The 222,960-nt window shown below is 40.1% G+C and overlaps 2 protein-coding genes and 1 long non-coding RNA gene across 6 annotated transcripts; 1 reads left to right on the top strand and 2 right to left on the bottom strand.

Annotated features, from left to right (window-relative positions):
• Positions 1–22,575: 22,575 nt before the first annotated feature.
• On the bottom strand, positions 22,576–130,597 carry edc4 (enhancer of mRNA decapping 4). Its single transcript, XM_072279489.1, has 29 exons — positions 130,440–130,597; positions 116,076–116,232; positions 115,642–115,750; positions 114,554–114,653; positions 114,126–114,312; positions 107,473–107,617; positions 107,047–107,151; positions 102,443–102,552; positions 101,261–101,344; positions 99,034–99,129; positions 98,420–98,519; positions 96,005–96,185; positions 85,519–85,582; positions 81,221–81,297; positions 78,321–78,508; positions 76,782–76,870; positions 74,397–74,550; positions 73,326–73,783; positions 62,642–62,743; positions 60,468–60,620; positions 58,240–58,273; positions 56,662–56,848; positions 51,525–51,680; positions 45,587–45,702; positions 44,184–44,349; positions 42,889–43,075; positions 36,047–36,266; positions 24,444–24,607; positions 22,576–23,382 (listed from the first exon to the last, which is right to left on the bottom strand). Exons 1-29 carry the CDS (start codon positions 130,552–130,554, stop codon positions 23,193–23,195), a joined length of 4,194 nt encoding a protein of 1,397 aa, XP_072135590.1. The 5' UTR covers positions 130,555–130,597; the 3' UTR covers positions 22,576–23,192.
• Positions 130,598–150,482: 19,885 nt separating this feature from the next.
• Positions 150,483–206,537, bottom strand: nutf2 (nuclear transport factor 2). 3 transcript variants are annotated; one of them, XM_072279492.1, is made up of 6 exons: positions 206,429–206,519; positions 200,916–201,401; positions 181,909–182,029; positions 175,863–175,934; positions 172,000–172,098; positions 150,483–154,485 (listed from the first exon to the last, which is right to left on the bottom strand). In XM_072279492.1, exons 3-6 carry the CDS (start codon positions 182,005–182,007, stop codon positions 154,372–154,374), a joined length of 384 nt encoding a protein of 127 aa, XP_072135593.1. In that variant the 5' UTR covers positions 182,008–182,029; positions 200,916–201,401; positions 206,429–206,519; the 3' UTR covers positions 150,483–154,371. The 3 variants fall into 3 exon arrangements, with proteins under 3 accessions (XP_072135593.1, XP_072135592.1, XP_072135594.1); XM_072279491.1 differs by lacking the exon at positions 200,916–201,401 and having other exon boundaries at positions 206,429–206,537; XM_072279493.1 differs by lacking the exons at positions 200,916–201,401; positions 206,429–206,519 and adding an exon at positions 206,260–206,355.
• On the top strand, positions 205,708–219,018 carry LOC140210499 (uncharacterized). Of its 2 annotated transcripts, none has more exons than XR_011889246.1 (3): positions 205,708–205,927; positions 210,194–210,306; positions 218,838–219,018. It is a non-coding gene; the product is annotated as an uncharacterized lncRNA (long non-coding RNA). The 2 variants fall into 2 exon arrangements; XR_011889247.1 differs by lacking the exon at positions 205,708–205,927 and adding an exon at positions 206,139–206,373.
• Positions 219,019–222,960: the final 3,942 nt, after the last annotated feature.

Raw genomic sequence — 222,960 nt, forward strand, 5'->3', positions numbered from 1 at the left:
CTGAAATGCCCGCTTCGCTGCTGCTGCTACTGTGCGATCGAGAATCTCCGGAGGGGGAGGCCCCAAATCCTCGGCTTTGCCTATTGCTTGGCGGCTGGGGTCGGGGTCGAAGTACTCAGCAGAGATGGTGCTCGGTGTCGGAGGGCTGGTTGGAGGCTCGAAGTTTTCCGACGGACTCAGAGTCGGACTGTGGTCAGGGTGCTTCCAGGGTGCTGCATCGGCAAGTTTGCGACGCTGGAAGCTCATGGCAGGGAGAGTTTCTCCCTTCAACCGTCTGTGTGAGTTGATGGGACTTTCGAGAGACTTTGAGACTTTTTTTTACCATGCCCATGGTCTGTTCTTCATCAAATTACTGTGTTGCTTTGCTCTGTTGTAACTATATGTTATAATTATGTGGTTTTTGTCAGTTTTTTTAGTCTTGGTTTGTCTTGTGTTTCTGTGATATCATTCTGGAGGAACAAATTGTATCATTTCTTAATACATGCATTACTAAATGACAATAAAAGAGGACTGCATGTCCTCATAATCTAATCTAATCTAAAGTACACACTAACTCCGTGGTGTCAAATCCACTCACATACATCTTCCAGCGTAAATTCTTATCCCAACGAAACTGTATCCCCCAACTGAGGTTAGTAAAGCACCACAGCTGTCCACATCTGCTGAAAGGACAGCGATCAAGCCTCAAACCGTTGAATGTGCTGAACCATGTGCCTGGGCACAATTCCTAACAGGACGATTACTCTCTGGCCAGCTGGAAAGTCTTTCCTTTCCCTTTTAGCCATTGTAAATCCATCACCAAAGCTGGCTAATTAAACATCCCAGCTCTCTATCGCCCCAGGTTGCGTGTAAGCAGTCCAGGATCAAAATCACCATTGCTTCCCTTTCCTTTCCCATGGGGGACATCTTTTAATGGCACTCCTTAATGAAAATGTCACTGCTACAACACTGACATGGTGTGTACATTTGGAAAACACAGCTCTTACCTATCCAGCTCCACTCTGTAACCGGCATCTGCCGAACCTGCTTCTGCACAAAATTTCCATGCATGATGATGTCAAGTATTCTAACCTGCACAAATGGACTAAATACTACAGGTAGTGTGTTGGTGAGTCTAGACCCTCCCAGTTGCATGCTGTGTTATTGAAGAGTTGAACATTGCGTGCAAACTCTGCTGTTTACTTCAATTCCCTAATTACACAAATGAGTCCCCAGTGAGCAAAGTCAATTAGGAAAGTGCTTTTCACCACAATCTCAATCGTACATTTGACAATCCTTCTCGGATGTGCGGAAAGGATTTATTGGAATTAACATATTTTATCCTTGTTCCCAATGACTGTGACAAGCAAACAATCAGAATGTTAAGAACATAATCTTGAGTTGATAATAGAGACATTTCATTCAAACTGAATGGAGGAAGTGAAGGTTCCTGTGAAAGTGGACAAATGACAGATTTATTTTTAACACTCACACACTTGACTTAAAGCTGCTTACTTTTAAGTTTCAGGTAATATGAACTGGAGACTTGTACAAAAATATGTGTGCAAAGCGGTCGCATTCACTTCTTCTGGTGAGTCTGTGGCACGGGTAACTTCGCCAGACGATGGTTCTTTGCAGTGAGTACTCTCAGTCTGCTCAATCCCATTTCATGAAGGTTGGCTTGATGGAAATTCCTGTGCGTGACAATGACTCGATAATGGGGCTTAGCATGGACAGGGACCAGCCCTGGTCCCAGGTGCACGGTCTCAATTAGTTACCTAGCTCAGATTAAATTAATTCATTTCATTCCTGATCTGGTGCCGAGTCATCAGGTCCTCCCACAGCAGCCACGCTAAGGAACAAATTTCATCAGCAAAGTGCTCATTAGAATTCAGGGTTGGAGCAGACTACGGAAGCAGGCATGCATGATGAAGGGTTCTTGTTTTGCCATTCTGAAAGCAAATAGTTTATTGACGCTTCAGCGTCAGTGTTCCCCTCCCATTCAGCATCTTTTTGTAACTTCTCCAACCGATAACGTTTAATTCCGCCATTTTGAAACTGGGCCAGAATCTCCCAGGAGCGGCACGAAGATCTGCCAAAATTCAGGTCCTTATTAGTATGCAGAGGCCCCTCCTGGAAGCCCTGTGGTTGCTGGGTGAGGATAGAAGCAGATTCAGCTGTCGTACCTGCCACTCACAGGCGGTCAGGCAACAATTGAGGCAGGCCTCACAGCTGGAGGTGTAATGGAGTTCCTGAGGGTTTGTGAAGATCAGACCAAGGCCGATCAGAACAGTTGGAGATATAATGAAGTTCCTGAGGGTTTGTGAAGATCACACCCACACTGATCAGAACAGGAGAAAAATGAATAATAAGATTTAAGTTTCAAGTTAATTTATCACGAATGCATCGAAACATACTACATTGTTTGTGTTCGAAGCCAACACAGCCGAGCATGTGCTGGGGGCAGCTGCCAAGTGTCACCACACATTCTGGCACCAATATAACGTGCCTACAATGCTCAGCCGAACAACACAAAACACGACAAAATGGAATAGAACAAGCAATAAAATAACAGCAAAACAAGCCCCCTTCCTCACTACCCACACACCCTGTCCTCTAACCCCATTACAAGCCTCCAGCCTCTAGCAGACTCGGACTTGGGCTCACAAACATTGGGCTGTAACTTCCCCAGTGGACTTGCAACGCAGCCAACAGGCCTCGACTTCCGGGACTCCCGATTCAACCCCTGGGCTTCGATCCTCAGCATCAACCACAAGGACCCGCTGAACACTGAACACCAGGCCGCGGATTCTGGACTCACTGATGACGGGACCCCGAACACTAGGCTTCAAGCTCCGGTCTCACAGATTAGTGAAGCCGGGGGGGGGGGGGTCACCGGATCTCATTCCTCCTGCTGCACTGAACTCCGACTGCAGAAACCAACGACACCTCATTGACCCTGGGGTAGCCATAAGCCCTGATCCACACTGGTCTGCCAGTGTGACATCCAGCCAGACATCCCAGCCCAGTCCACAGATGGCCCACGTCCACGTCACTGGCTTTCGAATGTGGAGCAAAGACCTAAATTCAGGCCTGACCTCTAGTTCCACCATATCCCTGTCCCTAAACCCTAACCTGACCTTTAACTCCCTCTCTGTCCCCAAGACTACAACAACTAAAGCCTGCTTTATACTTCTGCGTCAACTTGACGCCGTAACCTACGCAAGTGACCGACACACTTTGTGAGCATTTATACTTCTGCGTTGGTGTGTCTGCGTCACTCTGCAATTTGGGAACATCGCGCATGCGCACGCACCTGCCCACGCAAGGCTTCATGGTCACGGTAGTCTTTCTCGGGGTAAACAAGTTTAAAGCGAGCGTCTTTTTTCGTAAAAGCGAAATGTGTCCTCCATAATTTCGGAGGTCTGTAAATCTTTATGGAAGCATTGCAGCCAGAGTCCCCTCCCTGCCCTTCAGTCGCCCAATGGGAAGCTATTGCAGCGCAGGCTGACAGGCGATGCTACCAAGCGGACCAATCACAGTTGTTGCGGTCTGCGTTGCTGCGACGCGCGGTTACATTTGGGAGAGGTGCGCGTCAGGCTCTGGCGTAAGGATCCGCGTCGGCTCTGCGTAGGGTTTGCGGCGACACAGTACTTACGGCGTCGAGTTGACGCAGAAGTATAAATCAGGCTTAATAAACAACTAAATCTGAGCTGTGAAATGGAGGTCGCAGCTTTGTGTCACCTTGGTGGAGTATGGTTCTTAGATTTATTTATATTTGCTGTACCTAATGCAGCCAGTGTCATTGACTCCTGAATTCTTCCTGTCAAAGTGCCCAGAGCTACTGGAGTTTAATACCAGCATATCCTCAGTACTAATGAGCAAGCTCCAAAACCTGGTCTAGGTACCTCCCTCTGCAACTGGATCTGTGGCTTCCTTATTACGACACCACAGTCCGTGCAGATCAGAAATAACATCTCCTCCTCACTGACAATCGACACTGGCTCTCCTCAAGGATGCGTGCTTAGCCCATGACTCTACTCTCTCTACACCCACAACCGTGTGACTGGGCACAGCTCAAAAGCCATTTATAATTTTGCCGACGACACAACTATTGTTGGCAGAATTTCAGGTGGTGACGAGGAGGCGTACAGGAGTGAGACAGATCAGCTGGTTGAGTGGTGTCGCAGCAACAACCTTGTACTCAACATCAGTAAGACCAAGGATTAATTATAGACTTCAAGAGGAGGTCGGGGTGAACAGTTTCAAGGGGTGGAAAGAGTAAACAGTTTCAAGCTCCTGGGTGTCAACATCTCTGAAGATCTACCCTGAGTCTAACATATTGGTGCAATTACAAAGAAGGCACAATAACGACTATGTTTCATTAGGAATTTGAGGAGATTTGGTATGACACCAAGGACTCCGGCAAATTTCTACAGGTGTACTATGGAGAGTACGCTAACTGGTTGCATCACCGTCTGCTGTGGAGGGACCACTGCACAGGATCAGAAAAAACTGCAGTAAGTTGTAAACTCAGCCAGTTCCAGTGTGGACACTGGCCTCCACAGCATCGAGGACCCCTTCAAAAGGCGATGCCTCAAAAAGGTGATATCCATCATTAAGAACCCCCATCACCTTGGGGCATACCCTCTTCTCTTTGCTACCATTAAAGAGGAGGTACAAGACTAAAGACACACACTCAACATTTTAGGAACAGCTTCTTCCCCTCCACCAGCAGAGTTCTAAACAGACAATGAACCATGAACACAACTTCAATATTTTTCTTCTCTTGCTCTTTTTGCACTGCTTATTTAATTAAATGTTTAAATACATTTCTGATTGTAACTTATAGTTTATTATTATTAAGTATTGCAATGTACTGATGCCACAAAACTACAAATTTCTCGACATGCCCGGTGATATTAAATCTGATTCTGATTCATTGTCCCTTGAACGTGAAGCTAAGTGATGTTGGTGAACACCAGGATAGATTGAGGCCACAAATATTTAAGCTTTCAGGCCTCGTGCCATTGGTTGTGCATGCTATGTATCCTAACGGCCAATGTTTGAAGTTATTGCAGTGTTGTTATTTATTTTTAGATGCCTATAACTGGAGATACCAAGGAATGAGTAATTCTAACCTACAAACTCTTCACTCAAGAGACACAGCACTAAAACCAAACCACTTCAGACATAAGTGTCGATGGGGTAAACCAGAGGTCCCTTGGGGAGCGGAGTGTGAGCGTCATAAACAGGACTACGATATAATAGACCTGATCCAACATCATTATTCCTTCAAGGTCTTTTTAGGAGATGGTTTGCTCGGACTTCAAGAGGACGGTTATCAATATTCTTTGTGGGTGAAACTTCTTTCTTAGGCTTGATGACCGTTAAAAGGGCTTCATTTTTTGAACACAATAGGATGACTTACACAGTTGTTATGACAACCACTTTGATGCTGTTGACATTTAATTCCGGTGACGCATTCCAGGCCCCCTCATTGTCTACTGTTTAATCCAGAAGCCCATGGGAAGGGATACTCGCCGTGTGTCACCAGCACACTCTGTGGCAATGGTTCACCATCCCTCCAGTCTGTGTCCCCTTTACTCAAATCCATCCCAAACCTTGTACAGGCTTGTTCTACTGCCAGTTAGATGCCAATGAATTAAAAATCATGAACAGATATTTGGATACACCAATAGTTTAAGTCACTGGAAGTTTACAGTAACCTTTCCTACCCCTGATTCCCAATGCTGAAGACAAACAGAATTTGACATTTAGGGCAAACAGACCCTGCATATCCCAAGAAATTTATTTTCAATCCTCTCTTCACACTTGGAAGTACCCAAATGTACACCTCACTATTCTCACAGTTTCTACTTGGTTTTCAACCTTGTCCATTTTCTACACAAATTGTAACAATTAACAGGTTTGTACCTCCCTCATTCAGGCTATGCTATGTTTCAATATCAGGAAAATATTCCTTAAATCTGAGAACAGTTTTTTATTTTTATGGAGCCTTTAGATCTTGTGTAGAGCTTGCCAATTTCCTGTTTCATTCCCTCCAGAAATTCAGATGGCCCTCATGTGAAACAAGTCCTTCGTGAAGACGAACTCACCAGTGCGAGCTGGTACACTGCACGCACTGGGACGTTCTCCAGAGTTACAGAGCTCAGTGAGTTAAGGTTCTCAAACCATATTCTTAATAGATCCTGTTTCAAATATTACTTCAGGTCATCCAAAGTGTTATGAACATCTCCAGTACCACGAGACACAGGAGCAGAATTATGCCATTCGGTCCATCAAGTCTGCTCTATCTTTCCACTATGACTGATTTATTATTCCTCTCAACCCCATTCTCCTGCTATCGCCTCATAATCTTTCACACCCTGACAGATCAACCCTTGCTTTAAGTACACCCAAAGACTTGGGCTCCACAGCCACCTGAGGCAAAGAACTCCACAACTTCACCACCCTCTGACTAAAGAAGTTCCTCCTCATCTCTGTTCAGTACAATAAACACAGTTGCACAAAAGTCTTCCAAAAATTATTAACAAGTGCTTATTGCAGGGAAATCTTCTCACTGCATGTTAGACCACTGGCCTTTAGGTCAGCAATGAAGGTCCTCCAGCTCTGGGGTGCTCACAGCTTCCTTCATCGTGTCAGAAGCTTTCTCTCAGTTTTCACCACTGTCAGTCACGCAAGTCCAAGGTGGAGACTCAGGAATGCCTTCACCCTCAGATGTAGAAGGATTCTTCAATGCTGTTTCCGTGACAATTGTAGGGACGTGGAGGTGAACAGTCTTCAATCATTCTTTTTAGCAAAAGAAAAACAAACTGCAAGGGGAACACAAGGAGAAACGTTTTCACTCTGAGGGTCATGGAAGTGTGGCACAAGCTGCCAGTGCAAATGGTGCGTGTGAGCTCGATTTCAACGTTTAAGAGAAGTTGGGACAGGTATATGGATGGTAGGGACATGGAGGACTATGGAGGGCAGGTTGGTGGGAGTAGGCAGTTTGAATGGTTCGTCACAGACTAGATGGGCCAAAGGGCCTGTTTCTGTGCTGTACTTCTCTACGACTCAATGCTGGAGGAACTCAGCAGGTGAGGAAGCATCTGTGGAGTGAAATGATCCATTCCCACAGCAGAGGCTGCCTGGTCCACAGGGTTCCTCCAGCCATTTATTTTTGGTTTCAGATTCCAGCATCTGTAGTCTTGTGTATTGTCATTTTTGTTTCTGGTATTGGTTGAGGGATGAGTATTGTTTAGCACATCTGGAAAGTGCCCTATGTTTTTCACATGACGCAGTAAAATATTGCACGTGCTCCTAAGATATCAGGCTGGGTGTCAGTTTCCACTGAACGTTAGTGGTGTGGCACTCCCTCAGTGCCAATACTCGAGTACTAGTCTGGACTGGGAGTTCCGTACTTTGCTGTGTGGTTTGAACTGATAATCTTAACCTGAAGCCAAAGCACCGAAACTGACTCCTTAGAATGAACAGGGTCCATTGTCCTTCCACTTATAACCTTAAACAATGTCATTTTTCTTCCTTTGTTTATGAGGGGTGATTGATAGGCTTGTGGCCTAAAGTAGAAGGAGTCAATTTTAGAAAACCTAACACATTTATTTTTCGACATAGTCCCCTCCTACATTTACACACTTAGTCCAGCGGTCGTGGAGCATACGGATCTTGGACCTCCAGAAAGTGTCCACAGCAGGGGTGATTGATAAGTTCGTAGCCTAAGGTAGAAGGAGATGAATTATCTTCAAACTTTCTGTGTAATCACTCAGAGCTGACCTGCATGTGCATGTAACGAGAGCTGTATAACTCATCTCCTTCTACCTTAGGCCACGAACTTGTCAATCACCCCTGCTGTGGACACTTTCTGGAGGGCCAAGATCCGTATGCTCCACGACCGCTGGACTAAGTGTGTAAATGTAGGAGGGGACTATGTCGAAAAATAAATGAGCTAGGTTTTCTAAAATTGACTCCTTCTACCTTGGGCCACGAACTTATCAATCACCCCTCATACTACTCCAATTTTCCACTTTATCTTGTTGGGACCTTTTGTGGAACTTGTGGAGTTTGTGGAACTTGTAGATCTCGTGGATCTTGTGGAACTTGTGGAGTTTGTAGTTTGTCTTCATCTTCTTACTTTATATTGTTATCAATATTTTTAATCTTCAGCCTTTAACACACGAGTTTATACTATAAAGACTGCAAGAAGACATCTGCTCATCTTCAGTGTGTTGACCAGCTCTGATTAATATTGCATTGACAAACATAAGGTTGAATGTAGCTTCTGTTCTGCTCCTGGTACTGGACTAAGAAGCAGGCACCGATTACTTCTCTCAAAATGCCTGAGTTTTAATTCCTGCCTTTGACTGATTGTTCAGGGAGAGTCAGTTACCTCTGGAGTTCTGATCTTAGCTAAAGATTGATGAGTGAGATGGCAGAGATGTACCTGGCAGTCATTCCAAAGCGATAGCTGACGGCCAGATGCCTCAGGCATAAGCTAGTAGCTTGCTCAGCTTATCAGCATTCTCATAATACTTTGGATTAGAAAATCTTGTTACTTATTCAGTGCTGTTTCAGTCATGCTTCACGTCCCATTCTCTTTTGCTTTTAGTGAGCCTGGCAGAAGTCGTAATCTTTCTTTTTTTATCATTTTAAATTAGAAAGAATGGTAGTTACTGTGTGATGTAGGGTAGTTAACATGCACCGTGTGAGGCCCCTCAACCAGCAGTCAAAGAAATTGACCATATCATGGGTTAGAAATTAACAGCAAGTAACAGGTGCACTGTTCATCCCTCGTAGAGTCATGATGTTGTACAACTTGGCAACACAAGCTTCAGCCCATCACACCTGTGCCAACCATCATGCCTACCAGTGCCAATCCGATTTTCCTATACCAATTCCATATCCTTCTGTGTCTTGCTCTTTCAAATAGTTTTCAAGTTATCACTTCACTGTTGGTTCCTGTCTCCACTTCTCCTCTGACAGCCCATTCCAGATGCTCTTTGTGTGAAAAATATATTCCTCAGCTCTCCTTTAAACTTGCTCTATTCTATGCCCTATAATTTCAGATACCTCTACCATGAGAAGCAGATTCTGGCTGTCTGTCCTATCTGTGCCTCTCACACTTTTATACAGGACGTCTCTGTCACATCACCTCTCAGCTTCCTTTGCTCAGAAAGAACTGAACCAGCTAATCCAATCTCTCTTGTTAACTCAAGCCCTCCAGTCCAAGAAACATCTGTGTGAGCCCCTTCCTGATCGAATCAGGCACTGCTTTCAGCGTAGTGATGTGAGCCACACACAGCACTCCAAGTATGGCCTAAACACTGTTTTGTACGACTATTACATGACATCCCTCCACTGATGTCATCTACTTGTGTTCCCTTTTACAGGAACTATGTACCTGCACCTCAAGGTCCCTCTGTTCAAGAACACTCCTCAGGACAGGACCTGGCTACTCATTGTGTTTGTCCTGCCCTGCTATAACTTCCTGTGATACACTAATTTGTATTTTTGTGAGTTAAATTCCCACCTTATTGTTCGGTCTAAGTCCTGTGTTACCTTAGACAACCTCCTTCATTGCCCATTGCATTGGCAAACTTACCAACCACGCCATCTACATTCTCATCCAAATTATTAATGTGCATGACAAGCAGCAGAGGACTCAGAACTGACCTCTGGTCACAAACCTGCAATCTGAACAACAACTCTCTAGTTCCACCCTCTGCCTCCTACCACCAAGACAATCTTGTAACCAGTTGCTTAACTCACCCTGGATCCAATCTGTTCCCGTCTTCAGCATCAACCTACCGTGTGGGATCTTGTCAGTGGCCTTGCCGGCGCTTAGTGCCCTGCCCTCATCGATCCTCAAAAAGCCCCACCGCCAGGGTCTTGTGTGGCTGCTACTTGCCTACACAAAACCATGAGCAAACTGTGGTGGATTTAAACGGTGCACTCCCCAAAGCTCCAGCGTACATTGTTAAGGCACACGACTTCAGGCTAGGGTGCATGATCTTCTGACAAGGCAGGCACCCATAAGTCAGCGGGGCCCAACTCTCTGGTTATGGGCGTCAGCAGAAACCCTGAGTCAGGAGCATCAGAAGGTGTCAGAGGCAACTCCAACAGGCAATCTGGCAGGGGTTCTGGCCAGTTAAGGAACAAGGTGGCCTCCTCCTGATCATACTGATGTGTTGTCATTTGTTCTAGTGACACCCATTAGTTACCATCTCCTCAACAAGAGCTTAGAGAAGTGTTGATTCTTTCACTACACGTGAGTAGGACTGCCCTGAATGAGTAGAACATAAGAAACAGGAGCAGAAGTAGACTATCTGGTCTGTCGAGCCTGCTCCGTCATTCAATAATATCATAGCTGATCTGTCCGTGCACTCATCTCCACCTACCTGCCTTTTCCCCATAACCCTTAATTCCCTTAATTTTGCATAAAAACTATGCAAAAATCTATCCAACCTTGTCTTAAATATATTTACCGAGGTAGCCTCCACTGCTTCATTGGGCAGAGAATTCCGCAGATTCACCACTCTCTGGGAAAAGCAGTTCCTCCTCATCTCCATCCTAAATCAAAAGCTTTAAGTTCCTTGGGGTCAATATCACAAATGACCCGACATGGTCCAAACAAGCAGAGTTCACTGCCAAGAAGGCCCACCAGCGCCTTTACTTCCTAAGGAAGCTAAGGAAATTCGTCCTGTCCCCTAAAACCCTCACTCATTTTTATAGGTGCACCGTAGAAAGCATTCTTCTAGGGTGCATCACAACCTGGTATGGAAGTTGTCCTGTCCAAGACCAGAAGAAGCTGCAGAAGATCGTGAACATAGTCCAGCACATCACACAAACCAATCTTCCATCCTTGGACTCACTTTACACCGCACGCTGTCGGAGCAGTGCTGCCAGGATAATCAAGGACACGACCCACCCAGCCAACACACTTTTCATCCCTCTTCCCTCTGGGAGAAGGCTCAGGAGCTTGAAGAACAGCTTCTTTCCAACTGTGATAAGACTGCTGAACGGATCCAGACCCGGATCTGGGCCGTACCCTCCATATATCTGGACCTGCCTCTCGGTTTTTTTGCACTACCTTACTTTCCCTTTTCTATTTTCTATTTATGATTTATAATTTAAATTTTTAATATTTACTATCGATTTGTACTTCGGGGAGCACGAAGAGCAGAATCAAATATCACTGTGATGATTGTACACTCTAGTATCAATTGATTGGCGACAACAAAGTATAAAGTATAAAATCTACTCCCCCGAATCTTGAGCCTACTTCCCCTAGTCTTAGTCGCACCTACCATTGGAAGCAACTTTCCTACCTCTATCCTATCTATCCCTTTCATAATTTTATATGTTTCTATCAGATCTCCTCATCCTTCTGTTGTCCAGCGAGTACAGTCTCAGGTGACTCAATCTCTCCTTAAAGCATCTCGTCACATCCATATCATCTCTCTTTGGCTTAACCAAGGCCAGTTCTTTAGTCAACACCCCTGTAGTTTCTCCAGCAGGCATCACCATTCCGGATTCTGGCATCTAATCTGCTTCACGAGTTGATCGACATCAGTATTCCTTGGCAAGCAGTTCCAGCTGTAAGTGACTGTTGCATGCAGAGACACTGGAACGCAATTTCACTACACAGATCACAGAAGTGCCACTCACATTTCAGAATAATTTTCTCTGCTTTGATTCAATCATGTAATGTTTATGGAAAACAGGCATCACAAAACTTAATTTCTAGCTTCACTTGTTTTGATGGATGGATATTGGCAAGGACATTATTCATGGGGTTTTTAACATGAAAAGGCATTAAGGAATTTACATTTAACTCTCATCTGAACAACTGCCCATCGGAGATTCACCTTCCCACCATCGAGGACGTGTTCAAGAAGTACTGTCTCAAAAAGGTGACAGCTATTATTAAGGACCTCCATGCTCAGGGCATGCCCTCATCTCATGTACAGGAGCCTGAAGGCACACGCTCAATGTTTCAATTTATTGTTGTAATTTATAGTTTTTTATGTATTGCCCTCCACTGCTACTGCAAAACAACTAATTACACAACATAAACAAGAGAAAATCTGCAGATGCCAGAAGTCCAAGCAACACACACAGAATGCTGGAGGAACTCAGCAGGCCAGGCAGCATCTGGGGAAAAGACTAAAAAGAGCTTTGGGTCCCGGTAAAGGGTCTTTGCCCAAAACATCGACTGTTTACTCTTTTCCATAGATGTTGCCTGGCCTGCTGAGTTCCTCCAGCATTTTGTGTGAATTTCACAACATATGCCAGAATAATAAAGCAATAAACGTGATTCTGATTCAGAACCGTACTTACGCTGGTTTGGTATCATCTCATCATGGTTCCATTAGCTCGAATATGGACCCAGTGCCAACACCTATTACTTCTGAAGATAAATTTCATTTCAGTTTAGAACCTAACTAAATGTTCAATTCATCCCTTAGAGGTGGCTTGGTATGTTACAATCGGAAAATATTGGCTTACCTTAGGAACCACGAAAACCACCAAGTGGTCAGAAAGCAGCTCTGGACTTTTGATTTTGATGTCTCTCAGAGTATTGGAACATTTTTTGAAAGGTTGGAGGCAAGGATGTTTTCCATATTTTGTGCGACATTTTGTGTTTCAGTGAGATATAACAGCAACAAATATCAAAGCAGTTGTTAGTGCACTTAATGCATAAAACATGTCCCAAGATAATTTATGAGAATATACTGTAGGTATAAATAGATGCTGACCCAAATTAAAAGATCTTAGATGAAAGAACTAAGATCCCTGTGGAAGAATTAGATTTCAAAGAGAGCTTGAGAGAAAGAGAAAGATGTACTGAGAGTTTGGAGAGTGTAGTCCAAACCATGAAGTTTAGTAAATGGAACCCTGGTCCCCAATAGTAGGGCAAAGAGGTCAATAGGTCAACAAAAGAATCTGAAGTTTGGCAGGATATCCTGGGACTGGAGAAGTGACAAAGATGGGGAAACTGTAAAGCAGTTTAAGTGTGTCTGAGAATTTTTTAACCTACGTTGTTGGAGGTAGGACTGAAAAGCAATGAACAGACAGGAGTGAGGGGTGAGATGGAATTGCATCAAGTTAAAACTGAGGAGATTGCTAAGATTCACTGTGAGAGCACTGTGACCTCCCAGTGATTACCTCAACCAATTATGACCCATCCAACAAGCAGCACAGAGGACCCAGAGGAAGTACAGAAGTGACAGTGATGTAGGGTTGACATTTGGACCAAAATTGAGAGAATGAAGAAAGACCCAATGATGCTGAGTTTAATTGCTCTGAAGTAGATGGCATATTTAGAAAGTCAAATGAAGTAGAGGAATACAAATGAAAGAAGATGGAGGCAGTGTCCCAACATTATCCAATGGAATCTCATGGATTAACTTTACTAAGCAGACCATCTCAGTGTTTGTCCCCAATAAGGAAGATGTAGATTCTTTCCTTATTGGAGAGGGTGAGGGGGCAAGAGTAGCAGCCAGTAATGTAGAAGTGTAAAATGGAGATGAATTCAAGATCAGTGAAGAGTTTGAGCAGAATGTGAAATCCTAACCTGAAAATGCATTGACCATCATACAGCCATCAAGAGTCAGTCACTGAAATGGCACTGTAGCACTCACATCTTTCTTGCTGAAGACTCTGGCATTTATTCGATTCTCTGATATGGTGCACAGTAGAAGTCTTTTGTTATCATTGTACTTGACATTAAGGATGAGACACACTTTTTCAATGAATGCAGTTAAGACAAGAACCTTTTATGTTGACTATACTGATGAAATCAAATTTATATTAAATAAGAACAGCTTGCTGGCACCTGTTATTCCAGTCCACTCTGCGTCTCTAAATCTGTAATCTTATAAAACAATACTTAATTTTAGCATTCTCGATACAGAGCCCACTACTGAGGAAAATCCCAGAGCAAGTTGTATTTAGACCACGTTGCAGGTTAAACCTCTCATGACACTTTCTTCTTTCTTGAATAGATAACTCTTTTGCCCTTAGAGATTTCCCAGCACAATTCACAGTGAAGAGATCTGTCTGCAACTTTGAACTTCTCCCCTTTCAAAATATTGTTAGCATTCAGAATGAGAATCAGAATCAGGTTTAATATCACTGGCATATGTCATGAAATTTGTTGTTTTGTGGTTGCAGTACAGTGCAATATATAATAATAAATAACTATAAAGTATAAATTACAATATAGTATATATATATATATACATATGCACATACACAGACATCTCACATATATATAATTTAATAAATAAGTAATACAGAAAGAGATAGAAAAAACATACTGAAGTAATGTTCATGTGTTTATTCTCCATTCAGAAATCTGATGGTGGAGGGGAAGAATCTGTTCCTGCAACGTTGAGTTTGTGCCTTTAGGCTCCTGCACCTCCGCTTTGATGGTAGCAGTGAGAAGAGGGCATGTCCTGGGTGATGGGGGTCCTTAATGATGGATGCCATCCTTTTGAGGCATTGCCTTTTGAAGATGTCTCCGATGGAGGCTGGTGCAACTTTCTGCAGTTTTATTTTGATCCTGTGGGGTGGGCCCTCCATTCCAGAGGGAATGCTTTCCACAGTACATCTGTAGAAATTTGCGAATGTCCTTGGTGACATATTAATCCTCCTCAAACTCCTACTGATAAACACTTTCCCATCAACATAATGATGATGCCTACTGGAGGTTGGGGTGCCTGGGAACGGATACAATATATTCTGGATCTGTCCCTAAGCCGGGTGAATATAACCAGCAGGTATGGTTGACAGTGGTCTACAAGAAAGTGGTCAGCACGGTTTGGTTTGGGGGAAGGGACATCACACTACATTCCATGATGCCGGCTAGCGGCCAGCGTCGGCAGCACAACATAGTTTGTTGACAAGTAAATGGGAAACGGTGAAATCCCGATTTACAGCGCGAATATTTGAAAAATATTGGTTCCACCTCGAAGCATGAGTATAATTTACTTTTTAAGATAGAATTGCACATGCTTCTGATAAATAAGTCATTACTTGTTGAACGTTTAGGGCAGCAATGAAGGTCCTCCATCTCTGCCTGTCCATACTGTCGTGCTCAGATATAGAAGGATTCTTCATTGCTGTTTCCATAACAATTTTGTTTTACCCGTCAGAGTTGTTAGCCCTGAGCTGATCCCTCGAAACTGGAGGACCGGTGAACCACCCTTAGTCTGGTTTGACTTGTTTGGCGTTGGTGATCCTACAAGAGTGAAAGCACAAGGCCCTGACTCCAGCCAACATCTCCGGGTCATTGAGGCACGCAAGCCTCCCAACGCTACAAGGTTGTGATCTTCTTGGAGGAAATAAGGTACAAAATAACAATAAAACGTAAATTAATGGACAGCCTGCTGCCCAGTGATGACCTTGGGACATTGCTAAAAATTAGTTTAACTTGATTTTCTTTTTGCCTGTAGCGCCCTGGGCGAAAATTAAAGGAAGAACCCTCACGCAGCCCACCAGTTCCTACAGACTGGATGTAACTTTACGGTGGACAAATGCCCTTTGGAGTGAAAAGGTCTGGGAGCACTCCCACTAAATTGCAAATTCCAAAGCGCTGAACAAGCTTTGGTCGATAAACCACTAGGGCAACGAAACAGGAATAAAGTAACGAGACAGATAGATGGATGGATAGATAGATACTTTATTGATCCCAAAGGAAATTACAGTGTCACAGTAATACAAGTGCACAGGTATACAAATATTAGAAGAGAAGTAAGAAGGAAAGAAGGTGTGTAGAGAAAGGTGCCGTCCTGATGAAGTGCCTCATCCCGAAACGTCGACTTTTTATTTCCCTCTATGGATGCTACCCGATTTGCTGAGTTCCTCCAACATTTTGTGCGTTACACGAATCTGCCCGATGTAGATACAACCGCCCAGTCCACACGACATTTAACCTGGTTGAATTCAGCACCATGGAGAAATCCGCTAGTGTAGCCATCAATAAGAATGAACAGGCACCGACAATGCGCCAATCCGTGCTGAGATCGGGTCCGATTTGTTGCATTATATTTGAAGCAAATGATTAATTCCGTAGTATGGCACCTTTGCTCCTCGCAAAGTTACTCCTCTATAGGCCTTTTTGTTTCCACTGTAATTAGTTAGAGCTGTAAAGGTAACGCCGAGCCGTGATAAAGTTTCAAATGTCACGATTACCTCTGGGTAATGGTGAAACAAGTAAAAGCTTTATGTTCCCGCAAAATAAATGACATTGTTAACTCTTGTGTAATGAATGCAGCTAAAGTCTTAGCTGTGTATAAGGAAGTTTTGATACTACGAGGGTTTAATCTACAGTCACTTCACTTGTCAGTGAACCATTGGTAAATGTCGTTTTGAACACTTTAAAGGCGCAGAACAAACCGAAACATCCCAAATACTGGTGCCGGCACAGGGACCCAGAGGTAACTGAGAGTAGTGGCCATCGACTACAGTTTCTCTCGCACTCAAAATCTGAAAACCTAGAAGTATATCTGGCTCCAATTTTGGTATCCGTGAACTTAACTATTACTTGTAACAGGTTTCTGCTCTTAAACCGTGTAGATCCGCAATCTTGACTTCCTCTCGATCAGCAAGACATTTAACACCAATAAAAAGGTACAATGATATTTCTAACACCGCCACCACAAAGAGTTCCTGTCAGAAATTATTCCAATTAGCATCTTTAAAGTGAGCCGTGACTTACCCAGTTGAATAAGCATTGACAGACGAATGTATAGGGATCCCAAGCGGTGACCCATCGCGAGGAGAGGGAGCCGACCTATCTATTTTGCAGCTAACTTGCTGGAAGTCAAACGCCACGTTTAAAACAAAAAAAAATCAGAAAGCTACGAAGAAGTGGGATTAGATGGAGATCATGTCTAAACCACGCCCCCAACAGCAGGCTATGATTTAACTCTTCAGGGAAAGGAGCTTTCACATAATATCAGTTTGCTGGCGGATTAAAATTTCATTTCCGTATGACTTTGGCTAAAACATTGTGAAATCTGCCCTGTTAAAGGATTTGAGGGGTTAGGTCTGAAATGGCAGTGTTCTGGAAATGATTTGACGAAGGGAGCGCTGTAGGACTGCGGCGCTGGGTCGGTGGCGTAAGGAACAGCTCTAGGGAGAGTTAGACTCACCGTGTCCAGTAGAGCGGGTGTGAGGGTTGGGCTGTGATTACGGGCAACAATCCTATTATAATTCCGTGAAGCCCATCGTTTTCTCATCTTTATTTTGTTTTTCTTACTACCATCAGGAAATTGCGGGCAGGATTGAACTGAGTTCGGACAGCGAGAAGCAAAAAGCTGAAGGGTGATTCCCCGGCGAGGGTGCGGGATTAGTGAAGGCAGCCCACGTGAAGATGTGAGGTTGCTTTGAAAATGGCTTAGCTGGGTTGGAAACTGGTTGATTATTCATTCAATCTTGCATGTTTGATCAATGTTTCCAGGAAAAAAATATTTGTGCAGGCATAATCCCAAACAGCGCTGGGTTCTGGACAGTTGCAACGACTTGCCTGCAAGTCACTCGTGTGTTTGGGGTGAGGTTCAGCACTCGCCTCTTGTTGTGACATGCAACTCCGGATGCCCTGTTTACGTGTGGCTTACTCAATAGATATGCCGCCCTCGGCAATTAAGCAGAGTTATTCATTTTTAAAACGTTCAACCTAAGAAATCTGGTTCGTCTTGCTTACGGCTGCGACTAAGGTTTTACTACCGGTAAATAGAGGAACGGGGAACTCACTTCACTTATATATATCGTAATATCTGAATTACAATAGTTCAGACCAACAGATATTAATTCAGAACTGAGTTTCAACTGGTGATTTTATTCTAAACTTAATTACTTGACTATGTATACATCTGCCATAGAAAAGACCTGTTTCACTGAGGTCCTCCGGCAAAGACCTATCATCTTTCTACACTCTCATCCCCACCTTCAAGGGCCAACGCACAAGAATTCCCACATTCATCTGCTCCTGCACATTCTTTACAGCTGTGCCGGTAGCAGACCAAGTATGGTTACGTAAGGCCCATCGTTTTCTGTACCTCTTTGCCTCTGATTTCCACGGGACAGAGATCGGTGGTGAGTTCCCCAGGCGACGGGGCCCGGTGAAGGTTCGGCGTGGGTAGAATGCCCAGGATGCCCTTCACACCATTTCTGCCAAAATGCACCACCTCACTTCTTATTTTCCTACCTATCTCCATGGCCTGACACAATCCTGTAACATCTTCATTTTAAGGCAAACCAAACTTAAATGTCATCTACAAATAGGGGAACATAATCCCCTTCCAATTACTGTTCTCTGAACACAAGTATTTATTATTAATTGAAGTCAACACTCGCCCTGCTATTCCATTAACAAGCCTTTCATCTTATGTTATATATTTTCTTAATGTACTTCCAGCAGAACTCATCAGACACCCCCTCCCCCATTTATGTAGCTTTCTTAAACATTAGACAAGAGGAATTCATCTTTTCAGTTATTAAATATTTTTAAGGGAGGAAGAACTCAATACAATGTTTGGACACTTCAGAAAAACAAATTTGGGGGAATAAGCAGTAAACTTGATGTACAAAAAAGTGCAAGTTGAATACTTTGGACTGAGAATACAAAGGACTGTCTGGAAAACCTTAACTTTTTCTTATTGATGAAACCAACTTGCAGACTTTTTTTAAATTAGTATTTTTCCTTGATTCCACAGAGAGGGGAATCTGGTAAAACTGACTGTAGTTTAACATAATTGTGTTAAATATGTTTTCTTTTGATTACAATACCAGTCGTTGAAGAAATTAGAGCAGTGGATATTATGTGGCTGGTCTTCCAAAGAGTAACAAAAACTGTAAGCATAATTAAATCTTTGCAGGATTAAAGGGACAATAATAGCAGGGTGAATATGAAAGGACAGAAATGAGGAATGGATGTTTTCAGAGGCTGGGGTGGGATAGAATAACACAGAATTATCTTCCCTAGAAGATAGTATAATGGCTACAATCCTATTGACTAAGTGTAAATTTTACTATACGTGGCTATTTCAGGGAAAACACAAAACAATAAGGCAATTTAATAACAGACTGAATCAAAACCAACTGGGGAAGTGAAGAAATTGAAAATTAAATTCACCGCAGAAAAAATATTAAGCATTTAATAGGATGAATAAAAGACAATATACACTAAGTTGTATAATATTAAACTGGGTGTCCCTGTACCCAAATCTTTCAGGACAAGGCAACTTTCAAGCAAATCACAGTATCCTTGGCTTGATGAATAGTGGAGTGGAGTAAAACAAACATCTGAAGTCTTTGGAGAAGAATTAAACCTCAGCTGTAATAGCTTTCAATATCACACACTGCATTTTAGGGAGAGCAACTAAACCTCAGAATCACACAAGATTCTGGAAATCCAGAGTAACACAAAAATTGCTGCAGGAACTTAGACCTCAGGCAGTATCTATGGAGATGAATAGAGGCAAAGTTTCGGGCTGAGACTCTACATGAGGAAGACCTCAGAATGCACAGAAGACATCAATATAAATGGTGCCAGAGATGAGGGATACTTTCAGCTGGAGATAGTGAATTGTTTCCCTTGGAGAAGATCAGTTTAAATGAAAACAAAGTGGGCTCAAAATCTTCAACAGTGCAGTATTGGCAACAACGTAAATGAGAAGAAATTATTTCCAGAGGCAAAGATTTAAGATAAGCAAAAGACTATGAAGGGAAAAGGGAAAGATAAATTATGCAACAGGCTTTCTAAATCTAGAATGCATTGTCTAAAATGGTGATTAAATCAGATTTGATCATAATTTTCATTAGGGTATTGGATAAGTAGATGGAGGCAACAAAAATCCAGGGTATGGGCAATAGGGCTCTTTTAAAGAACCATCCACATTCCACACTTACACTGTTTCATTCTATGGTTCCAATTGCTACTCTGCAATAAATAACTCAGCAAGTCTCATGTGAACTGCATTAAAGTATTCTGGTAACACTTAATAGGTTGCACTTTCATGCCTCAATCCATTTCTATCAAGAGCAGCATATTACCTGCAACTTTAATACAATCGCAAAAATTAACTGCTAAAAACCATCATAAATCTACTAATTATGAACAGGACTGAATAGTAAACCAACTAAAACCTTTGGATGAACATAAACCAGTCAAGCTTTGCTCCATTAGTTTATCATGCCAAACAAACCATTCAAGTGAATTTTACTGCTTGGTAATCAAAATCTACCTACAACCAGCCAAGTAGCACACAAATTTTGACAGAAGACATTTAGCTTATCTTTACAGAAAAGCAGCCTAACCCAATTTCAATCCTTTGTATTCTGTAACTACCTTTATTACCAATGCTTCTCACAAAAGTGCAGAAAATTCTCTATTATTGTTGACATGTTTTGGGACTTCAATTGAATTCCCATCTTACTGGCTGTGCTCCACCATTGGACTTCACAAGGAGTGCAACTGATGAGCAGAGGGTTTGCTGAATCCACTGCCGTAGTATAGTGTGGAAGGGCCTTGGTGATAGGTAAAAGGCTTTCAAAAGAGTTTTGTGATCAGGGTTTGGTATGACTCAACTGCACCAGACCATTCCAGGCCCATCATTAGTTCCTAGACTAGTCATATAAGCAAGAACTCTGGTATAGAAAAGGCAAGTTCAGAGGATCGTGGGAAGAGGTTCTTCATTCTCTGCAAACCATGTTCATTTCATATATTAAATCATCTCATGTATTTAATCCTAGAACAGCCTCCTGCCCCATTCAATCTGGCCTAGAAATATAAACATATTATTCTATATCTACACTAATTGAATTTCACCTTGTTCAAAATAGGCAGAAATATTTTGCTACCAAGGCAATAGTACTTTGAAAAACATGGAATAATTCAAACAGAGGTGCCTTTGAGAAAATATGCTCATAAAAATTAAACTAAGGAGCGAGCTGATCTCATTGTTACTCAGCAGCATTAAATTGCTAGTCCATTTTCTATTTTAACTGTAATATGTTTGCCCAAGTCCTTTAAGTGAAAACAAAATCTACAAGCCCTCTTAGTACATTCCATTGTATATATACACACACACACACACACACACACGCACGTGAAAATTCAGACATTCCCAATAGTTGTTGTTAGTTCTCAGCTTGACTTTAAAAAAGCTAATGAAGGGTGAGCATGCATGCAGCTATACTCCAGCATTCACTGAATTGGCCAATCTGCAGCAGAACACCATCTGGCATTTGGTCCCAAATGACAACCATGCTATCGTTTCTTTTGATCACACTAGCAACATATGTAAATGAGAGAAATGAAATACTATAGTGAATCTCTGGAGGACAGCTGTTGCCTCTTTTTCATCATTTTTACATTATCTTCCCAGAAAGGAGTAAATCACGTTGTATTGTTGCTTTGTGACAATTCAGCATATCACTTCCTTCCTCTGTATAAACCTAGGCTTTAAAACGCTTATTTTATTCCATCCTACCTACTATTTTCCTACTTTGGAAATGGCTTACACAAATTGTCTCATCTGGATTTTAAGAAACCTTTCAACTATTGGCTTGCTCGCACAGAGAATGAATGGGCTCGAGTACAGATGGAGCCAGTCTATTTTGTTTAATTCTCCAATACTGGACAATGTTCCAGATTGTTATCAGATATTCCAGATTGATTCCAGATATGTTACTAAATGATTAGAGATCAATATTAAAATGACATGTAACAATTTGGTAAAATGTTTTTTAAAAATTCTCCAAATCATGTAGATTCTGGCAAGATATGGAAAAGGCATTTAAACAAGGGTATATTAGATGTACACTTTCTGAATTTGCAGTGCAATGGGCTTTTCAACTTCAAAAATTTACAGAAAATGGGGAAGGCAAGAATTTATCAGTAAACAGCAGAATATTGGTAATTATCAAATAAGCTTCAGAGATATGTAAACAGTGTCAATACTAGTTACTTACCAAAACACTTTCACAGAGCCCAACTAAAACCAGTTGTGATTTTATGGGGTTTTGCAATTTTGTTTTCAATTTAAAATCAAGTTATAACTGTGACTGCAATAATTTAGACATGTTAAAAGTGAAAACAAACAACTATTCAGGGCACTATTTAAAAGGGCTTTCAAATAACATAACACTGCAAAAGGCAAAGGCAATCAGAATACTATCTTAAGTAACATTTTTAGTAACCATATCCTGAAATATTATGGATTTTTTGCAATTGTTTTGTTTGAAATTTGTATTTATTTTTAAGATTACACTTCTAAAATAGTAACTACAGAAGTTTTCCCCAAAGTTATAACATTTTGAACGATCATACGAACAATCAAAAAGTTACTATGTGTTACACAAAAGGCAGCAGTTTACTCTGACAACTGCCTTGATAAAACAAATAATGGAACATTTTGCAATATTAAAACATACAAATCAGTGCTAATAATTTAAAGATAAACCAATCCAGATAATTTCCAAAAAATCTTTTTATTGTGAACATTTTTGAAACATTATCCAAACAGGAAATTTCCATATTCAAGATAAAAAAAACAAACTTAAAATTACAACAAAATTGTAAATGCTGAAAAACATCAATTAACACAAACCTGTTTTTCTTCTTTTTGAACTAACATGATGGAAATAAACTATTTGCTGAGTGAAATTTCAAGCAGTAACAGTCAAACACTAATTAGAAATATTCTGAAAATATATTTTGGATGCTCATTCAACTCGTGACAGTTGTATTCAACTCTAAGTCGAGGTCAGAATTTTATAGTGAAATGCTTTTTAATGCTTAAAGAATGTGAGAACAGAAGGTTGATGTTCAATTATGTGTTTGATACACTTATGCTAACATGCAGATACAGTTTTACCGTATCATAAATGTAACTATGGAGTAGGAAAAAGGATGCTTATATTTACATAGTTTTGTTTTAAACTGACCAACATATAAAATGCATTATCCAAATTAGAGAAAAGATTATTATTATTTTTTTAAACTAACTAATGCATTAGGTGGACTGAACTGTGGCTCCAAACCAATTTTCTTACCACAGATAAGGGAGGTTCCATTTTTTTTAATAAAACAGTTATGTTAATTCGTAACGTACAGATGTGAATCGTATAGTTATTACACAATCATTACAGGTGGCAGAAGCACATCAGCCATAGAGTTCAATTTAACTCAGTGGAGTCATCAGTCCCTGAAGCATCATCGTAAGTCTTCGAGCTCTTTTACTCACATTATTGGGAGGTTCTGCTTGGTTGAACTGATACAGTTTCTGTCTCACTTGATTTAAAACAGAACCCATATGATCCCTGGCAACTGGGTCTGTGTGATCTAGATTCATGATTGCATCTTCCAGGTAACTGAAATGAAAGCAAAGATTAATTATTGCATTAAAAAAAAAACAAAAAATAGTTGGCCTTTTGACCATTTGAGCTTGTTACACCATTCAATACAATCATGACTGATTGTCCATCTGAATATTAGATTCCTGTTTTCTTTTCAGACCCCTTCATGCCTCATGTCTAGGAATCTATAGACCTCCTAAAAACTATGCAGTGACATGGCTTTCACTTTCTGTGGTTGAGATTTCCACAGGTTTTCCATCATCCAAGTGAAGAGATCTCTCTTCATCTGTCTAACAGGACTTACCCTCATCATAACTCATATCGTCACTTCTCTTTCGATACCTCCCAAACCCCTCATGGGAAACATAACCCGCACATCCACCCTGTCAGAACAGGTAGTAGTCACCATAAATAATTTAATATTTTTCACATAAAAATATGGAAAACTGTATCACAAACAACCATTGAGAGAAAAGATAAAAACAATGACCTTGGATTTATTCATAAACTGCCCTTCACACTGTCAGAATGCCTAAAAAGTGATTATTGACATTGAATTTTTAAATATTCCACACTCAGAATGATCATGTTTTGGGCATAAATTAAAACATAATTTGCAAGATTCCACAATGAATCATTAAATCATTGATACTTTGTTTAAACCACAGGTAACATTAGAGCAGAATTAGGCCTCTCCACCCAACGAGTCTGCTCTGCCATTCAATCATGGCATTTTTAAACCACATTGTCTCCTTTTCTTCCCATAACCCTTAAACCCCTGAAGATGATGGGGATTGGTTGAATGTAAATTTCCTTTAAGTTCTACTTGTAACTTAGTTTAATACATTATATGAAAGACAGCACCATTTACAATGTAGCATTGCACTGGAGTGTCAATGGTTATTTGGATCCTGATTATGGAAGATGGCTCCTTGGAAGTAACTCTAATAAAAGATACCAGTTAAAACATTAACCCTTTTCTCTCCAGTGTTAACTGATTGCTTACTAATTATTAATTTCAATATTGTAGCTGAACAGCACTCATAATTTTTCCTTATTTTTTCTTAGCACCTTACCCGAGTTTTAACTCTGTGCGAGAGTTGAGATCTGTGGAGAGCTGTTGAATAAGTGAAAGCAAAACTGGCTGGGTTAGGGGACATGGATGCTGACCAAAGACTAGGTGAGAATCCACAGTTTCACAGACATAAAGTACCAGGTTGAGATCTGCCGCAGTCAAGGCCTGATTGACAGAACAGAAAGAATTAATGAAGCAAGTTGACAGTTAAATTTAATCCAAAGTCATAAGCAAATGTTTCCTGCTCAAATCATTACATTTTTACTCATAGCTTACTGCAGTTGTTCAATAATTAGTGTAATAATTTGAGCAGCAAAAGTAAATGAACCAGTTCTGTAAAAGTTTTAAATTTTAAATAAAAGGAATTTAAGAATAGTGTTCAGTCACATACCTTAATACTGTTAAAAAAAACACCTGTCATCTCACAATTAGTGGCACTGGGAGACAAGATCTCCTTTTTATTCTTCAACAATCCCCAATTCATATTACACTATAACACTAATATCATTTGCAAATCACCAAGTCAAAAATTAGGAGCTCTTGTGGGAAACTATCTTGTCAAAATCTGGTGGCTCAGTTTCTCTCATTGCTATATTGCAAAATCCAATATGTCAAATTAATATTTTTTTGCAAGAATACATTAACAACCCATTTACAAATCAAGGAAAATTTGGTTTCTAAGTTATTATTAAATGCTGTGTACATGGTGGCTGCTACTTTTATTTTCATCTACTCAGAGACCCTATAAAGCCTTTCCATGAATTGAAACGTCATTCATTTCATATGTATTTGCTTCTCCTTTTAATTATATGTCCAACCTTATTGGTACAGAGCTTATTTTCAGTATAGCATACAGTACAGGAACTGATCTTTTGGCCTACCATGTCTATGCAAACCACTAGGTACCTCTTTACACTAATCACATTTACCAATACATGGAGTGTAACCTACAATGCCTGGCAATTCATCCGGATGTTTCTTAAATGTTTTCTTAGACACGCTTGTCATGGGGTAAAGTTTCTTCCCATCTGTGCCCCTCAATTTTGTACTTCTATTGGTTCTTTCCTCAGCCTCCTATGGTCCAAGGAAAGCAAACCTATCCTATCCAACCTCTCCTCATAACTTAACATTGCATCTGAGACAATATCCTGGTAAATCACACCTGTCTGTTCTACAGTGCAATCATGTCCTTCTTACGCATGACAAGAACTGCTTGCAATATTCTATGGCCTAACCAATGTTTCAGAAAGTTGTTCTAAGACCTCTCTGAACTGAAGCTTTTCTTCACCACCCCAGTTACCTGTGCTGCCATTTTCAAGAATCTATTGGACTTGTACACAAAAGTCCCTTTGCTCCTTAATATTTCCTAGGACCCTATCATTCACTGTGCACATCTTTAATCCTCTAGAATGCATCACATCACACTCGGCACGATGAATTTTCATCTGCCATTGCCCTATTCAACTTACTAGCTAATCAATAATCTAACACCACCTACTCACTATCAACACTAATTTTCATGCCATCTACTTTTAATCAAACTTTTATATTCACATCCAAGTCCTTAATGTACATAACAAATAACAAAAGTCCCAGCGTAAATCCCACTAGTCACAAACAAAATAAAAATGCATATAATACTAGAAGAATAGCATTGGACCAAATTGGAACAGACTTTGCTCACAAGGTAAACAATAGACGGTAGTGCTATGTCAGGAAAGTTCCAAATCAACAAAAATGCATTCATGCTTTAGGTCCTCAAACCAGAGCATGTTCTCATCTTTAGGATTTTATTTGTATGGCAGGATGCAATGCTACACTAATAACTTCATAAAAGCAGCATCCAGTAAAAGAAACACTGTCAACCTACACAATCTTAATTACTTGCAACTTTAACCTTATTTGAGGTAACATTAAACTAGTTGAAAAAGGCTTGATGCTTTATTTTAGTTCCCTTGAGAAAGCTCAATTTATAGAAAGTAATAACCTGTTTGCTAATTTAACAGTCGGTTATTGCCAGGCAATCATTTCTATAAGCTGTACATAAAGCAGAATCTCAGTAGATTAGCTTCAATGAACCTGCCTTCAGTAGACATTAGTCCAAGTAAATTATCAAGGTACGTATGTCACCATACCTTGAGATTCAATTTCTTGCAACCAGTAATTTTTACAGTAGTTACATCTCTAAGCAATTTTATACTGAGATTTTCAGATTACCTTTGGGCAATTTGTAATCATGTAAAAATGAATTACATAGCTCCCAAATGGAAGAAAAACTCAAAACACTACAACTCTGAAATATTTCTCAGGAAACAAGTCGGTTCACTTGCATGCAAGACCAGATAGATGATGGCCACAACAAGTCAACCACGAATTGTCATCAAGAATTTACTTTATGCGTTCAAAAGTCAGAAGGTTATGTGGCAACTTTATGAAACTCTGGTTAGGCCATGTCTGGAATATTGTCACCCCACTATAGGAAGGATGTTGAGGCTTTGGAGAGGGTGCAGAAGAGGTTTACCAGGTTGCTACCTGGTTTAGAGTGTACGTGCTCTCACAAGAAGCTGGATAATCTTGGCTTCTTTTCTCAAGAGTGCCGGAGTCTGAGGGGAGATCTGATAAGAGATTTACAAGATTATGAGAGATACAGATATAGTGGACAGAGAGCATCTGTTTCCCAGGGTAAAATGACTAACACCAAAAGGCCTGCATTGAAGGTGAGACGTGGTAGGATCAACGGGGATGTGAGGGGCAAGTTTTTTTGACTCAGATGTGGATGCCCGGAATGCACTGCCCGGTATGGTGGTAGAAGCAAATATATTAAAGATTTTTAAGAGATGTTTGGATAGGTACATGGATGTAAGGAAGGTAGAGGGATATAGGCATGGTGTAGATAGGAGGGATGAGTGTTTGGTGTTTTTTGATTTCCTTTTTAGCTGGTTTAGCACAACCTTGTGAGCTGAATGGTCTGTTCCTGTGCTGTACTGTGCAATATAATCATTTGACAAGGTTCCAGATGGACATGTATATCCACACATTCTTAAAAACATCAGGGCACATTTGGTCAACAGATTACAAAGAGGTGACTGTAGTAAAGTTTCAGAGATTTACAAAGACTTTGCTAGGCTGGAAAGATTTAGATAAGAAAGATAGTATGAGCTGGGATTGCCCTCTTTGCAATTAAGGCAACTGTGGAGAAGCCTTAACTGAGGTTAAAAAAAAAATATTAAGGGTCCAACACATAGTCAAAAGGAAGGGATTAGTTCTCTTAACCATGGGATGAAAGGGGATGTCCAGAGGAGAGACTAGAGGAAAAAAAATTGGGGGATAGAAACAAGTAGGCTAGATTTAAAAAAATAATTACTTGTAAAATTAGAAGAGAGATGAGAGAGAAAGATCAAAGAGTGAGAGGGGACTGGAACTAACTGCTTGAAAAGGGGCAAGTACTTAAAGAGCCATGACCTGCAAGGCTATGTGCTAATTACTGGAAAGCAAAGTTATGCTGGGAGCTTACTTTGAAATGACAGAGGCACCATGGGCCAAATAACCACCTGGTGTTGGAAATTTTCTACAAAAATCTAAAACTTGATACATCACTGTCACATGTAACAAGATATAGTGCAAAGCATATATTGCATCAAATCATTACACAGTGCACTGGGCTAGAATAAGGTCAAAGCAATAAAGCAGAATAAAGACCATAAGACCAGAGCAGAATTGGCCATTCAGCCATCAAGTCTGCTCCACCATTTCCTAATGGCTGATTTATTTTCTCTATCAATCCCATTCTCCTGCTTCCCCCCCCCCCGCCCCCACAACCTTTGACGCCCTGACTAATCAAGAATCTATCAACCTAGGAGCCTCTGCTTTAAATATACTAAATAAATTTCTTCCCGTTCAGAAAATAGTTTACACCTTTACTCCATCTACCAAAGTGCACGACCAGATACTTCCCTACACTATATTCCATCTGCCATTTCTTTGCCCATTTTCCCTATCTATTCAAGACCTTCCAGCAGACTTCCTGCTTCCTCAACACCATCTGTCCTCCACCTAACTTCGTATCTTCTGCAAACTTGGCCACAAGTCATCAGTTCTGTCATTCAAATTACTGAAATATAGCATGACGAGAAGCAGTCCCAACACTGACCCCTGCGGAACACCACTAGTCACTGGCAGCCAACCAGAAAAGGCCCCTTTATTGTGACTCTTTGCCTCCTGGTAGTCAGTCAGCCTTCCTATCCATGCTGATACCTCTCCTGTAATACTATGGGCTCTTATCTCGCTAAGCAGCCTCATGAGTGGCACCTTGTCAGAGGCCTTCTGAAAATCCAAGCATACAACATCCAATAATGCTCCTTTGTCTATCCTGTTTACTGTTTCCTCAAAGAATACCAACAAATTTATCAGGTCAGATTTCCCCTTAACCATGCTGAGTTTGGCCTATTTTATCAAGTGCCTCATAGTAACCAAAACCTCATCCTTACCAATTGACCCCATCATCTTCCCAACTACTGAGGTCAGACTAACTGGCCTACAATTTCTTTTCTTCTGTGTCCCTACCTTCTTAAAGAATTGAGTGACAGTTTCAATTTTCCAGGCCTCCAGAACCATGCTAGAATCCAGAGATTCTTGAAAGATCATCAACACCTCCACAATCTCTTCAGCCACCTCTTTTAGAACCCTGGGGTGCAGTCCATCTTGTCCAGGTAATTTTTCTACCTTCAGACCTTTCAGCTTCACAAGCATCTTGTTAGTAATAACAACTATACTCACTTCTGGCCGACACTCTTGAACTTCTGGCATAATGCTAGTGTCTTCCACAGCGTCATTTTCTAGTGACCAATATCCACTCTTGCCTCTTGTTTACTCCTTATGTCTGAAAAACTTTTGGAATCCTCTTTCATTATGGACTAGCTTATCTTCATATTTCATCTTTTCTCTCCTTATGGCTTTTTTGGTTGCCTGTTTTTTTTTTTAAAAATAAAAGTTTCCCAATCCTCTAACTTACCACTAATTTTTGCTCCATTATATGCCTTCTTTTGCTTTATGCTGTCTTTGACTTCCCTTGCCAGCCACTGTTACATCATCCTCCCTTTATAATACTTCATCTTTGGGATGTATCTATCCTGCAACTTCTGAATTGCTCCCTGAAACTCCAGCATTGCTGCTAGTATCCCCTTCAAAGCAACTTTAGCCAGCTTCTTGTTCATGCCTCTGTAATTCACTTGATTTTCTCCAATCTACCTGCATATTGAAAACCCCCATGACTACTGTAACATTGTGTTTTGTTTTTTTTATATGCCTTTTCTGTCTCCTGTTGTAATTTGTACCCCACATCTTGGCTACTGTTCTGAGGCTTGTATATGACTCCCATCAGGGCTTTTTTTTTTTACCCTTGCAGTTTCTTAACTCTACCCGCAAGGGTTCTACATCTTCCGATCCTGTGTCACCGCCTTCTACCGATTTGATTTGAATTTTTAACAAAACAGCCACCCTTCCTCCTCTGCCTACCCACCTGTCCTTTTAATATGTGTAACTTTGGATGTTAAGCTCACAATCACCATGTCTGTAAAAATATTCACCGGCCCCCCCCCCCACAGAAGTTTTCAGGTTTTATTGTTTTACAACAATGAATTAGTGGATTTATCTTTTTTGACAAGATCAACAGAAAAAGACAGTTTTGTGTCAAAATGAAAACAGAGCTCTACAAAGTGATCTAAATTAATTACAAATAAAAACACCAAATAATTGATTGCATAAGCATTCACTCCCTTCAAGTCAGTATTTAGTGGATGCATCTTTGGCAGCGATTACAGCCTTGATTCTGTGTGGATAGCTCTATCAGCTTTGCAAATCTGGACAGTGCAATTTCCCCCAATTCTTCTTTATAAAACTGTTCAAGTTCTGTCAGATTGCATGAAGATCGTGAGCAAACAGCCCTTTTCAAGTCCAGCCACAAATTCTCAATTGGAGACTCTGACTCGGCCACTTCAGGACATTAACTTTGTTGTTTTTAAGCCACTGCTGTGAAGCTTGGCTTTATGCTTGGAGTCATTGTCTTGTCGGAAAACAAATCTCCCAAGTTGCAGTTCTCTTGCAGACTGCATCAGGTTTTCTTCAGGATTCCCTGTACTCTGCTGCATTCATTTTACCCTCTACCTTCACAAGCCTTCCTGGGTCTGCTGCAGTGAAGCATCACCATAGCCTGATACAGCCACCACCACGCTTCACCGTAGGGATGGTGTGTTTTTGATGGTGTTTAGTCTAATGGCCAAAAAGCTCAATTTTGGTTTCAGCAGACCACAGAACCTTCTTCCAGCTGACTTCAGTCTCCCACATGCCTTCTAGCAAACTCTAGCTGATATTTCATGAGTTTTTTCTCTTCTCATTCTCTCATAAAGCTGCAACTGGTGAAGCACCCAGGCAACAGTTGTATGCGCAGTCTCGTTCATCCTAGCAACTAAGCTTTTAACTCCTCCAGAGTTGCCATAAGTCTCTTGGCGGCCTCCCTCTCTAGTCTCCTTGCACAATCACTCAGTTTTTGAGGATTGCCTGCTCCAGGTAGATTTACAGCTGTGCCATACTCTTTCCATTTCTTGACAACTGACTTAACTGTACTCCAAAGGATATTCAGTGTCTTGGAAATTTTCTTCTATCCATGTCCTGACTTGTGCTTTTCAATAACCTTTTCATGGAGTTGCTGGAGTGTTCTTTTGTTTACATGGTGTAGTTTTTGCCAGGATACTGACTCACCAGCAGCTGGACCTTCCAGTTACAGGACAATTTTTACTACAATCAGTTGAAACATCTTGACTGTACACAGGTCTCCAAAAACAGATCTCCATCTACAAGATCATCTCCTTTATTCCAAATACTACACACATTCAAATATTACACCTCTAGTCCTGTATTCATCATCCTTTTCAATTTTGCTCCACTTCAACTCATACCACTGTCTGCCCTATCATCTGCCTGTCCTTCCTCATAGTCTCACTACACATTGTATCTACTTGTATACCAACTATACCAAATGGTTCCCATTCCCTTCCCAAAATAATTTTAGTCCTCCCCGAAGTTCTAGTAAACCTGCCCACAAGAATATTGGTCCCCCATAGGTTCAAGTATAACCAGCCCTTTTCATATAGAAGATATCTCAATGATCCAGAAAGCTGAAAGCCTGTCCCAATTCCTTGGCCACACATTTATCTGCCAGATCAGCCTATTCATACCCCCAATGACATATGGCACAGGTAGCAATCCAGAGATTCCTACCCTGGAAATCCGGCTTTTCAGCTTCCAACTTAACTCTTTATATTCTCACTTCAGGGCCTCCTCTCTTTACCCACTTATGTAGTTGATACCAACATATACCATAACTTCCAGCTGCTCACTCTTCCCCTTTTAGGATGTTGTGGACCCAAGCTGAGACATCCCTGACCCTGGCACCTGTGAAGCAATATACCAACCTGGGTGTCTCTTTCAGGTCCACAGAATGCCCTGTCCGATCCTCTAACCATGGAATCCCCCATCACAACTGCACTCTTCTTCTCCTTCCTCCCTTATTGAGCCACAGAGCCAGACTCAGTGCCAGAGACCTGACCACTGTAGCTTTCCCTTGCTAGGTCATCTTCCCCAACAGAATTCAAAGTGGTATACCTGTTGTTGAAGAGAATGGCCACAGGGGTACTCTGCATTGGTTGCCTATCCTCTCCCCAGTTACCCGTGTCCTGCACCTGGGGTATAACTACCTCCCTGTATGTCCTGTTGATCAACCCCCAAGCCTCCCAAATGATCCGGAGTTCATCCAGTTCCAGCTCCAATTCCTTAACACGTACTGAAAGAAGCCACAGCTGGATACACTTCTTGCAGATAAAGTCACCAGGGACAATGGAGATCTTCCAGCCTTCCCACATCCTGCAAGAGCAGTTGCTCTAACTATGCAATACGAAAATCAAGAATCTATTTCATTATACAAGAGGGCCGTTCAAGAGTCTGAATACGGTGGGATAGAAGCTGCCCTTGAGCAAGGTGGGTATACTTTCAGGTTTTGTATCTTCTTTCCAATGGGGAATGGATGAAGAGAGAATGTTGAGGTTGGGTGAGGCCTACGATTATGCTGGCTACTTCAGTGTGGCAAGTATAGAAAGAGTCCACAAGGGGAAGGCTGGTTCCAGTGATGTGCTGAGCTGTGACCACAACTTTCTGCAATTTACTAGGGTCAAATGCAGAGCAGTTGCCATACCAAGCCATTACTCCTCCAGACAGAATGCTTTCTATGTGCATCATTAAAAATTGTTAAGAGTCATCAGGAACATGCTGAACTTCTTTAGCTGCCTGACAAAGCAGAGGCATTGGTGAGCTTTCTTGGCTGTGATATCAACATGGGTGACCAGGACAGGCCACTGGTGACGTTCACACCTCGGAACTTGAACCATTCAACTTGAACACTGTTGATGGAGATGGCCAAATACACAACCTCCCAATCTGAAGACAATTACCGGCTTTTGTTGTCATTGAGGGAAAGCTCACAGTTCAAATTTATTATCAAAGTATGTATATCATATAAAACCTGAGATTCATCTTCTTGCAGATACTCACAAAACAAAGACATAATAGAATTCACTAAAAAACAGACAAGATAGCCACATATCCAATTTGCAAGTGGACAACTTGCACAAATAATTTAAAAAATTGTAAACAAAAGCACATGAACATGTATTGCAGAGTCCCTGTGTGACCACAGCTGCAGAGCCCATCCAGAAGCCCAGTGGCTGCAGGGCCACAACTGATCCTGAACCTGCCGGCGTGGGGCCCAAGACACTAGCACTTCCCGCCCAACAGTAGTAACGAGAAGTGGGGGAGACCGGTCAAACACCAGGCAACGGTGCTGAACATCTATTCATTTTCCACTCTCACTCTCAATGATTTTAATCTTGCTCAGTGCTTTAATTGACAGAGTAATGGAGCCGACCACAGGTTTGTCTTCCGCTTTCAGATCTCGACATGGTGACCACCCCATATACAGTGGTATCTTCTGCAAACTTGTAGATGGAGTTACAACATGATCTAGCGTCGCAGTCATGAGTGTATAGGGAGAAGAGTGGGGGCCTGAGGACGCAACCTTGTAGAGCACCAGTGTTTAGAATAATTGTGGTAAGGATGTTGCTGCCAACCTTTACTGCTTCGAGTCTGTTGGTCAGAAAGTCAAGGATCCAGTTTCAGGGGGAGGCATTAATTCCCAGGGTTCGGTGATGAGTTTGCTTTGAATAACAGTATTGAAGGACAAAGTGTAGTCAATAAACAATAGTCTATCATAGGTGTCTCTACTGTCCAGATGCTCCAGAGATGTGTAGGGCCAGTGAGGTAAATCACAGGGGGTTGAGGTTGTCTGGAAAGCTAGAGTTGTTACGTGCCATGACCAACTCTCAACCCGCATCATGGCAAGATGTTAAAGGGCAGTAGTCATTAAGGTTGATTATCCTGTTTTTCCTGTGTACTGGGATGACAGCAAACTTCTTAAAGCAGCAAGGAATCACAGCCTGAAGCAGGGAGGGGTTAAAATTACCTGCAAATACCCCTGCCAGCTGAGCCACACAGGGACTGAGAAGTACAGACTGAATTGGTCATATATTTCATTTTAATGTTGAAAGATTAAAAGTAGTCACATTACTGGCTCACTGTGGAACATAGTCAGTAAATCAAAAGTACTGATGAACTGGGAAAAATAGAGCCGCTACACGATTTTTAAAAATGGATGTTTGTCAAGGAACTAAAATTAATTGCAATTATACTTTTAAAGACAATCGAAATGCTAACATGCTTGAATATCTCAAGGTCAGTATTCAACACCATCATCCCCTCAAAACTAATCAGTAAACTCCAAAACCTGGGCTTCAGTACCCCTTTGTGCAACTAGAACCTAGAATTCCTCACTTCTAGACCCCAGTCAGTTCGGATTGGCAAAATCATCTCCTCCACAATCTCCAGGAGCACCACTGCTCTAACCGTTTTACACCTATGACTCAAGTACAGCTCCAACACCATGTACAGGTTTGCTGATGACACCACTGTTGTGGGCTGCATCAAAGGTGGTGATGAATCAGTATACAGGAGGGAGATTGAAAACTTGGCTGAGTGGTGTAATAACAACAACCTCTCACTCAATGTCAACAAGGCCAAGGAACAGATTGTAGACTTCAGGAGAGGGAAACCAGAGGCCCATAAGCCAGAAAACTGGGCAAAGAACAACCAAGCTAAAAGGAGAGGGTATGGCAGATGTAACAGTTCAACCTTCAAATCATCAATTCTTACACCATGGCAAAAATGAGCAGAGCAACAAGACAATAGGTGGTCAACCTGCATCAGCAAGGTCTCTCCCAAACAAAAATTTCGCAGCAGCTGGTAGTTTTAAAGATATGCTGTCCAAGCTCTTGTGAAGAAGCACAAAGAAATAGGCATGGTCAAGGACCAGAAACACAACAGTCAGCTATGGAAAATGAGTGCAACAGACAAGAAATACATCAAACTGATATCCTTTCTAAATCTGAAATGAAGTGAACTTACAGAAACCACTGAAACCCACAACACCCCTCAACACTCTGGAGATGTCTTGTCAGAAGTGGTCTTCATGGAAGAGTTGCTGCCAAAAAGCCATTCCTCCAAAGTGGAAACAAAACCAAAAGGCTCAGCTACACACAAAAACACAAGGACTGGGATGCTGAACAATGGCAGCAAGTGCTCTGGACCAATGAGTCAAATTTGAAACTTTTGGTTCAAACAGGAGGCACTTTGCTGGTAGAAGAGTCAGAGCACACTACATGGGTAAGTGTCTGCAGCCAATAGTGAAGCAAGGCAGAGGTTCCCTGCTGGTTTGGAGTGCAGTTCTGCAAATGGAGTTGGTGATCTAGTCAAAAATAATGGATCCTCAAAGTCGAGAAGTATAAGCAGATTCACATCCATCAGGCAATACCAACAGAGAGGCATCTGATCAGTCCCAACTTCATTCTGCAGCAGGAGAATGACCCCAAAAACACAACCCATGTCATAAACTATCTTCAGCAAAAAGAACAAGGAGTTCTGGAACAGATGGTATGGCCTCCTCAGAGCCCTGATCTCAAAATCAAGGCCATCTGAGATTATCTGGAGAGACAGAAGCAAGTGAGACAGCCAAAGTCTGCAGAAGAACTACGGCAAGCTCTCCAAGATGCTTGGAACAATCTACCAGCCAATTTTCTTATAAAACTGCATGACAGTATATCTAAGAGAATTGGTCCAGCTTTAAAGGCAAAGGGTGGTTACAACAAATATTGATTTTTAGTGTTTTTCTACTGTTTACTGCTTTATTAATTTTTTGATATTTAGAAACTTTTCATTTTGTTATTTTTGAAAGTATCCTTGCTTTAGAGAATTTCTTTTTACATGAGCCCGTCTTTTGTATATGACGTTAAATACAAATGCTAAATTGTGCAGCAATGATTAGACTCAAAGATGCTAAAAGTCTTTATACCAACTGATCTGAGTATCAGCAAATATCTAAAATTTCATCTCCACTAGAAATTCGTTTGTCACTTTGTGGTAATAGGCTCAATCTCCTACACAAACCTGTTGAAAAGCTTGGTTCAGTTGTCCCTGTTGCAACAGCTGTAAAATATGGGCCTGTTGGGATTGGAAATCCATGTGAGTTGATGGAATTGGAGTGCCAGCAGCTGATCGCATGGCCTGCATTATGCTAGAAGCAACAGCAGCCTGTTGTTCCTTCATTGCAAGGCCAACTTCTCCTTTAACGATTCTCTGCACTTGAGTTAAAATCGATTCCTGCAAACTGTTGAAAATCAATATGAATGTCATGAAGCATTTTTCCATTAAGTCCTACATATTGTAGCTGTGGATACATTTAATAAACAAACTGTCTCTTATCCAAAAATTAGCATGCTGAACTGTGCATTTCATTTATGACAAAGGAAAAATATCAACTTTTAATCTGTTTATATGATGCCTTTCAACTGAAATTATATATGGAATAATACCAAAACAATCTGTACGCAGCTAGAAATATTGTTTTTAAAAATTTCTCACTACACATGTATTCAGCTGCAGTAGCACCACCTGAGATTTCCCCCATGAGGACTTAATCCAGAGATCTCAAAATACTGAAACAGGTGACTCACAAAAGAATTACACTACCTAACAGACAAAGGAAAAAGCAGGCCAATACCTGTGTGCATCTAAATTAAAGACTAGAAATTAATTGTGATCCTGCTAAACATGACAATGGCACATGCTACTGAGGTTTAGATTACGTAGTGTGGATATGCAATTTGTTCAATTATCATTGATAAGGTGATGTCCTAGAGGACTGGCAAGTGGAGGAAAGGGAAGGGACTGGAGGAAAGGGAGGTTGGTTCACGAATAGAGAAAGCTTGGAGACAGTGTGAAAGGGGGAATAGGCAAGTGATCGAGAAGGGACGCGCTTCGACTGATGGCTTGAGGTGTGTCTATTTTAATGCGAGGAGTATTATGAACAAAGCATATGAGCTTAGACTGTGAATCAGTACTTGGAGCTATGATGTTGTGGCCATTACAGAGACTTGGATGGCTCAGGGGCAGGAATGGTTACTTCAAGTGCCAGGCTTTAGATGTTTCAGAAAGGAAAGGGAGGGAGGCAAAACAGGTGGGAGTGTGGCACTGTTGATCAAGGATAGTGTCACGGCTGCAGAAAAGGAGGAAGTCATAGAGAAGTTGTCTACAGAGTCTCTGTGGGTGGAAGTTAGGAATAGGAAGGGGTCAATAACTCTGCTGGTTGTTTTTTTTTAATATATAGACCACCCAATAGTAACAGGGACATTGAGGAGCAGATAGGGAGACAGATTCTGTAAAGGTCTAATAATAACAGGGTTGTTGTGGTGAGAGATTTTAATTTCCCAAATATTGATTGGCATCTCCCTACAGCGAGAGGTTTAGATGGGGTGGAGTTTGTTAGGTGTATTCAGGAAGGTTTCTTAACACAATATGTAGAGGCTGTACTTCACCTGGAATTGGGAAATGAACCTGGTCAGGGGTCAGGTCTCTCAGTGGGAGAGCATTTTGGAGATAGTGATCACAATTCTATCTCCTTTACCAGAATATCAGAGAGAGATAGGAACTGACAAGTTAGGGAAACGTTTAATTGGAGTAAGAGAAATATGAGGCTATCAGGCAGGAACTTAGAAGCATAAATTGGAAACAAATGTTCTCAGGGAAACGTATGGAAGAAATGTGGCAAATGTTCAGGGGATATTTGCGTGGGGTTCTGCATATGTCATTTCAATGAGATGGAAAGGATGGTAGGGTACAGGAACCATGGTGTACAAAGGCTGTTGCAAATCTAGTCAAGAGGTAAAGAGCTTACAAAAGGTTTAAAAAAAAAACTAGGTAATGATAGAGATCTAGAAGATTACAAGGCTAAAAGGAAGGAGTTTAAGAATGAAATTAGGAGTGCCAGTAGGGGCAGACACGATTAAGGAAAACTCCAAGGCATTCTACAAGTATGTGAAGAACAAGAGTTAAGACATGACAGAATAGGATCAATCAAGTGTGACAGTGGAAAAATGTGTATGGAACCGAAGGAGATAGCAGAGGTACTTAATGAATACTTTGCTTCAGTATTCACTACGGAAAAGGATCTTGGTGATTGTAGGGATGACTTGCAGCGGACTGAAAAGCTTGAGCATGTAGATATTAAGGAAGAGGATGTGCTGGAGCTTTTGGAAAGCATCAAGTTGGACAAGTCACCAGGACCAGACAGGATGTACCCCAGCCTACTGTGGGAAGCGAGGGAGGAGACTGCTGAGCCTTGGGTGATCTTTGCACCATCAATGAAGACGGGAAAGATTCCAGAGGATTGGAGGGTTGTGGATGTTGTTCCCTTATTCAAGAAAGGGAGTAGAGATAGCCCAGGAAATTATAGACCAGTGAGTCTTACTTCAGTGGTTGATAAATTGATGAAGAAGATCCTGAGAGGTAAGATTTATGAACATTTGGTGAGGCATAATGATTAGGAATAGTCAGCATGGCTTTGTCAAAGGCCTTATGAGCCTGATTGAATTTTTTGAGGATGTGACTAATCACATTGATGAAGGTAGAGCCACTGGTGTGCCTCAGGGATCTGCTCTGGAACCCCTACTCTTTGTGATTTTTATAAATGACCTGGATAAGGAAGTGGAGAGATGGGTTAGTAAATTTGCTGATGACTCAAAGGGTGTGGCTGTTGTGGATAGTTTGGAGGGCTGTCAGAGGTTACAGCGGGACATTGATAGGATGCAAAACTGGGCTGAGAAGTGGCAGATGGAGTTCAACCCAGACAAGTGTGAAGTGGTAAATTTTGGTAGGTCAGATATGATAGCAGAATATAGTATTAATTGTAAGACTCTTGGCAGTGTGGAGGATCAGGGGGATCTTGGGGTCCGAGTCCATAGGACGCTCAAAGTAGCTGTGCAGCTTGACTCTGTGGTTAAGAAGGCATACAGTGCATTGGTCTTCATCAACTGTGGGTCTGAGTTTAAGAGCTGAGAGGTGATGTTGCAGCTATATTGGACCCTGGTCAGACCCCACTTGGAATACTGTGCTCATTTCGCCTCACTACAGGAAGGACGTGGAAACCATAGAAAGGGCGCAGAGGAGATTTACAAGGATGTTGCCTGGATTGGGGAGCATGCCTTCTGAAAACAGGTTGAGTGAACTTGGCCTTTACTTATTTTTTTCCCCTGAGTGGTGGATGCCTGGAATCTGCTGCCAAATACATAGGAGGCTTTTAAGAGACGTTTGGGTAGGCACGTGGATGCAAGGAAGATGGAGGGATACGGACATTGCGTCAGTAGGAGGGATTAGTGTTTGAGTGTTTTTGATTTGCTTTTTACCTGGTTCAGCACAACACTATGGGCTGCATAGCCTGTTCCTGTGCTGTACTGTGCCACATTCTATGCTGATTTTTTTTCATCTTGCTCACATCCATATACCTATCCAAATGCCTTGAATGTTGCGATTGTACCTGCCTTGACCACTTCCTCTGGTTCATTCCAGGTGCTCATTACCCTCATGTCTCCTTTTATCTTCTGAGGTCAACCCTCATTCTCCTATGCTCCAAAGAATAAAGATTCAGTGTGGTCAACCTCTTCCTGTAATTCAGGCCCTCTACTCCAGGCAGCATCCTTCAATCTCTTTAAGTGCAACAATGTATTTCCCTATAACATGATGACCAAAACGGTACACAATATTCCAAGTGTGGTCTCACCAATGACTTAGAGAACTGAAACACTGTCCCTACTCCAAAGCTGACTGATGAAGGCCTGCGTCTAAGCACCTTCACCAGCCTGTCTATTTGCAAAGCTGCTTTCAGCAAACTGTGCACTTGTACTCCCAGATCCCCCTGTTTCACTGCACTCATCAGTGCCCAGTCATTCACTGCACAAGTCCTACCCTGGTTTGACTGTCCAAATGCATCACCTCACTCTTATCTAAATTGAAATCTATTTGCCATTCCTCAACTCATCTCCCTAATTGATCAAGATCTCTTTGTAATTCACTGTAAACTGCTCCAAGACCCCCTAATTTAATATAATCAGCAAACTTGGTAATCATGTCATATACCTTCACATCCAAATCACTTACATAAATAATGAATAACAAAGGTTTCAACACTGACCCTTGGGGCAAACCCACTACACAGAGAACTAACTTTCTGCTTCTTATCAATGAACCAATTATGAATATACTTCATAGGCTCCCCACCCCCCCAAAACTATGTGACCTAATCTTCTAGAATAACATGACTTGTAGGATTTCAAAGCCCATATAGACAATATCCAGTGCACTACCTGCATCTGTTCCCTTAGTTACCTCTGAAAAACTTCAAAAGATTCATCAGACATGACATGCCACACACAAACTAGCTGACTATTCAGAATCAAGCCTCAACTATCCAAGCAATGGGAGGATCTTGTTCTTCAGAGACCTGTCCAATAACTTCCCTACATCTGAAGTCAGGCTCTCCAACCTGTAATTTCCTGGTCTGTCATTGCTACCTTTCTTGAATATTGGAACACCTGAACTTAAGATCTAACTTAATACAGTTTTTTGAGAAGGAGAAGCTAAAATCAGTATTTTAGTGCAGTAAAGGGAGTTACAGATGATAGATACATCCAAAGATGAAGTCGTATTCTAAAGGGAGGATGAGACAACCCTGGCTGACAAGGGAAGGCAAAGACAGCATAAAAGCTAAAGAGAGGGCATATAATATCGCAAAATTAGTAGAAAGTTAGAGGATTGGAAAGTTTTTCAAAACCAACAGAAGGCAGTTTAAAAAGTCATAAGGAAAGCTAGTCAATAATATAAGTGAGGATACAAACTTTTTTTTCCCAAATACACAAAGAGCAAAAGGATACACAAAGAGCAAAAGACAGAAGAGGGTGGATATCGGACCACTGGAAAATGACACTGGAGAGGTAGTAATGAAGGACAAAGGTAAAGCAGATGAACTGAAGAATTACACACCAGTCTTCACTGTGGAAAACACTCGCAACATGCTAAAAATTCCAAAGCGTTAGAGGTCAGAAGTGGGTGTAGCTACTATTACTAAGAAAGTGCTTGGGAAGTTGAAAGGTCGGAAGGTAGACAAGTTATATAGACCAGGTGGATCATACCTCAGGGTTCTGAAAGAGGTGGCTGAAGAGATTGTTGAGGCATTATTAATGATCGTTCAGGAATCATTAGATTCTGGAATGGTTCCAAAGGGCTAGAAATTGCAAATGTCACCTTCACTCTTTAAATGAGAGAGGGAGGCAGAAGGGAAATTACCAGGCAGTTAGCCTGATTTCAGTGGTTGGAAAGATATTCCAAATCTGTTATTAAAGATGTGGTTTTGGAGTATTAGGAGGCACATGATAAAATAGGCCAAAATCTGATAGAATTCTGAGGAAAAAACAGCAAGATAGACAAAGGTGAGCCAGTAAATATTGTTTATTTGGATTTTCAAAAGACCTTTGCTAAGGTGTGCACATGAGGCTATTTAACAAGGTAAGAGCCCATGGTATTCCAGAAAAGGTACCAGCATGGATCAAAAATTGGCTGACTGGCAAAGAGTGGAAATAAAGGGGGCCTTTTCTGTTTGGTTGCTAGTGACTAGTGGTGTTCCACAGGGTTTAGCTTCTTTTCATGTTATATGTTAGTGATTTGGATAACAGAATTGATGGCTTTTTGGTCAAGTCTGTGGATGATGCAAAGACAGGTGGAAGGGCAGACTGTGTCGAGGAAGCAAGGCATTTGCTGAAGAACTTAGATTGGGGGAATGGACAAAGAAGTGGCAGATGGAATATAGTGTACATTCGATGGTCATGCACTTTGGTAAAAGGAATATTTGTGTAGACTATTTACTAAACAGGGAGAAAATTCAAAAAAATCAGAGCTGCAAAGGGACTTGGCCCTCATGCAGGATTCTCTTAAGATAAGCTTACAGGTTGAGTCTGTGGTAAGGAAAGCAAATGTAATGTTGTTATTCATTTATATAATTAAGGTAGAAGTTGATAGATTTTTGATGAATCAGGGTGTCAAAAGTTACAGGAAGACAGCAGGAGAATGGGTTAAGAGGGTTAATAAATCAGCCATGATGTAATGGTGGAGCAGATTCGATGGGTCAAATGGCCTCATTCTGTTCCTATACCTTATGGTCTAAAAATGATTATGAAACTGTGTTGAAAAACTGTCATGATTTACAAAATTTCTCATCAAGGAGCACATCTTCATTTTTCCTTACACTCAAAGTTTAGCTGGGACGATAGTCCATTACGTGGGTTGAGTCTGGCCTATGAGCTGTGTGACAGGAGTTGGGGCCCAATATGCTTGTACTGTATATTCCCCCAATCCATTTAAACTCAATGGGAAATTCATTATACTATCAGAACAATGACATAGGTGTAGGTGTGTTTGCAGTAACCTATAATAATCCAGAAAACTTACTAGTCCAGCACCAAAGTCGTGAGAATGCGAGGTTGTTGGGGTTATGCTCTATTTTTTTTAATATTTGCAAAACACAAAACATTTTGATTTTGTACCTGTTGACTTGAGGAAAACTATATATTAGTAATAAATATGTCCCAAAATCTAGACGGAAATGTATGTTATACAGATTATTGAAACAAACAAGCTACCATCTTGGCAAACTAATATCAGATTTATACTGAAGTGCCATGTAACCAAGCTCAAAATGTTCTCTGCAACAGTACAAAGTTATTTTCAACATTGTATGCTCAACAATTTGATTGGTACAGCTCAAAAAACTTTACAATGGAGGATTTACTGACATACTGGTTTAATTTAAGCCTTGGTCCTCGTGACATCATGACAATACATACATAGTATCCACATTTTAACACAACACTAAGTAGCAACACAACAGGCCTTTTGCTACTCACTTGCCAACAATGATGTGAAGCTGATGTTGCATCTCTGAACGCATACCATTTGTGATGGTAGCAGCAAGATGATCTGTGGCGTTCTGGAAGTGATCAGTCATTTGCTGCAGCTGATTGATCATTGGATCTCTGCTTTCTTGCTCTTGGGCCTTCTTTGACTGAAGGTGAGTCTCAAGTTGCTGGATATCTGGATGGGTGAAGTGCGTTTTTAAAAATATTAATGTTCCAGATTAGTGAATGAAATGATGTTTTTGATGTAATCTATAAATCAGTGCACAATTTACTTTCAATTCATTGCACCTAATGAGTCTTTTGATATGATTTTACAATGGTTCAGACAGTAACTATCAGCAGGGCACAGAAGCTTATATCACCCTGCATCAGTGAATTACCATTCATAACACCACACCACCCTATCTATTACGAATTTTGCTCACTAAGCCATTTTATTGCTTCCTTATGCACTGTATTTCAAATAATTTCCAAGTTGTCCATTAAACACATTTTTCCTTCCTATCTTCCTCTACCCTCTCTCGTCCACTAGTATATTGATTCCACGCTTCCAGACACCCCTCCCTCATCTGTGTCTGACCCAATTCAACTCTTCTCACGTCCACACAACCTCCCAATCCTTTCTCTCCTCTATTTTACTCTTCCCTCCCATCTCGTGTCCATCCAACCATGTACTTCCCTCCCCTCCTGTCTCTATGGCCTCTCCTTCCCCTGGGTAACCCCCTCCCTTATTCCTATTTCCTCCTCTCCATCTGTCCAACCCCTTCCTCCCCCCCCTTTTTCTGTTAATCTGACCCCCTCAGCCATTTACCTCAACGTACCAAAGGTCAATTTTTCCTTGCCTGAAAACAATACAAAGAATTATTGACAAGTTGCCCAAATCAAGATTTCTTCCCTTCCTGATCTTCCAACCCTCCACAGACACTAGCATAACATAAATCAGCTAATTCAGCCTGGAATACTAACTGAATCTGATTTGCCTGCTCAGTACTGCTCCAATTCCATAGATCTTTCTTTTTACCATGAAATGGGGTAAGAAGAAACCTTCATTACCACTGTTAAAAGTATCAAAGCCTTGTCTTAATTACAAATACTAGAAAATCTGCAGATGCTGGAAACCACACACACAAAATGCTGGAGGAACTCAGCAGGCAGCATCTAGGAGAAGAGTACAGTCGACATTTTGGGCTGAAACCCTTCAGCAGGACTAATTACACACAACCTCCCAATCTCGGTTTTGACTCTGTGAATATAAAGAATACCGAGGTTAAAGCGACACCTACATTCTTGTGTTCCCTGTTTGAAGCTGTCATTTATTTGCTGGAACATTGACTGGCATGCTTTTTCAAACACGGGTACAACTATGCTCTGGAATGCCTCTCTGTACGTAGATTGTATTGGTCCTTGCAAAGCATCAGCCGCAGCTCTTCCAATACTTTCTGCAGTGTTCTGTAACCACAAGCCAGAAAAGAAAACAATAAACCAAACAGAGCTGATACATTCAAACTGGGGGGGAAGAAAACAAACACCCAAGAAAAACTTTAAAGAACTATTAGATGCCGGCAGCTTTTTGAGGTTATGGTTGGGCTCCCGCATATGGGTTCTTACACCCCCCCCCCGTAAAAATGTGTAGTATCAGCCCTTCCTTCTCCCAAGAAATTCATGTCAAAGGTATTACTAACTTGATCAAGTCACTTTGGGATCAGAAAAACCATACAGTCCCCACCATCTCTTTCCTCCTCCTTCCCCCAATGAGGAACACAAACACCAATAGCTGAGATCCAAATCTCATTCACAAATATATTGTTCCCAAGGGACTAAAGTAAGGTCGATGCAAAGTGAACTTCATAAAGATGATTGAACAACTTGAAATGTTACCACAGGCACAGCTTCTTACATCAGTTTTGCTTCGCTCGCAAAGCAAAATTTACCCTGATAAAAGGGCCGTGCCCATAAAGTTTTTTACCAAGTCCTTTAGGAACATGTCAATACAATGAAAATGTCAGAGTCTATGGACTAGACTGGTTTGTGTTTTATAATTCCATTCATTTACAAAAGCCATTGTACCATCATCTAATATACTGCTGCAACTAGAATATCTGGAGCTGTAAAACCACAGAAGTTCATCCCAATAAAGATGGATTCTAAAATTATATATATTACAAACATGACGTGAACTAGGGAAAGTCAAGCAGTTCGTGAAGCTGAACACAAGAATGAAGGATCTGTAGGATTGCCATTCAAATTCTATCCGTGACTGAGGTTTGAACTTACCTGTTTTTGATGAAAAGCTTTGACCACTCAGAGGCAGGCCAGTTGCTCCCATTGGATGGGTTACTGCAGTGAAGATGAATCATGGCATAGGAAGTAGTTTCCAGAGGAGAAATAATACAACTGATGTCTGCATTGTAAGATTCTCAATATTGGGTAATATTGACAATGGCCACGGAGAAGTCAATGATCTAGACAGCCTACATGGAGGTGGTAATTGACAGGAGGAAAGGAAATCTCAGAGAAAGTGGAAGTGTAATGGGCCCAGCACAGAAAATGTGATTGAGGTGTGAAACACAAACTTGTAGAAACAAATAAATTGTATAATAAAAAAATCCATCTTAAAATTGTTCATGTCATAATATAAAAGGTGAAACTGAGAATATTTTGATGTTTAAATATTCAAAATTCCTACCTTAGATTTTACCATTTTTGTTACATTTTCTTTTAATACTCCTTCAATCGCTGCAAGCTTGGCTGCAATCTGATTATTCAACTGACCAGACACTGGCTCCAAACTTTTGGAAATAGCTATGAAAAAGATTGAATAATTTTGTGTTCACAACTCTTCAAAATGCATTTAGAAACAAGAAATTTCACTAAGCTCATTGCAATAATGACGTAAGTATTATTCTTGAATTCAGTGTTCCCTTTGTAGTGAATGCATAATTAAACTACAATTGGCATTTACGTCATTTTTGTTTAGAGCTAAATGCTGTCAACAAGCAGAAAATTGATAAGAGTACAAAATCAAGCAGTTCAAAATAAATTAAATTTGGGATTTAAAAAAAAAGTTAGCCTCAGCCAGAGAAATCATGAAATTACTGGATTATCAGAATAGTTCACTAATGTTCTTCAGGGAAATAAATTACTGCCCTTACCCCAGAACATGTTTAACTCAAACAGCTTCTCAGTTCAAGGACAAGTAGGAATTGATAATAAATGCACAAAAAAACTCTTATCAATAGATGAATTTAAACATAACCTCTATTGACAAAGCATTACAAGTGATACAAGTAGCTGTGGGAATCAACATTTCTTTTAGTCAACCATAAACTTTGTAAGATATATACAGTGGCATGCAAAAGTTTGGGCACCCCAGTCAAAATTTCTGTTACTGTGAATAGCTAAGCGAATAAGATGACCTGATTTCCAAAAGGCATAAAGTTAAAGATGGCACATTTCTTTAATAATTTAAGAATACTTTTTTTATTTCCATCTTTTACAGTTTCAAAATAACAAAAAAGGAAAAGGGCCCGAAGCAAAATTTTGGGCACCCTGCATGGTCAGTACTTAGTAACACCCCCCTTTGGCAAGTATCACAGCTTGTAAACGCTTTCTGTAGCCAGCTAAGAGTCTTTCAATTCCTATTTGGGGGATTTACGCCCATTCTTCCTTGCAAAAGGCTTCTAGTTCTGTGAGATTCTTGAGCCGTCTTGCATGCACTGCTCTTTTGAGGTCTATCCACAGATTTTCGATGGTGTTTAGGTCGGGGGACTGTGAGGGCCATGGCAAAACCTTCAGCTTGCGCCTCTTGAGGTAGTCCATTGTGGATTTTGAGGTGTGTTTAGGATCATTATCCTGTTGTAGAAGTCATCCCCTTTTCATCTTCAGCTTTTTTTTTACAGATGGTGTGATGTTTGTTTCCAGAATTTGCTGGTATTTAATTGAATTCATTCTTCCCTCTACCAGTAAATGTTCCCGTACCACTGGCTGCAACACAAGCCCAAAGCATGATCGATCCACTCGCGTGTTTAACAGTTGGAGAGGGGTTCTTTTCATGAAATTCTGCACTCTCCTTTTTTTCCAAACATACTTTTGCTCATTGCAGCCAAAAAGTTCTATTTTAACTTCATCAGTCCACGGGACTTGTTTCCAAAATGCATTAAGTCCTGAAGAAGGGTCTTGGCCCAAAACGTCGACTGTACCTCCTCCTATAGATGCTGCCTGGCCAGCTGCGTTCACCAGCGTTTTTTGTGTGTGTTGCATCAGGCTTGTTTAGATATTCCGTTGCAAACTTCTGACACTGAATTTTGTGGTGAGGACGCAAGAAAGCTTTTCTTCTGATGACTCTTCCATGAAGGTCATATTCGTGCAGGTGTCGCTACACAGTAGAACAGTGCACCACCACTCCAGACTCTGCTAAATCTTCCTGAAGGTCTTTAGCAGTCAAACGGGGGTTTTGATTTGCCTTTCTAGCAATCCTACGAGCAGTTCTCTCAGGAAGTTTTCTTGGTCTTCCAGACCTCAACTTGACCTCCACCGTTCCTGTTAACTGCCGTTTACGAACTGAGGAAATGGCTACCTGAAGATGCTTTGCTATCTTCTTATAGCCTTCTCCTGCTTTGTGGGCATCATTTATTTTAATTTTCAGAGTGCTAGGCAGCTGCTTAGAGGAGCCCATGGCTGCTGATTGCTGAGACAAGATTTGAGGAATCAGGGCTCCTTAATATAAAGCTTTGAAATTTGCATCACCTGGCCTTTCCTAATGATGACTGTGCACAAGCCATAGCCCAAGCAAGCTAATTAAGGTCTGAGACCTTGGTAAAAGTTATCTGAGAGCTCAAATCCCTTGGGGTGCCCAAACTTTTGCATTGTGCTCCTTTCCTTTTTTTCACTCTAGAATTATACGAAACAAAAATAATACACTAATCTTGCTTTAAAATGTTGAAAAGAATATTTCATCTTTAACTTTATGACTTTTGGAGATCAGTTCATTTTCTACTCACTTAACTATTCACAGTAACAAATTTTGACCAGGGTGCCCAAACTTTTGCATGCCACTGTACAATATTGATAAGCCACATCTTCCCTCTATCGTCAATGGGTTGCAGCCAGAGTTGAAACAAAGATTATCAGCAGCAATATAAGGAAATACTGTAAAATTCCAGTAAGCTAGCATCCAGCCATTCAGAAATCTTAATTATTTAGGTGATGTTTGCCACACTCCCTTCTCATTCTCTGAAGCCCCAGTTCCCATGCTCTCTTTAGACTTCACGCGCTCATTAGATCTAAAAGAACTATTATCGAATAACCAGAAAATCTAGTATCATGGCACCATAGCGTGAAGTATGCTGGATTATTGTTTTACTACATAAATGGATATACTTATGCAAAATAAAAATTATTATTCTGTAATTATATTATTCAGTTTCTAGGACAATAAGAAATTCAGTATTACTGAATGACTAATTTAGTTAAAATTACCCTTTGACAGAAGTTTTCATATTCAGTCGCAAGGTAAATAAGTTAGGACCTCATATGGTCTTGATAGTACATTTTCAAATTCAAATTCACAAGTATGCAGTAGTGAATGTGTAGAAAAACAAACCCACAACCAACAGAAAGCCCTATAACAAGTTAAATGCAAGAAAGTCATTTTCCCCTTGTGCCTACACACAGCTGATCTTTTAGCTCAGTGACATTTTCTTGCATTGATCCAAATTTCATTAATAACTAAAACATCCCTTGTCTTTGAATGATCAGCACTGAGTCTCAACACTCTTGAATGAAGAATCCCAAAAAAAAAAATCACTCTCATCAGAAAACAGGTTTCTTCCTACTTTTCCTAAATTGATGACCTCTAATTACAAGTGTGATCTCAGATTTTAACCGCTGTTAGGCAATGAGCCATAAACTTTCATTTGAGTCATAAGCTTTATTTTAAACTTGCACTGATGGCAAAAATCTAGGCATTGACCAAAATCAAATTAGATTGAAGGTTCCCTATAACAGATTTAAACAATTACCCTTTCCCCATATTTTCAATGATTTTGAATCAATATGCTAATAGCAATATTTTGACAGAAACAAATGACCATGAAATTAATTTTTTAAAATTATTTAAACTAGATGGGAGTCTGGAAATAAATTGCTGAAATTACTTTCTCCCATCTCATCATGCAGAGAAAAGAACTGCAAAAATGAGTTCTGTAAATTACTCCAATGATGGTTTAAAAGCTTTCATCACTACTTGCTGTCAATTTCATAAGACTGCTGCCAGTAAACACTTGGAATTTTAACTTGTAATCATAAATGCTCTTGCTGAGTGTATTTAATTTCTATTAAATATTTGCCTTGATGAATATTTGTTACAAACTTATGCAAACCCAAGTGACTTTTCTACCTAATTGTGCTCAAAAACCCAACACATCCAACCCCCTTCTCAATATCAACCTTCATTTTGTATCGCCAGGTGATTTTAATAGCAAATATTCATACTTGGATCCTACATATTTTTCCAAGTCTCACCTTTGTTACTCCATATAAGTTAGAATAAAAACTCTCACCCACACAACTTCTAGCTGGTCACCTAAATATGATCCAAGGTTAGATCCACTAATTTACAAATTCGTCTCTGAAGGCAGAACAATGCACCTAAAAAAAAAAGGTGATTCACAGTCCTGAATTTGACTTAGTTACCTTTTAACTTAATTGGAAATGAGCAGTCAGGATCGGCTGGTGGCGCAATGACATCAGCGCCGGACCCGGGAGCAGAGGCTCCCGGGTTCAAAACCAGTCGGGTCCACTCCCGAGTACGCTTTCCATCCATGCCGGGTTGAGTGTCGAGATTGCAACTCGACCTCGTAAAATAAAGGGAAAAATACTGCGAAAATGTCTGTGTGAGGAGTGGCGCACTACACAGTCTCTCTCTCTCTCTGCGCCTTGTAAAAGCCATGAAAAAGACATCATTACGGATGCATGCAGACACACAAGACTCACACGCACACAGGCACACGGCAAAAAAAAAAGGAAATGAGCAATCAAAATGACTACTTTGCTGATGCAATCAAACGGCCAAACAAAATCCATTGCCAAAACCAGCCAACTAACCTGCTAACCTGGAGCTTCAACAAATCAAAATTATGTGACAAGACTGCAAAAAATATGCACGTATATAGCTTTTCTCTCGTAACAATTAAAAAAATATTGTAAAAGCTACACCACATACAGATAATATCAAACTAATAGCATCATTAAATTTACTGTTTATCATATGGATGTGTGTGCAATAATTTAGTAGCTGCAGAAAAGAGGCAGTATCACACAATATTTCAGCAAGATTAGTACCAACTATCTGTGATCAATAAAGGACCTATCACACATGATAATTATTTGAACTGAATAAACGGAGCCTTTGGTAATAAAGCCATGCTACATATAGCCAGCAAAGAAATGAAAACATCCACTGTCCATTTCCTTCTATAGAAATTGCAGTTTGGTCTCCACTGCAGCAACAAGATTGATAACTGACCTATACTGAGAACAACAAAGAACACCAGTGAACTGAAGAATCTGACAGAAAATACCAACAATGAGAGAAAATCTGCAGATGCTAGACATCTGAGCAACACACAAAATGCTGGAGGAACTCAGCAGGCCAAGCAGCATCCATGGAAAAAAGTACAGTTGATGTTTTGGGCCAAGAACCTTCGGAAGGACTCTGGCAGGACAATACCAAGAATACTCATCAGGACAATACCAAGAACACTGCAACATTTACGAAGTGAGAAACAATATTTCTAATGAAAGCTCATGGACATGAAACAGAGAGGTAGAAGCTACAACCTGCAATGAGCCACTGCTGACCTACAAAGTTATTAAATACAAGCTTTTTTTCTGCATCCAAAGTCAATGCCTTGTGTAATAGCAGAGATATGAACATAATGTCATCGCACGAGTAGGTCAATAACATCTTAAATTGCTGAAAAAAAAACTGGGAGCCAACTACATCACATCCAATTTTTCTGACTGTCAAACCTATTAAAAAATTTTGATTGTTTGAATGGCTCAACAATGAAAAACTTTCAGAAATCAAAAAATATAAATAACTCGTTTATAAAATAAAGTATATCACCAAAATATTTGCAAAACAATTAAAATCATTAATTGAACAGAAAGGAATATACGCAAATTATAGATAGAGGAGTAGATTTCTTGGCCCTTCAAGTCTACCCTTCCATTCAATATAATGAATGATGAGTCTGATTACAAAGTAAAAATTCTAGCTAAAGGAAAACTGAAATAAATTCATGCTCGAGCACTGGAAATGTTATAGTAAAGGTAGACAGGTATCTCCAGCATAACATATCCAGAAAATTTGAGAATTGTTTTTTGCACAGGAGATACAAACTTAATGATACATATAGGGGTAAATGGCGGCAGTTTTTGCCAGCAAATATTAATCTATTAACTCTTTTTTCTCACTCTGTACTTGCTGCCTGGCCAGTGAACAATATTCTGTTTTCAGCATCCATATTTTGTTCTTGCAGAATTACGGAATATTCATTGAAAACATGACTAAATTCTCATCTACTTCAAGATTCAGCAGTTTTTAGTCTGCATTCACTCACATTGTGGTAAAGATTTCTTCATCTCATCACGGACAGTCTTTTCTATTCGATTACTGATTGAATTTGCTAAAGTCTGAGACAGCTGATGAGAGAACTGCTCCTGAAACTGTCCATTTCTTTCACGTCCTTCTGCCAAGATCCTATCTGTTCGTCTTTCTGAAGGTTTAAATGTTAAGGGAAATCATTTAAAATCACACGGATTGTGAATGAAGATAAACAGCAATTTTGCTCCTTTATATCACATCTGTTCTACAGCTTGTCAGGTAAATGATATTTAGCCAACAAAGCTTTTAATAAAATATAAAGGGGAAAAGGGATACAAGTTTGCTGTTCAAAATGTTAAGGTCATAACACAGAAAACTACCAGGGTTCAAAATACTAAAAATTCAAAATTCCATCAAACATTGAGGAGACAGAGAAAGATGATGGAGGTGACACTTATGACAAAAGGAAGATCACTATACATCTCAGATAATTAAATCAAAAGATCAAAGACATCAAACTGCATTCATAGGATTCCTTAATCTATAGCTAGAGATGAAATCAAAAGTGGTATCCTGCTGTGCTGCTCAGAAATCATTAAAACAATCCATAATGTGAACAAGATAGGTCCCCTGCAATGAAATGGGCTACCTTTTTTGTTCTAGTCCCTGAACAGCAATATTTATTTCAGAGGATTATTCTGAAACTATCAGACTTTATGACTTGCATATCAATAATGAAATCTACAAATAATATCTATTTTCCTTAAGTAGTCTCTTGGAGTATGAATAACTGCCTTCCAAGATCCAGATGTCTTTTCAAATGCATGGCGTCCAAATTGAACAAAATGCACATCTAAGGCTAATCTGCCTTTTACTAACTATTGATTCTTTTCTTGTGGAGTCTATACCTCTTAAAAAACCTAAGATGAGAACCCATCTTGTTTAACAAAATTATTCTCAACTTGTCAGACCATTTCCAAGGATTTATGTATCTAAGACCTCAGACTTCACCTTCCTGTTTTCTTTACCAACTTTTGTTTTCAAGCAACTGGCAAAGACACTCATATGGTTCATGAAATGTATGCCTCTTGTAATTAAGTACACTTATGCTTGATTGATTTCTTATCCTTTTCCATAACTATAAGCTAGGTATCATGATTATGATTCCCATGTACATTCCCACAGAAACACATCCCACTTAACGTTAAATTTACAGCACAGAGGTCCAGTTATTTCATATTTTACGATGCCTCAATGCTTTTCCATTCAAATTCATAGAAAATCGATTACATGTGCATACATTCAGAAAATATTTTTATAGTCCATGTGGTCTCAGATTGGGTTTTAAATAATTGGTTAATGGTTTGTGACAGGTGTTTTAGTCAGTTACTCGGAAAATATTCCTGCATTTTAAATTTCTCATGGAATATAATCTGACGTGTACAAATGAACCATAATGAGATATTGACAAAACAGCATGGTAGCATAGCAATTAGTGTAATGTTTGACCACACCAGCAATCAGGGATCAATTCCATGGGTTTCTTCCAGCTGCTCGACTATCCTCGCACATTCCAAAACTATATAAGTTAGGGTTCATAAGCTATGGGCATGCGAGGTTGGTGTCGGAAGCATTGGAACACTTATGGACTACCCCAACACATTCTCAGACTGTGTTCATAGTTGATGCAGATGCAAACAACACACTTCATTGTGTTGTTCTGATGCCCACGTGACAAATAAAATTTCACCCTAAAGCTAAACGCTTGTTGCAATTGTCACTAGCGGAATCACACAGATGTTGGATTCAACGAATGAAATTTAGTAACTGTTTCATGAAATATTAGTCATTCAGATGAAAATCATAAGCGGAAAATACAGGACAAAGGTAAAAGAAATCCACCATTCTATGCTGAAGTCCTTCTAAATTTGAGACACAAGTTCATTTAGAGCATAAAACATAGCTTCCTCATCCTTCTTATGAGACAACCAGAAATGAACACAAGCGTGGTCTAACCAGAGTTTTATACAGCTGCAACATTACCCCATGGCTCCTGACTCAATTCCCCTTCTCCCAGCCCCACAACTAATGGAGGCCAACATACTGTAAGCCTTCTTGACAAACTTGTCAAATTGTTCAGTAACTTAGACACCAATATGGACCCCAAAAACCTTGGCCTCAATACTTCTTGTGCAATTGAATCCTCAATTTCCTCACATGCAGACCTCGCAGCTTGGACTAGTAACAACATCTCCGCCACAAACTCCTTCAACACAGATGTACAAGGCTGAGTGCTTAGCCTCCTGCTCTAATCACTTTACACATATGACTGTGCGGCTAAGCACAGCTCCAATATCATATTCAAGTTTACTGACAACATCACTATCATAGGCTGAATCAGCATATAGAACCAGCAAGTGCTCTCTAAAGAACCTCCACATTTCTGTTGCGCATTTTTCTGACTACTTCCATTCCCAATTTATGCTCCCCAGTTCCTGCTTAAGAGCATCATCATTTTCTCTCCCTGAATTAAATATTTTCCCATAGCATCTGCCCGTATCCCTCTCAAAGGCTATAGTGAAGGTCAGGGAGTTGTGGCCACTTTCTTCAAAACGTTCTCCCACAGAGATCTGACACTTGATCTGGTTCACTGCATAGGATCATATCAAAAATGGCCTCAATGGCCTGTCTATATATCGTATCAGGAATCCTTCCTGGACACACCTCACTTAGTAATACAATTATTCCTCGGAATAATAGACTTACTAAGTTAACAAGCTCCATTTTCTGCTTAGTGTTAATTGTGGATGAATCAGTAGATTCTCAATTTACTGAAGGCTAGATCTGTGGCATAAGGTCGGCAATACTTAGTAGTAGTCCAGTTATAATCTACAGAAGGCAATCAGGAGAATGAAAAGGCAATTCCGTGCGAGGTTGGAGACAGAACCAGATGTACATCTGCTGAGAGAGGGTTTGCATGTTATTACTTCCTACAAGGCAAACCCAACAGCATAAATGGCTGTGGTGCTTCATTCCCTGATGAGCTCAATGCCTTTTATTCACGCTTTTTAGGGAAAATAAAACTACACCATCTGAGCAGATATCCAGACTATCTGTTGACCCCGTGATCTCTGTCTTGGAGGGTCATGTCAGACGATTCTTCAAGACAGGCTCTGATGTACCTAGCAGGATACTGATAACCCATGCCAAACAGCTGCTGAGTTATTCATGAACATATTCAACCTCTCACTGCTGCAGTCAGAGGTAACCGCCTCCTTCAAAAGGGTATCAGTCCTAACACTTCCTACCAACAGGCTGAGCTGCTTCAGTGACCATCACCTGATAGCACTTATATCTACTGTACTGAAGTGCTTTAAGAGGTTGGTCATTACTAGAATTAACTGCTGCCTGAGCAAGGAATTAGACCTGCTGCAACTTGCCTACTACCAAAACAAACTGTCGTGCAAGATGTAAGATCTAAGGTTGTGTGCCCAGAGACCCAAGATCTTTGGGCACAGAGCTCAAGAAAAAAGCGATGCAACAGACTTTTAACATCACAAACCAGCGAGTTGTTTGTTATATCTCCCCTCTCGCTGTGAAATTAGGGACAGAAAGCACGTGTGGTATGTCAAATACTGGGTGAACAAATAATCTTTGGAGTACTGCAAGTCTGTGTCTTTGCTGTTGCTATGCTCATGCTTGAGTGCTTGGTGGCGGGTGCCAATGTTTCTTTTTGCTGGTGGGGGAGGGCGGGATCGTTGCTTGCTGCCACTTACACACGGGTGGGGGGAGCTGGGGGGACTTTGGGGCTCTCACATTTAACTGTCATTCATTATTTGGGGGCAATCCTGTTTTTCGTGGATGGTTGCAAAGAAGCAGCATTTCAGGATGTTTATTGTATACGTTTCTCTGACATTAAATGTACCTTTGAAACCTTCGAATTTGTTTTGCCTGCTACAAAACAATAAATTTCATGACTTCGGTCAGTGACAATAAACCTGATTGTGAAACACTGGTGTAATACTCTAATATTCTATTTAATTATAGAAAACATTACTTTAAAAAAAATCTATAATTCTGCTTGCTACTGAAAAAGCATTTATTTCTCATTTCAAAAAGCTGTGAGTCCTTTCTTTAAACACTTCCATGTTTAAAGATGCCCATTTGGTGTAACGCCTTTAAGAGAGGGAGCCTTAACCACACAAGTACAAAGAAATTGTACCATTTAATGTGTGCAATTTGGAGGGAAATTTGCAAGTAATATTGTTCTTGAGTGCCTGTTGACTTTGTTCTTCCAGGTATCTATATTACAGTTTCAGGATCTGTCTACTTTGTGAAGGGAGTAATAAGTGTTTACAGTAGTAAACCAGCAACAACTTTGTAATGGATGGTACCAGGCTTTTTTTTTTAGTGATGCTGGAACTTCATTATCCTCTTAAAGCAAGGTATTATTTGAGTGAATCTTGCACAAAGGATAGCAATTCTAATTTGTTCTTGACTTGCCCTTTATAAGCAATGGATAGGCTATGTGAAGTCAGGTGAATCACATGACATAGTTGCCAGATTCCTTGGTTATCATTAAGTTTCTGGTTGGAAGTAGCTCATTGTCATAATGGTGGTATGTAGTAACAGAAATATAACTGAGTATCAAGAAATAAAACTGAAGGCTGCAGTCCAAGCAAAAGGTCAGAGGAAACCCTGCATTGATATCCTGGAGACAAAATGACTGAACTCCAACAACTATATCTGCCTTTGTAGTCAGTTAGATATTAGCTATTGAAGAGTTTTGCCCAAGCCCTAGCAACTCTCCTAGGCTTTTTACAATCAAGAGGGTCTAGCAAAGACAATGCTTCATAACTTTTCACATAATTAATAGATCCTCATCGTCTGATTTGTTAACAACTAATCCAGTTGAACTTCATGTACGATCAGTTATGTTGAGGCTCGTCTTCGACTGCTACCATTACTTACATTGGATAGCAAAATCAGTATATCTTGCAGCAACTTAATAGGCTTCCACCGCACTGTATACATCAATAGCCAGAATACCTTCAGTTGCATTTCCTTTCTACAGTCTTGTGTTTCTAATTAGATAACATCTAACTCTATTCAGCTAAATATTTGTGTACTGTTGTTACACAATAAAAGGATACGTTCTTGTTCTTGCTGTGTCACCATAATTCGCTCCACGTGCCCCATAATGGAGCCCTGGACTGCATCCATGTGATCAGTGAGCCTTTGTACAAGTTCCAACTGATTCTGTCTCAATTCACAGAGCTCCCTCTGTTGACTGCGTATCATAGACATCAACTCCTCCTGTTGGTTTGTGTTGAACTGGTGCTGAGGTAAAAGTAAAATTTGTTTAAATAAAGATGAAAAGACAGCTATTAGAATATATACAATTGCACTGAGATTCCTCCAATATGGATATAATTATATTGTAAAGTAATGAGGGTAAAAACTTCTTTTTTCAGCACAAGGTGGGGAATGCTGGGGAAAATGTATCAAGAACAATGATTAACCTCTTTCAATGTCTAGTAAGAAGCTAATCCATAAAGATAAGGAGAAATCAGTTTGCCTCAAATTGTAAAGGTGGGGGGGGGGGGGGGGGGAGGGAGGAGAGGAAGCCATACAGCTGATTAAAAAAAACCTTGTATATAGAAAGAGAATATAGAAGAATCTGACATTTAAAAACCAAATTGTCCAAGAGTCATTTGAAGACTACATCCAACATGTATTAAATTGGTCATGTTTAATGTATTTAAACTAAATGCAAATCAAGCCAAAGACACTGGCTTAGTCATACAACTTGTCACAGAAAAGTTAAAGGGCATTTTCCATATCCATCAATTTACTTATTTAAAAATACACAAATTTTGGCAAATTAATCACAAGATCAACAGAATAGTGAGATGTTCATTAATAGACATTAGTTCTTTGCAATTTCATCTTATAGACCAATGTCCAGTTCTGTTAGAGGAAGAACTGTACTTTATAAAGCAGATCAAAATTTAATTTCATATTTCTACTTACTGAGATTTGTTTTAAGTAATTAGTAGTACGATTATTAATTTAATTCTGGTCTAGTTATAACCTTGAGAGTTCAGTAGGACTACAGATAGGAGAATACAAGAACATTTTACAAATGGGTTGAGACCATGCATCAAATAAAACAGCAATATTAACGAAAGCATTAACTTGAGACACTACCTTTTCAAAAGAACTCTAAAATTTAATTTTCCCCATGGATTCAACTTGACTGAAATTTCCTCAGAAAACTTACCGTTGAATATTCTGAAACACTTCATTGTGAATGGAAAAGTAACAAGTAAGAGCACTTAAACATTTCAGAATTTTGCTTTATAGATGTGACAATAATAAGTCAATTACCAAATTAACTAAGATGTAGCATTTGAATGCTGAATCCTCCATAAAAGGCCAAATAGCACAAAACTAATAAATGTCTACAATCTAACCTATCTTCATGAAATCATGCTTGGAGAAACAGATGTTAAAAAAAAAACTGCCATGATTTTGCCAAATACAGACCATGCTTATTTCAGTATTCTATGTTTAACCAAATACACATTTTTAAAGCAATTTCCCCATTACGTATTATTTCAAATTATTGGTTAATCCATTTTATATGCATTCAATCAACTATAAATGCATTTTAAAAAATGAATTAATCAATCATTTGAAATGGGTGAAAATAATCTACAAATACCAACCTGCTGTTCTGTCCTCGGGGACTGTGTGGTCTCCCTGAACAACAAAATGGAGAAAGAAATAACCAAATAATTACTATCACATTTGTAACTAGAAGTTGTAATGACACTTCAAAAATAGTAATGTACTTGCACTGAGCAGCAGACACAACTCAATCACATTTTAATGACAGTTGCACACAAGTGATGTTCAGTATATAATGATCAGAAAAAGGAACAATAATCAACTTATTTATCCCAATTCTGTATCTTTACTTCAAACTAAATTAGTTCTTTGAACAGAAATAATTGATTTACATGGTTTAACTCCATTATGAACTGTGTCATGAAAGTAATCAAATGTAATTTGTATTTCATTTCCAAATTTTGCCATTTTAAAAAGTACTTCAACTACTTTAGCACAATGAATCTATACATAGAATTTAAATTGGTATTTTAAGAAATTGTATTTTTAACTGAGCCAGATTACACTGTCTCATAATTTCAAAGAAATATTACAAGTGGAACAACTAGCATTTAGTTTATACCTTTAACATATCAAGGTGTATTCAAAGAAATTCAGACAAAGTCTGACACTAAACCAAAGGTATTAATGCCAAACATTCCAAATTGCAATTCAATACACATTAGGAAACAATTGACAGATGACAAGAACTCTACGGAAGTTATCTAACTTTCGCATGAAGATTTTTCAAGATTTATATGGATGGTGACTAACCAGGAGTTGATTGAAATAGTCAAATCTGGAAGTGATAATGGATTAGATCCAGATGCCTGAGAAAGCCTTAAGTGGGGATGACAATAAAAAAAAAATTCATATGCTGAATCAGGGTCAGAAGATCATGATATATACTGTTACAAATTGATTCCGTTTCTGACAAAGGGACAGCTTGGGAGCAATGGTTTAATATTTCTCAAAACTTAATGAATCATTTTCTTGTATTTTACAGAGATACATTCTCTGCTTCTTGCATCAATAATGCACCCATCAAACCTGCAAGTGCTTCACTGATAAAATCTTAAAAGCAGCTATGACACCAAAATTCAACTTTATAAATGTATGGAAAAAAATTGAGAGCCGAAATCTACTATTATACCAATCCAAATGTTCTGTACAGATACACAACTATTGTACAGCCATCTCATTTTGCAACAACAGTGCCTTTAATAGGGGTAGTGCCCCATAAGTGTTCCAATTATAAAGGTAACTCCATCACATAATCTATGTCAGCATGAATCTTGCATACTTTATTTAAACCTGTACTGCACTCTCTCTGTACCTGTAACAATAAATTCCAGCATTATTGTTGATTTTCCTTTTCTACTACCTCGAAACATTTATGTATGGAATGATCTGTCTGGATGGCATACAAATCATGTGACAGTAATAAACCTATTACCAATGCAATTTGTAACAGCCATTATCAAATAAAATTTAACAACAAACAACAGCTTGATAAAGTTAACGTATAGGTTTTACAGAATCAGGAGAAAAATACATTTGCCAATGGTACAGTAATTACCAATGATGGTTATGCGGCAGAGTTGGTGCAACACATCTCATAAGGCTGCAGATTACAAAAGTGGACTATGAAGAGATTTTAAAACTACAAAAGTTGAGTTTAATGAAAAGAAAATCCAGCAAGCACAGGGGTGAAATATGAACTAGTCTTCATGGGAGTTGCAAGTTGGACAGCAGAGTTCTGATTGCTTTTAGTCAATGAAACGGGCAATGATAGCATACTTCAAAAATAATCAGAGGGTCACAAGCTAAGTCATTTCACCAGAAAATTTGAACACCACGAGGACAAAAGGTGGGTATCGAAGGCAGGGGAGTTGGGGTCATAGGGCACCTGGACAAAATGGGATCTTCCCAAACACACCATCATTTGGGCAAAGCTTTGGAGACTGGTGCCCTTCTGCATTTCTTTCCTCCTGACACTCTCCTTGCACCATCACAGCTGCACACATGGGGGCTAAGAGAAGCTTTGTCACCAGCAGGGTTCACTAGCACACATGCTGTCAGGATGCAAAACAACTTAACACAAGGACGGTATAGGTGGTGCCACAACAAGGTCCTGCTGTCCCTTGCAGACACATCGGAGTGGGAGAGGTATAAATTATTAATAGATCAAAAGATAAACAACTTCAAACCAAAACATTATATTAATTGCACCAACAAGTTGTATCCTGTGTTGGCAATTTAAACAGGTAAATAAAAAGATTCATACCCATCTTCCTTTTTGCTTTTTCTCTTCAACTTCGGAGAGGATCGTGGAGATATTTTTGATTTCCAGTCTTTAACTGGAAGTCGATGAGAGGCAGATTTTGAACCAAAGCTGCATGACGTGGAAGCAAGACTAGCAACTTCTTCATCATGATCACTGAATTAACAAAAATAATGGAATATATATTTCAAGTACATATACAATGTTTTATTAATATTTTAAGTGTAGCCATTCACTTTACTCTATTTCTGCCAATTTCATTCCGTAATTACAAATGACATGCAGGTTTCCATGAAATATAGCATTTCAGAACACGGTTGACACAACTTATATGAAGTTCTATCTGCAATTACGTCATCATAGTAAATTTTAGCAAGCAAATTATTACCAGTCCTTTATACATACAATGGCATGCAAAAGTTTGGGCACCCCTGGTCAAAATTTCTGTTGCTGTGAATAGTTAACTGAGTAGAAGATGAACTGATCTCCAAAAGTCATAAAGTTAAAGATGAAACATTCTTTTCAACATTTTAAGCAAGAATAGTGTATTGTTACTATTTTGAACAATTTTAAAGTGAAAAAAAGGAAAGGAGCACCATGTAAATGTTTGGGCACCCCAAGAGATTTGAGCTCGCAGATAACTTTTACCAAGGTCTCAGACCTTAATTAGCTTGTTAGGGCTATGGCTTGTTCACAGTCATCGTTAGGAAAGACCAGATGATGCAAATTTCAAAGCTTTATAAATACCCTGACTCCTCAAACCTTGTCCCAACAATCAGCAGCCATGGGCTCCTCTAAGCAGCTGCCGAGCACTCTGAAAATTAAAATAAATGATGCTCACAAACCAGGAGAAGGCTATAAGAAGATAGCAAAGCGTTTTCAGGTAGCCGTTTCCTAATTAAGAAATGGCAGTTAACAGGAACGGTGGAGGTTAAGTTGAGGTCTGGAAGACCGAGAAAATTTTCCAACAGAGCTGCTCGTAGGATTGCTAGAAAGGCAAATCAAAACCCATGTTTGACTGCAAAAGACCTTCAGGAAGATTTAGCAGACTGGAGTGGTGGTGCACTGTTCTACTGTGCAGCGACACCTGCACAAATATGACCTTCAAGGAAGAAAAGCTTTCCTGCGTCCTCACCACAAAATTCAGCGTCAGAGGTTTGCAAAGGAACATCTAAACAAGCCCGATGCTTTTTGGAAACAAGTCCTGTGGACCGATGAAGTTAAAATAGAACTTTTTGGCCGCAATGAGCAAAGATATGCTTGGAGAAAAAAAGGGTGCAGAATTTTATGAAAAGAACCCCTCTCCAACTGTTAAGCACAGGGGTGGATCGATCATGCTTTGGGCTTGTGTTGCAGCCAGTGGCACGGGGAACATTTCACTGGTAGAGGGAAGAATGAATTCAATTAAATACCAGCAAATTCTGGAAACAAACTTCACACCATCTGTAAAAAAGCTGAAGATGAAAAGAGGATGGCTTCTACAACAGGATAATGATCCTAAACACACCTCAAAATCCACAATGGACTACCTCGAGGCGCAAGCTGAAGGTTTTGCCATGGCCCTCACAGTCCCCCAACTAAACATTTTCGAAAATCTGTGGATAGACATCAAAAGAGCAGTGCATGCAAGACGGCCCAAGAATCTCACAGAACTAGAAGCCTTTTGCAAGGAAGAATGGGTGAAAATCCCCCAAACAAGAATTGAAAGACTGTCAGCCGGCTGCAGAAAGCATTTAAAAGCTGTGATACTTGCCAAAGGGAGTGTTACTAAGTACTGACCACGCAGGGTGCCCAAACTTTTGCTTCGGGCCCTTTTCCTTTTTTGATATTTTGAAACTATACAAGATGGAAATAAAAAAGTAATCTTGCTTAAAACATTAAAGAAATGTGTCATCTTTAACTTTATGCCTTTTGGAAATCAGGTCATCTTTTACTCGCTTAGCTATTCACAGTAACAGAAATTTTGACTGGGGTGCCCAAACTTTTGCCTGCCACTGTATGTTTGTTTTCTTGGGCATGTAATAGCAAATATTTCTGTGCCCCAATCTCCTGGTATCACATATTAAAACTGTTAAATGACCAACGAACAAGATTGGAATTTAAACCAATTCTTATTATGAAGTACAGATTTTTACTAACCTAATGGGTCATAATATTTACATGCAACTCTGCATTACCTCTGTTCAGCACTGGCATCCTGACTGTCATGTTGGTGTAGCTGGTACGGATGTCGATGGAAGGTGGAGTTCTTGTGCTTCTCTTGCATAACCTCTCTAGAGCTTAAAAATAAAGGAACAGTTAAATGAAACATTTGAAAAGAATACCTACGCAGTATCATCCACAGGCATTGGTCCAAATCCACTCAAATAACTCCTGAATACAAATCATATAGTTCTTTTTGACGTGTTGCAATATTTTCAGGATAGTGCACTAGTTGAAATTTAGATTGCACTTTTGAAATGATTTGAATCAGCTGATGAAAACTTCCACTGTGAAATAATGTTGATACAGAAAATACTGCAGAAAGACAACAATTCTCAGTGACAGACGGCAAGCATTCACAGAATGCTTCTACGTTCAAACAATTGTTAAAATATAACTAAACATATGTCGTGCTCGTACATGTAGGTGGCATCAATGGAGTAAACATCACAAAACACTGTAGGAAAAAGAACAAATTACAAGGCAAAAGATTGACAACAGAAGAGGCAGTGGAGTCAAACTTAATCACTACATCAAAGAATTTGATTGGGACTTAAATGAACAAGACAGTAATTTGGACCTTGTGTAAGCAAATAGGATTAGTGAAGAAAAAGTTAACACTGAAAGTGGGCTGCTTTTCTGCACTAACTCTAATCTGTTATTATGCTAGGCAACTTGCAAAGTTCATCTTACATTAACAAATTTTCATTTTATTAGCTAATCAAATTAAACTTCTTTATTTTACATTACAATATTTTCATCCTTGATTGAAGTAAGGAACGCAAATCACAGAAAGTTCCAGAACATTGATTGAATGAACTTGATCTTTTCTCTTTGGAGCGATGGAGGATGAGAGGTGACCTGATAGAGGTGTATAAGATGAGGTGCATTGATTGCCTGGATAGTCAAAGGCTTTTTCCCAGGACTGAAATGGCTAGCACGAGAGGGCACTGTTTTAAGGTGCTTGGAAGTAGATACAGAAGAGACGTCAGGGGTAAGTTGTTTTTTTTAAAAACGCAGAGAGTGGTGAGTGTGTGGAATGGGCTGCCAGTGACAGTGGTGGAGGCGGATACAATAGGGTCTTTTAAGAGACTCCTGGATAGGTACATGGAGCTTAGAAAAATAGAGGGCTATGAGTAACCCTAGGTAATTTCTAAACCAAGGGCATATTCAGCAAAGCATTGTGGGCCGAAGGGCCTGTATTGTTTTGTAGGTTTTCTATGTTTCTATGGGCTAAGGGAACAATAAGTTGTGAAGGCTAAATTAGAAGAAAGATAATGGCATTTAAGGAAAAAGTAGTCATTTGTCTGCTATTGGGGTAGGCACTTTAGCAAAGAAACATGTGCCAATCAGATACTTGAATTGTTACTTTTGTTCACATTTCTACCGGAGTGAAGATCATTGGGTAGACAACTGAAGAACTGCCAGCTAGTTGCCAAATCAAAGTTATTTGGTGGATATGGCCAAGCTACTTCACCAATCTACAAAGAGGCAACTCACAAGATTGATATAATTGTTACCTAAACCACAAATCTATCCTGTTATTGACCGACCTATTGTGCATCTCTAGCATGAGTAATTACTATTTCTAACTTGCAATATGCAGTTTTTCAACTCCACAGTTCAGACATGAAGATCTTCTTTTAAGCACAGAGGACAGACTACTATTATTTAAATGGCAATAATGACAAGACCAAGTTCTTTTTGCGATTGGCCGATTTCATTAAATATATCCAATTTGCTGCTGCCTGATAGTCAGTCTGCCTGCTTTCATTACAGGATAAAATAAGCATGTGCAAAACTGCTTCGCCTGAAATAGATACCATTGTAAATATAAAATTAACTGAGAAAGATAATGTACTAGGATGTTATTGCATTGATGACTTTTAAAAGCGAACAACAGGAATTCTGCAGATGCTGGAAATTCAAGCAACACACATCAAAGTTGCTGGTGAACGCAGCAGGCCAGGTAGCATCTGTAGGAAGAGGTGCAGTCGACGTTTCAGGCCGAGACCCTTTGTCAGGACTAACTGAAGGAAGAGTGAGTAAGGGATTTGAAAGTTGGAGGGGGAGGGGGAGATCCAAAATGATAGGAAAAGACAGCAGGGGGAGGGATGGAGCCAAGAGCTGGACAGCTGATTGGCAAAAGGGGATACGAGATCATGGGACAGGAGGTCCGGGAAGAAAGACAGGGGGGGGGGGGGCCCAGAGGATGGGCAAGAGGTATATTCAGAGGGACAGAGGGAGAAAAAGGAGAGTGAGAGAAAGAATGTGTGCATAAAAATAAGTAACAGATGGGGTACGAGGGGGAGGTGGGGTCTAGCGGAAGTTAGAGAAGTCGATGTTCATGCCATCAGGTTGGAGGCTACCCAGACGGAATATAAGGTGTTGTTCCTCCAACCTGAGTGTGGCTTCATCTTTACAGTAGAGGAGGCCGTGGATAGACATGTCAGAATGGGAATGGGATGTGGAATTAAAATGTGTGGCCACTGGGAGATCCTGCTTTCTCTGGCGGACAGAGCGTAGATGTTCAGCAAAGCGGTCTCCCAGTCTGCGTCGGGTCTCGCCAATATATAAAAGGCCACATCGGGAGCACCGGACGCAGTATATCACCCCAGTCGACTCACAGGTGAAGTGTTGCCTCACCTGGAAGGACTGTTTGGGGCCCTGAATGGTGGTAAGGGAGGAAGTGTAAGGGCATGTGTAGCACTTGTTCCACTTACACGGATAAGTGCCAGGAGGGAGATCAGTGGGGAGGGATGGCGGGGACGAATGGACAAGGGAGTTGCGTAGGGAGCGATCCCTGCGGAATGCGGGGGGGGGGGAAGGGAAAGATGTGCTTAGTGGTGGGATCCTGTTGGAGGTGGCGGAAGTTACGGAGAATATTATGTTGGATCTGGAGGCTGGTGGGGTGGTAGGTGAGGACCAGGGGAACCCTATTCCTAGTGGTGTGGCGGGAGGATGGAGTGAGAGCAGATGTACGTGAAATGGGGGAGATGCATTTAAGAGCAGAGTTGATAGTGGAGGAAGGGAAGCCCCTTTCTTTAAAAAATGAAGACATCTCCCTCGTCCGAGAGTGAAAAGCCTCATCCTGAGAGCAGATGCGGCGGAGACGGAGGAATTGCGAGAAGGGGATGGCGTTTTTGCAAGAGACAGGGTGAGAAGAGGAATAGTCCAGATAGCTGTGAGAGTCAGTAGGCTTATAGTAGACATCAGTGGATAAGTTGTCTCTAGAGACAGAGACAGAAAGATCTAGAAAGGGGAGGGAGGTGTTGGAAATGGACCAGGTAAACTTGAGGGCAGGTGAAAGTTGGAGGCAAAGTTAATAAAGTCAACGAGTTCTGCATGCGTGCAGGAAGCAGTGCCAATGCAGTCGTCGATGTAGCGAAGGAAAAGTGGGGGACAGATACCAGAATAGGCACGGAACATAGATTGTTCCACAAACCCAACAAAAAGGCAGGCATAGCTAGGACCCATACGGGTGCCCATAGCTACACCTTCAGTTTGGAGGAAGTGGGAGGAGCCAAAGGAGAAATTATTAAGAGTAAGGACTAATTCCGCTACACGGAGCAGAGTGGTGGTAGAGGGGAACTAATTAGGTCTGGAATCCAAAAAGAAGCGTAGAGCTTTGAGACCTTCCTGATGGGGGATGGAAGTATATAAGGACTGGACATCCATGGTGAAAATAAAGCGGTGGAAGACTTCCGGGTCATCAAGGGAATGGTGGCGTAAGGAAAAGGTCTCTCGACAAAAAAGAAGGTAAACTGCCCCATAATCAAATTTAGACAAATACTTAATATTGCATAACTATATTAATAAAAGGGGCAAGGATGATGTCTAAGAACAAGATTAAAAAGTCCGCTCCGAAGGCTGATAAACATAAAGAGACGCAGCAAGGCGACGGGCCTAGCTCCCCCACGGCAAGCCAGGACAGAGATAATGAGGGGGAATCGGTGACTCTGTCCTTGATTCTCGGAGAGATTCGCGAGTTCCGACAAGATAACAGCAAACAGCTGGAAGATATTAAAGGAGAAATAGTAAAAACTAACTCGCGGATAGATGAAGCTGAAGCAAGGATTGTTGGAATTGAAGAGAAGCTACAAAACGCAGAGGAGGTGATAGTAGAAATGCTGAAGCTGCAAGACCAGCTCCAGTGGAAACTAATAGATCAAGAAGGCCACTCAAGAAGGGAAAATGTGAGGATTTACAGAGTTCCCGAAGGAACTGAAGGTAAACCCGGATTGATGATTCCCTTCGTGGAGAAGCTACTTAGAGAGAACCTTGATATACCGGCCGCAAAAGACCTACAGATAGAAAGAGCTCACCGCGCGTTGGCACCACAGCCTCCAGCAGGCGCCCAGCCCAGATCGATTCTGGTCAGATTTCTCAGTTACAGAACGAAGGAAGAGGTGCTTAAGAGGGCATGGCAAAAGAAAGGTTTCATGTGGAACAACTGTAAAATCAGTTTAGACCACGACTACGCACCGGGGATTCTTGCCAGACGGAAGGAATATACGGAAACACGGAGAGTCCTGAAGGAAAACAGCATCAGATTCCAGACCCTGTATCCAGCTCGGCTGAGAGTCTTTTACGACGAAGGGACAAAAACTTACGCTACGGTGGAGGAGGCAACATTGGACCTGGCGGACCGGGGACTACCTATTAAAGTTATCACCCAACCGGAGTCGCTACTGGAGAGGATTCGGCAGAAGTCGTGGCAGTTAGTGCGGCGAGGACGCTCCACACGAACCAGAGTGTCAAACTACAAGGAAAAGCTGCAAATATTCAGACGCGAATGTACAGAGAACACAGATTAATTAAGAGAAATGACTGAAAAGAGTAAATCAGACTTAAAGGTAAAATGAAAACTGGTAACTGAAAATAAACTGGACGGAATAACTTGAATGATAGCAATATGGTCGAGACATAAATAGGAGAAAATTCTCTATGATTATTCAAACTGCTGAGGGCCCTCTAACACAGGGTGAAGATAGAGGTTATCCCTCTGAACTGAGGCAGGTCGGTGCTCAGGCCTCACTGTGGGAAGTCGGGAAAAATTTTCAAATGTTGCACGTACAAAAATGTCTAGTGTGTGGTTATATGTCTTGGTTTACTGTTGAGAAGGGATTGCTTTGGTTAGAAAAGGAGAGTGTTTTTTTTTCTACTAGAGAAAAATGCAAACTGAATTGGTAAAAATAATTTCCTATAATGTTAATGGGGTTTTGAATCCAATTAAAAGAAATAAGATTATGTCTAAATTGAAAAAAGAGAGGGCACAAATAGCTTTCCTCCAGGAAACACATATGAGCCAATCTGAACATGGAAAATTAAAAAGAATGGGCTTTAAGCATGTATTTTATTCATCATATAAACTGAGTCACAAAAGAGGGGTAGCTACTTTAATATCAAGTACTCTTAATTATGAACATATTTCAGAGACTAGAGACAAAGAAGGACGGTTCGTAAAAATCACAGGAAGAATAGAAGGTACAGAAATAACATTGCTGAATGTTTATGCTCCTTCAGGTTGTGAATGGTCATTTTATAGACACATTTTTGACCTAATGGTCAGTTCTCAAGGGGTAGTAATTTGTGGAGGGGATTTTAATATTAGATTAAATCCTATATTAGATTCTTCAAAAATAGTTACTCAGAATAAACCTCTGACTCGGAAAGTGAATTCATTGATGGAGGAGTTGGGAATTATAGATGTCTGGAGGGAATTACACCCTACTAGTAAAGATTATACACATTACTCTTTCCCTCATTCAGCCTATTCAAGGATAGACTATTTCTTTATCTTTAATACAGATAGACTAGGGATAAAAAACTGTAATATTGCAACAATTGATCTGTCGGATCATAGCCCAGTCTCTATGTCTCTAATCCTGGAAAGGAAAACACTATGGAGGCTAAACTCACATATACTCAATAACCCGTAAGTAATGGAGAGATTAAGGGGAGAAATCAAAGAATATTTAGACCTTAATGACACGGGAGAAACATCACCAGTGATCTTATGGGATACATTGAAAGCTGTACTGAGGGAGAAAATTATTTCCATTACCACTCACATGAAAAAAATCAATGCACAAAAATTAGCAGACCTTCAAGGAAAATTAAAACAACTTCAAGTTGTAGATAGCAACAAAAGTAATTCAAATCGAAAACAGGAAATTAGGAAATTGCAAAGTGAAATTGACGATATTTATACGTTGGAAACTCAAAGAAATTTTCTTTACCTGAGACAAAAGAATTATGAAGTAGGAGGTAAATCAGCTAGATTATTAGCATATAAATTACAAAAACAACAAGCAGACAATTCATAAAATAAAGAATTCAAAGACAAAGCTTGTGGAGAGTACAATAGGGAAAATTCAAGAGAGTTTTGAAACATATTATCGAGAGCTGTACTCCCAACCCCGGGCCCCCAATGAGCCCTATATAGACAGTGTATTGAATTTTTTAGATCTACCTAAACTTACAGATTTACAAAATGGAAGTTTATTAGAACCAGTAACTGTCAAAGAACTGAACGTGGCCATCTCTAGGTTAAAGGCTGGAAAGTCCCCGGGTTCTGATGGGTTTACCTCAGAGTGGTACAAGTCCCTGAAGACACAGTTAGCCCCATTACTAATTAACACCATTAATTGGATCTTGCAGAGAGGAGAAACTCCACCTTCCTGGAGAGAAGCGATTATTTCAGTTATTCCTAAAGAGGGTAAAGATAAACTAGAATGTGGCAATTATCAGCCAATTAGTGTTCTTAACTTAGATTACAAACTATTTACATATATATTAGCGCGCAGATTGGAAAAGCTTTTACCTGGCCTAATCCACTTAGACCAGACTGGATTTATTCAACAAAGACAAACACAGGACAATATAAGGAGAACTCTGCACATATTAGAACAGGTTAGTAAGAACGAGACAGAGACAATGGTAGTAGGATTGGACACTGAGAAAGCTTTTGATTCGGTTAGTTGGGCATTCCTATACAGAGTGTTAGGAAGATTCGGCTTTCAAGAAAAGTTTATTAAAGTAATTCAGACTCTATATGACAGCCCTACAGTCCGAATTAAGATAAATGGGGACCTCTCTGACTCCTTCATCTTAGAGAGAGGCACTAGACAGGGATGCCCAATTTCTCCTCTCCTTTTGCGCTATATATTGAACCACTTGCCCAACTAATAAGACAGAGCGAAATCGTAAAAGGTATCAAGGTGGCAGGGATTGAACAGAAAGTGGCATTATTCGCAGATGATGTTTTGGTCTATCTGAGTGAACCAGAAAAATCATTTATAGGATTGTTTACACTGTTGGATGACTTTGGGAAAATATCAGGTTATAAAATAAATGTAAAGAAAACGCAGGTTATGTCCCTAAATTATACACCATCCAAAAAATTGCAGGATACATATGATCTTAAGTGGGAAGCTAAATCATTAAAATATTTAGGAATAACCCTGCCGAAGGATCTTTCAACACTGTCACAGGTAAATTATGGGCCATTAATCTCAGAGATAAAAGCAGGTATGCATAGATGGAATTTTATCCCCTTTTTAAGTTTAAATTCAAGGATAAATACTATAAAAATGAATATTCTTCCTCGGTTATTGTATCTTTTCCGTACTTTACCGGTGGAGGTGGATGATAATCAATTCAGGGAATGGGACAAATGGATTTCCCGCTTCATTTGGCAAGGAAAGAAACCTAGAATTCGATATAACACCTTACAGTTAGGGAAGGAAGGAGGAGGTATGGTTCTTCCTTGCCTGAGAAATTATTTTTATGCCTCACAGATAACCCCTCTGTTATATTGGTGTAATAGGGAATATAAGGCTAGATGGAAGGAAATAGAATTTGGGTTAGTTGACAGTTTTCCTCTTCAGGCCTCAATAGCTGACAAAGGATTGATGGCCCAGTTGGAAAAATTTAAAAACGCTTGGATAAATCTTACATTAAAAGTATGGCAGAAGGTGGTTAATTCATGTGGAATTAATAACATGTTAAAACTCTTTAGGTGGTGTGCATATGATACTGAATTCCTTCCCAACAGAGGAGATAAAAGATTTGAGCTATGGATAAAAGAAGGTCTTACAACCTACCTCTCATTTATAGATAAAAGAGTATTACAAAGTTTCCAAATCCTGCAGGACAAACATGGCCTAGAACATAATGACTTTTTTAGGTACCTTCAAGTACGAAACTATGTTAACCAGAGTTGTAGATATACAGACCTATCAACAGTAGAATTAGAATTTTTCAAGATTCTGAATTCGGCTTGCAGTTCAATACCTAGTAAATCAGTTTCTCGATTATATAATGCACTCTCCCATGCTAAAAATGTAAATACACTGTATATTAAAGAGAAGTGGGAGAAAGAAGCGGGGTTGGTACTTTCAGAGGAGGCTTGGGAGAAAATCTGCAGCTTTCAATGGTCCTCGACTAATTCTTTGACTTGGAGAGAACATTGTTGGAAAAACATTATAAAATACTTCAAGACCCCATATCAGGAAAAATATAAAGATACAAATGTGATGTGTTGGAGAAGGTGCGGCTCCAAGGAGGCAAATCATTTTCATATTTTTTGGGATTGCCCTAAATTAAGTCTATTTTGGGAAGGTATTCATAGAACATTAGTTAAGGTACTTAGGTCCCAGATACCTCTGAACTTTGAGACGCTCTATTTGGGGCATGTATTGTTTCTTGAACAGAAGGAAGATATAAAGTTGATGCAGGCCCTCTTAGCGGCAAGTAAGAAATCAATCACTAGAAAATGGCTAAATCCAATACCACCTACATTAGAAGATTGGTACGAAATTATCTTGGAAATATTTAAAATGGAAAAGTTGACTTACTCCCTGAGAACTCAAAAAGAAAAATTTTATCGAATCTGGAATAAATGGATTGAATATATAACCCCAATGCGAGTAGACTTTAGATGACTCTCCTAATGATTTATACTGCTCTTCTCATCAACACAGTAATATTGCTAACGTAAGCACCCCTAGTCTAAATGTTGGTTTTTTTTGTTGTTTTCTTTTGGAAAATAGAGAATTAACACAAGTAAAGGGAAAGATTTGGGAAAGGGATAAAAAAAAAATGAAAAAATTAAGTGAATAAGTACATAGGGATTGGATAATTATGTCTGCGGGCAGGAGCAAGCATGAACAAATTAGGATATAAACACCTACAATGGTTGATACATAGGCTTATATACAACATTATGGACCAGTGGAAATGGTCCAGAAGGGTTATATGGAAACTATTATTACCATTTTTCTTAACAACTAATTCCATTACTTAGCCTAATAGGTTAGATTCACCACAGTACATAATTATCTATTTAAATGTTTATTTTCCTTTTATATCATCTCAATGTGTACTTAAGAATGTATAAATAAATGTAGTTTTACACATATAAAAAAATGGAAAAGGTTATATGTGTGAAAAAAGTACATGATATTTGTGAATTCCTTATCCAAATAAAAATAAAATTAAAAAAAAAGAAAGAAAATAAAGCGGTGAGGGCCAGGGAACTTAAAATCATCAAAAAGTTTAAGAGCGTGAGAAGTGTCACGAACATAGGTCGGAAGGGATTGAACAAGGGGTGATAAAACAGTGTCGAGGTATGCAGAAATGAGTTCGGTGGGGCAGGAGCAAGCCGAGACAATAGGTCGGCCAGGACAGGCAGGTTTGTGGATATTGGGTAGGAGGTAGAAACCGGAAGTGCGGGGTGTGGGAACTATAAGGTTGGTAGCAGTGGATGGGTAGCCTCCAACCTGATGGCATGAACGTCGACTTCTCTAACTTCCGCTAGGCCTCACCTCCCCCTCGTACCCCATCTGTTACTTATTTTTATACACACATTCTTTCTCTCACTCTCCTTTTTCTCCCTCTGAATATACCTCTTGCCCATCCTCTGGGTCCCCCGCCCCCCCTTGTCTTTCTTCCCGGACCTCCTGTCCCATGATCCTCTCGTATCCCCTTTTGCCAATCACCTGTCCAGCTCTTGGCTCCATCCCTCCCCCTCCTGTCTTCTCCTATCATTTTGGATCTCCCCCTCCCCCTCCAACTTTCAAATCCCTTACTCACTCTTCCTTCAGTTAGTCCTGACAAAGGGTCTCGGCCTGAAACGTCAACTGCACCTCTTCCTACAGATGCTGCCTGGCCTGCTGCGTTCACCAGCAACTTTGATGTGTGTTGATGTCTTTTAAAAACCTGCATCTTAAGCTTATAGAATTTCTAGTGGCAAATATTCCCAAGAATTTCTCCAATGCACAGCTGAGAGCATGATATGCTGAAGGCAAAGTTGGTGGAGTGAAAAAACAAGATATGAATGATCGCATAACTCATGCTAAACCAATCAGAGCAATATTGTAAGTAATAAGGAGAAAGCGGGAGCCATTCTTCACCACAACCAGCATTCCTTACTATCCAAAAATGTTGTACTTGTTGTAGATGGTTCTAGCATTTGTAAATATGGCAGGACGGAAAAGGTTTGTGTGTCTGTTTTTCAAAGACTTTTTCCCCCAAGGATTGTTGCATACCATAGTCAAACAAACCAACAAGAAGCAGGTGAAAAGAGGAGAAAATTCAAATGCCTAAACACAGTAGATTAGACTTTTTTTTTAAAAAACAGTCAACATATTGTACCTCTCATTGATGCTGTTACGAGTTTCTCGAGTTACATCAGGTGCCGCTGGCCAAGGCTGACTGGCAACATTCTCCCCTGCTGTATTATCCTGAGACAAAACAGTTTCTAAAAGTGATGGAGTGCTCAGCCGTTCCACTTCCATCTGCGGCATATCTAGTGAGTGATGGCTATGTTCCGAGTTAGGCCGACTTCTTGGAGATAACAGGTGCAGGGCTGAAGCTGCAGAGGCCATGCTGTCCATGTGGTGGTTAGAGTCCAGAACCTCACTGGCCAGCACAGAGCCTGCAAATGCACGCTGAAGAGTCTCTGAGGCTATTTCTGGGATGTCCTGAGACATTGCTGTGGAAGCAGAAGAGATCACATCAGGGGAACGTTCCCGTGTTGGTGAACTTTGAGGCACACAAAGGGGGTCCACAGACTGAAGCTCCAAAGGAAGTGATGAGTTAGCACCAGTAACCTAAAAGAAAAAGACAACCTAGTTAGAAACATAAAATAATTATGATAGGGGATAGTTTATCCCCCTTAGTTTATCCTGTCCATACTGGTTATAATGTTCAACTATATTCCACTTAAATGTCATCTAAAATTTTAATCTTAATTTGTTATACTGTATGCTGCTACAGACAAATTCTACCATGGTTTGGAAAACCAAAAAGTTGGTATCCCATGAAGTAGATGCTCAGTAGAATTTACATCTGTTTGTAAAATTAAGAACTTACACTTAGTCTTTAACACAGAAAACAAAGTATTTCACAGAAGAAAAGCTGATATCAAACCAAGGCTGAAAAATAAAGAGAGGTCAAGACAAAAAAATAGGTTTACAGAAATGCTTTAACATACAGGAATATTGTAGAAGACACGAGAATTAGAGGGGAAACTAAAGTTGATTTAGATTGCTTATTTATATTGAAAGGACAACTCCCCGCCTCCCCACGTTCTTTTTGTTTTTGCACCAATATCAAGTTCTTTCATTGTCATTCCAAGTTGCATTTTACAAACATTCTGCCTATTATCCAAATGATACCCATCATACAGCTTTTTAAAAACATCTCCTTCTCTAATGGGCATACTTGAAGAGGTTTTGTAGGAAGCTGGTCAGAAAGTCCTGGAATAAGCTGCACAGAATTGTTTCTGGGACTGGCTTGGACACTGTTGCTTGTGCTTCCACTGAGAGTCACACTCTCCAATGTCACCTTTGGACTTAGGCACAAGTCTTCAGTAGGTCTAAAAAACAGAAATTATACAAGGGGGCAAATCAGTAGATTTTGAGAAGCAATTCTAGCATTCCAAAGTTCCAATTTGAAAACATACATAATTACATTTATCTCTTATATAGTTTGATAAATAAAGATGTTTTTTCTCAATTTTCACATTTATAAACAATAAAAATAAATTCAAAAAGTCACATACAATAGAAAGTAGATAAATTACTGAGTGTCACTAGTTTATGAAAATACTAAAAACAAACATTTGCAAATCCTACCCATAAGCAATGAGAAACAAAAAAATTACCAAACTATTCAATTATTTTAAAATCCTTTAACCACCATATGGACTGAAAAGCAAGCCTATTAATCTATTTAACTTCCTGAATTTGAGTGATCTAACAGCCAACTAATCAGAACAGGTCAAAGATGCAAGCTTTATTCTCTGCCTTTTATGCAGCTTTAAGTGACAAAGCTTTTTACATCAGTCACTTGCGCTGATTACTTGAGTTGACGGCTCATATAGGTTCATGAAGCTGAACAGATAATAATCTGCTTGGACCACTGCCTTCAACCTGAGAACTTCAATTTACAAAATAATCAAAACAGCATTTCCCAAACGCATGACCTCTGACAAAGTGAAGTGAAGTGAGCAGTGCAGGAGCCTTACCACTTGCAGGTACTATGTTACATATTGTTTGGACTGAAATCCCTTGATCATTAATAAAATCAAGGTAAATAATGAAATAATAATATCTTCATTTCTCCTTCTCCTCTAAAATTTTTAGAAATATTTTTAAATATTACACAACTATTTTGCACAACTCCAATATCAAGCTATTTTGTTGCATTTTTAAAAACACCTCAATTCTGAAACATATGCTAAGGACTAGTCTTGTCAACTATAACAACAGAGAACTTACCAAAGTGGACTACAAAATAAGGGATTAGTAATAAATTTAGTAATGAGGAATTAATAATTACACAATTTGTACATTCATATTATGTATCAACTGCAGAAGTTAAGGGGAATAATTGTGTGATTCGTCGTGCAACTTAAAACAGAAGCTAATTCAAGTTATTGACACAATTAAGCTTTAATCAAAACCTTTATTCTAAATTGCTATCACATCCAAAGCAAGGTATTTTTTAGTTTTTCCTCCCCATCTTAATTTATTAAAGCTTAGGAATAAAGTCCTGAGCTGTGACCACAATAGTGAAGTTCAAAGCCAACTCTATGGCATAATCCAAGCCAATCATTGTCCTCAATCTGCTTGGCAGAAGACTGGGAGACTTCACATCATTTCCTTCATTCCATGCAAGTGACATCGAAACCCCAGTGACATTTGTGTGCCATGTTATTTTGAACTATTGGAGTGGCCTCACAACCACACCCATGACAATACTGCTGAAAATGTCACCAGGTCTTTAATATCAATAACCTGAGTGGAACAGCAAGTTTGAAAATGTTTTAAGTAGTCAATATTTTAAAAGAAAAAAATAATAGGGTCAACATCTGCTTTTGTTTAATTGTTTGCCCAATTTCTCTCTGCCTTATAAGCTGGAATTTTGGGGAAAACAATCACAAGAGCAATGAGCACTAAGTTTACTCTTCGGACTGACAGTAGGCCCAATTACCGGAGACCCGGACTAAACCAGAAGGTCAAGAAGGCAGCCAACATAGTAATCTATAAACCACTCCACCAATCCAGCCACTATCTAACTAGAAATGGAGATAACTCCCAGCAGTTTCCCCAATAGCCACTAGTCAGGGGGTTAATTTAACTACTTTTGGCATGGTGATTTTCAATGCGACTCCAAAGGGAAAACAAGAAACCAAATAAAGACAAAATGGGGTATTTGGGTGAAGAATGGCCTGCAGCTTGCATTGGCTAGTGGTACGGCACTGAACTAAACTAAACTGAATACCGCTGATTTGGTCCACACATTCTTTGCCATTTGCGCAATTTGTTCTTTTATTTCCCCCCACGTTTGGTGTTTGATATTTTCTTGAACAGAGTCCATGTTGTTTGTTTCGTGGCTGCCTACAGGACGACTAATCTCATTCTGTACACATACTTTGATAATAAATGCATTTTGAATCTTTCAATGGTGACTTGAAGACACACGAGCTGGGGAGCCAGGAAAGACCAATTCAATCTTTAACAATGTAAATATTATTAAAATCGTTGAAATTAAGCAGATTTTCTCGTTCAATTCATTTCTGTGCAGCTAATGTAGGTTCCCTACCTTGATGCTCCAGTCTCATTGGCAGAGCTAGTACTCAAACCAGTCACTGCAGTTAAAGTGCTTACACTGCTCCCTGGTGACACAGAAATCTGTCAGCAATAAAACAGTTATATCAACAGGAGGTGCAACAGACAGGTGTGGCCATTAAATTAAAACTTTTTTGTAATTGGCTGTGATACCTCTGCTACTGTGGTAATTATATTTACATTTAAACATAAGTTAGGACACTTGAGAAAAAAATCTAACGGACTACAACTAAAAGTATGCTGACTACTAGTTGCTGATAACTGAAGATTTACTTCAATTGCAAAATATTTCAGCACAAAGATGTCTAACGGAACAACTTTATCAGCAGTAACTTATTCATCGAAAGGAGAACCGGACTAGCCTACAATTCTTCCAGCTCTGGAACTTGGCCATTCCAGACAGAATGAAAAAACTTGGTAAAGATAGAATCAGAAATTACAAACAAGAGATTTTGCAGGCACTGGAAATCTGGAGCAATTCACACTAAATGTTGGAGGAATTCAGCAGTTCAGGCAGCATCTAAGAGAGGAGTAAGCAGTTGAGGTTTCAAGCAAAGACCCTTAATCAGGACTGGAAAGGAAAAGGGAAGACTCCAGACTAAAGGTGTTGAGGGCAGTTGGGGTGGGGAGGGTGGTGGTGGTGGAAGAAATACAAGCTGCCAGGTGTTAAGTGAAACTAGGTGAGGGAGAAGGTAAGTGGGTGGGAGAGATGGGGATGAAATGAGAAACTAGGTGATAGGTGGAAGAGGTGAAGGGCTGAAGGAGGAATCTGATAGGAGAGTAAAGTGGACATGGGAAAAAGGGAAGGGGAAGGGGCAACAGAGGAAGGCACCAGCTTAGAGAAGAGAAAGTACAAGAGGAGCCAGAATGGGGAATTGAAAAAGTGAGAAGCAGGAGGTCAGTTGGGGGGGGGGGGGGGCGGGGGGGAGAGAGAGGAGAAATTATCGGAAATTAGAATTTAATGTTCATGCCATCAGATTGGAGGGTTGCCAGATGGAATAGGAAATGCTACTCCTCCAACATGAGAATGGCTTCATCATGACAGTAGAAGGCCACGGATCAACATGTTGGAACTGGAATGGGAAGAATTAAAACAGTTGGCCACCAGGAAATCCTGCCTGTTATGATGGACTGAGTAATGTGCTCCATAAAGTGGTCATTTTTGCAATTTGCTTGCCTTAACTCCACACTTAATTTTCCAGTTCGAATGTTATTCAGAATCCATTTGGAATGACTGGTGCAAGAGGAGATGAATTCATGAGAGCGATCAAGTATAAATTGACCCTCTAGTATTGAGGGTCAAGTTGCAATAGATTATTCTAAAAGCAGGGGACTCGAATTATGGTTTAGCAGCATTATGCTGCAGCAACCCAAGCTTGTCAGTGTCAAAGTGGAAGACAGGAGTTAAGTATGTCACAAACCTTAACAGATAAATTTCATTAAAAATAAAAACATAATTACCATACAATAAAACAAATTTAAATCTATCTCGAGGAACAAATATTAATCACACCTGTTGCAACAAAGCACTAGGAGTCATGAAAGCATCTGGAGTCATTAACTTTGGTTTCACATCATTAGCAACAGAAAGAAAATCTGCAGGTGTTGGAAGATCAACTATACGCCGCAGGTCATGCTGAGATCCTCTACCAGAGCCTTTATCAGACGATGCACCCTCAATGCTCACATCTGCTAGATGGTCTGCAAATAATTAACAAATAAAAATTACTTCAGCTCTAGTAACCATAATGCTATTGGTTTTAAGATAGTGATGGAAAAGGATAGATCAGGGTGCACAGGTTAGGTTCCTAACATGGAGAAAGGATCATTTTGGGAGTATTAGGAAGGATTTAGCAAAATTAGATAGGGTGAGCCTGTTTGAAAGGAAAGGAACAAATGGCAAGTAGGAGGTTTTTAAAAAAAGAGCATGTCTGGGAGTAGCACATTTCTGTTCAGTAAACCTGGTAAATTTAGAGAAAATTGGCTAACGAGAGATATTGAGGCTCAGTAAAGAAAAAGGAGGTATACATTGGGCTTAGGAGACCAGGATCAAGTGAGCGTCTCGATAACCATAAAAGTTTTAGGACAAAAATCAAGAGGGCAAAGAGAAGGTATGAAATGGATCAAGCAAATATGGCTGAGGAAGATCGCAAGACATTTTATAGCCATTTTATAAGGGTGGCAAGGGAGAGAGTAGGTGGCCCACCTGTGTCTCAAGCTGCTGATGAGAAAATTATGGTTGCTCAAGAGATAAGAGGAACAAGTGGAGATGTTTTGGAGAACATTCATATTACCAAAGAGGAGGTTTTTACTTTGCAGCCTTGCAGTACATTAAGATTAATGAATCCCCAAGGCCTGATCAAGTGTATCCTTGGACTTTCTGGGAGCCTAGGGAAGAAATTGCAGAGGCTCTTGTAGAGGCACTTTATTGCTGGCCATGGGTGATGTTCCCAAAGATTGTACAGTGGCTGATGTTCTGTTGTTTAAAAAGGGTAAGCAAGTCATGGATCTAGAGGCCTCTCAGTAGGCTTGACATCAGTAGTGGGGAGGTTACTGAAGGAAATTCTGAGACACAGGATCCAGCAGTATTTGGATAGACAGAATCTGATTGGAAAGATTCAGCAGGGCTTAGGGTGTGGAAAGCCATATTTGACAAATATTTAAGATATTTTTGAATAAGTGTCAAAAAGATAGATAAGGGTAGGGCAATGGATATTGTCTACTTGGACTTTAGCAAGGCCTTCAACAAGGTCCCGCATTGTAGGCTGGTCTGGGAAGGTTAGGTCCCATGGAATCTAGTTAGTCGGGTGTATTCAAAACCGGCTGAAGTTTGTTTCTTGGAATAGAGGCTGGTGACTTGCTGTACTGCAGGTTATACATTATTTATATCAATGATTGGGATGTGAATGCACAAGGCTCGATCAGTAAGTTTGCAAATGACCAAAATTAGGAGATGCTGTTGATGATGAAGTTTAATATAGATTACAAAGGGATCTTGATTAATTAGTGAAGTTGGCCGAGTGGAAAATGAATTTCAATGCATACAAGTGAATCCATTTTGACCCTCAATAGCTAATGAATTAAACCACAAGATAATATTTCATCAATAATAATGTGAAGATGTTTCTCCAGGTAATACATAATATGCTTAATCTTGGCATTTAATTATGTTTATCTTTACCATGCACAAGATATCAAACTCTATAGAGAAAAATAATCATTTTCAAGCACAAGGCTAAAATGAAAGTGATGTATTTAATCAGATACCAAGAAGCTTCAACCCAATAATCTACAATGAAATGTAAATACCACTGCAGTATGTCCCATATGCACAGCAGTTTCCACATTCAATGTAATTTAACTTATATCTCAATAGATATTCAACCTTCACATCCTACATAAACACTTGAATATTTACATTTTCCTTATCAAATAAAGATTACAAGTATCTTTGTAATGTTGCCAATACTAACAAAACCACAAAAAAATTAAAGAATGGCTAGAAGAAACACACTAGTGCTTTTTTAAACTATTGTGAACAGAATACATATGTACACTTTAACTCCAGCATTTTAATCAAAACAATGTTAGTTATCTCATTCAGGTACTGGACAGATCTACAATCTTCATATGTTCAAATTTCAAGCATCAAAATGGACAGATGGTGAAAGGGAAAAAAAACTGGTACAGGTTGACCACCGATTTTCTGGAAACTGATGGTTCCGTACCTCTTTTAACTCAGATGAAATTACGAGACAGTTTACTGCGTGGCCGCCAGATGGCACTGTGTGTAGTGCACACAGAGCTATATGTACGGAAATTCATTTTGACAAAAGCATGCTATTTTTATGATTTACATTGCACTTGTTGGTGGTAGTCCCAATATTTTGTGCTTATTTTACGTAAAGTTAATCCTAGCTATGGCTTCTAAGATAAGTACAAGTACCAGTGCTGGTGCCAAACGTAAACACCAGTCCAATCGATCCAAGAGAAGGTTGAAATGTTCAAAAACTGGACCAAGGTGTTTCTGTGCATAAGCTGTGTGACTTGTATGGCATTGGTTTGTCAACTGTGTATGGTATAAAGAACCAGAGAAAAAAAAATTGCAATTCTGTGCACTGATTCACTAAAGCAAATGAGCATTAGAAAAACTGAAGGTTGGTAAGAGCAATGAGCATGACTGAGTGAAGATTGAATGGTTTCGCCAGCGGAGTAATTGAGTTGATTTGTCTGGCAACTATAGTGAAGGATGGCTTCAAAGACTTGAGAAGCACTATGAAACTTCCATGCCCAAGGTGTGTGGAGAAAAAATGTCTGCAAACCATGAAGGAGCTATTGAGTATGCGTATTTTTTTTTTCTTTTTGTAAAGGGGTTTGATGGAATATTAACTGACAGATCATGATACAACTTACTGAAATCTTCATGGGAAGCAGAGGGTTCTCTTGCATTCTGATGTGGCTGGAAATAAATTTGCACATCCTGAAGTGTTCTGAAACAAGAAAAAGATAATGCTCAGAACATGAAGGCAAATAGTTGGCAAATCCACCATCTGCATCCTACGTTTCCTACTGACTTTATCAGCAAAGAAAACCCAATATTTTGTCCATGTTTTACAATAATAGAAATGGCAAATGTGAGACAAAGAAAATTTTCAAAGCTCAATACATAACAGAAATAAGGAAAAACTTAAATATTACTGGCATTTCTTAAAAGTCTGTTTAACCAAAAGAGTACAGGTCACTTATCAAATGTAAAACCTCTTACAAAAAGATGCAACACTATAGCTCCACAAGACAGAATACATAGTTATTTTCTACTCTAATCTTTATGAGTCTGAATTTTCAGATATTACTTTTATGAATAGTTCTTTGCAAAAAGTGAATATACCTAAAATTTCTATTCAAGGTATGAATACATTAGATGCACCTATTAAACAAGAGGAAATAGTAAGGGCTATATCCTCTCTTCAATCAGCTAAAGCTCCGGGACCAGATGGATATACAGTGGAATTTTATAAGACTTTTACTGATACACTTATACCTTATTTATGTCAAATTTTCATTGACTCTACATCCTCTGGGACTTTCCCGAAAACTTTCTATGAAGCTTCAGTATCTTTAATTCCGAAAAAAGATAAAGATTTATCTGAATGCATCTCTTATAGACCAATTTCTCTATTGAATGTGGATTTTAAAATTCTCTCTGAGATTTTGGCTAATAGACTTGAGAATATTTTACTTACTGTTGTTTCCAGTGACCAAACTGGATTTATTAAAAATAGATATTCACATTTTAACATTCGGAGATATTAAATATTATTCACTCTTCACCATCTAAAGAATCTGAAAGTGTTATTTCTCTTAATGCAGAGAAAGCTTTTGATAGGGTGGAGTGGTCTTACTTATTTGACGTTTTGGAAAGATTTAATCTTGGCCCGGGATTCATTTCCTCGAACAAATTGATCTATCATGCCCCTATGGCTGCAGTTATAACTAATAATCAAAAATCTCCCTATTTTAGATTATATAGGGGTACTCGACAGGGGTGCCCTCTTAGCCCTTTATTATTTAATTTGGCTTTAGAACCCCTTGCTATTGCTCTTAGAGATTCTAACACTGTTCAGGGTATTAAGAGAGGGGACAAAATACACAAGGTTTCGTTATATGCAGATGACCTGTTAGTTTACATTTCAGATCCTAGGAGATCTATTCCTTTTATGTTATCTATACTTTCTGAATTTAGTAGTTTTTCTGGCTACAAATTAAATTTACATAAAAGTGAGTTATTTCCTATTAATAATTACTCGGATCCAAACCATCAAATGCCTTTTACTATTGCTAAAAATTACTTTACCTATCTTAGTATTAAAATTACTAAAAGTTTTAAGGATCTATATACATATAATTTTTTTCCATTAATTTGCTACACCAAACAAATGCTCTCCAAATGGTCTCCTATGACATTATCATTGATAGGTCGAATTAATGCTATTAAAATGATAGTTTTACCAAAGTTTTATATATATTTCAGGCAGTTCCCCCTTTCATTCCTAAAAAGTTCTTTGATAGAATAGATTCTATAATTTCATCTTATATTTGGAACAATAAAAATCTTAGATTGAGTAAACCCTTACTGCAGAAATTAAAAAAAGGATGGTGGTATGGCTTTGCCTAATTTTAGAATGTACTATTGGGCAATCAATATTCGATATATTACTTTTTGGATTCACTATTCAGATATACATGAATGTCCATCATGGTTGGATCTAGAGGTAAACTCGGTGAAAGGTTTCTCTTTGGCCCCTTTACTGGGAGTTCCTCTTCCTTTTTTGTTTTCTAAGATTAATAGACGAGAATTTAAACCCGTTATTAAACATACATTAAGAATTTGGTTCCAGTTTCATAGATTTTTTGAGTTAATAATTTTATTCTATCTAGTAATAGCTATCTTAATTTTTTTTTAAACCATCAATTTTGGATAAGGCCTTTTTAATTTGGAAAACCAAGGGAATAATAACTTTTTCAGATTTGTTTTTAGGGAACTGTTCAATGTCTTTTTCTCAGTTAGCGGATCAATATGATTTATCGAATGTACACTTTTTTTAGATTATTTACAAATTAGGAATTTTTTTTTTAATGTGGTTTGTTACCATATTACCCTTCTGCTTATCCACCTAATATGATAGATGTTCTCTTTCAGTTTAAACTATTTCAAAAAGGGTTGATAGCTATCATCTATAAACGGTTATTGAGTTTACAAATGATATCTAACGATAAAACTAAACGCGCTTGGAAATTGGAACTTCAAGAGTCATTTTCAGATAATGAATGGAGTAACATTTTTCACCTCATCTATTTGTGCCCATCATTCCTTGATACAGTTTAAAGTAGTGCACCAGGCCCATATGTCAAAGGATAAACTAGCGCATATTTTCTCCAATATTAATTCTATTTGTGACAGATGTAATACGAAGTTGGCCATGTTAACTCATATGTATTGGTCTTGTATAAAGCTAGATAACTTTTGGCGAGATGTTTTTAAAACACTGTTAAGAGTTTTGGATCTGGATCTACAAACTCACTTGCTTACGGCAATTTTTGGGATTATCCCATTGGAAGCAGGAAATATTCTTGTTTCCGCTCAACGTATGATAGCCTTTTCGGCCTTACTGGCTAGGAGAGCCATTTTATTGAAGTGCAAGGATTCTAATCCACCTACGATCTTTTATTGGCTCTCCTCCATCATGTCCTGTTTAAGTTTAGAGAAAATAAGAAGTCGGACATTTGATACATCCTTTAAGTTTGAATGAATATGGCGACCTTTTATCCAATATTTTCATTTAAGTTGATTTATTACTCTTTCAAGTTTTTTTTTTGAGGTTTTAGATTTGATCAGAAAGTTTTTCTCTCCTCTTTTTTTGGTTGTATCCTCAAAATGGACTGCCCAGTCCCTTTTTTTTTGTTTTGTTTGTTCTGTTTTTTTTTAAAAAGTGTAGAGGGTTCTTTTTTCTTTCTATTTAAAACCCAATGTTTTTTTCTCTTTCTCCTTTTAACTGGTAAGAGAATTGTTATTTTCTTTTTTTTAATTATATATTTTATACTAGTTTAACAATGTCTATGACTTTGACAGTGTCTATTTTAATCTTGGTTACTGAGATATATATATATTTGAACTAATTCTCCTCTTGATTGTATCTATGATTTTTTAAAATCCATTAAAAAAATAAAGAAAAAATACATAGTTATATGAGCAGAACCCACTAAAACAGCTGCAAATACCAAAATCATTTTTTTTAATTTTTTATTTTTATTTGGATAAGGAATTCACAAGTATCATGTACTTTTTTCACATGTATAACCTTTTCCATTTTTTTTATATGTATAAAACTATAATTATTTATACATTTCTAAGTACACATTATGATATAAAAAGAAATTAGACACTTAAATAGATAATTATGTACAGTTGAAATTCTAATCTATTAGGCTAAGTAATGATATTAGTTGTTAAGAAAAACAGTAATAATAGTGGATTAATAATAATTTCCATATATCTCTTCTGGACCATTTCTTCTGGTCCAAAATGTTGTATGTAAGCCTATGTAACAACCATTGTAGGTGTTTATACCCTAACTTGTTCATGCTTGCTCCTGCCCCCAAACATAATTATCCAATCCCTATGTACTTATTTACTTAATTTTATCATTTTTTTATCCCTTTCCCAAATCTTTTCCTTTACTTGTGTTAATTCACCAATTTCCAAAAAAAAAACAAAAACAGTAAACATTTAGACCGGGGTGCTTACGTTAGCAATATTACTGTGTTGATGAGAAGAATAGTATAAATCATTAGGAGAGTCATCTAAAGTCTGCTCGACTTGGGGTTATATATTCAATCCATTTATTCCAGATTTGATAAAATTTTTCTTTTTGAATTCTCAGGGAGTAAGTCAACAAATACTAAAATCTTACAGAATTTTTAAAAGTTTTAGCTTTCTCTTGCATGATTAATTGCATCTTCCAAGATTTATTCTTAGACATAAATAACTTACTGAAAGTTAAATATTTATTTAGACATATATCAACTATGCCCATTTGCTCTCAGAATGTCATCATCACTTCTCGGCCTTTTGGCCAAGATTTTTAAAAATAAATAAATAAATAAAAGAATGCCATCAATAAATTCAAAGACTCCTTAACTCTGTCACTTACTTGGTGTGTACACAGTACAATTTTATCTGTACTACTGAAGATTCAATGGGGCCTGGATTTCCTTCTGCAAAGAAAGAAAGTACCACATGAACTGCTTCATCTAATCTCATTCTCCAAATTTCCTGTGCCCATTGAAATCAAAATTTGTAATCAGCTCCTTTGGGCTAATTTTTGCAATTCAATACCAATTTAACATTCCCACACAACCTTTATGTCATTTGTTATTAACATGAATTGTTTATTTTTCATACTAAACATTTTAGTCACTTCACAACTTCAGTTAAAACCACTAATTCATTAATCACAAATGAATAAGGCTTTTGTCATAACAGCATGGAAAGAAGCTCTTTGCCTTAACTGGTCCTTGCCAACCAAGATATCCATCTAAGCTGTCCCATTTACCTGCATTTAGCCCATATTCCTTTTACCATTTCCGACACATGTACAAGCATGCAAAAGCTTTCAACCCTCCAATAAATGAGTAGCACAACCAGGAATTTTGATCAATTCAACTGAGAATTTTTACTTGTGAATCACATGCTTCTTTTTTCACAGTAGAGCCCAAAAAACAGGAAAAATTGCAAAACATGAAAACTAAGCATTCAAAACCTGAAATGTCAGCAGTTCGAATGTATTCATCCTCCCACCCCTTTGCTCAGAACTTAATTGAACCACCTCTCGCAGCTATTACAGCCAGTCCTTTGGATAACTCTCTATTAGCTTCGCACAATGTCATGGAGCAAGATTTACCCATTCTTCCTTGCAAAATTGCTTAAGCTGTACCAAGTTAGTTAGGGAATGGCAGAGGACAGCAAACTTCAGGTCCTGCTAGAGATAACACACACAAATTGCTGGAAGAACACAGCAGGCCAGGCAGCATCTATGGAAAAGAGTAAACAGTTGACGCTTCAGGCCAAGACCCTTCACCAGGACTGGAAAGGAAGGGGAATAAGTCAAAATAAGAAGCTGGGGAGAAGGGAGGAAGTGCAAAGTGGCAGGTAATAGGTGAAACCGGAAGAGAGGGTGGGGTGAAATAAAGAGCTGGGAAGTTGATTGGTGAAAGAGATAAAGGGCTGGATAAGGAGGAATCTGATAGTAGAGGACAGAAGACCATGGAAGAAAGGGAAAGGGGGGGGGGGGAGCACCAGAGGGAGTTGTTGGGCAGGTAAGGTGAGAAGGAAACACGAATGGGGAATTGAGTGGGGGGGGGGGGCGTAATTACCAAAAGTTCCAGAAATCGATGTTCATGCCATCAGGTTGGAGGCAATCCAGGAGGAATATAAGCAGTTGCTTCTCCAACCCAAGTGTGGCCTCAACATAGAAGTAGAACCGACCATGGACTGACATATCAGAATGGGAACGGGAAACAGAACTGAAATGAGTGGCCACCAAGAAATCCCGCTTTTTTTGGCAGACGGAACGAAGGTGCTTGACAAAGCCTACTTCTTCGGCAAGGACTCTTCCACCCCCACCGATGACCCCTTCTCCCGTCTTCAACCCTCCTCCTCTTCATGGACACCCCGCTTTGGTCTTCTGCCTGCTCTAGATCTCTTTATTGCAAACTGCCAATGGGACATCAACCGTCTCCACTTAACCGCACCTTGTTCCCATTCCAACCTCACTCCTTCCGAATGCTCTGCTCTCAACTCCCTCTGCACTAATCCTAACCTTACCATTAAACCCGCCGATAAGGGTGGTGCTGTTGTAATCTGGTGTATTAACCACTACCTTGCCGAGGCACAGCGACAACTCGCGGATACCTCCTCTTATTTACCCTTCGATCGTGACTCCACTAAGAAGCACCAGGCCATTGTCTCCCACACCATCGCTGACTATCTGCTCAGGGGATCTCCCATCCACTGCTACCAACCTTATAGTTCCCACACCTCACACTTCCCGTTTCTACCTCCTACCCAAGATCCAAAAACCTGCCTGTCCTGGCAGACCTATTGTCTCAGCTTGCTCCTGCCCCACCGAACTCGTTTCTGCAAACCTCGACACTGTTTTATCCCCCCTTGTTCAATCCCTTCCTACCTATGTTCGTGACACTTCTCACGCTCTTAAACTTTTCGATGATTTTAAGTTCCCTGGCCCCCACCGCTTTATTTTCACCATGGATGTCGTCCCTATATACTTCCATCCCCCATCAGGAAGGTCTCAAAGCTCTCCGCCTCTTTTTGGATTCCAAACCTAATCAGTTCCCCTCTACCACCACTCTGCTCCGTCTAGTGGAATTAGTCCTTACTCTTAATAATTTCTCCTTTGGCTCCTCCCACTTCCTCCAAACTAAAGGTGTAGCTATGGGCACCCGTATGGGTCCTAGCTATGCCTGCCTTTTTGTTGGCTTTGTGGAGTAATCTATGTTCCATACCTATTCTGGTATCTGTCCCCCACTTTTCCTTCGCTACATCAACGACTGCATTGGCACTGCTTCCTGCACGCATGCAGAGCTCGTTGAATTCATTAACTTTGCCTCCAACTTTCATCCTGCCCTCAAGTTTACCTGGTCCATTTCTGACACCTTCCTCCCTTTTCTAGATCTTTCTGTCTCTATCTCTGGAGACAGCTTATCCACTGATGTCTACTATAAGCCTACTGACTCTCACAGCTATCTGGACTATTCCTCTTCTCACCCTGTCTCTTGCAAAAATGCCATCCCCTTCTCGCAATTCCTCCGTCTCCGCCGCATCTGCTCTCAGGATGAGGCTTTTCATTCCAGAACGAGGGAGATATCCTCCTTTTTTAAATAAAGGGGTTTCCCTTCCCCCACTAACAACTCTGCTCTCAAACGCATCTCCCCTATTTCCCGCACATCTGCTCTCACTCCATCCTCCCGACACCCCACTAGGAATAGGGTTCCCCTGGTCCTCACCTACCACCCCACCAGCCTCCGGGTCCAACATATTATTCTCCGTAACTTCCGCCAACTCCAAATGGATCCCACCACTAAGCACATCTTTCCCACCCTCCTTCTCTGCTTTCAGCAAGGATCGCTCCCTACACGACTCCCTTGTCCATTCGTCCCCCCCATCACTCCCCACTGATCTCCCTCCTGGCACTTATCCTTGTAAGCAGAACAAGTGCTACACATGCCCTTACATTTCCTCCCTTACCACCATTCAGGGCCCCAGACAGTCCTTCCAGGTGAGGCGACACTTCATCTGTGAGTCGGCTGGGGTGATATACTGCGTCCAGTGCTCCCGATGTGGCCTTCTATATATTGGCCAGACTCGTCGCAGACTGGGAGATTGTTTTGCTGAACACCTATGCTCTGTCCGCCAGAGAAAGCAGGATCTCCGAGTGGCCACACATTTTAATTCCACATCCCATTCCCATTCTGATATGTCTATCCACGGCCTCCCCTACTGTAAAGATGAAGCCACACTCAGGTTGGAGGAACAACACCTTATATTCCGTCTGGGGAGCCTCCAACCTGATGGCATGAACATTAGACTTCTCTAACTTCCGCTAATGCCCCACCTCCCCCTCGTACCCCATCCGTTATTTATTTTTATACACACATTCTTTCTCTCTCTCCTTTTTCTCCCTCTGTCCCTCTGACTATACCCCTTGCCCATCCTCTGGGTTTTTCCCACCCTCCCCCTTTTCCTTCTCCCTGGGTCTCCTGTCCCATGATCCTTTAGTATCCCTTTTGCCAATCACCTGTCCAGCTCTTGGCTCCATCCCTCCCCCTCCTGTCTTCTCCTATCATTTAGGATCTCCCCCTCCCACTTCCAAATCTATTACTAGCTCTTCCTTCAGTTAGTCCTGACGAAGGGTCTCGGCCCGAAATGTCGACTGTACCTCTTCCTAGAGGTGCTGCCTGGCCTGCTGCGTTCACCAGCAACTTTGATGTGCCAAATCTATGTTGGCTTTCACAGATATACAGAAGACCACACTGGGAGCACTGGATACAGTAGATGACCCCCAACAGACTCACAAGTGAAGTGTTGCCTCACCTAGAAGGACCGTTTGGGTCCCTGAATAGTAGTGAGGGAGGCGGTATAGGGGCAGGTGTGGTGCTTGTTCCACTTGTAAGGATAAGTGCCAGAATGAGGGGCGAAAGCGAAGGTGAACAGACAGGTAGTGCAGAGCACCCCTGTAGCCATTCCCCTGAATAATAAGTTCACCGTCCTGGATACTGTTGGTGGGGACGACCGATCAGGTGTGAGCCACGGTGGCAGGGCCTCTGGCACTGAGTCTGACCCGGTGGTGCAGAAGGGTGGGACAGAGAAGAGGAGAGCTGTCGTCATTGGAGACTCTATAGTCAGGGGAGCAGACAGGAGATTTTGTGGACATGAGAAGGACACCCGCATGGTTTGTTGCCTCCCGGGTGCCAGGGTCCGGGATGTCTCTGACCGAGTGCACGACATCCTGGTACGAGAGGGAAAGCAACCAGAAGTCGAGATACACGTTGGGACCAACGACACAGGCAGGAAGAGGGATGAGGTCCTTAAGTGTGAGTTTCCGGAACAAGGCAGAAGGCTGAAGAACGGGACCTCAAGGGTGGTGTTCTCAGGATTGCTGCCAGTGCTACGTGACAGTGATGGTAAGAATTGGAGGAGATGGCAGTTGAATGCGTGGCTGAGGAGTTGGTGCAGGGAGCAGGGTTTTTAGATTTTTGGATCATTGGGGAAGGTGGGACCTATACAGATTGGACAGATTGCACCTGAATTCGAAGGGGAGCAATATCCTTGCAGGTAGGTTTGCTAGTATTGTTCGGGAGGGTTTAAACTAATTTGCAAGGGGAATGGGACCCACAGCGACAGAGCAATGAAAGTGCATGGAGTAAAGCCAGATCTAACATATAGAGAGGCTTTGAGGAAAGAGAAGCAGAATAAACGGTGTAACGACAGTAAGGTAGAAGGGCTAAAATGTGTGTACCTCAATGCAAGAAGCATCAGGAACAAAGGTGATGAACTGAGAGCTTGGATACATACATGGAATTATGATATAGTGGCCATTACAGAGACTTGGCTGGCACCAGAGCAGGAATGGATTCTCAATATTCCTGTATTTCAGTGCTTTAAAGGGGATAGAGAGTGCGGAAAAAGGGGAGAAGGGGTGGCATTACTGGTCAGGGATACTATTAATGCTACAGAAAGGGTGGGTAATGTAGCAGGATCCTCTTCTGAGTCAGTATGGGTGGAAGTCAAGAACAGGAAGGGAGCAGTTACTCTATTGGGGGTATTCTATAGGCCCCCTGGTAGCAGCAGAGATACAGAGGAGCAAATTGGGAGGCAGATTTTGGAAAGGTGCAAAAATAACAGGGTTGTTATCATGGGTGACTTTAACTTCCCTAATATTGATTGGCACCTGATTAGTTCCAAGGGTTTAGATGGGGCAGAGTTTGTTAGGTGTGTCCAGGACGGATTCCTGTCACAGTATGTGGACAGGCCGACTAGGGGGAATGCCATACTAGATCTAGTACTAGGTAATGAACCGGGTCAGGTCACAGATCTCTCAGTGGGTGAGCATCTGGGGGACAGTGACCACCGCTCACTGGCCTTTAGCATTGTCATGGAAAAGGATAGAATCAGAGAGGACAAGAAAATTTTTAATTGGGGAAGGGCAAATTATGAGGCTATAAGGCTAGAACTTGCGGGTGTGAATTTGGATGATGTTTTTGCAGGGAAATGTACTATGGACATGTGGTCGATGTTTAGAGATCTCTTGCAGGATGTCAGGGATAAATTTGTCCCGGTGAGAAAGATAAAGAATGGTAGGGTGAAGGAACCACGGGTGACAAGTGAGGTGGAAAATCTAGTCAGGAGGAAGAAGGCAGTATACATGAGGTTTAGGAAGCAAGGATCAGATGGGTCTATTGAGGAATATAGGGAAGCAAGAAAGGAGCTTAAGAAGGGGCTGAGAAGAGCAAGGAGGGGCATGAGAAGGCCTTGGCGAGTAGGGTAAAGGAAAACCCCAAGGCATTCTTCAATTATGTGAAGAAAAAAAGGATGACAGGAGTGAAGGTAGGACCGATTAGAGATAAAGGTGGGAAGATGTGCCTGGAGGCTGTGGAAGTGAGCGAGGTCCTTAATGAATACTTCTCTTCGGTATTCACCAATGAGAGGGAACTTGATGATGGTGAGGACAATATGAGTGAGGTTGATGTTCTGGAGCATGCTGATATTAAGGGAGAGGTGGTGTTGGAGTTGTTAAAATACATTAGGACAGATAAGTCCCCGGGGCCTGACGGAATATTCCCCCGGGTGCTCCACGAGGCGAAAGAAGAGATTGCTGAGCCTCTGGCTAGGATCTTTATGTCCTCGTTGTCCACGGGAATGGTACCGGAGGATTGGAGGGAGGCGAATGTTGTTCCCTTGTTCAAAAAAGGTAGTAGGTATAGTCCGGGTAATTATAGACCAGTGATCCTTACGTCTGTGGTGGGCAAGCTGTTGGAAAAGATTCTTAGAGATAGGATCTATAGGCATTTAGAGAATCATGGTCTGATCAGGGACAGTCAGCATGGCTTTGTGAAGGGCAGATCGTGTCTAAGCCTAATAGAGTTCTTTGAGGAGGTGACCAGGCATATAGATGAGGGTAGTGCAGCGGATGTGATCGACATGGATTTTAGTAAGGCATTTGACAAGGTTCCACACGGTAGGCTTATTCAGAAAGTTAGAAGGCATGGGATCCAGGGAAGTTTGGCCAGGTGGATTCAGAATTGGCTTGGCTGCAGAAGGCAGAGGGTGGTGGTGGAGGCAGTACATTCAGATTGGAGGATTGTGACTAGTGGTGTCCCACAAGGATCTGTTCTGGGACCTCTACTTTTCGTGATTTTTATTAACGACCTGGATGTGGGGGTAGTAGGGTGAGTTGGCAAGTTTGCAGACGACACAAAGGTTGGTGGTGTTGTAGATAGTGCAGAGGATTGTCAAAGATTGCAGAGAGGCATTGATAGGATGCAGAAGTGGTCTGAGAAGTGGCAGATGGAGTTCAACCCGGAGAAGTGTGAGGTCGTACGCTTTGGAAGGACAAACTCCAAGGCAGAGTACAAAGTAAATGGCAGGATACTTGGTAGTGTGGAGGAGCAGAGGGATCTCGGGGTACATGTCCACAGATCCCTGAAAATTGCCTCACAGGTGAATAGGGTAGTTAAGAAAGCTTATGGGGTGTTAGCTTTCATAAGTTGAGGGATAGAGTTTAAGAGTCGCGATGTAATGACGCAGCTCTATAAAACTCTGGTTAGGCCACACTTGGAGTATTGTGTCCAGTTCTGGTCACCTTACTATAGGAAGGATGTGGAAGCATTGGAAAGGGTACAGAGGAGATTTACCAGAATGCTGCCTGGTTTAGAAAGTGTGCATTATGATCAGAGATTAAGGGAGCTAGGGCTTTACTCTTTGGAGAGAAGGAGGCTGAAAGGAGACATGATAGAGGTGTACAAGATAATAAGAGGAACAGATAGAGTGGATAGCCAGCGCCTCTTCCCCAGGGCACCACTGCTCAATACAAGAGGACATGGCTTTAAGGTAAGGGGTGGGAAGTTCAAGGGGGATATTAGAGGAAGGTTTTTTACTCAGAGAGTGATTGGTGCGTGGAATGCACTGCCTGAGTCAGTGGTGGAGGCAGATACACTAGTGAAGTTTAAGAGACTACTAGACAGGTATATGGAGGAATCTAAGGTGGGGGCTTATATGGGAGGCAGGGTTTGAGGGTCGGCACAACATTGTGGGCCGAAGGGCCTGTACTGTGCTGTAATATTCTATGTTCTATACCATAGGATTCTCCTTCACCTTGCCTGCTAAAGCAACTTCCTGCCTTCTTTTAGCTTTCCTGATTTCTTCCCTGGAAGACAGCCCAATGATCTAAAATTCTGAAGCCCTCCCACCTACACGAACTCCTTAGCGTCACATTAAATTATATAATCTTCCTTGTTCTGGCCTCACTAGCATGTAGCACCGTAAGCAATCCTGAGATTACAACCCAGGAGGTCCTGCCTTTTAACTTAGCACCTCACTCCCTGAACTCTCTATGCAGAACCTCATCTCTCATCCTACCCATGTCATTGTTACCTACATGGGCCACGACCTCTGGCTGTTCACCCTTCCACTAAGAATGCTGAGAATTCGATCCGAGGTGTCCCAGGCCCTGGCACCCGGGAGGCAACGTATCATCTGGGAATCTCGTTCATGCCCACAGAACCGTCTGTGCCCCTAGCGAATCCCGTATCACCACACAGTGTCTCTTCTCCCCCCTTCTCTTCTGAGTCACAGAGCCAGACTCTGTGCCGGAGACCCAACCACTGTGACTTTCCTGTTAGGTCAACCCCTCCTCCCCCATCCAAAGTGATATACCTGTTGTTGAGGGGCATGGCCACAGGGGTACTCTGCACTGGCTCCTTAACCCCTTTCCACTTCTTGACTATGACCCAGTCTCCAGTATCCTGCGCCTTAGGTGTAACTACCTCTCTATATGTCCTATTTACCACCCCTTCAGCCTCCTGAATGATCCAGAGTTCATGCAGTTCCACTTCCAACTCCTTAAAGAGAATTGTTAGAAGCTGCAGCCGGATGCGCTTCTCACAGTTGTAGTTGTCAGGGACATTGGCCATTTCCCTGCCTTCCCACATCCCACAAGAGGAGCTTTCAACTATCCTGTTTGGTATCTAAATGAGCAGACATAAAGAAGGGAAGGAGAAAAAAAAATCAACCTAAAGCTTTTCTTTTCTTTCTCTGACTAAAGCCTCGAAGAGCTAAAGCCTCAAGATCACAACTCTGACTTTGCCCACTCAGATGACAGCTGCTGCAATGATGGCAACTGTAAATGCCCCTTGCTTCCTTTAATTTTCTCTTGGTAATCAATCTCAAATATGGCTTGGTCGCTGCTCAAAGCTCTAATCTGCTGCCGCCGCACCCTTTTCTACTCTACCACTGGACCCGAGTGAAATCCCCTCCCTTCCTCTCAAGGTCAACAGACCAACCCAAGAGCTTTGGTCACTGGCATTTAGAGTATTTTTATGAATTCATTGAAAACTGGTGATCCTCCAATATTCTACATCAATAAAATGGGTGAGCTGGTAAGATAATATATTGTACCCGAGGAAAGTGTGTAGTAATTACAGAGAGGTTGAATACTTTTTCAGCCTTTTTAATTTTTAAACTGTTGACAGGTTTTGTAATTTTCCTTTGCATTTGATATGATGCATTATGTTTTGTAGATTAGCTCAGAAATCGTACTCCAATATATTTTAAATTTAGAACACTAGACAGCAAAATGTGAAAGTAGTTGTGGGGGCTGAGTATTTGTCCAAGTGCCTTTTAGATGTTGTTCATGTACCTGCTTCAACCATTTCATTTGGCAGCGCATTCTGTATCTGGGTACAAATGGTTGCCCCACAGGATCCTAATTAAGTCATTCCCCTCTCACACAAAACTATGCCCTCTAGTTCTTGATTCCCCAACCCTGGGGAAAAATTGTGTGCATTCACCCTATTGAAGCCTCTCCTGATTTTATACACCTCTATAAGTTCACCACTCATTCTCAAATCTATAACTCAGCCCTTAGAGATCTGGCAACATCCTTGTAAATCATTCCTGCACTCTTTTCAGCTTAATGGCATCTTTCCAAAAGTAGGGTGACCAAAACTAATTACAATATTCCAAATGCAACCTCACCAACATCTTGCACAATTACCACGAGCTCCCAACTTCCATACTCATGCCAGACTGATGTAAAACAACAAAGCCTTCTTTATCACCCTGTCTACATGCTTCAGTATCTTCAGTGAACAATGTACTTGTAACTCCTGTATCGCACTATTTTACAAAAGATCACAGCCTTACTGTAGACTGTGGAAATCAAAACTACTGGGTTTTTTTCTATATTCATAATATTTGTCCCACAATCACATTTAGATAAGGAACTTTCCCACCCCCATACCATCAATACAAACACTAGTAAATGTAAAAGACAATTTTTGCATAAAATGTTCAAGAGCAACCAAAGCATCCAAAGGCTGGGATACCCGACAGCCTTTGCAGTAAAAAAGAAACAGGATACAGAATGAAGAGTAAAATCTAGACAGGTCACAAACAGTATATTGAAGTATGCCCAAATCAGACCAGCAGTTATCTGTTCATCCATTTTCAGACATTTATTTAGCAGTACAGTACTGAATAGGCCCTTCAAGCCACAGCATCTCAGAAACCCCCAATAAACCCAATTAACCCTACTCTAATCACAGGACAATTTACAATGACCAATGAAGCTAAGTCTTTGGATTGTGGGAGGAAACCAGAGGACCTGGAGAAAACCCACGGGGAGGTCATACAGAGACTCCTTACAGAATGGCACCAGAATTGAACTCCTGAAAGCCCTGAACTGTAATAGCACAACACTAAGCACTACAGTGCAATGGCATGATGGGCCAAATGCCTAATTCTGCTCCCATGTCTTGGGTCTTGCAGACAATACCAAGATATTAAATCCCTGAAAACAAAATACACAGTGTTCTATAGTATACCATCAATTTCTTGCTGACCTGCACTTAAAGTCTCACTGTCTTCCTCAGCGGGCAGAACCTCTGTGTGCCTTGGCCGACATCTGCTGACATCCTGAATGCCAAAACTGAGCACTGGGAGGGTAAGCAAGAATTCAGATATGGAAACAAAATGGGCTTTGCCATCATCCTGATTCTGATGTAGCTCCATCACATACAATACCTGCAATAGTTAAGTAGCAATTTAATTTGATTTGAACAATACAATGTAGGAAGACTATTAAAAATTGTATGAGTTTGTGATTTACACTATTAATCCAAAGCAGTTCTATGTCCAAAAATCAAAGGATCCAGTTAATTACTAATGACAAACAACAAGATTTTTTTAAAAAATGCAAATAAGACTTTTAGTCTAATGTTTGACCAAAGTGTGATAGAATACAATGGAGGACTATACTAGAACAGAGGGCTCATTACAGCAAGCTGAAGTTATAGATATAGCTAAGATCAAAACCACAAAAAAATTTGTAAATATTTATAGTTAAAAACCTTCATTTTTCCCCTAACAGTGTTTAACAGAAACTAGCAATGAACATTAATAACAGAAGAGCTAGATTTAGCAAACAAAAGTTCTGGACAAATTGGAAACCAAAGATGCTTTAAACCAATGAGGAAGGCATCAGAGAGAATTGATCTTGTATTTCAACAATGGCTGAATGACACAAACCATACTTAGGACTTTTGGTGATAGAAAAGTATGGTTGGTAACTCAGCTTAGGATCGAAACAGGATATTAAAATATTAACTTATAGATTCAATGAGGGTGAGCAGATAAGCAGCTAGAGGCTGGACTCAGCATTCCTGGCAGATGCCACATTGAACACTTTCAATCTTGCTTTAGCGGGCCGGCCCTGAACCCAGCACGTATGTGCAATTATGAAGGAAGCATGGCAGTGCCTCTACTTCCTTAGGAGTTTATGGAGATTCAGCATGACATCAAAACTTTGAAAAACTTTGATAGATGTGTAGTGGAGAGTATATTGATTGGCTGCAGCATAACCTGGTATGAGAACACCAACATCCTTGAAAGGAAAATCTTACAAAAAGTAGTGGATATGGCTAATCCATCACGGGTAAAGCTTTCCCAACCATTGAGCACATGTACATAAAACACTGTCGCAGGAGAGCAGCTTCCATCAGAGGTCCCCACCACCCCTTTCATGCTCTCCCCTCGCCGTTACCATCAGGAAGGTGGTACAGGAGCCCCAGAACTCTCATCACCAGGTTCAGGAACAACTAGTGCCCTTCAACCATCAGTTTCTTGAACCAAAGGGGATAACTTCACTTAACCCACTGAAATGTTCCTACGAGCAAACAACTCACTTACAAGGACTCATTTCATGTTCTTGATATTTATTGCTTATTTATTTATTATTTCTTTTATGTATTGCAGAGTTTGTCATCTTCTGCACTGTGCTTGAATGCCCTAGTTGGATGGTCTTTCAATGATTCTGTTATGGTTATTATTCTATAGATTTATTGGGTATGCCCATAGGAAAATGAATCTCAGAGTTGCTTATAGTGACATACATGTACTTTGATAAGAAAATTTACTTTGAAATTTGCCAACATTGATTTGGCAGACATCTTGCTTAACAGGTTACTCTAGTCACAAATTTATTTTGATATTTTGAATTCCAGGCTTGTTTTCAAAACCAGCTGGCTTTAGATACAAGAAATGAAACCAAGTTTGAAAAGGAATAAAGTCTTCACTAAGTTAAACACCAAGGAAAGCATGGAAAAAAAAATCAAGGCAATTCTACTGCTTCCAAGATCACTGCTACTGTCCTTGGGTCATCTCTTTCCTTCCAGTGCAGTCCCCAGTTTGTTTATCAACTAGGAGGGTCCTAGCCATCCAAATAACATGGGAGCTGTCATCTCAGAGTGAGCATTCAATTTAATGGACAGATTTGCATGGTTCCAGGATCACTGTTATTGAATGCCTGAGAATTTCTTTGACATCCCTGAACACTTAAACTCACATGCTAAAAACAAAAACAATAAAACAAAATTTGAAGATAATAAAATGCAATTTAAAAAAATTAAAGCAACTCAAATATCTTTTTTTTAAAAAAACCTAGAATGCTGGGGTAGGTGTTTCTTTTTAATTCATCTGTGAAAGGCACCAAGGCTGAATTAATATACCATAACAGATTTATTTACATCTTTTATCCAATATGCCTGTACACTTGATTCTATGCGGACTACCATCTTCTATTTTTGAAGGATAAGGAAAGCAAGGCGAAAAGTGATTTGACAACGAGAAAAGTTCACACACAAGAAAAGTGTAATAGCTTGACTATTCTATTTTTAAATTGTGTATGAACTATTAGAATTAAAATACACAACAGTGGAATTTAGAGGTTCACTGCAATAGACGAGGGTAAAAAAACTCACCTTTCTCTGTACATCACTGAGGATTAGATATTCTGCAGATAGATCCAAGCTAGCTTTCAGACTTGGCTGCACATTGGTATTAAGAGAATCAGGCATAAACCTAAAGCACAAAAAAGACAAAAACAAGATAAATGTGATAGTGTCCCATCATGTACTGCATCACTTATAGTCACTTGCGTTCTCAAATTGCCACAAAAATTATCAACTCAGAGGCAGGGAGAAACGTTTAAGGAAAACTCTTTAAAATCAATTTTTAACAAAAAAAAAGGAATAACATTTTTTAAACCAACATAGAAACAGGAACAAAAAGCGCATGAGAAAACAATCCTGAATATGAAGCAAGTCTGATCAATGCAGCATTCCAGTGTTTTGAGAAAACACAATACAATAACCTTGAAATAGCCACCATTCAGGCTGCAGCATGTTGAGATCCTGTTAAACAGAATCTGAGAAGTTTTCTTTTAAATGAAATCTAAACTTTACAGCATTCAAGTCACAATCTATTTACAGATTTCTTACTTCAGCAAATGAGCAAAGTTAGCATTAAAGATTTAAACTTGACACCAAAGATTAACAGATACACAATGTCAACTATTCCATTTTAAATGTTATACCTGATCGTTTGTAAACAAGTCCATGATACAGTACACCACATCTTCAGCTCTCGATTCTGATCAGCTCCAGTAATTAAGAAACGCCAGAATGGGACTCTATAGAACAAAGAAGGGGGACAAAAAAATATCAGCAGTAGACTAAACTACAGCCCAAAAAGCTTTACAGTAATGAAGCAACTTGGAGCAAAGCAGTTTACAATATGACCTTTTTTTTTGAGTCATAATCAAGAGGTTGATCTACTCTTGGTCTTCTCATTCATCTTTGCTTAAAAACCAACTCTCCCACAACTTATTCTTAGTAGGGAAGAAACTTCACAAGCAGGTTAACTCTGCACTCCACAACTCAAAATGCAAATAACTTTAAAAATACTTAAGTTTTTAATCCTACATCAGATTTCCTTTGGAGTTAACAAAATATAATTAAAAATTAGGGGTGGAAATATGATGACTGTGTCAAATGCACCTACTCAACAACTGCTTTTCTCATCACTATAGGAACACGTTTTATAGATGTTCCATAAGAATTTCACCTTTGGACATGAACATCTATTATGTTGGCCATGGTCTCTGATCAGTCAGTTAATCTCATATTTTGTATTGCCATGAACTATTTTTGATAATGTTGGGGAAAAAAAGGAATATGGCTTTTCAGAAGTAAATTAAATTCTTGATATTTTAATTTAGACCCTTCTAATCACACTGAGAATAAATTTCATGAAAAAGAAACATCCAGGGCTTTTCAGTTTAAGACACCACCAAATATCACATGGTAAAAATAACAATGGAACCTGGGTTAATTAACAGTACAACCTCAATTAACTATTCAATTTTCCACTATAAATTTGGACTTGCTTTTAAAAAAACATTATTCCTTTATCCCACAGAAAACACTCAAACTTTGCAGATCAGCCTTCATTATAAGACCACGGGAGCAGAATTAGGCTACTTGAACCACTGAGCTCACCCCGCTATTCCATCATGGCTGATTTATTATCCCTCTCAACACCATGTCTTCTCCCCACAACTTGTAAGCCCCTGCTAAGCAAGAACATATCAAACTCTGCTTTTAATATACTCAATGACTTGGCCTCCACAACCGTCAGTGGTAATGAATCCTACAGTTTACAAACTTCTGGTGGAAAAAAAAAATTCCTCCTCATCTCTGTACTAAAGTGACATTCTGAGGCTGTGCCCTCCAGTCCTAAACTTTCCCACTATAGGAAACATCTTCTCCACATCCAGTCTCTCTAGGCCTTTCAATATCCAATGTTTCAATGAGATGACCTCCCCGCCCATTCTTCTAAACTCCAGTGACTACAGGCCCCAGAGCCATCAAATGCTCCCATGCATTGACACTTTCAATCTCATGAACCTCCTCTGAACCCATCCAATGCCAGAATATCTTATCTTAGATAAGGAGTCCAAAAATGTTTAACTCACGCAAATATTAAATTATAAATTAAAGTATAATGTTAATTGTCCTCTTCTGTAACTCTTGCTTAAATCACTTTTTTGATGTGAAGAAATCAAAGCTGGTTTGATGTTTATTTCAATGAGCTTACAAGTAAGGCAGCTTAGTGGAGCTCCAACAATGAATGAAAGAACCCAAGTCCATACTCTTGATTGCCCACACTGCAACTCCCAATCTCATCCTCAATGTCAAAGAAAGGAGCTGAGCAAATCCCACACTCTTCTCCACTGAAGGGTTGCAAGGAAGCAGGGTAATGCAGGAAAGCACTCCAACCAGCTTTCGAATACTTCCTAATTTTAAAATAGTACATGGTCCAGAGACCTAGAAAAGGGAAATGAGAAGAGAAAAAAAAAATCCCAGAATAACTTTACAGTATTGCACCTAAGATCTTCCTCAGTCTCTAATCCTGTCTGTTGAGTCACAAAATTACAGCTGTATTTCTACCCTGAAAAGAGTTGGGGGTTTTCTAAGGAAAAGGTCAGGAATGCTTGAGCCTCTTTCTATTTCAAAGCAGGTTGTGTACAAGCAGAACAAAAGGAATTGCTTTGAAATTTGTCATTTGTTACCTCAAAGTAACTTTAACAGATAAATCTTTTCATTCAGTTACCTATCTTGAGGACTATAATTTTCAATAGGAAATTATAAATTCATGCAGCACATTTCCAGAAGCAGACCTGCACATGGCACAGAAATGTCCTTGTGTCCATTAAATGGAATTCATGCATTTATAGATACACAGCTCCTGTACGAACTTACTCTGGATCCTGTTTTATGTGATTGTCACAAAAGAGAAGACAAGATAATGGTCTCCCATCATGGGGCTTCCATTCATGAAGACATCTGAAAAGGTCCAAAGTGAAGTAATTAGGAAATGCATTAAAGATCAAAAGAATTTCAGATATCAAAGCCATATTACTTGACCAATAGGACATTTAGTGAGTGATTAAAGGACAATTTTTACTGCTCCAACATTTCAAATACATACTGGAAATGAATTTTCATCTCGACTACAATTAGAAACTTGAGAACCACATTAACAATAAATATGTCTAATCCGATTTTACCTGCCTCGTGACTTCACTCTACCAGAGGTTCCTGTTGTTCCACCCATCACCCTCCTTCGCTTTTATTCTATCTGGACTAACCTCTTTCTTGGTTCCCAAAATAACTTTCCAAATATTGCATCCAAGATCTTCCTCAATCTCTAATCCTGTCTGCTGAGTCACAAAATTACAGCTGTATTTCTGCCCTGAAAAGGGTTCTCAAATCTCTTTCTCAGATGTGAAAAAGGGACCCTTTTCCAAAACATCAACTGCTTCTCTTTCTATAAATGCTGCTTGATCTGCTGAGTTTTGGCATTTCATTGGCTCACTTTTCTTTATCATATCCATTCAAGCCTACACAGCCAAATCCAGCTCAAAGCGCATCAGGTTCGTGTTAGCCTCATCGGCATCAACGATGAGTCGGCATAGAGAGGCTTGTCAATTGGTGAGAACAAGCTAAGTCTCAACGTGGACAAGACAAGGGGGGGGGGGGTGGAGACGAGGTGGCAAGTGAGGACTGTTACCTTACTTTTCTTTTAATTGGTGAACTCTGTCCATGAAATATCTCAGCAGTTGAGAGATACTTAATACAATAACTGATAGCTGCGCTCAAACTTTTCACTTTTGTAATAATGCTAGCAAATTTCTGCTAAAGCCTGATTGATATTTAATTCTTAATTATGTAAAAAACACTATTTAAAACAAACCAAAATCATTTGCCACGATTTAATCTCCAAGAATTTAAGTAAATCATCTGCCACTTGCATTTCTTCAGAATGAGGTTTGTCTAAAATTACACAACTTTTTTTTTAATAATTTTTATAAACCTAAGTACACAATTTGAATAAAGAAGCAGTCTGATCATCCAGCTTCAGCCAAAGCTAATTGTCTGTACCTTGGTTGATCTTGCCCCTCTATGTAGATCTGCCAAAACTTCACATATCCATCATGGCTCGCAGTTGCAAGGACTGTTCCATCCGGCGATAAAGCTCCTTCACTGATCCGCTAAAAAAAAAGACAAATTAGAAATGTTGGAAATATTGACTGCATTCACTAAAACATCTTTGTATATTTCTGAAGCTTCAATAGCTTTTAAACAATGACAAATGACACTCAGTTACAAAAAGAGAAAACCTGCAGATGCCGGAAATCCAAGCAAAAAAAAATAAACACGCACACACACACAATGCTGGAGGAACTCAGCAGGCCAGGCAGCAGCTATGGAAAAGAGTACAGTCAATGTTTCAGGCCAAGACCCTTCATCAGGACTGGAAGAAAAGATGAGGAGTCAGAGTAAGAAAGTAGGGAGAGGGGAGGAAGAACCAAAAGGTGACAGGTAAAACTGGAAAAGGAGGAAGGATGAAGTAAAGAGCTGGGAAGTTGATTGGTGAAAGAGATACAAGGCTGGAGAAGGGGAAATCTGATAGGAGAGGACAGAAGGCTGTGGAAGAAAGAGAATGGGGAGGAGCACCAAAGGGAGGTGAATGGCAGGTAAGGAGAAAATGTAAGAGGGGAAAATAGAGAATGGTGTTGGGGGGGGGGGGGGTGGCGGCATTACCAGAAGTTCGAGAAATCGATGTTCATGCCATCAGGTCTTCCCACCCTGTTACTTGCAAGTTACGTCATCCCCTTCTCTCAATGCCACCGCATCTGCTCTCACAATGAGCGCTTAATTTGAGAACTAAGGAGATGGCCTCCTTCTTCAAAGAAAGGGGCTTCCCTTCCTCCACCATCAACGCTGCCCTCAACCGCATCTTTTCCATTTTGTACACGTCTGCCCTCACCCCATCCACCCACCACCCCACCAGAGATAGGGTTCCTCTTGTCCTCACCTACCACCCCACCAGCCTCTGCGTCCAGCACATAATCCTCCGTAACTTCCACCACCTAGAGCAGGATGTCACCACCAAGCATATCTTTCCCTGCCCCCCCAACTTTCTGCTTTCCGCATGGATCGCTCCCTACGGCACCCCTTGTCTATTTGTCCCTCCCCACTGATCTCCCTCTGGTACTTATCCTTGCAAGTGGAACAACACTTCCTCCATCATTACCACTCAGGGCCCTAAGCAGTCCTTCCAGGAGAGGCACACTTCACCTATGAATCTGCTGGGGTCTTCTACCGTATCCAGTGCTCCCAGTGTGGCCTCCTATGTATCAATGAGACCTGACTCAGGTTGGGAGACCAGATCCCTGAGTGCCCACACTCCATCTGCCAGAAAAAGTAGAATCTCCCAGTGGTCACCCATTTTAATTCTACTTCCGATTCCTATGCCAACATGCCAGTCCATGGCCTCCTCTATTGTTGCGATGAGGCCACACTCATGTTGGAAGAGCAACAGCTTATATTCCATCTGGTTAGCCTCCAACCTGATCAAACATTGATTTCTCGAACTTCCGGTAATGTCCCCTCCCCCCACCTTCACCATTCCCCATTTTCCTCTCTCACCTTTTCTCCTTACCTGCCCATCACCTCCCTCTGGTGCTCCTCCCCCTTCTTTTTCTTCCATGGCCTTCTGTCCACTTCTATCAGATTCCCCCTTCTCCAGCCCTGTACCTCTTACCAATCAACTTCCCAGCTCTTTACTTCAATCCTCCCCTCCCAATTTCATCCTTCACTTTGTGTTTCTTCCTCCACTCCACCCACTTTCTTACTCCGACATCTTTTTTTTCTAGTCCTGATGTAGGGTCTCAGCCTAAAACATCAACTGTACTCTATTCCATAGATGCTGCCTGACCAAGTGATAATTTAAAAAAGCACAACAGTGCCACGTTCACCTCAGATGGTTGAAGAAGTTTGGTATGGGTACCCATATCCCAAGGACTTTCTACAGGGGCATAATTGAGAGCATCTTGAATGACTGTATCACTGCCTGGTAGGGAACTGTAGTTCCCTCAATCGCAGGACTCTGCAGAGAGTGGTGCAGACAGCCCAGCGCATCAGTAGGTGTGAACTTCACACTATTCAAGACCTTTACAAAGCCAGGTGTGTAAAAAAGGGCTCGAAAGTCACCCCAGCCACAAACTGTTCCAGTTGCTACCATCCAGGAACTGTACCACAGCATTAAAGCCAGAACCAACAGGCTCCAGAACAGCTTCTTCCACCAAGCCATCTGACTGATTAATTCGCGCTGATACAATTGTACTTCTATGCTATAATTGGCTGTCCTGTTGTACATACTATTTATTACAAATTACTATAAATTGCACATTTAGACAAAGACATAACAAAGACTTTTTTACTCATGTATGTGAAGGATGTTATTAATAAAGTCAATTTAATTCAAGTAAACATATTTTTGTGCGACTCTGCAAACAATCCTGCTTGAGATGTGTAATTTTGTTTTAAATTTGGCAGTAAACTCAATTTGCCAGCACAGGTATGGTTAAGAGAGGGGGTGGAATCAAATGTTGCAAATAAAAAAAAATCACACAGTTCCAGAAAATAAACCTGGCAGCTGATTTTTCTCACATTTTAAAATTGCAATATATTAAGAAAAGCATATTTGTTCAGATAAACAACAGGAATTCTGCAGATGCTGGAAATTCAAGCAACACACATCAAAGTTGCTGGTGAACGCAGCAGGCCAAGCAGCATCTGTAGGAAGAGGTGCAGTCGACGTTTCAGGCCGAGACCCTTCGTCAGGACTAGATAAATGTTGGCTGGGTGATAAATATTGAACAGCACATCAGTATTCTTTAGTGCCATGGCATCTCAAGTGGCAAATAAAGCCAGTATAATGTCTTAAATGATGATAACCTCCAATACTACAGAACACACCTATTCTAGTGCACATCTGAAGTAGTAATATAATGTTAGGAATTCTGATTTTTGGATGAGATGCCAATCTGTCATGTGTACAAAAATGATTTCTTTGGATGGTCCTCAAATAATGTTATTACCCATGTCCTGCCCACTATTTTTCCCACAACAAACATCCTTAGATCAACTTCACTTTTAATTGTTAGGTCCCTCCTCCAAGGTCCCAAATCTCCCTGTAACAAATAGAAAGAAAACCCTGAATAGACACAGCCTGTCCTCCAGCAGAGTGCAAGTCATGAGGTGGTGCAGATCTTAGCCAATTGGTTTCAGAACAATACCAGAGTTCAGGGTCACTTTGATGAATGATATGGCAACCAAATGAGATGCTTCCATTCTAGCAGGGGGAATCTGAGCTCATCAGGTTGGAAACTACACCAGAACACTCAAGCAAGGCTGTAGAGCACCTGAAGACTGCTATTACCTACATCAGGCAGTGCCAGGCAGGAGGGGGTGGAGAAATTCTGAGATTATTTCCTGGGGGAAAAAACCACAAGTTCTGGGTGAGACTGCAGATTTCAGGAGGTACAATTGCAGGAACCAGAGTTCAGAAAAGATCCAATCAGCAATTGAAGGTGAGAGCAAATGGCAGGTATTAATAGACAGCCTCATTATGGAACGCACCTAGCAGCTCAACAGCAACTAGCACATAGGTGGTCAGCAGGAAAATCAAAATGGTAGGGGAAAAGTGAAGAGGGAGGAAAAATAACTGGGTACATGTGAAGACTAAAAATGCACACACGTGGAAAAGATGATTGAGTGTATACAGAATAAGACCATAAGACATAGGATAAGAATTAAGTCATTAGACCTCTAGAAAGGAAAGTGAGTGGGTGAATGAAAATTGGTGAAGAGGTCCTACTTGTCAATAGACCAAGAACTCCCTCCAACAAACTGGTATGGTAGCTTCTGTGCAACAGTCATTCAAGATTAAAGGAATACATGCATCATCTTCCACTCAAAGCTGGAATAGAAGCAAGTCATCCTCGTCTTGAAGCACTGCCTAAGAGAAAGCCAACTCCCTGAAGAATAAATGTCAGAAAAGTCTGCCTTTTGGAGTGGATTTCAATTAATGATGTCATCAGTCAATGTACGACATGCCTCCATGTAAACCACAGAAGGAATGAGGGAAATTCTTAGGAACTAGGATTTAATATTAAACATCCATTAAGAAAATATTGCAGACAGGCATGATTATTAGTAAGTCCTCTTACTAAACTTCATCCTATACTTGCTCCTTTTCCCAAAGATATGCATTAAAAGCTACCTTTGACTAAAATTTTACTTCTGATGTGCTTTAAAGTTGTTAACTGTATCCACATACCTTGCTAGCCACTCAAAATATCAGAAAAACTGACGTGGTCTGAGCTTCGTTTGATCATATCTACTTTATTCAAGACAAATCTACAAACTACATACAAAGAATTTTGCTTTATCTTTCAAATAGAAATAATTAAGGTTCAGTTTATTTTTGGGGTTAAAAGCACTAAAATAAATGCAATAAAAAACTAAAATTGAAGATTCTAAATTAGAATTATCAATTCCCTACCTTACAAATGCACAAATAGACCCGGTTCCCATTTTCCAAGTTTTTGTGCAATAAAAACACTTTCTTTTTGATGGAAAAATATAGCTAAAATAAATTTACTGTTTAAGAAGATTTTATTTAATTTTATACTTACAGCTGTGTGCCCCTTCACAATGATAACGCCTTCCTTTATATCTGTTGCATCAACGGGACAAGTGCTTTTGCTGCTTCTTAGTATATCCAGATCCCAGACCTCAGCCTGATCAAGTTACAAGCATAAAATATTTAAGACTTCAAAGGAACAAGAATTAATTTACCCATTAAGCAGAAGCAATAATCTGATTTTACCAATGACTCAGAATAAGACGTTGAGAAGTAGGGCAGATCCTACTTCACTGGTAAATAGATAACCAAACTAAAACTAAACTGGCAATCCAGGATGCATAATTATTTTTCCACATATCTTTAATATCATTTATGTCTGCAATCCATACTGCGCTTTATTCGTGAGGAAAGACAGGTTAGAACAGATTAATTTATTTAAAGATTACGGATTTTGAAATGTTCCCATCCACCTTACCCTGTCTTCATGTAAAACAGCAAGCGTTTGACTGCCTTCATCGTTTTCCTCATTTTCTTCTGGAATAAAGGGGCACCAGATGATTCTCCTGTTTGCATTTAAAGGTGTTCCATCTGGTCTCTTAATGTGCATTACAATTTTTTCCCTGAATATTTAGCATAGGAAAAGTAATCACAGAAGCATTTAACAATCTCACATTCTCTACATTAAAAACTAACTTCGTTAAATTCATGTCATTGACCTTGCAAATGTGGGTCAGAATTTCACAAAATTGCTTCAGTGTCCTTCACGTTGCATTGCCTGATGATTCAATCAACTCACTGAGCAGTGCCATCCTTTGGTACAACTATCCAATTAATTTAGTATCATACATTCAAGTTTATAAAAAGTGTTTAAAAATCCTTAAACATCTCTGATTTGCAGTTTATTTCATCCCTATCAATCCTCAGTTTCTAGAAACAGAATTTCAGTTTAGGCCAAAATATTAATTCTAAAAGGTGCAAGAATAACTTTTTTACTTCACTAATATGTCCCTTTGAAGACCATTTGAGTCCTCCTCCTTGCTAAGCCCCTTATACTCCTATCAGAAAATTTGGCCACAGAGTGCCCAGCATCTTTATCTATTCTACTTAGTAGATAGCACCAAAAGCAACTGCATCACCTGGGCAACAATGATTTACACCATAAGACCATGAGACATAGGAGCAGAATTAGGTTATTTGTCTGGAGTCTGCTCCACCATTCCATCATGGCTGATTTATTATTCCTCTCAAACCTATTCTCCTGCCTTCTCCCTGAAAGAGCTGTCACCCTTATTAATCAGGAACCTATCAACCAGCACTTTAAATATACCCAATCACTTAGTCTCCACAGCTGTCAGTGCTATGAATTCCAGATTCACCACCCTCTAGCTAAAGAAATTCCTTCTTATCTCTCTTCTAAATGGATGTCCTTCTATTCTGAGACTGTGCCCCCTGGTCCTAGACTCTCCCACTACAGAAAACATCCACTCTAGACCCATTCTATCCAGTCCTTCCAATATTTGGTAAGTTTCAATAAGACATCCCCTCATTCTTCTAAACTCCAGTGAGTATAGGCCCAGAGCCATCAAATGCTAACTCTTTCATTCTCATGAACCACCTCTGGACCCTCTACAATCCTAGCAAATCTTTTCAAAGGGGCCCAAACTACTCACAATACTTCAGTACAGTCTGAACAATACCTTACAAAGCCTTAGCATTACTTTCTTGCACTTACATTCTAATCTTCGAAAAGAATGCTAACATTACATTTGCCTTCCTTACCACCAACTCAACCTACAAGTTAATTTTTAGGGAATCTTGTACAAGGACTCTCAAGTACCATTGCACCTCTAATTTCTGAAGTTGCTCCGTTTAGAAAATAGTCTAATGCCTTTATTCCATTGACCATACATTTCCCTGCACTATATTCCATCTGTAACTTCTTTGCCTATCCAGTGAGAGGAGAAGATGGCAGCGTGCCGCGCGTGCGCAGCTCTCCGGTGAAAAATGATGTTGTATCTGTTAAATAGGGGCCATGGGCAATTCTGATTTGATGGAGAATGGACGTGAAAGCACAGAGGAACATCTGGAGAAATCTCTGAAACACTCGTTCGCTGCTGTCGTTACTGCGCAGTTGGGAATCTTTCAGAGGGTAGGCCTCAAAATCCCCGGCCTTGCCTGCTTTTGGCGACCCAGAAAGAAGTCGAATCGCTCGGACAGAGATGGCACTCAGTACTCTGTGTCGGAGAGCTGATTAGAGCTCGAAGTTTTCGGATGACTCAAGAGTCCGATTGTGGGTCGGCATAGCACGGAGAGTTCTTCCTTCTCCCGTCTGCGTGAGATGTGGGACATTTGAGAAACTTTGAACTTTACTGTGCTCACGGACTTCTTCATCAAGTTATGGTATTGTGCACTGTTGTAACTATATGTTATGATTATGTGGTTTTGTCAGTTTTTTTAGTCTTGGTTTGTCCTGTGTTTTGTGATATCACACTGGAGGAAATAATGTATCATTTCTTAATGCATGCATTACTAAATGACAATAAAAGACTACATGTCTTCATAATCTATTCTCCCATTCTATCCATGTCCTTTTACAGACTCCTTGCTTCTTCAATACTACCTGGCCCTCCACCCATCTTCATATTGTCTGCAAACTTGGTCACAAAGCCATCAACTCCATCATCAAAATCACTGACACATGTAAATAAGCAGTCCCAACACCAACCCATGTGGAACAGCACTAGTTGCCTGCAGCCAACCAGAAAAGACCCCTTTATTCTCACTCTTTGCCTCCTGAAAGTCAACCAATCTTCTATTTAAACTAGTACCTTTCCTGTAATATCATGGGTTCTTATCTTGTTAAACAGCCTCATGTGTGGCACCTAGTCAAAGGCCTTCTGAAAGTCCAAGTAAACAACATCCACCAACTCTTCTGTCTATCTTGCCCACTATTTCCTCAGAATTGCAACAAATTCATCAGGCAAGATTTTCCCTCAAGGAAACCATGCTGATTTTGGCTATTTTATCATGTGCTCCAAGTACCCCAAAATCATGTCATTAATAATGGCTTCTAACATCTTCCCAAGCACTGAAGTCATGCGAATTGGCTTATAATATCCTATCTTCTGCCTGCCTCCATTCTTAAAGAGTGGTGTGACATTTGTAATTCTCTAGACCTCTGGAATCATTTCTCCTTCGTAATAGGAACTGCACTCACTTCTGCCCCCTGACTCTCTCACATTTCTGACATACTGGTGGTGTCTTCCAGAGAAGACTGATGCAAAATACTTAAGTTTATTTTCTATTTCTTTTTCCATTTCCAACATTTGTCCAATTGTTGGCACGTGGCCAAGTGGTTAAGGCGTCGGTCTGGTGATCTGAAGGTCACTAGCTCAAGCCTCAGCTGAGGCAGCGTGTTGTGTCCTTCAGCAAGGCACTTAACCACACATTGCTCTGCGACAACGGTGCCAAGTTGTATCGGCACTAGTGCCCTTCTCTTGGACAACATCGGTGGCGTGGAGAGGGGAAACTTGCAGCATGGGCAACTGCCCATCTGCCTGCAAGTTTGGAAACCTTCCAAGGCGCAAATCCATGGTCTCACGAGACTAATAGATGCCTATTCTTTCTCCAAAAATACTACCTCTCCAGCATTATCTTCTAGTCATCTGATATCTATTCTCACCTCTCATTTAATATCTGGAAAAAATGTACCCTTTTGTATATTATTGGCTAGCTTACCTGCATATTTAATCTTTTCTTTCCTTATGGCTTTTTTAGTTGCCTTCTGTTTTTTTTTTTCCAACTTCCCAAATCTTAAATTTCCCACTAATTTTTGCTAGATTATATGCCCTTTCTTTTGCTTTTATGCTGTCTTTGACTCCTCTTGTCAGCCTCGATTGCTCTGTGGAATACTACTTCATCTTTGGGTTGCATCTATCCTGCACCTATCCAATTGCTGTTTTGCCTTCATTCTTGCTAGTGTCTCCTTTCAATCAACTTTGGCAAGCTCTTCTCTTGTGCCTATGTAATTCCCTTTAATACTGTAGTATTGATAGATCTGACCTTATCTTTTCCTTCTCAAACTGCAGAGTGAATTATATCAATTATGATTATTACCTCCAAAGGGTTCCTTTACTTTTAGCTTCCTACCCACTCCAGAATTGCCCTTCTCCTAGTGGGCTCAACCACAAGCTGCTCTTAAAAAGCCATTCTACAAATTTTCTCTATTGGAATCCAGCACCAACCTGATTTTCCCAATCTAACTGCATATTGAAATCCCCCCATGACTATTGTAACACTGCCCTTTTTACATGCCTTTTCTAGCTCCCTTTATAATTTATATCTACATCCTGGCTACTGTTCGGACACCTGCATACATCTCCCATCATGGTCCTTTTTTCTCTTGCAGTTTCTGAACACTACCCACAAGGATTCTACACCTTCTGATATCTATGTCCCCTCTTGCTAAAGATCTTATTTCATTCTTAAACAACAGAGCTACCTCACCAACACCCTCCCCCACTACCCCAACCTACTTGCCTGTCACTTCAATACAACATGCATCCTTGGATGTTAACTCCCAACTACAATCTTCTTTCAGCTACGACTCAGTGATGCCCATGTCATATTGACCAATCTCTGATAAGATCTACCTCATTCAATATACTGCCTGCATTCAAATACAACACCTTCAGTCCTTTATTCATCAACCTTTTTAATTTTGGTCCCCTGTTACACTTTAACTCGTCTTGCAATTTTGCCCCATCATCTACCTGTCCTTCCCCAGTCACACTACACAGTGCATCTACTTGTATACCAACTGCCCCATCCTCAGCCCTATCACACTGCTTCCCATCCCTCTGCTAAATTAGTTTAAACCCTCCCCAACAGCTCTAGCAAACCTGCCTACAAGGATATTGGATTTCCATCTTCCCATTTCCCACTTATATTCTTCAACCTCTGCCATTTATACAGCTTCCAGTTCCCTAGTCCCAACAGGCTTCTTTACTAGAGACATACAAACTCTTTACATCAGTATGATCCATGGGCCTTCTTCTTGTTCTCTCCAACAACTTGCTTTGTTATTTTCCCAGTTCTAATGAAAACAACAATGTGACATTAACTGCTTCACTCTCCAAAGATACTGCCAAATCTGATCAGCATTTTATTCTTACTTCTAATTTGTCATACCATCTATTGAGATTGTGGTGAATTGCCTACAACTGTGGTAATTATCATTCCTTATTTTCCTTGTCTAAGCCGCAGAGCTGTTAACCACCCCAACACCCTCCAAAACCTCTTTTGTTCAGCACTCTCCTGATAGAATTTTCTCTATTGTACCAGAAGTCAGCTGCAATGGTTCTTTATTGCAGGAAGCAGGGTGGAAAAAGGAATAATCATTCATTTGGGCGATAGTTGATCTCAGCCTCATTCCCTGCTCACTACTGATTTTGTTGTCCCGCATGGCTCAGAAATGTATCCATCTCAGCCTTCAGAACATTCTCAATGACAGTCTTCAGTTTTCTGATATATTTCCAAAGGTTTAAGTTCCTCAGAAAAAAATCCTTGTTACGTAGAATCTTATTCTGTATCTGCCACCCCCAATTCCAGATTCCACAGTGGACAGAAACATCTTTTTAGAATTTAACCTGTCATTAACCTTCAGAATCTTAAGTTTCAGTGAGATTACTTCCCATTTTTCTATACAATGAGAAAAAGTCTAACCTAATTAGCCGACACTCATAGATCCCACCTTTAAGGAAACCAAACCCAATGCACAATCCAGAAGTGTTCTTAGCACTCATGCTGTTGAGCTATACCAATACTCCTCTATTATATTCTATCGCTAGTGCAAAAAAGACCAGCATCCCATTTGCCTTCCTAATTATTTGCAGCACCTTCATGTAAACTTTAAGCTTCTACCTCTGCTTCCCTCAGTAACTCATAACTTGTTGACTTTTTTTTTAAAAAAGGAGCAATATATAGCCATTATCAATGTGTTATTGCCTTCTTTCGACAAATGGTGAGAACAAAACGAGTATGACAGCTATACCTCAAAATGCCATAGGATATCATCTTGCCCTCTGAACAGACATTTTTAAGATATTTTAAAGTCTACTGTACATTAAGATTCCATTTCATTTTCGCTGACATTTAATTTCATGCACTCCTTCTGTCTCTTATTCCAAAACGTAGACCTTTTCTGTATTTTCCATGTTCACCTTTTCCAGCTATGTTATGAATTTTGCAACTGAAACTAGCCTCCATTTGCCTGTTTCTTTAAGCATCAATTTTTAACCATCCTAGATTTAAGCTTTAGGTTTGCTTCTTTTCTCATTCATGAGAATGTGTGATGTGCATATTAAGTTCTTCCACATCTGAATTATTACTTTGCTTATTATTTTTTAAATCCTAATCAAAATTGCCTTTTCAACATTAAAGTTGGCCTTCCTCTAATTTTATACTGAACTGTTCCTTGCCTTTTCTACAGCTATCCTCAATCAAAATTTGATTATTGTTCCTCTAATACTCACACAAAAACATCTCACTGCTCCCTATCAATCTCAAAACCTGATCAACCACTGTTTCCTATCTGACTCACCCAAAACATATTGATCAAGCTTTATGTATACGTTTCACAAATTCCTCATTTTCATTGCTCTTCCCATTATTACCATACCAGTCCATATTAAAATATCATCCATCAAGTTCACAAACATATAATTCTTGTCTCTTTCCACAAATTGCCTATAGATTCTCTCATTATTCAGAAGCCATTGGTATAAAAATGAGTACCAAATACATAATTGTTGCTCAACTTTAACAAAATAGTTTCTGGGTACCCCATTCCCCACCACTGCACTCTCTACAGTTAAAGACTCTGCAGTCCTATGTGCAAGTGCCATTTTCTCCTTCATTAGCCTTCCTGAATTTAAAATTGCGTTTTATCACAATTAAATCTCCATAACTACTGAAGTACTCATTTTATTATCTATCTCCTTTACCACTTCATTGGTATTCTCTTCTAGACCAAAGCTAGTTAGTATATCTACATTCAGCATTTTATGTTAATATTGTAAGTAATGATACCAATCACTTTTTTTAAAACTTATTCAATGTATAGGATACTGTATTTTTCCATTTTCTTCACTCAGTTGCCAGACAAAAAGGTTGCCTGCCTCATCAACACAGGCTAGTTGGTTAGAGTTGAGGTGTGCAAAACCCAGATCAGCAACACCACCAGTAAATCCTTTCAGTAAAGTCCGCTCAGCCGTACCAATGCTCAAAACCCGTACCATGCCAATGCTATTAGCTCCTAAGAAGAAAAAATTAAAAAGTTATTAGATTCCCTTATTCGTCTACTTACATAAATTCTAACCACAGCAACAGTTTGCAAGTTGTGATACAATAATACAACTCGAAGTTTGTTCTCAGAGGAACAGATTTTAAATGGTTTCCACTACAATACACCAACACAACCCGTAGTTCTTTAAATCCTGCAAGATTCTCATATTTAAAAAAAAGCTTGCTTATGTGCTATTAGGAAGGATGCTCACCACGAATGGTATATGCCAAGTACTGATTGGACACAGCTATGAGGTTGCCATAGTAATATTTCTGCTCCCATTCATATTTTGCAACAGGTTGTATTTTTACCTAAAAGAGTAATACATCAGTTACTTTCCTGGAACAAAAACAAACCTTGTTACTCAATCTAATTTTTCTTTATTGTCACCCAGACTTAGAGGTTTATAGCCAAGATAATCTAACAAATTGCCCTATCCTGCACAAAAAATGAAAAATGTACACACATACATCTTAAAATCTTCATCATCTTGTCATCACAAGATATGTATAAAATAATTCAAAGTAAGAACAAAGTTTTACACTTTAAATAGATACAATGAAAATTTAGTTCACGGTTTATTTGGACAGCTTTCCTAACAAAATAAAACAAATCACAGTTTTAAAGATTTGGCCAAATAGTTAAAGGAAAATGCAGTAGACATTACTGTTGAAATTACGGCAAAAACGCAAGAAATACTCGGGTCAGGCAGCATTTGTGGGAAAAAAAGGAAGAGAAATAACATATCAGGTTTCAATGTTATTTCCCATCCTTCAGGCTTCACCAGCTCTAGGAAAGGTAAGAAAATTTATCACATTAATAGTGATTAACTGAGAGTTAAAATAATTAATTCTCTTTTGCTGGATTCTTCAATGAGATGTAGTGGAAGTCAAGCAAGCCAATTACAATATTTAGTCACAGTGGAAATGGAATTACATCCAGTGGTTAGTACAAGCACTAAACATCCACTCATTCTCTGCTAGCTGCTTCACTTTACATCCAACTTAAAGATAAACTTTTTACTTTTAGATTCCAGTGTATTGTGAAAAGTATAGCTACATTGTATGATTGACAAGCCAATAATAATTTTACATTGAAGATTACATTTCATTGTTGTATGGAAGCCAACTGTGATTGTTCTCTAGAATGGACTAATTAACAGGTAACATTTCGACATTCATTCAAGAAACATATTTCAAATAAGAATGATCTCCATATGAAGTGGATTTAAAATCCTAATTTAATGGCATGCATTAAAAAAATTTAACATCTGGTCCCTTTAAGAACAGCCTGTATTACCTTGTTGCTACCTCTAGCCTTATTACTGACACTGGAGTCATTGCTTGCTATAATTTCCACTTCTTTGGCAGATATAACGCAGTTTGAACTGTCATCACCAGAGAGATATCTAGAAAAAGACAATGGTGTCAGTGGAGCTTTATATTCTTAAAACTATAGCATACAACTCAGTAGCGCTGCGAATTGTTTCCCAGGATAGCAATTTTTTTGTTTTTGTCCACAAACTCATGTCTGACATGGACAGAACAAGTTCATCATCAACAGGTAATAGCAAAACACACAAGGCGACCTCGGTAATCACAAAGTTATGAGCAATTAACCAATAATACACCTTGAACATTTATTCTATTTTTGACAGGAGGACAAGGGAAGCAAGAGACATGTTCCAACAGCAAACTACATGAATTCAATGTATAAATAGTACAGCATCTTACATCTCTTGATTTTCTTGTTGGTTCAGTCTGTGTGCATTGGCATGGTTTGACTCTCTGAGAACAGGTCCATCGCCAGCTGCAATAGGATCGGGAACCAACAATCCGTTCAGTTCTCCATTGTAGGGCATAGTTTTCTTTTGGCCATTAACTGTTGATTCTAGGAAGCAGAAGTAGTCACAGAAAACAATTAAAAATAATCATACCTCAAGATTGTGATAAGTAAACCTCAAAACATGAAAAGGAGCAAATTAAAATAAACGTCTTGAATCAGAAAGTCCCACTAACTGCAGGTAAGTGTAACAAAAATGCCGTAGTGCAACTAAGACATAATCTGCATGTTGTCTTTTTCAATATTTTTATTGATTTCTTACATAAAAGAATACAGAGTACAGGAGGATATATATTATATATCAATTACAATATATTTAATCACACTTAGTCTCATTACTCTATATTCATGTAAATTAAATTGAATCGCAATATTGAAAAATAATAATTTTATTATACTAAAAAAAATCTAAACCCACTACCAAGAAAAGCTGTTTGGTAAAAAAAAAAGGAAAAAATCCTTATCCTATAGTAAAACATTATTAGCCAACATCTGGACGTAATAACAAATCAAAGATTTTGAAAATAATTCGAAAATGGTCCCCACAATGTTAGAAAGTCATCTCTAGATTCAGAAATTGAACAACAAATCTTCTCTAAATTTAACCATTTAGCGTGAGTAGGCAGAGCAACATCCTTCTACTTAAGCAACAATGCCCTCCTAATTATAAGCGAAATAAAAGCCAAAATGTGCAAATCAGATGTCTCCAAAATATCTTTTCCTCCAACAATACCGAATAAGGCAGTCAAAGGGTTAAGTTTAAAACGTACTTTGAAAAGTACAGAAAAAGTTTGGAATACTTCCTTCCAATCTTTTTCAAGACTCGGACAAGTCCAAAACATATGAATTACTGAAGCTTCTCCACTGTTACATCTGTCACAATAGGGAGATATATCCAAATAAAAACAAGACAGCTTATCTTTAGTCATGTGGGTCCAATGGACCACTTTAAATTGTAGGAGGGAATGACAGGTACATAACAATGAGGTATTAACCAATTTAAAAATTCCATTCCAAGCTTCCTCAGAAATTGAAGTCAGTAAGTCTTGTTCCCAGAGATCTTTAATTTTGTCTAAAGGAGCGTTTCTCATTCCCAACAACATACCATAAATATTAGATATTGATCCATTATGAAAAGGTTTCAAATTAAAAATTACATCTAATAAATTCTTATCAGGACTTTTAGGAAATGTATGTAATTGAGATCGCAGAAAGACTAATTTGTAAATATCAAAAAAAGTGGGTTTTTGGTAAGCTATATTTAGCTGACAACTGCTCAAACTAAAAGAGACTTCTTCCAACAAACAAATCCTGGAAGCATTTAATACCCAAGTCTATCCCAATCTTTGAACACTACATCAGTCATAGAAGGTTTAAAAAAAGTTAGAAAGAAAATGGGACAGGAAGAGAAAATCTCAATAAACCAAAATATTTTCTAAATTGTCCCCAAATCCTCAAAGTATGTTTAACTACAAAACTATCAGTTAGTTTACTTAAAAATAAAGGAATTGAGGATCCGAGAAGAGAGATGATAGAAAATTTATTAACAGAGTTAGCTTCTGAAGAAACCCAAACCGGACAGTCCTCTCGGTTAACATAATATGACCACAACATGAGGTTCAGTATATTGACTGCCCAGTAATAAAACCTAAAATTTGGTAAAGTTAAGCCTCCGTTCTTTTTAGCTTTTTGAAGATGAACTTTATTTTGTCGAGAAAGTTTATTTTTCCATATATATGAAGATATGATAGAATCAAGAGAATCAAAAAAGGATTTAGGAATAAAAACGGGTAAGGCCTGAAAAAGGTATAAAAACTTAGGCAAAATATTCATTTTAATAGAATTAATTCGGCCAATCAACGATAATGAAAGGGGGGGCGACCATTTTGATAGTGCCCTTTTTACATATTCAGTAGGGTAAAAAAATCTGCTTTAAATATTTATAATTCTTAGTAATTGTTACACCCAAGTAAATTGATTTCTTACAATTTTAAAGGGAAGGTTAGTACTAATTGATACCAAATTATTCAAAGGAAAAAGTTCACTCTTATGAAAACTTAGTTTATATCCTGAAAACTGACCAAAACAGGAGAGTAAGGAAAGTATAGAAGGAAATGAAGTCTCAACATTAGAAATATAAAACAATAGGTCATCAGCATAAAGCAAAACTTTGTGAATAATACCTCTCCTTAAAATACCAGTGATATCATTAGATTCTTGAAAAGCAATAGCTAAGGGTTCTAAGGCCAGATCAAAAAGCAACGGGCTGAAAGGACAACCTTGTCTAGTTCCACGTTGAAGTTTAAATGGTTTGGAATTCTGAGAGTTAGAAAGAACCCGAGCAGAGGGAGATAAATAAAGTAATTTAATCCATTGAATAAAATCAGGCCCAAAATTAAATTTTTCTAATGTTTTAAATAAATTCCATTCAACCCAATCGAAAGCCTTCTCAGCATCTAAGGATATCACACATTTCGATATCTCTTTAGAAGGAGAATAAATAACATTTAATAAAATACGAATATTAAAGTGGGAATATCAATTTTTAATAAATCCGGTCTGAATATAGAACATAGAACAATACAGGCCCTTCAGCCCACAATGTCGTGCCGACACTTAAACCCTTCCTCCCATATAAACCCTCACCTTAAATTCCTCCATATACCTGTCTAGTAGTCTCTTAAATTTCACTAGTGTGTCTGCCTCCACCATTGACTCAGGCAGTGCATACCACGCACCAACCACTCTCTGAGTAAAAACCCTTCCTCTAATATCCCCCTTGAACTTCCCACCCCTTACCTTAAAGCCATGTCCTCTTGTATTAAGCGGTGGTGTCCTGGGGAAGAGGCGTTGGCTATCCACTCTATCTATTCCTCTTAATATCTTATCATGTCTCCTCTCATCCTCCTTCTCTCCAAAGAGTAAAGCCCTAGCTCTGATCATAACTCCCTAAACCAAGCAGCATCCTGGTAAACCTCCTCTGTACCCTTTCCAATGCTTCCATATCCTTCCTATAGTAAGGTGACCAGAACTGGACACAGTACTCCAAGTGTGGCCTAACCAGAGTTTTATAGAGCTGCATCATTACCTCGCGACTCTTAAAACTCTATCCCTCGACTTACGAAAGCTAACACCCCATAAGCTTTCTCAACTAACCTACCTGAGAGGCAATTTTCAAGGATAGTTGAAATGATCGTCAGAAATGATAGATGGTAAAATATTTTCAATCCTAAGAGCCAAAACTTTGGATAGGATTTTAGTGTCAACATTAAGTAAGGAGACTGGTCTATATGAAGAGCATTCAGTTGGGTTCTTATTCTTTTTAAGAAAAAGTGGAACAGAAGCTTCAGAAAAAGACCGTGGCAACCTACCCAACTTAAAGGAGTCCGAGAGGTATAAGCAATGAGGAAAAAGCCTTATAAAATTCTCCAGAAAATCCAGCAGGACCCCGAGCCTTCCCCGGTTATCATCAGAAAGAGTAGGGATGTTTAATTGGTCTAAGAAATTATTCATTACAGTATTATCTTTAGGAGGATCAGAACTATAAAGTCTAGAATAAAATTCTCTAAAGGTATCATTTATTTCTAAATGGTCAGTTGTCCTATCACAATTAGCTTTACAAATTTCTTTAATTTGCCATTTAGCAATAAAGGTTTTTAATTAGTTAGCCAATAAATTACCTGTTCTGTCTCCGTGGATATAAAATTGACTTTTATCTTTTAGGAGCATAGTTTCAATTGGATATGTTAAAAGAAGATCATATTTAGTTTAAATTTCAACAAGCCTTTTATATAAAGCAGGTTCTGGAGCCAAGGCATATTTTTGATCTAATTGTTTCAACTGATTAGCTAGTTCAATTCTCTCTTTATTAGCTTTTTTCTTAACATTTGCAGTATAAGAAATAATTTGTCCTCTAATATAAGCCTTAAAGGCATCCCATATAATAAGACTAGAAGTCTCTTCCCACAAACAACAGGAATTCTGCAGATGCTAGAAATTCAAGCAACACACATCAAAGTTGCTGGTGAACGCAGCAGGCCAGGCAGCATCTCTAGGAAGAGGTACAGTCGACGTTTCAGGCCGAGACTCTTCGTCAGGACTAACTGAAGGAAGAGTTAGTAAGAGATTTGAAAGCGGGAGAGGGAGGGGGAGATCCAAAATTTCTCTTCAAAAAAAAGTAATTTGTCTCTCCAAATATTTTTTAAAATCCTTGTCTGATAGCAAAGTTGGATTAAAACACCAAAATCAGTTTATTTGAGGGAGACCAGGGAGATTTAAAGATAAAAACCCAGGAGCATGATCTGAGACAGCAATCTCTATATTCACAGGATCGAACTAATGGAATCAATTGGGTATCAATAAAAAAAAAATCAATCCTGGAATACGTATGATGGACATGGGGGAAAAAAACGAGTACTCCTTTATCTAATGGATGTAAGAAACGCCAGATATCAACAATATATTTCATTAGAAAAGATTGAATAAACAAGGCTGATTTATTAAGTGTTGCTGGTTTAGAAGATGATCGATCTAAAACTGGGTCTAACCAGCAGTTAAAATCTCCGCCCAAGACCAGTAAGTAAAGACTTAAATCTGGCAAAAGAAAAAAAAAATGCTCAAAAAAACCCTGGATCATCTATATTCAGGGCATATAAATTAGCAAATACCATTAACTTATTATTTAATTTTCCTGATACTATAACAAAACACCCATTGGTATCAGACACTACTTTATGTTGAACAAAGGAAACTATTATCTATAAAAATCAAAACTCCCCTAGACTTAGCCTGAAAGGAGGAATAAAATTTGAGTCCTTTCCAACGACTAAAGAGGAGTAAATTGTCACATTTATGAATGTGAGCTTCTAGTTAAAAAAAAATATTGGGACCTTAAATGTTTTAATGTAAGTAAATATCTTATTACGTTTCACGGGGTGGTTTAATCCTTTTACGTTAAAACTACGTAAATTAGAGCCAGCTGGTGGCGCAGCAACATCAGCGCCGGACCCGGGAGCAGAGGTTCCCGGGTTCGAAGCTAGTCGGGTCCACCCCCAGCACGCTTTCTATCCATGCTGGGTTGAGTGTCGAGACCCCAACTCAACCTCATAAAACAAAGGGAAAATGCTACAAAAATGTCTTTGTGGGGAGTGGCACGCCACACAGTCTCTCTCTCTCTCTCTCTCTCTCTCTGCACCTTGGAAAAAGCCTTGAAAAATCCATCATCATGGACGCACGCACGGACACGCAGACGCACATGCACAGATACGCACACACAGAGACTCGCATGCACGCAGGCACACGTCAAAAAAAGAAGTTAAATTAATAATATGATCCACTCTTAATACTACTTAAAAGGTTAGAATAGTAACCACTGGAATGTATATTAAATCCAAACAGTGTGCCTGTTGTCAAATAAACTTCAGTATTTAATTAGACACATTGACATTGACAGCAACAGTATTCTATTTGCAATGGAGAGTCTTAGTCTTTCAGGTACTCAAAAGAAAACATGGTTCATTCAATATTGATTAGGTATTGAACAAGGATGACAGCAAGGACAATTGTAAAGAATTCAAATATAAATTAATTGGAGGTACCTTATGGTGACTTTGAAATCAAGGTTGAGGATAATAGAAGCAATGGAAAGGGAACCAAGGAGAAAATACTTTGTAAGGGGATAAATTGGTAATCTGAGCAATGAACAAAAGCAGGGCCAATATAAAAAAAAGAGGGCACACTCATGAGTTTTTCTTTATCTTTTTTAACTTTTTCCAATTACAAGTTATTGTTATTAATATCCTCCAGAACCTGCCACTGATTTCTTCTGGTAAAGATTAGGGAGAGCTCCCAACAAAGGGTCTCAAGAACCATAGATTTACCTATGTTGGCAGATAATGAATTTGAAAATGCAAATGTGAGGAGCAAGCCTGAAGAGGAGCAACAGCAGCAGATATACCAAAGATAGGTGCAATAAATGGCCAGAGAGCCAAGATTCCATAACAAGTTGGCAGCTCTAATTGTGGTTTCCATCAGGTCAGAGGATATGCAGAGAAGCTAATCTCATTTGTAGAGCTCTGCTGAGTAATGCTGAAAACAGTGGGATCCCTTGTTTAATCAAGGATTACGAACATTGGATGATTTGCCTTTTGTTCAGAGAATGTGCCAGAGTGACCAATGAGCTAATTTAAGTGCAGACATGCCATATTAGAAGACACACAAATAACTATAGCACAATTGACTTTTGACCAGCAAAAACTTAATTAAGATGCAGTTAAAGAACAGAGTTTTCAAACTGAAGTGGTTGATCAGGAAGTTATTAAAATATTTTAGATATTAAATACATGCAAAAATATTAAACTCCAATACTCTAAGAATCTCCTAATCAACCAGGTTGGAACACATGGAATCAGGGGTAATATATATGACATGAGTAATGAATTCACAGGATGAACATAGAGGGATCCTTCTCAGATAGGAAGGCTGTGACTGGTGATGTATCCTAAGATACTTGGGCCCCACACAGAAAACAAATTCCTATTTCCCAGTTTGTTGGTGATAAACTAGGTGGGATTAGAAGTACAGAAAATAATGTATAGTGGCTTCAATGGGTATGGAAAACCTGAGTGGATAAGTAAGAACATGCTAAATGGAATATAAAGAATGAAATTATCCATTTTGGAGCACCAAAAAGAAACTCTGATTACTTTTTAATTAGTGAATGCAAATTGGTACTGTTAAGTCTGAAGTGACTAGGGTGTGCTTGCACACAAGTTACTAATGAAAGTAAATGACACATCTGATTTATAATGAGATGAAACATAAGAGACCGCAGAAGCTGGAATCTGCAGAAACACAAATCTTCCGAAAGTGATTCGACCAGCCAAGTTCTTCCAGAAGATTGTGTGTTACTTAATAATGAAAGGTTTTTATTACAGTTAAGAAAATCTTATTCCAATTATATAGGGCTTAAGTGAGACCATATCAGAAATATGGTGGACAGCTTTGGTATCCTTACCCAAAATAAGATAAAGGGAATGCAGCAAAGATGCACTGGTTGATTGCAGGGATAGCAGGTTTGTAATACAGAGAGGCGAGTATTCTCTGGAGCTTATAAGAATGAGATCTCATCAAAACACGAAACATTGTTAAAAGACTTGACAAGCCAATTGCAGAAAAGATGTTTCCTTTGACTGAGGACAGTAGGACCAGAAAACTTGTTTTTAGAATTATTTTACTTTTATTAATCATTAGTAATCTAAAACAAGCACCAAATTTCAGCTTGTTTCAACTGCATATTTTATCATTGTCAACAGAGTCGCGTCTGCTTTTAGAAATATTATATATCTGCAATTGAAATTAGAGGCATATATTGATATTCATTAGGTTGACAGATGTCTTGAACAGACTTCATCCACTTGACATAATAGGCTCAATTTAACAAAATCATTTCTTAAAATTAACTATATAATTTACAGAAATTACTTTTGAAGCAAACTAAAGCAATGAAAATGGAACTCTTTAGATATAATAAAGTTTACAGGGGGAAATCATATGCATGTCATATCTGTTCAGTATTGTGTAGGAGATAGACCTTACTGATAGTAGCAGAATATTACTCTGGAAGTACAGGAAGTGCTTTGTAAGGCAGACATAATATAATGGAAAGAATCAAAAATGTAGATTCCATTAAGACAGCAGTGCAATCGATTGCAGAGGTTTCTAAGGGGTCATCCAAAGGTGTTACTGTCCTTTATAAAAGTAATTTTTTTACAATCATAAGATCCTGCCAGACATTAAAAACTTAAGTACTGCAGTGTGTATCCCATCAGTGAGTTGCTCATCGGCAGACAAACTGAATGAGCTGGATTTTATGTGAATCGTGCTGCTGCCTGTGTTTGAGCGGAGTCAGTGCGTGAAGGCAGTGGGCAGCCCAACAGTGAGAGATCGTCCTAGATGCTTTCTTGTGATCGCAATACCCTGTTGGACACTGTTAATGTGGAATGCTGCAAGTCCAATTCTTTGGTTTATTGGCAGATGGTGGGGGAGCTTCCTCAGCTGTAGCAAAGCTTAGGCCTCAAGCCATGGTTTCGCCTGTTTACTGCTACCCAGGAGAGAGGCAGAGTTGGTGCACTCCACCAGAGGCTGTGTGGCGTAGTGTCCAAGCTGAAGTCGTTGCTGCCCCACCCCCCAGCATCTGCTTGGCAGAAGAAAGCCATTTTGTAGTCAACTGCAGATTTCTGCAACATTCATGAACTCAGGTTCTTCGGCTTTTTTTGGTGTTACTAATTTACTGATATCTTATGCTGTTTGTTGTGTGTTATCTTATGCCTTATGATGTGTGTGACTGTTGATGCTGTGTATTACACCTTAACCCAGGAATAACGCTGTTTCGTTTGGCTGTATCCATGGGTATTCATGTATGGCTGAAAGATAATTAAACCTGAACTGAACTTAATATATGAAGCAAATGCATGGAGTTAAATGTATGACGTTAATGATAAGCTACAAGAATATAATAATAACCATATATAACCATACAATTACAGCATGGAAACAGGCTATCTCTGCCCTTCTAGTTCGTGCCGAACTCTTACCCTATACTCGTCCCACCGACCTGCACTCAGCCCAAACCCTCCATTCCTTTCCTGTCCATATAGCTATCCAATTTAACTTTAAATGACAACATCAAACCTGCCTCAACCACTTCTGCTGGAAGCTCATTCCACACAGCTACCACTAAGTACAGAAGTTCCCCCTCATGTTACTCCTAAACTTTTGTCCTCTAATTCTCAACCCATGTCCTCTTGTTTGAATCTTCCCCACTCTCAATGGAAAAAGTCTAACCACGTCAACTCTATCAATCCCCCTCATAATTTTAAACACCTCCATCAAGTCCCCTCTCAACCTTCTACGCTCCAAAGAATAAAGACCTAACTTGTCCAACCTTTCTCTGTAACTTAGGAGATGAAACCCAGGCAACATTTTAGTAAACCTCCTCTGTATTCTCTCAATTTTATTGACATCTTTCCTATAATTCGGTGACCAGAACTGTACACAATACTCCAGATTTGGCCTTACCAATGCCTTATACAAATTCAACATTACATCCCAACTCCTATACTCACCAGCAAACCAAAAGCTTTCTTCACCACCCTATCCACATGAGATTCCATCTTCAGGGAACTATGCACCATTATTCCTAGATCCCTCTGTTCTACAGCATTCTTTAATGCCCTACCATTTACCATGTATGTCCTATTTTGATTAGTTCTACCAAAATGTAGCACCTCACATTTTTCAGCATTAAACTCCATCTGCCATCTTTCAGCCCACTCTTCTAACTGCCCTAAATCTCTCTGCAAGTTTTGAAAACCTACCTCATCATCCACAACACCACCTATCTTAGTATCATCTGCATACTTACTAATCCAATTTACCACCCCATCATCCAGATCATTAATATATATGACAAACAACATTGGACCCAGTACAGATCCCTGAGGCACACCACTAGACACCAGCCTCCACTCTGACACACAGTTATCCACCACTACTCTCTGGCATCTCCCATCCAGCCACTGCTGAATCCATTTTACTACTTCGATATTAATGCCTAACGATTGAACCTTCCTAACTAACCTTCCGTGTGGAACCTTGTCAAAGGCCTTACTGAAGTCCATATAGACAACACAGAGGCAAACTACCATCCAGGTCACCTGACTTTGTCCTCAGAATCATCTATCTGACCCCCCAACTATTGAGTCCCCTATTACTATTGCCCTCCTCTTCCGTTCCCTATCCTTCTGAGCTACAGGGCTGGACTCTGTGCCGGAGGCACGGCCAGTGTTGCTTCCCCCACGTATGCTGTCCCCCCCCCCCCAACAGTGCTCAGACAGGAGTACTTATTGTCAAGCGGCACAGCCACAGCTACAGGGGTACTCTCTATTACCTGATTCTTCCTATTCCCCCTCCTAACCTTGACCCACTTGTCTGCCTCCCGTGGCTCCGATGTGACCACCTGCCTCTAACTTCTCTCTATCAACTCCTCATTCTCCCTGACCAGACGAAGGTCATCGAGCTGCAGCTCCAGTTTCCTAACGCGGTCTCTTAGGAGCTGCATCTCGACGCACCTGGCACAGATGTGGATGTCCGGGAGGCTTGGAGACTCCACTACCTCTCAAATCCGGCACTGAGAACAACAAGCTGCCCTCACACTCGTACTTCCTCCTCTCTTCAATAACATTAAAAAAAAATGAATAACCAAACCCTTTTCGCCTCGCCCATTTCCGCCTAAGCCTGTTTAGCCAAAGCCCTTAAGCCTTCACTCTGTTCCCGGCTCACTCCGCAGCCCGCAAACTACGCTGCCCGCTATATAAGGCTGTGTTCCTTTTAAATCTTCCTCGTTTCCCTCCACGACGTCACACGTCTGCGCAGTCCTGACTCTCTTGATGCCGATGAAAAAAACCAAAAAATTTTAAAAAGGCTTCCTTCACACTCCCGCTCCGAATCTCAGTCTTCTTTCTCCCAACTAAACTCGAATCAGGATTTGAGTCCTTTTAAATCTTCCTCGTTTCCCTTCACAATGTCACACGCCTGTGCAGTCCTGACTCTCTCGACGCCGATGAAAAAAACCGAAAAATTTTTTTAAAGGTGGTTGTTTCTAAATCCTTTCGCATCTCCTCAAAGTGAGCCTTTCTCCATTCAAAAATCTCAGTCCTAGTTCCAGTCCTATCCTTCTCCATAATTACACTGAAACTAATTGTATTGTGATCACTGGACCCGAAGTGCTCCCCAACAAATACCTCCGTCACCTGCCCTGTCTCATTCCCTAACAGGAGATCCAACACTGCCCCTTCTCTGGATGGTACCTCTATGTATTGCTTCAAAATACAAGAAAATAGGGCCAGGAGGACCACCAGTGCCATGGCTGATCAGCCCCAGGCCTCGATTCCAGTTCCAAAGAACTTTTAATTCTCAAACATTCAAAAGGGTACATCTCTCTCCTTTAATTACCTGCACTGATCTAGCCTCCACAATCCTATGAGAAATTCACCTTCATAAGAAACACCTTGGTTTTAAACCTCACTAATCATTAACTGAGTCACCTCATTTGAAAATCTCAAACTAGTGGAAACATCTCAGCATCTATTACGTCAATGCCCATAGGATCTTATATCATAATGAGATACACGATCTTATACCCGACCACAATCATACCAGTGCCCAAGAGCAGGGTGAGCTGCGTCAACAACTAGTGCCCAGTTATGCTCACATTTACTGTGATGAACTTCTTTGAGAAGGGGGTCATAGCCAGAATCAATGCTGCCCAAGGCCCACTGCAATTACCCATTGCCACAATAGGTCTGCAGTGGATGCCATCCCACTGGCTCTCCACTCAGCCTGGGATCACTTGCACAATAGCAATAGTTCTGTCAAGCTGCTGTTTATTGATCACAGCTCTGCATTCAACATCATCATACCTCAGTACTAATCAACAAGCTCCAAAACCTGGGCCCCTATAGCTCCTTCTGCACTGGATTCTTAACTTACTCATCAGGAGGTCAGTGCAGATCAGAAATAACATCTTCACTTTGCTGACAATCAACATTAGCATACCTCAAGGGTACATGCTTAACCCACTGCTCTACTCTCTCTCTCACACATGATAGCATGGCTGGACACAGCTCAAACACTATCTATAAATTTGCTAATGACACAACTATTGTTGGCAGAATTTCAAATGGTGACAAGGAGACATACAGGAGTGAGATAGATCAGATGATTGAGTGGCATTAAAAGAACTATCTTGCACTCAACGTCATTAAGACCAAGGAAGTGGCTGTGGACTTCAGGAAGAGGAAGTCAAGGGAACACATACCAGTCCTCATCAAGGGATCAGCAGTGGAAAGAGTGAACAGTTTTAAGTTCCTGCGTGTCAACATCTCTGAAGATCTATCCTGTACCGAACATATTGATGCAGTTACAAAGAAGGCCCGACACTGGCCATACTTCATTAGGAGTTTGAAATGACTTGGTACGTCACCAAAGACTCCCAGAAATTTCCACAGATATACCGTGGAGAGCATTCTAACTGTTGCATCACAGTCTGGTACAGAAGGGCCACTTCACAAGAATGGGAAAAGCTACAGAAAATTGTACACTCAGCCAGTAGCCTCTCCAGCATCAAGCTCATCTTCAAAAGTTAATGCCTCTAAAAGGTGGCATCCAGCACTTAGGACCCAGAACATACCCCTTCTCATTGCCCCTTCCACCATCAAGGTGGTGGTACAGGAACCTGAAGACACACTCAACATTTTAGGAATAGCTTCTTCCCCACCATCAGATTTCTGACTGGATACTACTTATTGTAATTAACAGTGTTTTTTTTAATGTACTGCAATGTATTGCTGCCGCAAAACATACTTCACAGCATATGCCAGTGATATTAAACCAGATCTTTATATCTTTCAAAATCATGCCTGGATTATTCTTTTTTAAGAGTGTTGCCAGCTAAGGCAACACTTCTCCTATGATGATAGAAATCCCTCCTGAACTGCTCCCAATCTTAGTATAATGAGGGGACTGAAATTGCACAAAGTGTTTCAGATGTGTCCTCACCAATAACTTGTACAATTATAACAACTTCTAATTTAAACATTAATCCTCCTAGTAATAAATGTCAATGTCTCTTGCTTTCTTAATTAATTGTTCCACCTGTTTGCTAACATTGTGTTTTAAACATAACACCTAGATCTTTCTATACATCAGGGAGAAGGCATGAAGATGGAGTTGAGAGGGAAAATAAATCATCCATGATTGAATGGTGGAGCAGATTTGATGGGCCGAATAGCCTAATTCTGCTCCTATGTCTTAAGGAAATGAGGCAGAGCTTCTTTGCTCTAAAGAAAGCAGAAGTTTGGATACACTACCCCAAGGGTTTTGTCAATGCGCAAGCATTATTTTTATTCAAAACAGAACTTGACAGACTTCAGAATATTAGGGAAATCAAAAGATATGGTGATCCAAAATGGGTCTAAGGCAGGGGTTCCCAATCTTTTTTAAACCATGAACCAACACCATTAAGCAAGGTGTCTGTGGACCCCACGTCAGGTATCATGGTTCCATTTATGTAGAGTACATAAGAAATGCATTTCCCTCTAACACTAATCCTCATAGAAGCTAATTTCCATAAACAGCATTTGTACTATGAAATCATGTACAACATGGAACATTATAACAAATAGTAAATTTTAAAGTAACACCATAGTTACAATTAACTTTTTAAAAAAAGCTTTACAGCAAATGGGAACAGACATGAGGATAAACAGCAACAAAAATTAACTTTGTTGTGACAAGGAACTTCATTACCACATTCCAACCAACAAAAACACAAGAGATTCTGGAGATGTTTAAAATCTACAGCAACACACACAAAATGTTGGAGGAACTCAGCAGGTCAGGCAGCATCTAGGGGGAGGAATAAACTGTCCTCCTGATGAAGGGTCTCAGCCCAAAACATTGACTGTTTATTTCTATCCGTAGATGCTGTCTGACCTGGTCTGTTTTTTGAGCATTTTGTGTGTAGCTTCGAACCAACAGACCCGTTAAAAAAAATCAACTTTCAGAAGTAGGAACAGGTGGACTTGATTCAAATGTGGGATTAAAGAAAAATGCCATATTGATTAGTGTAGAGTCCTAGCAATGTACCCAAACCAACATGTCAGCAAAAAGAATGTTCAGTCATACAGCATTAGAGATCTACAGCGTATTGATTATCAGTACAGCCATGATCAAAGCTGTTGACAAGAAGAATAAGTTGCTCTGTGTGTCAATTGTTACAGCAGTGCAGAAAAGTTTGATTATTTAAGCATACACGGTATCCAGAATCAGCAAAATAAAACTCCAGCGATTATTGACCTGAACAAATGTTATTCTACTGGATAATAAGGCAAGGACGATCGCTCTGCGTCCAGGACAGCCAAGCCTCGCCGGCATCAGCTCTCACCGCGTTCCCACCACACAAACGGCCTGCGACAGCGGAGGGAACCATCCTCTGGCATGGCAAGTAAGTGCTGGGGCAGCCGTAGGCGGGCCACCATAGCTCTGGTACCGGAGGCCCGGGTTCCCAGGTGCAGCCAGAGGTACACCTCTCCACCGCGCCACCACCCCCCACCCCGGAGACACGGCGGCGCAAACACCGCTTCTCCTCCCGCTCAGGCCTCACTGCGTGCGGCTCCCACACGTTTCATTCTTACCGGACACGCGGTCCAGCTTCAACATGTCCCGCAGGTGCTGCGTGGCGTTCTGAATGTCCATCTTAGCGGCAGAGGTCGGCGGCGGCAGAGGAGGAGGAGGAGGAGACGAAGCCATGGCGGCGGCCCGGGAACCAGAACATGCGCGCGCACGCGCAGCCGCCCCTCAGAACTGTCAGGTGTGCCACGGGGAAAAGCGTCCCTTCCGGTGCAACCGGCTCTGAACTCCGCCCTGCGGGAACCCGGGGCGACGAGCCTGAAAGCAGGTCGTTGCTTCGGCATACGGTGTATGTAGTGAATTACGGTTCACTGGGACACATTAGGACCAGTATGTTTTAGTCCAATTGAAAAGCTGCCTCAATGAGCCGAAGCTTCACAGAAATAATTAAAAAGATATTTAAAAAAAGAAAACTTCCGTTTAACAGAGTAAAAAATTGTGTATTTAAATGAAATACCCAACAAATCAGAACACTACCAATACTACTACACTACAAAACTGTATTGATTGTTAATGATCTACCGTGCTGGATTTCTAAATAGAATAAAAAATAAAATAAAGTGGGAAAAACGAAGATGGGCTTGACAGAATGTAAAAAGTCTAACCTAAGAAACAATTTTAAAATTACTTTATTAAAATTTTGTTATAAATTTTAAATACAGAACATATTAAAGAATAATCCGTCTCCTGTAATAATTACGCTCAAGCTCGATAAGGAATTGAGAATGGAAACTGATATATCACGTGACTTTACCAGATTTCCGAGCATTCAAATGATTAAATTATTGGGTTTGTGATAATAGTTTCTAGAGTTACAGCGATGGGTAAATCTACATGGAATTTCACTTCTCTCTCTGCAGGAAGCAGAACCAATTCAGTCATCAAGATCGTATAGCAGTTGGAGAACATTGAAAAATATTCGAAAAACATTGGTCTCTGCCTAGCACCGTGGAATATCTGGCTAGTCAGCAAGTTTTAGGGAGTTGTTTCTTTTTCTTTTTCAATCTTTTTATTAATTTCATAGAATGAAAACATAACAAAGCAAAAATACAAGTAGTAGGAGATACATTGTTACATTTAAAATGAGTAATTATAAAACCAAATAGTAAAAATTGACGAAGCCCCTAATCGTATAGAATAATAATAAATAATACAAAGCAAAAAACACTTAAGATAAATCATGAAAAAGAAAAAAAAAGAAAAAAAACAAACCCCATCCCAAAAAAAACTAAACTAAACAGAATTAGTCAACTAAACTAAAAGACTTGGGCAATACTAACAACTGAAAATGGGAAAGAAGAAAACCTTACTGTCGACGACTCCATTCCTCTCAATCAACAGTACAGAGAAATAAAACAAGTTTGGAAATGGTCAAATTACATCAAATGAAAATGCTGAATGAATGGCCTCCAAGTTTTTTCAAATCTAATGGAAGGGTCATAAACCGCACTTCTAATTTTTTCCAGATTCAAACATACCATAGTTTGTGAAAACCAATGAAATACAGTAGGAGGGTTAATCTCTTTCCAATTCAGCAAAATGGATCTTCTAGCCATTAGAGTAAGAAATGCAATCATCCTACGTGCTGAAGAGGTTAGATAACTTGAATCTATCATTGGTAATCCAAAGATAGCAGTAATTGGATGGGTTGTGAGTCTATATTCAAAACCGTTGAAATAATGTCAAAAATGTCTTTCCAATATTTTTCCAACAAAGGACATGACCAAAACATGTGAGTTAAAGAAGCTATCTCGGAATGACATCTTTCACATATTGGATTAATATAAGAATAAGAATGAGATAGTTTATCTTTGGACATATGAGCCCTGTGCACTACTTTAAACTGTATCAACACATGTTTAGCCCATTTAGAGGATAAATTAACCAACTGAAGAATTTTTTCCCATTTTCAATCGGTATAATAATGTTAAGTACACTTTCCCAGTCAGCTTTAATTTTATTGGAAACATCAGGACATAAATTCATAATTATATTATAATTATATATAATTGCTACAACACTTTTCTGAGATTTGAATCTAAAATTTTTTCCAAAGTGTCCATTGGATATGGTTGTGGAAAATTAGGAGAAACAGTAATTAAGAAGTTTCTAATCTGTAGATCTCTAAAGAAGTGAGATCTGGGTAAGTTATATTTATTAGAAAGTTGATCAAAAGACATGAAACAATTATCCAGAAATAAATCACGAAAACGTATTATACCTTTGGTTTTCCAATCAAAGTAAGCTTGATCCATAGTGGAAGGTTGAAAAAGGAAATTAGATATAATAGGACTTGCTAAAATAAATTGATTGAACCAAAAAAATCTTCGAAATTGAAACCATATACGTAAAGTATGCTTAACTATTGGATTATTCATTTGTTTACACAATTTGGAAGAAGTAAAAGGAAGCGAAGTTCCTAAAACCAAACCCAAGAAAAACCCTTGTAATGAATTACATTCAAGGTTTACCCACTGTGGATTTAAAGATACATCCAAATCTCGTAACCAAAATTTTAAATATCGAATATTAATTGCCCAATAGTAAAATCTGGAATTCGGGAGGGCGGGAGTTGTTTCAACAGTGAGCTGGGGCCATGTCGAGAGTTTAACTTAGTGAATCACAAATGTGAAAGCAAAAGATAGATCACATTATAACCCCTTGCTATTGCTCTTAGAGATTCCAATACTGTTCAGGGTATTAAGAGAGGGGACAAAGTACACAAGGTTTTGTGTGCTGTTGGTGGACCTCGAAGGGCAGCTTAAGTTCCCCATCCATATCGCAGCCACCACCCTGCAACCAGACATTGTCCTAGTGTCTGAGTCTACTAAGCAAGTGGTGCTGCTGGAGCTGACAGTCCCATGGGAAGATAGCTTGGAGGAGGCCTTTGAAAGGAAGCTCTCCAAGTACGCAGGACTGGTCAGCAACTGTCAGCAGGCTGGATGGAGAGCGCGGTGTCTCCCAGTGGAGGTTGGTTGTAGGGGATTCATAGCCCATTCTTTAGTTAGAGCCTTCAGCATTTTGGGCATCGAGGGAGAGAGGAAGAGGAGAGCCATCCGCAGTACCACTGATGCGGCAGAGAGGGCCTCAAGATGGCTGTGGCTCAAAAGAGGGGAGCCATGGAGTCATAAGTAGCTAGCCATCTGGACACAAGCTGGGGTCTGATCAGCCCCGGCTGGGTCACCTGGAGGAGGTTGTATGATGTTGAAAGACCTAAAACATCCGATGGTTCCAGGAACATCACTGAAGATGTGTCCAGAAGCATCAATAGATGTATGTACACAGTTGTATGCAGATGACCTGTTAATTTATATTTCAGATCCTAGGAAATCTATTCCTTCTGTGTTATCTATATTTTGTGAATTCAGTAGTTTTTCTGGATATACATTAAATTTACATAATGGTGAGTTATTTTCCATTAATAATTACTTGAATCAATATCAAGTACCTTTTAGTATTGCTAAAAATTACTTTACTTATCTTGGTATTAAAATTACTAAAAATTTTAAGGACCTGTATAAATATAATTTTCCCCCATTATTTGATTACACCCAACAAATGCTTTCTAAATGGTCACCTATGACATTATCATTAATAGGTCAAATTAATGCTATTAAAATGATAGATCTACCGAAATTCTTATATATATTTCAGGCAGTTCCTTCCTTTGTTCCTAAAACGTTCTTTGACAGAATGGACTCTATAATCTTGTCTTATATTTGGAATAATAAAAATCCTAGATTGAGTAAACCCTTATTGCAGAAATTAAAAAAGGATGATGGTATGGCTTTGCCAAATTTTAGAATGTATTATTAGGCAATTAATATTCGATATATTACTTTTTGGATTCATTACTCAGACATATATGAATGTCCTTCATGGTTGGATTTGGAGGAAAACTCGGTGAAAGGGTGTTCTTTGGCCTCTTTACTGGGAGCTCCTCTTCCCTTTTTGTTTTCTAAGATTAGTAGACAAGTCTTTAATCCCGTTATTAAACATACATTAAGAATTTGGTTTCAGTTTCGTAGATTTTTTGAGTTAAATAATCTTGTTCTTTCTAGTAATATCCATTTCAATTTTTTTTTAACCATCAATTTTGGATAAGGCCTTTTTAATTTGGAAAACCAAGGAAATAACAACTTTTTCAGATTTTTCTTTAGGGGATTGTTTAATGTCTTTTTCTCAGTTAGTGGATAAATATGATTTATCTAATGTACACTTTTTTAGATTTTACAAATTAGGAATTTTTTACGTGGTTTGCTGCCAAATTACCCTTTTGCTTATCCACCTAATATGACAGATGCTCTCTTTCAGCTTAAACCACTTCAAAAGGGGTTGATAGTTATAACTTTTGATCCTCGATTTGACTTTGAGAAAAGGTGGGGCTCTTTTGCATGCTACTGTCATTTGATTTGAGTTAATTAAGATGGTCCTCTTCTGATTCTTTGGTAAATGGAATTGGTTGGCAGATTGATGTCTTTCTTTTATGGAAGCTTGTGTGGCGTATAGCTCCGGGCTTGTGCTTCAAATGGGTTTTTTTTCGGGTTTTTTTTGTTAGTAGGGGTTTTTTTTTGTTTTAGTTAGTAGGGGTTCTTTTTTCCAAAAAAATAGCTTTAACATTTTGTTTTTTTCTTATTATTATTGATATATTGTTTAGCTTGGTTGATAGTTTAACTCTTATTGTACATATTGATATGTTGACTTGATTACTTTAATGTATTTTTTTGTTGTTGATTTTCAATAATAATTAATAAAAAGCTTTAAAAATGAAATGAAAATAATTTATAAATGGTTATTGAATTTACGAATGATATCTAATGATAAAATTAAACGTGCTTGGGAATTGGAATTTCAAGAGTCATTTTCAGATAATCAAAGGAGTAAAATTTTTCATTTGGTTAATAATTCATCTATGTGTGCCCATCAGTCCTTGATACCGTTCAAGGTAGTGCATCGGGCCCATATGTCAAAGGATAAACTAGCACGTATTTTTTCCAACGTCACATCTATTTGTGACAGATGTAGTATTGAGGAGGCCACTTTAACTCATATGTTTTGGTCTTGCAAAAAGCAAGATAATTTTTGGAGAGATGTTTTTAAAACGCTATCAAAAGTCTTGGATCTGGACCTACAACCTAATTTACTTACAGTCATCTTTGGGATTATCCCATCAGAAGCAGGAAATATTCCTGTTTCTGCTCAATGTATGATAGCCTTTTCAACTTTATTGGCTAGGAGAGCCATTTTACTGAAGTGGAAGGATTCTAATCCACCCACTGTCTTTTATTGGCTTGCCTTCATTATGTCCTGCTTAAGTTTAGAGAAAATAAGAAGTCAGACATTTGATACATCCTTTAAATTTGAGCAAATTTGGTGACCTTTTATTCAATATTTTCATTTGATTTGATTTATTACTCTTACGATTTTTTTTTTCAAAGTCTTAGATTTGATCAGAAAGTCTTTCTTTTTTTGGTAGTATCCTCAGAATGGACTGCCCAGTTCTTTTTTTTTTCTTTTCTCATATAGTTTAGTGGGGTTTTTTCCCTTCTTCATTTAAAAATTTTAAGTTTTTTCCCCTCTCTGCATGAATTGATAAGAAGAGAATTAGCTGTCTTCTTTATTATATACTACATATTAGCTTAATACTATGTATGATTTTGATAATGTCTATTTCACTCTGTATTGTTATTGATATATATATTTGAGATAATTCTCCTCGTTTGTATATATGCTCTTTTTAAATCATTAAAAAGATTAATAAAGAAAGAAAGAAAGATAGATCACATTACAAGGCATATTTCAAAGATGACTATTTGTAAGTTTGTAGTGTTGCGATACAGCTAGAATTTCACTTCTCCCCGAATTAATCCAGATCAAAAAGGCGTGATATAACTGAATGAGGTTTGCCTCTGCAAAAGTTAGGTTCTGTAGAGACAAAGGTGATAATGGCCAAATACAGAACCATTGAGGCAGGAGAAGTGAGGTTCATTATTTCCTGCCCTTGCATTATTTTTGGCTTTCAGCATCAATCAGAACATTCTGATGTCACTAGGCCAGAGCACACTTGCTAGGCCTGTTGTATTTTTCCCATCAGCAGGTAGCTTGTCCAAACAAACTGCAGTGCCACAGAAGTTGTCCGAGCCATGAAAATTAAATTCCTTACTTGCATGACGCACCTGTTTTATTATAACTCCTTGGCTGAGACCCAGAACCACAAATTCATCAGTGGTCTCATTCTTTAAAATACTTTGAGCACAGTCTAACAACTCAAGTAATAGATGATGACACTCAATAAAAACTGCAGTTGCTAGATATTGGAATAAACACTGAAATGGTGCAAATGTTCGCAGGTCAGGCAGCATCTGTGGAGGTAGAAATAGTTAATAAGTCTGGGCCCTTTATTGGAGCAATGACTCAGATCTATTAGCATACCCCAGGACAGATGGGCTGTCACCAAGTTCTATTTACAATGGTGTCAAAGTATGCTACGCATACTTTCATCCCCAGCTGCCCGTATACATTGCGTTTATACCTTGGATTGCATTGTCTCTTACTGGGCCAATTAATTGTCTGGGAACCGTCAACATTATCTTCTGTAAGTATGGCATTCAAGCTGCTGCCTGAACTCTTTATTGTCTCTTATTTGGAAACTTCTCATCACCTCCCAAGCTCACCTGACCTGGGTCTCCTTGCTGTCCAGTAGAATATCCTTGTTAGAGCCCTTTAATCAGTCTACATCCATGATCACTGGTGCATAGCAATAATCTGTAAATATAAACCCATCAGTGTCAGTTTTCAATATAAGAAAAATGCTTTGGACGGGTCTAAGCAAGTCCAACACTTAGTGTAGGAGCCACGTATCTGTTCTCGATCTGCAATATATTCAGTGTGGCACATTTATTATGGTAACCAGTTTCATGAGTGGGGTGCATGGTAAAAGCAAAGGGAGTATGTTATATAATCATGCTTCGTTCATGTAGTTTGCAGCTGGGAACTGATGGATGCCGTTTCTTTCATTGAATGCCTAATTATGCTTAAGTTTCATCACTTCAACATTGTATGTTTGCTAATTGCTAACAAAGGGTCAAATACATACCTTCACTTTGGAACAATCATTATTTCAGCTGAGGGCACATCATGCAAGTACAACAAATCCATGGGGATGCCAGCAATTGTTTTGGCTAGAATTGGCTGCTACGTTCTGTCAGCAAGAGTTTTCGACACTTATACCAAACGAACATCAGCATTCGGATGTGTCTGTGAAATTAGGAGCACCGCAGCCTGGCGCAGCTGTGGCAAGTAACAACCCTTTGTTGGTTCATGCTGGGTGTTTGGGTTTGAAATACAGTTTTGAATGGTCAGCACTGCCTGTCCAGTTGGGGGATGAAAGCTGTAAAGTGGTGTTTGCCCGAGTTTGATGCTTCGTTCTGTTCAAATGTTGAAATACTTCAGCTGTCAACAGTTAAATTGACTTGCCGTTGTTTTGTCTAGTTTGCAAACTTGGAAAACAACATGATTCAAATTGAAAGCAGTGACAATGAAGTCAAGACTAAGAGAGAAATTAAACAAACATGCATTGTTGAAGGTCAGATTCCTGAAGAGAATGAAAATATTTATAAAGCCACAGAAATGCTGTAACTGTGTATAAAGCTGATGATTTTCATGATGATGTACACCTTGAAGGCAGTGCATCAAATGTGCATGCAGCAGTTTCTATTTTGAGCAGGTCATCCTGTGCATCTGATACTTCCTTGGCACACGTTAAAACAGAGGCTGGTTTGGCTGAGCTATGCACAAAACAACAAATATTGAGGGATAAACATGAGTTGCTCCTCATGATGGAGGTGCGTAAGGTGCAAGAAGAAATTGCAGCCATGATGGCCAAAGTTAAAGTGCTAAGAGCTTCAAGCACTCTGTGTGCTCAACATGCCCCAGCAGGACAGTTGTATGGTGAGAGTTGCTATATTGACATGGAACAGAGAAAATCCAACATACTTAATGTCAATGTGTATACATTTGTTCCTAAAATGTCTATAAGCCACGAGTTTGAACCCCAAGGGGTAATTCAGGATGTTCACTCTCAGCTTGTATCAAGGAGGCACTCTAAGCCTGTGCCATATCCAATAGCTTCTGAGGACATTAATTTACAGTGTGGTGACACTTGTGTTTCAGACGATAGAAGTGTAAACGCTGCACTGGAGGCCATAAGGAAGTGAAAGGAAATAACAAGTTTAGGGACGCAACAACGCATTGCATCTCTACCTAAAAGAGAAATTCAAATCTTCGACGGTGATCCATTGCAGTATCAATTATTTATGAGGGCTAGTAAGAATAGCACTGAGGCAAGACTAATGATTATGTGACTGCCGTTGCATGAAAGAAGTCACCAGAGAAAGGTACTGGTAGTTATGAAGCAGTTTCTTTATTCGACAAAACAAGATATAGCAGGCATCAAGACAATTTCGATGGAAGGGTGTGGCTGGCCCAACATGGGGCTCAATATTTTATGTGCTAAATATCAAAGGACAATTCCATATTTATAGTACATCCACAAAGCTTTCTTTGAAACTACATACAAACTTCACACCTCCCGATTCACGCCCACAGCACGGACATCTAAATGAATTTTAGTCAGCATTGTCTGGTCTGTGATTCAAAGCTTTTGGGAACCTATTATTCAGAGCTGCATTTAAATGTACAATTTATATTTAGCTTTGAAGATTGGTGGCCGAAGTCATTTGATAAATGTAAATGTGCTGAACTCAAAAATTGCTCTAATAGTGACCATTTCTATTTTCTTGAACAGTTCACTAGAGGTTACCCTAGAGACCTTGTCAAAAGTTGCCAGTAAGCCAACCTGGAGCAAAGATATCCAAAGGCCCAAGCTTTACCACTGGAACACTTTGGTGATGCGCACAGAATTGCTGCAGCCTACATGGAACATGTTCCTTCTTGGCCGCATGTCAAATCAGAAGTGGTTACAGGTAAGCTTCAAGGTCACAGCTTTTTTTTTCTTCGAGACTGTTGCAGTGCCATGGAGGACATGCAGGATGTGTGACTTGGACATCCCTGCTAATGAGGATTGTCGTAAATAAATTGTCCAATAAACTTACAGGAAAATGGAGATTTTCCATGGGAGTCTATGAAGTACAAGGAAGGCACAATTGTAAGTTTATATTCACTGATGTGATTGATTTTATTGAAAGGTGCATATAGATTGTAACACACCCAGTGTTTCAGAATGTGTACGATGTTTCACCATCAGCAGAAAGCAAAGTGTGAACAAAGCTGGATCACAAATTCATTCTAAAGCTGAAGAAAGCTCCTATTATGGTTACAGTGAGGCTAAAACTGAGACCAGAACGAAGAAAAGGGTTTGTCTGTTCTGCCAGGGTGAACATACTTTGGATTCATACTCTCAGCTAGATAAAGAGGTTCATAATGAGAAGATTGCCTTCCTAAAAGAAAATGGTGTCTGCTTTGGTGACTGTGTACAGGACACTTCAGCAAGGAATGCAGGAAGAATCTTTCATGCAGGCATCCCAGCAAACTTCATATTCACTCTGAAGAAAAGGGTGCAGATACGAAACAGGCCAAGAATGAATCAAACACATCAGTGAGTAACACCCTGGTATCTAATGGCCTTGCAGGAGTTTGTGGTCATAATTGTAAACTTCCAGTAATTCCAGTTCAAGTGAAGTCTAAGAGTCACAAAACTGTGGTTGCTTATGTTTTCCTAGATCAAGTAAGTACAGCAGTGCTCTGTACAGTGAGCCTCATGAACTTGACAGGAAAAAGCACAAGATTTCTCTTGCACACCATGCATCAAAAGAAGGTTGTGTTTAATTACATCATTTCATGATTGGAAGTGGCTGGCTTAGGCAATGAAGCGAAACATACTGTGAACTGCCTAACTTCTATATGCAGTCAGAACAGTGCTGGGTTGGACTGTTAACGGACCATGGAGGCAGCAGAGACTACACTTGGCCAGCACTGACAGTTATGGGATTTCAGTTTTGTGCTTGGATGAGCTTTGGCGGCAGCAATTCAAGACACATTTTCCTGAATGCAGTCAAGAGGAACAACCTAGTTTGTCACGTCATAATCCAGGAAAGAGGACATTTTGTGTAAATGGTGAGATTTCATGTCTCCTGTGTCTTGGTAGCATGTAGTATAATAGTATACTATTATAGTATAATTCTCAGGCGGCTGGAATGTAGGAGCCATGTATCTGTTCTCCATTTGCTTTGTACTGTGTTGGGCATTTATTATGGTAACTAGTTACAAGTGGGAACATAGTAAAAGTGAAGGGAATTGAGTTACGTATTCGTGCTCTGTTGGTGCAGTTTGCAGCTGGGAACCGACGGATATTTTATCTTTTGTTGAATGCCCTATTACGCCTAACTTACACTTGGGAATGCTTAAGTTTCATCACTTCTAGAGTGCATGTTTGCTAATTGCTAATAAAAGATCAAATACATTTCTCAGACTTTTGAACGATCATTATTGGAACTGAGGGTGCATCATGCAAGAATAACGAGCCCGTGGGGTCAGCAGCAATTATTTTGTTTAGAATTGGCTGCTACACTTTAGGTGGTGATTTAATTTTAAACAATTGGTGTAGCTGAATTACTTCCAAAGAGCAGGCCAATAAAACAACCGGTCTGACAGGGCGGCAAAGCAGGCATTCAAATCTTAACAGTGCAAAGTCTAAAATTCTTTGGATCTCAGATGTGTACTCTATGTATTAGTTTTTCACAATTTGGAGAATTGTACAATTACATGTCTAATGTAATTGGTATGCAACAAGTTTGAAGAAAACCATTTTGCTATTACAGTCATGGACGTCTAATGAGACTACAGATGAGATGGTATTACATGGTTGTGCACTATAATTATACTAATAAGGAAGCCTGATTAATGCTTGGGATGGTTATATAGTATCAAAAAGTTTCAATTACCTAATGCAAATTGGCCACAGGTAATTCCTGCATTGAGGTGTGGATTTGCATTCATAGAAAATAAGTTGTATCATGATTTTCTGTATTGCTAAACCACATCATCTGCATACACATTAAGAAAACTGTTGAAAAAGAATGAAGTTTGTGCTGATTATTTTTTTGCCCCTACAACATTCTGTGAAAGCATTTTATTCTGTATCTCAATTTTTTGAGCAGTGTTTTGTAATTTCTGTAAGAGCAAATTTCCATGGCCTTATCAGCTATCAGGTGTGTGTGTGTGTGTGTGTGTGTGTGTGTGTGTGTGTGTGTGTGTGTGTGTGTGTGTGTGTGTGTGTGTGTGTGTGTTCTCCTGTTGTAGAAATCTGGTCATTATACATCGTCTGATCCATACAGACCCTCCAACTCAGAAGGTATCTATAAAATATTTCATAAAATAATTATCCTGAGTTAGAGGCAGTTCATGAATACAAATGAAGAAAGCAACTAACATTTTTCATTTACAAACATAAGCAAAAAAACCCTGGTGCTCTTTAAAAACAAGTTTACAAAGTCACTTTTCATCAAAAATCACAACAGTATACAATAGTATAAATGCTAAATGTTTTATTGAATATTCCAATGTTGCCAGTGTGTTTATGTCAGTAATTTGAGTAATAAACAAATAAACCAACTAAGACTAAAATTTAAACATCTACATAATTACTTCAAAATTTTTTAACTTAAAATTAAAGTCTGGATCCTTAATTGGGAATCTTAGATTATTTTTGCAGCACAATACCACTCCAAACCGAAAACCTGCCTTTGACTAATTCTAGGTCAATGCTGTTTGCTTCTGATTTGTCTGTGGATTGTAACCTGGCAATGTAGTGTTTTGGTACAGTCTTTTCCCACTATATGAAGCACTTTTTTAAAAAATTGCTTGTTCTTTATCAATATAATTTTAATGAGACACGATCTTGGAAGGAAAAAAGAATCTTATTCTTAGTCTGCCATCTAGTGGAAAAAAAAGATACAAGCCATTGAATAATAAAGTCCAGACATTCTATATTAAAATTTCAATGGAATATTAACACAATTTCTCATTCCACCTATGAAAAGTTAATATAATTTGGATCAATTTGCAAGGAAATTGGGCACTAATAATTTTAATCACAACAGCAACAAAACCAGAAGAAATTGCTGATTAACCTCTTCCCACTTTTTCTTTTTTGTGCATTAATTGAGCCAAGATCACCACCATTGTATTCTTAAGATGCTGCCTCTTCTGGTCAACACGGTTCCATTAGCAACCTTTTTCTGGAGGTTTGGGGGGTGATTCCCAACTAATAGTCCATACTATCTGGATGAAGAGCTGGATGGCAAATTGTTTTTACTTGAACGAGAAAGCAGCCCTGAATTGCCGGGGGTGGTACAGAGTTTAAAATCAGGAAGTGCAAATTGGCCATTAGATGTACTCTGTATCACACCACAGAACTGTCTCACAAATAGCTGGTAATTTCTCTTCCCCCCTTCTCTTTTTCAACCCCCCCCCCCATTCTGTTTCCCTGCACATTCCTTCTCTTCTCCTCTCTGCCCATTATCTGCTCATGATGCCCCTCCTCCATTCCCATTCTTCCATGGTCCATTGTCCTCTTCAATCCCCCTCACCTGGTTTCACCCATCACCTGCCAACTTGTACTGCATACTCCTCCCTCCAATTTCTGATTCAGGCTTCTTTCCTCCACTTCTCCATTACTGATATACGGTCCAAAGAACATGGACCATTTTTTCCTCTCCACAGATGCTGCCCAACTTGCACTTTCTCCAGAACTTCGTGTTTCTCAAGATTTCCAGAATCTCTGTTTTGGGCACAATTTCTCTTTTCAGGGTAGGTAGAAAATGCAAATCAGATATTATCCATCTAAATCCAATAACTTATAAAAACTCTACTGGCAAACTTATCCCATACTAGATTCCACATCCCATCATTTCTTTTTTCGTTAAACTCATAGTCCCAACTTTTATTTTTCTGTTAACCATACCTTCGCTGACTCATAATTGTATTCTTCTACAGTGTTTGCTCCCAACAGTTATTAAAGCTTGCCTGCAAAGTTATAGTACAGTGTAATTAATTTAGTTCTTTAACAGCCTATTGAAGCAAAGTGTCACACACCCCATAACCACGAATTCTCATGCCTAGAAGAAAAGGTTTTATGCTCTCTAAATAATGAAATAAGCTTTTATTTTAAAAACTGCTTTAATATTATTAATACTGGTAAAAATCTCAAATTTTACAACCGGAACCATATAAGCAAGCAGTGATGCAATTTGACAGAATGTGGCAAAAGGTGACTCATTTGGATGAGTCCATTTTTAAAAAGTTTGAGTCAGGATTTACCATACTCAGTCTACATCGACAGCCACTTCACTCAGGGGTGTTAAGCTAGAGAGCCAGAATGTAAATTTCCTTAAAAAAATTAAACCAATTATTTAAATTACTATCATTGTTACCAGCTTTTCATGCCACATTTATTTGATTTAAACTTCTGGACTTGTATTCTTGTTTCCTGATGATCAGGCCAATTAGCTCACTAATTCAATGACATCACCACAATGACACAAATACACTTGATTTAAACTAAATTTCCTATATAAAGCACTAAACTTTGGTAAATAATATTATTAAGAGATGCAGTGGAACCAACCATCAACAGATTTAAGAGCATCTTATGTTTGCCTATTCGTAACACCTCATGGGCCATTCAAAGGGTACCCTTTGAGAATATTCATTACTCTCAAAAAGTCTTTTTTTTTGTTCTTGTTACTGTTACGTACCCCGTAAATGGGTTGCCAAACCAGCAGAAATGGACCACTTAGTTGGAGTCTGGATTACTGGAACTAAGAAAGTTTTATTAAAGAAATAAGTAACACAGTACTCTAATCGTAAGGATACAAGTGCAACAGGTTAGCAATGATAAAACACACACGTACACAGAACTAGGATAATAGGAATCAATCAAGCTCTATCGCAGTCTAGGGGTAAAATGATCAGTCTCAAGTGACGCAGAGTTCAGTTCAGCTTAGTACAGTTTGCAGTAATCACTGTTGTGCCGTTGGAGAGAGAGAGAGTGAATGCAAATTTTGATTCAAACAGACCTTTGATGTTCCTCGCAGTTAGCTTTCGGGCGAGCCCTTTTAATGTCTTCTGAGGTCACCGACTGTGACTCCTCCATTCCAGATACGATCGTTCTTCCGCGGTGAACCCGGCATCCAGGCAAGGGCGGACACACACACCAGGTTCCTGCCGATCATACCTTTTCACCCTGTGCGTCTATGGTCGGTCCCACGACCAGACCTCCAAACTCTCACCAACTTGTGGGGGCACACCGCTTTTCCAGGGTCTCGTTATCTCGTGGTGTCTGTCTTGCCTTAGCGAACCTGTTCCTTTTATCTCCCTGCTGGGGTATCGCCTGTCCATCAAACTTCAAACAGTTCAGGTTCAAAGGAACCGGCCTGTCAATACTCGGAACTGTGTCTCTTTTCGTTAATCTCTCTCGTCTCTCATTAACATTTTGAACGTTTCTCCCTTTGTCTCTCTTATCTCTCTCATCAGCATCAATCTTCTGATAACTTGGTTTTTCCAGCACATTACATGCACCTGTTAAATATGATGACCATACTAAGGTCTACACTACAGACATTAACCAGCCTACAACACCTCTTCTACATGACCATTCCTCATGAACAGGCTTTATGTTGGCAAGCTCATTACTTGTACAGGGTCTTGCATTGAAACCTACTTGTTCTAAAGCTGAGAGTGCCACTCTTTTATTAATATAGATGGCACCAAAGAGGAACGTTATCTGAATTTTCTAATTCCAAGCCTGTGCACAATTGCTGCCATTTGTAGATTCCGTGTGCACCCTTGCAAACGATCATGTTTGGCTGGGAAATCAACTCCTGCACCTCCCTGTTCCAAATGGTTTATTGCACATCGAGTTATCAACTGTATATATATTTCACACATATAATAGCTGCAAGTATGCAGATGCCTGCAGAAGCCTTTATTCTACACTGTATGCTTATGGTAAATATATTAGAAAATGCAGATACACAGAAAATACACAACTACAGTGCTGAAATTTGCACATTTCCATTTGATACTGTCATACAATTAGTTACAAAATGGCAATCAAATCAAATTGCATTTGAAGCAGCAAATGTTATCATGTCTAACACTGATTTGATCTCAATGGTAACACTAGAGGTCAGAATTCCAATCAATCCTCTATTTCTTGTTGCTTGGTAGAGATATGTGTCCTCTACGACACTAAGTTAATTGATTACCTGCACACTAGCTATTGGGTAAATACCCTTCGGCCACATCAGTGGGAAAGGAGACAGAGTTAATGCATCAGGTGGAAGACTGTTCATTGTAACTGGGACAGACTGTCAAACTCGTAAAACCGCAAGGAGAGTGGGAGAGGGTAATGCTTCCGATAGGATACAACCTGTGCGACTCTGGGGTCACCTGTATTCTTTCCCTAACTGTTAATATATTTTACATCACATCACCATTCAAATTTACAGTAAAGGTTGCATTTCAAGAACACATGAGGTTCGGCAAATCAAAACTTTGAGCAACACACCCAGAGTGTCAGAAGAACTCAGCAGGTGAGATAGCATCGATGGAGGGGAATAAGCAGCCAATGTATTGGGCCAAAAATTTTCACCAGGACTGGAGAGAAAGGGGGCAGAAGCCAGCATATAGTTTGGGGAGGGGAAGGAGTACAAGCTGGCAGGTGATAGGTGAAACCAGGTGAGGAGAAAGGTGGGTGGATGGGGGAAGGGGAATGAAATGAGGAGCTGGGAGGTGATAGGTGGAAGAGGTAAAGGACTGCAGAGGGAATATAATAACAGAGCAGACAATAGAAGAAAGGAGGGAGGGCACCAGAGGGAGGTGATGGATGAGTGAGAAGGAGTGAGACGGAAACTAGAATTGAGAATGGAAAAAGAAGGGAGAAGGGGAAGAAATTAACAGATAATATAAAAATCAGTTCTAATAACTAAATAATTAAGTAGTCCTATGTCAGGTCTCAGCGATGTCATGGAGGTCACACTGGATACAGTAGAAAACATAAAAAACCTACAGCACAATACAGGCCCTTCGGCCCACAAAGTTGTGCCGAACATGTCCTTACCTGAGAAAGTACTAGGCTTACCTATAGCCCTCTATTTTGCTAAGCTCCATGTACCTATCCAAAAATCTCTTAAAAGACCCTATCATATCCGCCTCCACCACCATTGCGGGCAGCCCATACCACTCTGAGTTAAAAAACTTACCCCTGACATCTCCTCCGTACCTACTCCCCAGCACCTTAAACCTCTGTCCTCTTGTGGCAACCATTTCAACCCTGGGAAAAAGCCTTTGACTATCCACATGATCAATGCCTCTCATTATCTCATACACCTCTCATCCTCCGTCGCTCCAAGGAGAAAAGGCTGAGTTCACTCAACCTATTCTCATAAGACATGCTCCCCAATCCAGGCAACATCCTTGTAAATCTCCTCTGCACCTTTTCTATGGCTTCCACATCCTTCCTGTAGTGAGGCAACCAGAACTGAGCACAGTACTCCAAGTGGGGTCTGACCAAGGTCCTATATAGCTGCAACATTACCTCTTGGCTCCTAATTTCAATTCCACGATTGCTGAAGGCCAATACACCATACGCCTTCTTACCCAGAGTCAACCAGTGCAGCTGCTTTGAGTGTCCTACAGACTCGGACCCCAAGATCCCTCTGATCCTTCACACTGCCAAGAACCTTACCATTAATACTATATTCTGCCATTATATTTGACCTACCAAAATGAACCACTTCACACTGATCTGGGTTGAACTCCATCTGCCACTTCTCAGCTCAGTTTTGCATCCTATCAATATCCTGCTGTAACCTCTGACAGCCCTCCACATTATCCACAACACCTACAACATTTGTGTCATCAGCAAATTTACTAACCCATCCCTCCACTTCCTCATCCAGGTCACTTATAAAAATCACGAAGAGTAAGGGTCCCAGAACAGATCCCTAAGAGTCTTCACTGGTGACCGACCTCCATGCAGGTGAACCCATTTGGAGACCAGTAAGGGAGGAGATGTAGCACCTGTCCCACGTGAAGGGAAAAGCATCAGGAGGAAGATCAGTGGAGGATGCTGGCCGGTGGGGGGAGGGAGGTGGAGAGAGGTGGAGAAATATATTTAGTGGTATCTGCGTTGTGAATGGTGGAAGTTATGGAGAGTGATGTGTGGATACAGAGGCTTGGGAAGCGTTAGGTATGGGCAAGGAGAATCCTATCTCTTATGGAAGCAGGGCGATGGGGCAAGGGCAGACATGCGGGAAATGGATGAAATGCTGGGCAAGGGCTGCATTAATAGTGGTGGATGAGAAACACCATTCTTTGAAGAACGAGGACATCTCAGAAGGCAAAGTGAATAAGAATAAAGAACCTTGGTTCTCAAGGGATATTGGAACTCTGATAAAGGAGAGAGATGTATGACATGTATAGGAAACAGGGAGCAAATAAGGTGCTTGAGTATAAAAAGTGCAAAAAAAACTTAAGAAAGAAATCAGGAGGGCTAAAAGACATGAGGTTGCTTTGGCAGTCACGGTGAAGGATAATCCAAAGAGTTTCTACAGGTACATTAAGAGCAAAAGGATAGTAATGGATAAAATTGGTCCTCTTAAAGATCAGAGTGGTCGGCTATGCATGAAACCAAAAGAAATGGGGGAGATCTTAAATGGGTTTTTTTGCATCTGTATTTACTAAGGAAAGTGGCATGGAGTCAATGGAAATAAGGCAAACAAGTAGTGAGGTCATGGAACCTATACAGATTGAAGAGGAGGAGGTGCTTGCTATCTTGAGGCAAATCAGAGTAGATAAATCCCCAGGACCTGACAGGGTATTCCCTCGGACCTTGAAGGAGACTAGTGTTGAAATTGCAGGGGCCCTGGCAGATATATTTAGAATGTCAGTATCTAGTGAGGTGCCGGAGGATTGGAGGATAGCTCATGTTGTTCCATTATTTTAAAAAGGCTTTAAAAGTAATCCGGGAAACTATAGGCCGGTAAATTTGATGTCGGTAGTAGGTAAATTATTGGAAGGTGTACTGACAGATAGGGTCTACAAGTATTTGGATAGACAGGGACTTATTAGTGAGAGTCAACATGGCTTTGTGCATGGTAGGTCACGTTTAACCAATCTATTAGTTTTTCGAGGAGGTTACCAGGTTATCAGAAAGTGGATGAAGGGAAGGCAGTGGATGTTGTCTACATGGACTTCAGTAAGGCCTTTGACAAGGTCCCACATGGGAGGTTAGTTAGGAAGATTCAGTCACTAGGTACACATGGAGAGGTGGTAAATTGGATTAGACATTGGCTCAATGGAAGACGCCAGTGAGTGGTAGTGGAGGATTGCTTCTGAGTGGAGGCCTGTGACTAGTGGTGTGCCACAGGGATCAGTGCTGGGTCCGTTGTTATTTGTCATCTATATCAATGATCTGAATGATAATGTGGTAAATTGGATCAGCAAATTTGCTGATGATACAAAGATTGGAGGTGTAGTGGACAGTGAGGAAGGTTTTCAAAGCTTGCAAAGGGATTTAGACCAGCTGGAAAAATGGGCTGAAAAATGGCAGATGGAGTTTAATACAGACAAGTGTGAGGTATTGCACTTTGGAAGGACAAACCAAGGTAGAACATACAAGGTAAACAGTAGGGCACTGAGGAGTGCAGTAGAACAGAGGGATCTGGGAATACAGATACAAGATTCCCTAAAAGTGGCGTCACAGGTAGATAGGGTCGTAAAGAGAGCTTTTGGTACATTGGCCTTTATAAATCAGAAGTATTTAGTATAAGAGTTGAAATGTTATGGTGAGGTTGTATAAGGCATTGGTGAGGCTGAATTTGGAGTATTGTGTACAGTTTTGGTCACCAAATTACAGGAAAGATAGAAATAAGGTTGAAAGAGTGCAGAGAAGGTTTACAAGGATGTTGCCGGGACTTGAGAAACTCAGTTACAGAGAAAGGTTGAATAGGTTAGGATTTTATTCCCTGGAGCGTAGAAGAATGAGGGGAGATTTGATAGAGGTATATAAAATTATGATGGGTATATATAGTGAATGCAAGCAGGCTTTTTCCACTGAGGCTACAGGACAATAAAACCAGAGGACATGGGTTAAGGGCGAAGGGGGAAAAGTTTAAAGGGAACATTTGGGGGGGGGCTTCTTCACACAGAGAGTGGTGGGAGTGTGGAATGAGCTGCCAGATGAAGTGGTAAATGCGGGCTCACTTTTAACATTTAAGAAAAACGTGGACAGGTGCATGGATGAGAGGTGTACGGAGGGAGATGGTCCAGGTGCAGGTCAGTGGGACTAGGCAGAAAAATGGCCAAAAGGCCTGTTTCTGTGCTATAATGTCCTATGGAAAGCCCCATCCTGAGAACAGATGCAGTGGAGACAGGGAATTGAAAAAACAGGAAAAGCAGTTTTATAAATAATACGTGGGGAGAGGTTGCAGTCATCAATGTCACATAGAAAGAGTTGAGAGCATTGAAAAACATTATAAAAGCACTTGTCTTTTCCTGGCACTGTGGCATATATGGCTTGCCAGCAAGTTTTATGAAGTGTATAAATTTTTTCAAACAGTGAATGGGGGGGGGGCCATGTCAGGAGATTAATCATAATCAATCACAAATTTATTTTTTTAAAGCAAAAGATAGATTTGGAGGGTTTTTTTTTTTAAAAAGTTGCCTGATCAATATTTGTAACATTACCCCACAAACCCCCGCCCTCTCAAAGTTAAAATCATTGACAGCAATTCTATGATTAAAATTCTGGTTATTAAATATTTTCATAATTTTCACATTTCAATTTATTCTGATAGAGCAAATGACCTTTTCTAAAACCATGAATTATTTAAATCTTTCCTTTAAAGCAGTTACTAAATGAGAAATCGTCAAATTGGGTGAACATGCCAAAACTTGTTGTAAATGACCTGCTACAATGCAATTGTTCCTCCTGCTGATGTAATAATATTAAGTACAAGTAGAAAGCCATTTGATAAAAGTTTATTGTAGAAACAAAATAATGGTATTACACTGCAAATAAATGAACGTGCATCAGTTATTACCAAAAGCAGTTTTCTTTCCTAAAATAGATCAAAAATCAGTTTCTGCAAACACAAGTCCAATCAAGCATCATAGCTTCAACAGCTTGAGGTGGCCCAGGATTTTGTTATATCTGAGGCTGAAAGACCTTTAAAGTCTTGCATCTTTGTTGACATAGAGGACCCAAAAAATTCACACAACTAAAGAATAATGTCTTAAAGGGGATCTAGATTTTTAAAAAAACAATAATAGTGCTTTCAAACAGCAAAATCTCTAATGCAAACATAACATACCCTGTATGGCACAAAATATTAAGTTTAAATAAATTTTGAACATATGTTTTTTAATACAAATTCACAGTACAGTAGTGTAAGCCGCACAATGGTGCTTTACACAGTTGCCAAGAATTCTGAAGGCAGCGTTGAGTTACATCCATGTGAAAGGCAATCTCAACTAATTATCCAAGTATCCATTCTTTCATGTCTGCTTTTAATGTACCGATTAAGATATTTCATATTTTACTTTTATTCAGCAACCATAAAGCAATCAAAGATGCACTTTTAATGTATATAAATGTTATGATTATGGTTTGCATTTTATCTTTGATTCTGTAGGTTATAATTACATAAATATATTGTCAATTCATCATTCTGATTGGCAACTGGTTAGATCACATTTCAGTCGTTTCATGTTTGCACATAGACTTTCAACTGTTTTGTGCATCACTACAATAACATTTCCAAACACTTTAGTGATCAGAAGTTATTTGTTCCATCACGATGGAGCACTTGTGTAGACATATTCCTATATTCTATGTATTCTATATTTATCTTAATGTAAATACTTCAAATTCTTGGGCCATGTTCTAAATGCTGATATAAAAGCACTGAGGGTTAAAGCCACCTACAATCTTGTAATAAAGGCTTCAGTTGCACTCAAAAGTTTTTAAGTGAGACACTCAAATATCAGCTAAAGTTCTCAGCCAAATTGTCGTACACAGTCACATTGCAACAAGGAATTGGTCCTGCTATTTCAACAACAATGTGAATGAACTTTCCATCAGCCTACTACGTAGTGATCTGAGTTCTGACCATCATGAAATAAAATGACCTTCATACCCTCTGGATTGAAGTAGGCTGTGTGAATGTGGAAAACAGAATGCGCAGAAAACTAATAAAGCAGAACCATCCTATCCATTACAGACAGTAAGCTTCCACAAACTAACAACAGAACTGAAAGTACTCATCAATTGCAAGAAATACTAGAGAAGGCTATAAATTGCTTTCAGTGGTGATAGAGTGGCATTGCTTCATTATAGAACTTAAATCCACAAAATTAATTCTTGTCAGTGATTATTTCATAAAGAATAATGCCAAAGGAAAAGTCTTGCATCAAAAATGTAAAAAGACACCAATGCATCTAATATGTAAAACAAGTTCCCACTTTGGTAAATTAATAACAATTACGTATATAACTGCAACTGCCCAACAACTATAGGCAGATTTTCAAACACTGCTTGATAGTGTTCTAAGATTGCTGTTCTCCAAACTCCCCTCAGCATGGAAACTTTATTATGCATAGTCAAGATAGACCTGAACTGATTCAATTTATGGCAAAACAGAGATAGGTTTAAATTACATCAGCCATAATCCTTGATTGGAATAAAACATGTAGAAGATATCAAATTGGAACTAACTTTATTTTGTTATATTTTAGAAGCTTTACATGCAGTTAGAAAAAGGGACACTAAAGACAATATTTGTCCAGAAAATTTGGTATCTTCAGAACTCTAGATTTCGAATTACATTTGGGACAGTCTCTATATAATAATTTCATTATGCAACACATCAAACCAAAATTAGGAAATCCTAACTCGTAACACATTGCTCTACATACATATTTGGATACTCTAACATCATTTTCCAATCTATATTGTATATAGTTTCAGACAGATGCCTGCAAGTTCAGAAATCACCCCAACTTTCACTGCTACAAACAAGAGGCTTTGTACTTTGCAATGCAACCTTCAATATGACCATCAAATTTCACAAGGATAAAGGCTGTGTGAAAATTATGAATGTTAGCTATTTCTTCATTACTGGTAAGACTCAAATTTAACTCCCTTATCAATTCTCAGCATTTAAATGTTAAAATTGTGCAACTTATCAAGTTTTCAAATAACTTAAGAGAGAAAAGGAATGGTGTTTACCTACATCAGGGAATTAATTGTCATGTTGAAAGTAAAAGGAAATTGAGTCCAACACAAACCAGCATTCCCAAGAGGGATAAATTTTCAGAAATCCCATTTTAATGCCAAGAAGAATTTTTTTCCCAAGTTGTTGAGATTATATATTTATGCAAGTAGCCTAACACTGATGAAGTAGAAATATTTGTAATTCACATGGAGACTGTATTTGGCTGGATTGCAATAACCTTCAATGCCTCTGTATACACAATGCATGACCATTTTGTTGAGACGCCCATAAAACTGTATACCCAACATGCATCACTATTTCAAAAAGTGAATCCAAAACCTAGTTTACGCAGATTAAACACTTTAGGAGAAGTATTAGCATTCTTAAAGACAGCCATACCAACAATTATTCTCAAAGATAAATGTTATTTTAAAATTTTGTTCACAAATGCTTAATGCATTTCTATAGCTCCAATACCAAGATATAGGCTATTGTGAATGGATTGCTTCCATCTTCTTTTACATTGTGACAGATTACTAAATTCGCTCCATCATCTTCCAAAAAAAGGAAATGGATGATGCAGTAATCGAATAGATACAGCACTATTTTCCCAGCTCTGTAGTTAGGAGGTTAAATGATGAGTAGTGATGGAACTTAAATTCACAAATACAATGCATTCAGATAAAAGCTGACATTCTTTATCCACTTCTAGCACAAATGCCAATGATCACAATGCAACCAACAGGTTACATGACACAGCTCATCAAACTGAAAGAAGTTACACCATTAGGATAATTAAAATAACCCCTATGAGTGTCCACTACAAGGCAGCTAATACTCCAAGCATTGGCTTGCTTGACTGAAACCAAAATTTGATAAGTAAATTAGAAATCTGCATTACTTTTAACAAAGTCATTAGATATAATTATGGATTGAGATTGAATCAAATTTTACACATCCTGCTGAATCTCGTGTTGCAGTTTAAAAATGTAATCTAAAACTTTTCTTGTGGCCTCAATTTGTCAAGACAGCACCTGAAACAAAGTTCAATCATGATAAATATTGAATAACAATGTTTTGAGTTACCTTGCATTGTAACTTCCTCTTGATAGACATTTGACCTAATCCTTTAAACCAGCACAAGTACTATCTAATAACTTATTTTCTGATTGTATTAATGGTCAAGTACATTTTAAAAAATATGACAAACATTGCCAGGAAACCAAACAAAACCATTTCCAACTTAAGAAAAGAACATGGTTTATTGTATCCTAAATCAATAAAAAGTATGAACATATCAAAAGATTGGGTAAGAAGCTGCTCTTTCTTATTTTGTTTCTTTGGATTGCTATAGCAACTTACCAATACATAGGAAAGAAAAAAATAGTGTGGTATGATTTATCTTCTAAGGCATGCTGGTACAACACAATGGGGTACTGTCTTGTCATTGTCAGCTAAACTAACAACTTTCCAAACATCATGCACAAATAATTTAATTCAAGCAAACTGTGATTAGAGACTGCTCAGGTTGCAAATTTTTACTGTTGGGTACACATTTGTGCATGATATTTAGAATCCAGTTATTGCAATTAATAGCAGACTAGAAGAGTGGATATAAGGACGTGCAGAAAGAGAACTCTCAGGAAAAGTTATGCAGTGATAGCCTGAAGACATCGTTGGTGCAGATCCAAGCTTCATTGATGCTTTTCAGTAAAAATACCTGGTGGAATCCCATGACTGGGTCTTCATCAACCTAAAGTGAGAACAAAACAAATTTAGATTCTGAGAATGAAAGGATTTTCTTTTGATTTGTTTTTTTTTGCATACACAAAACATGAATAGCTGAAATGGTTAATGGCAAAATTATAGAACATAGAATAGTACAGCACATTACAGGCCCTTCAGCCCATAATGTTGTGCCGACCCTTAATCCCTGCCTCCCATATAACCCCGCACCTCAAATTCCTCCATATACCTGTCTACCAGTCTCTTGAATTTCACTAGTGTATTTGCCTCCACCACTGACTCAGGCAGTGCATTCCACGCACCAACCACTCTCTGAGTAAAAAACCTTCCTCTAATATCCCCCTTGAACTTCCCACCCCTTACCTTAAAGTCATGTCCTCTTGTATTCAGCAGTGGTGCCCTGGGGAACAGGTGCTGACTGTTCACTCTATCTATTCCTCTTAATATCTAGTATACCTCTATCTTGTCTCCTTTCATCCTCCTCCTCTCCAAAGAGTAAACCCTAGCTCTGATCATAATGCACACTCTCTAAACCAGGCAGCATCCTGGTAAATACCCTCTGTACCCTTTCCAATGCTTCCACATCCTTCCTATAGTGAGGTGACCAGAACTGGACACAGCACTCCAAGTGTGGCCGAACCAGAGTTTTATAGAGCCTCATCATTACATCGCGACTCTTAAACTCTATCCCTCGACTTATAAAAGCTAACACCCCATAAGCTTTCTTAACTACCCTACCTACCTGTGAGGCAACTTGCAGGGTTCTGTGGACATGTACCTCCAAATCCCTCTGCTCCTCCACACTACCAAGTATCCTGCCATTTACTTTGTACTCTGCCTTGGAGTTTGTCCTTCCAAAGTGTACCACCTCACATTTCTCCAGGTTGAACTCCATCTGCCACTTCTCAGCCCACTTCTGCATCCTATCAATGTCTCTCTGCAATCTTCGACAATCCTCTACACTATCCACAACATCACCAACCTTTGTGTTGTCTGAAAACTCGCCAACCCACCCTTCTACCCCCACATCCAGGTCATTAATAAAAATCGCAAAAAGTAGAGGTCCCAGAACCGATCCTTGTGTGACACCACTAGTCACAACCCTCCAATCCGAATGTACTCCCTCCACCATGACCCTCTGCCTTCTGCAGGCATGCCAATTCTGAATCCACCTGGCCAAACTTCCCTGGATCCCATGCCTTCTGACTTTCTGAATAAGCCTACCGTATATACTCAGTATCAAAAGAATTACTGTAAAAAAAAATTATTTGGAGAATTGAGAGAAAATAAATAATTCCTATTTGTATAAATAGAACTTCCCTGTAAAAAGGAAGCCTGCATGATCAATTCTTGGTAAGTAATTAGACTGCTCCTTGCAGAACATCTCTAAAGTTTATCTTATACACAGTGAAAATTAAAAGGCAAACCTCCTCCTAAATTTTTTTATTTTTTTAAACAAAGAATACAACTAGTTAGTCATACACTATGATTAAAACTGAAATAATACCAGAACATGCAAATCATTCTGCAGCACAAGAATTTTATTTCACATCAAAAACCCATGGGTACTTTAAAGTTCCTGGAAACTAGTTATTCCAAATTCCAGGCTTCTCAAGTTGGTGCAAGGAAACAGAATATCTACTACTGTCTACAGTCTGAGACATCTCTTAGCTACTATTCTCAAAGGTGGCATGGTAGAGTTCATTGAGAAAGAGATATTGACAAGACCAAATGGAATAACCTTTTCCAAGCTAAACCACCACTTCAGCTGCACAGGACGGAAAAGTATGGTTACCATGATCTCAAAACCACAGCTCACAAAAATATTATAATGCTGTGGAAACCTGAAGCTCCATTTAAACTTAGAACATTCCTATCATCCACGAGAATTAAAACAAAGATTTTGTAGCCACAAAGCATTTCAATGTTTAGTTTTAAGTTAATTCTATATTATTTAATTCTATATTATGGAATCTACATCCAACAAGTAACATCAAAACCGATACTAAGTCAAAAGATTTTACAGAATAGATTTTGACTAAAATGTAAATTTGGTCAACAGCCATTACCAGGACTGCAATCAAAGCTGGAGTTTATTAATATTTAGACTCACAAAACAATTTGATCACTCTTTTGGATTTTCATGGTGAGCAGGATTTAACATATTGTTCATGCAATACACATAAAAGTTGCTGGTGAACGCAGCAGGCCAAGCAGCATCTCTAGGAAGAGGTATAGTGGACGCTTCGGGCCGAGACCCTTCGTCAGGACTAACTGACGAGCTATTAAGGGTAAGTAAAAAACGAGGAAATCTGCAGATGCTGGAAAGTCTACACTCTGTCCACCAGAGAAAGCAGGATCTCCCAGTGGCCACACATTTTAATTCCACGTCTCATTCCCATTCTGACATGTCTACCCACGGCCTCCTCTACTGTCAAGATGAAGCCACACTCAGGTTGGAGGAACAACACCTTATATTCCGTCTGGGCAGCCTCCAACCTGATGGCATGAACGTTGACTTCTCCAACTTCCGCTAATGCCCCATCTCCCCCTCGTACCCCATCCATTATTTATTTATATACACACATTCTTTTTCTCTCTCCTTTTTCTCCCTCTGTCCCTCTCACTATACCCCTTGCCCATCCTCTGGGTTTTCCCCCCTCCCCCTTTTCTTTCTCCCTAGGCCTCCTGTCCCATGATCCTCTCATATCCCATGATCCTCTCATATCCCTTTTGCCAATCAACTGTCCAGCTCTTGGTTCCATTCCTCCCCCTCCTGTCTTCTTCTATCATTTCAGATCTCCCCCTCCCCCTCTCAAATCTCTTACTAGCTCTTCTTTCAGTTAGTCCTGACGAAGGGTCTCGGCCCAAAACGTCAACTGTACCTCTTCCTAGGGATGCTGCCTGGCCTGCTGCGTTCACCAGCAACATTTATGTGTGTTGCTTGAAATTCCAGCATCTGCAGATTTCCCCGTGTCTGCGTTTAACATATTGTTTCCCAGTTGTCAAAATGTCAGACCAATGTTCAGTCAGCTTCTGATATATCGAAACATCAACTCAGCAAAAGATATCATTGTGAAAGGGCTTAAATTAATTCTTTCTTGCAGTTGGCTTCCACTACAAGGCATTTCATCATGAATCATGAAAATACCATACATGGTTCTGTTCTTTTCAGTACTGCTTGCACTCCAATGGAGATTCCTAAGTTTACTGGCTGATATAATAGTGAACTGAAATGCAACTCATATCTTATCAAAAACAATTGATAATATTAGGAACTACTCAAAGGATGAATTAGATAATGCCAAAAGGGTATAATTTTTTTGCCAGTGGCGGGGGGGGGGGTGTGGAATTGTTGCTCCCTGCCGCTTACGTGTGGGAGGGAGGAGAGCTGGTGTGGGGGGGGGGGTACTTTGGGGTTCTTTATCTGCCATTCATTCTTTGGGCACTTCTCTGTTTTCGTGGATGTTTGGGAAGTAAAAGTATTTCAGGCTGTATATTGTTTACATTTCTCTGACATTAAATTGGACCTTTGAACCTTTGATTTAAGAACAGACATCAATTTTGAAAACACACCCATTGACAGAAAATACAAAAGTCATGAGCTTATACCACTAGGCTCATGGTCAGCTTCTATCCCACCGTTAGAAGATTGTTGAACTGTTCTCCAGTAAAATAAGATGGATTTTAAACCCCGCAATCTACCTGGATAGGACTTTGCACCTTATTGTTTATCAGCACTACACTCTAATTGTCTTACCTTGTACTACCTTAACGCACTACTATAATGAATTGATGCGCATGAACAGTGTGCAAGTTTTTCACTGTACCAGCATAGACCTGACAATAATAAGCTAACAAACTAACAGAAGTTATAGAAACTTATATTGCTGAAATCCAAGATTAACAACTATTTACAGGTACTGTTTTCCCAAGTGAAGCTGAAATTTGCAGTCCTGCTCTGTTAATGCTCAAATTCTTCTTCCAACTCAATAGTAGAATAAAATTGTATTTTATTTATGCTGAGTCTCCAAAAGTGCACGACAGCAAATGAATTGATTTGTGCATTCATGGATGCAAACAAAGCAGTCATTTTGCACACAGAATAATGCAAAAAGGCAAATGACTAGTTGCATTATCAGTTAAGATTCAACGTGGAGGCCAGAACAATGGGAAAACTGCTCTGGCCAACAACTTCACACAGCCATCTTTTGCATTTAATAATATATTAACAGGTAACCTTAATCTCATCAAATGCTATTGAAGCAATTGTATCACAAAAGCAAAGAAGCTAAAAGACATAGCCACATGGTATAAACACAGAAAACTTAAGAAAGTTATGGTGCCTACTCAACATTTGATGTACAGTTTTAAGTCATAACCAGGGTACAACTAACAACATATATGAGAAACTTCAGCAGGTCGTACAGCACCTGCAGAAGAAAACAAACTGCCAATGTTTCAGATCAGAACCCTGCAACAGGATGTTTATTGTTCTAGATGCAGGAACAGCTGAGTTCTTCCACATGTTGCTTGTTGCTCTCCAGCAACTTCAGTCTCCTACGGCTTCTTATTTCAGAGATTCCAGAGGTTGTACAAACATAAAGCTTTAATAACCAGCTTTAAGACCATAAGACATAGGAGCAAAATAAGATTATTCAACTCAATCGGGTCTGCTCCACCATTCACACATGGGTGATTTATTTTCAAAGTTCAAAGTACACTTATTACCATCGTATGTATATATACAACCTTGACTCCTTACAGGCAGCCACAAAACAAAGAAACCCAATAGAACCTATTAACAAAAAGACAAACACCAAGTGCAGAAAAAACATCATGCACACAATAGAAGTAAGCTAACAATATTCAGAACTGCAGTTCACGAAAGCGAATCCACAGCCACAAAACCAGTTCACCGTTGCAGCCAAATTAAAGATCCCAATAATTGCAGGCCACAACCTCAATTCGGCATAGAAACAACTAAAACCGGCGAGCAGCAAGCTGAACATCGCCCCAGCCCCAACACTCAGACCTTTTCAATGTGGCACAGTGCTTAAATTAGCCAAACTGCAGCTCATTCCTTGTTCTCCAGCTCTGGCTCCACTGCCTCAACTCAGTTGTGTTGCTTTGAATTAGCTCCAAGCCTGCAGCATCAATGGCCGTACATTGGCTTGCTCCTCACGCTCAGGCCTGGGCCCCACTGTCTCAATTCGGCCCGTACACACACCACATCCACCCTGCACCTTCAAGACTTCAGTTCATGCTACAAAAAAATGCCAGGCAATTCAAAAGCTCAACTTCCGCAAGGGAAGTTACAGGTTATTGATTGCAATGATTGTTTGAGTAAGTGGGATTAATAAAGTAACTAGCTTTGTTTGCTGTCAGCGAGTTATCGCTGTGCTTCACCAGTACCATCTTAAACCAGAGGCCCTCTCAACCCCATTCTCCTACCTTTATCCCATAACCTCTAAGCCCTTAATAATCAAGAACCTATCAACCTCTGCTTTAAATATACCCAGTGACTCAGCCTCCACAGCAATCTGTGGCAATGTATTCCACAGATATATATTCCTCTGGTTAAAGAAATTCCTCACTTCTATTCTAAAGGGATGGTCTTCTAATTCTGAGGCTGTGCCTTCTGGCCCCAGACTCTCCCAATATTGAAAGCATCCTCTCTTTATCCACCCCTCAATATTCAGTAGGTTTCAATGAAATTCCTCCTTCATTCTTCTGGGCTCCATTAAGTACAGAACCAGAGTTAAACATTCCTCATATGTTAAACTTTTCATTCCCGGGATCATTCTCATAAACTTCCTCCAGACCCTCTGAAATGCGAGCACACCCTTCGTTAGATAAGGGGCCCAAAACTGCTCATTATGCTCCAAATGTGGTCTGACAAATGCCTCATAAAGCCTCAGTATTACATCTTTGCTTTTATATTCTAGTCCTTTGGAAATCAATACTAACATTGCATTGCTTTCCTTACAACCAACAAAACCTGTGAATTAACCTTTAGGGAATCCTGCACCCGGACTCCAAAGTCTCTCTTCTCCCTGATTTCTGAATTCACAGAGAAAATGGTCTCCACCTTTATTCCTTCTACTTAGTCGATACACTTCACTACACTGTATTCCATGTGCCAATTCTTTGCTTATTTTCCTCATCTGTCCAAGTTCTTCTGCAGATTCCCTGCTCCAACGCTACCTGCCCCTTCACCTATCTTTAATCATCTTATTTCCAGCAATTGCTGTTCTGCCATCATCCGTGCTAGTGACCCCTTCCAATCAATTTTTGGTCAGCTCCTCTCTCATGCCTCAATAATTCCCTTTACTCCACTGTAACACTGACTTTATCTTTTCGCTCTCAAACTATAGGGTGAATTCTGACATATTAAGATCATAGCCTTCTAAGGTTTCCTTTACCTTAAGGTCCCTAATCAAAATCAGTTCATTGCACAACAAAATCCAGAATTGTCTTTTTCTAGTGGGCTTGATCACAAGCTGCTCTAGAAAGCCATCACCTAAGCAAAATCCTTCGCTTGGGATCCAGTACAAACTGATCTATCTGCATACTGAAATCCCCCATGACCATAACCCCGCCATGGATGGTCCCAAGCGTGGCTGTGAAAGGAGGTGAGGTGGGCATGGGGCTAGCAACCCCATCCTGTAAAAACACACACCACAAAAATGCCCAGAGAAGCCTTAAAGACCTCAGCCTCGTGAGAGAAAGGATACAGCTGGGGACAACTTGAAAGACTGGCCCATGATAGAGAACTCTGGCGAGCTACTCTCAGAGGCCTATGCCCAGCAGGGATGATGGCCTTAAGTGAGAAAGCAAGTATGACCATTATAATTCTGCCCTTTTTACATGCCTTTTTCTTCGCCCATTGAAGATTGTTCTCCACATCCTGACTACTATAGACCTATATACAACTCCCATCAGGGTCTTTTCACACTTGCAGTTCCTTAACTCTAGCTACCACGATTCTATATCATCTCATCCTATGTCCCTCCTTTCTAAGGATATTATTTCATTTTTAAAAACAGAGCCACACCACCCCCTCTGCCCACCTACCTGTCGTTTTGAAACAATGAGTATCCTTGGATGTTTAGCTCACAACTGTGATCCATTTTCAACCTTGACTTTGATGCCCACAATATCCTATCCACTTATTTATAGCTGTGCTATAAGCTAGTTTATCTTATTTGGTATACTCTGTACCTTTAACTATAAAGCCACCAGTCCTGCATTCACCACCATTCTTCGCAATTTTGTCTCCACATTACCCGAAGTTAAATTCTTCTCCCTTTCTAAACTTAGTCTTACTCTTCATTCAGGAAACATCACTTCTGCACTCTCCTTCCCTTTTAGTTTAACCATACTTTGCCAAGCTGTTGACGCCCCTCCCCCCCCCAAATTTAGTTTAAAGCCCTACTCACAGTCCTAGTTATAAGAATTACTAGGAAACTGGTCCCAGCATGGTACAACAGGTGGAGCCCATTCCCTCCTTCCTCAATACTGGTGCCAAATGTCCCACAAATTCAAACCCACTTCTACTAATCTTTGAGCTGTACATTTAGCTCATTGATTTTATTAACCCTGTGCCAATTTGCTCATGGCCCAGGAAACCCAGAGATCATTATCTGTTGGGTTCTGTTTTAATTTAGTCCCTAGCTGCTCAAATTCCCTTAACAGAATCTTTTTCTTTGTACATTCTCAGTACCCATAAGGTACATGGCAACAGCATCTTTCCCTTCCAACTCGAAATTCTTCTGCAGATCAGATTAGATATCTGAATTTGGGCACTAGATAAATAACCCGCCTGCGGGATTCTTGGTCCTTGCAACAGAGAATTATATCTATTCACCAATATACTATCCCCAATTATAACTACATTAATTTTTCTTTCCCCTCTTCAATGGCTTCCTGGCCCATGGTTCATTATCCTTCCTACAGCCTCCACTTCCATTCAAACAGGGAGCAAGAATCTCAGATCTGTTAAACAAGCTCAGGGCTGAGACTCCTCCAGCTGTCTCACTCACAGTCACACCCTGCTGTCCCTGACCACAGAATGAATTTGAAGTAATTAATCTAAAAGCTGTGATCGAAGCGCAGGTGTCCAGGTAACCCTGTCCCTCCCTGATACATCACATTATTTGAAGCTCAGGATCCAGAGCCTAAGTTCCTCAAGTACCCAACACTTGCTGGAGATGTAGTCACCAGGAACCACAATGGGACCAGCAGCTCCCACATGTGCTAAAACACATCACCTGATCCTGCATTCATACTTCAATTAGTTGTAATTTGGTGACTTTTTATTTAATTACTATATAAAAACATTAACAGTCCTGCCTGCTACTCATGTGTGCCTCCTTGCCAAAGCCTCTGATTTCCACTCATACACTGGCCCACTCACACTATGGCCACTCCACTTTTTCCCACCTTCCTTTCATTGACTGAGTTGGCACATACTTAGCCAATCACATAATTGAAGAACAGCAGCCTGCTCCTCCCTTCTGAAGAGAGGTCAGGGTGACAGAAAGGATACCAGTCAAATAGAGCTGCTTTGCCCAAATGGTGTTGCACTCCTCATCCTTTTAAGTGGAGATAACTCTATCATATTCCTAACTTGAAGTCAGGAAGTGAGACTGCTAAACTAGAGGATGAAGATCTTCATCCATTAGCTCAGAATCCCACTGTTTGCAGCTGGGAAAAGGAAGATAAACCAAGGGGTTACAGCCACAATCATAGTGATTCTATTCAAGAAAGGAGACAAGTACAGCTGAAATTAGAGGGGTCTCCCTGCTGTCTGTGACAGGGGAAGTCACTACCACAGTCCTTCACAAGCATCTCCTCTCAGTGGCCTAACAGGTGCTTCCTAAATTGTAATGTGATGTTTCCATCCATCTAGGAGGCCTTCTATATATTGGAGAGACCCGACGCAGACTGGCAGATCGTTTTGCTGAACACCTACGCTCTGTCCGCCAGAGAAAGCAGGATCTGCCAGTGGCCACACATTTTAATTCCACATCCCATTCCCATTCTGACATGTCTATCCACGGCCTCCTCTACTGTAAAGATGAAGCCACACTCAGGTTGGAGGAACAACACCTTATATTCCATCTGGATAACCTCCAACCTGATGGCATGAACATTGATTTCTCAAACTTCCGCTAATGCCCCACCTCCCCCTCGTACCCCAGCCGTTATTTATTTATATACACACATTCTTTCTCTCACTCTCTTTTTTCTCCCTCTGTCCTTCTGACTATGCCCATACTTTGGGTTCCCCCCCTCCCTCTTTTCCTTCTCCCTGGGCCTCCTGTCCCATTATCCTCTCATATCCCTTTTGCCAATCACCTGTCCAGCTCTTGGCTCCATCCCTCCCCCTCCTGTCTTCTCCTATCATTTTGGATCTCCCCCTCCCCCTCCAACTTTGAAATCCCTTACTCACTCTTCTTTCAGTTAGTCCTGACGAAGGGTCTCGGTCTGAAACGTCGACTGTACCTCTTCCTAGAGATGCTGCCTGGCCTGCTGCGTTCACCAGCAACTTTGATGTATATTCCTTGAATTTCCAGCATCTGCAGAATTCCTCGTGTTGGCATAGTAGACATGATTCTCACAACTCGGATCAAGCTTCGATAAACACTATGATGGGATCTGAACCCAAGGTGATACAGGTGAAACCTGAAATGGTTACTAGTGCAAAAATATTACTTAATAATACCAATGTCAATGATTTTCAAGCCTCCGTGGATGATGAAGGGAAGACCAAATGGGTGGTAATTAGTCAAATTGAACTTGCCCTGCATTTGTGAACAAAACATACCGGACAATTTATTCATACCATCAGAAAGATGCCAGTCTTTAAACCAGGGGTTCCTAGCCTTTTTAATACCATTAACTGAAGTCCATGGCCCCAAGTTGAGAACCAGCCGCTTTAAATCTATACTGGAACAGCCTGGCTAGAGACTCAACATATTCTGGAGTCCGAGGATATTGTCTAGTCCCATAATACTGTCGTATCCAGTACTGTCAGTCATTTCCTTATATCATGCAAAGCAAGTTAAACTAATGACTGTTTTGTGATGATGGGAATCTTGGGTAAATGCTGTTTTATTTACAAGTAAATGTGGTGAGGAGGATAGAAATTTATCTACTCCATACAATTTAGAATACGTCTGGTCCTGTCCTGTAGTTTTAGTAGCTTAGTTCCTCATTTTTAGGTAAACCTGGAGCTGCTCCCAATAAATCCTTCTATACTCGATATCATGCCATGCCATATGGATGCACATTTTTCTCAAAAAGACAGGAAACACTGAAGTGTTACTAATATTCATAAACTGAATCCAACTTCTAAGATACACTCAGTGGTCACTCCTGTACCCAATGAAGTGGCCACTGAGTGTGTTTCTGTATGTTTGTGGTCTTCTGCATACCACTGTTGTAACGCATAACTTGAGTTACTGTCATCTTCCTGTCAGCTTGACCAGCCTTGCCATTCTCCTCTGATCTCTTATTAACAAGGCATTTTCACCCACAGAACTGCTGCTTACTGGATTTCCTTGTTTATTGCACAATTTTCTGTAAACTCTAGAGACTGTTGTGTGTGAAAATCCCAAGAGATCAGCAGTTTCACAGATACTCAAATCACCCTATCTGGCACCAAACATTCTACAGTCAAAGTCATTTAGATTACATTTCTTCCACATTCTGATGTTTGGTCTGAACAACAACTGAACTGATTGACCATGTCTATGTGCCTTTATGCATTGAGTTGCTGCCAAGACTGATTGATTCGCATTAACGAGAAGGTATATAGGTGTACCTCATAAAATGGCCAATATTTACTGTATACTAACCAAATGGGCAAAGTTTGAAGTTACATTTCTGCATTATTATAAAATTTTGGTCTTATATCACACTTCTGCAAATACCTTTGAATCCTGCTTTATCATATAACTTAGCAATTTCTGTAAGTATCATTTTAGTCAAGAACAGAACGTAGTTTCAAAAATATCTGTTCAGGTCCACTTAACTAAAAACCACTAATTGCAAAACACCTACTGCTCCTGCCTAGTCCTCCTTAAGTGATATCAATCTAAATTTAAGTCCAATGTTTTTACCAAAATGTCTAAAACCTAGCACACTTTACCAAACTTCACCATTACATTTTCTCCCTTCCTCATCAGTATAACCTTGGATTAGCAATCCATTCACCCAAATTAAAAGTGCACTGTAAACACAAGCAGAAATATGATCAGTTTATAATACCTGGAGAACTACAATCCCATTCAAATTATTCTTTCTCAATGGAAAATATATAGCACTAAATGTAGTTATATATCATTAAGATGGTTTAAAGCTCCACATATTTCAAATATGTTTAAGGATCACTACATGTAAACAAATGGCAGAACAATATTCCAAAAGCAAAGAAATACTACCAGCTAGTTCTTTGAATCACAAATTCAAAGCACCTGTTCCCCAACTGTTAAACTCTTCAATAGGAATACTGTGTTTATAGCCACGTCAACTCCAAAACAAGAACCCAAAATAGCTCCATTTAAAATATCAAGTGATACAACTACTTCTTAGCAATGTAATAAAATATTATCCAAGATTAATGTTCAAACTGAAACTTGTATCTGCATATTTTAACACTTACTGGTAATGTTATCGTTTATAAGAACTTAACAACCAAACGCTATGTTGCTGAAATTTCCAAAGACCAAGTGCACCCATATGAAGTATCTGAACATTTCAGGAAAAATTCACATCAATACGGCGAGCCTCAAGTATCTACAATTTTACTGAAACATCAACTCAACTAAATTCACTACTGTTTTGTTAATTCTTTCAAAAGTAATTGTTTCCATTAGTACAAACTTCCCACATATCCTAATGCAAATTTGGTGGAAGTCAGACTTTTCAAAGAAAAACAGAAAATAGAGATATTACAGGCCAGAAAGCCTATAAGAGAAAGGAATTTAATATTGCACATCAATTATCCTTCAGAACTTTAAAAAAAACTGTGTCCTATGCTTCAAGAAAGGAAGGGTTGGAGGGAACTAAGATGTCTTGCAATAAGGGTGAAGACCAAGATTGTCCAGGTGGCAACTACTTTCAGTGCCATATTAATAAAAATGAGGGCAATTGGAAAGAAACATAACATCTATCTAGAATTGTAAAGTGCAGAACAAAGCAGTTTTTGGAATTTGAAATAAAAGAAATCAGTAGAGCAGGTAGTAGAGTTCACAAAATATTACTTGAACTTAACAGTAGGAAAGGGTCGTTAGTTGAAATTATTGAATTCTCTATGGAATCCAGTGGGGTACAATATGCCGAGACCCAAAGACGAGGTATGGTTCCTATGTTGAACTTCACTGGAAGTGAACAAAGGACCAAAAATCAGGGGTTAGAGTTAGAGTGACAGGTACCTGGAATCTCTGAGTCAACCTTGCAGATAGGTGTTCTGCAAGTTCATGAAAGTGAGCTCACAGCCATGAAGCCAGTTCATTGCTACAGTTGATCCAGGAGCCCGTTGTTGCAGGCCACACCTCAGTTCAGCGCAGAGATGGGTAAACCTCACAAGCAGCCAGCTGAACACTGGCCTGTCTCTCACTTCCAGCCCTGATGTCCTGACCTTTACAATCTGGTCCGGCACATAATTTGGCTAAACAATGGGACATTTCTCACTCTCGGAACCAGCCCCTGCTGCTTTGATAAACTCTTGGGCCTGGGACCTGCTGCCTTGATGCTGCCTGTACTCAACCTTCCCAATTTAGACCAATGCTTAAATCGGTCAAACACTGGCTTGTTCTTCAATCTCAGGCCCCATCACCTCAACCCTGCATCGCCTGTTCTACCACTTCGATTTGCCTCCCAAGTCCACTCCTGCAATGGCCGCACATTGCTCTCAGATCCAGGCATCGCCACGTTGATTCAGCCCCAACAAGCCACAACCTTCCTGCATCTTCCAAGACTTCACTTCACACCGTAAGAACGCCAGGTCGCATAAGTGGTTCACAAGCTGAACTCCAAAGGGAAGTTGCAGGCTATTCACTTCAAAAAAAAAACTGACAGTCACTGACAGTTGGCAATAAATAATCAGAAAGACAATTCACAACACTTTCCTCACTGTGGCTTCAAGCATTGAGACTTGGAGAAGCCAGAAACAACTGGGAGTGAAAATGGAACAATTTCACCACTTCAACAATTAAGGCACATGAAGAAGTTAAAGATATTGACAATCATTTTGAATGTTAAAATGAAAATGAAGATTTAGATGATGCAATTGTCAAAAACAATGTATGAAGGCAGTCCCTTAACTGCACTAGGTGTTTGCACTGATTGTGTTCACCTATAGTCAAAAGAACACAGCGGCATACACTGTATGAATTCCTCCATGAACAACAGTTAGGCACTAATACAGCTATATAGTACTGTGGTTGTATTGGTAGTGTTCCAATTTGTTATGTATTTCATTTAAAGGGTGCCACGTTAGTGTACCATTTAGTGCGATGGCATTACTGCTTGGGGTGGAATTCTGAGTTCAATCCTGATGTCCTCTAAGGAGTTTGTCCGCCTTCCTCGTGGAATGCATGCTATTCCTCCGGCTACTCTAGTTTCCTCACACAGTCCAAAGACGTACCAGTTAGTAGGCTAATCGGTCTTTGAAAATTGTCACGTGATTAGGCTCAAGTTAAATTGAGGGTTGCTGGCTGCACGGCTCGAAGAGCATATTCCACAACATAGTTTGTTACTCAGTTAAAAGGTAGTTAATTTTTATAATACCCTTTTAACAATTTCCATGAAACTTCGGCTAATTGGGGCAGTGGATTAATTGGGCCAAAATGTACTGGTCCTGATGTGTCCCAATGACCTGGAATCCACTGTACTTTCATGTCATAATTCTGAGTGTAATCCCATGAAGATCTATATTATTTTATTGCATTGTTATGGCAAATGCTTCTACTAGTGGGAATGAAATTTCAGCATAGAACTCCTAAGATTCAGACAGGAAAACAGCCAATGATTATAACCATTTACATCCATTTTAAATTGATTAAAATCACATTTGGAAATTACATGGATGCAACATTATCAAAACGTGCATAATATTTCCAACTGTATCCAAGAAAGTTGTAAGTACTAGCCCAGAATAAGTTGAAGCAAAATTTTCACACTGGTTAGAAATAATTAAAACTATTAACTTTTTAAAAAAATCAATCAGAAAACACTACATGCCTGGAAAGTATTCTCATATTCCATAAAATACTGCTGTAGTAAATCCTAACAGTTTATTCAAGAGTCACTTCAGTGCAATTTAACATAATCCCATGTATCTAGCAATAAAGAGTCAGCAATCATACAAGCAAGGAATATACATATAGAATATGATGATTCTTTTTGGAATGGTAGGTTGGCACAAGGGTTACAAATTAAAATATATTTATATTCAGCACTCTTGATATGAATTATATTTATTTCTATTAACACCGAGGCAAACTAAATTTTTAGAGATCAGTTCAACATTTAGCAGCAAAGCACACCATGAACATGCTGACATTGTCTGCAAGTGCCACAAACGTGCAAAATTGCAAAATTTAATGCTTACTGGGAGATGGGAAAGATAGACTGAGGAAAAAGAGCTTCTTATTTACTAAAGGTTGTGAAGTGCTAGCCTGAAGACCTCATTTGTACACACCCAGGTATTACAAAGACATTTCAATAAAAATGTTTGTTGAAAGCCTATAACTTGGTCATCATCTGCCTGAGCAAAAGATGAAATAATAAATGGTTACTAAGTTTGATTTTAGATTCCTGTATTTTCAAATTACATTCAAATCAATATTTGATTAGCCTTCTATAAACAAATATGTTGAAAACCTGTTAGGAAAAGTTAAACCTTTGCAGGAGTTTTACAAAACCAAACATTATGCTTCACAAGGTTTATACTGGACTCCAGAAATCAGATACACACTGACTGCAAATTATTAAAAGACAATATATAACATGAATATAAAACTAACTAGTTGAAAATGAATCTTCACAACCACCACCCCTCCCACTTATTAATTCCCTCAATTTGCCAGGATCGTCAGCTGTGAATACTTTGCAGAGATACAAACATTCAGGGAAAAATGTTAATTTTTAGCATGGCAATCTCTTTCAACGCAGGGATTTAAACCAAGTGTAACTAAAAAAAACTATCCACACAAGTGCATGTTATTAAATAAAGTAACGCACATAAAAAAGTTAGTGCTTTTTGCTTTGCACATTGGTGTGTGAATATGAAAAGGAGGATATTAAATTTTACTAAATCATTAGATAGCTCACAGCTACAGAACTGTGTACAATTTATGGATATTCAGTAATAAGGGCTATTACTGGAAAGAAAAAAATAATGTTCATTGGAATTATAACAAAAGAAACAAAGTTTATGAAGTAAAACATGAACCACAGACTTTTTTTCCAACCATGGATAAGGTAATGGTTCTGAGGTTTCAAATGACATAAGCTATCAAAATGTTTGACCATAAACAATTCTTTCAACTAATAAGAGAGTTGAAACCAAGGACAATACTATTACAATTGATTTGCATTTTGTACTATGAACTTTTACTGGTAGAGTTGGTTTTACTTGGTTTGAACATAATGTTAAATATACCTTTGGTTACTAAGGGAAATCAAGGCAAATGGGATGATCTCAATTAATAGAAAACAGGTTCAGCTAGATGGCTACTCCTGCTTCTATTTCTTCCATTCTTTTGTAACAGAGAAGATAAGGAAGAATACAAAAAGAACACAAAGGCTGATGGAAAGGATTGATGCAGATTATGCCAGTTAGAAAGGTGGAGACATCCCCAAATACTGTATACAGATTTTGCTCTAAGGTCATCTGTCCAGATACAGCTTTGATCTCAGAAAAAAATGGCATAAAGCTTGACAGCACCTCATATTCAGTATAAAAATAAACTAAAATTCTCACTATAAAAAGTGACTCAAAAAATCTCCTCAAACTTCAAGGACAATTTTTCTTGGCTCAAAAAACTAACAATATCTCAGAAACTCTGTAGGACAAGACCTATTGCCTTTGCAATCTTCTGGATGACAAAACATCCATTACCTTTACACAAAACATACCATTATGAATTAAGGGACAAAACACAATGTCTCAAGGTTGACAAATGGCAAAAATATTTATCAGTGGTGTGGTAATGGTAAAATGACTAAGTGCAGGAAGAAATAAGACAAAATGGAAAAGATGTATGCAATCACCAGAAAGAATGAAGTTTGAAAGAAAACGAAGTTTTAATGACAGTTATTTGTGGCGGGTACTTACTCCAATCCAATAATCCCACAGGCTTTGGAACTATCCCTTATGATAGCCCAGTTAATTTGTTTCCCCCGCCCAAAAAAATTAGCCCATTCTAGGACTTTGCCTTTAGTCACATGCCAATGGTTCAATCAACATTCCACAGTTCATTTCCAAGTTCGTCCACTTTTTCAAAAGCGACTTTCACATTTTAAAAGCAGCAAACAAGTCCGGCCATTGGTATTTCAATGAAACAGAGACATGGACCGCAAAAGTCCATATTTTCCAACTTGCAAATCTAGAATCAACAACTTCAATACCCAGGCTACTTAAACTAATAAAAACATAGTCATCAAACAGAACCTGACAAAGGCAGATTCATGCCATATTGTATGCATAGTGCAAGCCAATAAACTCTTACAGACTTTGTTTCTCCAGAAATTTGTATTTCCAATAAAAACAACTTGCTTTATAATTTTCTCCTTTAACATACCTTCCTTGCTAGTGCAGCATTACAACAAATGTCAATGTGTAAATGCTGCAACACAAGTGGTGTTCTTTCAATAGACTACAGAACATATTATTGAAATCTACAGATCAGTGTTATTTCTGGGATCATAATTTGTCAAAGGAATGAATCCATATTCTAGCAATACAATATTACAAGCTGAAACTGCTGGCTACTGGGAAAGAGCACACAAAACATAAAGTGATTAAATTTATTTTAAGACAACTAACATTCAGCAACAATAATTTACCAAATAGCTATCTATGGATTTAAGCAAATGGTTTGGATATGGAACACAACTTAGCTATGTTTTCCTGTCCCAATATTTAAACAAACTTTAAACTAGCTTTTTTATCTTGCTAATTTGGGACAGTTTCTGAAACTCTACATACGTATAAACATGTAATGTATATTCTTACAAACTATTTCATCTGAGTCTATACAGCTCCCAGCACAGCAACCCCATTAGTTCCATTCTCCCTGCTTATACTTCTGGTCATGCAGCTATTCTCTCTTTCATGCCCAACATCCCCTTTTGATTCTTTTGCTATGGAAGGTCGATTTACAGTAGTTAATTAACCTACCAGCACACATTTGGGATGTGAAAGGAAACCAGGACATAAAAGGACAATCAAGTGAACTTTTTATTATCATCAGAAACAGTGTGCAATGTACAGAAAAACACTTACCTTAAGTTGTCCGACTACCATACTCAGAATGCAATTATCAGGTGTGGGTTGATGGTCTTGTGCAGTTACCAGATGCAGTATCTTTGCAAATGGAAGGCTCTGTTTTTAAAAAAAAGAGATTACCGTTGTAGCTGAGAAAACTGTTAAAATGAACACCCTATCTATGTATATTCTGCCTGCATATTAAGGTCAGCAATAAGCCAGTGGGCTTCACTGCTGACCACGATGTAAGTAGCCAATACAGAACCAAGTTGCTAAGTATAAACTTTATTTCTCTACAGATAGAAATTAGACAGCTTTTAATTGTTATTGGTTTCAAAAAATAAATTTTAATCAAAAACATTTGCTTTCTATGCATCTTCCATATTCAGTACTTTACTCTAAGCTTAACTGCTCTATCTGCACCCTATTCATTCCAATTTACACATCCTTAGAAACCTGTGAATCCGACCATTAAGGAACAACATTTAGGCTACGCCCACACTAGACTGGATAATTTTGAAAATGCCAGTTTCGAGTAAAAACGACAGGTGTCCACACCAAGCGTTTTTCAAAATATCTCCGTCCACATTAGAACGGATATTTGGGCGAATCTCCTCCTACTGGGCATGCTCACGACACACAGAAAACAAGCCAAGAGGAAACGGTACACTTGGTGCATATTTGTCCAGTTACAGACTAGAAAAACTTCAAAGGAATTGCTGTTGGCTCTCGCGCAGGAGGAACAAATACTGGAGTGTATGGAGGCAACCAACAGGGAGTTCACAGACAGTATGACCCAGCTGACAACGAACATTGAAAAACTGACCAACTCTGTTGCATTAATAAAGCACCTTGTTAAATGTATAAAACATGTCTGCATCAGTGTTATCTTGTATTTCCATGCAACGTCACATTAGGCTGTTACACATCTATTGTCAGAGAAGTACTTGCATAAATAGGTAAACCACCTTCATACAAGCAAGGACAGAAAACAAGGCAAAGTGAGTATACTTATTTATTCAGTAAGCTATGGGTCAAAGTATTTGGTGAGTACATTTCTAATTCTTCTGGCTTCAGTCTTGTTGTCGTCTGTTCTGAAATTGTTAGGTTGCGTGAGGGGTTGCGTTCAAGAAAACAATGAAATGCCGCACTGCCGTCATCTGTTCCAGCACGTCATGACAGCGTTTTTAAATACCGTAAATAAAGGTGTATAAGCTGAGAATTTGGCCCTAAATTTTGGTCCTAAAATTAGGGGGTCGGCTTGTATAGAGGGTGCCAACTTTGGAAAAACAAATACATGGAAGACAGGTCGCATTTATTAGCTGTTTTTGAGTCAAATTCATTCCACTGTCGATGCATGAATTCTTTGAATGGTTTGTTTAAACTCACATCTAGTGGCTGAAGCACAGACATCAAACCACCGGGGATGACTGCAATGTCCGTATTTTCAGCTTTCAATACTGCTTTGGTCTCATCTGACAAGTGCACTTTGAACATGTCCCAGACAAGTAGCAACTTTTCCCTCCCGAAACCTTCGGGACGTCGACGCCACACCTCTTTAACCCACTTCAAGCAACCTGCTTCATCCATCCAGCAGTGTTTTTGGACATAAACAACAACACCCCGCAGAAATTTTCTGAGCAATCTTTGTTTTTGTCTCAACACAAGATCACGTCTATTCATAAACCGGTGCACCAACTTCGCGTAGCTTACAAATTTTCGCTGACCTCTCGGTGTTTTTCGTCCCATTTCAATGCTTGAACTCAAATCATTTCTCTGATAACAATGTACCCAGACGATTGCTGGTAATTCACCCACTAAAACTTTTTCTTCCAGTTCTGGCCACTGTCATGTTTTCCCGCAGTTTGCACATTTCGCCTTTGGCATTTCCCTCAGCGTGTCCTCTGCCTTTCTCCACTCTCTCACCTGTTTCTCGTTTACACTAAACTTCTTAGCAGCTACAGAATTATTCGTTCCTTTAGCAAAATCAACAACCTTCAGCTTGAAGCCAGCATCATATCGCATTCGTTTTAATCTTCTGTACATGGTGGTCGCAAACTCAATACTGAGTACGTGTACTGATCCCGCCACCCTGTGTTGTGTTTTAACGAGATTATGATGGGCACTAAATGGTTTCACAGGGGTTACATTTCAGAGGATTCTTTACCATTGGAGACCTAATCCAAAACTTCCCTCCCTGATTTATTTATTAAGAATTCACTTATAACGCTCTACAATGTGTAGGCCTGTTTTCTTAGCAGGTACTGGTTCAGAAAATTTCCAGGTTCCGGATCCAGCAAAGCTGAGTACCTGCATGTGAGATCTTGTGATCTTTTCAAAAACCTCTACAAAAGGGGTAGGCCTATACAAAGGTAACATGAAAAGGTCACTTTTTTAACCTTGAAAATGGGGGGTCAGCTTATACTCCGGAATACACTGTAGTCAAAAAAGCTCACTTTACAATTTAACTCTCACGCCGTTCACACCGACTGTGTGTTATAACAGCCGTACGGCAGTGCTTGCACAGTACCAAGCAGAAGCAGAAAAAGCATTGTTGTTGTGGTGGTGTCATGACAGCGTTTTTAAATATCTCCGTTTACCCTGTCCACACTACAATGCGCAACAATCGTTTTCAAATTTACACACTCTGGAGAGTATTTTAGAAAAGCTCCGTTTTCGGGGGATGAAAACACCATTTCAATGTGGACGGACGGTCAAAATGAAGAGAAAATGGTTCGTTTTCAAAATTATCCGGATCATTTTGAAAAATGCCAGTTTCACATAAAAACGACAGGTGTCCAAACTAGGCAGTTTTGAAAATACCTCTGTCCACATTAAAACGGATATGTGGGCAAATCTCTTCCTACTGGGTATGCGCAGGACACACAGAAAACAAGCGAAGAGGAAATGGTATACTTGGTGCACGTTTGGCCATTTACAGACCATAAAAACTGAAAAGGAAATTGCCAGGGCCAGCTGGTGGCGCAATGACATCAGCTCCGGCCTCTGGAACGGAGGTTCCCGGGTTCGAAACCGAATACGCTTTCCATCCCTGCCAGGTTGAGTGTCGAGATCGCAACTCGACCTCATAAAATAAAAAGGGAAAAATACTGCAAAATGTCTGTGTTAGGAGTCTCTCTCTCTCGCTCCACGCCTTGTAAAGGCATGAAAAAGACATTGCCCGCCAACATTGCACACGCCAAAACAAAAAGGAAATTGCCAAATGAAAAACTTGGTGCACCTTTGTCCAGTTACAGACTAGAAAAACTTAAAAGGAACTTGCCAAACGAAAGACTTGGTGCGCATTTGTCCAGAAACATTTCCTACACCCATAGTCTCTTCGCCGATGAAAGGGATGACAGCTACAACTAAATGCAATAAGGCTTATTAATGGGCAAAAGTGACAACTGCATCTACTGAATGTTTGCACAAGCAATACATTAATAAAGCACCTTGCTAAATGTATAAAACATGTCTGCATCAGTGTTATCTTCTATTTCCATACCATGTTACATTAGGCTGTTACACATCTATTGTCAGATACTGCTGTTGTGGTGTTGGAAGTTGCATTCAGAAGACAATGAAATGCTGCGCTGCCACCACCATTTGTTCCGGCACGTCATAACAGCGGTTTGAAAAATAGCCCGTTACCCCGTACACACTACAACTGCCAACCGGCGTTTTCAAATTTAAGCATCCTGGAGAGCGTTTCTGAAAAGCTCTGTTTTCGGGGGAGGAAAACGCCGTTTCAATGTGGACGGAGAGTCAAAACGAAGAGAAGAAGCTTCAGTAATAGATTTATCTGGTCTAGTGTGGACATAGCCTTACTTGCCCCATCCTACCATGTCCAAACCATGAAGTAATTTTAAAAGCATACTTACAGTAAGTTTTTCCACAATAGCATCTTTACCTTGGAACTGCTGTGCTTCCCAAGAAAGGCAAGAAGTTTCAATCTAAAACAAAAGCACAATTACAAAATTAAGTCAAATCTGCCTCAACAGGTATTAAGAAAATAACAGTTTCTCTTTTAGAGAAAAGATGTTTCAGAGACTACAATTAGGTAATCAGGGGCCATATCTTCTAACCTTATGTCAGGTTCCCACTGGAAGACCAAACCAATGATCTCTCTGCAAAAACACTAAATGGAACATTCAGCAAAATATACCCTCCTTATTTAAATTGTATGTTATTTGGGCACCGGTCAACTTAAACACATTAAGTATCACCAGCTGAAAAATTCTGGACGGAAAAGTTCAAAATGTTTTCAATCACGCCACACTGACAAGTACACAAATTTTAAAGCTCTCAACAGCCATTACAATTAACCTATAATTCATTCTGCAAATCCGATAAATATCCAAGGATTTCATGTTTTAATTAGAATGAAAGCAACTCCAGTTCCGGTGACGTCATCGTCCAGAATGGCAGCTTAAATCAACAGCTCCTCCGGAAAATCACATATTTTGCCCCGTTAATCCATTAAGTATAAGATCTTCCAAAAATATCTGAATTGATAAGGGGGGCAAGAATGGGGAAAAAGAATGGAGATAAAAAAAGCATCATTGCGGAGCCTATGGAAGAGAGAGGTGCAGCACACGGCTCTCCTACACGTGCGCGTGGTGGCCAGGCTGACGCTGGGCCTCGTTCAGGCAAAGCGGCAAATATGATAAGGATTCTGGAAGAGATAAGGGAAGTCCAAAAAGATATAAAACAGCAACTAAATGATATAGAGTCAGAACTCGCCAACGTCAATCAGAAAATAGACTTGGCAGAGACTCGAATTGAGAAGGTGGAAGATCACGTGCAAAACGTGGAATGGACACTAAGTAAGACGATAAAGCTATTAAATCAACAGGAAAGTAAATTGCTTGACCAGGAGGGAAGATCGCAACGGACAAATATCAGGATTTATAATGTTCCCGAAGGAGCGGAGGGATTGTCGATGACGGAGTTTGTAGAAAAGTTGCTGTGGGAAGCGCTGCAGATTCCCCCGACTATGGAGATTGAAATTGAAAGGGCGTATCATTCGCTCGTCCCGAAGCCTCCCAGAGACAGAGAAAGTAAGCCACGTTCAATTGTACTTAGATTCCTTCGATTCAAGAGCAAGGCGCAGATTCTACGAAGGGCCTGGGGTAAGAAGAAGGTGCTTTGGAATGGGAAGTTAATAAACTTCGATCATGATTACCCCCTCGGTGGTTCTACAGAAACGGAAGGAATATTCCAAAGCAAAACGAATATTAAAGCAAGAAAAGATTAAATTCCAAGGATTAATTTTACGAAGGAGAGATACAGCTATATCAGACAGTGGAAGAGGCAACTACAGACATGAACAACAGAGGACTACCCGTTAGCGTGGGTCAAAACAAGGGAAAGTCTGGCAGAGCAACTATCCCCATCTGCTTGGGAAATAGTAAAAGAACCGAGAAAGCAGGAGGATGAGAGAAGGATATTAGAAAGAGACTGAGAGTTCTCCGAACACAGCCCTCACCTCCTCCAGAACAGCCATAAGGTTTCGCTAACTTTAAAAGTGCAGATAAACTAAACAGGAGCAAAAATAGACGGTGATATACCTATCTCGAGAAATACTTTCTCCCTAGGCCGCCCGTCTTATGATCCTCCCATATTCCTTTTGCCAATCAACTGTTCAGCCCTTGGCTCCATCCCTCCCCCTCCTGTCTTCTCTTATTTTTTTTGGATCTCTCCCTCCCCCTTTCAAATTTCTTACTATCTCTTCTTTCAGTTAGTCCTGATGAAGGGTCTCAGCCCGAAACGTCGACTGTACCTCTTCCTAGAGATGCTGCCTGGCCTGCTGCGCTCACCAGTAACTTTTATGTGTGTTCCTTCCATAAGAAAGTTAACACTCTTTTTGAGGATGTTGGTCTAATTGATGTATGGAGGGATCTTTTCCCCGATAGAAGGGATTACACTTATTTTTCTGCCTCCCATTTCCTATATACAAGAATAGACTATTTCATAACATTTGGAAAAGATAAAGACAAAATAAACACCTGCGGAATTGGGACAATAGATGTTAAGTGACCACACACCTATATATTTATCTGTTGATCTTGACCTACAACCAAAGAATACTATTTGGAAACTAAATTCAAGTCTACTCAGTGGATTCCTATTTTAAGGAACAAATTAAAAAAGAAATTGGTCTTTACTTAGAACTCAATGATAGCAGAGAGATTTCACCTCCCATTCTATGAGATACTATGAAGGCTGTCTTAAGAGGGAAAATTATAGCAATATCTTCATATAAGAAAAAAATAAGGAATAAAACCTCAGAGGAACTACAAAATAAGCTGAAAGAACTAGAAAAAAAACACAAATTGAGCTTGGCACAGGATACACTAGAGGAAATTATAAAAATTAGGAATGAAATTAATAGTTTGGCTACACGAGAAATTAGAAAAAATTTAATGTTTCTGAAACAGAGACACTATGAAAGTGGATCTAAATCTATGAAAACACTGGCGTGGAAAATGAAAAAAAAAGCAGAAAATACAATTCATAGAATTAGGGATCCAAGAACAAAAGTGATAAAAAAAAAATAAGCTAAGTGAAATTCAAGAAGCTTTTGAAATGTTTTACAAAACTCTATATTCCAAATCTCCGGGGGAAGCATAACCCAAATTGACACCTTCCTGAATTCTTTAGAGTTACCCACTTTAAGTAAAGAACAAAATAGAACGATATTGCTGACATAACTGAAGCTGAACTAAAAACTGCAATTAGTAGGCTTAAATTAAGCAAGTCACCAGGATCAGATGGATATACGGCAGAGTGGTATAGGGAACTTAGAAATGAGTTAATACCTGTTTTGCTCCCCACACTGAACTGGGCTCTAAGAAAGGCGCAAGTGCCACCCAGCTGGAAGGAGGCGATAACCTCAGCTATACTGAAAGAAGGCAAGGATAAAATGGAATGTGGGTCATTTAGACCAATATCTGTTCTTAACGTAGATTATACATTATTTACCTCCATCATGGCCAAACGATTAGAAGAGTTTCTACCCGCACTGATACATAATGATTTAGACAGGTTTTATACAACAACGCCAAACACAAGACAATATACGAAGGCAACTTCACATTATGGATCATATAAAAAAAATGAAATTGAAGCAATAGTGATAAGCGTGGACGCTGAAAAGGCATTTGATTCGGTTAATTAGAATTTTCTTTACAGAGTTTTACATAGATTTGGTCCACATGACACAATTATTAAAACTATACAGGCATTATCTGACAATCCTACTGCTAGGATTAAAATTAATGGACATTTATCTAATAGTTTTACCTTAGAAAGGGGCACAAGACAGGGTTGTGCATGGTCACCGCTACTCTTCGCATTATATCTGGAACCATTAGCTCAATACATCAGATAAAATGAAGGTATCAGGGGAATTACTATTAAGGGGATAGAACATAAATTGGCCTGTTACGTCTAGGGCAACCAACATACTCTTTACCTAAATTAATACAATCCTTTGAACAATATGGCCAATTATCAGGATACAAGATCAACACAGATAAAACCCAACTACTTTCATATAACTATAGCCCACCAAGAGAAATTGAAAGTAGATATCCTTGGGCATGGCGGACAGAGTCCGTCAAATATTTGGTTATCATTATGTCAAAAGATTTGGCAAAATTATCAGAATGCAATTATCAGCCTATATATAAAAAATTAAGGAAGATATAACAAGATGGAACCTATTAAAATGAATATACTGCCCAGACTACTATATCTCTTTCAGACCCTACCAACAGAGATTAACCAAAATCAATTCAATGAATGGAACAAGATGCTATCAAGATATATATGGCAAGGTAAAAGGCCTAGAATTCATCTCAAAAGTTTGGGAAAAGGGGGGATGGGGCCTACCTTCTCTTAGAGATTACTATTTTGCAGCACAGTTGAGAGCTGTGATATGCTGGTGCATATCATGTGACGCTCAATGGAAAAACATTGAGGAAAGGATACTTTCCATCCCCATACAGGCAATTTTGGCTGATAACAATCTACAAAGTTACATAAATACTATTGATAACCCATGGGTGAAATGGACTCTTAAAATATGGAAAACTATCATAAAAGAATATAAACTAGAGAGAGACATTGCAATTCTTAAATAGTGTGCATATGACTCGGATTTTACGCCGAACAAACTGGATGCTAGATTTAAGGATTGGACAGCTAAAGGAATAACAGCTACTTGCAATATAATGAAAGAAGGAACACTTCAGTGTTGAAATGCTCAAAGAGAAACTCTTATTAGAAAAACAAGACTTTTATCGATATTTACAGATACGACGGTATGTTAATAGGAGGGTTAAAAATGTAACCAAGGCAAGTACATGTTTGATAGAGCTATTTAGAAAAGCATATAATTCAGACAACGGTAGCAGAATAATTTCAAGCATGTATAAGCTTTGTCAAATCTTAAAACACATTCGACTTCATACATTAAAACAAAATGGGAGAAGGAAGGAGGGATAATAATATCTGAGGAAGAATGGACAATAATATGGAGGTATCAATGGAAGTTCACTAGTTCACCGAAATGGAGGGAGCTTGGGTGGAAAAACTTGATAAGGTATTTTATTACACCCTCTCAGAAATCCCATTATGATAGTAACCTCCTTGTTTGCTGGAGAAATTATGGAAATCAAAATGCAAACCATTATCCTATTTTCTGGGAATGCCCCGTTATCAAAGACTATTGGAGTGGGATACATAATGCCCTACAAGACATCTTTAAATTTGAAATACCCTTAGAGAGTAAGACTATATATTTTGGGTATATACCTCAAGAATGGTTGAAAATAGATAAATATTTAACGAATATACTGCTGGTGGCTGGTAAAAAGACCCTTACCAGGAAATGGTTATCACAGGAGAGCCCAACTTTAAATGTATGGATGGAAATTACAATGGACATTTACAAAATGGAGAAGATAACAGCATCTGTTAATCATAAGTTGGAACAATTTGATTCATACTGGGAAAAATGGTTTAACTACATAACACCTCATAGGCCTGATTTTATTCTCACAAGTCAATGAATGTTGTTAAAAAAAGATCGCTCCCTACTTTGTACACAATCTTCTTTTGATTGTTCTTTCTTTCCTCTCCTTTCTACAAGTGTATACCTCAGATAAATATTATGTGGAGATTTGTGACAAATATGACTATGATATATATGTACAGTATCTGAAATACATCTGATGGAAAGTTTTGTTTGATGATGAACTTCAACAAAAAATAAATTACAAAAAAAAAAAGAATTAAAGCAACTCACTCCCAATGCAATGACACTACAATTTTGAATTCATGGCTCTAATGGTATCTTCACCAAAGATCCTGCATATTTTACAAACAGATGAACAGTACTTTTTCTTGGGAGAACACTAAACTTTAGATTAGTGTTAAAAGGAATCCATTTCATTTACACAAACACACAATGGCCTTGAAATAAACCACAAGTATATTTTTCTGTATTATATGCCAAAATGCACTTTAAGTTCAGTAACATTTTTTCTTCACAATGCAAGCAAAAATCTCTATAGCTTCCTAGGCAAACTAGATTAGTCTATTAAAATGTCCCAGTTTTACTTCTGATAATTTTATCAATGATTTGCTTGCAATGAATTATATATAATGCAACATAATTCATTCATTTTATTGAAAAACTGGCTTTCAACTACTATAAATACTATAAACAATAAAGAGCCAGAGGCCTAGAAACACAACAATTGTGAACTATGAAAAGAATGCCTTAGAAAAATGAATTTTGTGAAACATTGGAATATTTTTTGGAAAAAAGCACTCATTGTGAAAGCAAGTTTATTTTTTCTAATCATACCCCAGTGAAGAAAAATTACAAATAGTAGACAGAACCAAGTTCATACTTACATATAATGGTGCTAGTCGACTCCTATCTGTATCAAAAATTTGATAGTAATGTTCCACAAAGCTACTTCCAATCTGCTCCCAAAGAGGCTTTTCATTCATTCTGATCAGTCAGCCTCAAGCACTAAACAGATGCAAAGAAAAATATTTCAGTTTAAAATTGTTCACTTTGTCAGAGACTTTTAGAACTATTCTAGACATTTTGCTGCTACCATGCTTCTACAATAATGAACAGATTCACAATGACTAGGGAACCAATCCCAAATACGTTTTATCCACATTAAGCAAGCAAAGCTTCCCCAACTATTGAATATAAGCAGAGGCATTCAAAATGATCTACACCATGGGATGTCAAAGATCAATGCTTGGTATCATGTAAACTTATATACAGAAAAGCAAAATTTTTCCCTGCCTGGAACAAAAAAAAAATCACAATAATGACACAACCTTGCAAGAACATTCAAGTGTTATTGAAACCTTAATAATAAAATCAGGAGTTATTTAGAAATGTCACCTCTTCATTTACTGTCCTGGCATGGGCATAGTCTAAAGATAAAAACAGCTGCTAAGGAGCTAATGATGGCTTGTGGCCAAATTTGCAGACTATACAAAGATGGATGAAGGAGCAGGTAGTGTTGAGGAATCAGGAAGCGGAAGGACTTAGACAAATTAGGAGATTGGACAAAGAAATGTCCGATGGAATACAGAGTAGGGAAGTGTATGGTCATGCCCTTGCCCTTTGGTAGAAGGAATAAAAGCATAGGCTATTTTCTAAACAGGGAGAAAATTCAGAAATCAGAGGTGCAAAGGGACTTGGGAGTCCTCGTCCAGGATACTGTAACGGTTAACTTGCAGGTTGAGTCAATGGTAAGAAAGGCAAATGCAATGTTAGCATTCATTTTGAGAGGACTAGAATATAAAACAAGGATGTGATGCTGAGGCTTTATAAGGCATTGGTCAGACCGCACGGGGTATTGTGAGCAGTTTTGAGCCCCTTATCTCAAGAAAAGACGTGCTGGATTTGGAGAGGGTCCAGAGGAGTTTCATGAGGGTTAATGCATGAAAAGCATTTGATGACACTGGGCCTATATTCGCTGGTGTTTAGAAAAATTGGCAAGGAGGGGAGAGGACCTCATTGATAGGGTAGATGTGGGGAGGATGCTTCTTATTCTGCGGGAAGTCTAGGACCGGAGGGTACAGCCTCAGAATAGAAGGTTGTCCATTTAGAACAGAGATAAGGAATTTCTTTAACCAAGGGATGATGAATCTGTGGAATTCACTGCCACAAAGGGCTGTGGAGGACAAGTCATTTAAAGTGGAAGTTGATAGCTTCTTGATTAGGAGTTCAAAGGTTACATGGGGTGAAGACAAGAGAATGGGGAATGATAAATTGGCCATGATGAAACAGTGGAGCAGATTCAATGGGCCAAATTATCTAATTCTACTCGTGTCCAATAGCTTTATGGAATTAATTTTCTTCCATTAGATACTCAAATACGTGAAAAAGTTCCTAGCAAATCCAGGTTCCAATGCTTGTTTTTATATAGCACCTATAAATACCAAAGCATCCCATGCACTTTTTAGGAACATTATTAAACAATTTTTTAAAATGTCAAATGCTGTACAAGAAAATCTGCAGATGCTGGAAATCCAAGCCACACAAAATGCTGGAGGAACTCAGCAGGCCAGGCAGCATCAACAGAAAAGAGTAAACAGTCCACATTTCGGGCCAAGACCCTTCATCAGGACTGGAAAAAAGATGAGAGGTCACAGCAAGAAGGTGGGGGGATGGGAGGAAGAAGTACAAGGTGGTCGGTGATAGGTGAAACCAGGAGAGGGGGAGGGGTGAAGTAAAGTGTTAGGAAGTTGATTAGTGAAAGAGATAAAGGGATGGAGAAGGGGGAATCTGATTGGAGGGGTAGAAGACTAGGGAAGGAGGAGGAGGAGAAGGAAAAGGAGGCAGGTGATGGGCAGAAAAGGAGATAAGGTGAGAGGAGTCAAATGGGAATGGCAAACAAGAGAAAATCTGCAGATGCTGGAAATCTAAGCAACACACACAAATTGCTGGAAGAACTCAGCAGGCCAGGCAGCATCCATAGAAAAGAGTATAGTCAACATTTTGGGCCAACACCCTCCATCAGCATTGGCGAAAAAAAAAGAGGAATGGTGTAAGGTGGGGGGGAATTACCAGAATTTTGAGAAATCGATGTTTAAGCCATCAGGTTGGAGGCTACACAGACAGAATATAGGTGTTGCTCTTCTAACCTGAGTGTGGCCCATCGCGACCGTAGTGGAGGCCGTGGATAGACATGTCAGAACGAGAATGAGAAGTAAAATTGAAATGGGTGGTCACCAAGAGATCCCGCTTTTTCTGGAGTGTGGGTGCTTGGCGAAGCGGTGTCCCAATCTATGTCTTGTCTCACCAATATACAGCAGGCCACATAGGGAGCACAGTAGATGATCACAACAGACTTACAGGTGAAGTGTCACCCCACCTGGAAGGACTATTTGGGATGCTGAATAGCAGTGAGGGAGGATATGTGATGCTCATTCTGCTTGCAAGGATATGTACCAGGAGAAAGATCCGTGGGGAGGGACAAACGGGCAGGGGAGTCGCGTAGGTAGCAATCCCTGTGGAAAGTAAAAAGTGCACAAAATGTAAGAGATGCCAGTGAAGGCAGATTGATAGTGAGATGATCAAATGGTTATCCAAAAAGGAAGATTTTGAAGTATGTACAGAAAGTATTAAATAGACAGAGCTATAGAACTATTAAGCTTGGCCTTACATAGCCAAAGGGTGATTTGCTAATTCCTATAACTCTACCACTGTAATTAGCAAAATCTCAAGCGAATGTGTATGTATACCTGTACTGTAAAAATCTCATTTGATACTTAAAACTTTTGTCCACAGGGACTACATTACATTTCTCACCAGGTATTAATCTGATGCGTGAAGACAATTATAGCTAATTTTTGATCTTGTTAAATGGCTGCAATTAATTGTACAAATTAATAAAAGATATGTCATCTTTCACAGTTCAGATAATTCTAAGAGTTAATCAAGAGGCAGAGATGGGCACCCATGGATTATCTATAATGTTGATTCATGCGTCACAACTAACTGGATGAACTCTGTACAAAATTTGCATGAGTAATACCGCAAAGTATGTCTCAGAATAAATTTACGATACCATAAGGGCTACAGCTGTTATAACTTCTATGAATACAAAGTTTTTGTTTAATAAGTAGATTGTACAGAAGTTTCACACAGAAACTGAACTTTAGCAGCAGCATATCGGAGGATTCTGGGTTCATTTCTATTCCATTTGAAATATTATTTGAATATACAGAGATCACAATATCCAAATGCTTGGACCGTACTAAAACAGGCCACACAGCAAGTTATTCTGAAGATCAAAAGGAATATCAAAAGTGGCAGGCAGAATGCATGTCAATAAGTGAGGTTTTTATCAAGTACGTTTTATAGGTTCTTGCGATGTGAAAGCGCTGAGAACTTTAAAGCATCCCCAACACGTGGCTACAAGAAGTCACCAAAATACATATAAAGACAGTGATTTAGAGCTAAAATAATGTAACATCAGAACTAATGAATGAAGCAAAAATTACATCTCAATTAGATAAATGGCTTAAGGAAAGATGTGATGATGCAAGTTTGTGATCTCAGAACTTTTAAGTAGCAAATAGAACGCTTTGAGCCAAAGATACTGCTTCCACATTCTGATTTCCATCTTATTCTTCCCATTTCTGGGTGCAATTAGGTTTGTAAGATAGCTTCTTAATCCTCCAAGATACCAAGGTTCTCTCAGAATGCAAGGTTATTTTCTTGCGCATTGTTGTTTAAAATCAGCTTGCAACTGCACCCTTACATACATCTTGCACAAGAGTAGCCAATAGTAAAGTAAAGTAATAGTAGAGTCAGGAGAGAGAAGGAAATTGGGCAGCCAGTACAGTGTATCCCTATGACCATCCCTCTTAAAAAAATAAACTATTTGGATACTGTTGAAGAGCACAACCTACTGGGAAAGTGGGGGGGGGGCAGCGGGGAGGGAGGAAGAGGGGAACTAGGTCTTGGCACTGAGTCTGACACGGCGACTCAGAAGGGAAGTGGGGGTGAAGAAGAGGATAGCGGCAGCAATGGGAATTCCATAGTTAGAGGTGTAGACATGAGATTCTGTGGATATGATAAGACACCTGGATGGCACCTCCCAGGTACCAGGGTAAGGGACATCTCAGATCAGGTCCATGACATTCTAAAGGGGGATAGTGAGCAGCCAGATGTCTTGGTACATATTGGCACCAATGACATAAGTAGACAATTTGAGGAGTTCCTGAAGAGAGGATTTAGGGAGCTAGGTAAAAGTTGAAAAGCAGGACCTCCAGGGTAGCAATCTCTGGATTGCTATTTGTGCCACATGCCAGTGAAGTGAAGAATAGGATGATTCAGCAGATGATTGGGTGGCTGAGGAACTGGTGCAAGGATTTACATTTCTGAATCACTGAAAATCTCTTCTGGGGAAGTTATGACTTGTACAAAGGGGACGGGCTTTACACCTGAACCTGAGGGGGATTATTGCAGACAAGTTTGCAAGATCTGTTGGGGAGGATTTAAACTAATTTGGCAGGATGGTGGGAACTACAGAGATAGGGCTTAGGATAGGGCTGTTGGCTTACAAGCAGAAGCTGTTTGTAGTGATAACGTCAAGAAGGACAGACAGAATATAGGGCAAAATTTCAGTCAGTGGAATGAGTTGCAGTGTAAAAAGGGGACAAAATCAAAAAGAGTGACAGATGCAGGACTGAAGGTGTCAACATGAATGCACATAGTATATAGAATAAGGTGGATGATCCTGCAGCGAAGTCACAGATTGGAAGGTACAACATTCTGGGCATCACTGAGCCATGGCTAAAGAAGATTACAGCTGGGAGCTTAACATCCAAGGATACACGTTATATCGAAAGGACAGGCAGGTAGACAGCGGGGTTGGCGTGGCTCTGTTAGTAAAAAGTGAAATCAAATCCTTAGGTGACAGAGGATTGGAAAATATAGCATCTTTGTGGGTCAAGTTAAAAAATTGCATGGGTAAAAAGACCCTGATGGGAGTTATATATCGGCTTCCTAACAGTAGCCAGGATATGGCTACAAATTACAACAGGAGATGGTGGGCAGAGCTTAGGAGGATGATGGCGCCTAACAGAAACATCTTGCGTCTTCGGAAATGGCTCTATCTTTGAACCCTCTTTTTTCCCCTGACCTAGAGTTACACGCTGACTTCGGTTCTTTGCAGAGATGGGACCTGCTCTCAGGGCCTCATGACCGGTCCCTATTCGATATGCCAAGGATGCGGCCTGGAAGACCAGCACGCCTTCAGGGTGCTGGATTTTCGTGGCTCTGGAGGCGGGCAGATTCAAGGCCAGTGCCGCCGCCTGACGTGTTGTGGGAGACGAAAGATCATAAACAGCGAGCTGGCTGCTGGCTGTGTGCCGAGACCTGAGTTCCTTGTGCACAGAGCTTGGAAAAAGTGACAGAACAGATTTTAACACCACAATCAGTGAATTGCTTTGTTATGTCTCCCCTCTTGCTGTGAAATGGGGACACTTTTTTACTTATTAGGGACAGAGAAAGCCTGTGGTATGTAATTACCAGGTGAACAAGTAGTCTTTGGGGTACCACAAATCTGTGTCTTATTGATACTTTGCTGCACGCTTGAGTGCTCGGTGTGAGGTGTCGTTGCTTTGCTGCTGCTTGTACATGGGGGGAGTTGGGGGGGCTTTGCGGTTCTAACATTTAACTGTTGTTCATTCTTTGGGGCACTCCTCTGTTTTCATAGATGTTTGCGAAGAAAAAGAATTTCAGGATGTATTTTATATACATTTCTCTGACATTAAATATACCTATTGAAACCTGTTGAAAATAATTCGGAAAAATGGGTAGCTTGGGTGGTTGATGGTTGGGTTCACATGTTCTCCAATCTTGACAATTTACTTCGAGCAACACATACAAAATGCTGGAGGAACTCAGCAGGTCAGGTAGCATCGATGGAAAAGAGTACTAGTCAACGCTTCCAGCCGAAACCCTTCAGTGCAGATGTTTCCTCACCATACAAAGAAATATCATCAGTGCACAGTTAATTCTGGTTTGTCCTTTATGATAGAAAAGGCATGTCAAAAGAGCATGGAGGATAGTCATGGAGCATTTTAATATGCTGGTAGATTGGGAAAATCAGGTTGCTGCTGGATTCCAAGACAGAAAATTTGTAGCATGTTTACAAGATGGCTTTTTAAGAACAGCTTTTGGTTGAACCCACTAGGGAAAAGGCAATTCTAGATTGTGTGTCTAATTAACCAGATTTGATTTGGTGGCTTAAGGTAAAGGAACCCTTAGCAGGTAGTGATCACAATATGATAGAATTCACCCTGCAATTTAAGAGGGAGGAGCTAAAGTCAGATGTATCAGTTTTACAGTGGCGTAAAGGGAATTACAGAGGAAAGGGAGAGAAGCTGGTCAAAGTAGATTGGAAGGGAACACTAGCAGGGATGGAACTATAAGAATGGAAAAGATGAAATATGAAGGTAAGCTAGCCAATAGTATCAAAGAGGAAACCGTTTTCTCCCCCAGATATATAAAGACTAAATGTGAGGCGAGAGTAGATATTAGACCGCTGGAAAATAACAGTGGACAGGTAATAATGGGGGACAAGGAAATAGCGTAGGAACTGAGTAAGTACTTTGCATCAGTCCTCACTGTAGAAGACTAGCAGTACAGTCGGCCCTCCTTATCCGCGGGGGTTTGGTTCTGGGTGAACTTTAATCCTTATCTTGCTCTGAAGAAAGCAGCTGTGAGACATTATTCAAACACACTGCAGTCACAGACAGTCAGTACTGAATCCATTGTTTACAGGAATCTGAGAATCCCCTGTTCCCTTAAACTTTAGCAGTTGGACTACACCCCAGGGTTTTGAAAGAAGTAGCTGAATAGATTGTGGAGGCATTAGTGATGATCTTTCAAGAATCACAAGATTCTGGCATGGCACAGTTCCAGGGGACTGGAAAATTGCAAATGTCACTCCACTCTTCAAAAGGGGAGGGAGGCAGAAGAAAGGTAATTAATTATAGGCCAGTAAGTCTGACCTCAGTGTTTGGGAAAATGTTGGAGTTGATTAAGGATTTGGTTTCGGGTACTTGAAAGGCAAATGATAAAATAAGTCTTATGCAGCATGGTTTCCTTAAGGAAAAATTTTGCCTAACAAGTGTGTTGGAATTCTTTGAGGAAATAACAGGCAGGATAGACAAAGGAGAATTGGAGGATGTTGTGTACTTGGATTTTCAGAGGCCTTTGACAAGGTGCCACACACGAGGCTATTTAACAAAGTAAGTGTCAGTGGTATTACAGAAAAGATACGAGCGTGGATAGAGCACTGGCTGATTGGCAGGAAGCAAAAGAGTGGGAATAAAGGAGGCCTTTATCTGATTGACTGCTGGTGAGTAGGGGTATTCCTCAAGGGTTTGTGTTGGGACCGCATTTTATGTTATATGTCAATGATTTGGATGATGGAATTGATGGCTTTGTGGCCAAGTTAGCAGATAATACAAAGATGGCTGGAGGGGCTAGCAGTGTTGAAGCAGAGATGCTACAATGGAATTAGATTAGGAGAATGGGTAAAAAAGGGGCAGGTGGAATATGGTGTCGGGAGGTAAATGGGCATGCACTTTAGTAAAAGAAACAAAAGCGTAGACTATTTTGGAGAGAAATGGGAGAAAATTCAAAAAACTGAAGCGCGAAGGGACTTGGGAGGCTTTGTGCTAGATTCTCTAAAGGTTAATTAACAGGTTGAGTTGGTGGTGAGGAAGGCAAATGCAATGTTTGCTTTCTTTTCAAGAGGACTAGAATATAAAATCAAGGATGTAATACTGAAGCTTCATAAGGCACTGGTGAGGCTGCATTTGGAGCACGATAAGCAGCTTTGGGCCCCGTATTTAAGGAAGGATGTGCTGACTTTGGACAGGGCTCAGAGGAGGTTCACAAAAATTACTCCAGGAATGAAATGATTATCATACATTTGATGTCACTGGGCCTGTACTTGCCAGTGTTTTGAAGAATGAGGAGGGATCTCATTGAAACTGGTGGAATGTTCAAGGGTCTGGATAGAATGCACATGGAGAGGATATTTCCTCTGGTGGTGGAGTTTAGGTCCAGAGGGAACATAAATGGACATCCATTCAGAATGGAGATAAGGAGGAAATTCTTTTGCCAGAGGGTGGTGAATCTGTGGGATTCGTTGCCACAGGTGGATGTGGAAGTCAGGTCATTAGGTATTCTTAAGATGGAGGCTGATAGGTTCATGATTAGTTAGGGCGTGAAAGATAAGGCAGGAAAATGAAGTTGAGGGGGAAATGGATCAGCCATGATGAAATGGTGAAGCAGACTCTGCAAGCATTTGGAGAAGTACAGTCTACTCAAGGATAGTCAATATGGCTTTGTGAAAGGAAGCTCGTGCCTCACGAGCCTAACTGGGTTTTTTGAAGAGGTAACAAAAGAAATCAATGAGGGTAGGGCAGTAGATGTGGTCTACATGGATTTTAGCAAGGCACTTGACAAGGTCCCCCACGAGAGACTCATCCAGAAAGTCATGAGGCATGGGATCAGTGGAACCTTGGCTGTTTGGATAAAAAATTGGCTTACAGGAAGAAAGCAGAGGGTAGTAGTGGAAGGAAAGTATTCTGCCTGGAGGTCGGTGACTAGTGGAGTGCCGCAAGGATCTGTCCTGGGACCCCTGTTCTTTGTGATTTTTATAAATGACCTGGATGAAGAGGCAGAAGGATGGGTGAGTAAATTTGCAGATGACACGAAGATTGGAGGAGTTGTGGATGGAGCTGTAGGTTGTTGAAGGTTACAAGAGGATGTTTACAGGATGCAGAGTTGGGCAGAAAAGTGGCAGATGGATATCAATCCAGATAAGTGTGAGGTAATGCATTTTGGAAGGACAAACCAGAAGGCTGAGTACAGGGTTAATGGTCGGTTACTTAAGTGTGGATGAACAGAGGGACCTTGGAGTTCAGATCCATACATCCCTCAAGATCGCTGCACAGGTTGATAGGATAGTTAAGAAGGCCTATGGGATACTAGGCTTCATTAATAGGGGGATTGAGTTCAAGAGTTCAGAGTACTCTCTACACTTAAGAGTATTGTGTTCAGTTCTGGTCACCTCATTATGGGAAGGATGTGGAAGCTATGGAGAAGGTGCAGAGGAGATTTACCAGGATGTTGCCTAGATTGGAAAACAAGTCTTATGAGGCAAGGTTAGCAGAGCTGGGACTTTTCTCTTTCTAGCGTAGGAGGATGAGAGGGGACTTGATAGAGGTCTACAAGATTATGAGAGGCAAAGATAGAGTGGATAGCCAGTAACTGTTTCCCAGGGCACGAATAGCAAACACCAGAGGGCATATGTACAAAGTTAAGAGAGGTAAGTTTAGGGGAGGCATCAGGGGTAAGTTTTTTTTTTTACACAGAGGGTTGTGGATGCCTGGAATGACTTGCCAGGGATGGTAGTGGAGGCTAAAACATTAGGGGTATTTAAGAGCCTCTTGGACAGGCACGTGGATGAAAGAAAAATAGAGGGTTATGGGGTAGTGTGGGTTTAGTACTTTTTTTAAAGGAATATATGGGTCGGCACAACATCGAGGGCTGAAGGGCCTGTACTGCGCTGTAGTATTCTAGTGTCTGGTGTCTAGACTCGATGGACCAAATGGCCTAATTCTGATATGTCTTATGGCCTTGGGAACAATTGGTTTAGATTGTTCAAAAGTAAATTAGTTAAAGGAAAATTACAGGTTTGTCGATTGTAGTGATCACAGTTCATAAGTATATCTAGTAGAAGTTTTGTGAGTTGCCTAAAGTCACCATATGTTGCCAGTGATCTATTTTATGCCCTTACAAAGAATTTGAAATACTGCCCGAGAACCACACAAAGCATCCTGTACAGAATTGGCAACATGTTTAACAAAACATTTGGTCAAAAGAGCAGTTAAGCTGACTACCACCATCTGATACCCTTATTATTCCCAATGTGAAACTTTAAATAAAGTGAACTAGAATATACTAATCAGATCCACCCAATTACACTGGTCACATCCAGTTCACGTAGCAGCTCTTAAACAGCACTGCAAAGGTGTGCTTGTATATCTGAATACAAACAAACTTAGAAGATCCACCATTTGCTACCCAACTACTACCCTCAAGAACCAATCTCAGACCTTTGCAAAGGTATGCAGTGGGATACACAATACAACAAGCTGGATTGCGAAACAAATTGCTCATGTCAGAGACAACTTTAGTTTCAATAGTTGTGGTACTTTACAACACTGCAAACATAAACACTCCATGATGAAGTACGCAAAGCATTACTTGACATTCTTAAAATTCAATGCTACTTAAAAATTACTGTGAAAACTCTGAAGACATAGGAACCAAACTAACTCAGTAACTACAGTCAGGAAATTGGACAACTTTAACCTAAGCTGCCCCAAAACCTGTCCAACTTTAATATCTTAAAAATCTATAATAAATACTGTATCAGCAATGCTTGACATTACTTCCAAGTTGTCTTAAAACTGAAAGCAATGGGAAATCTTGAATGAATTAAAAAATTTCTTTTCAGGCAGGCAGGGTGAGGAAGGTTGTGTACGTGGGTAGTGAAGCAAGCACAGAGTAAGCTACCTCTGAGCACTATCCGGAAATAGTAACCATTTCTAATTTTACTTCCAACTTTCACTTTAAATTCCAAGCAACCTAAAGCACTTCCATTTCACATCAAAAGTAATTCTAACATAGAAATATAGAAACATAGAAAACCTACAGCACAATACAGGCCCTTCGGCCAACAAAGTTGTGCCGAACCTGTCCCTACCGTAGAAATTACTAGACATCCCCACAGCCCTCTATTTTAATAAGCTCCGCGTACCTATCTAAAAGTCACTTACAAGACCCTATCGTATCCACCTCCACCATCATTGCCGGCAGCCCATTCCATGCACTCACCACTAAGTAAAAAACTTACCCCTGACATCTCCTCTGTACCTACTCCCCAGCACCTTAAACCTGTGTCCTCTTACGGCAACCATTCCAGCCCTGGGAAAAAGCCTCTGACTATCCACATGATCAATGCCTCTCATCATCTTATACACCTCTATCAGGTCATCTCTCATCTTTCGTCGCTCCAAGGAGAAAAGGCCAGGTTCTCTCAACCTATTCTCATAAGGCATGCTCCCCAATCCAGGCAACATCCTTGTAAATCTCCTCTGCATCCTTTCTATGGCTTCCACATCCTTCTTATAGTGAGGCTACCAGAACTGAGCACAGTACTCCAAGTGGGGTCTGACCAGGGTCCTATATAGCTGCAACAGTACCTCTCGGCTCCTAAATTCAATTCCACGATTGATGAAGGCCAATACACCGTATGCCTTCTTAACCACAGAGTCAAGCTGCGCAGCTACTTTGAGCGTCCTATGGACTCGGACCTCAAGATCCCTCTGATCCTCCACACTGCCAAGAGTCTTACCACTAGTACTATATTCTGCCGTCATATCTGACCTACCAAAATTTACCACTTCACACTTATCTGGGTTGAACTCCATCTGCCACTTCTCAGCCCAGTTTTGCATCCTACTGATGTCCCACTGTAACCTCTGACAGCCCTCCACACTATCCACAACACCTCCAACCTTTGTGTCATCAGCAAACTTACTAACCCATCCCTCCACTTCCTCATCCAGGTCATTTATAAAAATCACGAAGAGTAAGGGTCCCAGGACAGATCCCTGAGGCACACCACCGGTCACCGACCTCCATGCATAATATGAACTGTCAACAACCACTCTTTGCCTTCAGTGGGCAAGCCAGTTCTGGATCCACAAAGCAATGTCCCTTTGGATCCCATGCCTCCTTACTTTCTCAATAAGCCTTGTATGGGGTACCTTATCAAATGCCGTGCTGAAATCCATACACACTACATCTACCGCTCTTCCTTCATCAATGTCACATCACATCCTCAAAAAATTCAATCAGGCTCGTAAGATACAACCTGGCCTTGACAAAGCCATGCTGACTATTCCTAATCATATTATGCCTCTCCAAATGTTCATAAATCCTGCCTCTCAGGATCTTCTCCATCAACTTACCAACCACTAAAGTAAGACTCACTGGTCTATAATTTCCTGGGCTCTCTCTACTCCCTTTCTCGAATAAAGGAACAACATCCACAACTCTCTAGTCCTCCGGAACCTCTCCCACCCCCACTGATGATTCAAAGATCACCACCAGAGGCTCAGCAATCTCCTCCCTCACCTCCCACAGTAGCCTGGGGTACATCTCATCCGGTCCCAGCGACTTATCCAACTTGATGCTTTCCAAAAGCTCCAGCACATACTCTTTCTTAATATCTACATGCTCAAGCTTTTCAGTCTGCTGCAAGTTAGCACTACAATCACCAAGATCCTTTTCCATAGTGAATACTACAGTATCTATTAAGTACCCCTACTATTTCATACACACTTTCCCACTGTCACACTTGATAGGTCCTATTCTTTCACGTCATAATTTTCTGTAATAAACTCAGAAATAAATGTTTATATCATACAATTACAGAGTAATACTTCAATAAGATTTCTTCTCATTTCCATCATTTCTCATAGGCAATAGCCTAGCCATGGGAATCAATTCATCAACATTTTGCCAGATCATTTGCAAATACATTAAATCCTTCCCTATACAGGACAAAAATTTCATACGGTACACTAAGTACGTATGTTTACACTAGGGGTCGCCAACCCGTCGATTGCGATCGACCGGTCGATCTTTGAGACTTTCCCAGTAGATCCTGAAAAAAATCAAAAATAAATCCAAATACTGTTGTAATGTGAGCATTATAAAAATAAGTAATACTAATTAGGATAAAGGTAATATAGCAATACTTTTGCTACAAAGCTGTTTGTAAATAGAGATTGTTCCCAGGTTGTGGGGTTTTAGTTCCGTTCTTTCTGCCCAGTGCACATGTGTGTAGCACCCCCGGCATGAACTGCATTTTCAGCATAGTTTGTGCTGCATCAAAGTGACCAATTAAATTAGATACGCAGTGGTCCCCAACCACTGGGCCGCGAAGAATGCAGCAGTACAGCGGTAGTCAGAACGCACCCAGCACATCTTTAAGAAAAAACCGCCTGGCACGTAAATGTTGGCCCAGATCAGAGGCGATTGCCAACTGCGTCACCTCTGATCTTGGCCAACATTTACTTGCCGGGCAGCACCTAATTAATTAGCTTCTTTATTTCAGCTTTTTTTTCTTAAAGATGTGCTGGGTGCGTTCCGGCCACCGCTGTACCGCTGCATTCTTTGCGGCCAAGTGGTTGGGGACCACTGGATAAGAGTACAGACTGTCGCAAACATCAATATACAGCACTTGCTTGTGATATCCTGATAGCATGGCGGAGGTTCCATGAAAGAAGGTGAAAACGTACAAATTCCATCCAGAATGGGAAGAGGACTTTCTATTTACCTTGGTGAAAGACAAGTGTGTATGTATGTTGTGCCACCAAACATAAGCACTGACTAAAAGAGGGATTCTGGAGCAGCACCACTACACCATCCACCAGGAATTTAAAGACACCTACCCCCCAAAGAGCGCAATTCATGCCAGGAAAGTTAAGGAGCTGAAATCAGGGTTGAAGGCCCAGCAATCGTTTTTCACAAAACATGCTGCTCAAAATAAGGCCACTGTTGAAGCATCATTTCATGTAAATCACCTTTTGGCTAAACACAAGAAACCTTTTACAGATGACGATTTATTCAAGGAAGCAACGGCCATTACTGCGGAGACTGTTTTTAACAACTTTAAAAACAAAAACGACATCACAACCGCAATACATAATATACCGCTTGGCCCTGCAACAGTGACAAGGAGGGTAGAGTCACTGTCAGAGGACATGAATATTTTTCACTACAATTCGATGAATCCCTGGATGTAATGCAAACAGCTCAGCATGTTATATTTGTCAGAATGGCTTTCCAGGATTTTACAACAAAGAAGGACTTCCTCACTCTTTTGCAATTAAAGGAGAGAACGAGAGGTGGGGATATTTACAATGAGTTTAAAAAGTATGTCCGTGAAAATGACAACCCCATTCATAAACTGGTGACAATTACTACTGATGGGGCCCCAGCAATGCGCAGTGTGAGCGTTGGTTTTATACAACTAAAAGTCAGTGCCTACTTCCGGTCAACTTATCTATGTGAAATTGCATTTTCACAGATAAAAAAATTATTAAATCTTACTGACAGACACCTCACAGACTGTCTCAGACTGGCTGACTGTAATTATGAGCCAAATTTCAGGGAACTAGCAATAAGTATTCAGCCCCAGTCATCACACTGAGTGCAACAGTCAATTTTTATTCATTTATTTTTTCGTGTTGAAATAAAATTAAATATTGAAACTTAGAATTAAAGGTGTTAAGTATTGTAATATTCTTAAAGATATGCTATTTACAGTGTTTTCTTGTTTGAATTAATTTGAAAGTTTGACAAAAGTATTTTGTGTAATTCAAATACAATTAGCCCAAATAAAAAGGCCTCAAATTGGCAGTACAATCCGAGCTGTTTTTTCTCTGAAAGATTTAGTAGGTAGATCTTGCCTTTCACTAAGGTCGAGGTAGGGGACCTTGGGCTTAAAAAGGTTGGTGACCACTAGTTTACACCAACTACATAATTAGAGACTTGCTTTCCATCAACCTTGTAACAGGCCGACATTATTTTGTCTTACTGTACTCAAGTTAAATTTCAATTTTTTTTTAAGAGAAAAGACAGATTTCAGTGTCACTCAACTTGTACATTCTCCTGAAGTGGCTAATCTTGCAGTTCTTGCATCCATACTGTGCCCATTTCTTTTTTGCTAACCAGAGTAAAACTCCTTCTTTGATAACACCAATTAGTCCAAAAGAGCAATTAAGCTCTGACTACCAAGAAAGGGAGTAGGGATTGCCCTGGGAATTTTCAGTCTTACTTCAGAGGTGGACAAACTATTAGAGAAGATTCTTAAGAGTCAGGATTTAATGACACTTGGAGCACAGTCTGATTAGGGATAGTCAGCATGGCTTTGTGAAGGGTTCTGATTGCTTGAGGATTTGAAAGGCACATTGATGAAAACAGAGCAGCCAATGTGGTGTATATGGATTTTAGTAAGATGTTTCATAAGGTAGGCTCATTCAGAAAGTCAGGAGGCATGAAATCCGGGGAAACTTGGCTATGTGCATTCCGAATTGGCTGCAGCAGTTGTAGATGGTGCATATTCTGTCTGGAGATCCGTGACCAGCAGTGTTCCGTATGGATCTGTTAGCCCATTAAGACACTGGAGCAGAATTAGGCTATTCAGCCCATTGAGTCTGCTCCACCATTCCATCATGACTGTTGACAATATTCCAAGTGTGGCCTGACTGATGTTTTATAAAAGCTCAGCATTACCTCCTTGCTTTTATATTCTATTCCCCTTGAAATAAATTCCAACAGTGCATTCGTCTTCTTTACCACAGACTCAACCTGTAAATTAACCTTCTGGGAGTCTTACACGAGGACTCCTAAGTCCCTCCGAAGCTCCAATGTTTGAACCTTATTCCCATTAAGATAATAGTCCGCACTGTTGTTCCTTTTACCAAAATGTATTATAATACAATTCCATCTGCCACTTTGTTTGTCCTTTCTTCCAATTTGTCCAAGTCCTGCTGCAATCGCATTGCTTCCTCAGCGCTACCTACCCCTTTCACCTATCTTCATATCATCTGAAAACTTTACCACAAAGCCATCAATTCCATTATCCAATCATTGACAAACAATGTGAAAAGTAGGGGTCCCAATACTGACCCCTGAGGAACACCATTAGTCACTGGTAGCCAACCAGAAAAGGCCCCTTTTGATCCCACTCGCTGCCTCCTGGCTGTCAGCCATTCTGCTATCCATGCCAGTATCTTTCCTGTAACTCCACAAGATTCTATCTTGTTAAGCAGCCTCATGTGTGGCACCTTATCAAATGCCTTCTGGAAATCCAAGTCAATGATAATCACTGCCTCTCCTTTGTCCACCCTGCTTGTTACTTCCACAAAGAACGCTTAACAAATTTGTCAGGCTAGATTTCCCTTTACAGAAACTATGTTGACTTTGACTTATTTTACTATTAGTCTCCAAGTACCTCGAAACTTCATCCTTTAATAACAGACTTCAACACTTTCCCAACCACTGAGATTAGGCTAAATGGCCTATAATTTCCTTTCTTGTATCTTCCTCCCTTCTTATAGTGGAGTGACACCTGCAATCTTCCAATCCTCCGGGACCATGCCAGAATCAAGTGATTCTTCAAAGGTCATGACCAATGCATCTGTTATCTCTTCAGCAATCTCTCTCAGGATGTAATCTATCTGGCCCACATGACTTATCCACCTTAAGACCTTTGAGTCTGCCTAACACTTTTTCCTTTGTAATAGCAATGGCACTCACTCCTGCTCCCTGAAACTCATGAAGCTCTGGCACACTGCTAGCGTCTTCCACAGTGAAGACAGGTGCAAAGTACCCACTAAGTTCATCTTCATCTGCCATCTCTTTGTCTCGCATTACTACCTCACCAGCATCATTTTCCAATGGTCCAATATCAATTCCCACCTCCCTTTTACTTTTATATAACTGAAAAATTTTGGTATTCTGCTTTATATTATTAGCTAGTCTGCCCTCATATTTCATCTTTTCCCTTTTTATAGCCTTTTTAGTTGCCTTTTGTTGGATTTTAAAAGCTTCCCAATCATCCAACTTCCCACTCACTTTTGCTATCTTATATGCCCTTTCCTTGGCTTTCATGCAGTCCTAAGCTTCCTCTGTCAGCCACGGTAGACTACTCCTGCCAATCGAGAACTTCTTCCTCTGTGGGACATATCTATCCTGCGCCTTATGAACTATTCCCAGAAATTTCAGCCATCTCTGCTCTGTCATCATCCCCGCCACTATCCTCCTCCAACCCACCTGGGCAAGCTCTTCTCTATTCCACTGCGATACTAACACATGTGAATTATTTCCCCCTTCTCCCAGACAACTTCCCCCTTCTCCCAGACAACATGCGAGTTATACATTCCAGGACCCTTGCTGTCTCTGATTTTTATTTGTAGCTTGGATGAGGAAGTGGAAGGGCAGCTTAGCAAATTTGCAGATGACACAAAGGTTGGTGGAGTTGTGAATAGTATAGACATTTATCTTAAGTTACAATGGGTCACTGACAGGAGGCAGAACTGGGCTGAGACCATAAAACCATAAAACAGAAGCAGAATCAGGCCACTCAGTCCATCGAGTCTGCTCTATCACTGCATGACTGATCCCTCTCAACCATTCTCTGACTCTTATTAATCAAGAATGTATCAATCTCTGCTTTAAACATACCCAATGACTTGGCCTCCACAGCATCTATGGCAATGAATTCCAGATTCACCACCTTCTAGCTAAAGAAATTACTCATTTCTGTTCAAAAGGAGTAAACGGCATCCGCTGATTCTCCTTTGCCTATCCTGTCTGTTATTTCCTCAAAGAATTCCAACAGATTTGTCATGCAAGATTTCTCCTTAAGAAAATCATGCTGATGTCAGCCTATTTCAGTCTACTCTACTCACTTTACATTCATGACTGAGGCCAAGCACATCTCTAATGCCATATTCAAGTTTGCTGATGACACTACCATCATGTGCTGAATCAAAGGTCATGATGAATTAACATATAGGAGGGACATGGAAAATCTGGCTGAGTGGCATCATGACAGCAACCTCTCACTCAATGTCAACAAGACCAAGGAACTGACTGTAGACTTCAGGAGAGGGAAACCAGAGGCTCACAAGCCAGTCGTCACCGAAGGATCAGAGATTGCTTGAGTTTCTATTTCAGAAGATCTGTCCTGGGCCGAGCACACAAACACAATTACAACAGATTGAGGCAGCTCCTCTACATCCTTAGAAGTTTGCAGAGATTCAGCAAGACATCTAAAACTTTGACAAACTTCTATAGATGTGTGGTGCAGAGTACACTGACTGGCTTCATCATACTCTGGTTACTATTCTATAGATTTGTTGAGCATGACCACAAAATATGAATCACAGGTTGTACATGTGACATATGTACAATGATAAGAAAATTTACTTTGAACTATGTGATATGTCTCCAAGTACCTCAAAACCTTATTTTAATAATGGACTCCAACATCTTACCCAGGGGTCCTCAACCTTTTTTGCAACACGGACCGGTTTATTATTGACAATATTCTTGCGGACCGGCCGACCCGGGGGGGGGGGGTTGCCAACAGCAAGAGTAGCAGTCAAATACGTTGTGTTTACTATGAGAAAGACTACAATACCCATGAAGCCTTGCTCGGGCACCAGTGCGCATGTGTGTACATGCTGATTTTTTTCTACAAATATTTTTGGCGATTCCGTCTCTGGGGCGGGGGGGTGGGGTGTTAATCATGTCTGGAATATAGGTGATAAGTGGCTAATACACTCAATTTCGTTTCTAAATGGGTTTATCTAACGAATTTAATATTAAACACACAGCGCATATTTTCCTCGCATGAATATAATGATAAGTCAATTATTAGGGGAACCTGAAGTAAGTGTTGAACGAACTTCCAGTAGAAGTGGAAGAGGCAGGTTCAATATTATCATTTAAAGAAAAATTGGATAGATATATGGACAGGAAAGGAGTGGAAGGTTATGGGCTGAGTGCAGGTCGGTGGGACTAGGTGAGAGTAGCGTTTGGCACAGATTAGAAGGGCAGGGATGGCCTGTTTCCATGCTGTAATTGTAATATGGTTATATAAGTCACTTATAAGTCAATAGCATCACAACATTTTAAGTAACATTTGGATATCAAACACACAGCACATATTTTCCCCGTATGAACATATTAAATCATTGCAACACACCAGTATCGCTGAATCAGTGGGAGCCCTGGGCTTATTTCCCTGCAACAAAACAGTGCCATCGAGGGGTGATAGGTGACAGCGATACTCGAAGGTGGTTCCTTATGTCCAGTCTATTCCGCAATTTAGTTTTCGTTGCATTCATTGCAGAGATATGTTGGAAATGGAAGCAACATTTTCAGTGCTTTCATGGCTATCTCAGGATACTTAGCCTTGACTTTGATTCGGAATGCCGGCAGAGATGTTATGTCAAACATACTTTTCAGCCCGCCGTCATTTGCAAGCTCGAGGAGTTGATCTCCTTCCTGCGCTGACATGGATGACGCGTGCGTTCATGTTCAACAGTGGGCGTGACAGGGAATGAGGAAAGGTGCAGCTGACTCCTATCGCCAAATCATATCGTTTCCTTGCGGCCCGGCACCAGTCCACATCCCGGTGGTTGGAGACCGCTGATCTTACTAACCAGAGAAGTGGCAGATGGAGTTCAAACTGAAAAAAATGTTAAGTGATTCACTTGGGAAGGTCAAACTTGAAGGCAGAATACAGCAGGGAACCCCAACCTTTTTTGCACCGCGGACCGGTTTAATATTAACAATATTCTCGCGGACCAGCCGACCCGGGCGGGGGTGGGTTGTTCAAGTAGGGTTAAACTCACCTCAACATGTCTTTTACAGTTAGGGTTGTCAACTTTCTCACTCCCAAATAAGGAACAAAAGTAGCAGTCAAATACCGGACAGTGTTTACCCCGAGAAACACTACCATGACCATGAAGTCCTGCATGGGCACCTGTGTGTGCATGCACGTACATGCCTATTTTTTTTTCCCACAAATTGGTTTTGACTTAATCTTCCCAACTACACTGTACATACATTATTTCTACTTTATACAGGCAGTGTATTTATCATATCATTCCTGCTTTTACGATATGTTAATGTCATTTTAGATTTTATGTGTTATCTGGAATGATTTGGTAGGTTATTTTTTGGGTCTGGGAACGTTCAAAATTTTTCCCCATAATAAATTAATGGTAATTGCTTCTTCGCTTTACGCCATTTCGGCACGAAAGGCTTCATAGGAACGCTCTACCTTAGCGGGGGGGGGGGGGAATACAGAACAAGGGCGGTCCCATATGGGACAAACCAATTTAGCTCGATATACGGGATGTCCCGGCAAATACGGGACAGTTGGCAACCCTATGTTCAAGTTCAACAGTGCGTGACAGGGAATGAAGAAAAGTGCAGCTGACTCATATCGTTTCCTCGCTGCCCAATAGCACATTCTTTGAGGCCCGGTGGTTGGGGACCACTGAAATACAGGATAATGGCAGATTCTCAGCAGTGTGGAAGAACGGCAATCCCACATCCATAGATCCCTCAAAATTTCTGCACAAGTTAATAGGATTGTTAAGAAGGTAGCTGGTGCATTGGTTTTCATTAGTTGTGTAAATTATTTCAAGAACCACAAGGTGCTGCAGCTCTGTAAAGCCTTGGTTAGACCACCCCTGCAATATTGTGTTCAGTTCTGGCCACTTCATTGCCGGAAGGTTATGAAAACTTCAGAACAATGATTTCCAAGGAGGCAGTTATGTGTCCTGGGTGGGGGGTGTTGGGCAAATAAAAGTTGTCGGGGGGGGGCATTCAAGATTCTTGGGGGTGGGGGGACAGTAAGCGACATCCTGGCCTGACCAACCATGTCAACTTGCTGCCATTGCCAACATCCGATAGGCATTCCCAGTTTATGTTAATTTTTAATTTAGCCTCGTTAATGATAGATGAATATGTACGGCGTGATCTCCATGAGTCTGAAGGTGGAGAAGCCTTGAATTCTAATTCTGCTAAGAAACAGAAACCACAGAAAGTACGTCAAGACAATGTTACATACTTGGAGTATGGTTTTATTCCATTCCCATCAGATCAGCGATGTTCCATGTGTCTTATCTGTATTGTCCAATGAAGGAATGAAACCATCAAGATTGCAGGGAAAACTTCCGTAAAAGACACTTTGAAAAGGCTACTTGTGGTATTACTCAGTTTCAGAAGATGAAAGAAGCATTTGAAAAGCACTGCACACTCAAGTCATTTGCCAAGAAAGTTAAAGATGACCTTCTCATACCTCCTATAACATTTCCAAAATTATAGCAGTGTGGAAAATCTCATGCAATTGGTGAAAAATTAATAATGCCTGCTGTATCAGAAGTGTTCACCACTGTTCTCAAAATGGATACTAGTATTTTAAAATCAATTCCTCTGAGTAATAACTCTGTAGCTTGTCGTATTGACAAAATGAATGAAGACATTGACTATAATCTATGCACAGAATTACAAAAAAACAGAATTTGTGATGCAATTGGATGAGTCAACCGTGCGAGACAACAAGGCATTGCTAATGGCATATGTATAGTTTATCAAAAATGGAAAGGCTTATGAAGAGGTTCTCTTGTAAAAAGAGAAAAACACATCAATGGAGAATCAATCTATGACAAGATCAAAATGTATATTGAGGATAAAAGTATTCTGATAGGAACATGATTTCTTGTGCAACAGATGGAGCACCATGCTGGTTTAGTGGCATTTATGAAAAAAATTCCAAGTCTGTTTGCAATCCATTGTGTAATTCATCATCAACATCTCACAGCTGAAAACCTCAGCAATGGCCTTTTTCCCCCCAAGCTTGACTCCTGTAATATCTCCTATCAACAAAATTAAAGCTCCTCCATTAAATAGCTGAATATTTCACCAGTTATATCAAGATATCGATGGAGAGTCTGAAAGCTTGCTTCTTCACACTGTAGTGTGCACTGGCTGTCAATGGCTGCTGCTTAAACATTTCTTCCATCTTTCTGATACTGTGATTGAATTTTTGCTTTAAGTCATAGTGCTTGGGAAACAAGATTGAACTTCTACATGCAGATGTGGCATTACTTGTCAATCTGTATGATTAAATGAAGATTCTAAATTTCAATTTAATCCAGGCAAAAAGTACAGCAACCACTTTTATTGGATATTGGAAATATATAAGCAAAACATTGGGAGAAGAATGTTCTCACAGTTTCCTGGCATCGCAGACGGTGATTGCAAAAGTACTGCTTACACCTGCAGTACTGAAAGAGGATTTTCAGAATCGATTCAAGGATTTGAATAATCTGGAAATTATTACTGGGTAATTAACCCATTTCTTTGCATGGTGGAAGAACAGGAAGAGAGCTTACAAGAAGAAATTATCAAAATTCAGAATGATGAAGAAGCAAAATGCTTTTCAAAAATGTTGGCCTGTATATGTGGTATGTGGCTACACTGTCATACAAAGTTTCCTCATCTTTGAGGAGACAAACTGTTCTTCATTGCATTTTCATTCTTCTACCTTGTTGAAAAAGGCTTCAGTGTAGTGGACCACATACACAAAAAAACAGAAACCACTTGGACATTGTTACGCATGGGGACTTAAGTTTTTGCTATCACAACTTGAACCAGATATTTCAACTCTTGCTAAAAACTATCAAGTACAAGGATCACATTCATATCAAAACCACTGTACAGTGCACAGGTACTGTGTAAGATAGGTCTAAAGACACAAAACTTTAAAGCAGAATCATTTTTCTCATTCAAGCATATTCCACATGTTTTTACACTATAGGGGCAAGTATGAAGGTGCATTGAGCTAAAAAAAAAAAAGGTTGGGAAACACTGCTTTAAAGAGTACAGAGGAGATTTACCAAGATGCTGCCTGGATTAGAGCTTGCCTTATTAAGATAGGTTGAGCTAACTGGGGCTTTTCTCTTTGAAGTGAAGGAGGATGAGGGATGACTTGATATAAGTGTACAAGATAATAAGAGGAATAGCGCAAGTAGATATCCAAAGTTTTGCCTAAGATGGAAACAGATAACACAAGGAGGCATAATTTGTGGTTGGATTAAAATATTGGGGGGGGGGGGAATGTCAAAGGTAAGGTTTCCTTATACACAGAGTGGCGGTAGAGGCAGAGGCATTAGTAACATCAAATAATCTCTTAGATAGACACATGGATGATAGAAAAATGGAGGGTAGGAGGGAAGAGTTAGATTGATTGAGTAGGTTAAAAGGTTAGCAAAAATGTCATGGGACAAGGGGCTTGTACTGTGCTGTATCATTCTGTGTTCTATCCACAGCAACTTTTTAGCAACAGTCACCACTTAATTTTTCAGCTCTTATCTTAAAAACCTGTGAATTTTTCGAGAAAGTAACACAAACTACGACTTTTTAAGACTCCAAAACAAACGAAGTGCAACGGCAACTATTCAAGTTTAAAGTATAAAATTCAAGGGGTCAGATCAGGGATCGTGAAGGTGTTGCTAAACTAACGATTAAATACTTACAGTATTGCAGTAGGATCAAAAACAGCAGAGTTATAAAACTATAAGTAGAGCCCTCTTTCCATTGAGTTACATATCCCAACTTTTTTTTTTAATTCGTAAAAGCTCCCTTCGGAATAAGAAACCTTAAGCGGCAACCACAGATCATAGAGCGCGAATTGGTGATGCATGTCGGCACGGAGGGTTCCATACACGTTACCTTAGACGTAGCAGGCAGCTTTCAAACTGCACTAATCTATTTTACACTGAGTGACATCAAATTCGTGAATAAGAACAAGAGAACGGTACAAATACAGAAATCTCAAAAACACCGAGATGGAACCAAGAAGAGAATATCAAAAGCGGATAGGTTATCTTGGGGGTTGAAGTCAATTGGCGGCCGCCATAGAATGAATGACTCGTCGCCTTTGCTGTGACGGGGATAGAGTCTCAACAGAAAATCAGAACTGTAAAGCAGATGGCTGCCAAGGAATGGATCTGCGTTAAATCATCTTTGAATTCCTCCATGCTTTAAACACAGGGGCGCCAAGTGCCATCCCCCCTCGGTAACCCACTCGAGCACAACGCCAACTTTTACTAACTCCCCGAAACCGCACACACGAGGAAAACGAAACCGACTCCCGCACAGACAGAACGGAAAAAGATGGTGCAGGTTGACGGGGGACGGGTGAGTTCAATGAGAGCTTAACGCCCCAAGCTTTCGGCAGGAAAGTGAACCCATTCGTGGGTTTGTGCGCCTGCTCACTCGCAGTCGCCCGTTTATTTTTAAAATAGTTGGAAGTTAACATTTAAAAGCGCAGCGTCATGACCGCCAGTAGAGCGACGGCTGAAGGCGCATGGCACATTACCGCTTCCACCACCCGGACACAGGCCGCCTGGCCTTACCGATAAGAACCGGAGAAAATCGAACTTCGTACAGGGAACCCGCTCGCCGCCGAGCCCAAAGGCGCCATCGCTCAGCCTAAATATTACCTCCCCCCTCCCCATACCTCCACTTACCCAAACCAGGCCCGACCCCTCAAACTAAGGGCCAGGTCGGCCAACCTCGTCGAAATGTATGGCGCGCAGAACGCGGCCAATACAGCGGCCGCCCCAACCCGCATACACACCTCGGTGAGTCAAGGCTCAACTATGAACAGGTTAACGAGCTACTGTAGAAAATGCTTACCCAGTGCCCCGACTCCGGCGGATCGCACTATGGCGACAGTCGCTACCAGGCGCCTCCCAGCCGCTGCGTGGGGGAAGGAGAAAGCACACTCAACTCCGGAGCACGACGCATGCTCGTAGGGGGAGCGGGTTAGAATGCATTGTGGGACTTGTAGTTTCCGTGTCAATCCCGGGTTTAAACTAGATGAAGGAAGTAACTACAGTTCCCCGGTACAGTTGTGCTGACGTGAGCCACGAGGTGGGGCTCGATTGCTGTGTAAAGTTGAGGCAAATTGGTTGGTTAAAGCTTTAGAGCTAAAATGTGGTTTTCTGGAAGGCGCTGAATACTTGCGTAGAACTATTTTTCAACTCTTCTGTTTCAGCTTCGGGATCTTGGGGTCCGAGTCCATTGGACTCTCAAAGCAGCTGCGCAGGTTGACTGTGTGGTTAAGAAGGCATACGGTGTACGTATTGGCCTTCATCAATCGTGGAATTGAATTTGGGAGCTGGGAGGTGATGTTGCAGCTCTATAGGACCCTGGTCAGACCCCACTTGGAGTACTGTGCTCAGTTCTGGTCACCTCACTACAGGAAGGATGTGGAAGCCACAGAAAGGGTGCAGAGGAGATTTACAAGGATGTTGCCTGGATTGGGGAGCATGCCTTATGAGAATCGGTTGAGAGAACCTGGCCGTTTCTCCTTGGAGCGAGGAAGGATGAGAGGTGACCTGATAGAGGTGTATAAGGTGATGAGTGGCATTGATCATGTGGATTGTCAGAGCCTTCTTCCCGGGGCTGAAATGGTTGCCACAAGAGGACCCAGGTTTAAAGTGCTGGGGAGTAGGTACAGAGTAAGTTCTTTACTCGGAGAGTGATGAGTGCATGGAATGGGCTGCCAGCAACGGTGGTGGAGGAGGATACGATAGGGTCTTTTAAGAGACTTTTGGATAGGTACATAGAGCTTAGAAAAATAGAGGACTCTCGGTAAGCCTAGTAATTTCTAAGGTAGGGACATGTTCAGCACAATTTTGTGGGCCAAAGGGCCTGTATTGTGCTGTAGATTTTCTATGTTTCTAATGTACCATTTGAATTTCATTTTGCACATCTATTCCAAATCCAGCATTTGAAATAGAGATAGTGTTTCATATTTACAGTTGAAGTCAGAAGTTTACATACACCTTAGCCAAATACATTTAAACTCAGTTTTTTACAATTGCTGACATTTAATCCTAGAAAACATTCACTATCTTAGGTCAGTTAGGATCACTACTTTATTTTAAGAATGTGAAATGTCAGAATAATAGTAGAGAGAATGATTTAGTTCAGCTTTTATTTCTTTCATCACTTTCCCAGTGGGTCAGAAGTTTGTTAGTATTTGGTAACATTGCCTTTAGATTGTTAACTTGGGTCAAACATTTTGGGTAGCCTTCCACAGGCTTCTCACAGTAAGTTGCTGGAATTTTGTGCCATCCCTCCAGACAGAACTGGTGTAACTGAGTCAGGTTTGTAGGCCTCCTTGCTTGCACACGCTTTATTTCAAAGATCAAGGTAAATTCATTCTCAAAGCACCTATACTTTACATTATGAGAACACTCAGTCCTCTTTTATTGTCATTTAGAAATGCATACATGCATTAAGAAATGATACAATGTTTCTCCGGAGCGATATCACAGAAAACCGGACAGACCAAAGACTAACACTGACAGAACCACATAATTATAACATATAGTTACAGCAGTGCAAAGCAATACCATAATTTGATGAAGAACAGACCATGGGCACAGTAAAAAAAAAAGTCTCAAAGTCCCGAGTCCCCGATAGCAGGCGGCAAAAGGGAGAAACTCCCTGCCATAAACCTCCAGGCACCATCGACTTGCCGATGCCTTGGAAGCAGCCAACCACAGCCAACACTGTCCATCCGTCCGAAAACTTTGAGCTTCCGACCAGCCTCTCCGATACAGCCTCCCGAGCGCCATCCTCTGCCGAGCGCCTTCGACCTCTCCCCAGCCGCTGAAACATGCAAAGTCGAGGATTTCAGGGCCTTCAGCTCCAGAGATTCCGGTTATCACACAGTAGCAGTGGCAGCGAAGCGGGCATTTCAGAAGTTTTCCAGATGTTCCTCCGTACTCTCACGTCTGTCTCCATCAAATCAGAATTGTGCACAGTCCCCTACTTGACGGATAAGGGATATCATCACCGAAGTGGCCGCACGCGCTGCCATCGTGCCGCCATCTTCTCCCCCCTCCCGGGTTGTATATGTCACCATATACAACCCTGAGATTCATTTTCTTGTGGGCATACTCAATAAATCTATGGAATAATGACCATAACAGAACCAATGAAAGACCACCCAACTGGGGTGTTCAGGCAGAGTGCAGAAGACAACAAACTGTGCCAATACAAAATGAAGAAGTAATAATAATAAGCAACAAATATTGAGAACATGAGTGTGAGTCTTTAGGTTGTGGGAACAGTTCAGTGATGGGATGAGTGAAGTTATCTCTTCTGGTTCAAGAGCCTGAGATGGTAGTAACTGATCTTGAACCTGATGATGTGAGTCCTGAGGCCCCTGTAACTTCTTCCTGATGGCAGCAACAAGAAGAGAATATGTCCTGGATGGCGGGGGCCCTTGATGACGGATACTGCTTTCCTGTGACAATGCTTCGTGTGCTTTTGACCACAAGTCCATCAAGCAGTAGTCAGCGTGGAATGTTCTGCAGACACTGCAGAAGGACTTGATGGATAAATCCGGGTGTTTCCTGAGCAGGTTGCCCATAACATCTAGTAACACACACACAATGCTGAAGGAACTCAGCAGGCCAGGTGGCATCACCTGGAAGGACTATTTGAGGCTCTGAATGGTAGTGAGGGAGGGAGGTGTAGGGGCAGGTGTGGCATTTGGCCCAGTTGAAAGGATAAGTGCCACAAGGGAGATCAGCGGGGAGGTGGGAATGGACAAGACAATTGAGTGGGGAGCGATTCCTGCGGAAAGTGAGGGGAGGGAAAGATGTGCTTGGTGGTGGGATCCCGTTGAAGACGGCAGAAGTTATGGAGAATTATGTGCTGGATGTGGAGGCTGGTGGGGTGGTAGGTGAGGGCAAGAGGAACCCTATCCCTGGTAGGGTGGCAGGAGGGTGGGGTGAGGGCAGACATGCGTGAAATAGAAGAGATGTGGTTGAGGGCAGCACTGATGGTGGAGGAAGGGAAGCCCCTTTCCTGGAAGAAGGAGCAGGTTGCTCAACTTTGTACTCAATGTCAGTAAGCGCAAAGATCTGATTGTGGATTTCAGAAAGGGTAGGATGAGGGAACACACACCAGTCCTCACAGAGGGATAAAAAGTGGAAACAGTGAGCAATTTTAAGTCCCTGGGTGTCAATATCTCTGAGAGTCTATCCTGGACACAACATACCAGTACAGCTACAAAAAAGGCACAACAGCGGCTACATTTCATTGTGAGTTTGAGGAGTCTTGGTATGTCACCAAAGACACTCACAAATTTCTACAAATGTATGGTGTAGAGAATTCAAACTGGCTGCAACAGGAACAGCTTCTTCCCCTCTGCCATCCGATTTCTGAATGGACATTGAACCCTTGGACACCACCTCACTACTTGTTTTATTTCTATTTTTGCATTGTTTATTTAATTTAACTATTTAACATGTATCTACTTACTGTCATTCACATTTTGTTCTATTATTATGTATTGCATTGTACTGCTGCCACAAAGACAACAAATTCCACGACATATGCTGGTGATATTAAACGTGATTCTGAATCTGATTTTGACAGATCATCAACTGAGTGAAAGGTGCCCTTTGCTCTGCCTGAAACTTTCTGGTTTGTCAGCACATCAAGCTGTCTGTAGTGGAATGCTGCTGACTGGCACATCCCAGGCTGCAGAAGTGAGTATGCGCTGAGGGGCACACGAAAAGTGAGGGGCTCGGTGGGGAAGGACCACAGTATAGGGTTCTTCCGCTAATGAACGGGTGGGGGCAAAGGCCCTCAATTCTTGTGGATGTGTACCACTTCAGGGGCCACATGCGTGGCAACGGTAGTATGGGTTTCAAGAAATGTAATTGAATACTACATTGAAGGTTCATAATCATTTACTGTTGTTCTTCAGTCCACGAGTGTAAAGGAGAACAAAATGATTGTTACCCTGGATCCGATGCAGCACAAAAAAACACAATAATCATAAATAACACAATTAAAAAATACACAATAAATATAAACATAAAAGCAGTACTGTAAAACACAGTGTACAGGTTATGTACATAGTCTGCATGCACATACATAAGATGACGCTAGGTGATGCATATGTCGCGGTGGTGGGGTTAATGTGTAATAAGGTGAGCTCATGGGTGAAGTTGTTGATTGGCCTGACGGCTGACGGCTTGTCGGGGGGGGGGGGGGAGTGACCGTTTTTGAGTCTGGGGGTCCTGCCGTGGATGCTGTGTCGCCTCTTCCCCGATGGGTGTGGGGCAATGGGGCAAACAGTCCGTGACCAGGGCTGGTGGGATCCCTCATTATATCGCTGGCCTTTTGTCCAGCACCTTTCAGTATGTGTGACCTTGATGGTGAGTAGATTGGTGCTGGTGATGTGTTGGGCAGTTTTAACTACCCATTGTAGCGTCCTACTTAATGCATTGTGTGTGAATATAAGAAAAAAAAGTCATTGCACAGTTGATTCATGTAATTATTTTGTTTTATGAATAAAGTTTATTTTGGTTTAAAAGCACTATGTTTTTTTCCGTAAAAGGTTCAATTTCACAGTCAATCAGCTGTTCAGCTGTATCTTAAACCATCATTAGGCATATGAGAGATTTTCTAAAAGTTGCACAGTAACATGGTTTTAATCAAAAGCTATTAATTGTGACTATGCCCAGATATTTGAGTTGAATTCTCATGATGCCATTGCTTACCCTTTTAGCAAAGAAAATGTCCCGTCCAGTTCTACATCTTAAAGGGTTTTTATGGTCATGCTGACTAATGCACTAAAAAGTTTACATAAGGGAGGTTGAAAGGTTCACATATGATTTATACTGGGCTAATGAAAATAAATTTCCCTTGTAGAATGCTGTTGATAGTTATTGTTGAATGGCTTGTTTAAGGAGTTGAAAAGCAGGCAGTATGGGAACACAGTGATTTGCACTATGCTCTACAGTACAGGTGAGCCAGGCTCAATTCCCACCATGACCATAAGGAGTTTGTACCTTCTCCCTGTGACCACATGTGTTAAATTGAATTGAATTGACTTTATTACTTACATCTTTCATATACATGAGGAGTAAAAATCTTTACGTTACTTCTCTGTCTAAATGTGCAATGTGCAATTTGCAGTAATTTATAATAAATAGTATGTACAACAGGACAGTCGATATAACATAGAAATACAATTATATCAGCATGAATTAATCAGTCTGATGGCCTGGTGGAAGAAGCTGTCTTGGAGCCTATTGGTCCTGGCTTTTTTGCTGCGGTACCGATTCCCGGATGGTAGCAGCTGGAACAGTTTGTGGTTGGGGTGACTCGGGTCCCCAATGATCCTTTGGGCCCTTTTTACACACCCTGTCTTGGTAAATGCCCTGAATAGTGTGAAGTTCACATCTACAGATGCGCTGGACTGTCCGCACCTCTCTCTGCAGAGTCCTACGATTAAGGGAAGTACATTTCCCATACCAGCCAGTCAGGATGTTCTCAATTGTGCCCCTGTAGAAAGTTCTTAGGATTTGGGGCCCCACACCAAACTTCTTCAACCCTTTGAGGTGAAAGAGGCGCTGTTGTGCTTTTTTCACCACACAGCCGGTATGTACAGACCACGTGGGCTCCGCGGTGATGTTTATGCCAAAGAACTTAAAGCTGTTCACCCTCTCAACCCCAGATCCATTGATGTCAATAGGGGTTAGCCCATCTCCATTCTTCCTGTAATCCACAACCAGCTCCTTTGTTTTTGTGTCATTGAGGGAGAGGTTGTTTTCTTGACACCACTGGGTTAGGGTGATGACTTCTTCTCTGTAGGCTGCCTCATTATTATTTGAGATTAAGTGAATCAGTGTAGTGTCGTCAGCAAATTTAATTAGCAGATTGGAGCTGTGAGTGGCAACAAGTCATGGTATTCTCTAGGTGTTCCAGTTTCCTCCCATAGTCCAAAGAAGTATCGCTTGGTAGTTTAACTGATCATTGTAAATTGTCCCGTGATTAGGCTAGGATTAAATTGGGGATTGTCAGGCGGCACAGCACGAAGAGCCAGAAGGACCTATTCCACATGGTATATCAATAAATAAATAGCACTTTAGGAGTGTAATCATATTATCTGATATGACAAAGAAGGAAGCCATTGGGCCAATTGACTCTGGGCTAGTTTTCAGATCATTCATGTCAGTCATTGGAACGTCAAGAAGTGAGCCTCTTACCAAATAATACACAATCTCTTTCATGCCCTTGGAACTGAATTTAATGTGTTGATCCAATTAAGTTTTTGATCAGTAATGACCCTCCCAAGGTACTGATGCTCAGAACCTTGAAAATTGTATTGTTGTTGAATGACAAGAGATGGTGAACGGTGAGCAGTCTGCTTTTGGGCTTTGTACTTGTGTGGCACTCCGCTTTCTAGCCACCGACCAGCCAAAGAAGAATAATGTAGGCTACCTTAACGACTATTGCCTGGTAGCACTCACATCAACAGTGATGAAATGCTTTGAGAGGTTGGTCATGACCAGACTGAACTCCCACCTCAGTAAGGACCTGGACCCATTGCATTTTGCCTATCGTCAGAATAGGTCAACAGCAGACACAATCTCCATGACTCTCCACATGGCTTTAGACCACCTAGACAACATAAGCACATACTTTAGGATGCTGTTCATCGAATACTGTATAGCTCAGCATTTAATACCATCATTCCCACAATCATGATTGAGAAGTTGCAGAACCTGGGCCTCTGTACCTCCCTCTGTAATTGGATCCTGACTTCATAACTGGAAGACCACAATCTGTGTGGATTGGTGATAACATATCCTCCTCGCTGATGATCAACACTGGCACACCTCAGGGGTGTGTGCTTAGCCCACTGCTCTACCCTCTATATACACATGACTGTGTGGCTAGGCATAGCTCAAATACCATCTACAAATTTGCTGATGATACAACCATTGTTGGTAGAATCTCAGGTGGTGACGAGAGGGTGTACAGGAGTGAGTTATGCCAACTAGTGGAGTGGTGCTGCAGCAACAACCTGACACTCAACGTCAGTAAGATGAAAGAGCTGATTGTGGACTTCAGGAAGGGCAAGATGAAGGAACACATACCAATCCTCATAGAGGGATCAGAAGTGGAGAGAGTGAGCAGCTTCAAGTTCCTGGGTGTCAAGATCTCTGAGGATCTAACTTGGTCCCAGCATATCGATATAGTTATAAAGAAGGCAAGACAGCAGCGATACCTTATTAGGAGTTTGAAGCGATTTGGCATGTCAACAAATACGCTCAAAAACTTGCAACGTGGAGAACATTCTGACAGGCTGCATCACTGTCTGGTATGGAGGGGCTACTGCACAGGACCGAAAGAAGCTTCAGAAGGTTGTAAATCTCATCAACTCCATCTTGGGTATTAGCCTACAAAGTACCCAGGATATCTTTAGAGAGCGGTGTCTCAGAAAGGCAGCATCTATTATTAAAGATCTCCATCACCCAGGGCATGCCCTTTTCTCACTGTTACCATCAGGTAGGAGATACAGAAGCCTGAAGGCACACACTCAGCGATTCAGGAACAGCTTCTTCCCCTCTGCCATCCGATTCCTGAATGGACTTTGAAGCTTTGGACACTACCTCACTTTTTTTTAAATACAGTATTCCTGTTTTAGCACATTTTTAATAATCAATTATTATGTTTTATTTTATTTATTACTTTTTTTCCCCTCTCTCTCTGCTAGATTATGTGTTGCATTGCACTGCTGCTGCTAAGTTAACAAATTTCATATCACATGCTGGTGATAATAAACCTGATTCTGATTTTTGAATATTGCCAGGGCCTTGTTGCATGCTGGTATGAACTGCTTTTATTTTCTGAGCAGTCTAAGTGTAATTGAACATTGTGCAGTTGACACTGAATAGTTCTGCTTCTGTCATTTTGATGGAAAGGACGTCGTCGATAAACCGGCGGAAGATGGTTGAGACTGGGACATTGCCTTTTATGGTTCAGAAAGGTTTTCTCCAGTAAAGGGCTCAGTAGTTCAAAGTGGAGTTTCATTTTATAGCACATTTCACTATATATCAATGATAAATTCATATTTGACTCTAAGTCAAATTAAATTTATTATCAAATACACATATGTCACCATATACAACATTCAGATTAATTTTAATTTATTTTACTTAGAGCAGGGGATCCACAGACCCCTTGGTATTGGTCCATGGCATAAAAAAGTTTGGGAACCCCTGATTTAGAGGGACAGCATGGAACGGGCTGACCTGACCCAACAAGCCACGCCACCCAGCAACTGAACCCCTAGTCTAATCACAGTACAATTTACGATGACCAGTTACCCTACTGACCAGTACATCTTTGGACTGGCAGAGGAAACGGAGCACCTAGAGGAAACCCAGGCGGTCACTGGAAGAACGAACAATCTCCTTACAGATGGAACTGAATTGAACGCTGTACTCCTATGCCCCAAGCTCTACTAGCATCGGACTAACCGTTATCTACCAGGGTGCCCCATTTTCTTGCAGGCATTTACAGGAAAATAAAGAGATACAATAGAATTTATAAAAACTTAAAAAAAGACCAGCAAACAACAAATGTGCTAAAGAAGACAAATTCTGCAAATAATAAGAAGTAAATAAAAATAATTAAATAATACTGAGAACATGAGTGTAGAGCCATTGAAAGAGAGGCTATAGGTTGTGGAGCTGGTTCAGTGTTGAAACATGAGTTATCCACACCGGGTCAAGAGGCTGATGGTTGTAGGGTAATGACCGTTCCTGAAGCTGGTGATGTGGACCCAAGGTTCCTGCGCGTCCTGCCCAGCGGTAGTAGTGAGAAGAGAGCATAGCCTGGGTGGCAGGGGTCCCTGATGATGGATGTTACTTTCTTGTGGCAGTGCTCCTTGTACATGTCCTCCGTGTTGGGGGGGTGGGGGCTTTCTCTGTGATGGACCCAGCTATATCCACTTTTTTTTTGTAGTTCTTTCCATTTGTGAGCTTGGAGTTTAGACCATGAGACATGGGAGTGGAATTAAGCCATTCAGCCCATCAAGTGTGCTCTGCCATTCCATCATGGCTGACTTATTATCCCTCTCAATCCCATTCTCTTGGCTTCTCCCAATAACCTTTAACATCCTGACTGATCAAGAACCTCCTTTAAACATACCCAATGACTTGGACTCCACAGCCGTCTGTTGCAATAAATTCCACAGGTTCACCACCCTCTGGCTTATAGAATACCCCCTCATCTCTGTTCTAAATGGACTTCCCTCTAAACCGAGGCTGTGTCCTCTGGACCTAGACTCACCCACTATAGGAAACACCCTCTCCACATCCACTCTATCTAGGCCTTTCAGTATTTGAAAGGTTTCATTGATATCCCCCCAAAGTCTTCAAAACTCCAGCAAGTATAGGCCCAGTGACATCAAATGCTCCTCATGTTAATCCTTTCACTCCTGGAATCATTCTCGTGAACCCCTTTTGAACCTTCTCCAATTTGAACACATCTTTTCTTAGATAAGAGACCCAAAGCTGCTCACAATATTCCAAGTGCAGCGTGACCAGTGTTCTTGTATTCTAGTCCTCTCGAAATGTATATTAACATTGTATTTGCCTTCCTTACCACTGAATCAACCTACAGGTTAAACCTTAGGGAATCCTACACAAGGATGCCCAAGTCCCTTACAGCTCTGATTTTTGAATTTTCTCCTCATTTAGAAAATCGTCCACGCCTATATTCCTTCTACCAAGGTGCATGACTGCATACTTCCCTAGGGTGTATTCCACTCCCTGCTTCCTCAACAATACCTGCCCCTTCACCTGTCTTTGTATCATCTGCAAACCTGGACATAAAGCCATCAATTCTGCCATCCAAGTTCTTGACCTATTACGTGTCCCAACACTGACCCCTGCAGAACACTGTTAGTTACCAGCAGTCAATCAGAAAAAGGCCCCCTCTATTCTCACTCTTTGCCTCCTGCCAGTCAGCCAATCTTCTATCCATACTCGTATCTTTCCTGTAATACCATCAGCTCTTACCATGTTAAGCAGTCTCATGTGAGGCACCTTGTCAAAAACCTTTAGAAAATCCAAGTAGACAACATCCACTGACTCCCCTTTGTCTATCCTGCCAGTTATTTCCTCAGAGAATTCCAACAGATTTGTCAGGTCAGATTTCCCCTTAAGCTAACCATGTTGACTTTGGGCTATTTTATCTTGTGCCTCCGTGTACCTGAAACATATTTTTAAAAATAGTTTCCAACATCTTCTCAATCACTAAAGTCAGGCTAAATAGCCTATAATTTTCTTTCTTCTGACTCCTTCCTTAAAGAGTGGAATGACATTTGCAATTTTCCCGTCCTCAAGAACCATTCTATAACTTAGTGATTCTTGAAAGATCATTACTAATGCCTCCATAATCTCTTCAGCCACCTCTTTCAGAACCCTGGGGTGTGGTCTAGGTGACTTATCTACCTTCCTACCTTTTAGCTTTCCAAGCACCTTCTCCATGGTAATACCAACTGCACTCATTTCTGCCCCTGACACTCTCAAGCTACTGGCATACAGCTAGTGTCTTCCAGAATGAAGACTGATGCACTGCACACTACATCTAGTTGTATACCAACTGCCCCATCCTCAGCTCTATCAGTCTGGTTCCCATCCCATTGCCAACTTAGTTTAAAATCTCTCCAGTGGCTCTAGCAAACATGCCAGCAGGATATTGTTCCCCCTCAGGTTCAGGTGCAGCCAGTCCTTTTGTTCTGGAAAGATTTCCATATTAGGCTATAATGCAACCAGTCGGGATACTCTCCACTGTGTATCTATAGAATTTTGTCAAAGTTTTAGGTGATATGCCAAATCTACGCAAACTTTTAAGAAATTTGAGACGACCTCATGCCTTCTTTATGATGGCACTTGCCTACTGGTCCCAGGACACAGTCTCAGATATCATAATGCCAAGAAATTTAAAGTTACCAATCCTCTCCACCTCAGTTCCCCTAATGAAGACCAGCTTATGGATGTCTCCCTTCTCCCTCCTGTAGTCAATAATCAGCTCTTTGGTTTTGCTGACGTTGAGTGAAAGGTTGTTGTTATGGCACCAGTCAATCAGACTTTGTATCTCCCTCCTCCCTCCACCGCCTTTGATTCGGCCAACAACACTGATGTTATCAGCAAACTTAAATGTGGCATTGGAGTTGTACTTCACCACACAATCATAGGTATATTGTGGAGGAGATGTTGTCAATCTGAACTGACTGAAGTCTGCAAGTGAGGATATTGAGGATTCATTTGCACAGGGAGATATTGAAGCCTACGTCTAGGAGCTTAGTTATTTGTTTCAAGGGGATAATAGCGTTGAATGCTGAGTTGCAGATAATGATGAAAAGTAACCTGTGTTGTAGTATTCTGTGTTCTCTAAATACTGGAAACGTTCAGCAGGTGAGGCCAGAAATACAGAGAGAAATGGAGGTAATTTTTCAGATTGTTGATATGTTACTGCTGTCATGGCTAACACTATCCCAACAAAAACTTATCCTGTGATTTAACCCTTCCTGTTTGATTAACTTATATCCCAGTTTAAAGAAAAAATAAATGCGTAAGGCCCCAAGAACTTCAATGTACTTTGTGAAGACTATAATTTGTGCATGTATTGAACAAATACTTCTAAACATTATAGTTTCAGACTTCCGGGATTAATAATGGCTACTTTTTTTTCAGAAAAGATTTGTAGAAAAATGGTATTTGCACTATTAGAATTTCTAAGCAAAATATTTTTATTCATCTTTTTTGTAAAGAAAACAATAAACGAGGGGTCACAGTTTGAGGATAAAGGGAAATCCTTTTAGGACCGAGATTAGGAAAAACTTCTTCACACAGAGAGTGGTGAATCTGTGGAATTCTCTGCCACAGGAAACAGTTGAGGCCAGTTCATTGGCGATATTTAAGAGGGAGTTAGATATGGCCCTTGTGGCTAAAGGGATCAGGGGGTATGGAGAGAAGGCAGGTGCAAGGTTCTGAGTTGGATGATCAGCCATGATCATACTGAATGGCGGTGCAGGCTCGAAGGGCCGAATGGCCTACTCCTGCACCTATTTTCTATGTTTCTATGTTTCTAATAAAATGTAAAATGGTTTAAAAACTAACATATCTTTGTTCCCAAAGATTAAGTACAGATAGAATTAAATATTTTGGTATTAGTAATCAATAACTATCATATACCTTTTATTTTGCAGAGTTGCTGATGCTGCAAATCAATAGAAAAAAGTGTAGGAGCTCTGAAATGAGGAAGAATAAAACAATTATATTTCGGTCGGGATAGGCTGGCCAAAAAAACCAACATACTGTAGCTAATTGAAAATGAAGGAGAACAACTAAAAACCAGTTTTTCAATCAATAAAATGACACACCATTATTTTGAAGCATGACATGATATGACATGACTTTTGTATGAGAAAATCCGTTCTATTAAATTAGTTATGGATATCATTATTCCTTTATTTGTATGTTTGGCTTACCATGAAATAAAGTTTATCACTTCATATCTCACCAAATATCTTCTTAATTTGCATTGAAAAGACTGAATAATTATGTGTGCAAAACACAAATATCTGCTTTGGGTCACAAGAGATTGAACTGTTCAGCTCAACGATACCTTCATACAAATAAATAAAAACAGCAGGAGACCTCCTATGAAATATGATGTACTAAGCCCTTATGAAACAACTGAAACTACTGATCCTGCAAAATTATAGTCTGTAAACTAAACTATTGCAGAATATTCAGTACTGCACTTAATAATTATTTTAATTATACAGTTCCTATTAGCTATACATTTGAGTTAATTAAAAATGACAGGGTGATAAAATATATTCAGATCAAACAATAAATCATAATTGAGCAATTCAAGTCCATGCATTAATCATTTATAATATTTATAGAATGAAATTTCTACAACACTTGCGACAAGTTTTTAATCAAATTGTTTGATATTTATTCAGATTTTTATGTGTCCATTTCAACTTGTATGTGTTAGGTTGTTTTTTTGGGGGTTAGCATATATAGCAAATAACTTCAGTAATTGACCAATTATGAATATGAATATAGACTGTAGATTAAATTTAAAATGCATCTCTGAACAATGGGTTCCTAAGAATCATGAACCACAGTTGATTAGAAGACCAGACAATGCTGATTTAAATTCATTATTTGGGTGTCTGTAGTGTGGGTGTGAAGAGGGCGGTGTGTAGTTCAAAGGAAGCATCGTGGATGTATTGTAAATATGGAATTCTCCTGAATTGTCCTTTGATCTTTAGCGTATTAGATTATGAGGACACTCAGTCCTCATTTATTGTCATTTAGAAATGCATGCATTAAAAATAATACAACATTCCTCCAGAGTGATATCACAAGAAAACACAGGACAAACCTAGACTAGAACTGACAAAACCATAAGACCATAAGACAAAGAGGCAGAAGTCGGCCATTCAGCCCATCGAGTCTGCTCCACCATTTTATCATGAGCTGATCCATTCTCCCATTTAGACCCATTCCCCCGCCTTCTCACCATAACCTTTGATGCCCTGGTTACTCAGATACCTATCAATCTCTGCCTTAAATACACCCAATGACTTGGCCTCCACTGCCGTCCGTGGCAACAAATTCCATAGATTCACCACCCTCTGACTAAAACAATTTCTTCGCATTTCTGTTCTGAGTGGGCGCCCTTCAATCCTTAAGTCATGCCCTCTCGTACTAGACTCCCCTATCATGGGAAACAACTTTGCCACATCCACTCTGTCCATGCCTTTCAACATTCGAAATGTTTCTATGAGGTCTCCCCTCATTCTTCTAAACTCCAAGGAATACAGTCCAAGAGCGGACAAACATTCCTCATATGTTAACCCTCTCATTCCCGGAATCATTCTAGTGAATCTTCTCTGTACCCTCTCCAACGTCAGCACATCCTTTCTTAAATAAGGAGACCAAAACTGCCCACAGTACTCCAAGTGAGGTCTCACCAGCGCCTTATAGACCCTCAACATCACATCCCTGCTCCTATACTCTATTCCTCTAGAAATGAATGCCAACATTGCATTTGCCTTCTTCACTATCGACTCAACCTGGAGGTTAACCTTAAGGGTATCCTGTATGAGGACTCCCAAGTCCCATTGCATCTCAGAACTTTGGATTCTTTCCCTATTTAAATAATAGTCTGCCTGTTTATTTCTAATGCCACAGTGCATAACCATACATTTTCCAACATTGTATTTCATTTGCCACTTCTTTGCCCATTCTTCCAATCTATCCAAGTCTCTCTGCAGACTCTCCGTTCCCTCAGCACTACTGGCCCCTCCACCTATCTTCGTATCGTCAGCAAACTTAGCCACAAAGCCCCCTATTCCATAATCCAAATCATTGATGTACAATGTAAGAAGAAGCGGCCCCAACATGGACCCCTGTGGAACACCACTGGTAACCGGCAGCCAATCAGAATAGGATCCCTTTATTCCCACTCTCTGTTTCCTGCCAATCAGCCAATGCTCTATCCACGCATGTAACTTTCCCGTAATTCCATGGGCTCTTATCCTGTTAAGTAGCCTCATGTGTGGCACCTTGTCAAAGTCCTTCTGAAGATCCAAATATACAACATCCACTGCATCTCCCTTGTCTAGCCTACTGGTAATTTCCTCAAAAAATTGTAATAAGTTTGTCAGGCTGGATTTTCCTTTAAGGAATCCATGCTGAGTTCTGCCTATCTTTTCATTTGCCTCCAGGTACTCTGTAACCTCATCCTTGACAATCGACTCCAACAACTTCCCAACCACCGATGTCAAGCTAACAGGTCTATAATTTCCTTTTTGCTTCCTTGCCCCCTTCTTAAATAGCGGAGTGACATTTGCAATCTTCCAGTCCTCCAGAACCATGCCGCATAATTATAACATATAGTTACAACAATGCAAAACAATACCATAATTTGATAAAGAGCAGACCATGGGCATGGTAAAAAAAAGTCTCGAAGTCCTGATAGACTCATCATCCCACGCAGGCGGCAGAAAGGAGGAACTCTGCCCGCCATGAACCTCCAAGCGCTGCCAACTTGCTGATGCAGCACCATTGGAAGCACCCGACCGCAGCAGACTCTGAGACCGTCGGAAAACTTCGAGCCTCTGACACAGCATCTCCGAGCACCATCCTCTGCTGAGCGCTTTGACCCCACCCCGGCCGCCGAGCAACAAGCAAAGCCGAGAACTCGGGGCCTTCTCCTCCGGAGCTTCCGGACCACACAGTAGCAGCAGCAGCAGCGAAGCAGGCATTTCAACAGGTGTTCCTCCATGTCCTCACGTCCATCTCCATCAAATCAGGATTGTGCACGGCACCCTACTTGACAAATAACAGACATCACCACCGGAGTGGCTGCTGCGAGCTGCGTCGCGCCGTCGTCTTCCCTTCGATAAAATGTCATGTAGCATTGGATCGGACAGATCTTTTTCCTCCACAAAGGGTCTATGTTACCTGCTGTGTCTTATTTTGTCAAATAAAGAGACTGTGTCATATCTACCAGTACTTCTCTCCAGTGACTTCTTTCACACAACATTTGGGGGCTTGATTGGGATGCCTTTGCGACCCATTGTGGGGCCAGTGACCTCAGCAGTCGAAATGGGTGATTATTTTTGAAATTAGCAATCACACTTCAAAATGTGCGGGTCGGTGGCTAGGTATCACGAACGTGGCAGAGAGCTGAATGGGTAGAACTTGTCCATTCATCCCTTGCCACTGATCTCCCTTCCGGCACTTACCCTTGCAAGTGGAACAAGTGCTGCACCTGCCCCTGCACCTCCTCCCTCACTACCATTCAGGGCCCCAAATAGTCCTTCCAGGTGAGGCGACACTTCACCTGTGAGCCTGTTGGGGTCATATACTGTGTTCGGTGCTCCCGGTGTAGCCCCCTGTATAGGGGTGAGACCCGAAACCAGTAGGAGGTGAAACAAGGAGGGTGGGGAGAAGTCAGCCCCAGGGATCGAAAGCCTCCTGTAGACTTTTGGGTGTGCCCAAACGGTGAAGGTACTATCCGGGGAATAGGCACACGGTGCGACCTAGACTCGGGAATGGGAGAAACAACATGGGCGAGGCAGGGACAGTGAACAGCTGTGATCCGCAAAGGTAATGTGGCCCAGAGAGAGAGGACAGCTCCAAGCAGGGAGGAGAGACAGGGCGATGCATGGGGATCATGTCGGAGGGTCCCAGTGAGAGGGACCGAGCACACTCAGGAGCTGTTAGAAGTAGCACAGCTGCCCGAGGTGATTATAGTAAAGACTCACCAGGAAGGGGATAGTGAGGGAATGAATGGCCAGACAT

The sequence above is a fragment of the Mobula birostris genome, chromosome 15 (genome assembly GCF_030028105.1).
Source record: "Mobula birostris isolate sMobBir1 chromosome 15, sMobBir1.hap1, whole genome shotgun sequence".
NCBI classification, from domain to species: Eukaryota; Metazoa; Chordata; class Chondrichthyes; order Myliobatiformes; family Myliobatidae; genus Mobula; species Mobula birostris.

Excerpts from the sequence above, each read along its gene's own strand:
- edc4 (XM_072279489.1), bottom strand. The coding sequence starts at position 130,554 with ATGGCTTCGTCTCCTCCTCCTCCTCCTCTGCCGCCGCCGACCTCTGCC. Across the intron at positions 107,152-107,472 it reads CTGTTTTACATGAAGACAGG|GCTGAGGTCTGGGATCTGGA; the intron begins GTAAGGTGGATG and ends TAACTTGATCAG. Across the intron at positions 85,583-96,004 it reads CAGTGAGACTTTAAGTGCAG|AAGGAAATCCAGGCCCCATT; the intron begins GTCAGCAAGAAA and ends CTTTCTTTGCAG.
- nutf2 (XM_072279491.1), bottom strand. The coding sequence starts at position 182,007 with ATGAATGAAAAGCCTCTTTGGGAGCAGATTGGAAGTAGCTTTGTGGAA. Across the intron at positions 175,935-181,908 it reads GTCGACTAGCACCATTATAT|ATTGAAACTTCTTGCCTTTC; the intron begins GTAAGTATGAAC and ends CTTTTGTTTTAG. Across the intron at positions 154,486-171,999 it reads TGGTAGTCGGACAACTTAAG|GTTGATGAAGACCCAGTCAT; the intron begins GTAAGTGTTTTT and ends TTCTCACTTTAG.